The sequence below is a fragment of the Hemiscyllium ocellatum genome, chromosome 22 (assembly GCF_020745735.1).
Source record: "Hemiscyllium ocellatum isolate sHemOce1 chromosome 22, sHemOce1.pat.X.cur, whole genome shotgun sequence".
Taxonomy (NCBI): domain Eukaryota; kingdom Metazoa; phylum Chordata; class Chondrichthyes; order Orectolobiformes; family Hemiscylliidae; genus Hemiscyllium; species Hemiscyllium ocellatum.
The window spans coordinates 14,918,304-15,200,713 of NC_083422.1; the positions used below are offsets into that span (position 1 = coordinate 14,918,304).

A 282,410-nucleotide genomic window follows, 5' to 3' on the forward strand; every position below is an offset into this window, starting at 1 on the left:
ATGTTTCGAGTCCAGATGACTCTTCATCAGAGCTGAAAATGTGTTGCTGGTTAAAGCACAGCAGGTCAGGCAGCAAATTCGACATTTCGGGCATAAGCCCTTCATCTTTATCAGAGCTGTCTAGTTACCATCAATTCTGAGGAAGAGTCACTGAATGGAAACGTTATTTCTGATTTCTCTCCACAGATGCTTGTTCAACTTTTCCAGCAATTTCTGTTTTTGTTTCAACTCAGCTATCACATGCACGTAAACCTTACTATACAGGTGGGGGTTTTCATATGATCAATGACACCTACTCTGCCTTGTACACATCAAATTAACTTTAAAATCGAGGATAATGGCGGGTCTTTACAGCATGTTTTGAATGTACACTGTGATTTTGGGTCAAGACACTGGACGAGGAGAAGGAAAAATTAAAAAACGCTTTTAGATTTCGATTTCAACTAATACTATTTATGATACATTAACACTAAATACTGCAATTCATGGTAATAATAGATATAAAGCTTTGTTGGACAGCTACATTATATAAAGGATCATCTAAATTCTTTCTGTGACAATGTCCATGTGCTCTTAAGATTCTCATTCTCTCTTAACTCTGTCCACACTGCTATTTATAGTCAGTGTTTCACAGCTCCATGACGTAATTGCAAGATTGTTCCAAGGTTCAGAAGCACCTTCTACACACATAGAATGAAAGAATTGGGCATTGTCTGAGTTCAAGATGAGCCTTATTGCCCATTCTCTAATTGACAGCTGCCAACACTGTTCAGTTTCACTTGGGCATGAAAACAAAGGGATACCATTGGACCAACCATACTGGCCCAGATGCCTGTCACTGAAATTTCTTTGTCATCAGTTACCCATAAAGGTCTATAGATCTCTGTGCAATGACAATTTACCTTTGGTTCCAATTTATAAACAGATTTTAAATTGTTTATAAACCTACACCATTATATGTAGAAAAAGAAAAAAAAGCTCACATATTCTTTTCATCATCAGACCATTTGTTAGATGGTGCCCTCCAAAAATTGCCCACTTTCTTGTCATAGATTTTTATGGCTGAGAATTCTATTCTGGCCTATCCTGATGTGTCCCAAAGATAACCAAGAAGATAGCTATATGATTGTAACAAGGTCAGCCAGGTGGACCTCAGAGTACAAGTTCCCTGATTGGACCAGATTAACAGCACCAATCAGAGAGCCCTAACTGACAGATAAGAACAAGAGTGTCGCGGCACAGTGGTTAGCACTGCTGCCTCACAGCGCCAGAGATACAGGTTCAATTCCCGCCTCAGGTGATTGACTGTGTGGAGTTTGCACGTTCTCCCTGTGTCTGCGTGGGTTTCCTCCCACAGTCCAAAGATGTGTGGGTCAGGTGAATTGGCCATGCTAAATCGCCCGTAGTGTTAGGTAAGGGGTATGGGTGGGTTGAGCTTTGGTGGGTTGGTGTGGACTTGTTGGGCTGAAGGGCCTGTTTCCACACTGTAAATAATCTAAAAGTGGGGCCTGACTCTGTGCTGGCTGGTAGTATAGTCAGTATGTTACTGTTAGGTTTCTGCTTCCCTTTCTTTCTGGAAGGGGAAACCTGATTCCTAAACTGGCTGAATTATTTAGCCAGTTTGTTAACTGGTATTCCTTTTAGTGAGGACTGATTGTGTGCATCAGGAGTTTAACAATGCGTTTCAGGTGTAACTCAGTTCTCATTAGGGGATTGTTGTTTCACTGGCTGGTTACAGCCTGTGTGTTACTCTTTTCTCTTTTTACTCTTTTTTGAGAAAAAGACAATGTTACTTTTATGGTAGGGCTTAGCCCTTGGACTGTAGTTTTCTTTGCTTTTTGTATGTATTTTCACTTTTTAATTGGTGGTTGGACTGTGCCTTTGTGGAAGACATACATTCTACTGGAGGGGCTGTTCCTGTGGGGGGGGCCTGGCCCTGGGACTGGGCCTCTGAAGATTGAACACCTGTGTGTGTACTGGGAGGTGAGCAGTTGCTGTATGCTGGAGTTTGGGAGAAGACCTTTCCCTCAAGAGTGGACCGGGCCGCTGTGGGTTAACTGCACCTGTACAATGTACTGTTCCTGTGAGTGGGCCTGGTTGTCCAGGGCTGGGCCAGGACACTGTGGAGACTGAACACCTGTGTGCTGTGCATTTGCTGCCTTCAAGAGTGGACTCTGCCCTTGGTTGTGGACTCTGTTTTTAGTAACTGACTCTGCAATTTGGAGCGGACTCATTTCCGACCATATACGTCGTATACTGGAGTGGACTCTTCCTGGCAATGGATTCTATATCTTGAAGACTCTAATGTATGAATTTGGACTGTGTACCAGAAAGGACTCTTATTTTTATTGTGGTATTTCCTGTATCTATCACCTGCACTGTCTTGTGTGTCTCTGGGTCTGGCAGGCCTTGTTGCGAGTTGGGAGGCTCATGCGTCACCCTGAAAGCTGTCACCCTGAGAGCTGGAAGGTGGGTAGGCCATCCTGCAAACCTGAAGGTTGGTAGGCTGTCCTGAAAGCCAGAGGGTGGGTAGGCCACCCTGATGCCAGTCACCCTGAGAGCCAGATGGTGAGTAGGCTGTTCTGAGCGCTGTCGTCCCGATAAGGGGTAATCGGGACGGGCTGTCCTAGAGGTGGTCGAAAGGTGTCAGGGCAGCCGAGAGCCAGAAGGCGCGTAGGGGTGGCTGAGTTCCGGAAGGCTTGTGGGCTACCCTACACGCTGTCATCCCAGGGAAGGGGACAGGCTGCCCTAGAGGTGGTCAAAAGGTGTGCTGGGATAGCCCACTAGTCGGAGGCGCAACAGGGTGGGTGAGAGCCCAATGGTACGTAGGGTCAGACCGAGAGCCTGAAGGCGGGTAGCCATCCTCAGCGCTTTCACCCCGGGCAGGTACCGGGGCGGGCTGTCCTAGAGGTGGTCGAAAGGTGCTGAGGGTGGTTAGTGAAGCCGGAAGGTGGGTAGGCCGTCCAAACCGCTGTCACCCCGGGCGGGTACCAGGGCGGGCTGTCCTAGAGGTGGTCGAAAGGTGTGTGAGGGCGGACCAAGAACTGGAAGGGGCACAGGGTGGACTGAACTGGAAGGTGGGTAGGGGCGGGCTGCCTTAGTGGTCGAGAGGTGGGAGGGGTGGGGGCTTGCTGGGTCTGTATTGTCTGCACTTCTGTATGTAACAGTTTTGTTTAATGTACAAATGTCATTGTCACTGTCTTGTTAAATGTGGACCTGGGATTTGAGGTTTGTCCTCATTCTCTGTAAAATGGTTGAACGGTAGGGTTTGGGGCCTAGCTTTGCTGCTCCTCTCCCTTGTAAAATTGCTGTCTCTTGTACAGCTGTAAGTGTTTATTGTAAACTGTTTTGTAATTTGTTTAATAAAATAAAAAATAACCAGGGAAAAAAAAAGAACAAGAGTGTCGCGGCACAGTGGTTAGCACTGCTGCCTCACAGCGCCAGAGATACAGGTTCAATTCCCGCCTCAGGTGATTGACTGACTGTGTGGAGTTTGCACGTTCTCCCCGTGTCTGCGTGGGTTTCCTCCGGGTGCTCCGGTTTCCTCCCACAGTCCAAAGATGGGCGGGGCAGGTAAATTGCCCATAGTGTTAAGTAAGGGGTAAATGTAGGGGTATGGGTGGGTTGTGCTTCGGTGGGTTGGTGTGGATTAAAGAGGAAAAAAAAAACAAGAGTGTCGGTCGCTGCGCAGGTTCTGAGTCTCCCTATTGAGGAGGGCGGTCAGTCGCTGGTGTGCGTCCGCACCCAGGTCGCGACCTTCCACCTTCAGACCTTGCAGCGATACCTTTACGTCGAGCCTCCTCCTAGGTGGTGCCCCCTGGCGACGTATTTTTTCGGCCAGGTGCGTAACCTCAACTACGACACGCAGCTCCTGTTCGTTGATCGTGACGGTTTGGGGGTCGCCCTCAAGGTGCTGCCTGTCTTTTACCAGGACCTGATCACTGTCTGGAACATGGGCGAATCGCGTCGCGCCTACCCTCCGGCAGGAGTAGCGGCTGTTGCTCAGGAATCCGCACCTCGGTGCTCGCGGGTTCGAGTGGCTGTCGGAGGGGAGGGCCGTGGCGGCGAGGGTGACCAGGAGCGGGGACGTGCTGGGTGCCGGGGGCCTGGGCTGGACGTTGCCGCAAGACATAGCGAGCAGGGCAGCGGTAGACGTCTGGTACGTGGCCACCGGCATCCGACGCCTTAAAATGGCGGTGCTCGGACCCGATGTAGTGCACCAGTTGGAGGACGCTCAGGTGTGCGGTGGGATCCCGTCCGCGCTCACCCCTGCCCGGACGGAATTTCACATTGGCCCCAAGGTCCCGTACTTCCCGCGGGAGCCTGTGCCCCACAACCTGAGCCGCCTCTGAAATTTTAATTTTGTCCCCTTCAAGGACGTTAAGGGGCGCGCCCTGTACCGACTGCTGCTGCACACCGTCCACCTCTTCTCCCTCATCCACCACCCGGACACGCCCTGGCGTGCCCATTTGCCACCGGGTGGTGGGGATCCCCAGTGGAGTGCCCTCTACGCAGGAGTCCTCCCCCTTTCTCTCGGGGATCTGGGGTGGAGGGTGTTGCACGCAGCAGTCCCCTGCAACCGCAGATTGCGGTGGTTCACGGACTCCCAGCCCAACTGCTTGTTCTGTGGTGCTGTGGAGTCCGTGGACCATGTGTATGTTGGGTGTGGGCGTTTGCACTCCCTTTTTGATTTTCTCAAAAACCTTCTCCTCTGCTTTTGGTTGCACTTCAGTCCCACGCTCCTGATCTTCGGGCACCCGGTACGGAGGAGGGAGGGCAGGTCTGAAGACCTCCTCGTGGGTCTGCTCCTGGGCCTGGCCAAACTGGCCATAAACAGGTCCAGGCAGCGGGCCGTGGAGGGGGTTGTTAGGGCCGACTGCCTGCCCCTCTTCCGCGGTTACGTTAGGGCCCGGGTGTCCTCGGAGAAGGAGCACGCGGTGTCCACCAACACCCTGGAGTTGTTCAGGGAGAGGTGGGCACCGCAGGGAGTGGAGTGCATCATTTCCCCCTCCAACTCTATTTTGATTTAGTCCCTACCCTCCCCTTCACTGTTTGTTCACACAGCATTGCCCTTTGATGTGAAGGGCACTGCTTGTCACAGGCCACTCGGGTGTTTTCCTACTTTTCCTGGTGGTGGAAATTGAATAAAGATTTGTACACCTTGTCTCTCTCTGCATCTCACAGCTGCACACACACACCATGGGTGCTGGGGATAAAAATAATAAGCACTACCGCAGTTAGGAAAAAAAAAGGAACAGGGGTGCTTGATCACACAGTCTTGTCCTTTGAGAAGGGCACTGCTTGTCACTGGCCAAAAAAAAAAGAAAAAAGAAGGACAAGTGTCGGTCACTGCGCAGGTTCTGAGTCTCCCTATTGAGGAGGGCGGTCAGTCGCTGGTGTGCATCCGCACCCAGGTCGCGACCATCCACCTTCAGACCTTGCAGTGATACCTTTACGTTGACCCTCCTCCTAGGTGGTGCGCCCTGGCGACGTATTTTTTCCGCCAGGTGCGTAACCTCAACTACGACACGCAGCTCCTGTTCGTCAATCGTGACGGTTTGGAGGTCGCCCTCAAGGTGCTGCCTGTCTTTACCAGGACCTGACCACTGTCTGGAACATGGGCGAATCGCGTCGCGCCTACCCTCCGGCAGGAGTAGCGGCTGTCGTCAGGGAGCCGTTGCTCAGGAATCCGCACCTCCGTGCTCGCGGGTTCGAGTGGCTGTCGGAGGGGAGGGCCGTGGCGGCGAGGGTGACCAGGGTCGGGGACGTGCTGGGTGCCGGGGGCCTGGGCTGGACGTTGTCGCAGGACATAGTGAGCAGGGCAGCAGTAGACGTCCGGTACGTGGCCACCGGCATCCGACGCCTTAAAACGGCTGTGCTCGGACCCGACGTAGTGCACCAGTTGGAGGACGGTGTGCGGTGGGATCCCGTCCGCGCTCACCCCTGCCCGGACGAATTTCACATTGGCCCCAAGGTCCCGTACTTCCTGCGGGAGCCTGTGCCCCACAACCTGATCCGCCTCTGAAATTTTAATTTTGTCCCCTTCAAAGACGTTAAAAGGCAGGCCCTGTACCAACTGCTGCTGCACACCGTCCACCTCTTCTCCCTCATCCACCGCCCGGACACGCCCTGGCGTGCCCATTTGCCACCGGGCGGTGGGGATCCCCAGTGGAGGGCCCTCTACGCAGGAGTCCTCCCCCTTTCGGGGATCTGGGGTGGAGGGTGCTGCACGCAGCAGTCCCCTGCAACCGCAGATTGCGGTGGTTCACGGACTCCCAGCCCAACTGCTTGTTCTGTGGTGCTGTGGAGTCCGTGGACCATGTGTATGTTGGGTGTGGGCGTTTGCACTCCCTTTTTGATTTTCTAAAAAGCCTTCTCCTCTGCTTTTGGTTGCATTTCAGTCCCACGCTCCTGATCTTCGGGCACCCGGTGCGGAGGAGGGAGGGCAGGTCTGAAGACCTCCTCGTGGGTCTGCTCCTGGGCCTGGCCAAACTGGCCATAAACAGGTCCAAGCAGCGGGCCGTGGAGGGGGTCTTTATGGCCGACTGCCTGCCCCTCTTCCGCGGTTACGTTAGGGCCCGGGTGTCCTTGGAGAAGGAGCACGTGGTGTCCACCAACACCCTGGAGTTGTTCAGGGAGAGGTAGGTGCCACAGGGAGTGGAGTGCATCATTTCCCCCTCCAACGCTATTTTGATTTAGTCCTTGCCCTCCCTTTCACTGTTTTGATCACACAGCATTGCCCTTTGATAGTGAAGGGCACTGCTTATCACTGGCCACTTGGGTGTTTTCCCAGTTAGGAGTTGGACCAGTGGCAGTGTTGTGCCGAAGGAAGAAGGCTTTGTGTTCTGGGCCTAGCTTTGGAGCTGCAGTTGGGCCCACTCCCACTGCTGGTCTCTGGGACCCCGCCTGGGCCTGCCTCCACCACCGCAGCCTGGGACTCGCCTGAGGCCCCTTCCCACAACCTCCTCCACTGGTGTGACCTGAGGCCTACCTCCACTGCTGCTGCCTGGGACTTGCTTGGGAGTCCCTCCACTGCTGGGACCAAGGGCCTGCCTGGGACTCGCCAGAGGCCTGTCTCAACTTCTGCCGGAGCCAGAGGCCTGCCTCCACCAGCGCTGCCTGGGACTCGCCTGAGGCCCCTTCCCACAACCTCCACCACTGCTGCCTGGAACTCGCCTGGGAGTCCCTCCCCAACAGGTCCGCCTCCACTGCTGGGACAAAGGGCCAGCCTGGCATTCGCCAGAGGCCTGCCTCAACTTCTGCCGCTGCCAGAGGCCTGCCTCCACCACCACTGCCTGGGACTTGCCTGGGAGTCCCTCCCCAACTGAGGGCCTGCCTGGGACTCGCCAGAGGCCTGCCTCCACCACTGCAGCTTAGGACTCGCCTGAGGCCACTCCCCACAGTCTCCACCACTGCTGCGACCTGAGGCCCACCTCCACCGCTGCTGCCCAGGACTTAATTTTGGGGCTGCCTGGGACTTGTCTTGGGGACCCCCCCAACAGGCCTGCCCCCAACACTGCAACTGAGGGCCTAACGAGGACTTGCCTGAGGCCTGCCTCCACCACTGCCTAGGACTCGGGCACCTCCCCAAGGACTCCATCGCTACTACTGCCAGAGGCCCACCTCCACCGCTACTGCCGGGGGCCGACGGAGTATGGCGAGCCCGAAGGTCGCAGGGCCCAGCTGGACCTATGCCGGGGTAGCCGCTGCCTTAGGCTCGACTGCCCCAACCCCGGCCGCAACCGCATCCCCCTTCAGGCACCTGACCAAACGCCTGGGGGTAAAGGCCTATCCCCATCCCAACATGACCATCGAGGCCTGCAGTAAGGCCATGGCTGGTGTGGTCGGCCCACTGGCCATCGTCGCTGCGGCCCGCTTGTACGGGAAGGCAGTGTTTTTCCTGAAGACTGAGCAGGCGGTCCACCTGGCCGTGGAGAGGGGGCTCACTGTGGGCGGGACACATTTGCCCGTCGACCCTTTGGAGGTCACGGTCCAGAGGGTTGTAATCTCCAACGTCCTGCCCTTCATTGCCAGTGAGCTCCTTCTTCCCCACCTCAACACCTTGGAGGAGATCCGGTCAGGTGTTCAACCGCTCCTGCTCGGTCTTAAGGACCCCGCCCTCCGTCACGTATACTCCTTCCGACGCCAGGTGTTTATTTGCCTGGCCCGGGAGGAGGTCACGGAGGGCTCATTCACTGTCCTCCACGAGGGCGCGGCCTACCGCGCCTTCTGGACGGCATGCGGTGCCACCTGTGCCACGAGGTGGGGCATATTAGAAAAAACTGCCCCACCCAGAAGGCTGCCCAGCCCACACCAACGGCTGCGGGTGGTGCCGCCGCACCCACTCCCCCTCCCCCAAAGACAACACCACAAGCCCCGGCACCGGGGGCTAAGCCGGAGGCTCCCAATGCCTCAGCCTCTGGCAGGGAGGGGGGCGAGCGTCTGACCGGACGGAAGGCGCTCAGGAAGACGCAACGCGTCAAGCCCGCCCACGGGGAGACCACCCTATCCCCATCCCCTTCCCCTCCACGTAGCCCACGACCTGCCCCGCCCCGGCACGACAATGCCCCTGCGGCCATGCCAGCGTCGCCCCGGCGCGGGAACCCTGACCCCCGAACCCCCAAACCCGTACCTGATCCCAGTCCCACTGACCCCCACCTCGTTACAGGAACACCTGGGGCTTCAACCACTCCTCTGGAAACCCAGCCACCCCCGGCACTAACCTCAGAGGAAACACCGCTGCTCTTCTTCCTGCAGCGACCGTGTCTCTGGGCCCTGGAGAGGGAACTGGGCCCTTGCCCCGCCCACCATCACCTGATAAACCAGGTGCGGGGCAAGAAGTGACACAGCTGACTCTCCACACCCTGGCCCTCCACACCCTGGCCACGCCCCCTGCTTTCCCCCAGCCAATCGTATTCCGGGAAAGGCTGGGGGGGCTGGGGGGGGCGGGACCTCGGGCCCCATGACCACCAAGGCGGGCGGGGAGGGGAAGACCTATAAATTCCCCCCTGTCTTCCTGGGGAAGAGGTGCTGGTCCTTGGAGGGGGGAGAAATCTCATCAGCGTGCTGGCGGTGCTTCCCCTCTCCGGGGGATGAGCCAACGGTGTCTCCCCACTGTCCTGCACCATGGCCTGACCTGCCCAAACCTCCAGGGGCGACAGCCGGGCCTTCCACCGCCATAACTTCTCCAACCCCTGGGGAGGATTTTAATAACAACACGGGCCATGGTGCAGACGACAGACTTTTATTCACTGCTGGGTCGTCGAGCAGTGGAGGCGAGGAAGGTGTTATCCTCGCTCCTCCCTCCCAGACTGTTTTTCTGGGGGCCTTGGCCCTGGGGAGGACCTTTTCCCCGATGAGCTGGGCGTCCCGGTGTCGGGAGAGGAGCGGGGCCCCGAGCCTCTTCCGCCTGGCGACCCGAACTCGGGGCGTTCCAGGAAGGGGTGCGCCGAGGAAGGTACTGAAGGTGACCCTGGGGGGTGGGGTCACTGGAGGTTTGAGGCCAGTTGGCGGTGCCGGACCAGCCCCCATCCTCTCGGTGGGGGAGGGGTCGGTGACCGAAGGCGACCTCCCGGAGGAGGGTTCTGGATCGGTGGCGGACACCGGGGATGACGCAGAGTCCGTCTCCAGTGAGATTTTTCGAGTCCCAGGTGCCCCCCACCGATCTCCCCCTCATCCACCTCGAGGAACTCCGGGAATTTGTCGAGGAAACTCGGAGTCGCCGAGATAGAGCCCAACTAGCGCTTGACCGCTGGAGCTCCTTTGAAAGAGTCTACTGGTCGGCCCACGCTGCGCGCCAGGCACCCGGGCTTGATGTCAATGAGTGAAAGCGAGTCAGGAACTTCCTGGGAGCACTCCTGGTGAGGGCGAGGGACTTCTGTGCCCCTCTCTCGTCCTCCCAGTAAAAATGTACATAGTGTTTTGTTAACTGTTCACCGGTGGTGGTTGCACTATACTTCCGACATGGAGACAACTATAGCCAGCCTCAACATCAACGGCAGCAGGGAGTCACAGCGCAGATTCCAGACCCTCTCGGTCCTTCGGGACGGGAGGTATGCGGTGTGCTTCCTGCAAGAAACCCACACTACCCCGGGAGACGAAGCTACCTGGCTCCTGGAGTGGCGAGGGGGGGGGGTTTACGTGAGTCACCTCACCCGCAGATCTGGCGGGGTGGCTATCCTGTTGGCCCCGCATTTTCAGCCGGAGATCTTGGGGGTCAGGGAGCCAGTGCCAGGCCGTTTGCTTCACCTGACGGTTCGGCTGGGGGGCGCGGTGCTTCACTTGGTGAGCGTCTACGCTCCCCTGGCCGGGCCGAGGCAAGCGAGCTTCTTTGAAGAAGTGTCCGCTCATCTTGCTTCCATCGACGAGAACCAGTGCGTCGTCCTCGGGGGAGATTTTAACTGCGTCCTCGAGGACGGGGACCACGGTTGTGCCCGCACGAGTTCGGCGTCGGGGAGGAGGTTGGGGGACTTGATCAAGTCCTTGGACCTGGTGGACGTCTGGCGGAATCTCCATCCTGACTCCATCGCCTTCACCTTCGTGAGACCTGGGGTCGGAGCGTCCAGAATCGACCGCCTGTACGTTTCGCGGGCATACGCCTCCTGTTTTCCAAAGGCCTCCACGCGGCAGGTGTCGTGCACGGACCATCACCTGGTGTGGGCGGAACTCCTTCCGTTTGGCGCCAGGTTGGGCTCCGCGTACTGGCACTTTAACAACCTGCTGCTGGAGGACGAGCGGTTCCGGGACTCGTTTCGTCGTTTCTGGGCCGGCTGGAGAAGGAAGCGGGGAAGCTTCCCCTCCCTGAGGCTATGGTGGGACGTGGGCAAGGCTCACGTCCGCGTCTTCTGTCAGGAGTACGCGAGGGGGTTGACAAAGAGGTGGAAATCCAGGATCGGGGAGTTGGAGAGGGAGATGCTCGACCTGGAGTCACGCCTCGGTCAGCCCGACGCGGACCCGGCCCTGCGTGGGGTGTACGGAGAGAAGAAGGCCGCGCTCCAGGACCTGCAGCTCGTCGGGGCTCGGGGCGCGTACGTGAGGTCACGTCTCCAGCTTCTCCAGGACCTGGACCGCGGCTCCCCCTTCTTCTACTCGCTGGAAAAAAGGCATGGCACCCATCAGCAGCTCCTTGTGCTGCTGGCCGACGACGGGTCCCTCGTCTCGGATCCGGAGGGTATCAGGGCCCACGTCCGATCTTATTACACGGCCCTGTTCTCTCCGGATCCGTCCAGAGAGGATGCTCGCAGAGTTCTGTGGGAGGACCTGCCGCAGCTCAGCCCGGAGGACGCCGGAAGGCTCGATGCTCCCGTCACCTAAGAGGAGCTGACCGGCGCCCTCGACCGGCTCTCGAGGGGCAAATCCCTGGGGCTGGATGGGCTGACTGTGGAGTTCTTCAGGGCGTTCTGGGACGTCCTGGGGAGCGACTATGCACAGGTCCTGGGGGAGTGTCTAAATGCCGGAGAGCTGCCCCTTTCTTGGCGCAGGGCGGTCATCGTCCTGCTGCCAAAGAAGGGGGACCTTCGTTAGTTGAAGAACTGGCGTCCGGTCTCCCTCCTCAGCACGGACTACAAAATCTTCGCCAGGGTGTTGTCTTCTCGCCTGGCTTCCGTGCTGGCCCACATATTCACCCGGACCAGTCCTACACGGTCCCGGGCCAGAGGATACAAGACAACATCCATCTGGTCTGGGACCTGATCCATGTCTGTCGACGGGCTGGTCTGCCGAGCACCTTCCTGTCTCTGGACCAGGAGAAAGCGTTCGACAGGGTCGATCACGAGTACCTGCTCGGGACTCTGCGGGCATTTGGGTTCGGGACGCAGTTCGTCGCCCGGATCCGACGTTTGTACGCCGCCGCAGTGTGTCTGGTTAAAGTTAACGGGTCCCTGACGGCACCCCTTCACTTCGGGAGAGGAGTGCGTCAAGGCTGCCCCCTGTCCGGCCAGCTGTATTCCCTGTGTGTGGAGCGTTTCCTGCGCCTCTTGCGGAGGAGGTTGTCGGGGCTGGTTCTGCGCGGCGCGGGCATGGGGGTGGTCCTTTCGGCCTACGCCGACGATGTGCTCCTCACTTTCACCGACCCGGCTGACCTGGGGAGGATGGGCGAGTGCCAGGCCGTGTACTCGGCGGCGTCTTCCGCCAGGATCAACTGGGCCAAATGTTCCGGGCTACTGGTGGGTCCGTGGCGGGTGGACTCCCTGCCAGAGGAGTTTCGGGGGTTCAGCTGGAGTACCACCCATCTCCTCTACCTGGGGGTCTACCTCAGCCCGACTGAGGAATCCTGGCCGGCCAACTGGCAGGAGCTGGAGGCCAAGGTCTCGGCTCGCCTAGGCCGCTGGACAGGACTGCTCTGAGTGATATCTTACAGGAGCCGAGTGCTGGTCATAAACCAGCTGGTGGCCGCCATGCTGTGGTACCGGCTGGTCACTTTGGTCCCTCCTCCTGGCTTTGTCGCTGACATCCAGAGAACGTTGGTCGACTTCTTCTGGGACAAAAAGATGCACTGGGTCGCTGCGCAGGTTCTGAGTCTCCCTATTGAGGAGGGCGGTCAGTCACTGGTGTGCGTCCGCACCCAGGTCGCGACCTTCCGCCTTCAGACCTTGCAGCGATACCTTTACGTCGAGCCTCCTCCTAGGTGGTGCGCCCTGGCAACGTATTTTTTCCGCCAGGTGCGTAACCTCAACTTCGACACGCAGCTCCTGTTCATCGACCGTGACGGTTTGGAGGTCGCCCTCAAGGTGCTGCCTGTCTTTTACCAGGACCTGATCACTGTCTGGAACATGGTCGAATCGCGTCGCGCCTACCCTCCGGCAGGAGTAGCGGCTGTCGTCAGGGAGCTGTTGCTCAGGAATCCACACCTCCGTGCTCGCGGGTTCGAGTGGCTGTCGGAGGGGAGGGCCGTGGCGGCGAGGGTGACCAGGGTCGGGGACGTGCTGGGTGCCGGGGGCCTGGGCTGGACGTTGCCGCAAGACATAGCGAGCAGGGCAGCGGTAGACGTCCGGTACGTGGCCACCGGCATCCGACGCCTTAAAACGGCGGTGCTCGGACCCGACGTAGTGCACCAGTTGGAGGACGCTCAGGTGTGTGGTGGGATCCCGTCCGCGCTCACCCCTGCCCAGACGGAATTTCACATCGGCCTCAAGGTCCCGTACTTCCCGCGGGAGCCTGTGCCCCACAACCTGAGCCGCCTCCGAAATTTTAATTTTGTCCTGTTCAAGGATGTTAAAAGGTGTGCCCTATATCGACTGCTGCTGCACACCGTTCACCTCTTCTCCCTCATCCACTGCCCGGACACGCCCTGGCGTGCCCATTTGCCACCGGGCGGTGGGGATCCCCAGTGGAGGGCCCTCTACGCAGGAGTCCTCCCCCTTTCTCTCAGGGATCTGGGGTGGAGGGTGCTGCACGCAGCAGTCCCCTGCAACCGCAGATTGCGGTGGTTCACGGACTCCCAGCCCAACTGCTTGTTCTGTGGTGCTGTGGAGTCCGTGGACCATGTGTATATTGGGTGTGGGCGTTTGCACTCCCCTTTTTGATTTTCTAAAAAACCTTCTCCTCTGCTTTTGGTTGCATTTCAGTCCCACGCTCCTGATCTTCGGGCACCCGGTGCGGAGGAGGGAGGGCAGGTCTGAAGACCTCCTCGTGGGTCTGCTCCTGGGCCTGGCCAAACTGGCCATAAACAGGTCCAGGCAGCGGGCCGTGGAGGAGGTTGTTAGGGCTGACTGCCTGCCCCCCTTCCGCGGTTACGTTAGGGCCCGGGTGTCCTTGCAGAAGGAGCACGCGGTGTCCACCAACACCCTGGAGTTGTTCAGGGAGAGGTAGGTGCCGCAGGGAGTAGAGTGCATCATTTCCCCTTCCAACGCTATTTTAATTTAGTCCTTGCCCTCCCCTTCACTGTTTTGATCACACAGCATTGCCCTTTGATGTGAAGGGCACTGCTTGTTGCTGGCCTCTCGGGTGTTTTCCTATTTTTCCTGGTGGTGGAAATTAAATAAAGATTTGTGCACTTTGTCTCTCACTGTGTCTCACACCTGCACACACGCACCATGGGTGCTGGGGAAAATAAGCACTAGTGCAGTTAGGCGGTAGTGTGGGGGGAAAAAAAAACAAGAGTGTCAGATATCATGTTCACTCTAAGACCTTGCTCTGAGGGAGTTGGATCACTGGCAAGGACTGTCCATGTATAAATAAAAGGTAATTTGATGACAGGACACTGGCCTCTGTGAAGTCGTTTCAAAACCCACACAGCAGTAATGTTGCAGGTGACAGGTGACTAATTTTTTTTACAGCACAGGCTGTTATTTTTCAGGAGGAAAATGTCTCAAAATTTTGGCAGTGACTGGGAAAGCATTAGTAGGTGGGATGCCAAGGTATGTGAAAAAGGTAGCATGCCACATAAAGGGAAGCATGTTCAGCAGATGTCAAGATTTTGGGTTTGGTCAAGGCAGGCAAAGGAGATGGTTCTATCAGGTTCGAGTTCAGCTGGGCTGGAGGTGATTCATGTTGGAGAGGGTGCCTGGACCCGTTGAGTCAGGTATTGGGGGTGGGAAAGGTTTAGTGGTAATTGGTGGGGTGGGGGCAAGGGATGTTGGTTGTGTCAAGTTTCTGGTGATGATGTAGCTAGGGAGTCAATCAGGGAGTCCATTTAATAGTGATGAGGTAAATCTGATAATCTCAAAAGCTATCCAAGGAAGTTTAAGTGAGTTGGAATCCACTGAGTGCTTTAGTGGACTTTTTTGGAGGATTGTAATTGCTCGTTGGAAAATTCAGTTTCCCAGGCAATTCCCATGGAGCCAGTTGTGTTGGAGATTCTGAAATTTCTGACGCACAAACTGCACTGTTCCAGTGACTCTCTTGCCATAGAATATCTGGGTCAAACATTTCCTAATCAATATCATCACATATGCTGTCTAGTTTAACTTCCCCATGTCTCGATATCCTGTATCATTCTTTACATTTGACAATGTTTCTTCAATTTTCAATGATGATAGGTTAAAATAAATAAATTTTTATTAAATGTGTAAAAGCATTGATTTCAGCATGTCAGATATATAAAAAATAGTTTTTAATGACCTGTAGGGATATTTAAGAAACTATAAAATTAGCAAAAATCCAGTTAATGTTATTCAACATGAAATTTTCCATTTGTCAGGTGTCTCACTCGATTGCTCAGAAGGTGACAAGACATTTGAAGCATCCACCCCATTGTCTTTTAATTAAGTGTAAAGACAGTGATAGGCTTCCTCTGAAGATCACATGATCACACCAGCAAATGCTGGCGTCCAATCAGAGGCTGGTACAGCTCTCATCCAGAGAAAGCCATTTCTGAAGGTTGGGTGCCACAGGGTGAGAGATGCAATGAGGTTGGTGAGAAGCGAAGGGGTGTCCTTGGAGCTCTCAGCGACCACTCCTCTGCTGTACCTAGATTCAGTCCCTCCATTGTACAGATGGTCAGACATGTCACCCCACTCCTGCCCAAAACTGGCAGGTTGTCCACTCTGGTTTACCACAAGAGCTTCAACCGGTGGCAGAGAAAGAATATTGGACGTGGGCTTCCCAATCTAGAACTCAATTCAGGTGAAGGTTGAAAGGCTGCAGTTTCCATTACACAACCACACACCTAATTAAGCTATCTTCCAAAATTCAGGCCCATCACTTCTTGGACCAGAAGATTCACCCAGTAAAAATTACATTTTTTTTCCGTTTTATTTTTCAGGATAGCAGTGTTGCAAATGGAAGATTTTGTGTCAAATGAGGTGTAACTAGACTTTTACTACAGCTGTTCTTAAATATCTCTACTAGCCTAAAAAGCTATTTTTATATTTTTTGGGCTCCATATCTCAGGAAGAATGTATTGGTATTGGATGGCGTGCAGAAGCTGTTCACAAGAATGATTCCAGGGATGAAGGGCTTGTTATATGGTCTTGAGGACTCTAGATCGCGCTCAATGGAGTTTAGAAGGATGGGGGGTGGGGGCGTGGGAACCTCATTGAAACTTAGAGAAGACTGAGAGGCCTGGATAGAGTGTTTGTGGAGAAGAGTAGTAGTAGAGACTAGGACTTGAGGGCACAACCTTAGGGTGAAAGGGCAACCCTTTAAAACTGAGATGGAGAGGAATTTCTTCAGCCAGAGGGTGGTGAACCTACGGGATCCATTGCGACTGATAGAGATAAATAGGTTCTTGATTATTAAGGGGATCAATAGTTACTGGAACAAGACAGGTGAATGGGTTTGAGAAACATGTCAGCAACAATTGAATAGCAGACACGATGGATCGAATGGCCTACTTCTGCTCAGATATGTCATGGTCTTATGATCTGGTGGGCAAAGAAGTAGATAAAATTCAATGAAATTGTTGAGTGAGGTAAGGTGAAATAGAAAGGACACTTGCAAAAATTTTAATTCTTCTCTGCCTACAGGAGGGGTGCTGGAGAATTCTAGGATGAGATGTCATAATCTTAGGATAAGGATTAGCAAAGTTAAAATGGAGTTGAGGGGAAACTGCTTCTCCCAAAAGGTTGTGAATCTATGGAATTCAGTATCCTAGAGTCCAGTGGATGTTGGGACAGTGAATAAATTTAAGGAAGACTTAGACAGATTTTTAATTGATAATGGGTCGAAGGGATATAGAGAGAAGGCAGGAAAATGGGGCTGAGGAGCATATCAGCCATGATCAAATGGCAGAGCAAACCTGATGGGCTGAATGGCCTAATTGTGCTCCTATATCTTATGAACTTATGACTGGAGGAGAACCTGAAATAACTCCATGGAGACTAGCATCTCATTTTCAAGACACCTATGATTCATACATGGGCAGTCCTTAACACTGAGCCAACTCCCACTCTCAGAGTGAACAGGATGTCTGACACTCCTTTTTTTTATTGTAAAGACCTTGACACTGATCCAGCTCCCTCAGAACCAGCTCTCAGAGTGAGCAGAAACTCTGACATTCCTGTTCTTTTTTCTGTTTTTTTTCTTTTAATCCCTCCCCCACACCCAGCACCCATGTTAAGTGTGCAGGTGTAAGACACAGTGAATGAATGGGTGTGACACTTCTGCTCTTATCTGTTAACCAGGGCTCCCTGATTGGGGCAATTTAAGAGGGCCAATCAGGGAACTCATATTCTACAAGGTCCACTGGTTGACCTCGTGACATCCCTCCTCCTCTGAGTCAGAGAGCGTAGGCCAATTCTGTTCTAGGCCATTTTAGCACCAGGTCACGTTCCTCCAACTCTGCCTCTGTTAGCGGTGATATGTAACACACAGTAGCTCATACCTTGTGCCTGGATCATCTCGGAAGAAATTCATTCTCTTCTTCAGGCAGTAAAGCACCGAGGTGGTGACATATGCCATGTCCATCTCAGATTTAGAGGTATCGTCAATGTTTGATGGAGAGAAATAATCCACCAGTTCCAAAACAGGCTGAAGAGGAACTTTGCTCCCACACTATTTGAGAGTTTGCAGCTTTCACACGGTCCATATGCTTGTTCAGGACAGTTGAATGTACCCAAACTTTATACATCACTGGATCATCCCTCTCAACTATGCTGGGACATTCCTGTGGTTCCTATAACAAACTTTATCCCCTGAAGTAAATGGTCTCTCTCATTTAGCAGGGTCTTGCGCCCAGCATTGGCATTACCAATACTGTTTCACCCCCTCCCCCAGGACCGAGAAGGCAAGATTTAACCTGGTGTGGAATCTTCTCCCTATTGGCAACCTTGATGGAGTTATCCCTGTAGTTGTAAGAGGAGTGTTCCTATAATCAAACAAGTTGGTGTTTGACAGTTTGGTATCTAGTGAAGCTAGTAATTCTGCCTTCAAAGTTTGACTGCTCTTTCTGCCAGATCATTGGATGATGGATGATATGGCACTGTCCTTATGTGTTGAATACTATTTGACTTTAGGAAATACTCAAATTCCCTGCTGGTAAATGATGGTTAAAAATTGTGGCATTGGAAAAATATAGCGGGTCAGGCAGCATCCGAGGAGCAGGAGAATCGATGATTCAATAGGCCAGTGCTGATTTGGAGAGTTGGACCTGAGATGAGGTGAGGGAGGGGAGATGAAGAAACTGGTGAAATTGATATTGATGCCGTGTGGTTGGAGGATTCTTAGGCAGAAGGTGAGGTATTCTTCCTCCAGGTATTGGTAGCTTGGATTTGGCGGTAGAGAAGGGCAGTGAAGTTCTTTGGTGTGTGGTGCTGGAAAATGATGGCTGGTGATCTGTGACCAACACTTACGGGAGTCCGTGTATTGTGAAAGATGCAAATTTTTCACTCAGTATCCCTGTGGTTGACGAATGAACTGTATGCATGTCCAGCCACTTTGAGTGGGCATCCACAACGACTAAGAACTTTGAGCCCGTGAAAGCATCCGTACAGTCAACATGTAATCAAATCAGGGTTTACCTGGCCATTCCCACGAATGGGGGGCAGTTGCTGACGGTGATTTTTGTCTTTGTTGGCACTCTGGGCACGGCCCCAACTATATCTGCATCTAATCCTGGTTAAGAGACATGATCTCTTGCCAACATCTTCATTTTGGAAACCCCTGGATGACTCTGGTGCAGTACAGCCAGTATTTGGCAGCAACCTTTGCTCGGGACAATCACTCTTGTTCGCCCTAATAAAATATTGTCCTTGATAGCGATATGATCTCGCTGAGTCCAAAATGGTTTGAATTTGAGTTATGATGGTCCTTTCGTTTCCTCCATCACCAACTGTTTCACTTTTGCTAGAACTGGATCCTTCTGCCTCCAAAGTCCAATATTGTTAGCTGTGACTGGAAGGGTGTTGGACAAAGTTAAAACCATTACAGACTCTTCCAATGGTACCACTGAAGGTGGATCTGCCAGTGGGAGGCAGCTCAATGCATTTACATTTGTTACTTGGCCTCCCGAACAGTGTTCTGACTTATAATTATGTGTTGTTAGTATTCAAGCCCACTGCTGAATTTGGCCTGAAGCAATGGGTGGCACTGTCTTGTTCTGGAAGTAGACGTAGCAGGGGTTTGTGGTCTGTTAGTATTACAAATTTATGTCTGTAAAGGTATTGGTGGAACTTTCTGACTCCAAACATGACTGCCAAACCTTCCTGCTCTATCTGGGTGGATTTAGCTCTGCATTAGCCCGAAGTCCTGGATGCATATGCTCTTGGGCACTCCTCTCCATTGGGCTACCCAAGAGCTAATACTATCTCAATGCCATACAGAGAGTCATCGCATGTCAATACTAGATCTCATTTGAGATCATAGTGTGCCAACACCTTAGAGGATGATAGGTGCTTCTTCCTGTTCCTGAAAGCAATGTAATGATTTCCAAGGCTGACCCTTTTTGAAGAGTTGATACAAAGGTGTTAGGATGGAGATACCAGGTATGTATGAACTTTCTGTTATAATTCATCAGCCCAAGGGAAGAGAAAAATACTGGTACTGACATGGGAGCCAGAGCACCTTTAATTGCCTTCACTTTATCTTCCAATGGATGTAAAACAGTCTTGTCGACTCAGTAGCCCAAGTAGGTCACTTGGGATGTTTGGAAAGCAGAATTTTCCTTTCTAAGGCTCATGTTTAGAGAAAGAGAACTTGTACATAGTCATTAGACCTAAGTACTCCTTATTTGTTTTCCCTGTGGTGAGCACATCATCTAGTTAACTGGTGACGTGGGATAGGCCTTGTAAAGTGTTAGGGGATAGTAAGGGCTGCATATGCTGGAGAGTCAGAGGAGATAGACTGTGGCACTGGAAAAAGCACAGCAGGTCAGACAGCAACTGAGGAGCAAGAGAGTCGATGTTTCAGGCAGGATTGGGGAGGGGGACAGGGGCTGAGAAATAAATAGGGGGATGGGGGTTGGGGCAGGTGGGGAAGGTAAGTGGGATGGCGAGAGGTGGATGCAGATTGGAGGAAGGATAGTCAGTGGGAAGGGTGGAGCAGAGAGGTAGGAAGGAAGATGGACAGATAGGTCAGATCAAGAGGGTGGTGCCAAGTTGGAGGGTTGGATCTGGGATGGAGTGGGAGATGGGGAGATTTGGAAATTGAAACTGCTGAATTCAATGTTGAGGCCGTGTGGTTGTAGGCTCCCGAGGCAGAAGGTGAGGTTTTCTTCCTCCAGTTTACAGGTGGTCTTGTTCAGGCAGTGGAGGAGGCCCAGAATTGACACAGTTGAAATGGATGGCCAAGGAAGGTGGGGTTGGTCGGTACATACATAAATGTTCCCTGAACTGTTCCAAGAGATTGCGCTCAGTCTGTCTGATGTAGAGGTGACCATATTGTGAGCAATGGATGCAGTAGAGAAGGTTTGAGGATATGCAAGTAAATCTCTGTGCATTTGGAATGATTCTTTGGAGCCTTGTATGGAGGGGAGGTGGGGTGGTATGTGGGCACAGGTTTTGCACCTCTTGCAACGGCAGGGAAAAGTGCCATTGTATGCAACGGGAATTGGTAGGGAGTGTGGACCAAACAAGGGATGCAGATAGGGGTGGGGAGGGAAATATATTTTTGTGGTAGTGTCTGACTTTAGGTGGCAAAAATGGTGAACAATGATACGCTGGATTTGGAGATTGGGGGGATGGAATGTGAGGACAAGAAGGGGTGTTTCCTTGTTGTGGTTGGAGGGGTGGGGTTTGAGGGCAGAGGTAATGGATTGAGGGCATTATTAATCATGGGGGAGGGGAAATTATGGTCCTTAAAGTAGGACAACATTCGGGAAGTCCTGGAATGGAACCATTCATCCTGGGAGCAGATATGGCAGAGGCAGACGAATTGGGAATAAGGGATTGCATTTTTACAGGAGATGGAGGGAGGAGTGGTGAGAAGATGTGTCATCAAGGTAACTGTGGGAGTCGGTCAGTTTGAAGTAGATGATAGCGCTGAGTTAGTTGCCGGAGTTGAAGCGGCCCAGGAATGGGAGTAAGATGTCCAACAAGGTCCAGCTGAATTTGAGGTCAGGGTGGAAGGTTTGGTATAGTTGATGAACTGTTAAAGCTCCTAGTGGGATATAGTCATCGACATAGTGGAGGTAAAGATACAGAATGGTGCTGATGTAGCTGTGGAAGATGGACTATTTTACTTTTTCTAGAAAGAAGCCGGCATAGCTGGGACCCACGTGGTTACCCATAGCCACCCCTCTTGTTTGTATGAAGTGGGTAAAATGTTCCCCATCATCCGCTGAAAGATTGCACAAGGTGACGATACCCCAAATGGCAGTCTCAAATATTGGTACAAACCCTTATGGGTATTAATTGTAGCATACTCATCTAACTGGAACAGCAAGCACGCATGGCTCACGTCCAGCTTCATGAAGGACAGACTCCCTGCCAGTTTTTCATATAAATCCACTTTGCAAGGAATTGAGTATTTATCCAGCTGTGAAATGGTTTACCGTCTGTTTAAAATCCCTACAATGGGAAACAGACTCATCAGGCTTCACATTCAGCATAACCAGTATTGTCTATTCCACGAACTGGATTCGTTTGATGATTCCTTCGCTTTCCAGCTTATGATTTCTGCCTTTACTTTTGCATGTAAGGCAAATGACATTGGGCGTGCCTTGCAGAGTTGTAGAATTGCTTCCTGGTCAACATGCAAAGTGGCCTCGCCTCCTTTGATAATCCATAAACCTTCCTGAAAATCTTTCAGGTATTATATTAAGACTTCACGCAGGCAGCCATTTTCAAATTGGAAAATATTGATCCAATCTAGGTAAATCTTTCTCAACCAATTTCATCCCAACAAGATTGGGCCTGAGCTATGTACTGCAATCAGTAGTAACTAAACCAGTGACTTCTCGTAAGAGTCTGGAATTGAAGTTGTACCCTTAATCTGTAAAGATTCCCTGGTAAAGGTACTCAAGGTCTTCCACAAACTTAAGGATTGGAGTCCAGAGCAAATTTTGTTAAAGACTAGTTCTGCAATCATTGAAATGGCAGCACTGGTATCGACCTTCATTGGAACCATGTGACTATTCAACCAGATGTTTAAGTTGATTGGTTCTTATTAGGATGCTACTGAGCAATTTAACTGTCTCAATCGAGATGTAGGTGGACTTTCCAAAGTGTGCACTTTCCCAGATAAAGGCCTGTGAGTTCAGTTACTCAACTTATATCTCTTAACTGCCTTGAGTCTGCAATCCAGCAGCAATGATAACCACTTGCTGAATTTTAACCATTTGTCCAAGCTTGACTTTGTTTTGGGGTTTTGCTGTGGGCTGACTGACAGTCCTTCTGTTCAGGATATGTCCTGAGTGAGGCTAAACAATTGTCTTCACTCATGTGGTGTTCCACAAGCTCAGTCGGATTGGCAAGGGTGTCCACTTCCATCAAAATACCCTACAACTCATATGCTCCACTTGCCGCATTTTCCAATGATAAAGCCAATTGTAGTGCCTGTTTGAACTGCAGTTGCGTGTCAGCAAGTAGGCACTTTTGCATGGTTACATCATTAATCCCATATACCAAATGGTGCCTCAGCATCTCATTAAAGGTTAAACCAAAGTCACTCTTCAAGTTATGCATCTCAACTTGTCATAACCTATTCAAAAATCCCAACACAGATTCCCCCGGTTCACGAATTGCTCAGTAAGACCAATGGTGTTTCAGAATTAAGAGGCAGCTTGGAGTCGTAATATTCCTTAACTAAATCCATCAACTCTTGAAAGATTTTAGTATCTGATTCCTCAGGGAAAGTGAAGGCTCCTAATATCCGAAAAAGTTATGGGTCCATAAGCTGGCAAGAGAATTACCTGTTGCTTTTCATCTGCTCCAATATCATTTGCCCAGAAAAAAAAAATGCATTTTTTCCACATACTGGGCCCAGTCTTCAACAGTAGGATTGAATAAATCAAGCTTCCCAAAGATTGGCATGATTCCAGAAATGCTTATTTCAACTCAAAGACAATTGTTGTGTGTGACTTTCTTCAGGAGCATGCTTTTCTCTTGTTGCCACTGAAATAACTCCAGAGTCACCAAGTCACCCTTTATTCATATGTGGAGAGTCCTTGACCCAGTTTCCTCAAAGCCAGTTCTCCGAGCGAGCAGAGCTTCTGACACTTCTGTTTTTTTAAATTTTATTAGACAATACACAGTTTACAAAACTCGTTATCATTAACAGCTGTATACAGAGAAACAACAATTTTATAAGGGAGAGGAACAGGCCCTACCGTTCAACTAGTTTTCAGGAAATTAGGACAACACTCAAATTCCACTGTCCTTCATCACAATACAGTAACAATTACATATAAGACAGTCCAATTACACAAAAAAGTGCATAAAATACACAACCCATTACTGCCCCAGCAACCCACCTGTCCCTCCGACCTACACTCCTGTTTATATCTGTCAGCCTGGGCTCCCTGATTGGACCAGATTAATAACCCCAATCACAGAACTCACATTCTATCAGGTCCACCTGGCTGACCTTGCTACAATCACTACAGTGCCATTATTCAAGAAGGCATTGAGGAATAAGATCTGGAAACCACAATCCCAGTTGTGGAGAAACTATTGGAAGCAATTCTGAGGGATGGAATTTAGCTGCATTTGCAGAAGCAGGGATTAATCAAGAACAGTCAGTATGGTTTTGTTAAGGGGTGATCATGTCTGACCAACTTGATTGAACTTTTCAAAGAGGTGACCAGTTATGTTGATGAGGTCAATGCTTTTGATCTAGTCAACTTGGATTTCAGCAAGGCATTTGATTATTTCTGGCATGGAGACTGATAGCAAAGGTAAGAGACCATGGGATCCAACAAAATTTGGTAAATTGGATCCATAACTGGTTGAGTGATGGGAACCAGAGAATAATGGTCAATGGTGTTTTTCTACCTGGATGTCTATGTCCAGTCGCGCAGGACAGGGATTAATGTTGTGGACCTTGTTTTTTGTGGTTTATATATATCATTGAGACTTTAATCAGTATGTTCGCATATGATACAAAATTTGGTGGTGTGGTAAGTAGTAAGGAGAATAGCTTTAGATTATAGTTGGATATAGACAAATGGAGTTCAATCCAGATAAATCTGAGGTGAAATGTTAGGGCAGGATAAACAAGACAAGGGAATCCATGATGGATGATAGGACCCTGGGAAGCCCTGAGCATCAGAGGGACCTTGGTGTGTATGTAGGCTGATTTTTATGGTATCAGGACAGGTAGATAAAGTGGTTGAGATGGCATATGGTATATTTGCCTTTAATTAGCCAAGGCATAGAATTTAAGAGCAAAGAGGTTATTGTAGAACTATATAAAACATTAATTCAGCTACAACGAAAGTATTATGTGCAGTTCTGGAATCCACATTTTTAGGAGAGATGTGATGGTACTGGGGAGGGTGCAGAGGAGATTTATCAAGATGTTGCCTGGGCTGGAGAGTTTCAGTTATGAAGAGAGATTGGAGACACTGGAGGTTTTTTTTTCCTAAGAAGCAAAGGAGACTGAGAAGGTCATGATTGAGATGTATAAAAATATGAGGGGCATAGATAGGGTAGAAAGAAAGAACCTTTTCCCTTGATCTCTCCATCAATGACTGGGGGTATGAGGTATTGAGTGGAAGATTTAGAAAACATGTGAGGAAAACCTTTTCACTTAAATTATGGTGGGAATCTGGAATGCACTACCTGAAAAAGATGGTAGAGACAGCAACCCTCATAACATTTAAGAAATATTTTGATGTGCACTTGCAGTGCTAAGGGAAACTAAGGCCTATATCTACAATGTGGATTTGTATGATGTTAAGGCAATGCCTGAACTCCTTAAGTTTCTGTCAGTTTCACTAAAATAATAATGGCAACTATTGAATTAAACTATCATGACCACCTGAAAATCTAGGCCAGTAAAAGTCAAACTTTTGGGAGAAAGAAGGAAGAAAATTAAAGTTTCTTACTAAATATGGTCAAAAAATCTGAAGTATTAATTGTCATAATGCAGATTTAAGAAATGAACATAATTTCCAAATTACCGATTATATCTCGTCCAGTTGCCACCAGCTGACAAACTACTTTTTTAAAGACTTTGAAGCAAACATATTTCAGATAATACAGACCTCAATGGGAGGCATCATAATGCAGTGAAAATGACATCATAAAGAATATAATGCTCTGCTGTTTCATGAATCTTCCTTTTCCAGCTGACATTTCTTGCTTAATTGCTCAAAAGGATCATTTAACCCACGAAATTAATATGTAGTTAGTAGCTTCCTTTAACAGAAATATTTTCCTCACCATGTGTTGAGGTTGGCATCTGTACAATATTTTCTCATTACTGACACGTTGGCAAGAGGAAATCTGACATTCCATTCTATCTTTCTACTCACCCCTGAACATTCACCACTGTGTAAAACACCAAGCCACACAGCTAGATTTTGCGGAGACCTTTTGGAGTCAACACAGAGAATTCCACGGGATACTACCCATCAGACTCCCAGCAGCAGGAGGGTTGTAAGTGAATATAACATCATGATGGGAAGGTAACAAAATAGCAAACTCACTTATTATGGCAGGTAGCTCATTGCTATGTTGAACTGGCCACTTGCATACAATTTAAGTGCAATTTGAGGTGATTTAATTGCCTCCCTGATATAATGAGACTCACTTCTGTCTCTTGTCCCTTTATTAACCAGTGAAAGCTGACAGCTTATATGTGGTTGGTTTGGCCCAGAACAAGAGTCCTTTAGACTTCCAGGAATCTGAGTCAAGGGTGCTGGGTTGATCTTGGAGATATTTTCTGCATGTGAACTGGCTGACTTGACACTTTGGAAAGCCAGAACTTCAGGCTGGGGTTTCAGAAACCAGACGTACTGGATCCAAAAGTGCAGGTCGGGAATCCCATCCAGTGGCACAAGAGATCTGAATCCCTGAAGGAAGGGCACTTAGGAAGCTTCATCAAAGGAAAGAAAGATATGGTACCAGCAGGGAATCAACAGTGTGTCTTTTGGTCATTCTTGAGTGTTGGAGGGATATGCTGGGTGGACTGTAACATCGCAGACTAGAGATTTAAATTGCACAGTTTTCTTAAAACGCCTGCAAGTCAATTTCCAACTGAATACAAAGCTGTCTGCCTTTTAAATATGGCTCTAGATCTTGGACGGCCATCAGATGATGTAAGTCTCCTAATATTAAAGTCACCCCCAAAATATGATCTGGTGGCAACCTGTATCATTCACATTTATGAGCTTCCTGTCATATAAGTGGATTCAATTGGTGGCCACTCAATTGCATTAGATTGCCGTTGATGACCAGGTCAGCTGCCAGTGATCGGACTATATCAGCCCATTAAGTTCTTTTAGTAATTCTTAGTAATTCTACTTACTTTTAGAATATGAAATCAGCTAACTCAAATGCTGTTTGTTGACAAATTACATTTACACATAGCTGGCTTTGCATGTGTCTGTGAAGTGTCACAACTAGCAGTATTGTGGTACACAAAGTGTGATAGGAAGTTGTGGTACACAAAGTCTCGAATAGGAGGTTGAAAAATGCAACAGTTAAGTCATGAATACAAAAACTTCATGAGTAAATGGTGAGATTTCAAAGTATGGCTGGACATGGACTGATTTGACATTAGAAATAATATATATCTTTGTGGATGTTTGTCACAAAAGTATTCAAAATTATATCTCGAATTAATTCTAACTCAACAGATTGACCTGAATTATCTATCATTTGAAACAATTGTATAAACTATTTATTTAGATAAACGTTACTGATTTTTTTTCCTCAATGTTCCATTAATGGCATAACTGATAGAATAATGGATTATTAGCAACTAATACTGTACCTGATACCATCATACACAGTCACCAATGTTCACTTGGAAAGCCAAACCCAATCAAAATTATATGGATATGCAAACACAGTTATCTATCCCAATAATTTAATCATGATGTTTACTCAGATCAGTTACAAACTGAAGAATGCAAAGACCAGTCCAAAGATTATATACAATTCAAGACTTATTAAATTTGCTTCAACTTTATCTCAGACTATTCTGATTAGGACGTGTTATTGGCAGTCCACACAGAATGTGCAGAGTGGAAGAAACAAGAGGGCAAGATTCTTTTGTACTGAGCTTCTAATATAATACAATAAAAGAACACAGAAATCGGAGCAGTAGACCATACCTGCTTCACCATTCAATATGATTATAGGTAACTGTTGGTTTCAAATCCACATTCCCAACTATACACCATATGTCTTGATTTCCTGAGAAACTAAGCATCTCTCTACACCATCCTTTATTACATTCAACAATGGAGAATCCATAACTCCCTGGGGCAAAGAATTCCAAACATTCAATACTCTTTAATGAGTGAAGAATTTTCTTGGAATCTTAATCCTAAATGAACAACACTTTATCTTGAGATTGTGTTCCAGTGTTCTAGATTTACCAGACAGGGGAATAACTTTCCATTGTCTACACTCTCAAATCCCTTCAGAATTTTCTATTTTGCCATGGATATGCTTTTTGATTATATTATATCTTATAGCGTTTAATTATATCTTTGTATTTGGGAAACACAAAACCCACAATTTTACAGCGTTCACATTGCCTAAAAAATGGCTGGGTCAAAAATCTAAAAGAATTATATGTATGCAAGTAATAGATGTTGAATGGTATATTCCAGAGTGAGGAAATCAAATTTCACTGATGAGGCTGTCTAAGGTTTTAGAATGAGGACACAAAATGTATGGCATTGATGACTCACTAATGTCCTTCCGAGAAGGAAATCTGCCATCCTCCTGAGGTGTGGCATATATGTGACTTCAGACCCACAGCGATGTGGTTAAATCAACTGACTCTGAAATGGCCTAGCAAGCCACTCAGTTCTAGGGAAGGTAATGAATGAATGCTGGCCAACCAGCAACACTCACATCCTGCAAGTGAATAATAAAAAATGTGCCTTGCCTCCCCCCAAGAACTCACTGCTTACTAAAATGTGGCTAGAAGCCATGATGCACAGCTAAGGAGGACTTGGACCACCACAGTACCAGCAGTTTGCTAACTAACATGCAAACTTAGTTCTCCAACAAGAGAATAACATCAAATGAGTGATAGGTGGGAATGTCATACAGCTGAAACAAAGCACAAGCACTAAGAATAGTAGTGTGCCAACTTGAGCTGCCAACATTCATTGTACATAATAGAGTAAATGAATACACTGCACATACTTTTGAACATTGTGCTGAGTATTTACGTAATTATAGTGTAACAAGAGTCCAACAGTAATAGCAACTACTTTTTGTTGTAAGTTTTGAGTTTGCCATAGATATTCTTTTGGATTCATTGGGTTGGTCACCTGCATAAGTAGACCCTGTGTCTGTTACATTCAAAAGTTCACTCATACTTCTGAATATCTAATTATGCAATCATACAACTAGGTGAGTATCAATAGGTTTTTCTTCTGTTCCCAACAAGATAATGTGTCCTTTGAACTCACATGAACTTCTCCAATCTTCTTTTGGTTGCCTGACAACACCTTATGAGGTGAGGCCAGATAGGTAGAATCAAGCTGCTTTATTTAAAGAGTAACTGAAGGAATTGCTTCCTTGAACTTCAAATGCTCACCATTAGAAACAAAAAAATCCCTCCCATGAGCTAGAAGGCTGATTATGGCTTACATTTAATCAGTCGAAAGATTTCCTGTAAACTGTCTACAATTTCCTTTACTTGGAGGTGCCAGTGTTGGACTGGGTGGACAAAGTGAAAAAAATCATACAACATCAGGTTATAGTCCAACACATTTATTTGGAAGCACCAGCTTTCAGAGTGCTGCACCTTCATCAGGTGATTGTGATGAAGGAGCGGAGCTCTAAAAGCTAGTGCTTCCAAATAAACCTGTTGACTATAACCTGATGTTGTTTGATTTACAACTTCCTTGTTTTTCAACTGATCACCACAACTGCAGCTAACTACACAATCCCATCTATCTGTTTTCCCCTTTGGTTCCTAGGAAATGTTGTCCACACTATGAATAGGTTGTCAATTGACATTCCACTGTTGGATTTCCATGCTTCCTGATATAGCAGATAACAGCTCTGAAGGCATGGTACTTGTTGTGGTCATGTTCATCGGAACCATTTGAGTTGCCCGCTAATTCTCCTTACTGCTAATAGTCTAAGTTATACTGAAATCAAATAGGAAAAAATTATATCCACACAAAATCTTTGGCAAATTTGAAGCTGAGACTTAATAAACAGAAGCAACTTATTTTACATCGTATTTTGTCTTAGTGTGCTGACACTCTGGCACATGGGCAATAACTACAAAGTCTCTATATTAAATTTAAATAAAGCGTAATATAAATCTAACAAACAAAAATATTTATAAAAATGAAAAAGAATACTTTTGATCAGTAAATAAAGTGGATTTTTAAGTCTTTTTTTAAAATGTGAAGTCTGCATGAGCGTGTGAAGTCAGAGTTACGATTGTACCATTGTTGTCAGCAGGCACTTCATAGTACTTAATAAGTGGTTACATTACATCTGAGGTTTATGGGAGTCCTTCATAAGGCCCCAGGCTATCCTTAAGAGTAAACTCACATGACTACTGAATATACTGACCTAATTCGAAATGAACTCGAACATTCATTAGTTCTTCCCACAACAGTCCTTTAAATGCTAATAGGTAGAGCTTAACTTATGATGTCAGGTAACACATTCAGTAGCTGCTTTATACAAAATCACTTCCCAAATTTATCTTTTTTATATACAGTTGTTTCAAATGCATTGGTGTACCACCATCATGCTCCCTCTTCACTACCACCTGGTTGAGTTGAACTTTGTTGCTAGAGGACGAAGTATTGGTGCAATTTATTCCTGTACTGGCACTTATATATTATCTTTTTAAAACATGATTTGCTACAGGATCTACAGAATGAGGAAATGCATTCACTTGTTTTTCCCTGGGCTTCTTCTGTTCTCTGGAAACAATTCTGTATCTCATGAATTATGTTTTCCATACTGTTCTGTTCACTTCACAGTCGAACATATGTGTAATTGTAAATTTGCTTGGAAGTGTAATATCTTTCTTTTTTGTCCATGTATTTAACTGCTGTTACTTCTTTTATTTGAAGGTTTTACTTGAAAACCATTGAAGGATTTTTATAATTGTTTGTAAATGCGGATAGGTTAAAATCTCAAGATTGTTTTTCTAATATTGCAACTGCTTTCTTTAATTTTTGGATACTGAGGATGAAAGCTAATAAAGTGTTTTCATTAAGAATTTTAGATGATTTAATAATGATTTTTCTCCTCTCTTCTCAGATGGCTATGACTTTTGAAGAACTGAACATGTATTCAGAAAATCACGACTGCTAGCATATTCAGAATACTAGCATTTTTATTTTTCATATACATGCCAATTCATGCCTGAATGGTAACTGTGGTGATCATGCTTACTAAAACTACCTGGTAGTTTTACTGCCACCAATTCCTCTTATTAGTATTATTCTACATTACTGATATGAATAGGTGGGCAATAGCCTATTGGTATTATTGCTAGGTTGCCACTCCATGGACCCAAGTAATGTCTTGCAGTCCTGGATTCAAATCCCACCTCAACAGATTGTGGAATTTAAATCCAATTTTAAAAAGTAAAACCAAGAGTCCAACGAAACATTTGTTGAATGTTAGAAAAAGCAAATTCCATTTGATTCACTGATGCCCTTTGGGAAGGAATCTGAGGTCCTTATGGTTTGGCCTACATGTGACTCCAGACCTACAAAAATGTGGTTGACTCTTAATTGCCCTCTGTGTATTTAGGGATGGGCAATAAATGCTAGTCAAGCTAATGACACCTACAACCATGAGTAATGATAAAGGATGCCAACAATATCTTTAGCGGTAGTGCTTATCTTTTCCCCAGCACCCACGTTGTGTGTGCGCAGGTGTGAGACACAGTGAAAGACACAAGGTACATGAATCTTTATTCAAATTTCCACCACAGGAAGAAAGGAAACACCCGAGTGGCCAGTGACAAGCAGTCCTCTTCACATCAAAGGGCAATGCTGTGTGATTTTTAAAAAAATGCAATTCTTAGATTCCCTACAGTGTAGAAACAGGCCCTTCAGCACAACAAGTCCACACCAACCCTCCAAAGAGCAACCCACCAAGACCCGTTCCCTTACATTTACCCCTGCACCAACAATACGGGCAATTTCGCATGGTCAATTCACCTAACCTGCACATCTTGGGAGGAAACCCACGCAGACACAGGGAGAATGTGCAAACTCCACACAGACAGCTGCTCAAGGCGGGCATTGAACCCAGGTCCCTGGGGCTGTGAAGCAGCAGTACAACCCACTGGGCCACCGTCCCGCCCCGACACGCCAGTTCTTTTTTTTGTTCAAAATGGGTGGAGTGGAAGCCAGAACTTAACAGCCACAATCAGGGAACTCATATTCTGAAGTCCACCTGGTTGACCTCACTACAATCACTAATCTCATCTCCTCCTACCTCAACTCGATTTTGTTTTGTCTTTTTCTCCAGTCTATTCCCACATACATCTGCAATTGTTTTCATGCTTTATGTCACTTTCAAAATTTCTGAAATTTCAGAATCCCTTTACATGTTTATCTCCATCAGGGTGGTCTTTGGGCTCTCCATTTCTTTTTGGAAAGATGGCGTGCACCATTTTCATCCACCACATGTCTCCTCCAGATGGCCAAGTTCGATCTCACTTTGAACGACTTCTTTTTTAGAGAGGTCAGTGGATTAGCAAGAGCATGAGTTTCTGGGTGTAATGCAGCAGACGCTCATCTATCAGAAGAAGCAGCATACTAAGGGAAGGATGAGGCAACCATGGTTGACAAGGGAAGTCAGGGACAGCATAAAAGCAAAGGAAAAGCATACAATGTGGTGAAGATTAGTAGGAAGGCAGAGGATTGGGAAGCCTTTAAAAACCAGCAGAGGATAATGAAAAAAAACTCTACGTGGGCCGGGGTGGGGAGGAGATGATGAAAGCTGGTAACATTAAAGAAGATTGCAAGAGTTTTTAAAAATATATCTGAAGGGTTGGAGAGAATCAAGTGTGGACTGCTGGAAAATGAGGCTGTATAAGTAGTAATGGGGAACAACGAAACTGTCACTGAACTGAATAAGTATTTTACGTCTGTTTTTACAGTTGACACTGGCAGCATAACCTCAACAGAGTTGGGGCACGGGTGATTGCAGTGGCTCTTACGAAGGGGAAGGCTCTGGGGAAGCTGAAAGATCTGAAGGTGGATAAATCACCAAAATGAGATGGGTTGCACTCCAGAGTTCTGAAGGAGATAACTGGGAAAATTGTGGAGACATTGGTGGTGATCTTTCAGGAATCACTGGAGTCAAAGGGTGTCCAAGAGGACTGGAAAATGACGATAATAATACCCCGGTTTAAGAAAGGAGTGAGACAGCAGACAGGAAACTAGGCTGGTTAGCCTGACTTCAGTCATTGGTAAGACTTTAGATTCCATTATTAAGGATGAGATTGTGGAGTACTTGGAAGTGCATGGTAAAATAGGGCTGAGTCGGCACGGCCTCATGAGGGGATGGTCATGTCTGACAAAACCATCTAAGGTACTTACATGTTTGGAAGATTGGCTGACTGGCAGGAAGCAGAAGGTAGGGATAAAGGGATCTTTTTTAGGATGTCTAGTGGATTTCCACAGGGGTCTGTGTTGGGACCACAACCCCTATTCACATTATACATTAACAATCTGGACTAAGAAACTGAGGCATTACTGCTAAGTTAGCAGACACAAAGATAGCTGGACGGACAGGTGATATTGGGGAAGCAAGTGTAGAAAGACTTGGACAGTTTAGGAGAATAAGCAAAAAAGTGGCATATGGAATACAACGTGAGAAAACATTGAGGTATGCACTTCGGTAGGAATAGTAGTCTATTTTCTAAATTGGGAGAAGCTTCTGAAATCTGAAGCATAAAGGGACTTGTGAGTCCTAGTTCAGGATTCTTTTCAGATTCAGTCAGCGTTCGAAGGCAAGTACAATGTTAGCATTAATTTCAAGAAGACTAGAAAACAAAAGCAGAGATGTATTGCTGAGGTTGTAACAGGCTCCAGTCATACCACATTTGGAATATTGTGTGTAGTATTGGGCCCTGTATTGAAGAAAGAATGTGCTTGGTGTTCGAGGGGGCCCAGAGGACACTTACAAGAACGATCCCAGGGAACAAGAGCTTGTCATATGAGGAGTGTTTGAGGAGTCTGAGTCTGCTTTCAATGGAGTTTAGAAGGATGAAGGTGATAGCATTAAAACTTGCAGAATATCGAGAGGCCTGGATAGGGTTGCTGTGGTGAAGTTGTAAGCACGGGTTGGACAGTCTAGGACTTGAGGGCACAGCCTCAGAATGAAGGGAACTTTAGAACTGAGATGACGATAAATTTCTTTATCTAGAAGATGGTTAATCTGTGAACACATTGCCGCAGAGGGCTGTGGAAGTCAAGTCATTTAGTGCATTCAAGGCTGTGATAGTTTCTTGATTGGTAAGGAGTTCAATGGTTACAGGGAGAAGGTAGGAGAATGGGGTTAAGAAATGTATCAACCATGATTGAATGTTGCAGAGCAGATTTGGAAGGCCAAATGACTTAATTCTACTCCAACATCATTTGGTCTTATGGTCTCACACTTGCTTTAGATCAAAGCTCTGGCCATGGGTACCTGCTTGTCCTCACTTATATCTGTCTCTTTGTTGGGTTTGGGGAACTTTTCCTGTTCTGATCCTGCTCCTTTCTTTCTTTGGTATATTGATTACATCCTCAGTGCTATACCCCTCTCTCTTCCAGAATTGGAAAAATTATATCAGTTTTGCTCCTAATTTCTACCCTGCTCTCACTTTTACCTGGTCCATCTCTGACTTCTCCCTTCCCTTCCTCAATACCTCTGTTTCAATTTCTGGGGATAGGCTGGACACTGACATTCATTACATACCCACTGACTCCCAGTTACCTGGACGATGCATCCTCACACCCTATTTCCTATAAACACCCATTCCATTTTCTCAGATTCTGTTACTTTCTCCTTCCTCAATATCCAAGGCCCCAGACACAACCTTTCAGATGAATCAGTGATTCACTTTATCTAGTCTACTGTGTTCACTGCTCACAATGTGGTCTGCTTGACACTGGAGGAACAAAACTTAGACTGGACAACCACTTTGTGGAACATCTACATTCTGTCTGCAAAAATGAACCAGAGCTTCCAATTGCCTGTCACTTCAACACACCACTGTGTTCTCTGGCCAACATCTCTGCCTCAGGCTTGCTGCAGTCCTCCAAGGATGTTCAGCACAAGCTGGAAGAACAACATCTCATTTTCCACTTAGGGACCCTGTGGCCTTCAGGACTCAATATCGAGTTCAATAATTTTAGGAATTGATCACTTTCTCCCATACCCTTCCCCCACTTCCATGCACCAGGCCTTCCCAATGTCATAGGTTGTTTTCACCACAGCCAACCCATTATCACCAATGAACTGCCCTATTAGCAGTTTTTTAAAATTCTCCCAGCTCACCATTATCTGCTTTGTCTGCCCAATTGCTGTTCTCTCGCTCTAGACTCCATCTCCACCTATCGTTTACTCCTTTCACCTCCAGCCTGGTCTTCAACATACACTGTACACCAACTTATTCGAGCTACAATCAGTTGTGAAGAAGGATCACTGAACCTGAAACACGTCTGCTTTATCTTCATAGATGCTGCCAGATATGAATTTTTCTAAACTTAACCGTATCATTTTGTGCAACCTACTGTTTACTTGGTTTGTTTTGCATCTTTTCCAAGCCTTGTGAAGACTGTGACAAGTTCTTGGAACATTAAGGTAAAGTTTGGGAGACTTGAATGAGTCTTTTCAGTGAATACTCCAATTTTGCAACATTCTATTTCTGTGATTGAATTGTTTGCCTTTCTTCTTTATGTTGTGGAATACATCACCTATTTTGACAAATGAGTGATAACTCAAGGGACTTCACATGATTCAAACTAGTCTCACTCAAAGTGAATTATGGCAGCTTAGACTTGATCTTTAACAAGATTTGACTTGTAGGGATCACTATACAACCTAGAGATGTCATGTACTGTATACTTTCTGGGAAGATTGTATACTTTCTTATATATTTTCTAGGATGTCTGTACAAACAGCAATGAATATTAATCTAATATCACTGTTAAAGAAAAAAGCTAGCCTTTTCTATGCTTTTAGTATACACAATGGAGGATAATATTTTTGAAAGGAGGAAATAAGTAACTATTGATATTTTGAATTAAAAATTCTCAATTTATATAAACTTCATGAAAAATAATCTTTACACAGGATTTGGTAGTTTTCTGCATTTGCATAGAGCCTTTACAAATGCATCTTGTTGAATATAATAAAAATTATACACCGTTAAACTGTGAAGATGCTCCTTATTCCCCTTCTGATCAAGGCAATTATAATGCACTTAGGAGTACTTGGAAGTTATAGCGCACAATTCATTTCTAGACTTAATTGTGTTGCATAGTTCTGGATGTGTAACAAGCAAGCAAAAAGTACTCTTGATCATAAGATTCCAGAGATAATGCAGCTAAAGTTATTATGTTCCAGCTATGCCAGTGGTTTGCAAATGTTTGAAAATGTTAACAAAGGCTTGGAAACCTAGCACCTTGACTCTTCATGTTTTACCATTAGACAACCATAACAAATTATCACTACAGAATGTTTTATTTACAGAAAAATAATGCATTAATAAATTGACAAAAGGCCATTAGATTTTAGATTGAGACATTGCTTATAATGTGCAATATGTCAGGTATAGGTGCAAAGAAATTTGTTAATATGACAAAGATGCAAGTGATCCCCCTAGGGTCTGTGAAAGTCAATGATTTCTGTATACTTGTGGACTACTCTGCCTTGGAATCAAACTACAATAAATTCAATCCAAACTTGTTACTTCACCATCTGAATAGTGAAATCATTTTGACCACACAAAAATAAAATCTTGTATCAAAAATCAACATCTGATTACTATAGCATTTTTGATGTTATATTTGTTCCAATTTACCCAAGCATGTACAAAGGTAATACTAAATGTTACCCTTGGTAAGATCTAGTTTTCATGACCTATAATAGTGGCTATTTGCTTTGGATGTCAATCTCAGTTTTCAGTTTAAGCAAATGCTGCTTACCATTAACATACACATTTATTGTAGTTTGTTTTGTGTATCAAGTTTCTTCGTTGCTGACTCAGCTTTGTCTATCATATCATCAACCTCGCATACTATACTAAGGCTAAACAATTGAGCCAACTGAAATCCATTACAGTCACCAGGCTTTTATCAGTTTAACATTTCAGCATTTTATGATGAAATTCCCCTCATTGAAGTCCTTGAGCATGTTGTCACCTATTGAATTCCTGGAACACTATGTTTGAATTCCACTGGTTAGGTTCCAACCTCATCATTGCAATAAAGAAGCTTTCATCAATGTCATAACAGAATCTTGGTTCCACGTGACAAAGGTAAATTTCCAGTATACAGTGTTTGACATGATGATCTCCCCCTCCTTCTCCAATGCTTCTCCAGCTGGGTTCGAGTGCTGTCACTGAGTTTCAGTTTTATCCTTGTAAACATAGCCACAAAATCAATTGCAATGGCTTCTGTTATTACACCTGCACTGCTAGCTCTTCTATTCCCCAACTAACTCTCATGGCCCTCTATTTCTCATTTTCAAGCTGCCTCTTGACAACAGCAAAAAGCACAGCATTAGTTTTCACACGTGCCCTGACAACACCCAGTTCTACTTAAGCTTCTGTCCCTAATCCTCCAGTGTTGCTACATTATGTTTGCTTACCCAGAGAAGTAGATAATTCCTCGAATTAAATATTGGGTAGACCGAAAGCATTGATTTTCAATCCCTGCTCCAGAGTCCATTCCCCTTGAAAAACTTAACATTAGCCAAAGCCCAGTTGCCTTTGTCTTAACTCACACCAAGTGCCATCCTCTTATCACTCCTGTGCTCACTGAATTACATTGGTTGACTGAGACCTCATATCCTGATTTTAAAATTGCCATCCTTGTTTTCAAATCCCTTCATGGTCTTAACCCTTCATATCCACGTAATATTTGTCTGCTTCTTAATCTTTCAAAATATCTCAAATTCTGACGTCTAGTGCATTCCCAATTTTAATTGTTTCATGGTTGGTGGCCATACTGTGGTTGAAGCCAAAACTCTGAACAAGCTAGCCACTCGAGAGGCCCTGGAAGACTGGTGAGTAGCCAATGAGATTCCTCTGTTCATCAAGGTAAATACGAACTATCCAGGAATCTCACATCCATGACTGGGAAGCTATTGGAGAGAATGCTTAGAGATGGGATTTACTCACATTTGGAAAAGCATGGCCTATTTGTGGACAGTCAGCATGGTTTCATGCAAGGTAGGGTCATGTCTTACTAACTTGATTGATTTTTTTGAGGTGGTGGCAAAGGTGATTAGTGAGGGTAGAGCGGTGGATGTTATTTACGTGGATTTTACTACGGTTTTCAATGGAGTAACTCATTGTAGGCACATCCAGAAGATTTAGTTGCATGGTGACTTGGCCACATGGACTCAGAATTCGTTTGCATATAGAAGACAGAGGGTAGTGGTGGAAAGGTGTTTTTCAGGCTGGAGGTATGTGAGTAATGGTGCTCCACAGGGATGCATATTGGGAGCTCTGCTGTTTGCGATATAAATAAATGACTTGGATGAAAATATACATGGGTGAGTTAGTAAGTTTGCAGATGATACAAAGATTGGTGGAGCTGTGAATAGTGTAGAAGATTGTCAAAGGATAGAGATTGATATAGATCAGTTGCAGATATGGGTGGAGAAATGGCAGATAGATTTTAATCTGGGTAAGTGTGAGGTGCTGCGCTTTGGGAGATCAAATGTTAAGAAGAGGTATTCAGTTAATGTCAGGACTCTGAACAGCACAGACATACAGAAGGATCTTGGGGTTCAAGTCCATAATTTCCCATGCAAATAGAGAGAGTGGTAACTGTGTATTGCTTATTTGCCTTTATTGGTTGGGGAATACTCAGGATGTCATTTGGCAGCTTTAGAAGATTTTGGTTCGGCGACACTTAAAGTATTGCATTCAATTCTGGTGGGTGTGGAGGGTGTGGAGGCTTCGGAGAGGGTGCAAAAGAGGTTTCCCAAAATGCTGCCTGAATTAGAGTGTATGAACAATAAGGAGAGGCTAGAAGAACTCAGGTTAGTTTCTTTTGAGCAGCAGAGGCTGAGGGGAGACCTCATAGAAATTTATAAAATTATGAGAAGAATAGATAGTGTTGTCAGTCAGACCTTTTTCCCCAGAACTGAAACGTCTAGTACTAGGGAGCATGCAGTTAAGGTGAGAGGGGGCAGGTTCAAAGTAGATGAGAGGGGCAAGTTTTTTATTAACACAGGGTGTTAAGAGTCTGGAACACAATATCAGGTGTGCTGGTGGAGACAGATACGATAAGGGCATTTAAGGGACTTTTAGATAAGCACATGAATATACAAGAATGGAGAGAAATGGACCAAGGGCAGTCAGAAGGTATTAGTTTCATTTGGTATCATGTTTGGCACAATATGGTGGACTGAAAGGCCCCTTCCTGTGTTGTACTTCTACTGTCAGAAACATTCAATTTTTGAAACGTTTGCTTCTCATACCATTAGACATAACAGAGGCAGGTTATTCAACTATCGAATCTGGTCCACCATTCGATGAGATTATCACTCATTTGAAAATTCTTAACATCACATTTCTGTCTATTCCCCGTAACTCGATTCCCTTGCTGATTAAAAATCTATCACAGCCTTGAGTATAGTTAGTGGTTCAGCATCTGCAGTAAAGAATTCCATAGATTCACTACTCTCAGAAGAAATTCATCCTCATCTCTGTCCTGTGAGCGCTTGCTGAGATTATGCCCCCTTACCCTAGACTCTTGTCCTGTACAAGAGGAAACAACCCGTCTGCATATAACCAATCAATTCTCTTAACAATCCTGTATGTTTAAATAAGGTCACCTCTCAACCTAAGCTCAAAGTACAGATCCAACCCTACTCAACTTCTCATCAGACAACCCCTCCATTACTGGGACCAATCTAATGAACCTTCTCTGCAATGCTTCCAATGCCACTATATCTTTCCTTACAGAAGGGGACCAACACTGTTCATGTTATTCTAGGTATGGCCTTATATAGTTTTAGCAAGATATTCCTATTTTCATATACCAACAAATACCAGGAATTGATCATCTCCAAGAAGAGACAATCTAACCACCATTCTTTGTTATTCCCAATGGTGTTAACATCACTGAATCCCCCACGATCAACATCTTTGGGGTTACCATTGACCAGAAACACAACTAGACCCATCACATAAACTTAGTGGCTTCAAGAGCAGGTCAAAGGCTAATAGTGCTGTGGCGGGTAACTCATTTTCTGACTTCTCAAAGTCTGTTCACAAGGCACAAGTCAGGAGAGTGATGGAATACTCACTACTTCCCTGAATGGGTGTAGCTCCAACAACACTTAAGAAGCTAGACACCTTCCAGGACAAATCAGCCTGCTTGACTCACACAACACACACAAGCATCCATTCCCTCCTCACGGACGCCCAGTAGTTGCAATATGTACTATCTGCAAGATGCACTGCAGAAATTCACCAAAGATCCTTAAATAGCACCTTTCAAATCCACAACCACTTCCATCTATAAATTTAAAGGCAGCAGATCTATGGGAACAACATTACCTACTCCACTCATCATACAGACTTGGAAATATTTTGGAGAGTCTTCAATGTTGCTGGGTCAAAATCCTGGAACTCCCTCAGGGCATTGTGGGTCTACCTATGGCATGTGAATTGCAGGATTCAAGAAGGTAGCTCACTGTCACCTTCTCATGGACAACTAGGAATGGAAAGCCAGCAATGCCCACATCCTACAAATGAATTTAAAAATTCTGAATAAAATAACGGCCAACAATCCATTTGGCTTCTTATTACCTGCTGAACCTGTGTGCTAGCTTTGAGATTTATGCACAAAGACTTTCAAATCCCTCTATGCTATAACTTTAAGCAGTCTTTCTCTATCTTAATAATGTCCAGACTCTCACTCCTCCTGCCAAATTGTATAAACTTACGTTTCCTACATTATATTCCAACTGCTAAATCTATGCCCACTCGCTTAAACTTGTTTATATCCCTCTGTCAACAGTGTTATCCTCACCATTTACCTTCACATCTATTTTTGTTGTCTAGCAACTTGGCTAGTGTTTTCACATCTCAATCAAATCAATAACAAATAATGTAGATTGCCTCCCCAGCACAGATCCAGTGAATCCATTACCTCTGTAACTACAATTCTTCCTTTAATATCCGAGGATGTATTCCATCAGGTCTAGAGAAGCAAGCTGTCTTGAGCCCCATTAGTTTCCTTAACACATTTATTTTTATGACAGTTATTGTACACCTTTCCTCTTCCCTTTTAGTTGCTTGATTTAGCATTTTTGGAATGTTATTACGTCTTCTGCTGTGATGACTGATGCAAGGTATTTATTCAACTCCTCAGCTATTTCCTCATTCCACTTTATTTCCCACTTATATGTTCTAAAGAGCCAATGCTCACTTTGTCCACACCCTTGGTTTTTTTTTTATATATTAACAGAAACTCTTCCTGTCTGCCTTGATATTATTTACAACTTTACCCTCAGTTTATTTTCTTTCGTTTTGTTAATCTTTTGTTGGTTTAAAAAGTTTTCTAATCTTCACATTTTATGATTTTTCTTTCATTTTTATCATATTCGTCCCTAGTTAGCCATTGTCTGCCTATTCCCATCCTGGAATCCTTTGTTCTGAACTGGAATATACCTTTGTTATGAGCCATGAACTATTTTGCTAAACATATTTATGCACTTTCGCTCTGTATTTTCTTTCCCTGACAGCTTGATCTTCTTCAACATGCATTAGGTTTCAGATTCTGTTGGACGCAACAGTGTAAAGTTATACAACTTAAAGGAATACTTGCAGCAACTGGAAGATTAGTTAATGCCTTTATTTCCATTTCTGTTCTTCTCTTCTGGCCTGCTGTGGACTATTCTTTTCAATTTAAGTTTAAGAAACCAAAAAAATGCACTCAAAATATCAAGCCATGCATTTTCTTTGGAAATGCTGATAACCTTGCTTTGCATCTGTCATAATTTCTGAGGGGGTGGTATTGCATGAACTTATTACTTCGAACACCTCCCTGAGTTCATCTGATTTCATATGATTACTTTGATGGAATTGTTTGGGAAATGAGTAAACCTCCATCTGCAATACTACTCTCAATAAATGACAGGCTCTGGAGACATGATGTGCAGAGAGATACTAAACATATTAAGAGGAAAGGACAAAGGAAGCACAAATATCATAACATTTATTTTCCACTTTGTCGTACACAGGTTTTCAGATTAGTGTTAATTTACATTACTTTACCATTAATATATATACTTCAAACTTGATGGAATATCAAAGATCCCATGATTATGTTTCTTCAAAATCGTTAGAAATTAGGTGTTTTTGTCTTCTCCCACATTGATGGCACCCAATCTGGACCATCAAGAGAATGGTGTTGCGTTTATGAGCCACAAGAAGACAATTTTGAAAAAGAGGAGATAAATTGCTTTTGCTGGCATATTTGAAGCTGAACTAAAGGGATCTTATGGCACTATCTCTGGACTTGAAAGGTCCAGGTTCAAGTCCCATCTGCAACGGAGCTGTAACATAACATAGTTGTTTTTTTCCCAAAATTAGTCTGTTCAGAAAAGTTGAGCAGCAGCGACTAGAATCCTGGGAGTAAATCTATTCACTGGTAGAATACATAGAATACAATGAAAATTCTCATTGCTTCACTCAAAAACATCGATTTACCAGATGTCGTACCAATGGTGAGTTTTAAACACCTATCAAACTAGAAAATACAAGACATGGAATAAGAAGCAAATAACTTTCATGTCACCCAAGCAATGACTGACTCCAACAAAAGAAACGAATCATAACCCCATGACATTCAATGACATCACTGTCACTGAACTCCTGCTATCAACCAATGGGGTTACCATTAACCAGAATCTGAACTGGACCAGCCATATAAACACACTGGTGACAGCAGAAGGTTAGAGGCGAGGAATTTTACAGGACCAACTCACTTTCTGTCTCCCCAGTGCTTATCTGGGACCTATAAAGCACAAGTCAGGAGTATAATGGAATACTCTTCATTTACTTGGCAAATGTGTGCAGCTCCATCAAAACTTAAGAAGCTGACATCAGCAGGACAAAGCAGCCGACTCGACTGGCATCTTAACCATCATCTTTGATATTCACTCCCTTCACCATTAACACACAGTGGCAGCAGTGTGTACAATCTACAAGAGGAACTGTTGCAGCTTGCCAATGATCCCCTGACAGCACCTTCCAAATTCACACCACTATCATCCACAAATACAAGGGCAGCAGATGCATGGAAACATCACCACCTACAAGTTCCTCTCCAAGCATTCCCTTCCCTAACATCAGTGTAGGTATGCCTCCACCTCAAGGACTATAAAGGTTCAGGAAAGCAGCACATCACCACCCTATGAAGGCAACTCATAATGGGCAATAAATGCTGGCACAACCAATGACTCCCGCATCCCACGAGTCAACATTAAAAAGACATTGGAAGGAAACTGCAGGACCATTTGTTGCAACTGGCTATGGGGAATAATGTATTTCTGGATCATCCAAGGTTTACAGCTTGGAAGCATAACAGATGGGCTTTGGGAGCACAGGGATAAGAGAGAAATAAAATGGACTTGGATCACTATATAAAAAAACAGCATGGAAGGGCATTTGAGGTTCACCAGTCCTTCATGTGTGGGAAAGTACTGGGTGTAGAATACAGTGGTATTAATCTTGGGAACCCACAAGTGTAAGCTTTAGGTGTGGGGTAACTAATGGGATCTGGATTTTTACAGCATTTTGGAAGATGAGGTGAAGTTTTGGTATTTGCCAAGTAAATGGCAAGGGTTTGTTGAGTGTGAAGTACATGGTTTGTGAACCGATGATGATGATGATAAACTGTTAAGGTTATCAGATTTGGGAAAGGGAAGATAGTGTTTGGAAATCCGAAGTGACTGTGACTATTTTACGCGTTTGTGGCTGGTAGGTTTTCAGTGAGGATCGAAAGCTGTACAAAGGGAACATATTCCTTGAAATACATCCAGGGGTTAGTTAGGTGGAACTGAGACATAAGAAAGGGGTGATCATCTTATTGGGATTGTATTATATACCTAATAGAGGGAAATTGAGGAACAAATTTGTAAGGAGATCTCAGTTATCTGTAAAAATAATAGGGTGGCTATGGTAGGGGATTTCAAACTTTCCAAACATAGACTGGGACTGCCAGAGTGTTAAGGGTTTAGGTGGAGAGGAATTTGTTAAGTGTGTACAAGAAAATTTTCTGATTCAGTGTGTGGATGTACCTAATAGAGAAGGTGCAAACCTTGACCTACTCTTGGGAAATAAGGCAGGGCAGATGACAGAGGTGTCAGTGGGGGAGCACTTCAGGACCAGTGACCATAATTCTATTAGCTTTAAAATAGTGATGGAAAAGGATAGACCAGATCTAAAAGTTGAAGTTCTATCTTGGAGGAAGGCCGATTTTGACAGTATTAGGGCAGAACTTTCAAAAACTGATTGAGGGCAGATGTTCACAGGAAAATGGGAAGCCTTCAGAAATTAGGTAACGAGAGTCCAGAGGAAGTATATTCCTGTTAGGGTGAAAGGAAGGGCTGGCAGGTAGGGAATGCTGGAAGACTAAAGAAATTGAGGTTTTGGTTAAGAAGCATATGTCAGCATAGGCAGGATAGATCGAATGAATCCTCAAGAGTATAAAGGCAATAGGAGTATACTTAAGAGAGAAATCAGAAAGGGCAAAAAGAGGACATGAGATAACTTTGGCAAATAGAGTTAAGGGGATTCCAAAGAGCATTTACAAATCCATTAAGGACAAAAGGGTAACCAAGGAGAGAATAGGGCCCCTCAAAGGTCAGCAAGGCGACCTTTGTGTGGAACCACAGGAGATGGGGGGAATACTTAATGAGTATTTTACATCAGTATTTACCGGGGAAAAGGATATGGAAGATATAGAATATATGGAAATAGATAGTGACATGTTGAAAAATGTCCATATTACAGAGGAGGAAGTGCTGGATGTCTTGAAATGCATAAAAGTGGACCTGATCAGGCATACCCTAGAAACCTATGCCTTTCTGTGGGAAGCTAGAGAAGTGATTGCTGGGCCTCTTGCTGAGATATTTGTATCAACGATAGTCAAAGCTGAGGTGCTGGAAATCTGGAGGTTGGCTAATGTGGCGCCACTGTTTAAGAAAGGTGGGAAGGACAAGCCAGAGAACTACAGACTAGCGAGCCTGATGTCGGTGGTGGGCAAGTCATTGGAGGGAATCTTGAGGGACAGAATGTACATGTATTTAGAAAGGGAAGGACTGATTAAGGATAGACAACATGGTTTTGTGTGTGGGAAATCATGGCTCACAAACTTGATTGAGATTTTTGAAGAAGGAACAAAGAGGACTGATGAGGGCAGAGTGGTAGACATGATACAAGTGGACTTCAGTAAGGCATTCGACAAGGTTCCACATGGGAGACTGATTAGCAAGGTTAGGTCTCATGGAATACAGAGAGAATTAGCCATTTGGATACAGAACTGGCTCAAAGGTAGAAAAGAGAGGGTGGTGGTGGAGGGTTGTTTTTCAGACTGGAGGCCTGTGACCAGTGGAGTGCCACAAGGATCGGTACTGGGTCCATTACTTTTCATCACTTATATAAATGATTTGGATGTGAGCATAAGAGGTACAGTTAGTAAGTTTGCAGATGACACCAAAATTGGAGGTGCAGTGGACAGCGAAGAAGGTTACCTCAGATTACAACAGGATCTTGATCAGATGGGTCAATGGGCTGAGAAGTGGAAGATGGAACTTAATTTAGATAAATGTGAGGTGTTGCATTTTGGGAAAGCAAATCTTAGCAGACTTATACACTCGATGGGAGTCCTAGGGAGTGTTCCTGAACAAAGAGACCTTGGAGTGCAGGTTCAGAGCTCCCTGAAAGTGGAGTCACAGGTAGATAGGATAATGAATTAGCGTTTGGTATGCTTTCCTTTATTGGTCAGAGTATTGAGTATAGGAGTTGGGAGGTCATGTTGCAGCTGTACAGGACATTGGTCAGGCCACTGTTGGAATATTGCATGTAATTCCGCTCTCCTTCCTATCGGAAAGACATTGTGAAACTTGAAAGATTTCAGAAAAGGTTTACAATGGTGGACTCTCCCTCTTTATGGGCATTTAAGCGGGCATTGGATAGGCATATGGAGGATAGTGGGCTAGTGTAGGTTAGGTGGGCTTGGATCGGCGCAACATCGAGGGCCAAAGGGCCTGTACTGCGCTGTATTTTTCTATGTTCTATGTAAAGATGTTGCCAGGGTTGGAGGATTTGACCTATAGGGAGGGGCTGAATAGGCTGGGGCTGTTTTCCCTGGAGCATTGGAGGCTGAGGGGTGACCTTAGAGGTTAACAAATCACATGAGTCATGGATAGGGTAAATAGACAAAGTCACTTCCCTGGGGTGGAGAGTCCAGAACTAGAGGGCATAGGTTGAGGGTGAGAAGGGAAAGATATAAAAGAGACATAAGGGACAACTTTTTCACGCAGAGGGTTGGTATGCGTATGGAATGAGCTACCAGAGGAAGTGGTGGAGGCAACATTTAAAAGGCAGCTGAATGGGTATATGAATAGGAAGGATTATGGAAGGATATGGACCAGATGCTGGCAGGTGGGACTAGATTCGGTTGGGATATCTGGCCCGCAAGGACCGAAGGGTCTGTTTCTGTACTGTACATCACTACGACTCTAAAGCCAACAAATGCCTTTCAATGTTTACTGTGTCCAATCCTAAAACTGGAAACAGATCCTCATTATTACTGCTCTCGATCATTCCCATTTAAACAAAATCATGGTTTCAGAAATAAAACAAAAAACTGCAATTGCTGGAAATCTGAAATGAAAACAGAAATTTCTGGAAAAATGCAGACTGGCATTGCTGGTGTACAGAAAGCAAAGTTAATATTTTGAGTTCAGTGACCTTCTTTGGAATTGATAGAAGCTAGGAAAAGGTGCTAAATACACTGAGAGTCGCATGTGAAGGGGAAATTACTCCAGAAAAAACTGGCAAGTTATTTATTAAAACCCCACATAACAGACCTAACCCCACATACTACTAGTCCAAAATTCAAACTCAAACATAAATACAGAAACCATAGATCCTGAATCAGACCCTACTCCAACTAATTGCTTAGTTGAGAATGTTTACAGACATCATTTCAAGTGAAATAATGATCTCTCTTCTTTCTGGAGAGAGATATCTGCTGCATTTGGCCAAAAAAAGCAAAATATTCCATTGGTCGTGAAAAATTAGAATATCCAATATCAAAAGATTAACACTGACTAGATTGTGAAGTTTACATCTGCTCAGACGTATACTCTAATGACCGTGCATGTTACAAAAAAACTACTGATTATTTAAAAACAGTATTGTACATTATCTGCTCACTCCTATGCAAACATGTAACCATTACATAAAATTTAAATAAACTACACAATTGCAACTTAAGAAACCAATGAGAACTCATGTTAATAATTTGTCCAGAAGGACAGTAGACATGTAATTAAATTCATCTGTATAGTTTTGGAAGCTATTTCTAGTTTATGTTCAATGTCAAGTTACACTTATCCATTTTAGTCAGTCACAAAGATGTAGAGCACAGAAACAGGCCCTTCAATCCAACTTGTCCAAACCAAACCAGATACCTTAAATTAATCTAGACCCATTTGCCAGCACTTAGCCCATATCTCTTTTAAACTCTTCCTATTCATGTACCTATCCAGATGCCTTTCAAATGTCATAATTGTACCAGCCTCCAGCAGTTCCTCTAGCAGCTCATTCCATACATGGACCACCCTCTGAGTGAAAAATTTACTCCTTAGGTCACTTTTAAATCTTTCCCCTCTCACCCCTACGTCTCTGCTCTGGACTCCCCCAAACCCGGGGAAAAGACATCGCACGTTTGCCGCGTCCGTGACCCTTATGATTTTATAAACTTCCAGAAGGTCTCTTCAATTGATACTTAGCAACATTTTGATGGTGGACTATAATGTCCAATATTTCAAAGGTAGGCTCACTGTAGCACTATCTCCAATCTTCAAGTAATGGGAGGTACAGGCATTAGCCCTTAACCTGTTGATTCTACGTATCTCTGGCGTGCATACACCTCAATGTCCAAAGAACTGCGAAATTACAATCGACATTATCGATGATGAACATACATACACTAATTTACGAATAAGATCCACAAAATGGTTACGAAAAATAGTGAAGATTTCAGAAGTGTCTGAGGCACCACCTGTAATAACAGCCAGAGCAACCGGCACAGAAATTACTATTGTCGCCTCGTTCAGAAACTGTAGTTTCACTTCCAACGTCAATCCAATGCAATTCCAACCGCTCTGAAGCTCAACATCAGTAAAAACTGTCATCGGAAGTCCGGGGGGTACGGCGATTCCCAAAGAATGAGCAACAACAACAGGGGGTGGGGCAGAAGCAATTCTCAGCAATGTATTCCATTCGATGGTGTCAGTTGATCAATAGCCAATGGATACAATCGGCCTAAAAGACCAAGTAGGAGAGTTTGTTTGCAACACATGCCCAGAAGGTCGCTCCTTTACCAAGATGTCGAAAGACAGCCTTTCCTTGCCCCTCCAGACCGCCCGAAGAACACCGCCAATCCAACCATTCGATGAAAAAGCGGATCAATAGGAATCGGTTTCCAACCAAACGTGACGTTTCCCACACAACAGCGATCAGTGGGTAGCCTCGATGTTTTGATAGTGGCAGCAGCAGGGCTTATCCTCGATGAATCGGAGTGAAGGGTCGGTTTCAGGCCGACCCCGCTTCCTCCGTTCACGCGGCTTTGGGGGGTGGGGTTGGAGAAGGTTTGACGAGTACCCTCGAGACGAAGCCGTTTAACGGCCGCCACCGCTCGCGCTCTGCTCGCCACGCCCCCTCCCCGAGACCCGTCCCGCCTCCTTCGCCTGAACTGTGTAAGAGAGAGGAAAAAAATCATCGCAGGGGACACGTGACTGCCGCAAATAGTGCCAGCACCAGCGCCAATGTTGTAATACTGATTTAATTCACTTCATATTCAAACCCTTCACCTCCCCCAGTGCAACATGCCACTACACACTCTCAACCCTGACTGAGGCAGGAACACAACGGCCGGCCCTGAAATCCGAAGGGTGGCTTGGTAGAGGGTACAAGTCAATCCCTGGACAGCGGCTGCAAGGGGGACGAAGGAGGTGGAACGGTTGAGTGGAGAGAAGGCAGGGACTATATCTTAATAGGCGGAGGGTTACATACACACACTTACTCTGTCTCTGTCTCTCTCTCTCTCACTCATTCCCACTCGGGGCCATTGCGCTTTTTTTTTCCCTGGGAAGCCATAATGGAAGCCTGAGAGTCCGGCGGCGGCCGTAGCAGCAGCTTTGGAGGGGGAGGGGAGGGGGGGAAGAAGCTGGAGTCGGTGCCGTGGCCGGAGCCGGAGCTGGAGCTGGAGCCGTGGCCAGGGCCGGGGCCAGGGCCAGGGCGATCGGCCGAGAAAGAAAAAGGAAGGAAAGAAAGAGGAAAAAAAAAGAAAGAGGAGCAAGTGTGCGTGTGCTGGAGGGGAAGCTCGGCTTCCTGCTGACTTTTTCTGAAAAAATGATGCTTATAATTTTTTAATACGGATTGGATCCGGATCACGGAGTGTGTGGATTATTATTTCTGATCGGAGAGTAGCCACGGATGTATTTTCTACAACGTGTAATTTATTGACAGCGGAGAGGGGAAAAAGGAATCGACTTCTTCGGATTATTTTTTTTTGGAAAAAAAAATCATTTTCTTTTTTTTACAGGAAGGGCAGAGAGATTTTTTTTTCCCCTCCCTCCATTCCCCTGCCTCTCAGCTCCCCCCACCCCCCGACCGACGGTAACGGCGGCGGCGGCGGTGGAGGCGATCGTGGAGGAGGAGGAGGGATAATCGCAGCGAGAGGCGGTGAATGTGGCCGCCGTCTTACCCCCACCAACTCCTCTGGTTAAAGGGTTTTACTTTTTAACCTCCCCCCTTCCCTCCCCTCCCCTCCCCTTGGATTATTGCCACCCGCAAACCCCCTTTTTCATTCCCTTCGATGGTCATCTGAAGAAGCCGGAGCAAACCCCCCCCCCCCCCCCCGGTCCTTTCCTACTCCTGCGGAGGATATTAACGGAGTCGGGGGGGAAGGCAAGAGGTAGTTTGAAAGAGAGAGAGAGAGTGTGTGTGTGTGTTGTGGAACTGGGTGTTAGGCCCCTGTGTGACAGCAAGCCAGAAGGGAGCCAACAAACCCATTTCCACATTCACCACCACCTCCACCTCCCCCCTTCAACCAGGATCGCACAGGCATGGCTTCGAGAATTAAAGAACTTGTCAGCAGGAACAAGAGAAGATACCAGGAAGACGGGTTCGACTTGGACTTGACATGTATCCATTTTTCTTTTTGTAAGGTTGGGGGTGGGGAGGATGGTGGTAGTGGTGGAAGGTGGTTTGAAATATTGCGTCTTTCATATTGCTTTACTGAATCAAGGTTTGAATGGAGACGTGCAAAGACAATCCATGCAGTCTTTTCCGCCCCCCCCCCCCCAACCATCATATTAGATAAGTGAGAGGAGACCCTCTTGCAGAAACGGAGAGATATTACACAATTTTAACAAATTGATCATATTCAGTGTTGGAGTATAATTAAATTGAGTAACTCGCAAATGACTGCATTGAAATGTTGGGTGAGTTCCTTTTTGTTTTTTTAAGAAGTATGAGTAATTAGGTGTGCGGGCCTGGCATTATAAGTTGAATGTGTAATGTCATTGTATACGTTGCTTTGTGGTACTGAAATACCTTTTGTACAGATCTATAGCTGCCATGCGTAGCCTCTGCAGGGGGGCATAAGTACTGTACAGAGTGTGATTAGGTCTTGGCCTACATTAGAATGGGTGAAGTTAATTTTGTGACTTTGACTAAAATGTTTAATATCTCTTAAACAATTTTTAAATGTATGTTTACATGTTCAGTATTTTTGCACGATCTTGCGTATAATTAAAACTAATAACTTTGCAAGCATGAGGATGATTGCTTTTACGTTGCTATTATTGCAAATTACGAGTATTCAGGAGTTGAATTTTTACTTTGCATACAGTGAATCAGGTATCTCTGAATTGGGTAGTAGACTATGGTTACATTTAAGAGCTCGTGACATTGTGGTTTTGATATATATCGTCACTAACAATGATTTAAAGTCATTTGAAGTTGTATTTGCTTGACTTGAATGGATCTAGTGACTGGTAATTTTGCTGATCTTGCTATGATACCGTTGGCCTTCTAGTTTGGCAGTTTAATAGAAGGACGGAATACAGTAACGTGCAATGGGAGTACTGTAACAAGCAGTTTATGGTGGTGATGTCATGGTGCATCAGTTTAAATTACAAGACGCAATGATCTTGTGCACTGCTACAGTTTGAAATAGCGTGTAATGTAGTTTGAATTTTCACTAGATTAGGCTTAGCTGCAATTTGACTTTTTTTTGTAAAATGGTTCGACACTTAGGAGCAAAATGTACTGAAACTCCTGTTTGTGGAATGTGACTGTTGCAGCTCAATACACTTGCATGTCCATTATGCACATTAGGCTAAATTGAATTGTGCCTTTTGATGAAACACAACTTATTCGTTCAGAATCCAATTTGTGTGTTTGTACAACTGAGTTTTCCACTGGTTGGCACGTTTGTGTTGACATTTTGGTTAATCAATTTTGCTTGTTTTCACAGTTTCCTTTGCTCAGGTGTAAAACTTTGTGGTATATGTATGCAAGACATTTGCATAATGTCAGTTGAATATTTGGAGGCAGAGCTGCTGAGGTAACACTATTTTGTAAATAATGGCAACATAGCATTCAGGAATGATTTTCTTTAGTACTTGACTGATACTGTTTTAGGTTAATTATGACAACGTTTGAAAGAAACCCCTGTAACTCCGATCTACTGGACAGGAAAATATATTGAAAATGCTCCTTGAATATAGTATGGCTGTTTTATATGTGATGAACTTTATAAATTGTTTGGGTTTCATACAGTATAGTATAATTCTACTTGAAATATAAATTGAGAAACCTGCTAACATTTGGAAAGCCCTTTGAAACTTGACTCAAAAATGAAGCAAAACAAAGCTGTTAATGAAGTATGCTTCATTCACGTTTGAGCTCAAAGGGTAGCTGTTTTCATTTAACAAAAGTTTTCCCTGGAGTGTCGAAGGCTGAGGGGGTGACCTTTTAGAGGTTTATAAAATCATGAGGAACATGGATAGGATATACAGACTAAGTCTTATCTCTGGGGTGGGGGAGACCTGGACTAGACGGTATAGGTTTAGGGTGAGAGGGGAAAGATATAAAAGGGACCTAAAGGGCAACTTTTTCACGCAGAGGTTTGTGTGCATATGCAATGAGCTGCCAGAGGAAGTTGTGAAGGCTGGTACAATTGCAACATTTCAAAGACACTTGGATGGGCATATGAATAGGAAGGGTTTGGAGGGCTATGGGCCAATTGCTGGCAAATAGGACTAGATTAGGTTGGGATACCTGGTTGGCATGGAAGAGTTGGACTGAAGAGTCTGTTTCTGTGCTGTACGTCTCTGACTCGATGACAATGCCACACGCATGCGGGAAGCATGCACATTTTATACATTTTAATGTTGACCCTTAATCTGAGATTTTGCGAAATTTTAAGACTTATGTTTAAAATATTGCAGGTTTTTTGATTTTTCAATCCAATCTAGTTTTGGTTTTGTGCATTCACAGTTGGGATGAGCAGAGATATAAAATCTGGATAAAAATGAAATTGGTATTCTTCAGTGAGTAGTAGTCACTGTTAAGCTACAACATTTGTAATATTTACTTTGTATTGTATCCATTAATAAGTTTAAATCCATATTATACCCATGTTGGTAGACGTTAATGTGTTTTACATTTCCGCTGCAACAGTTTAGATTACATGGTGCAATGGCTTTCACTTAAGTCATGCGATTCAGTCATTGATGGCTGTCATCTATTGAGGATGTTCTAACACTGGTTAGATGAGGAACATGACTTACTGTGTGCATGGTGTAAGTGATATGGGATATTTTATTTTGTTATAGGGCCTGTGTAAGTGCAACTTGTACAATATCTGATTCAGCTTTGATTCTGTTCTTGTGTGACAGAGTGGCTCTGTAGTTAGCACTGTTGCATCTGAGGCAGATTGTTGTCGTTTGGGGTTCTACTAATAGGATTGGAATACAAAATTCTAAGCTGACATTTTGGTGTATTCCCATGTGCGTCCTGCATTGTTGGACATTTTATCCTTTTGAATGAAACAGTAAATGCTATGTGCGTAATTCTAATGTACAGACTTCTTCCCATTATATTAAAATGTTTCCTGACTAATAATCCTTGAACTGTCTATACTAAATATACTAATTGATCATTTATCCCATCGCTCTTACTGAGATCTTGTTGTATAGGCAAATATCAGTGATTCTCCGCTGCTTTTTGTTACAGTGTAAGAAGTAATTAATTGTATTTGAAACAACTTGAGATACTGTCTTAAGGCATCTATTGTGATCTGACATTTGAATTTCTGTTTCCCACAATGTAATATGTAATTTTCAGATACAGTCCCAAGATTACAAACCACTTCATTGGCATTTACATAAGGCAATGCAAAATTGAGACATTTGCAAAGAAAAATGTCCAAAGAGTTGAGAGAAAGCCAGAAGTAGGAGATTCAGTTAGGAGTCCAGAAACCTAACTCAGTTCAAGAATGTGTTACTATTTCAGAGGAATGAACCTAATATTTGGTGTGCATTGTAGATTGTGTATGTTATAGCAGTCGTCAAAGTATCTGAAGTTCTGCTGTTTGATTACTTAGATTAATCTGTTCTTTTTTAAGAAAATGAGTGTTTTCCTTAAGATTCTGTTGTTATTCAGGCACAGTGTCATAAAGTCAGAGTCACTCAGCATGGAAACAGACCATTTGGTCCAGTTCTTCCATGCTCACCAGACTTCCCAATCTGACCTATTCCCATTTGCCAGCACTTGGCCCATATCACTCCAAACACTTTTTATTCAAATACCTATCCAGATGCCTTTTAATTGTATTTACTGTATACCCATCTCCACCACTTCCTCTGGCAGCTCGTTCCATACACACACCACCCTCTGCGTGAAAACGTTGCTCCTTAGGTTCCTTTTATTACCTTTTCCCCCCTCACTTTAAACATATGTTCTCTAATTCTGAAACACCCTAAGAAAAACAGCTTGTCAATTCACTCAACTGTGCCCCTTATGATTTTACAAACCTCTGGAAGATCACCCTTCAGACTGCAATGCTCCCGGGGAAAAATCCCCGGTCTCTTCAGCCTCTCCCTATAACTCAAACCCTCAAGTCCTGGCAACATGCTTTAAATCTTCTCTGCACTCTCTCAAGTTTAACATCCTTCCTATAGAAGGGCAACCAGAATTAATAGCAGTATTCTAAAAGTGGCCTCACCCAATGTTCTATATGTGTTCTGACCAATGAAGGCAAGTGTGCCAAAAGCTGATTCTGCCAACCTGTCTACCTGTGACTTCACTTTTAAGGACTATGCACCTGAAACCCTAGAGGCCTACTATTAACTGTATAAGTCCTGCCCCAGTTTGTCTTACCAAAATACAACACCTCACACTATTCTAAATTAAATTCCATCTACTACTCTTTGGCTCATTGGCCCACCGAATCAAGTTCCTGTTGATAATCTTCACTGTCCATTGTGCCAATGTTGGTATTATTTGCAAACTTACCAAGCATACCTCCACTACTCATATCCAGATCATTTATACGCTTTGGCACCGATTGCTGTAATAGATTACTGCATGTAGTAGCTCATGAAGAATACCAGTGTTTTGCTCTGTTATGTGACACTTGTATTTAGATGCAATTCTTGTAGTTTGAGGATTTCTTCAATTATTGGATTGTGATCTTCTTTCCTAAGCCAAAGCTATGTGGGGGATATTTTTAATGTCAGTCTGCTGACAGTGTGCAACAATGAGGATCTGGCTTGGAATAATTTTTCTTCCTTCAGCCTCAGTGAATGTAGTATGTTTTTTCCCTTCCCCCAAACTGGTTCATAGAATTACAGCTGACGGTCTGTTTTCATTGGATTGCTGCACCCAATCATATGTGAGAGCTCACATATCTTTACGTTAATGCTCAAGATGCTCCGTCTGTAGTAAGTATTTGCTGCTTTGATCAGCCAACTGAAAGAAAATATAATAATTTTTCCATTGAAATAAATGTATGATCTGGAGCAAAGTTGAACACATCAAGTCAAACAATTGGAAGAAATTCTCAAGAATCTATCATTTTAATGGGACTATTGGAGTCACATCTGGAGTGATTTGTTATGTTATTGTGATGAGTTATTATTAATCCACCTGCAGCTAGCTGGTCATAGTAATATAAATTTAAATTGAGAGGTAAAATTTATAGGAACAGGTCTACATATCCCCATTGCATGGAACGGTATATTTGAAGGTTTGTGTGAGTACCTCTCTGGCTAGACTACACTTAAGTTCAGCTTTTGGCAACGAAATTCGCTGTTGTAAGATATCTTGCTTTTCTTCTTGGCTTCCAGTTAAATATACTGACAAGCCAGGTTCATGAAGCTGAGCTGAGTTAAGAGATTTGACAAATGTTATCACTCATGAAACATGAATTGAAGTTTTAGTGAAATGAACTTGTTTGGTGGAAGACATTTTTTGAATTGTAAAATATTTAGAAAATTCAAATGTATAATGTTCTTCAACAAATTAACTGTTTTGGTTTGGCATCACTTATAAGTAACAAAAGGTAGAGTTGAAAAAAGCTGCAGTTTATGTCATGATTTAAAATTTGCATTGATTTGGATGAATACATTATAATATATTTTTGAAAAATACAGACAATTAAATCAAGCCTATCTTGTCCACACATGGCACACCTTCAATGCCAATCTGGGAAGGGTAAAATAAGAACTATCATGGCCAGTTTTGGCTATTAATACTTTTAATACTTAATGAAATTTTACATTTGCCTGACAAAGGAATTCTTGCACCTTTTTGTAGGGCTGCAATGATTGTTTTTGATTATTTTTGTGAAATGCTTTCTGGTATCTAATCTAACTTTTGTACAGTGTGTTTTTATAGCTCTCCCATTATTAATCTGCATTGATTTAAACCTTCCCTAATTCTTTGGACCATGTCTGAGTGAAAAAGTCTGTTCCTTAAGCCCTGTTGTTGTTCAAATGAATGATATTAAGGAATCATCACAGATGGCCTCCTTTAGGATCATTTGGCCCTCGTGCCAACCTTCTTTAATCAGACTGTGCTGGCATAACATCTTATACCTCATTAGGGCATCCTGAGGATGTAGATGAATTTTTTGTTGTATTGTAAGAATCATAGCAATTGTATTTTTTTAAAAAAGGTTAGCTTCTTGGATGTGGGTATCTGCTGCTCATGTTTATTGCTCATTCGATATGGCCTTTGAGAACATGGAGGTACACTGCCTTCTTGAAACATTATACATACTGTCAATACACTGCAGCACTTCTACATTTTTTTCAGAAGTGGTTTTGAAAGTGATTTCATAACTTGGACCCAGTGATTATGATAGAGCAATAATATATTACCAAGTCGGGTTAAGCTTGGAGGGGAACAGTGGTATTCCTGCTTGTCCTTATCCGTCAAGGCACTAGAGATCACAAGTGTTGCTTAAGAGGCCTTAATGAGTTGTATGTTGAGTTGCACCTTGTGGATGCAAAACACTGCAGCTCTGCATGAGTGGTGGATGAATAGAGTGGACAACTTTGTACTGGTCAGTGTTGAATGTCTTGAGAATCGTTGGAGTTGTATTTGAAGTATGGAGCGTATTCCTTAACACTCCTTGTGCCATGTAGATAATGCAAAGGCTTTGGGATGTCAGGAATTCAGCTATCTGCTTCAGGACTAATCAGCCATTGACCTATACTTGTCACAATGTTAATGCATCTGGTCCAGTTAATGTTTTGGTCAATGGCCTTCGGATTTAAGTAATAATTCTGTTAGGTGTGTAGGGGACGTGAATAGATTCTCTTTTGAGATGGGCATTTCCTGTTAATTTTGGCCTGAATGCCAGTATTGTTCAAGCTTTGCTGCAAAGAGACATGAACTACTTCCATTATCTGAGACGTTGTGAATGTATTGGATAAGTTTTCAATTGAAGGCAAGTTATTGAAGCAGATAAAGGTGTTTGGGCCTTAGACACTGCCATGAGCAATTCCTGCAGCAGTGACGGAGGCTGACATTTTTAGGTTCCAACCACTACCATCATCTTTTGTACCAAGTGTATTGTAATCAAATTGTTTTTCCATATCCCCATTCTCATTGACTTCAGTAGTTTCAGGTTCATAATGCCTGAAACTGCCTGATGTCAAGGACAGCAACTTGGTTGCTGCACATCTGGAATTGAGCTTTCTACTCCATATTCACACTATGGCTGAAATGAGGTGTGGAGTCAAGAGTTCCTGGTAGAACTCAAACTGAGCATCAGTGAAAAAATTGTTGAAGAGTAAATGCTGTTCAATAGCATTGTTATTGACCTTGATAATCACATTGGTAATTGTTCTGTTGAGTTTGTAGACAGTACAGTCCCACAAATAGCAACATGGTTGTAATAGACAATTTATTTTACAAGCTATGATTTTTTTGGCGATAGATAGTTGTTTATAAACCAGTATGATTGCTTTCACTCTGAACAGCACAGTGGAATCTTTTACGTAGACTGAAAAGCTAGCATCTGCATAGACTTTGTGTTTAAGTCTCTGGAGTGGGAGTTGGATCCATTACCTACTGACTCGAGTAAGAGTGTGGCTGCATGCCACTTCTGAAATCTAGGTCCCTTTTCTGATCCAGAACCTCAAATTGAGTAATGAAGTATGATGTGTACACACTGAAATTAGCCAAAACACAATTGTCATGCCAAAATGATTGTTGTCAGACATGTTGAGTTCTATAATCAATATCACATCACATCTGATTGAGTTCAGCAGTAGGTCTCCTGAAAATTGATTTAACTTCTTTTTTGCTAATGAATGCAAGGCTTATCTTTAGTTTGAAGGTAGTATAACAAGTGATTTAGAGAGTAGTTTCAAAATTGTTGGACATTTTTGGAGCTTGTTGGGCTCTGAATCCACAGTGATTGCAGATGGAGATCAGAACCAGTTTGAAGATGAGAAAATTAAAAGGAAACGAAACATATTTCACATGTTTAGTGACAGCACCCAGCTAAGTGGCAAGGCCTACCATGATGCTTTCTGAAACTTGCTGATTAATAATGACTATGTACGATCCATCCTTTTCCGCATGGCACAGATTCCGACACAAAAGCTTTTTAGAGGGGTGAATACACAAATTGATGCTCAAAACATTCTAAGGTCTTTATGAAATGGGAATACAATCTTACTAGTCTCTTGTGGAAGATAAAATTTTGCAAAGTTGTCATTATGTGTATGATACCCTCTCTGAGTATCTGGGCCTGTTTGCACTTATTGTGATATAAATAAAATAACTTATTCTGACAGAATTTGGTAGTTCGTGGCCTATGTATTTTTTTTAAAAGAGTCCAGTTTTCTTTGGAGTCATCTAAAGAGCAGGTGTGGGGGAAAATGCATCAAGTTTCAAAATTGTTTTAGTAGTTACAGCTGTATCTATGAAGAGGGGCTGGATAAGTTTAGATTTGCTTTCTTTGGAACAGAGAAGGTTGAGGGAGGACCTGATAGGTGCATAAAATTTGGGGCACGTATAGGATGGATGAAAAGTAGCTCTTCCCCTTAGTTGAAGGGTCTGTAACAAGGGAACATAATTTTAAGGTGGAAGGAAGGAGGTTTAGATGGGATTTGAGATAAACCTTTTTCACCCAGTGGATGGTGGGATCTGGAATGTCGGGCCTGTGAGGGTAGATGAGGCAGGTAACCTCAAATCTTTTAAAAAGTGGTGTCACAGAATGTACAGAGACAAACCCTTCAGTCTAACTGGTCCATGCTGACCTGATATCCTTGTTGTCCCATTTTTGCCTCCAGTTGATGCAGAATGCTCAGAGACACAGTATAGTTTTATCTCCTTTGTCTTTACTCCTGGCTCTGGAGGGAGAGACAATGATCGCCCATGTGCATGGGGATATGAGTTTTTGGTCTTCTCTGGAATAACAGTTCCTTAATGAATTATACAGTTATTTACAAGGAGGTGCATCCAGACAAGGCAACATACATACTGATTAGGTGACCAGGACAATCAGTGACTGTCAATAGTAAAGATTAAGCCATGTGGTGTTACACAATGAATATTTTTCACCTTATTAACTGACTTTACATATTGAATGCTTCTTCATCTTGTTAAATAGCTCTACATAATGAATGCTTTTCCACATTCTTAACCCAATACCCTTGCCTCCAACACCCCTTTGTTAACTGCAAGCTCTTATCTGATCTGAGCTGAAAATGTGTTGCTGGTTAAAGCACAGCAGGTTAGGCAGCATCCAAGGAACAGGAAATTCGACGTTTTGGGCCAGAGCCCTTCATCAGGAATGAGGAGAATGTGCCAGGCAGGCTAAGATAAAAGGTAGGGAGGAGGGACTTGGGGGAGGGGCGATGGAGATGTGATAGGTGGAAGGAGGTCAAGGTGAGGGTGATAGGTTGGAGTGGGGTGGGGGCGGAGAGGTCAGGAAGAAGATTGCAGGTTAGGAGGGCGGTGCTGAGTTGAGGGAACCGACTGAGACAAGGTGGGGGGAGGGGAAATGAGGAAACTGGAGAAATCTGAGTTCATTCCTTGTGGTTGGAGGGTTCCCAGGCGGAAGATGAGGCGCTCCTCCTCCAGCCGTCGTGTTGTTATGTTCTGCCGATGGAGGAGTCCAAGGACTCCCTCCCACTCCACCGAGGACATGCAGGTCCTTGGACTCCTCCATCGGCAAAACATAACAACACGACGGTTGGAGGAGGAGCGCCTCATCTTCTGCCTGGGAACCCTCCAACCACAAGGAATGAACTCAAATTTCTCCAGTTTCCTCATTTCCCCTCCCCCCACCTTGTCTCAGTCGGTTCCCTCAACTCAGCACCGCCCTCCTAACCTGCAATCTTCTTCCTGACCTCTCCGCCCCCACCCCACTCCAACCTATCACCCTCACCTTGACCTCCTTCCACCTATCACATCTCCATCGCCCCTCCCCCAAGTCCCTCCTCCCTACCTTTTATCTTAGCCTGCCTGGCACATTCTCCTCATTCCTGATGAAGGGCTCTGGCCCGAAATGTCGAATTTCCTATTCCTTGGATGCTGCCTAACCTGCTGTGCTTTAACCAGCAACACATTTTCAGCTCTGATCTCCAGCATCTGCAGACCTCACTTTTTACTCATCTGATCTGAGTTATGCTCAGCTGGAACTCTTGTTTAATAGAACTCAAAACTTAACTGTTTCCCTACGTGTACACATTCTTATCCTAAATTAATCTCGTCCCATTTGCGAGCACCCTTCGTATTCATATACCCATATAGAAATCTTTTATAGACCCTTTCAAGTTTCACAACATCCTTCCTGTAGGAGGGAGACCAGAATTGCACATAGTATTCCAAAAGTGGCCTGACCAATGTCCTGTGCAGCGGCAACATGACCTTCCAACCCATTAATTCAATGCGCTGACCAATAAAGGAAAGCATACCAAATGCCCTTTTTACTATCTTATCTATCGACAGCGATTTTAAGGAACTATGAACTTGCACTCCAAGGTTTCTTTGTTCAGCAACACTCCCCATGACCTTACTGTGAACTGTGTATGTCCTGCCCTGAATTGGATTTCCAAAAGGATGTTATTGGTTAGAGTACTGAGTATAGGAATTAGGCGGTCATGTTGCGGCTGTATAGGATGTTGGTTCGGCCACTTGGAATATTGCATGCAATTCTCGGCTCCTTCCTATCGGAAGGATGTTGTAAAACTTGTAAATCTTTTCTGAACCCTTTCAAGGATGTTGTCAAGGTTAGAGGATTTGAGCTACAGGGAGAGGCTGAATAGGCTGGGGTGTTTTCCCTGGAGCGTCTTGAGGCTGAGGGGTGACCTTATGGATGTTTATAAGATCATGAGGGGCATGGATAAGATAAATAGACAAAGTCTTTTCCCTGGGGTGGGGAAGTCCAGTACTAGAGGGCATAGGTTTAGGAGGGGAAAGATATAAAAGGGACCTAAGGAGCAACTTTTTGATGCAGAGGATGGTGTGTGTATGGAATGAGCTGTCAGAGGAAGTGGTGGAGGCTGGTACAGGTGCAACATTTTAAAAGGCATCTGGATGGGTGTATGACTGGGAAGGGTTGGAGTGATATGGGGTAGGTGCAGGCAAATGGGTCTCGATTAGGTTGGGATATCTGGTCGGCATGGACGAGTTGGATGAAGGGTCTGTTTCCGTGCTGTGCAGCTCTGTGACTCTACTTGGATATTCGTTTAATGTCATGACATTCAAGGCTGTGGGCTGAGGAGTGAAAAGTGGGGCTAGTTTAGATTTAATATAGTTTTGGCAGTACAGACCAAATGGGCCTCTTCTGTACTGCATGATTCATTAATTCTAATTTCACTAAGTGTAATCTTTGTGCTACTTTCAATAAAAGGGATATCTTGGATTGCATTTACCTTTCTAAAACCAAAATGTTCATAGGCTTTCCATGTGATTTGGATTGTGGTTCATGATTGTCCATGGACTTACTAGGTATCCTCCTGAAGTGGAGAGACTTCCTGGCTGTTTACAGTTGGTTCGTGATGAAGAATACAGTTGTGCAAAAAAAATTGTTAACCCTTTATCCGATTGATCTGTTAAATAGGTTTTGATTGCAATAGTATTTTATGTATTGTTTCCTGATAACAAGAGTAGCAAGCAAATCTGTATTTCAAGCATTCTCGGCAAGCTGGAATCATTGGCTACTTATGAGTGTCCTGCTCTTTTACTTCTGTAAAACACGCGCTTTGGATTACATTAAATGCTATTCTTTTTGTAGTTGTGACAAAGCACTTCATGAAGCAGCAGCCTTGTAAGCTGTAGGTTTGTTTCAGAGATTAGGTTATGGGCTATGTAGCAAGTTAGGTACTATATTTTGTAAATACTGTATCCTGGAGTCCTTTGCTGTTACTTTTATAAGCTGTGTTCAAAATTTTTAATACAATTTAATTTTTACTATCATGTTACTGTTATAATTAGCTCTGGCTTCAAACAAGTTAAGACAGGGTTCACACTAACTCCATGGGATTTAACCAGGATTTCATATTCTTGAAGGAATTAGTATTTTTCTTTTGATTAGAATAAAGCATGTGGCTGCATGCACTTTCGCAAGGCTTTTGATAATGTCCCTTGTGGCAGACTGTTCATGAAGGTAAACCCAATGGATCCTACATGCTTTGGATTCCAAAATTGGCTGAGAGGCAAGAAGCAGAGGGATGTTTCTGAGACTGGAAATCTGTTTCCAGGAGATTTTGCAGGGCTTGGTACTGGGGCCCTTTCTGTTTGTGGTGTACATTAATCATTTGGGTTTAAATATAGGTGGTATGATCAAGATGTTTGCAGATGACACAAATTGATAGGGTGTTAATAGTAAGCTGTAAGCTGCAGGAGGATATCAATGAGCTGGTCAGGTGGACAAATCAGTAGCAAATGGAATTCAAATAAAAAGGTATGAGACAAAGCAATTTGGAGGGCTGACAAGACATTTGGCATGGACTGGTTGGACCGAAGGGTCTCTGACTCTATAATAGCATCCTAGAAATCAGAGTGTTTGTAAAGATCCCTGAAAGTAGAAAGATTGGGAGATGAAATGGTCAGGAACAAATACTTTTGCCCAACAAATCATAGAATGTAAGAGCAGGGAGCTTTTGCCAGAACATTACAAAATGCAGTTTAAACTACAATTGGATACTGCATGCAGTTCTCGTCACCACGTCACAGGAAAGATATGGTTCAATTAAGGGGGTGCAGAGGAGATTTACCAGAAGGCTGCCTGAGCTGGGGGAGTCTTGGCTGTGAAGAAAGATTGGATTTGTTGAAGTTGTTTCCCTTGGAGCAGCTAAGGTTGAGGGGGGGAACTGTGGGAGGTGCTTAAGACTGAGGGACATTGATAGGGTGAATAAGAAGAAACTTTCATGTAAAAGGTATTTATTTGCATTGCCATAGCCTCTAGCCTATGGACCAAGAGTTGGAAAATGGGATTAAGTGGTTCACTGGTGTCTAAAACAGATCTCTGATTCTTGACTTTACTACCTCCCTTCATTCCCTTACCACATTGATTTCATTGCCCATCCATGTACCTTGCTGTATTCATGTGGCTGGAGAGACATTCGTGCTGTTAACAGGCTTTGCAAGTCTTTTGCACTCTGTCTCACTTCAGTCATGATGGACTACCATTGCAGGGCAAAATAAGTTTTGTAGTGGTAATATGAAAAAAACAAATATACTAGGAACAAATATAAAGCCAGTACATTACAGTACTAGAAACATGGGAGACTTTACAGCCCATCATGTTCTTGCAAACACTCTGCAAGGGGAGCTCCTGCTCCTCTACCTGTATTCTATGGTTTTTCTCCTTCAGCTGCTTATGTAGTAGATCTGTGTGGGACAAAGAAAAATTATAGGGAATGCTACCATATTCCATCTCCATATTCCAAACAATGCAAACCGTCTAGTCACCCCAGAAACATAGTGACTACAAGTGACATCCCCATGCCTCCATTACTAAATGCAGCCAACAACTTTCTAAATCATCAGAAGTGAAGATAAAAAAGTCTACCTGCTGTGTGAGCAGTGGCAGAGTGATATTATAAACTACAAGGTAAAGCAATAATGATTAGTAATTAATTTGGACCATCTAAAAAGAAGTCAAAGATGTACCATTTCCACATGGATTGAGAAAATTAACTTCTGTTTCTAGCTGTAAAAGATGAGAGCATTTGCCTTATGCCACTAGTATATATTGATAATTAAAAGAATGGCCCCACACGTCACAAAGGAAATCAGAAGATGGCCTTCCCTTGAACAGCATGGTTCGGACAAAGTAGGTTTATGAGCTGTCTGCATTTTGAAAGCTCAGCAGTTTTTCTTTCATACGTTTGCAGAGTAGGTAAAGCCTGCAGCAAAGCATCATTTTATGTTTGCTATCTTCCGGCAAAGCACAAAAGGTCATTCAAAGATGACAAAGTAATTAAAGTAGTAGTGACTGGGACAGCTGATTCTTTATTCAGTAACTTTAAGAGCAAAGAAGAAATAAAAATGGCAATCCAGAGCATGTCACTCGGTGCTTCTGCAGTAGCAAGATTAATGGAATCTTTGCTGGGACCATCTTTCAGCAATTGCAGCAAGACCTGAAGTACTCTAAATACTTCTCACTGCATATTGTTGAATCCATTGCCATGACCAACATGGCCAATTGATTGCATTTGTGTGCGTATTTTTTAAGAATGTAATTGAAGAGGATCTTTTGACACTTTTTCTCCTTAAAGAGAGAAAAAGGGGAGAGGATTTCTATAATGAATTCAAAAGTTATGTGCTTGAGGAAAACATTCCAATCAAGAAACTATTTTCCATCCCAGCCAGGCTTGGTGCAAATGTGGATTTTATTGCATTTTGCAAAAAATGATCCGAATTTTCCCTCTTTTTGTCAATTATCGCTGTTATAATCCACCATCAAATATATACTTGTCAAGTTATGAACATTTCTTGTGTAACGAATGTTAAGTTTGTCAACTTGATTCGAGCAAAAGTCCTTCAGTACTGTTTGTTTAAGTTATTAACAAGCTCTGCTACCCCTAGTGAACTAATCTTCTATGCTGATATGACGTTGTTAAGTCGAGGGAAAACTGTGCAAGGAAATTTAGTCTGATGCCTGAAATCATCATCATCCTTAAGTGAAGGAATCAAGTGCGTCGTGAGCTGTCAGACATTGTGTGGTTGCTCAATTTCAGGTTCCTTAGAAACATAATGTCAAAACTGTACAGACTAAACTGTGAACTGCAAAGGACACAGCGTTGGCATATACGATCACTACTTTAACTGCATTTAAATTGTTTATTCAGGAGGACTACAGGCAGTTCCAATGTTCCTGGGTATAGAGAATATGCCAGAAACAAAATCACAGACAAAGAAAAATTATTCAGCCCAGAAGTTCTCTGCGCATTTCAGGAAGTCAGCTGAGGAAATCAACAGGCAATTTCAGGAATCAAATAGAGTCATAAAGTCATAGACATGTATAGCAGGAAAACAGACCCTTCAATCCAACCCGTCCATGCCGACCAGATATCCCAACCCAATCTAGTCTCACTTGTCAGCGCTTGGCCCATATCCCTCCAAACCCTTCCTATTCACATACCATCCAAATGCCTTTTAAATGTTGCAATTGTACTAGCCTCCACCATTTCCTCTGGCACCTCGTTCCATACACGTACCATGCTCTGTATGAAAAAGGTGCCCCTTCAATCTCTTTTATATCTTTCCCCACTCACCCTAAACCTCTGCCCTCCAGTTGACACTCCAGGGAAACCAGCCCAGCCTGTTCAGCCTCTCCCTCTAACTCAAATCCTCCAATCCTGGCAACATCCTTGTAAATCTTTTCTGAGCCCTTTCAAGTTTCACAACATCTTTCTGATAGGAAAGAGACCAGAATTGCATGCAATATTCCGACAGTGTCCTGTACAGCTGCAAAATGACCTCCCAACTCCTGGAGTACTCAATACTCTGACTAATAAAGGAAAGCATATCAAATGCTTCCTTCAATATGCTATCTACCTGTGACTCTACTTTGAAGGAGCTATTAATCTGCACTCCAAGGTCTCTCTTTTCAGGAACACTCCTGAGGACCTTACCATTAAGTGTATAAGTCCTGCTAAGATTTGCTTTCCAAATGCAGCACCTCACATTTATCTAAATTAAACTCCCATCTGCCACTTCTCAGCCCATTGGCCCATCTGATCAAGATCCCGTTGTAATCTGAGATAACCTCCTTTGCTGTCAGCAACATCTCCTGGCACAAATGATCATAATTGTTTCAAATGCATTCTTTCAAGTAGACCTTCGTGGTGTGGCTACCAAATTCCATCAGATGTTGAGCTTTGACAAAGGGTCAGTTAGACTCGAAAATTCAGCTCTTTTCTCTTCTTACAGATGCTGCCACACCTGCTGAGATTTTCTAGCATTTTCTCTTTTGGTTTCAGATTCCAGCATCTGCAGTAATTTGCCTTTATCCATCAGTTGTTTGATTTGCAGAGGAGTGGAATTGTAGATTGAAAAAGCAAAAATGGCCCTTAATAGAGTGATATGCTCTTTTTGTTGGATATGGGAGTTTAGGGACAATTTATGGATTACTGAGGATTACATCTGTATTAAATGCTGTTGGTTCCGAATCCTATCAGGTCGAATGGATTGGTTGGAGAGGCAGTTAGAGGCAATGAGGAATTTACAAGACCAAGGGGATGTGATGGATGGCAGTTATAGGAAGGGGGAAAGTCTCATACAGTCACATAGATGGGTTAACTCTAAGAAAGGTAGGCAGGTAGTACAAGAGTCTTCTGTGGCTATCACCATTTCAAACAGGTATGCTGTTTTGGAAAATGTAGGGGCTGATGGATTCTCAGGGGAATTTAGCACAAACAGTCAAGTTTCTGGCATTGAGACTGGCTCGAATGTAATGAGAGGTATGTCGGCTTCCAAGTGATTGATTGTGTTAGGGGACACTCTAGTCCACGGTACGGACAGAAGTTATTGTGGCCAGCAACGAAAAATCAGAGTGGTGTTTTGCTTCCCTGGTGCCAGGATCAAGGATGTCTCAGAGGGTGCAGAATGTTCTCAAGGGGGAGAGGGTCCAGCAGGTCATTGAACACGTTGGAATCAATGACATGGTTGGAATGATGGAAAAAGATAGACCAGATCTAAAAGTTGAAGTTCTAAATTGGAGAAAGGCCAATTTTGACAGTACTCAGCAAGAACTTTCGAAAGCTGATCGGGGGCAGATGTTCGCAGGTAAAGGGATGGCTGGAAAATGGGAAGCCTTTAGAAATGAGATAACGAGAATCCAGAGGAAGTATATTCCTGTTAGGGTGAAAGGAAAAGCTGGTACGTATAGGGAATGCTGGATGACCAAAGGAAAAAGAAGGAAACATATGTATGGCAGAGACAGGATAGATCGAGTGAATCATTAGAGTATAAAGGAAGTAGGAGTTTACTTAAGAGGGAAATCAGGAGGGCAAAAAGGGTACATGAAATAGCTTTGGCAAATAGACTTAAGGAGAATCCAAAGGATTTTTACAAATACATTAAGGACAAAAGGGAGAGTATAGCACCCCTCAGAGATGAGCAAAGCAGCCTTTGTGTGGAGCTGCAGAAAATGGGGGAAATACTAAATAAGTACTTTGCATCAGTATTTACTGTGGAAAAGGATATGCAAGATATAGACTGTAGGGAAATAGATGGTGGCATCTTGCAAAATGTCCATATTACAGAGGAGGAAGTGCTGGATGTCTTGAAACGGATAAAGGTGGATAAATCCCCAGGACCTGATCAGGTGTACCCGAGAACTCTGTGGGAAGCTAGAGAAGTGATTGCTGGGCTTCTTCCTGAGATATTTGTATCATCGGTAGTCACAGGTGAGGAGCCTGAAGACTGGAGTGGATTATAGCAGTGGTGCCACTGTTTAAGAAGGGTGTTAAGGACAAGCCAGGGAACGATAGACCAGTAAGCTTGACGTTAGTGGTGGGCAAGTTGTTGGAGGGAATCTTGAGGGACAGGATGTACATGTATTTGGAAAGGCAAGGACTGATTAGGGATAGTCAACATGGCTTTGTGCGTGGGAAGTCATGTCTCATAAACTTGATTTGTGTTTTTTGAAGAGGATTGATGAGGGCAGAATGGTAGATGTGATCTACATAGACTTCAGTAAGGCGTTCGACAAGGTTCCCCATGGGATATTGGTGAGCAAGGTTAGATCTCTTAGAATACAGGGAGAACTAGCCATTTGGATACAGAACTGGCTCAAAGGTAGAAGCCAGAGGGTGGTGGTGGAGGGTTGTTTTTCAGACTGGAGGCCTGTGACCAATGGAGTGCCACAAGGATCGGAGATGAGTCCACTACTTTTCATCATTTATATAAATGATTTGGATGTGAGCATAAGAGGTACAGTTAGTAAGTTTGCAGATGACACCAAAATTGGAGGTGTAGTGGACAGCGAATAGGCTTACCTCAGATTACAACAGGATCTTGATCAGATGGGTCAATGGGCTGAGAAGTGGCAGATAGAACTTAATTTAGGTAAATGTGAGGTGTTGCATTTTGGGAAAGCAAATTTTAGCAGACTTATACACTCAATGGTAAGGTCCTAGAAAGAACTGCAAATGCTGGAAATCTGATACAAAAACAGAAATTGCTATAAAATCTCAGCAGGTCTCACAGCATCTGATTTCTCTCCACAGATGCTGTGGAACCTGCTTAGATTTTTCCAATAATTTTTGTTTTTGTTGTACCTAACAAGGTTGAAGACCGTTTGTGTAATCAGATATTTGTTGATTGGCTTGGACATGAGAGGCTGAATGGCCTCCGTCTGTGCTATAAATAACTACAAATCTGAGTAAATTGTGCAAGTTCTGTAATCTTTTGGGTTTTTAATAAATGAATCAATAGCCTATATATTGTGCTTAAGATGGTCATAAATTTAGGCTCATCAGTTACAATTTGCTATTAAATCATTGAAAGTTAACAAGGCAAAAGTTCACGTGGTGTTTTGGGTGAAGGAAATAACAGATGAATGAGCAAACTATATAATGGTAGTCAAGATAAGTGGGAAAATATGAAATAAATATAGAACATGTTGAATCTGATATGCCTGAAATGTCTTAGACAGTTAATGCTTAGAACTAAGTTGTTTTTTAATTATTTTGATGAAATCAGGTTTCATGTATAGTCTTAGTTGTGGTTAGTGGAACTGTGGACTGATGTATAATAAGAATGTAGGATCAAGTCCGATTCTAGGTCTTGAGCACTTCTTTGCAGTGTTGTAGATGTGCGATGTTGCAGTGTAAAGCTGCCATCGTTCAAATGAGACCAAGGCTCCGTTTGTTTTCGTGGGTAGATCTAACAAATCATATGGCATTAGTTCATGTGATCAATGAATTTATCCCCAGTGACCTTGCTAATATTTGTCCTTCACTGTTGTTGTGGGAGCTTGCTGTGTGCGTTTTGCCTGCATTGTTTCCTACATCACAACAGAAACTACACTTCAAAAGTGTTTAATCGGCTGTGAAATGTTTTGAGACATCCTGTGATAGTGGAAGTGTGACATAAATGCCATTCTTTCTTTTTTGATTGTCTTAGCAGAGCTACGTCAAAAGAAGTTCAAGTAAATGTCAAACTAGAATTAATCAAAAAACCATTAGAATAGATAGTTTGGGAACATTGAAATAGACTAAGTAAGGAATGCATTAGTTAAGATGCTGTTCTAACAAACCCTGTTCCAGAGTAAACCTCAGCGCTCTGGATTTAGGCAATCCAGTTTAATTTCAAGTAAATGCAGTTAGGATATTTAAATTTGTGTATTAAGCCTAGACATAGTGTTGAAGGAAATATAGTCATAGAGATGTACAACATGGAAACAAATCCTTCGGTCCAACCTGTCCATGCTGACCAGATATCCCAACCCTATCTTGACCCACTGCCAGCACTTGGCCCACATCCTTCCAAGGAGAAAGTGAGGTCTGCAGATGCTGGAGATCAGAGCTGAAAATGTGTTGCTGGAAAAGCGCAGCAGGTCAGGCAGCTTCCAAGGAACAGGAGATTCGATGAGCTTGCTGGACGCACTTTCCTCATTCCTGAAGAAGGGCTTATGCCCGAAACGTCGAATCTCCTGTTCCTTGGATGCTGCCTGACTTGCTGCGCTTTTCCAAGAACATGTTTTCAGCCCACATCCTTCCAAACCCTTCCTATTCATATACCCATCCACATACCTTTTAAATATTGCAATTGTACCAGCCTCCACCACTTCCTCTGGCAGCCCAATCCATACACGTACCACCCTCTGAGTGAAAAAGCTGCCCCTTAGGTCTCTTTTATATCTTTCCCCTCTCACCCTAAACCTATGCCCTCTAGTTCTGGGCTCTCCCACCCCAAGGAAAAGACTTTGTCCATTTATCCTATCCATGCCCCTCATAATTTTGTAAACCTCTATAATGTCACCCCTCATCCTCTGATGTTCCAGGAAAAACAGTCCCAGCCTATTCAACCTCTCCCTATAGGTCAAATCCTCCGACCCTGGCAACATCCTTATAAATCTTTTCTGAACCTTTTCAAGGTTCACAACATCTTCCCGATAGGAAGGAGACCGGAACTGCATGCAATATTCCAACAGTGGCCTAACCAAAATCCTGTATAACCGCAACATGATCTTCCAACTCCTGTACTCAATACTCTGACCAATAAAGGAAAACATATCAAACGCTTTTTTTCACCATCCTAGCTACCTGCAACTTAACTTTCAAGGAGCTATGAACCTGCACTCCAAGATCTTTTTGTTCAGCAACACCCCCTAGGACCTTACCATAAATCCTGCTAAGATTTGCTTTCCCAAAATGCAGCACCTTGCATTTATCTGAATTAAACTCCATCTGCCACTTCTCAGCCCATTGGCCCATCTGGTCAAGATCCTGTTGTAATCTGAGGTATACCTCCAATTTTGGTGTCATTTGCAAACTAACTTACTTTACCTCTTATGCTCACATCAAAATCATTTATATAAATGACGAAAAGTAATGGACCCAGCACCAATCCTTGTGGCACTCCACTGGTCACAGGCCTCCAGTCTGAAAAACAACCCTCCACCACCACCCTCTGTATTCTACCTTTGAGCCAGTTCTGTATCCAAATGGTTAGTTCTCCCTGTATTCTGAGAGATCTAACCTTGCTCACCAATATCCCATGGGGAACCTTGTCGAATGCCTTACTTGAGTCTGTGTAGATCACACCCAAAGCTGTGCCTTTATCAATCCTCTTTGTTACTTCTTCAAAAAAACTCAATCAAGTTTGTCAGACATTATTTCCCACCCACAAAGCCGTGTTGACAATCCCTAATCAGCCCTTGCCTTTCTAAATACATGTACATCCTGTCCCTCGGGATTCCCTCCAATAACTTGCCCACCACTGAGGTCAGGCTCACTGGTCTATAGTTCCTTGGCTTGTCCTTACCACCTTTCTTAAACAGTGGCACCACGTTTGCCAACCTACAGTCTTCCGGCACCTCACCTGTGACTATCCATGATACAAATATCTCAGCAAGAGGCCCAGCAATCACTTCTCTAGCTTCCCACAGAGTTTGTGGGTGTACCTTGTGTTTCAAGACATCCAGCACTTCCTCCTCTGCAGTATGCACATTTTTCAAGATGTCACCATCTATTTCCCTACATTTATATCTTCCATGTCCTTTTCCACAGGAAATACTGATGCAAGGTACTTAGTCATAGAGATGTTCACCATGGAAACAGACCCTTCGGGCCAACCCATCCATGCCGACCAGTTATCTCAACCAAATCTAGTCCCACCTGCCAGCACCTGGCCCATACCCCTCCAAACCCTTCCTATTCATATACGCATCCAAATGCCTCTTAAATGTTGCAATTGTACCAGCCTCCACCACATCCTCTGGCAGCTCATTCAATACGCGTACCATCCTCTGTGTGAAAAAGTTGCCCCTTCCATCTCTTTTATATCTTGCCCCACTCATCCTAAATCTCTAGTTCTGGACTCTCTGACCCCAGGGAAAAGACCTTGTTTATTTATCCTATCCATGCCCCTCATGATTTTGTAAACCTCTATAAGGGCACCCCTCAGCCTTCAATGCTCTAGGGAAAACTGCTCCAGCCTATTCAGCATCTCTCTATAGCTCAAATCCTCCAACCCTGGCAACATCCTTGGAAATCTTTTCTGAACGCTTTCAAGTTTCACAACACCTTTCCGATAGGGAGGAGACCAGAATTGCACGCAATATTCCAACAGTGGCCTAACCAACGTCCTGTACAGCCGCAACATGATCTCCCAATTCCTGTGCTCAATATTCTGACCAATGCTTTGATTTGTTTAGTATCTCCCCCATTTTCTGCGACTCCACACAAAGGCTTCCTTGCTGATCTTTGAGGGGCCCTAGTTACTCTTTTGTCCTTGATGTATGTGTAAAAACTCTTTGGATTCTCCTTAGCTCTATTTGCCAAAGCTATCTCCTGTCCCATTTATGTCCTACTGATTTCTTTCTTAACTATACTCCTACTGCCTTTATACTCTTTTGACGATTCACTCGATGAATCCTGTCTATACCTGACATGTGCTTCCTTCTTTTTCTTAACCAAACCTTCAATTTATTTAGTCGTCCGGCATTCCCTATGTCTACCAGCTTTTCCTTTCACCCTAACAGGAATATACTTTCTCTAGATTCTCGTTATCTCATTTCTGAAAACTTCCCATTTTCTAGCCGTCCTTTTACCTGCGAACATCTGCGCCCAATCAGCTCTTGAAAGTTCTTGCCTAATACTGTCAAAATTTGCCTTTCTTCAATTTAGAGCTTCAACTTTTAGATCTGATCTATCCTTTTCCATCACTATTTTAAATCTAATAGAATTATGCTTGCTTGCCCCAAAGTGTTCCCCACTGACACCTCAGTCACCTGCCCTGCTTTGGTACGCCCACATACTGAATCAGAAAGTTTTCTTGTGCATGCTTAACAAATTCCTCTCCATCTAAACCCTTAACACTATGGCAGTTCCAGTCTGGAAAGTTAAAATCCCCCAACATAACCACCCTATTATTCTTACAGATAACTGAGATCTCCTTACAAATTTGTTTCTCAATTTCTCTCTGGCTATTAGGGTGTCTATAATACAATCCCAATAAGGTTATCATCCCTTTCTTATTTCTCAGTTCCAGCCGAATAATTTCCCTGGATGTATTTCCGTGAATATCCTCCCTCAGTATAGCTGTAATGCTATCCCTTATCAAAAACGCCACTCCCCTCCTTTCTTGCTTCCCTTTCTCTCTGTCCTTCCTGTCGCATTTGTATCCTGGAACATCAAACTGCCAGTCCTGTCCATCCCTGACCCATGTTTCTGTAATTGCTATGATATCCCAGTGCCATGTTCCTAACCGTGCCCTGAGTTCATCTCCCTTCCCAGTTAGGCCACTTGCATTGAAATATATGCAGTCCAATTCATTAGTCCTACCTTTTCCCTGCCTGCCCTGACTGTTTGACTCACTTCCGTTCTCAACTCTACCAGTCTAAGATTGATCTCTTTCCTCTCTATCTCCCTGTTTGTTGCTGTTGTTTTTGAGGCTTGGAAGTGCTTTATTACCAGTGATTTCTTTAGTACCAATTTTTGAGGTACTTACCTGAAGTGATATGGTAGTCCAAAATATTTATCAGGCTGTGTGTGACTGTATATCTCATGGTTATACTTCGCTATTCAATATACTTCGTGATTCAATATTGGATGTGTTACCTTCAGTGCTAAGTTCTCCCTTATTTGAAGAACTGAAGAGGAGGGGCAGGAGAGTATTTCTGAGTCAGAAAGCCTGTGTTGAGGCGCAGTGCACCATCATTAACTTAAAATTCCATCTATGCTGTGTGTTTGTTCTGGGACAGTCAGTATTTTGCAATAAGCCCACCTGTGGTGTTATGTCTCACTTTTTTTCTGTCATTTCTGTGCATTGTGAGAGGCTCCAAAGTTTTACTTCCAGGTGTTTGTGTAGTCTATCTGCTCAAGTATTGAGGGTGATTTTTAGCTTGGCGTTAGTTGTGCGTCTTGCTAAGTTTGAGGTATGCTGTTTGGCAATGTAGTCCAGGTGTTGATGAGAGACCCCATGCTTTGGCCATCCCAATGTGCATGATTTGTCATCTTTGTAATTACAAATTGTTGATGTGACATTTAGGGAATTTAACACTTTTTATATTTATAAAAGATAAGCAGCAGTGAGGATATTAATTACCTGCAAGGGACATAGGCTGGTAGAATGGGCAAGTGGCAAGAAAATTTATTGCAGCGAATTGAGAGTATGTATATAGGCAGAACTGATTAGGAGAGACTTAATGGCACACAGTTACTTGCGTGTGGATACATGTCAATCTATGAAATTGGCAGGACATATTATGAGATGTTTCGCAAACATTTGGGCTCCATAAACACAGACATTGGGTTTAAAGGGAAGTGTTGTGTCCAATTCTGATCACTGCACTTTAAGAAATTTCTGCAAGTTCTCAAGAGGATACAGAAGAGATTTAAAAGAATGGTTCCAGACATGGGGTTTTAGTTACAAGGTTAAGTTGGAGAAGGTGGAATTATTCTTGGAACAAAGCAATAAGTGTACAAAATGTATAGGTATTTTTAATTCAGCTGTTCAGTCATGTTATAATACACCTCTGAAGGTCTTGTGGCATAGTGGTAGTGTTCCTACCTTTGAGGCAGAAGTTCAGATCCCATCTGGACTCCTGGTGGGAATGCTAACCACTGTATGAACAAACATTTCCTGTCAACAGAGGTGTATTTAGATTATAACAGGTTTGGCTGAAGCACATAAAGAAAAATCTCTTCCTATTACTATTGATGCCATTGTATAATTTGATGTCTACACAATTTAAAAGTGAACCACCAGCACAGTTGTAGGTGGTCAACATGTTAAAACATCAAAGGCACCTGATGCAGAGAGGGTGTGTCATAACCTCTGCACATCTGTGAAATACAGACTATTTTACCAAATTGATCTGTTGTCTCCAGTTTTAAGGTATAATACATATTTTTGGTGTGAAAATTTGAAACAGACTGCTAGTAAAAGATATTGTGTGGAAGTGGGATTGACTTACAACAAATGCATAAATGTAATTTTTTTTATGTAGAGAAAATGGTTATTTTAGTTTACGGTGGCTGATTAATTGAGGACCAGGGGCAATAGATTTACAGCATCGGACAAAAGATTCAGGGTGAATAAGAAGTAGAATTTTTTCCACGGTGAGTGGCAAAGATTTGCCCATGTGGATGGTAAAATCTTTGTTTATTTGTTCCCTGGTGAGGACGTACCAACTGGCTAGGCTGGTCTTTATTGCCCATTTGTAATTGCACTTGTGCAAACAGTGGTGACCTACCTAGTTGAATTTTTGATGAGAAGGGAGTTCCAGGAATTTTTACCCGGCAAAGCCAAGTGATATAGTTCCACAACAAGATGGTTTGTGGCTTGAGGAACTTGTAGCTGTTGGTCATTTGTTGAATCCGACGCCATGGTTCTTCGAATTGGTAATAGTCATAGGTTTGAAAGGTGCTGTTGATGGAGTCTGGATCAGTTATTATGGTGCGTTATGTAGTTTGTACACACTGCTGCCACTGGTCATTTATGGATAGGGTGCCAATCGAGCAGGATGCTTTGTTTTAGATGCTGTTGATCTTTAGGAGTGTTTCCCCACACACTTGACTTGTTCTTTGGCGATGGTAGACCAGCTTTGAGCAGGCAGAAGATGGCTATGATGTCGCAGAATTCCTTTGATGTGGATGAGCCGGTGTTGGACAAAATTTTAAAAATCACATGACACCAGTTGTCACAACGGCCTGATGAAGGAGCGGCTTTCTGAAAGCTAGTGCTTCCAGATAAACATGTTGGACTATAATCTGGTGTTGTTTGACTTTTAGCAAAATTCCTAGGCTCTGTTCTGCTCTTGTATCCATTGCATGGTGGCTCAATGGTTAGCACTGCTGCCTCATGGCACCGGGGACCCAAGTTTGATCTCAACCTTGGGCAACTGTCTGAGTTTGCATATTTTCCCCATGTCTGCGTGGGTTTCTTCCCACAGTCCAAATATGTGCAGTTTAGGTGAATTGGTCATTCTAAATTGTCCATAGTGTTGAGGACTGTGCAGGCCAGGTGAATCAACCATGGGAAATACAGGGTTACAGAGGGTGGTTAGGATGCTCTTCGGATGGTCAATGTGGACTCAGTGGACTGAATGGCCCGTTGCCACGCTGTAAGGATTCAATAATTTGTATGGCTGATCTGGTTCTGTTACTAGACAACAGTAAATCTCAGGATGATTTATAATTTACTGACTGCCATGCTATTAAATAGTTATATGGGCGATGGTTACATTTTCTCATGTTGGGGATGGTCATTTCCTAGCATTTGCATACCATGAATGCTGCTTGCTAGCCCAAGCTTGCTTGTCACCTTGGTCTTGCTGTGTGTCTACACAGGTGATTTTAGCTTGTGAGGTGACGTGAAAGGTGCTGAATGTTGTGTAGGCACCAAACTGATACCACCATTTTAATAACCTTATGAGCAACGGAAGGTTATTGATGAAGGAGCTGAGGATAATTCTTTTTGAAATTGTTGACCTTTGCAAAAACAAGTTGAATGGTGCTTGAAGGAAATAAATTTGCAGGATACAGGGATTGAAGGGGGAATGAACTGACAAGATTGGTCCATGTGAAGCTGACATGATCTCCATAATGTTAAAGGATACTGCTTTTAAAATTGTATGTTGACCTCTCATGCTGATCAATTGTTTTCTAAACATGAATAAATATTGCAAGGTAGAGGTTGTGCCAGGAGATTTTGGGCTCGTGTATGAGGAAACAGCAAAATTGATTTGATGTAAATGCCAGTGAATCCATGAGCTATTTAAATAGTAGATGCAAGCCTTTCCTGAACTGGAAATGTCACTAATATTGAGGAGCAAGAAAGCAGGGTCAACAGACCATTGAAGCCAAGGTCCAATAAAAGCCTGTGACCTAAAGAATAACAGTAAACATAGAATGCATTAAGTAAAATCTCTTATGGACAGCTATTAATGTAAGTGGTGGATTCTTCTGCACAGACAAGCCTGTCTGCAGCCCAAATAGTCAAGGACCTTGTCTTACTAAGAATCAAGAATGGAGTGACACTCATCAAGCTCTGAGGCAATGAGAGTTTGTTGGAAGGATCTGTTCAATGAAGGCGTGGTCAGTGCCCTTGACCACATCGCATAGCACCTCATCCATCACCCATCTCAACTCTTCCTTGTAAAATGACTATGTAATTCATTAAGAAACTGCTATTTCAGGGAAGATCTTGAACTCATATCTCTGTGCACATGTACAATCGTTCTCTCTCCCTCCAGGGCCCAGAATGAAGATGGAGGTAAAACCGTACTGTGTCTCTGAGCATTTTGCTTCGACTGAGCGGGGAAACTGGACGACATCAGCATGACCCGAATCTGAGGTTGTAAAGGCCATTCAATAGCTGAGAACCAACAAGACTGATGGAATTTATGTCAGCGTACCAAAATATGGTGAGAAGCTTTCTAGGCTTATGTAAATGACGTCTTTTCTTCTCTCTCATCTGGAAAGGAGAGAACATACCATATCATCTTTAAGCAGGGAGATAAGACTGATGTAGGATGCTATAGAAGGGTATCTCTGTTTGTCACAAGAAAGGTCATTGTAAAAATCTGCCTCCCATGGGCTGAAGAACTGTACCAACACCACATCATGGATTCCATACATCAAGAGGCTCAGTGGATGTACTCTTCACAGCAAGATAAACGCAAGAGAAGTGCAGAGAGCAGCAGCAACCTTCATACTTGGCTGCTTTTGACCTCTCAAAGCTTGTCATCTGTCAGCTGGGAGGAACCGTGGAGCTTCCTCAACAAGTTTGGCTGCTTGTAGTAACTTATTATCATCCTTGCACAATAGTAAGCAGACTGTGATCCTTACCGACAAATCCACCACAGATTGCAATATATGTGCACACACTGGGGTCAGGCAAGCTGTGTCATCACACTAGCACACTTCTCCATATTCATTACTACCACATTTCACCCCATATCCATGAAATATTCCACTTGTGTGGAACTAATCCACACAACAAGCACTTGCCTGACCAAAAAAATGTTTTCTAATCTTGAGCTGTCTAATTATTACATATGTTTTGGCAGAGGAAACATTTCAATATCATCTTGAAAACTTACTTGAGAAAATGCAATATCCTTGCTGACTTGAGCTATACCCAACACTCTGCAGAGTGGAGAAATAGTATCCATATGCATTCTGTAATGTAAGGTGTGTGATTTGTATGTGTTTTAATATCTTTAATTTTAGAGTTTGAAGTTTGAACGAATGTCATTTAGATTTTGGTCTGTGTGTATGAAAGAGTTTTAATGATTAACTTGCTAGAATTGTGGGCGGCACGGTGGCACAGTGGTTAGTCATTCCCCGTCTCAGGCAACTGTCTGTGTGGAGTTTGCACATTCTCCCCGTGACTACGTGGGTTTCCTCCGGGTGCTCCGGTTTCCTCCCATAATCCAAAAATGTGCAGGTTAGGTGAATTGGCCATGCTAAATTGCCCATAGTGTTAGGCGAAGGGGTAAATGTTGGGGAATGGGTCTGGGTGGGTTGCTCTTCAGAGGGTCGGTGTGGACATGTTGGGCCGAAGGGCCTGTTTCCACACTGGAAGTAATCCAATCTAGTAATCTAATCTAATTTCTGGAGCTGTTTTGTTCTGAAAACTTATATGAGATAGGGAGTGCCAAGGTGATGATGAGGATTTGTTTGTACTGGGAAGTTTTAAAAGTGGACAGAGTAAATATTGAGGTGAATTAGCTTGCATTATGTTTATAAAGCTTTTTGCCAGTTTGCAGAAATTTTGGTTGAAGTTAGATGTATGCAGTAGTTTCTCTTAAACTGAAGTAACAAATTTCGCTAAGGGTTTTAGTTTGCAAGTTCCAGATGAGAATTATTTGGTTAGAACCCTGAAAGGGTTATTCAAAGCTGAAAATTTAAGTCCAGTTCATGACCAATCGAGGAAGAGGCTACCAAATGGTCAAAACCAGAAATTGAAAGAAATTTGCATACTGTCAGGTGATGGTATTGGGGAGAAGTGGGATTGTACTTTAGTGTGTTTGGAAATCTTTTAAAATTGTTATAAAGAAACAGCTTGATTTATTCTATTTTGATATTTGTTTGTCATAAACTTCTATTTTATTATTTAAATTAAATATGCAGCATTTCACTCTTGTGTTTAAGTCAAAGATCACCTTGTAAATTAACAAAATAAGAATATGATTTATCAAGCCAGCCTTCAGTCTGGAATATTGTCACTCAGCTAGGATAATGACAATTCTTATTGGAATGAGCAAATCAGTTTCTTCCGTGTCCAATTTTGAGGACTTGAACAGTTTAGGCACTTGTTTGAACCCAGTTTTACTTTTTTTTCCCTATGTTCACTGAATTCTCCAACAACGCAACTTTTTTTTCACTTATTCATTCACGGGATGAGGGCACCGCTGGCTAGGCATTAGGGACAGCATTTATTGCCTATTCCTAATTTCCCACAGAGCATTTAAGAATCAATCATATTGCTATATGTCTGGAGTCACGTGTAGGCCGTACCTTAAAGGACATTAGTGAATCAGATGGGTTTTTCCTGAGAATCGACGATGGATTCATGAGTACTCTTAATTTCAGCTATTTACCAAATTCATGATCTACCATCTGCCATGGCAAGATTAAAACCCATGTCTCCAGAATGTTACTCTGGTCTCTGGATTAACAGTCCAGCAATAATACCACAAGCCCTTGCCTTCCCAAGACTATCCTAATAACATATGATCTAAATCTGGTGTTCTCAATATTTTGCTTCCATTACCTTTCTCCCATGTTTAAAAGTCTCACAAACTCCTGTGACATATGTATCATCATCTGTGTTAAAAAATAATTTGGCAAATTAATCAAATATTGACTTTTGTTTTACTTAATGTGAAATTTGCTGATCCAACATTCTGCAAATGTGTTGCTGGTCAAAGCACAGCAGGTTAGGCAGCATCTCAGGAATAGAGAATTCGACGTTTCGAGCATAAGCCCTTCATCCTGATCCAACATTCTGTCAAGATGTGACAGTGTCCAATATTTCATTCATGCTAGGGTCAATATTTTCTCTGGTTCCATACTTCTTAATTGAACTCATGTTGTATATCCAGGTTGATGTTAATAAATTAGGCTAAATGGGAGCACCACTTGTGGCACCGAAGAAGAAGCTGTGCTATAGTACTCATACTGGTACTGCCTCCAGCATCCAGGACCCACATAAGAGTAAAATTAGTCTGTTCAGCTCCTCTGGCATCTAAATCTTTGCTGATCATAATCTTCAGTGCCATTTTCCTACTTTATTCTTAAATCTGTTAGTCATAGAGATGTACAGCACGGAAACGGATCCTTCGGTTCAACTTGTCCATGCCGACCAGATATCCCAACCCAATCTAGTCTCACCTGCCAGCACACAGCCCATATCCCTCCAAACCTTTCCTATTCACATACTTATCCAAATGCCTTTTAAATGTTGCAATTGTATTAGCCTCCACCACTTGCTCTGGCAGCTCATTCCATACATGCAGCATTCTCTGTGTGAAAACGTTGCTCCTTCGGTCCCTTTTATATCTTTCCTCTCTCACCCTAAACTCTTGCCCTTTAGTTCTGGACTCCCCCTCCCCAGACCTTGTCTATTTATCCTATTCATGCCCCTCATGATTTTATAAACCTCTATAAGGTCAACCCTCAGCCTCCAACGCTCCAGGGAAAACAGCCCCAGCCGATTCATCCTCTCTCCATAGCTCACATCCTCGAACCTTGGCAACATCCTTGCAAATCTTTTTTGAACCCTTTCAAGTTTCACAACATCTTTCCGATAGGAAGGAGACCAGAATTGTATGCAATATTTCAACAGTGGCCTAACCAATGTCCTGTACAGCCGCAACATGACCTCCAGACCCCTGCACTCAGTACTCTGACCAATAAAGAAAAGCATACCAAATGCCGGCTTCACTATCCTATCTAACTGCAATTCCACTTTCAAGGAATTATGAACCTGCATTCCAAGGCCTCTTTATTCAGCATTACACCCTAGAACCTTACCCCATTAGGTGTATAAGTCCTGCTAAGGTTTGCTTTCCCAAAGTGCAGCACCTCACATTTATCTAAATTAAATGTCATTTGCCACTCCTCAGTCCATTGGCCTATCTGATCAAGATTCTGTTGTAATCTGAGGTAACCTTCTTTGTGTTGATGCCACTTAGTATTTAGAAAGGTATCCATATCAATCTTGAACACACTCAGTAGCCTAGCTTTCATTGTCCTGTGAGGTAAAGAATTCCAAGGATGCACTATGCTCTGAGTAAAGAAATTAATCCTCATTTCAATCCTAGATGGTTTACTGCTTAATCTAGATCTCTGTCCTTTGGCTTAGGACCCTCCAACCAGGAAGACAACTGTCCTGCATCTGCCCTATCTATCCTTTCATAATTTTCTAAGTTTCAGTGCAATTATCTGATTCTTCTCAATGTGAGAATGCCAGCCCACACTTTCTGATCTCTTCCCAGAAGGCAGTCTTGCCATCCCAGGGGTTAGTCTGGTGAATCTTTGCTGCATTCCCTCTATGCTAAGTATATCCTATCTTGAGGAAGTATGTGGAGAGAAAAAGACATGAAATCTTTCAGATGTGGTCTCACAAAGTAATCTACTCCAGTGCTCTACTCCAATTACTTTTAAAAAAGAGTTTAGGGTCTCTTCCTTCATCATCAACTCAGGCAGTGAATTCCGTGCACCCACAATCTCTCAGCCTTCTTTGTTCCAAGGAAAACAACCCAAATCTCTCTGATCTCACTATGTAGTTACAGTTCTCTATCCCTCGCAACATTGTACTAAATCTTTTCTGCAGTCTCTCCAGAGCAGTTACGTCCTTCCTGTAATGTTCCTACCAGAACTGCACACCAGTGTCTTTTACAGACTCATCATGATATCCCTATTTTTGCATTCTGTGTCTCTGCCAACAAAGGGGAGTATTAAGTTTGCCACCTTTACTGCCTGACCTACCTGTACTGCTACCTTAATGGATCTGTGCACATGCATGCTAAGATTTCTCACTTCATCTATCCCTCTTTCTTTCGTAGCTATGACCCTTGCTGTCTCAGTAGAATAGTACAGCACAAAATGAAACTATTCAACTTTACAGGAAGAGTTGTGCTTCCAGTTTATAGTATTATTTGCATTGTTGGATCTTGAACTGTGATCTGGCTTGATTGATCATATTTTGTGCTTTTTAAAGAGGTGGTATTTCACTGAAAGACAAACATGCACTGCTGCAGAATTTGGTTTTGACACTATGAAATGTAGACAAAATACAATAAACCAGATTATTTTCAGATAATATGCACTTAACATTTTGCAACACATGATAAAACTACCATCCTGTTAATCCCAATAGCTTTGCATTATAATACTCAAACACCAAAGGGAAGTCCCATCCGTGTCCCACATATGCTTGAATTAGCCGTGACTTCAATTCGTGTTTGCGAGAATCTGACAGCATCTTCCTTGATTAATCATGATTTGGAGATGCCGGTGTTGGACTGGGGTGTACAAAGTTAAAAATCACACAACACCAGATTATAGTCCAACAGGTTTAATTGGAAGCACACCTGATGAAGGCCTATCACCTGATGAAGGAGCGTCACTCCGAAAGCTAGTGTGCTTCCAATTAACCCTGTTGGACTATAACCTGGTGTTGTGTGATTTTTAACTTTGATTAATCATCTTAGTGAGTTTAGACTTCCTCAGCAAGAGGGTTTTAACTAAGCACTCCTGGAAACTTAAGCAAAACTCTGAGACTGTGGTAGCCTCTTTTTAACGATCTTTAAACTACTACCCTTTCTCGGGAGCAAAGTGTTCACAAATTTAACTTTGGCCAAGAAGTCCACAAACTTGTATGATGGAATTAAAAGGGCTTTGTTCAAACTGGGTGTTTCCCCTAATCTCTGACCAGAAAGTGATGCACATCTGTTTACCTTGGGAGGTTTTCACACGAGAAACAATGTAAACAAATTCCCATTAGTTTCCCTGGACCAACTCTCTGACATTTTTTTTAAAACACCATAGCTACATAAATAACTACAAGGTAATCATTAAGTCCCTTCAGCCACAAGGAAAACACACCTGCAACTAGTTCAGAATTTAGATTAGATTACTTACAGTGTGGAAACAGGCTCTTCGGCCCAACAAGTCCACACCGACCCGCCGAAGTGCAACCCACCCATACCTCTACATTTACCCCTTACCTAACACTAAGGGCAATTTTGAATAGCCAGTTCACCTGACCGGCACATCTTTGGACTGTGGGAGGAAACCAGAGCACCCGGAGGAAACCCACGCAGACACGAGGAGAACGTGCAAACTCCACACAGTCAGTCGCCTGAGTCGGGAATTGAACCCGGGTCTCAGGCACTGTGAGGCAGCAGTGCTAACCACTGTGCCACCGTGCCGCCCCAAAAGCAAAGGATATTGTAACATAGATCATACTATGGTCTTTGAAGTAGTGTTCCAGTTCTGAAGAAGGGTCACCAGATCTGACACATTAACTCTGCTTTCTCTGGATGCTGCCTGACCTGCTGAGTTTTTCCAGCAATTTGATTTATCCAATTTTTTTTTGAATGCTGTTGTTGTATCTTGTTTTCACCAATCTGTCACCAGTTAGAGCACCAGGCTTGTCCCTACAACAGTGTTATTTGTAATGCCTCTAAGCTCTTGGAACGAGCAACAAGCCTAACCTTCTAGCCCAGCATAGATTTTTCAGAATTTTGCATGAAGATAGCACAACATGTAACCACTTTCACTCATTGCCTGACCCAGTACATGCTGCTGTTGATTCCACTATACACCATAACACCCTCATAGCTTTTAAGCGAAATGGTTTAATCGGTAAGCAGTGTTCTCTATTCCCATCATTGAAACAATGTTTTTAAAGTTCTTCGATATTTATGGTTGGAAATTAAGCATTAATAATGTTTCTACTTCTGTGCACCTCCCACCTATTGTCTATATAATGTCTTGTCTCCAAGAGGTTAGACATTTTATTTTCTTTCAGTTATGGAAGTAAAGTCTGTCCATTACTTAAACAGAGTCATCGAATCACAGCATGGAAACACCCTTCAGTCCAGCTCGTACGTGCCGACCAAATACCTTAAATTAATCTAGTCCCATTTGCCCGCACTTGACCCACGTCCCTTTTAAACTCTTCCTATTCATGTACCCATCCAGATGCCTTTTAAATGTTGTAATTGTACACCTCCACTACTCCCTCTGGCAGCTCATTCCGGGCACGCACCAGTTGCCCCTTAGGTCCCATTTAAGTCTTTCCCTTCTCATCCTAAACCTGTGCTCGCTGGTTCTGGAATTGCCCATCTGAGAGAAAATACCTCATCTATTTACCCTATCCATGCCCCTCATGATTTTATAAACACATTAGCCTCCTATGCTCCAAAGAAAACAGCCCCAGCCGATTCAGCCTCTCTCTATAGCTCAAACCCTCCAACCCTCGTAACATCCTTGTAAATCTTCTCTCAAATACCACTTCCTTACCTGGTTAATACTTTGAACTCCTTGTATGGTTTTACATTAAAGAAAAATGTGTCTTTTCTCCTATTGTCAAATCTCTAATATGCTCTTGTTAACATTCCCCTCATTTCTGCTATGCCAAAAAGTAATCACCTATGTATTCTTGATTATTCCATCATGCTCACGTTGTAAATTATGCTTTCAAAGGACGTTTTTTGAAAAAGAAAACCGAAGAAACTCCTTTACCTAACTTGTTCTTTAATTTTTAAGCTTCTAAAATGGAGCTTGTTGTTTGATCATTGCCTAATGCATCTCTACTTTTATTCCTTCCAGTCTTGGTGGTGCCCAGCAAAATATGCCAAACAATTTGAAGGAAAATAGAATCTTTTTGAATAAAAGAACTGAAATTCTACTTGAGTACAATATGCTTTTTGTTTGATTATGACTTCCTGTATATATGACACTTGACACAACTTCCATTGTCAAAAAGTGTGGTGCTGGAAAAGCATAGCCAGTCAGACAGCATCTGAGGAGCCGGAGAGTCCACGTTTCAAGCATAAGCTCTTCATGAGCAATGCACAACTTCCATTGTGCTTAGTTTAGTACTGGTGATTCCAAGTTTTGATAACACACCAATAAGTTTTAAAATATTATGGAATATAAAATTAAAATCATTTTCTTCGTAACTTGCAACTTAAACATTGCTCAATGAGATATAAAGTTGAAGCTTTTATCTTTTGCATTCTTTTGTGCTAGGATACACAAAACCAGATTTGGGAAAAGGAACACCAGTTTATACAATATAAAGGTGTTGATTGGCTCATCATTGGCACGGGGAATGCAGCAGGATAAGTATTAGAATTAGTAACAATGAACTAATCTGCCATATGTCCACTCATTCTAGTGTTCTCTTCTCAGTAAAAACTATCCTATGGTTCACAATTCATTCAGGTTCTGACATCTACAAATTTTGCATTTTACTTCAACACCAAAGTGACTCATAAATATTAAGACAGTGGTCATTTTCTGGAACTAGTGTGGTACGAATGTTACTTGCAATGTGTAGGCCACAAGACTGGATTTTGTTTGTGTCTTGCTATTTGCAACTCTGGACTACTTCATTGTCTGAAGAGTTAAAAATGGAATTGAACACTGTGCAGTCATTGATAATCCCCACCTCTCACCATTACAGAAGGATGATCATTGATGAAGAAGCTAAGGGTGATTAAACCTAGCACACTTGCCTAAACTATGATGTGGAAGAGCTGGTGTTGGACTGGACTAGACAAAGTTAAAAATAACACAACACTAGGTTATATTCCAACAGGTTTATTTTGAAGCGATAGCTTTTAGGGCGCTGTTACTTCATCTGTTGGCTGCCTACCTGATGAAGGAGCAGCGCTCTGAAAGCTAGTGGTTCCAAATAAACCTAGGAGAAAGTGAGGACTGCAGATGCTGGAGATCAGAGCTGAAAAAGTGTTGCTGGAAAAGCGCAGCAGGTCATGCAGCATGCAAGGAGCAGGAGAATCGATGTTTCGGGCATGAGCCCTTCTTCAGGAATGAGGAGAGTGTGCCAAGCGGGCTAAGATAAAAGATAGGGAGGAGGGACTTGGGGGAGGGGCGTTGAAAATGTGGTAGGTGGAAGGAGGTTAAGGTGAGGGTGATAAGCTGGAGTGGGGGTGGGGGCAGAGAGGTCAAGAAGAAGATTGCAGGTTAGGAAGGTGCTGCTGAGTTCGAGGGTTGGGACTGAGACAAGGTGGGGGGAGGGGAAATGAGGAAACTGGAGAAATCTGAGTTCACCCCTTGTGGTTGGAGGCTTCCTAGGCGGAAGATGAGGCACTCTTCCTCCAGCCGTCGTGTTGCTATGGTCTGGCGATGGAGGAGTCCAAGGACTTGCATGTTTTTTGGTTGAGTTAAATATGGCTCAGACTAATATCGATTTTTCATTTGACTCCTATTGACTGCACTTTTCCTAGGCACCTTTAATGCCATACTCTCTGAAATGTTGCTTTGATTTCAATGGCAGTCAGTTTCACCTCAGTAATAGTGTGCAGTTTCTCAAAAATGGACAGTTTATGTTCGTGTCTCAATCCTTGTTGATCTCCTCACTTCTGAATAGAAATCAATTCAGTTTTTTGGTCTGTTTGGGATTTCCAATTGGTGCCTTTTGGAGTTGCCTCATTCCTTTATTTTTGCAGAATGTTCCTGAAATTAGTCGGGTAGGCAATATAAATAGAACCAAAATGACAGTAAGATTGCTCTTGTGAGGGCATTTCAAATTTTTGGGTGTTTTTGGAAATAAATTCAGATAGTGGCATTAATTTGGGGTTCATATTTTTGGGTTTGGCTACATGTTGCCTGATTTTATTTTTAACCTATTTGACTTTTGCCATTGCTGGTTTAAATCGGTGATTTTCAACCATTTTATGGCCACTGCTCCCCTAGGAGCCCATCTCCGGTTCCAGAGACCCCTTCCAAATAGGGATACAACATGAACAGATAGACTGAAAATCATTTATTATTTAACACCAAGAAAACTTGAGCATTCTGGCATACTTGACAAAACTTGAAAGAAGATTTAATGACATTAAACATCTATCGGGCCGAATGCAGTCCTTGAGCTTGGTGCTTTTGTGCACGTTTCATGATGTTGGGCTTCAAATTAGGTTGGACTTGGTGTTTAGTTGGTTCAGTTACCAGGACTCCATCAACCCTTTGGGTACCTCTTCTCTCAGTTTTCGGACTTTGGCCTCCGTCAGATGTGCCAGGGTCACATAGTCCCCACTGAGAATGGCTGGTTTAAATCATTCAGTGTTTAACTTCAGCATTAAGCTTAAGCTATGTGCTTCGAAAGGTTTGACCATTTTGCTTTATTAGAATTCTTCTTGTGACATGGGAGGCTTTATTTTTCATTTTGAGATGGTGTTTGTGAGTAATTAATTGGTTGTTTTGGATGTTCTGACAATATGATAAGTGTTGTATAGATACAAGTTCCTTCTTTACTTCTCAAGGCATATTAATTTTACGTTGTAGAAATTTAGAAAATCTACTTAATTTAGAATTATCTGAGCCTGTAATTGAAATCTTACTGCAATTTGAAAGGGATGTGTTTGTTTGAAGCGTTTTCAAATAGGTAGGCTGGGTGAATAATTGAGGCCATATTGCTCATGGAGTAGTGTGCCTGAGGGCATTGTTTTTTTTCATTCATGAAATCATATAGTACAAAAGAGCTCCTTTAGTCTATCAAGCCTGCACCACCAAAATTACAATAAACCAACACTAGTCTCACTGTCCAGCACTTGGCTCATAGCCTTGAATGTTATGTTATTTCAAGTGCTTATTCAAGTACTACTAAAAGGTTGTGTCGTTGCCCACCTCAACAACCCTCATAGGTAGTGCATTCCGCATCCCCACCACCCTCTGAGTGGAATTAAAAAAATCGCTCATTCTCTGTCAAGCTCCTGTCTTTCATCTTTAAAATGATGTCCCCTTGTTACTGACTCTTCAACTAAAGTCAATAGGTGCTTTCTATTCACCCTATCCAGGCCTCTCAACCATATACACCTCAGATGCTGATAAACCATTTCTGCTCCACAAAACACCACCCAAGCTTATCCAGTCTCTCGTCATAGCTGAATTGCTTTGTCCCAGGCAACATCCTGGTACACCTTCTCTTCAACCCCTCCAGTGCAATTTCCAGATCCCATTTTCTGCAGTTTTCTCCGTAGCTTCCTTGCCACTGATTTTGAGACACTCCGGTCTGTAATTTCCTGGTTTATCTCTACCACCCTTTTTGAGAGTGGAACCATATAAGCTGTCCTTCAGTCCTCTGGCACTTTTCCTGTGTCAAGAGGAATTAAAGATGTGGATCAGGGGCCTGGTGATTTCCTCCCTTGTCTCCCACAGCAGCGTAGGCTACAATATCCTGAGGATTTGTCCACTTTTGAGCTCAAACTTCCAACACCTCCTTACTCCCTCTTTCTGTCTGATCAAAAATGCTTCAGTCTATTGCCCTGAATTCTGTACTACATCCTCCTTTTTTTCCCCAAGTGTAGGTAGATGTGAAGCACTCATTTAACACTCTATCCGTGTTCTTCGGTTTCACAAACAATTTCCTCCTTGGACCCTAACGGGCCTTACTCTTTTCCTCGTTATTTGCTTTCCCTTGATCTATTTGTAGAATATTTTAGGATTCTCCTTAATCTTACCAACCAGTGCTTTATCAAGTCTTGCAGCACGGAAACAAACTCTTTGGTCCAACTCATCTGCACTGACCAGACATCCCAATCTGACCTATTACCGTTTACTATTTGTTATGGAATGTAGAATTTTATCTAAAAGGAATATCTTGGGCCTGTACTCCCTCCAATTCCTTGTTGAACACCTCCCACTGTTCTGCTGTAGATTTGCCCTTCAGTAGCTGTTTCCAGTCTACTGTAGCTGCTGTTGCCTTATTTTAATTTTTTAGTCTCTCCTGTATTGTATAATTCATGGAAAGTGGGTGCCGTTGGTTAGACTAACATTTTATTGCCCACTCCTAATCATTACTTCAGAGAATGGTTGGTTAAGAATCATCCGCATCGTTGGTGATTTGAAATCACACATAGGCCAGACCAGACAAGGATGATAGATTTCTCCCTAAAGAATATTAGTGCACAAAATGGGTTTTTACTACATTCAACTATGCTTTCATGGTCACCATTAAGAGAGCCTTCAAGTCTCAGATTTTTATTTTGTTTTGAATTCTGATTTTGCTATCTGCCATGGTGTAATTCAAACCAGTGTCCTCTAAGCATTAGCCTGGTTCTTTAGATTGCTAGTCCAATGACATTGTGATTAATTACTGCTTCTCCTTAAACTTGCATCCACTTAACAATGAACATTGAATCTGCGTATTTTACATTTATACATTCAAGCCATTTTGATTGACTGATTCATTTCCTTAGGTAAAGAAACATTGCACAGAACTTTATCTTTTCTGGAGAAGGGGAAATAATTGGTTGAGTATGCCTTGGGCGACCAGTTTTATTGGGGCCTTTACTCTTTTAACCTATTTTTCTAATCAACCTGTTCAGAAATGTAATTCCATACCTCTGGAGCAAGTGAGACTTTAACCTGGATTTCTTAACCCAGGGGAAGGGACACTACCAATGTTCTACAAGAAGACCCCTAGGGACTTTGTTGAGTTCGCAATAATTATGGCATTTAAACAGTTATGTAATGACCAGTTAAGAATGTCAATAACCACTATCCTAATTACATGCCTTCCCAATAGGAGAGAGAGTAGCCTGTCTGTCATGTTGCATTGGTGTTTCCATTTGCCCCAATCTGAGCAATCAGAGGCATGGATGGTGGGGCTTTCTTACAATTCCCCCAATTAGCAGGAGGGAAAGGTTATGCACTTTGTAACAGTTAGATCCTGTGAACACTTTGCCGTGCAACTTTAAGTTTGCCAGTTACTCTTAATCAGCTCTTGTTGCACGATTCAGCAAGTGGTCTAAGTGTTGCGTCTGATGAGTCAGTCACCATTAAACATGTTTGTCCCCAAACTTCGGTTAATGAGGAAGAATTGTGGCCATTGTGTTTACTTAACCACAAATTGTCTAAGATGGAAACAAAGTATGATTTTGGAAATTCTTGTGCAGTTCCTCTTGTCTTATGTGTGCGTGTAAGTTGAATCTTTTGCTGGAAGTTGTCTGAGATTTAGTGTATAGTGAAGTAAAAGGTTTGGTCTACAGACAAAGTCACTTTTATTTAAGGATCATCAAATAGCAATTATTTACAAATACTAATAAATGTTTAAAGATAAATTCCTAAATGGCCTTCAATTCTGCCCATAAATTCACATTTCCTGACTGCATTTTTTAATTTTGCTATATAACTTTGAACAGACTTGAGTTGGTTGCTGCCTTTGGTCTTGGTTCATTAAGAATAAGGACCATAAGACCATTATAAATCAGAACAAGAAGTAGACCATTCAACATGATCGTAGCTCATCTGACACTCCTCACATCACTTTCCTACCCTTTCCCCATTATTTTTGATCCCCCTATTGATCAAGAAGCTATCTAAATCTGTCTTAAGGACCCTGCTGACAGAGCTGTCTGTTGCAAGGAGTCCCAAAGGTACCCAGCCCTATAAGAAATTCTCCTCATCTCAGTCTTTAATTGGTGTCCCTTAATTCTGAGACTATGCCATCTGGTCCTAGACTGTTCCATGAGGGGAAGCATCTTGTCAGCATTTACCCTGTCAAGCAACTTGAGCATCCTATATGTTGTAATGAGGTCAACCTTCAGGCTTCTAAACTTTCCCATTAGTACAGTTCCTAATCTGAGACTCCAAACCCCTCGAAATAAGGGCCAACATTCCATGAGCCTTCCTGAATATCTGCTGCACTGGTGTGCTAGCTCTTTGTTTTCTGTGTCCCCAACTCCCTTTGTGCTGCAGTTTACTGCAGTTTTTCTCTATTCAAATAATACTGTTCTTTTGTTCTCCCTTTCAAAATGAACAGCTTACTGTTTCCCCACATACTCTACATTCACCATCTTTCTTCCCACTTACTTAACCTATCAATGCCTCTCTCTATAAACTATTTCCATAACCCCCTCTCAACGTGCCTTACCACTTATTATTGTGTTACCTCACATATTGGCTATAATACATTTGCTTCTTTCCTCCAAGCCATTTTATGTGCGTATATCTTTCAACAGTTGTGACCCCAGCACTGATCCCTGTGGAACCCACTAGTCATGTATCACCTGAGAGTGTAATTAACCTTTTACTAATCCCTTTTAAGAATGCTGCTGAATATCAGTTTGAACTTCAATTTAAACATCTGAATTGTCTCCACAACGTGATCAATTTCTTGATTTTTAATTGGATGGAACGATGTGTGGAGTGACCATAGAACTCTGTGGTACAGAGAAAATGGGTGTTCTGGTACATGAATCACAAAATGTTTGTATGTCATTTGGGTACAGTGATTCAAATTTTTTTTGGAAAGTGGCATTGGAATATAGGAGGGAAGGTTTTGTGCAGAGATCTATTGATTCAGCATTTGGAGTATCTGTATAGTTTTGGTATCCTTTTTAGGAAAAGAATATAATTGCAATAGGTTTAACATAGATGCACTTGGCATGATTTCGGGGGCGAAGGGCTTAGCTTATGAAAGACTGAACAGGTTGTGCCTGTTCATTTGTGTTTAGAAAAATGATGGGTGATCTTACTGAAACCTATGATTTTAAGGGTATTTTACAAGTTGAATGCTGAAGGGATTTTTGTTCCCCTCCCCCATTGGATGAATGTGTAACTAATGGTCACTGTTTAATGATGACATACCTCCTTTGCAATAGAGCTGGGTTTTTTTTAAACCTGAGAGTTATCAATTTGTGGAACTCTTTCTCAGAAAACAGTGGAGGCTCAGTTATTGAATGTATTCAAGGCCCTGTTAGATTCTTGATAGACAGGAAGTTTAGGCTTATAAAATGCAAACATAAGAGTTGAGGCCACAATCAGACTTGGAGAGATGAATGACTTCTCCGACTCCTAAGTCCTTTGTTCAAAGTAGATGCTGAATTACAAGTCTGTTGCTAACTGGTATATTGCTTCTAAGTTTCAGTTATGTATCATTTGAATTGTAGCAATTGGATTTTATTTTACTACATGTTGCAAGGATATGACCTGCACGCTTACATAGCTTTGGAGCAATGTACAAAACAAAATCATCTTGGCTGGCATAGAACAAAGAATGAGAAAAAACAGGCATACGTTTTTAAGTGCTTTCCTGTGCTAGAGTTAGCTGTTACTTCCCATTTATGTACTGGAACATGTGAGCTGCCGTTTAGTGTTTTCTTTACATAACTTACTGTGGTTAATAGTATTCCCAGTTAAGTTTAATCTCAAATTTTAAATAAGTAGTTTGGTAGCCCTCCTTTAGGTGTAAGAAGAACACAGTTATGAACAATTTTGCAAAAGTAACTGTAGAACCTCTCCATATCATGCTCTTAATACTGTCATGAGCACTGCAGTTGAGATATTTCAATTTGACTAATATTAATGGCTAAAAGTCTTTGCGTTTCCATCAAACATAAAAAGTAATTTATTGAAGACCTTTTTTGATTCTGTTCGCCGAGCTGGGAGTTTTTGTTGCAAACGTTTCGTCCCCTTTCTAGGTGACATCTTCAGTGCTTGGGAGCCTCCTGTGAAGCGCTTCTGTGCTGATTCCTCCGGCGTTTATAGTGGTTTGAATCTGCCGCTTCCAGTTGTCAGTTGCTGTCCGCTGCAGTGGCCGGTATATAGGGTCTAGGTCGATGTGTCTGTTGATAGAATGTGGATGAGTGCCATAATGGGATTGATACAAGGGATTTGTTATCATATATTCCCATCATTTTGCTTGTTCCCCAATGATATTCAAAAAGCAACTTGCATCTGTGATGTTTGGACAGTTGTGTATGCCATCTTTAATTTGTTTCTTTTTGGTGAAGAAATGCTCTATTTTGAGTAATTACAAAGTTTGAAATACCAAGTGTAGAGTTAGTTTTACTTGCTATCTTAAAAAATTATTATATTGTTCTACTCACCTTGAGTAAAAATGAGAGCTCCAGTGTTTTACTACTTTGAATAGAATAGTTCTGGATTTTGCAAACGATTGGACTGCTCCAATTTGATCCTGTCTCTAAATCCATTTGCTTCGTTTTATCTACTTTGTTCAAACTTCAGGTGTATGCATGACCTCTGGTTCTTAGACTATTATTTGCTTCTCATTTCTTGCTCCTCAGCCTCCATAATCAATGCCATGTTTTTGTACTATACCACTTCTCAAAATTCTTACCTATTATCAAGGACCTTATTTTCTTCAGATAGGTTTTGATTCCCCCTCCCCCCAAAAAGATTCCAATGCTTGCTTTCTCCTACTTGATTATTTATTATCTTTGTTTAGCAAGGTGGTGTTTTGAGCTTTGTTTTAAATTACCATTTAATAGGGTATTTGAGCTGTAGGTTTCCATTATGCAGGTCTTGTATAACCACTGGTAGCTTCATTGTGAACCTGCCAGATTCAGTAAGCAAGATATCAAGGTCAGTTTTGTTTTTAAAAATGGTTCTAGATACAGGCCTTAAGCTACTCAAACAGGTTTATATTGGGTTTCTTCTTGCTGCATAGTGCCCATACCTGTAAAATTGTTCTTATAAATTGAGCAGCAGGGAGAGGGGCACAGAAAGTTCAACTTGGAATATGGGACATTAGTCTTTACCCCTTGAATTTCTTACTGAAGTGTGGAGAGTAAGTAATCACTATTGCAATATAGGAGGCACAGCAGCTAATTTGTACTTGGTACACTCCAACAAACAGTAATGTAACAAAAACTAGACAAGGTATTCTGTGAGCTGGTTACTTCGGATAAATATTGTTAAGAATACCAGGGCTAAGTTTTGCACTTTTGAATAATGCTTCCACTCAAACGGGCAGATGTGGCCTTGGTTTAATGTCTCATTCAAATGGTAATGCCTTCAAGAGTGTAATGCTTGATCAGCCTTGATTTTTGCATCTAAGCCCTGGTAGAGTGTAACTTGAACCCGGGACCTTGTAATTCTAAGTGTGCTACCACCTTAGCACAATTAACAGTATGATAAAAGATTGCTGGAATTAAAAAGAAATGGGAATGAAACTGGAGTGAGGTGAAAGGGAGTAAGATCACTGTATCAATCACTTCTGGAAGTTAAATTGATTTTTTTTTGACAGTGCAGCATTGGGTTGCTAATTTTTAGACAATAGCCAGTGACCTCGAAACACAAGAAATAGATGGAGTGGGCCATTTGGCCCTTTGATCCTGCTCCACCATTCACTATAATCATGGCTGATCATCCAACTCAGTACCCTGATCCTGCTTTCAATCTGAATACATGGATCCCTTTAACCCTAAGGACTACATCTGTCTCTTTGAAAACATTAAATGTCTTGGCCTCAACTGTTTTTGTGACAGAAAATTTTACAGGCTTACCATTCTGAGTGAAAAAAATTCTCCACATCACCGCTTGCCCTGTGTGCATGAACTGTGACCCTGGTTCTGGATTCCATTTTAAATGGGAACGTCCTTCCTGTGCTCATTGTAGCTACTCTGCTTAGACCTTTATAGTTTACGTGAGATTTCCTAAACCCCTCTCTTCCGCCCCCCCCTTCTAAACTCCAGTGCATATAGTCCAGCCAATCATTTTCCTTTCTTTTGGGAGTGCTGCTATCTGAGGAGTGATCAGTCAACTTTGTTTGCACTCCCTTCATAGCCAGAACATTCTTCCACATGTAAGGACACCTTGACTGCACGCAGTACTCCTGGGGTGGTCTCACCAAGGAGTAAGATATCACTTCTCCTGTGCTGGAATCGTCTCGCTTTGAAAGCCAACATGCCATTTGGAGCCTTCACCTGCTGCATCTGCATACTTACTTTTAGCACCTAATGTACAAGGACACCCAGGAGTCATTGCACTACCTCCTTTCCCAATCGATCGCCATTCAGGTAATCTCCCTGTCAGTTTTTGCTACCAAAGAGAATAACCTCACATCTATCCTCTTCTATTTGATCTGACATGCATTCGTTCACTCACTCACATTAGCTCAATCACACTGAAGTACCTCTGTGTTGACCTTCACCCAGCTTTGTATTATGGTTGCCTGTTGCTGGTTGATGGGTTTTATCCTGTCCTGTTCAATAATAGAGCTAATAATCAGTCGGTCACCTCAAATCAAAAAATAATAGAATAATTATCTAATCTGGGCTGACAGTTCAGTGCAGTACTATGGGGTGCTTCTCTGTTGATAATATAATTTTGATGAAATATTTAACTGATGCCTCTTCTGCTACCTCCAAGTGGGTGTAAGAAATATTGTGATCTGATCAGGTGAATTTTACCAAGTGTTCGAGCTAGCATTTATCACATTGTTTTTGTGGGACTTTATGTAGGCATATTGGTTGTCTTTTTTAATTCATGTGTTGGAATATGGGCATTGCTGGCTGGCCAACATTTATTGCCTGTCCCTATTTGACCTTGAAAAGGTAATGGTGAGCTGCCACCTTGAACCATTGTAGCCCATGTGCTGTAGCTAGGCCCACAATGCTTTTTAGGGAGAGAATTCCAGGATGTTGACCCAGCAACATCGAAGGAATGGCAATATATTTCCAGGTCAGGATGGTGAGTGACTTGGAAGGGAACTTGAAGGTGGTGATGCTCTCATGTATCTGCTGCCCTCATCCTTCTAGATCGAAGTGGTTGTGGGTTTGGAAATTGCTGTCTAAGGATCTTTGAATTTCAACAGTGTATCTTGTAGATTGTACACACTGCTGCCCAAAGCATTGGTGGTGGAAGGAGTGGATGCTTGTAGATATGGTGCCAATCAAGCTGGCTGCTTTGTCCTGGATGGTTTCAAGCTTCTTGAGTGTTGGTGGAGCTGCACCTATCTAGGCAATTTGGGAGTATTCCAGCTACTACTACTTGCCACAGTATTCCTAGCCCTGGCCTGCTCTTTCCTGATGGAGCAACAGCTAACTACATTTAAAATAATAGTTTATGTATTTTATCGTGAAATGCTTTTAGGCATCATAAGCTCATTTGTTTCTAAAATAGAAAAACAGTTCAAATAATTTAGTCCCCAGTACATATTAACATTTGATTGGTGAGCCTTTGCTTCATGCTGTGACCATGAATGTTTTGAGAGATTTCTGGTACTTGTACCATGTAAAAGCATTTTGTGAATATTCCAAAGTGGCCATGAGCTTCTGTCTGTTTCAGGGTAGCATCCAGGACTACAAATGTATAGCATGCAGATTCATCCATCCACCTGTTGAAAATGTGAAATGCCTCATCAAAATTATCTGCACTATTTAAGTAGTTCTCCCTAGATCACCTGAATATAATCTTTCATCTCACATGGAGTCAATTAATAAGAATGAAGTAGGTAATTAATTACACCTATTCAGAATTGAAAATTATACTGCCTGATTCTCAATCCAAGTTTGAAACAAAACTTGTTTTCTGCCATCTCACTGTTATTGGTTATCGTAACAGGTCAGTGTGAAAATTATCAACATTAGTAATGGATCATGTGAGACAGTCAGAGAGGAAAATTTGCAAACATAAGATTAAGAAACACGGAAGAGGAATTCTCTAAAAGCGTGAAGTATTATAAAATGTTAGAGCAACCACAGTGGAATTCATAGTGCAACATTGCAAGGAAAGATAGAAACTGACTTGAAATATGCTAAAAAGTAGCAGGTACTTTCAGCAAGCAACACTGTTTTGGAATTGTCAGAAATGATAACGTTTAAACTGAACTGGTTGTTATAGTGCAAAAACTAACAGTATTTAAACAGAACTCAAGTCCATGTTCTTGAGATTTGTCCTTCAGTTAGCCATAATTGTCATTGATTTCTTTGTTTTCATGTTGTCTGTTCCTTGACATCCATTACATGTCAAGCATAGTATCTTAGACTTCATTTCAGCTTTAGCTTTATGTTTGCCAGCTTCTCATTAGATACTGGAGTTTTAAGCAGTAGATTTTTGTTACTTTATTGCATTCATGCCAAAATTGCAGCCACTTGTTATACAAGTGTCAGCCTTTGTTCACTGGTAATACATTTAACACTGAGAGAACTTGATTGTTGCAAGAGCTGACATTTGAATGAGACATTGAAATAAGATCCTGATTTCTCTTGAGTGAACATAGAGCATTCCGTGGCATAAAAGAAGAGGTAGAAAATTTCTTCCAGTATCCCGATTGGCATTTAGTCCCTGAGCCAGTGCCCCAAAATGCAAGGTGATTACTTCTATTCGTTGCTATTTCTGCCAATTCATTAGGTCCAAATTACCTGCTACATTTCCCTGCATAAATTTAGTGATGATACTTGCAGCATAACAAAAAACAAAAATTGCTGGGGAAACTCAGCAGATCTGGCAGCATTTGAAGAGAGAAAGCCGTGAATGTTTTGGGGCCAGTAGAAGGGCCACTGGAGCCAAAATGTTAACTGTGTTCTCTCTACAGATGCTGCCAGACCTGAGTTTTCCCAGCAGATTGATTTCCAGCATCTGCACTACTTCTTCAGTTTTTTTTAATACTTAGAGTACTTCATTGGCTTGAAACCCTTTGGAGCATCCTGACATGTAAAATATACTCTCAAATGATTATTCTTTCTTTGTAAAGAGCATTTTTATTACCAGGATTATTGCAAATGAGCTATTCCAAGTTGGCTCATAGAACTGTATCAAGATGCATATTGCTGTTCTTTTTCTTTGTAAATCTATAACAGCAAGCAGAGTGGGTTCTTTTTTGGTTATATGTTTTATTGAGATGTGTATCTAGATTAAGTTTAAAGATATAAAACATGGGTACTAAGTTCGAGTTAGGCAGGGCTTTTCAGAGCAGTAAGACTGCTGTTTTCTGGGTCTGTAGATTGTTCAGGTGCAAAGATGGCCTTGAGTAGAGTGACGTGATCTTCCTGTTGAATGTGGGGAATTAGGAAGAGCTTCCATGTAACTGATGATTATGTTACAGTGTATTTGGTCGCAAAACCTATCAGATTGGACCTATTGGAGGATAGAGCAGATGAATGCATGGCTGAGGGACTGGTGCAGGGGAGAAGGGTTCACATTTTTGGATAATTGGAATCTCTTCTGCGGTAGAAATGACCTGTATAAGAAGGACGAATTGTACTTGAATTGGAAGGGGACTAATTTCCTGGCAGGAAGATTTGCTAGAGCTGCTTGGGAGATAGTGAGGAAAGAGATCAGTCTGACATTGGTACAGTTGAGAAAAGGAGCACGTCGAACAGTCATGGCAGGCAGGAACAAAGCAGAGAATGAAGTAGGACTGATAAATTAAACTGCATTTATTTCAATGCAAGAGGCCTAACAGGGAAGGCAGGTGAACTCCGGGCATGGTTGGGAATGTCAGACTGGGATATCATAGCTATTACAGAGACATGGCTCAGGGATGGACAGGACTGGTAGCTTCATGGTCCAGGATACATTCTCTAAGAAGGATAGTAAGAGGGGCAAGAGAGGAGGGGGCAGGGTGTTCTAATATGGGATAGCTGTACTTAGGGAGGATATTCCTGGGAATACGTCCAGGGAAGTTATTTGGGTAGAACTGACAAATAAGAAAGGGATGATCGCCTTATTGGGATTGTACCATAGACCCCCTTCTCCCAGTTGTCAGCAGGAAATTGAGAAACAAATCTGTAAGGAGATCTGTAATCTCTAAAAATAATAGGGTGGTTATTATTACTACATTTATTATGGTAGGGATTTTAATGTTCCATATTTAGACTGGGGTTGCCATTGTGCTAAAGTTTCAGATGGTGAGGAATTTAAGTGTGTACAAGAAAAATTTCTGATTCAGTATGTGGATATACCTAATGCAGAAGGTGCAAAACTTGACCCACTCTTGACAAATAAGGCAGGGCAAGTGACTGAGCTGTCAGTGGGGGAGCACTTCGGGGCCAGCGACCATAATTCTATTTGTTTTAAAATAGTGATTGAAAAGGATAGACCCGATCTAAAAATTGAAGCTCTAAATTGGAGGAAGGCCAATTTTGATGGTATTATGCAAAATGTTGATTAGGGGCAGATGTTGCCGGTAAAGGGACGACACTGTGTTCCTGATAGGGTGAAAGACAAAGCTAACCGGTGTAGGGAATGCTCGGCCTCTTGCTCAGATATTTGTATCATAGATAGTCACAGGTATGGTGCCGGAAGATTGGAGGTTGGCTAATGTGGTGACTCTTTTTAAGTAAGGTGTTAAGGAAAACCAGGAAACAATAGACTGGTGAGCCTGACATCAGTGGTGGGCAAATTGTTGGAGGGAATCCTGAGGGGCAGGGTTTACATGTATTTGGAAAGGCAAGGACTGATTAGGGATAGTCAACATGGATTTGTGTGCAAGAAATTATGTCGCACAAACTTGATTGAATTTTTTGAAGAAATAACAAAGAGGATTGATGAGGGCAAAGCGATGGACATGATCTATATGGACTTTCGTAAGGTGCTCGAGAAGTTTCTCATGGTAGACTGGTGAGCAAGGTTGGATCGTGTGAAATACAGAGAGAACAGCCATTTGGATACAGAGTGACTCGAAGGTAAAAGACAGAAGGTGGTGGTGGAGGGTTGCCTTTCAGACTGGAGGCTAGTGACCAGTGGTGTGCCAGTGCTGGGTCCACTGCTTTTCATCACTTACATTCAAATCATTTATATGAATATAGAAGATATAGTTAGTAAGTTTGCAGATGACACCAAAATTAGAGGTGTCATGTACGGTGAAGGAGATTATCTCAGAATACAACAGGACATTGATCAGATGGTCAGTGGGCTGAGGAGTGGCAGATGGAGTTTAATTTAGATAAATGTAAGGTGTTGCATTTTGGAAAGGCAGATCGTGGCTGGATTTATACATTTAATGGTAAGGTTCTGGGGAGTGTTGCTGAGCAAAGAGACCTTGGAGTGCGGATTCATAGTTCCTTCAAAGTGGTAAAGCAGTAGAAAGGATAGTGCAGAAGGCATTTGGTGTGCTTTCCTTTATTGATCAGAGCATTGAACATAGGAGTTGGAAGGTCATGTTGTGGCTGTACAGGACATTGGTTAGGCCACTGTTGGAATAACGAAAGATGTGTGAAACTTGAAAGGGTTCAGAAAAGATTCATAAGGATGTTGCCAGGGTTGGAGTGTTACAGCTGTCGGGGGAGGTTGAATAGGCTGGAGCTGTTTTCCCTGGAGCGTGGGAAGCTAATGAGTGACTTTTATAGAGGTTTATTACATTATGAGGGGCATGGATAGGGTAAATCGACAAGTCTTTTCCCTCAGATGGGGAGTCCAGAGCTGGAAGGCATAGATTTATAGTGGGAGGGGAAAGATTTATAAGGAACCCAAGGGGCAAATTTTTTCACGCAAAGGGTGGTGCAAGTATGGAATGAGATGCCAAAAGAAATTGTGGTGGCTGGTACAACATTTAAAAGGCATCTTGATGGGCAAATGAATAGGAAGGGTTTACAGGGATATAGACCACGGGCAGGCACATGGGACCAGACTAATTTAGGATATCTGGTCAGCATGGCCAAGTTGGATTGAAGGGTCTGTGTCTGTGCTATATATCTGATGGATTCAACGGGAAGGCCATTTGGACCTTTGAACCTGCTCGAACACTATAATCATGGCTGATCATCCAATCAGAACGCCATTCCTGCTTTTAGTCCATACCCTTTAACTTTGATCTCTTTAACCCTACAAACTATTTCTATCTCCTTGAAAGCATTGAATGTTTTGGCCTCAACTGCTTTGTGTGATAGAGAATTTGACCTCTTAATCTGAAATGGCTTACCCCCTACCTTTAATTATGACTCCAGATCTGGATTTCACAGGAAATCTTTCCTGTGTTTACGCTGCCTAAGTATGTTAGAAGTTTATATGTTTCTGAGATATTTTTCCTCCTCCTCTTTCCCCACCAGCTCCATTCTTATAAATTCTAGTAACATTAGTCCTAACCAATTCCAGCTCTCTTCATAAATTGTTATACTATCCCAGGGATAAGTGCTAAATCTTCTTTGCACTCCTTTCCTACTCAGACTGTCATTCTGCTCTCCCCTCTCAGTTGAAGCAAAATGCACCGAGACGCAATATGGCTTTACCTCCTTCGTCTGTATTCTGGGCCCCGGAGGGAGAGAGAATGATCGTCCATGTACACAGAGACATGAGTTCACGGTCTTCTCTGGAAGAACAGTTTCTCAATCAACTATATAATTATTTTACAGGGAGGACCATCCAGATAAGGCAACATACATATTAATTGGCTGACTGCTACAATCAACGAGTATCAATAGCAGAGACCAAATCCTTTACTGTTATACAATGAATGTTCTTAACCTTGTTAACGGGATTCATACAATGGATGTTTTCCCCTTGTTAGCTGACCTTGCATGCTGAATGCTTCCAATACTGTTAAATGGCTCTACATAATGACTGCTTTTCCACCTTTGTTAACCCATTACCCTTGCCTCCAGCACCCCACTGTTAACTGTAAGTTCTTAGCTGACTCATGCTCAGCTGAACCTCTTGTTTCGCAAAAGTTAGAACTTAACTTGTTCCCTACCTTCTGGATTAGTGGTGCTGGAAGAGCGCAGCAGTTCAGGCAGCATCCGACTGCTTCTTGGATGCTGCCTGAACTGCTGTGCTCTTCCAGCACCACTAATCTAGAATCTGGTTTCCAGCATCTGCAGTCATTGTTTTTACCTAGTTTCTTTCCCTACCTGCTCATACCTTGTACCCATCCTTCCTCATGTAAGGAGACTAAAACTGCACACTCCAGGAGTGGTTTCATCAAGGCCATATATATTGCAGCAAGCCATCCCTGCTGCTTTATTGGAATGCTCTTGCTCAAAGCCAACATGCTATTTGTCTCCTTCACTATCTACTGCAACTGCATGCTTACTTTTAGCAACGGGTATTTAAGGTCACCCAGGTCTGATTGCACTACATCCTTTCCCAATTGATCGCCATTTAGCTATTAACCTTTCTTCCTCCTGTTCGACCAAAGGGAATAACTTCACATTTATACACATTCTACTACCTCTGTCATGCATTTGACCAGTCACTCAACTTGTTTGATGTATCTCTGCATGCTCCTCACTCACCCACTTGGTTTTGTGTAACTATTGCATTTAGTCCCTATCGAAATTATTAAAGCAGGCATTCCCCAGGTTACAAACAGGTTCCATTCTGAGTCCATTTTGAGGTGATTTTTGCGCAAGGTGCAGCAACATATTAAGTAGCTGTTTATGAGTACAGGAAATGTTTGTATGTCAGATCTTTAAAAATATACCTATGTTTGGGATTGCATTTGTAAGTAAGTGTGTTCATCAGATATTCGTAAATAGGAAATCCCGTTTATTGCAAATAGTTAGGGTCTAAACACTGATCCCCATGGTGTCCACTATTTACTGGCTGCTACTTGGAAACAGACCTGTTTATTCCTACTTATTGTTCCCTGTCTGCCAACAAGTTCTTTATCAATGTAGGTTGCAATGATGCTGTGCTTTTCAAGAGGTCATTTTGTCCTGGTTTTTTAAAATTTTGAAGACCGGCTCTAAGGCAGATGTGGCAAGCTGAGTATTGAAGACTACTTGAGTAAACATCTAGTGAGGCTTTGGGTTTACAAAATAAAATTGGAACAATGGAAGCAGCCTGGGTGCGGCTAGATCTTTCAGGCTACGTTTTCTAGTTTTTTTTGTTTTTAGCTTTTGCTTAAGGCTAAACCTATTGGGGTCTCAAAAGAGGTGGAAGCTTCAGTGAATATCTCCAAACTGCTACTCTGAATTTTCTCAATGTTTTTTCCTCCTGGATTAGAGAACTGTATATGAGAATCTGTCTGAATTTGCCTTTTTTTGCCAAGGGGTGCATTTGCGATTTTACTGTATTGGAATAGTTAGTTACTGGATCTATTCTGTTAAGTTCTCCAATAGTTAAGTAATTCTAAATTCCATTTTGGTTGTATTTTAACTGCAGTGTTTAGATAAATTGTGTTTTGCTTAACATTGAGTAGTTTAACCAGTCTTATTACATTGGGAACAGACTCTTTACATTTGCCCTTAAAGTAAGACAAGGTTAGGGTCTTGGCTACCTTCTTAAAATATTGAAGGGGTCAGGTCTGGTTCATAGCACAGTACATTATCCCCACATGTAGAACCTGCCTGAAAGTCAAAGTTAACAATGTTCACTGGCTCCTACTTAGCAACTCTACTCGTCACATTCTTAAAAAGTTTTGATAGATTTATCAAAATGGTTTGCTTTTCATAAATCCGTGCTGATTGTGTTTAATCCTTTCTCTGTATTCCAAGTGCTCTGCTAGTAAATCTTTTTTAATGGCCACCAGCATTTTTCTTACTACCACTATCAGGTTAACCAGTCTATAATGCTCTGTTTTATCCCTGTCTCCTGTTTAACAAGGCTCTATTAATTACCCTCCAATCCACAGTGACTGCCCCAGAGTCTATAAGATCTTGATGCATTCACTATTTCTAGAGCCACTTCCATAAATTCTCTGGAATTAATGGCCTTTAATTCCATAAAGTTTCATCAACACCATTTTCCTACTAATATTGATTTCCTTCAGTTCGTCCCTTATCTCAAGACCCTGTGTTTTCCAAACATTTTTGGGTGTTACTCATGTCCTCCTTTGTGAAGGCAGGACCATAATATAATAATAATTGATCTGCCATCTCTTTGTTCCCTATTATAACTTAGCCTGTTTCTGATTCTAAGGTACCAATTTTTTTCTTTCTTTTTATTTTCATTTCTCTGTAGAAGCTTTTATAATTGATTTTTATGTTCCCCTCAAACTGCTTTGACATGCAAAGCTTCCTAAAGTAATTGTTAACTTGTGTTATTTATCTGTAAACGTCCGGAGGAGATTTGAATGATATGCTCAAAATTATGAGGTCAAGATAACAAGAAAATGTACAAAAACAGGTTGAAAATCAGATGGCATAAAGGGCTCTTATAGCCTTCCTACCTCTGAACAGGGAGGTCTCTATTCAAGTCCCACCTGCTCCAGAGGTAGATACATGTATGAATAGTTTGATTAGAAAAAATATTTTAAGGTGATTGGTAGAAGAACTTCAGTAGTTTTATCCAGCTAGTAACTAAGAGGTTGGGATGGATTCAATTATTGGAATTAGATAAGCAACTGAAGGCAAAGAACTTTGCAGAGCTATTTATGAAAGGGCTAAATTGCTATTGCAGAGAACCAGAAAAAGGCTTAGAATTTTATCAAAATTAATAATGGGCTTTGAGAATACATTCTGTGCCACTTTGCTTGATATAAACTTGTCAGAGATGCTGCATTTTCAGCTGTGCAGATGACTGGTAGATCAGTTTAAAACAGCTAATACTATAACTTGCTTATTTTTTATTTTGGCGTGTGGTTTGTAAAATTGTTGTTCAGTTGTGATTTTGCACAACCTTCACAGAACATTTTGCAAACTTTATTTACTTATCTTTCTGTTCTTGAAGTTGGTTTACTTTTAAAAACTAACTTCACTTTCTCTCAATTATTTGATTTGGCTTTAGCATCTGCATTTCACGAATGCTGTACGATATTCCTCATTCCTGTACTCGTCATATTGTTGTCATTTTGTCTCAGATCAAGACTATTTAGCATAGTTAATTGTGAACTTAGGTTCAGACAAATAGCCATGAATTTTACGAAAAACAAGCTGCCTGAACCAGTGTTAATCCTAGCTTTAGCACTGATGTGGTGTCCAAGTGGTAATCCTTGTATAAAGATTATATTTTCACTGAGCTTAGTTGAGAGTGATTTTTTTTCTTTTTAAAGAAAGCAGTGTATGCTGATCTTTAAGCCTTTCAAAAAATACATCAAGGGACAGGTGCCACGATGAAAGTCACATTGGACTCTGAGATGATCAAGATTTTGTCCCTTTTTTATTCTGCATCAGGTTTATTGCTATGGTGCTAAATGAACATTTAGTTATGAACAAGCTTGTGTATGTGTCTGTATTTAAAGAACCTTTGGTGGACTTAATTGCTGCAATGGTTTTGGGTTTTTACTTGCTATGGTTCTTGTTTTGAATTTAACTTGGTTCTGTGGATTTGTCTTCGGATTTTCAGTTCCAGATAATAGCCACAGGTGTGACACTGCTGCCTTTTTTGAGGTCTTTTGGTTCGTGCGTACCGATATTATTTGATAGACAGGATGGTTTCTGGAATCTTCCAACGATAGTCTCTGGGGTCGTTGAAATAGTTTATGTCTAATGGATATACGGCTTTATGGAGGTTCTGTGGACATATGTTGTTCAGTCTGGTTGAGGGATGTTCAAAATGAACTTGTGTGAGAACTTGGCATTGAATTATAAAAGTAAGGAGTTGATACTTTAATTTTACAGAAATTTGTTCTGACCTCAACTGGAGTTCACCATTTGTATTTTCAGCATAGATGTATTGACCTTTTAAGTGGAATGATAGGGCTGAAACATTGAATTAAGATGACAAATTCATAAACTTGGCCTGTATTCTCTTAAGGTTGTAGGGGTGAACGAATGGAGTTGTTTTAAATGAAGAACTTCATTATTGTGTGAATGCAGAGCCATTTTCCTCAGGTCAGCAAATCGAAAGCAAGAAGTCATAATCTTCAAATTAAATGGTGTCATTTCAGGGTGAAATCAGGAATGTCTTCCCACATAATAAGGGGCGGCACGGTGGCACAGTGGTTAGCACTGCTGCCTCACAGCGCCTGTAGACCCGGGTTCATTTCCCGACTCAGGCGACTGACTGTGTGGAGTTTGCACGTTCTCCCCGTGTCTGCGTGGGTTTCCTCCGGGTGCTCCGGTTTCCTCCCACAGTCACAAAGATGTGCGGGTCAGGTGAATTGGCTATGCTAAATTGCCCGTAGCGTTAGGTAAGGGATAAATGTAGGGGTATGGGTGGGTTGCGCTTCGGCGGGTCGGTGTGGACTTGTTGGGCCGAAGGGCCTGTTTCCACACTGTAAGTCTAAGTCTAATAATAACAGCAAGATACCATGGATTCTTGGAAATCTGAAACAAACTGAATGCTGGAGAAACTCAGCAAGTCTGGCAGCATCTGTGGAGAACAAAACAGTTAACATTTCAAGTCTGGTAAGAATTTTGTATATTTGGTCACATTGGACTCGAAATGTTAACCGTTTCTCTCCACACATTCTTTGCATTTAAGGTTTTCTCACAGACCAATTGAGTAAGAGCCCTCTGGCTCAGATTCCGCTGTCTGGGCTGTCGTTGTTCCAGTATTCTAGTATTGTTTTATTGATGACTTTCTGGAATCTGCATAGTACACTTAGGAATTGTTTGGGAAATTGAAGATTCCTCGAGGCAATTCTCCCATGCTAGGAAACCCCTGAAAGTCACCATTTAAGTTGGTGAATAGTGAAGGTTCTGATGAAATTAAGTCAATAATACTCCGGCAATGTTAAGACAATTAAATACATAGTGTAACTCCTGTGTAATTGTTAAAGCAACTCTGTACTTTTCACAGTCCTCAATTACAACCCCTGCCCTTCCCCTAATCATGACACAACTACACGTCTCTCTCCGGACCTGAGCCACCCGATTCCCTTACTCCAGACCTAATCTGCCACCCCTTCTCCAAGCTCCAGAAATGGCATTTGGCAAACCTCCCCCCAAACAACACCACCCCAGACATACAATTACTTTCCACACGGCATATCCTACTTAAATGGCACTCTACTCTACACTTGCCTTGTGTTCTTGCTGTTTGCCAGCAGCTGACAAGGTGGCTGTCAGAGATTCTGGCCCTTTAAATTTCAGAATACCGCAACTGATTGCTGTGAAAATGAAGTGTGACTTGACTTTCCCAATAGCTCTGCACTGAAAGAGCTGCTGAAGCAGCCCTAGTCATAATCCCCTGTTAGAAATGTGGAGTTGCCTTGATGTATGAAAATGAAGGGATAGAATGCTGATTTGCATCAAATTGCCACTTTTTGGAAAATTAGGCCCTATATCACCACGAAGTTGAGCCGTTCGCAGCTTTCAGGTTTGGGGAATAAGCCTTCATGTATGAATTTTCCTTTCAGCCATTTATTTTTTCTTTGTCATCTGTTATGTTTTAACCTGTGTTATGTTTATTCTTATGCTTCAGTGTTTTTGCAGTTGCTTGGAGTGTCAATACAGCCTTTGACCAAAAATTAAGGAAGCACCCCAAAAGCAACCAACTAAAAAGTCACAAACTGCTGGCTATGAGGTTCTTTCGGGGACAAAATGACCTTGGCTTTTTTTTTGTTTGCCTCATAGCTTATATTATGTGCTAACTTTAAGGGAGATCTGCTGAGTTTTGGTTTGTAAGCTTCGTTATTTGATTTTACTATTTTTTGGGGAGGTTAAATCATGGGTAATACTTGTGGACCAGTATATTTTAAATGCAGGCTGCCGAGTATTGCAAAATCAAGTTCATTTATTACTGTCATGCACTAATAAATTACATAAAATCTGAAATACATAGACATTAAAATACATTTTCCATCAGTATTGTTACTCGTTCCACTCAGGATAGAACCAGTAGGTGCAATAATTCAATTTTGCAAAAGGTATGAGTTAAGTTGCTTTATATGAGGCTACTTAATAAAATAGACTCGGGGTTTTGGTGCTCGCTGAACTTGAAGGTTCATTTCCAGACGTTTTGTTACCCTACTAGATAACATCTTCAGTGGGCCTCAGGCTGAACATTCCTGCTTTCTATTTATGTTTGGGTTTCTTTGGGTTGGTGATGTTATTTCCTGTGGTGAAGTCACTTCCCGTTCCTTTTCTCAGGGGGTGGTAAATGGGGTCCAACTCGCTGTGTTTTTAATAGAGTTCCAGTTAGAATGCCATGCTTCTAGGATGTCTTTGATGTTGGGGAGAGTGGTAAATGAGGTTACATAATTTAGTAGGAAGAGTTGAGGAATTGAATATTAGTTAAATGGGAAAAAAAACGGGAGAAAGCTGCAGCATGAAGGAATTTGGAAGTCTTTGTGCATGAACCAAAAAATTGCAAGAAAGCACCATCTAAATTCAGCAGGAAATAGAGAAGACAAATGGGCTGTTGTACTTCATTTCAAAGGGAATGGAACATAAAAATAGTGAGGTCTTTTTTGAACGATACACAGTGTTAGTCAATCCACACTTGGAATATTCTGAACAGTTTTGGTCTCTCTTCATTTAAGGAAGGAGACCTGTCATTGGAGGTGATCCAGGGAAGGTTCATAAACTTTATTCTGGGTATGAATGGATTCTCTTTTGAAAAGAATTTGTGTCGGTTTAGCTTGTACTTATTCGAGTTTGGAAGAATGACAGGAAACCTTACTGAATATAAAAGATTTTCGGGGATTTTGACATGGTAGATGCAAAGAGGATATTTATCCTTGTGGGAGAAACTAGGATCAGATGGTGTAATCTCAGAGTAATTGGTTGCCTATTTAAGGTAGATGAAGAGGATTTTGTTTCTCTTGGAATCTGTTGAAGTCTTCACTGTAGAGGGTTTTCATGCCTCTGTTGAGTCACAACTGAGAGATTTTTAAATCAGGAAGGGAATCCAGAGTTTATAGGGTGGAGGTTAGAAATTGGAGTTGAGGATTATTGGTCTCATTGAATGACAGTAGGATTCATGGGCTGAAGGGCTTCCATCTGCTCTTACATGCTCCTATGGCATAACCAAGAAGTCTGGCAGGCATCCAAGAAACAAGTTAACAGGTTTTACATGAACTACATTAAACTGCGTGGGTAACGGTTAATGCACATATGCCTGGATTATTGTGTTTCTTTTTTCAGCTGTAAAGACATATAAGGTTGCCTACTCTGAGACTTGGTTCTTAGCTTTGTGTGTCCTTGTACATCGTTGTTTGTTTGGCATCTCTTCTTGTAAGCACCTTAGTACCTCTGTTCCCAAATAAGATAGATGTGGTTTAAAACAATTCCTGTCCAATCCTCATGGCTGGGGCCTTCAAACCTGATCTTGGCAAGACCAAGGATTTGTCCTTAAATCCACCTGTCCAGCTCTGATGTTGTATGTCTCAGTCAGTAATGGCTACTGGTCTTGCTGATGCCACAAGGATATATGAACTCCCAATCCTCTCTGCTTCTGAAGCCCTGGATTTGCTCACACGATAGGCATGGATGTCCTGCCTGAAGCCATTTGATACTATGACGACTGCTATATGTTTGCAGATTAAGTCAAAAAAGTGAAGGTGGGCTAGTCCCACATTTTAGAGGAGTGGGTGGGGACATCATCCTCAGAAGAAAATTCACTCCGAGATTTAAACAATGTCAGTGTTTTATCTGCCTGTAATATAAATGAAATATAAAATACAGTATGTTTCTCTGTGGCAACCTTTTATTAAAATTGTGGACATGGTTTTTATGAACAAAGTTTGGTTTTGCAAATTTGGAGACCACTTATTGCAATAAATGAAAGGACTGTTTATGCTGTACTAATTTTATGCTGACTATCAAGAATTCAAAAATTTCTGAGGACTTTATTTCACTTTTAATAAACAAGGGCAGCATGGTGGCTCAGTGGTTAGTGCTGCTGCCTTGTCGTGCCAGGGACCCAGCTTCGATTCCCGCCTCGGGCAACTGTCTGTGTGGAGTTTGCACATTCTCCCCAAGTCTGCATGGGTTTCCTGTGTGTTCCAGTTTCCTCCTACAGTCCAAAGATGTGCAGGTTATGTGAATTGGACATGCTGAATTGCCCAGTGTTAAGAGATGTGTAGGCTAGGTGCATCAGTCGGGGGGAAATCTAAAGTAATAGGGTGAGATACTGTTCAGATGGTCAGTGTGGACTTGTTGGGCCAAGTGGCTTATTTCCACACTGTAGGGATCTGTGATTCTACAAATGTGACAAACAGATTTGCCTTAAATTCAAATGTTTAAAATCAGACTTTGTTAACATAAATTATGAAACTTTAGCATCCTTCCAGAAAATGTTGCTCTTTCTGCTGAATTCAAAGTACTAGAAATGTTGGAAATCTGAAACAAACCGAGATTGCGGGAGAAACTCACAGGTCTGGCATTATCTGTGAAGGAAGGAACAACTAAATGCTTCAAATCTGAAGACAAATTACATCAGACTTGAAACATTAACTTTCATTCTCCTCCTCTTGTTGGGAGAAAGTGAGGACTGCAGATACTGGAGATCAGAGTCGACAGAGTGGTGCTGGAAAAGTACACCCAGTCAGTCAGCAGCCCAGGAGCAGGAGAATCGACGTTTCGAGCATAAGCTCTTCATCAGGAGTGAAGACTGGGCTTTTCCTGGTCTTTTTGGTATTAGTTTAAGATGCATACTTTAAAATGTAGCTGTTGTAGCCATTTATTCCAAAATATGTACATTGTCATTTAGAACCCATGGAAAGGTATGGAACCGAGATCAGGCTGAATAAAACTAACTGAAAGAAACCAGCTTAATTTCCTGATCTAGGCTGTAAGAGTGTTTAGGGTTTTGGGTAGAGTTTAAAACGTATTGACTAAATTTCCAAAAGGATTACTTGAGTGTAAATACTAATTTTTGTGATGTATGTCACATTTGACGATTGTTACTGACCATTTTTAAAAACTATTCTTGCTTCTCCTGACTAAACCAGATATATGCCAGTAATATAATATTGCAAATGTTGGCCATCTGTTTTAAATAAAATCAAAATACTGGAAATACTCAGGAGAACAGGCAGCATCTATAGAGAGAGAAATCAAAGTCATGTTGATCATATGGTTAACAGAATGTTTGAATAATTTTCAAAACATTTTGATTTACTTTCTCTTCTGTGCTAATGATTTATATGACTAGTTTTCATATGACTAGCACATCTTGATTGGTAATATTTAGTCGATTGTGCCTGCATTGTTACTTGATGCCAATTTTTAAAAATATATATCCTTGCCATATTATTTCTTTCCAGATAATCATCTAATTCCCCATAGTGCCTCAGTTGAACCTGCCTCCTCCACATATCCAGGCAGTACATTCCAATATGTTGTGTAGAAAACCACTCTTGAGCTGGTATAACTTGTGTATTGATATTTTTCTTGATTCATTATTTCAGTTTGTACTTACCATAGACCCACCGGCAATAACACTAACCATCTGTCCTTCAGTGTACTTGCTTAGGTCAAAATGCCCTCTACAAACACAACCAAGGTTGAAAGCACAAAAACTGTAACTGTCTTGCTAGATTTTGTTTCATAAAATTCTGGTGAATACTGAGATAGCTTTGAACCACACATTTTACAGATATTGTAGTTATGGAACTGCTATTTGTGTTTCCTGTAAACAGAGGCAACATGACTTTTTGATGCACTCTCCGGTTTGCACGTTTTATACTCACATTTTAATGGTTAGCGTTTTTTCAAATCCCATAGAGATTTATTTTTTTCTGTTGAAATTTGTATGCATAGCACATTATCAATTTATATAGACTACACAAATAGCTTTTCTCTGGCTAGTTTATAGAGAGTGCAGTAGAACCTGTGAAGGAGGTATAGACAGAATTGAATAGAGAACAGAAGGAGCGAATGGTGTGAAAGGCTTTTTAAAAAAATTACTGACGCCTGAGGCTTCGGATGGGAGGGAAGTGGCATTGAAGGGAATGAGTTAATAACATTGAGAATTTTATGGGGTAAAGGTGAAATGGAAAGAAATTGGCCTCCATGACAGACCAGATAGGAGAAGTAATGAGCATTGACCTACATCCAGGAATGGAGATTATGGCCAAGAAGAGGCAGCATGGTGGCTCAGTGGTTCAACCCAGGTTCAATTCCTGTCTCTGGCAATTGTCTGTGTGGAGTTTGCGCATTCTCCCAGTGTCTGCATGGGTTTCCTTCGGGCGCTCCGGTTTCCTCCCACAATCCAAAGATGTGCAGGTTAGGTGAATTGGCCATGCTAAATTGCCTGTAGAGTTAGGTGCATTAAATGTAGGGGAATGGGTCTGGGTGGGTTGCTTTTCAGAGTGTCGGTGTGGACTTGTTGGGCCGAATGGCCTGTTTCCACACTGCAGGGAATCTTAAAAAAAAATGTGCCTGGACAAACTTTTTTTCTTGAGTAGGACGGGGCACTTTATTGAGAGATTTGTAAGCTAAGAATCTTCACAGTAACAATGGTAATTTGTTATTTGAAATTTCATACATCAAAATAGATTATATTGCAGCTGATTGCAATTGTAGTTAAACATGTTTTAATTAAAATACTTTGTGTGCTCATCAGTTGCAGATGATAAATTTCAGTAAATTTTGTTAAACGAGGAACAAAACATGTTCATCTTGTCCACATATTTTTGAATTGCTCCCAGGAATGTGACTTCTTCCAATCTTCAAACTTCCCTTAACAGCCATTAACCTCTAACTAATCTCAGGGCTTATACCAATTAGACTTTGGTCACCTTTGTTGCAAAATGACAGGTCAGTTAAACATAACCATGGCAGAATGAAGTATTGTATAATGCTTTTTTTAAATTGTGCAACAAACATGACCAAGGTAATGAAATGTCCACTCAGACTCCAACTTGAATTTATTTACAGAATTTAGAATTCATAGGATCCCTTCAGTATGGAAGCAGGCCCTTCGGCCCAGCAAGTTCACACCAACTCTTGGAGGAGTATCGCACGCAGACCCATTCCCCTATTACTCTACATTTACCCCTGACTAATACACCTAAAGTGCATATCCCTGAACACCATGAACAAATTAGCATGGCCAGTTCACCTTACCTGCACATCTTTGGATTGTGGGACGAAATTGGAGCACCCAGAGGAAACTCAGGCAGACACTGGGAGAATGTACAAACTCCACACAGATAGTCGCCCAAGGCTGGAATTGAACTCCGGTCCCTGGTGCTGTGAGGCAGTAGTGCTAACCACTGAACCACTGTGTTAGCCCCAAAACCTCTTTGCCAGTAATTTCTAACTGTTGGAATTGGAGGTTGTGATGATCTTGTGTTTGGTTATTGGGTTTATTGTTTGATGGTAAGCATTTTTGAATGCCACGGTCTGCATTTCGTACGTAACAAGAATTGTTACTGCTGTCAAGTGTCTCTGGTATTTTAACATGAATTTCAGCTAAGCTATAATGATTGGTAAAAAAACAATGACTCCCACAGCCAAGCTGCTATTTTTGAAGGACATTTCTACACTGCTCATAATGTTAAAAAAAAATACACATTTATGTAGATCTTTCATTCCCAATAGCAGGAAATGCTGATGCAGGAACTGAAGATACCACTCAAGTGGTTTGCATACATGCCCACTTTATCCCCCCATCCCCAAATGAAAGATCTGTAAATGCATACAGTAACTGTCTGTCTGCTCTATACTTATGCTTTTTTTGACTTGAAGCTGCTCCTAGCAGGTGAAAAGCAAAACATCTGATATTATCAAGTAGAGACATGAGGACAGATCACAAAAGTCTTGCTACAGAGATTGATTTTAAGAATGTTATACAAGAGATGATTGTGCTACATCAGTGAAGAGATTTAGAGAGGGAGTATGTTTTTGGGGCCTAGTCTTCTGAAGATATGAGGCTGTCAGTGTCATAGGCAGAAAATCTAGTATGCACAAGAGACCAGAATTGGAGGGTGCAGAGCTCTTGGCATACTGTGTGACTGGTAATTTACTAAATAGCTCAGTAAAGGAGTGATTATAATGTTATTAAATTTTGCATTCAGTTTGAGTGAGAAGCAAATTTGAAACTATTGTAAACCTAAAGACTACCACATATCTATGAAGACAGATTGACTAAAGTGGATGACAAGGTAAGGCAGTGTGTAAGCAGTGGCAGACATTTAAGGGAATGTGTCATATTACTCAACAACATATATTCCATTGAGAAAGAGAGACTATGGAAAGGATTAACTATTTGTGACTTACTAACAAAATTTAAGGTTAGAATCAATTTGAAGGAAAAGCTATAGAATTTTGTAAAGATTGGTGGTGCCAGCAGAAAATGACTTAAACATAAAAGGTAAAATAAATTGAGAGTAAACAAGCAAGAAATGTGAAAGCAAATGGAGGACTTTGTGTGTATGTATATATAAAAGCTCTACCATTTATCTATAAATAATGGTAAGTTAACTTGAGGATACTTGACATACCCCTGACCTATTTCTTGTATATTTGTAGAGGTTACAGGGACAGGTATGAGTGTGAACATAGGGAATTTAAAAGCAAGGGTGAAAACTTTATTGTCTTCCAGCGCAATTGTATAGCTCAGCGAGCTTGAGGGTGATCGATAAATGAGACTGGGGAAAAGTTAGGATATGGGCAATAGAGTATCATACAAACTGAGGTTTATGGAGAGTTGACAATTGGTATATTGGCCGGGTGAATCTTGGAACATGGAACATGGAGCGAAATAGTCACTGGAGCTAACAAAGGCACCTGTGGGATTTTCAGCAACAGATGCATTGCTGCAGGGTCTGAGACATTGGTGTTATCAAGTGGAAGTTGACTGTCCTAATTATGGTACAGTAATGTGGTTCAAGCTGAACTTGTTAAATAGGACACCAAGGTTGCATATCATTTGTTTCATGCTCATAGCTGGAGAGGAATGGAGTCATTTGCTAAGTTTGTTGAAGGGATAGAGGGCAATGACTTCCATGTTCTGATGTTTGTTTGAGATGTTATTTTTCCTCTTTCAGTACTGATGAGCAGAGTGACAAATTAGAGGCAGCAAAAGATCATGCATCAGGCAGAAGGTAGACATTTCCTGCACATCCCTGTGACATTGAATGAAGTGTTTGAATCATGTTAGCTGAAACAGCTGACAGTTATTTATTCCTAGATTCAGCATAACCAATTAAAAGCAACCAAGGCATTGGTAACTTACTATGTTAATGTATACTTATGGCCAGTACTTGTGATAGAAGTGCCATACTGACCCCACTGTAATATGTCCACTGTCACAGCATGTTGAAAAATTATGATGCTTATGACTTAATTATCAGATTTAGTTTCAAGAGCTTGAAATATAGTTTAAGTATATATGCTTTTATGTCTTGACTGATATGTACTATTAATGATCATATGCCTTTGTTATTTACTGTTGATGTTGGGAAACACAGCAGTTTTCTTTTCAACAGAAAAATAATTTATTATACATGGTGAAATTTATGAACAGGAACTTATGTGCATATAGATTCTAAGAATTTTCGTTTGATTTGAAATGTTGACAATGTTGTCAGTGAATTTTGCTGTGGAACATATACTATTTCCTTGTTAGCACCAACAACTAACCAAATAAATACACACTTCATAATTCAGCTATTATTGTCAAAATTGAGGTAGCTGTGTGGTATATCCTGCTTGTGCTTGAAATCCTTTGAGACTCTTCCACAGCAATCTCACAAATGTGACTGCCTGCAAATGCATCCAACATCCACACTTGTGAAAACGATCTCTTACTTTCAAGCACACAAGTGATTGAAGATCCATCTCTGACTCAGTAACTTCCTAGTCCATGATACACATCATCAATGCATGAAATCGCCCTCCTAGGATACTTGACAATTCTCCCTATATCTGTCCCTATATTCCAGCTTGGTTTCTGCTACTATCAAAGCTGTTTTCAGCCTCCCATTTGCAATATCCAAGGGTTTCCAACATCTACTTGTTCTCCAGTTCTAAAGTACATTATAACTTGAAACTGCCTTGAAACTATATCATTCCCCTCTTTGATGGTGCCTTCTTGTGGCTGTACACTTCTGTCGTTTTATCTATCCTCAGTTGCAGGCTGCAGCATTCTCTGCAATGGATAAACAAATTATCAGTGCCCCTGCCCCTCATCATTGACACAATTAACTATCTCTTAATGATATCATCCCAAAGCATGGCATCAATGTGTATCACCTGTAGCGTGTCACTTCACTAGATTCCAAGGCAGGGGCTATTCCCTTCATAATGTCTGGTATTAAGGCCAATAGAAGCTGAAACTCCCTCCATTTGACTTTAGCTAAACAAAAGGCATTCTTTGCATCTTTAGCCAGTCCATGCATTCTTCATGCTAACAACTTCTGATGCTCCCAGCTATTGCCTATAGACAAGTACAGAAGTGTGCAGTATTACCCTTTAATACCTTTCCTTAAGGTTACCTTACACATCTAAGATATGGTCAAGATTTATTTTTGTGACCACTGAAGCATCTTTCACTGCTTATCGTATGTTTTAGAACTTCACACTTGTTGAATTCTACAGTGCTAGTTTTGCACATTTTGATCTTTCGCAACCTACTACAGAGGAACCTCGATTATCCGGCAATATCGCAAGGTCCTGATGCTTGGCTAAACTATGTTATCAGGCATTCGATTATCTGGAATTTGATTAACTGACCAAAATACTGCCCGTCCATGTCATAGAGTCATAGACATGTACAGCATGGAAACAGACCCTTCGGTCCAACCAGTCCATGCCCTTCAGATAGTTGAAGTTTCTCTGTACTCCTGCAGACGACTGTGTAATATGGAGGTCTGCATCCAGTATCATCCCTACTTCTGTTAAATTCTATTGGTTCACCATTCCCAGACTGAATTGTTAACACCATAAAACCTATTTAGAGATCTCAGCATAGTCTCACTCCATGCAAAATCAAGGATCACCAGCCGCACATCTCTTGATCTTGTTCCTCACTTATCTCCTATACCATTTTCTTTCAAACACTGCCCCAATCCTCTGGAGCATCCACTCCTTCAATGTCCTAGCAGCACTGCTTATTCCACACCTTTTCAATATCTTCCTTTCATGTTTCTGAATATGAGTAGACCTATAATATGACCTTATTATAACAAACACCCTGTCCTAGCGAAGGAACAAGCTCAAGATTCCATGGTAACACCCTCACTCCAAGCACTGGCACTGAATAGACTACATCATCATTCAAGTGAGCAAACGCAAAGATGTCTATATTACCCATACTATGGCTAGAGCTGCTAACTACTGGACTACCAACTAATCATCTCTGCCATGTTCATCACCCTGATCCTAAACCAGCAGAGGCAGAAAAATCTCTGCAGCAGGAGACTCAACGTTTCTCGACTGAAAGATCCTGAGAAGAAAGATCTACTCAAGCTGTGCGCCACAGCCATTGTGGCAGAGCTACAGGCTTTTCACGTTTTCCTACATTACATTCGACCCGCCAAGTTATTGCCCATTCATTTGACCTGTCTACAGCCCTCTGTAAAATCTTTGTCATCCTTACCTTGCTTTCCCACCTTATTATTTTATTGCTCACAAACTTAGCTATGGCGTAAGCTCTTCCCTCCTCCAAATCATTAATATGTATTGTAAAACAAAATTGATGAATAAATAATAAAAGCACCGATCCTTGCAGCATTCCATGAAGTTGAAAATTCCCCTTTTATCATAACTTTCACCTTCTGTTAGTTAGCCATGCTTATATACTGCCTGGCACCATGGGCTTATGTCTTAAGTAGCATTTTCTATAATATCTAATATCATTGGATTGTCCAAATATATTGCATCTACTGGTCCCCCTTTATTCTGTTTGTTACCACCTCAAAAAATATTCATGATCATATCAGGTATGATTTCGCCTTCATGTAGCCATACTGACTCCACTTGATTATGTTATGTAACTCTAAATACTCTGCGATGAAAATATTATCATAGAATCCCTACAGCCATTTGACCCAAAGCTCCACACCAATCCTCCAAAGAGAAATCCACCCAAATCCGTTCCTCTACATTGCCCGTGACTATTGCTCCTAACCACACATGTCTGAACACTATGGACACCTTAGCTTGGCCAATTCACCTAACCTGCACATCTCTGAACTATGGGAAGGAACAGGAGCACCCAGAGGAAACCCACGCAGCCATGGGGAAAATGTGCAAACTCCACACAGTCAGCTGAAGCTGGAATCAATGGCGCTGTGAGGTAGCAGTGCTAACCACAAAGTTATATTAGACTTTCATTTTCCCAATGACAACTATTAATTTAATTGGCCTATAGTTACTTTTTGTTCCATTCCCATGGGTGTTACATGTCAGATTTCCAATGATTAGTGACTTTTCCAGAAATCAAGGAAAATTACTTCTCGTCATCCACTAATCGACTTTATGTAAAATCCTAAAATGCAACCTCAGGTGTCGTGGCCTTTTAGTCCGTTAATTTCTGAAGTACTTTTCTCTCATGTCAGTTATTGTTTTTATTCTCTTTTGTTTCTTTCTCTCTTGCTGTACTCCTTCCCAGCCCATTGATTATTTGCAATGTTTGGAATGCTTTTAGTGTCTTCTGCTGAGAGGACTTATGCAAAATATTTGTTCAATCCTCCTGCCCTTTCCTGGGGTTTATAATTTTTTAATTTTGTTTAACCGTCTCCTTATCATTTCTCCAGTTTCCAGGAATTTTGTTTCTCCATCTTAACTTGTTGGTCAAGTGCCGTTGGCTTTTAAAACTTTATCAGACCTCTGACTTGCCACTGATTTTTGCCACATTTTTGTTTTTCTTTCATTTAATATCCTTAACTTCCTTGGTTGACCACAGTCGGTTTATCTCGTTCCTAGAATCCTTCCTCCTCACTGGGAGATGCTCTTACTGTGTTCTTGATAGGTGATTTTGAACTATTCTCTTGTATACCTGCCATTGTTTGACCTCAGTGGTGGGAAAGATGATGGAGTCTATGATAAAGGATGAAATTACGACTCATCTGGATAGTAGTAACAGGATAGGTCAGAGTCAGCATGGATTTATGAAGGGGAAATCATCTTGACTAACCTTCTGGCATTTTTTGAGGATGTAACTCTGAAGGTGGACGAGGGAGATCCATTAGATGTAGTGTACCTGGACTTTCTGAAAGCTTTTGATAAAGTCCCACATAGGAAGTTAGTGAGCAAAATTAGGGCGCATGGTATTGCGGGCAAGATACTAACTTGGATTGAAAGTTGGTTGGCTGACAGGAAACCAAGAGTAGTGATAAACGGCTCCATTTCGGAATGGCAGACAGTGACCAGTGGGGTCCCGTAGGGATCAGTGCTGGGACCGCAGCTTTTTACAATATATATTAATGATATAGAAGATGGTATTAGTAATAACATTAGCAAATTTGCTGATGATACTAAGCTGGGTGGCAGGGTGAAATGTGAGGAGGATGTTAGGAGATTTACAGAGTGACCTGGACAGGTTAGGTGAGTGGTCAGATGCACTTTAGTGTGGATAACTGTATGGTTATCCACTTTGGCAAGAACAGAAAGGCAGATTACCTATCTAAATGGAATCAGTTTAGGTAAAGGGGCAGTACAGCGAGATCTGGGTGTTCTTGTACACCAGTCAATGAAGGTAAGCATGCAGGTACAGCAGGTAGTGAAGAAGGCTAATAGCATGCTGGCCTTCATAACAAGAGGGATTGAGTATAGAAGCAAAGAGGTTCTTCTCCAGCTGTACAGGACTCTGGTGAGACCACACCTGGAGTATTGTGTGCAGTTCTGGTCTCTTGAGGAAAGACATTCTGGCTATTGAGGGAGTGCAACGTAGGTTCACGAGTTCAATTCCTGGAATGGCGGGACTACCTTACGCTGAAAGACTGGAGCGACTGGGCTTGTATACCCTTGAGTTTAGAAGACTGAGAGGGGATCTGATTGAGACATAAGATTATTAAAGAATAATAATCTTATATGGAGGCAAGAAACATATTTCCGCTGATGGGTGAGTGCCGAACCAGAGGACACAGCTTCAAAATACGGAGTAGACCATTTAGGACGGAGTTTAGGAGAAACGTCTTCACCCAGAGAGTGGTGGCTGTGTGGAATGCTCTGCCCCAGAGGGCAGTGGAGGCCCAGTCTCTGGATTCATTTAAGAAAGAGTTGGATAGAGCTCTCAAAGATAGTGGAATCAAGGGTTATGGAGATAAGGCAGGAGCAGAATACTGATTAAGGATGATCAGCCATGATCGTATTGAATGGTGGTGCAGGCTCAAAGGGCAGAATGGCCTATTCCTGCACCTGTTGTCTATTGTTCATCAACCCTCATTTCTGTTAATTCCTTTCTCAGTCCAATCCATCCCTCTGTAACTACAATTATTTAATTTCAGCATTGTTACTTGCTTCCCGAGTTTCTCCTTCTCAAGGTAATGTTAAATTCTATCATGGCTTTTTCATGGGTGATCTTTTACTTTTGAGATTATTTATTAATACCATCCCATTACATGTTACCAGGTCCAACATTGTCTGGGCCATGATTAAATTCGCAATCAGTTGCTTTCAGAAGCTGTCCTGAATGTACTTGAATTCTTCCTTGTAGCTACCTCTGTCAGTCTGACGAGATGAAGATTAAAGGCGGCACGGTGGCTCAGTGGTTAGCACTGCTGCCTCACAGCACCAGGGACCCAGGCTCGATCCCCGACTCGGGTAATTGTGTGCAGTTTGCATGCTCTCCCCGTGTCTGCATGGGTTTTCTCCGGGTGCTCCAGTTTCCTCCCGCAATCCAAAGATTAGGTGCGTTACTCAGGAGTAAATGTAGGGGATGGGTCTGGGTGGGTGGCTCTTCAGAATGTCGGTCTGGACTTGTTGGGCCAAATGGCCTGTTTCCATGCTGTAGGGAATCTAATCTAATGTTACCCATAATTAATGTACTGCCTCTTTTATATAACCTCGTTAGCTGCTTATTTATTCTGTCCAACTATATAGCTACTGTCAGGGGGCCTCTAGACTACTACTATTAATGTTGTCTTTCTCATCTTATTTCTTATCTTCACTCATATGGATCCTTCATTTTCTAATCCAAGATCATTTCTTGTTGTCATACTTCTACAATCTCTTAGTAACAAAGCTAGCCCACCATACTTGCATTCTTGTGTGATCATTTGAAAGTTCGTAGCCCTGAATATTTCATTCCCATCGTTGATCTCCTTGTAATCATATCTCTGTAATGGCTGTAAAGTCAGACACATTAATTTCTAATTATTTCAATTCATTTTTTTTTCAAATATTCTGCATTTAAGTGAAGAGCCTTTTTGCCATTTCTGCTGCCTTTCACTTTATTTGCTGCTTTTGTTGTCCATGTCCCTTATTGGACTTTGGGAATCATGACCAAAATGGTACTGCTAAAATGCACTATAACCTTTTTCAGTCTGTGTAACCTTCAATCCTGAACCATACCCATCCGTCCTTCTTCTTCTCAATTATTCAATATGCTAGGACTTTGCCCACTGATTCAAGTGAAGGTTTTCTTACTGGTGCAGCAGGTTCCTTCTTCCCCATTACTGATACCTGTGCCCCAAGAACTGAAACCCATTCCTCCAGTGCCATTCTTTGAGCTACTTTTCTAACTCCTTGACTTTATTTACCCTTAATCATTTTGCTCTATGATTCAGATAATGATTCTGAAATTATTACCTTGGAAGTTCTGCTTTCTGGTTTAGCTCCTAATTTGTTCAGAATCTTACAGCAGTCCTTTCCAGTTCTATCAGCTTCATTTGTATCGGTGTGAATCCCCCACTCCTGTGACAAACTCCTCTCTAGCTTCAAAGACAAGGCTATTCATTTTTCCTTCCCCTAACAGCTCTGCCTAACAAAGTGATACTTTGCTGATCTTCCCTGCAGCCACCCCTCTCATCCACCCAGCTTGCAAGAATTCCATAACTCAAACATTACAGGGACAGAAGCTTCTCAAGTGCCCACCCCTTCATACGTGCTTCATCCACAGTCACATCCTCTTGTCCTTGTTCACAGGCTAAGTTTGAATTACCTAATATAAGTGTTATGACTACCTCCTGGAGTTAGGGGCCAAGTAATTTTATTCCTCCCTGATGTGCAACGTATGCAGCTCTGACCAGCTCCTCAGCTCCGATCCCAAGTTGCTTGAGCTGCAAAAACTGGCAACCGATCCATCCCGATGCTCATGAACCTTTCTTTGTTCAATAGGCTTCCTTTCTGACAATGATGCTGAGCCTAAAAAATCTTAACCTTCAAATCCTTCCTTGCCGCTGTAGCCACCTTCACTGCTCTGCAATTTCTGCAAACCTCTGGTTTTTCTTGCATGCATCCCCAATTTTAGTTGTTATCTGTTGATGGCCATGCTGTTAGCTGGATGACCTCTGATATCTCTTTGTGGTTCAGAATTAAATCACTCTTGTGAAGCACTTTGGGATGATTTATAACTTTCCAGGCACTATATAGTAGAAATTGTTGTTGTTATGAGAAACACTTGGAAATGTTTAAATATGCCAGTTTTGGAATTAATTAATCATGAGAAATCACAGAAGTATAGAAATACCGATTCTAAACACTTGGACTTCACAGGAAACAAGAGGTCAGAGGTTTAAATTTCTGGTATATAATTTGTGAGCAATTTGGAAAGATTTCATTCTGTATAGAAGAGATATCCATTTTTGGCTAGGATGATGGAAGCAGCACCTTACAATAATTTAGGGAATTGCTGATTGCTGCTGAAGTGGGTAATAGGAGTTACAGAATAAAGAGCAGCAAACGGAATGCAACTTCTAGATCAGTTAGTTACGATTGACATAACCACTACTGTCTAGTGATCCTGTAAGTTCATGTTGCTCCTTCAAGTTACAAGTTTTATAACTTATGTCACTAAGGCATTAAGTGCAGTAAGCTGTAGAATTTGGGGGTTTGATCCTGCTAAAAGTGGGAAAAATGTTGAAGGTTATATGCATGACTATCTGGGTTAAGTTGTATTGCTGATTTGTGAATAAACTCAGAAGATAACTTACAAATATAGAACTTCATCTTTATAAGCATTCTGTTATTTGCTTGAATTTAGTTTTCTTTTATTATATATTGATGAAGGAAGGGCAATGCTGTCCAAGCTACCATTTACTGCCCAGAGGGCAGTTAAGAGTCAACCACATTGCTGTGGGTGTGGAGTCACATGTAGGCTAGACCAGGTAAGGATGGCAGTTGCCTTCACTAAAGGACATTAGTGAACCAGAAGGGTTTTTCTGACAATTGACAGTGGTCATGATCATCTGTTGGATCCTTAATTCCAGATTTGTTTTTAAAGTGAATTCAAATGCTGCTATTTGTCATGGTGGGATTTGAACCCGGGTCCCCAGAACATTACCTGGGTCTCTGGATTAACAGTCCAATAATAAAAACCACTAGGCCATTGCCTCCCCCAGATTTCAGGAGTGAAGCTTGAATATGGTTTTATTTCATGATTTGGCATATTTAACTTGAACCACTTTGTTGGAATGACTGTTCATGCACCAAATCTGTTCTGGTTTGTGTCTTGAGCTATTTCTGCGCTTCCCTTACTGACTTAGAAAAGTCTGTACAGGACTATGAACTGAAGTACTTTGATGTCTGTACAACCAGGTGAGGACAAAAGTTGCCACCACCTCTGCCAATGCAACCACAATGTAATAACATAAAATTGCATAATTAGACTGAGCTCATGCTTTTTACTTAAACACAAACTGATTTACTTAGCAAAGTTGTACAAATAGTGTTCTTCCATGTATATTCCACTTTTTTTCCTATTCATATCCCCTAAAACTCTGATCTTTTCTCCTCTTGCTTCTACTGTTACTCTTGAACATGTCTTCATGTTTCACACTCGCTTTCCTCCTCTTGCCCTCACACTCTACTGAGATTTGGTTAACAGTTTTATCTTAATATCTTTGTTTTTATAACTTCAGTATACTGGAAAAATAAGTCAAATGCTTGGCAACAATTAGCCTTCATTAGGCAGCATGCAAAATTGGGCAGTTTTAAACTATTTTCAGCACGTGGAGAATCGAATGGACAAGCAATTGTATAGGAAATGGTGATTAAAGCATGCACATTTGTTCTCGCTACCTTGCTCATTTTGAGCAGTGTAAACATACTTATATAATTTACATTGAAACCAGGGTTTGCAATGATAACCTAGTTATTCTTTTAGAAGGCAATTGTATTTTAAGGCTTTATTTGAAAGTGTCCAAATACGATGAAGAGTTAAAATTGTACAGAAATCCAATTCAACAGTTTGCATTATGTTTGTTCTTTCTGAAAAGAAGTTTGTTTTAAATGTTACACGTTTATTGTTATTCTTAACCTATCTAATCAGATATTTATCCAAACATCATCGCTATGGGGTTTCCAGCTGAGAGACTTGAAGGCGTCTATCGAAATAACATTGACGATGTTGTAAAGTAAGTATATCATTTCAGAATTTATCTTTCATTTTCTTTAAAAAAAAGGCAAATCTGAAGTTGTTCACTGTTGAAAATGGAGGACTGTGTTTCTGATACTATTTGGCAGTTCGCTCAGTTGGCTTGATGGCTGGATGTCATCAAATGTGATCCCAATAGCGCAGGTTCAATTCCCGTATCACCTGAGGCCATGCCTAGATCATGGTGAACCCCAGACTCAACCACTACCAATTGTGTCTCTCTCTAATGAGAGTGCAATCCTATCACTCTCTGGGACCAAGGCAACTTTACTGTTTCTGTGTTAGCATTTCAAAACATGCAAAGTCTTGTAGAAACTGGTTTGTAATTTTAAATAATGGTTTTTGATGATAAGCTTAAAATGTGTTCCCTCTTGATATCTTGATTTACATTTCCATTTATACTTTACAGGAATTGAAATTATATTTGAATTTGTGGTTTGTTACTTCATAATTTAAGTTGTCTAAGTTTCATACTTTTAAACAGGTATTTGCATTTTTTGGGGGTTGGAGATTGGGAATTTGGTGGGTATATGTAAATTCTTAGGAAATAATCACAAATTTTATTTTACTTCTTTGAAGGTAAAGCTGTATAACTGTAAAGCTAGCACCTTTTTCCTCCAGTTATTGTTTGTCTCAAACGTTTAAGTTCTTGATTTTGCTGCATTATCCATTTGAGGTCTGTTTTTAAACTAAAAATTATTTCTGACTGGCTGAAAAAAAATTTGGAAACTTAGATCTGTCGAATTGACCATGCCATTAATGTCAACAAGTCAATCCCTGTTTTTAGTCATGGTCGCACAAAGCAAAGCATAGGATGAAAACTTGTAAGAGGTCCAGTGCATTCTGTTGGAAGTACGATGTCTTCATGCAATTTGTTTTGCCGAGTAATCTAAAAATTCAGTTGTTAAGATTAAACAAAACATCACCGTAGAAGTCTTACTGTTGGATTTACCATCCATTGAGCTTCAAGTTCATCTTGTAGAATATCATTACAAATGTAATAGTACAACAATAAACTATATCAATAAAAAATTAATACATTTCAAAGCAGTTCTGTGATTTCCTTTGACTTTGCTGTTTATAATTCTGGCATATTTTTTCAGGGGTCCTGTAAAACACTTTGAAAATACTTGTGGAATAGTTGAGGTTGTACTGTTTTTATTAATTTTTTTGATTAGACTTTAATTTGTTTCATCAAATTGTAGGTTGGTTGAACTTGGTTTTGTATCAGATGAAAAGCTGTGAGGATCTTATCTAGTTGCTTGACCTCCACATGAAGCATTTTATATTGGGAATTTATTGGGAAGTGTGGGTGCCAGCATTTCATCCCACAATTAGTTCGTGAAGCATACTGGAACATTGTTGAGTTTAATTCCAAATGAAATTATTGTTTTTGGATGGTGGCTCTTCATAAAAAGGTGAAAGATTCTAATGTGTCAACGTTTGATAATTTGTTCTCTACTGTGCTGCAAAAATTCAATCTGTTTTCTAGAATATAGAGGATGTACATTTTGGGGCAGATTATTACTTAATATTTTGTTTCAAAGCTTCCTGGGTACACATCTTTTAGGAGCAGAAAAATCCATGCCCAATTTTGGCGCGCTTGTTCCTCTGGGAAATGTGGAAGAAAGCTGTCAGTCTGTTATCCGTTTGGACAGATGATATCGTTCTGCAGCAGAGAAAACACAATTCTGTATTTGTGTATATCACTATCAGAGGCACGTTAGATATTCATCATAATCACCTTAAATCTGCTCTCTGTTCCAGACCCTTCTGCCAATACAGAAAACCTGTACTTATCCATTCCTTCTAGATCCCTAATAGGTTTGAATACACTTTTCAACTGTACTATCAACTTGCCCTTTTCCCTAAAGAACAACTACTTCACACTGTCCCTATAAGTGAAGGCCCTGATTCCTCAAAATGTTGTATATATTTTTTCGCACATTCTTGGGGAATCACTTGCAACATAAATCAAGATGCCTAATTTGGACTCTGTGCTCCAGTTCCAGCTGAATCACTCTTTTTAAAGAGTGTGGAACTTCCTTGCACTGCATTCGGTTTGTTGATTTGTAAAGCTCAGGATTGTCTTTGTAAACAAATTTCTTGACTTTTCCATGCAACTTTTAACTTGTGACGTATCCCCAGGTTGTTCTGCTCTGTGCTCCTGCTGGGATTGTTCTCTTCAACCTGTATTATTTCTCCTTCTGTCAAAATATATCATTTTGCATGCTCTGTATTAAATTCCGTCTGCCATGTGTCTGCTCATTTCATCAGCCTATCTACAGAATTCTCCCTGTTAATAACTTTGTCAAGTTTTTATTCTGTAAATGTCAAAGTTTTGCTGTGATTTTCAAGTGCTGATCACTAGAACCTATTTATCACTATTTACCTTGGGTTGGAGAGTTGGCATTGTCATATAGAAGTTTAAAACAGAAGTTAATACAGTGGATATTTGCCAATGGTAGAGAGTGGTGCAGTCCAACAGTAAAAAGATTCTTGCAAGTTGTAACGATGTTGAGTGTAGGCACTGCAGGGATAAGCAAACTGACCATGGCAGAACCATACAGGGATCTATTCAAATGACTGGAGGAAACATGAACATAGAAGTGGTAGGGGACAATATAGTTATGGGACAATATAGTTATAGTTAAGACCCGTCTGTGAGTGGGTCTTGAAGTCTGTATAGCCCACCTGGTGCCAGGTTTAATGTCTTCTCAGGTTGGCGACGTGGTCCAGTTTTCACTCCCATAAACTGCCAAGAACAATTATAGAAGTAGAAAGGAGATTCTGCTGAAAGAATTTGTAGAGTTAAGATCTAAATTAAAATGAACATTCAAGGTAATGTCAGAATTAAAATAAAATATAGAATTGTGGATGCTGGAGATTGAAAACAAAAACAGAAATTGCTGGAAGAACTCTGATCTGGTAGCATTTATGGGAAGAAAGCAGAGTTAATATTTTGTCTGGTAACTCTTCAGAGCAGTTAATGAGTATTTTGCAGCAGTGGTTACTGTGGCAAACGAAATAGCGACATCTTGAAAAATGTCCATACTACAGAGGAGTAGGTGCCGAATGTCTTAAAACGCATAAGATGTCAGGGATTTATACACTTTTATCAGGTGTACCTTTAGAACTCTGGGAAGCTAGGGAAGTGATTGCTGGGCTCCTGGCTGAGATATTGGTATCATCGACAGCCACAAGTGAGGTGCCAAAAGACTGGAGGTTGGCTGACATGGTGCCACTGTTTAGGAAAAGACTGGGGCGGCACAGTGGCTCAGTGGTTAGCACTGCTGCCTCTCAGCACCAGGGTCCCAGATTCAATTCCAGCCTCGGGTGACTGTGTGGAGTTTACACATTCTCCCTGTGTCTTTGTGGGTTTCCTCCGGGTGCTCCGGTTTCCTCCCACAGTCCAAAGATGTGCAGTTTAGGTGAATTGGCCATACTAAATTGCCCCATACTGTTAGGTGCATTAGTCAGAGGGAAATGGGTCTGGATGGGTTACTCTTCGGCGGGTCGGTGTGGACTGGTTGGGCAGAAGGACCTGTTTCCACACTGTAGGGAATCTAACAGAAAAGGTGGTAAGAAAAAACAAGGTAATAAACTGCTTGAGCCTGACATCACTGGTGGGTAAGTTACTTGAGTAAATTCTGAGGGGCAATATATTCATGATTTGGAAAGGCAAGGACTGATTGGGGATAGTCAACATGACTTTGTGCATGGGGAATTGTGTGTGACTAACGAGTTTTTGGAAGAAGAAACAAAGAGGATTGATGAAGGCAGAGCAGTGGATGTGACTTAAATGGTCTTCAGTAAGGCATTTGACAAGATTCTTCCTTGGCTAGCAAGGTTGGATCACGTGGAATAGAGGGGAAGCAAGCTATTTGGATACAGAACTGGCTTGAAGGTGGAAGACAGGGGGTGGTGATGGAGGGTCGCTTTTCAGACTGGAGGTCTGTGACCAGTGGTGTGCCACAAGGATCAGTGCCAGGTCCACTGCTTTTCATCATTTATATAAATGATTTGGGTGTGAACATAGGATGGATATCATAGAATAGAAACCCTATAGTGTGGAAAAGCATCATTTGGCCCAACAAGTCCACAACAACCCTCCAAAGAGTATCTCACCCAGACCTGTTCCTCTACCCTATTACTCTACATTTCCCCTGACTAATGCACCTAACTTAGATACCCCTGAACACTACGGACAGTTTAGCATGGCCAGTTCACGTAACCTGCACAGCTTTGAATGGTGGGAGGAAACTGAAACACCTACAGACTCTGGGAAAATGTACAAACTCCGCACAGACAGTTGCCCAAGGATGGAATCAAACCCGGGTCCCTGGCGCTGTGAAGCAGCAGTGTTAACCACTGAGCCACCAAACTACCTAAGTTGGTAAGTTTGCAGATGACACCAAAATTTGAGGTGTAGTAGACAGGGAAGAAGGTTATCTCCGAGTACAACAGGATCTTGATCAGATGGGTCAGTGGGCTGAGGAGTGGTGTATGGAGTTTAATTTAGATAAATGTGAGGTGCTGCATTTTGGAAAGGCAAATCCAAGCAGGACTTATACACTTAATGTAAATCTTGGAGAATGTTGCTGAACAGAGAGAACTTGGGGTAGAGGATCATAGTTCTTTGAAAGTAGAATTGCAGGTTAATAGGATAGTGAAGAAGGCATTTGATATGCTTGCCCTTATTGGTCTGTGCATTGAGTATATGAGTTGGAAGTCATGTTGCAGCTGTGCAAGACATTGGTTAGGCCACTTTTGGAATGCTGTGTGCAAGTCTGGTCATTTTTCTGTAGGAAGGATGTTGTTAAACTTGGAAGGGTTCAGGAAAGATTCACACAATTGTTGTCAGGATTAGAGGCCTACAGAGCCAACATGGTTTTATCAAAGGGGAATCATGTTTACCTCATTTATTCTCAGCAGTGAGCAAAGTTTTGGTTATTATCAATCCATCCTTTTCCCACGTGGCTATGTGTGCTTCTAGCTCACCAACTTTACTCACCACATGCAAACTAATCATATATTTTTATTTCTCAGTCATTCGTAGCCTGTTCTTATGAAGTACTGAAATACTCCCCTACGATAAGGCCAATAGACGTAGGAGTCGAAGCAGGCCAGTTGTTCTGAATCTATTCTGTCATTCTATAAGATCATAGCCAATCAAATAATACTCAACTCCACTTTCTGCCTTATCCCCTTTTGATCAAGAGACAAAAGTAAGCCACATGGACCTTTTGAACCTGCTTGGCTATAAGATACGATCATCTTGCTCTTTGAAGAAGGACGTTGTGCTTCTGATAAAGGAGTACCAGAGAATGTATTATACTTAGATTGCCTGAAGGTATTTGATAAAGTGCCACATCAAAGTTTATTGCAGAAAATACAAGCTCATGGTGTAAGGGGTAATTAGTATTGTTATGGATAGAAGATTGGATTACAGGAAGCAGCGAGTAGGAATAAGTGGATCTTAAGGCTGGCAGGATGTCCCGAGTGGTGTGCTACATGAGTTAGTGCTAGGGACTCACCCCTTCTACATTGATCCCTTTATCCAAATCAATTCTATAAAAGGTATGCTAAATTTGCTGATGGCACAAAGTTAGAGAACTGAGTCGTAAAGAGGGATTTAGCTAATTGGGGGATACAGTCAGGTTATAGGAATGAAAATCTGACATGTACAATAGAATGTGGAAAAGTGTGAAAGTGTCCATTTTGGCGCACAGAATAAAAAATGGTTAGACATTACAAAGCTCATAAATGCAGCAGGATCTGGGTGTCCAAGAAAAGAATCGCAAAAGATTAAAATGCAGACTTGGATATCACCGGGGAAGGAATGGTTGTTGGATATTCCAGGGTTTAGATGTTTCAAAAGGAATGGGGGGACGTTACAGAGATGGAGGAGTGGCATTGCTCATCAGAGATTGTATCACAGCTGCAGAAAGGGAGATCGTTGAGTGTTTGTCGACAGAGTCAGTATGGGTGGAAGTCAGAAACATGAAAGGAGCTGTCACTTTATTGGGAGTTTTCCACAGCCCCCCCCCCCCCACAACCCTAATAGCAACAGAGATATGGAGGAGCTGATTGGGAGGCAGATTTTGGAAAGGTGCAGAAGTAACAGGGTTGTTGTCATGGGTGATTTTAATTCCCTAATATTGATTGGAACCAACTCAGTTCAAATACTTTGGATGGAGCAGTTCTTGTCAGGTGTGTCCAGGAAGGGTTCCTGACACAAAATGTAGAGAGGAGGCCATGTAGGATTTGGTGCTTGGCAATGAACCATGCCAGGTGTCAGATCTCTTAGAATGAGGGAGCATTTTGGTGATAGTGATCACAACTCTCTGATCTTTCCTATCTCTCTGCATGACTATAGGAGCAAACACTGTGGGAAAGTATTTAATTAGGAGAAGGGGAATTAAAATGCTATTGGACAGGAACTGGGGATCCTAAATTGGGAACAGATATTCTCATGGAAATGCACTACAGAAATATGGAGATTGTTTACGAAGCACTTGCTGATAGTGCTGGACAGGTTTGTCCCATTGAGGCAAGGAAGGGAGGTAGGTTGAAAGTACCTTGGATGACCAGGGATGTGGAACATGTAGTCAAGAGGAAGAATGAAACTTAAGGTTGTGGAGGCCAGGCTCAGACAGGGCTTTGGAAGGTTACAAGGTAGCCAGGAAGGTACTGAAGAATGGACTGAGGAGAGCATGAATGGGTATGAAAAGGCTTTAGCATGTATGATTAAGGAAAATCCTAAGGCATTCTACACTTGTTTAAGGAACAAGAGGATGGCCAGAGTGAGGGTAAGGACACTCACCTGGACGGTCTCAGACTCCTCCCTCCCCTTCCTAGACCTTTCCATTTCTATCTCGGGCGACCGACTCAACACAGACATCTATTATAAACCGACTGACTCCCACAGCTACCTGGACTACACCTCCTCCCACCCTGCCCCCTGTAAAAACGCCATCCCATATTCCCAATTCCTTCGTCTCCGCCGCATCTGCTCCCAGGTGGGCCAATTCCAACACCGCACAGCCCAGATGGCCTCCTCCTTCAAGGACCGCAGATTCCCCCCAGACGTGATCGACGATGCCCTCCACCGCATCTCCTCCACTTCCCGCTCCTCCGCCCTTGAGCCCCGCTCCTCCAACCGCCACCAAGACAGAACCCCACTGGTTCTCACCTACCACCCCACCAACCTCCGCATACAACGTATCATCCGCCGCCATTTCCGCCACCTCCAAACGGACCCCACCACCAAGGATATATTTCCCTCCCCTCCCCTATCAGCGTTTCGCAAGGACCACTCCCTTCGTGACTCCCTCGTCAGATCCACACCCCCCACCAACCCAACCTCCACCCCCGGCACCTTCCCCTGCAACCGCAGGAAATGCAAAACTTGCGCCCACACCTCCACACTCACTTCCCTCCAAGGCCCCAAGGGATCCTTCCATATCCGCCACAAGTTCACCTGTACCTCCACACACATCATCTATTGCATCCGCTGCACCCGATGTGGCCTCCTCTATATTGGTGAGACAGGCTGCTTACTTGCGGAACGCTTCAGAGAACACCTCCGGGCCGCCCGAACCAACCAACCCAATCACCCCGTGGCTCAACACTTTAACTCTCCCTCCCACTCCACCGAGGACATGCAGGTCCTTGGACTCCTCCACCGGCAGAACACAACTACACGACGGCTGGAGGAGGAGCGCCTCATCTTCCGCCTGGGAACCCTCCAACCACAAGGTATGAATTCAGATTTCTCCAGCTTCCTCATTTCCCCTCCCCCCACCTTGTCTCAGTCGGTTCCCTCAACTCAGCACCGCCCTCCTAACCTGCAATCCTCATCCTGACCTCTCCGCCCCCACCCCACTCCGGCCTATCACCCTCACCTTGACCTCCTTCCACCTATCCCACCTCCATCGCCCCTCCCCCTAGTCCCTCCTCCCTACCTTTTATCTTAGCCTGCTTGGCTCTCTCTCTCTCATTCCTGATGAAGGGCTTATGCTCGAAACGTCGAATTCTCTATTCCTGAGATGCTGCCTGACCTGCTGTGCTTTGACCAGCAACACATTTGCAGCTGAGGGTAAGGACAATCAGGGATAGTGGAGGGAACTTGTGCCTGGAGTCAGAAGAAGTAGGGGAGGTCCTTAATGAATATTTTGCTTCAATATTCACTACTGAGAGGTACCTTAACGTTTCTGAGGACAGTGTGAAACAGATTGATATGCTAGAACAGGCTGATGTTAAGAAGGAGGATGTGTTGAAAATTTTGAAAAACTTAAGAATAGGTAAATCCCCTGGACTAGGCAAGATATGCCCTCGGTTACTATAGGAAGCGAGGAAAGAGATTGCTGCATCTTTGGCGATGATTTTTGTGTCCTCACTGTCCGTTGGAGTAGTGCCAGATGATTGGAAGGTAGTAAAATGGTATTCCCTTGTTCAAGAAAGGGAATAGTGATAACCCTGGGAATTACAGGCCAGTCAAGTCGTACGTCCATGGTGGGCATAGTATTGGAGAGGATTCTGAGAGGTAGGATTTTTCAATTACTTGGAAAACCATAGATTGACTAGAGATAGTCAGCAAGACCTTGTGAGAGGGGCTGATCATGCCTCACAAACCTTACTGAATTCTTCGAGGATGTGACAAGACAACCTTCATGAAGGGAGAGCAGTGGATGTGATGTACATGGATTTTAGCAAAGCATTTGATAAGGTTCCTCATGGTAGAAAGTTAGGAGGCATGAGTTATAGGGAAGTTTGGCTGCCTAAATACAGAATTGGTTGACCCATGGAAGACCGAGGATGGTGGTAGATGGAAGATATAATGCATAGATCTCTGACCAGTTCCACAGGGATCGGTTCTGGGACCTCTGCTCTTTGTGATTTTTATGATTGACTTGGATGAGGAAGGGAAGGGTGGGTTAATAAGTTTGTCAATGACACGAAGGTTGGTGGAGTTGTGGATAGTGTGGAGGGCTGTTATAGGTTGCGACGGGACATTGACAGGATGCAAAAGTGGGCTGATAAGTGGCATATGGAGTTCAACCTGGAAAAGTGTAAAGTCAGTCACTGTGGAAGGTCAGATTTGAATGCAGAATACAGGATTAAATGCAGAATTCTTGTGGAAGAACAGGGGGATCTTGCGGTCCATGTTGATAGGTCCCTCAAAGTTGCCACCCAGGTTGATAGGTCATTAAGAAAACATATTGTGTGTTGGTTTTCATTAACTGGGGATTGAGTTTAAGAGCTGCGGGGTTACGCTGCAGCTCTATAGAGCCCTGGTTAGGCCACACTTGTAATATTGTATTCTGTTCTGGTCACCTCGTTATAGGAAAAATGTGGAAGTTGTAGAGAGAGTGCAGAGGAGATTTACCAGGATGCTGTCTGGATTTGAGGGTGGGCCTTATGAAGAAAGGTTGAGGGAGCTAGGGCTTTTCTCATTGGAGCGAAGAAGGTTGAGAGATGACTTGATAGAGGTGTACAGGATGTTGAGAGACATAGGTAGAGTGGGATAGCCAGAGACCTTTTCTCATAATGGAAATGTCTATCACGAGGGGGCATAATTTTAAGGTAATTGGAGAAAAATTAGGGGTGATGTCAGAGGCAGGCTTTTTACACAAACTAGTGTGTGCATAGAATGCACTGCCGACAGTGATAATAGAGTTAGATACATGAGGGACATTTAAGTGACTCTTGGATAGGCACGTGGAAGATACCTAAAATGAAGACTATATAGGTTAGTCTGATCTTAGAGTAGAATAAAAGGTCGGCACAACATCGAGGGCCGAAGTGCCTGGACTGTGCCATACTGTTGTATGTTTTATGCAGTTACAGTAAGTAGTCAGGAAAGCTTATAGAATGTTATGGTTTATTTCAAGGCGAATTGAATGCAAGAATAGGCAATTTATGCTTAAGTAGTACAGTTTTAATGAGACCGCATCTAAACTAGTATGTACAGTGGTAGTCACCTTACTTGGGAAAGGATGTTAACGTGTTGAAAGCAGTTTAGAGAAGGTTTATTCAACTAATACCTGGAATGAGCAGATTGCCTGATGAGGCAAGGTTAGCCAGGCTAGGCATGTATCGTCTGGAGTTTGGAAGAGTCAACTGTGATTTAGTTGAGACCTGTAAAACTCTGAGGGACCTTGACCAGCTGGATGTTGGAAGGATGTTTCGTCTTTTGGAAGAATCTAGAACTAACGGTCATTGTTTAAAAGTAAGGAGGTGCCTATTTAAAACAGTTGAAAAATATTTCCTCTGAAGGTTGAGAGTATTCTGAATTCCTTTCACTAAAAAGCAAGGGCATTTTAAGGGTATAGAGTATTCAGAAAAGGTAGGGAAGTAACAATGGGAGGTGGATTGGCATTCCTGATGAGGAAACACTTTGTTGTATTGGTAAGTGGTGATGTTTTTGAGCAAGCATAGAGTTTGGTTAGAGTTGAGAAGCAATATGAGTATGATTTTTTACTGCATATATTCTATATGTTTGCACAAAGAGAGAGAGAGAGGAGTAAGAGTTGTCAAGTGGTGATATTGACAGACTTTGAATTGCATAGAGGAAATGGGAAGTAAGGGTGGAAATTTCTGAGTTTTGTTCAGGTGAATGTTCTTGATCAGCATGTTCTTGGTCAGTGAGAATGAGGGCATTATTGTATCTTAAGATGTAGAATGAGGTCGTCCAAGTTTACCACTGTCTGTAAGGAATGCTTGGATAAGCGTGAACATTGGATACAACATTTGATATTGTAAAAGCAAGGATCTAAATAAATTAGAGCTTCTGCATCATCTTTTCACTGTAATGAGAAGGAATGTAGCACGAATAAAATTTAGACAATGATTGACAGAGAAAAGTAACAAATAATAGGTGATCTTTTAAGAACAATGTATTTCAAACAGTCTAGGTGCATTCCAACAAAGGTGAATGATAGCAGAACCAAAATCAGTGCTCCCTGAAAAATGTGGATGATGAGGAGTATGAACAGAGAATATATAATGCATCTCTGGTACATCTTCAAGCAAGAATTAGATCAAATGTGACAGGTTAAGAGGGATAGTGAAGAAAAAAAATGGTTGGAAAGTAAAGTTTGAGAATGGAATGGAATGGAATTTGAGATAAAAAGGAACACAATCTTCAAGCAGCATCTAATAGTGAGCAGGTTGAAAGAGGTGGAATGAATTCTATTAGTGACAAAACTGCTAATGTGTGCTTAAAGGTGCAAGGCAAGGTGAGAATACTTAGTTTGTACTGGTGTTCACTGAGGAAAAGGAATTTGAGGAAACATCACTAGGATCGGAGATGGTGGAAATAATGGATGAGGTATAAGTTACATTTGGGAGGTATCGGAAAAGCTTAGTGGATAAATTGCATGATGTGGATGCCTTGCATTCCAGATTCTTAAAAATAATGTAGGGATGATAATAGGGTAAGGACTTGCCATAACCCAATCCCTGAAGTCTAGGTATTATTCTTGTAAACCAAGTTGTGCTTCATCCAAGGCCAATTTATCTTTCCTGAGTTATAGAACAAAGAAAGTTACAGCACAGTCCAGTTCCTTCAGCCCTCGATGTTGTGCTGACCTGTGAAATTAATCTGTTGCCCAGCTAACCTACACCATTCCATTATTATCCATGTGTATGCCCTACACCCATTTAAATGCCCTTAATGTTAGCGAGTCTACTGCAGTTGCAGGCAGGTCGTTCCATGCCCCACTAATCTCTGAGTAAAGAAACTACCCTGATATCAGTCCTAAATCTATCACTCCTCAATTTAAATCTTTGTCCCTTCACCATCTAAGGAAAGACTTTAACTGTCCACCCTCTCCAACCTTCTGATTATCTTATACGTCTTGTATAAGTCACCACTCAACCTTCTTCCCTTCAATGAAAACAGCCTCAGTTCTCTCAGCTTTCCTCGTAAGGCCTTTCTTCCATACCAGGCAACATCCCAGTAAATCTCCTCTGAATGTGGGCGGCACGGTGGCACAGTGGTTAGCACTGCTGCCTCACAGCGCCTGGAGACCTGGGTTCAATTCCCGACTCAGGCGACTGACTGTGTGGAGTTTGCACGTTCTCCCCGTGTCTGCGTGGGTTTCCTCCGGGTGCTCCGGTTTCCTCCCACAGTCACAAAGATGTGCGGGTCAGGTGAATTGGCCAAGCTAAATTGCCCGTAGTGTTAGGTAAGGGGTAAATGTAGGGGTATGGGTGGGTTGCGCTTCGGCGGGTCGGTGTGGACTTGTTGGGCCGAAGGGCCTGTTTCCACACTGTAAGTCTAATCTAAAAAAAAACCCTTTCCAAAGCTTCCTCATTCTTCCAATAATGCAGTGACCAGAACTGCACATAATACTATAATGCATGATCCTACTTATAGTTCCCAGATATGTCCAAATGCTCCAAGTGAGGTCCAATTAGGGTTTTGTGTACCTGCAGCAAACTTCTGTGTCCTTTATGTTCCAGCCCTCAAGACATAGAGTGGCATTCCATTAATTTTCTTGATTATTTTTATAATATTTCTTATCAGAATTCTAAACATTGTTAACTATAATTAGTGTTTCAGGTTACAGATTTAGGGGCTGAGTCAACAGATTCAGGAGATAGGAGGAAAATAATTTTTTGACCTAGAACATGCTGCTGGTGAGGGTGATGGAAGCAGAGATCAAGATTTCAACCGAACGTAGAATGGGCATTTCAAAGAGTAAACATGAAGGGCGACAGAAATGGTGCAGGTGAATGGGACTAACTGCGTTTCTCCAAATAGAGCCAGAATGAACTGCATTACTTTTTGTGCCACAGTGACTCTTATGATTCTACAACTCTGTAACTTTTCATATTCTGAAAATCTTCTGTTCTTTCAGAACATAAGACTCTGAGTTCCAAGGAATAAAAATTGACTTACCTTGCTTTCTGCTTAACTCTGGTCCATGAAATGCTTTCTCACATGTATTTTCACAATTGCTGTTACCAGGGTGTAATTTTGCAATATTGCCATGAAGTTGTAGGTTAATATGACATAGTTTAATTGCACTATCTCTTGCACAACACTTAATCGGTCATTTTACTTCTTTTTCCTTGTATCTTGTTGTATGAGTCTCTTCCCATTCATGTTGTTATGTTCCCTTTTAAACGTTGTCATCTGTAATATAATTGTAGTTCTACAGAAGGGTTTATATTCAAGCATTTTCTTTTGTTTTCCCCACAGATGACTGACTGAAAGTTTCCAAAATTTTCTTTTATTTGCGATTTTGTTTTGTTTTGTTCCATTTGATAACTTGTGAAGCTTTGACACCAGGGCTTTGGAACCAATGTTGGTTGCAGTCCAAAGTGGAGTCACACGCTGAAATTTTATGATTAGATTCCCTACAGTGTGGAATCAGACGCTTCAGGCCAACAAGTCCACATTGGCCCTCCGAAGAGCAACCCACCCAGACCCATATCCCTACATTTACCGCTGACAACTGCACCTAACACTATGGGCAATTTAACTTGGCCAATCCAGTAAACTTGCAAATCTTTGAACTGTGGGAGGAAACCGGTGCACCTGGAGGAAACCCATGCAGACATGGCAACAATGTGCAAACTCCATGCAGTCGCCCGAGACTGGAATCGAACCTGGGTTCCTGGTGCTGTGAGGCAGCAGTGCTAACCGCTGAGCCACTGTGCCGCCCAATGATCACAGATTTGCCCCAACCTCTCCTGCCCCATTTCACAGACTCATTCCCCAACTCTTAATTTTCACAAACTGTTACTAACAATGCTCGAGCCTTGAGGTAGAGTTACAGTGGGGAAGTCGTTGAGAAATGCTGTTTCACAAGGACCACTGTTTTTAGTTCATCTTCTTTCAAGGCTGAAAATGCATTAAAATTTTGAAAAATTCTATCTTATTCACACATTCATAACATCAAGGAGCAGAATTTGGCTGTTCAGCTTATTAAGTCTGCTCCACCATTCGATCATAGCTGATATGCTCCTCACCCCATTTTCCTGCTTCTCTCTATATCCATTCAACCCATCACCAATTAGAAATTTGTCTAATTCCTCCTTAACAATACTCTCTGACCCAGTATCCACCGTACTTTGGGGTAGCGAATTCCACAGATCTATAACCCTTTGGGGGAAGTGTTTCTCCTCAACCCTGTTTTAAATTTGCTACTCCTTATCCTAAGACTATGACCTCTCGTCCTAGAATGCTCCACGTCTATTTTATGCATACCTTTTTATCATCTTGATTACCTCAATTTGATTTCCCCTCATTCATTTAAATTCACTGTGGCTCAGTGGTTAACACTGCTGCCTCACAGCACCAGGGTCCCAGGTTTGATTCCAGCCTCGGGCGACTGTCTTTGTGGAATTTGCACATTCTCTCCAGGTCTGCGTGGGTTTCCTCTGGGTGCTCCGGTTTCCTCCCACAGTCCAAAGATGTGCAGGTTAGGTGAATTGGCCATGTTAAATTGCCCATAGTGCTAAGTGCATGAGGGAGAGAGTCTGGCTGGGTTACTGTTCAGAGGGTAGGTGTGGACTTATTGGGCCGAAGGGCCTGTTTACCGCACTGTAGGGAATCTAATCTAATCTAATCTAATCTAATCTAATCATTCCAGAGAATTTAGGCCTAAACTACTCAACCTCTCTCTGAGTCATAGAGTCAGAGATGTACCGTATGGAAACAGCCCCTTTGGTCCAACCCGTCCATGCTGACCAGATATCCCAACCCAATCTAGTCCCACCTGCCAGGACCTGGCCCATATCCCCGAGTAAAAAGTGAGGTCTGCAGATGCTGGAAATCAGAGCTGAAAATGTGTTGCTGGTTAAAGCACAGCAGTTTAGGCAGCATCCAAGGAACAGGAAATTCGACGTTTCGGGCCAGAGCCCTTCATCAGGAATGAGGAGAATGTGCCAGGCAGGCTAAGATAAAAGGTAGGGAGGAGGGACTTGGGGGAAGGGCTATGGAGCCTAACCTGCTGTGCTTTAACCAGCAACACATTTTCAGCCCTGGCCCATATCCCTCCAAACCCTTCCTCCTCTTGTACCCATCCAGGTGCCATTTAAATGTTGGACTTGTACTCCTCCACTTCCTTTGGTACCTCATTCCATACACATACCATCCTCTGCATGAAAAGTTGCCTCTTAGGTTCTTTTATATCATCCCCCTCTCATCCTAAATCTATGCCCTTGAGTTCTGCACTCCCCCTACCCCAGAAGACCTTGTCTATTTGTCCTATCCATGCCCCTCATGATTTTATAAATCTCTATAAGGTCACCCCTCAGCCTCCGATGCTCCAGGGAAAACAGCTCCAGCATATTCAACCTCTCCCTGTAGCTCATATCCTCCAGCCCTGGCAACATCCTTGTATATCTTTTTTTGAACCCTTTCAAGTTTCACAACACCTTTCCAATAGGAAAGAGGCCAGAATAACACATAATATTCCAACAGTGGCCTAACCAATGTCCTGTATAGTGCCAACATGAACTCCCAAGTCCTGTACTCAGTACTCTGACCAACAAAGGAAAGTTCACCAAAAACCTCCTTCACTATCCTATCTACCTGTGACTCTACTTTCAAGGAGCTATGAACCTGCACTCCAAGGTCTCTTTGTTCAAGGACATTCCCCAGGACCTTATTATTAAGTGCGTAAGTCCTGCTAAGATTTGCTTTCCCAAAATGCAGCACCTCGCATTTATCTGAATTAAACTCCATTTGCCACTTCTCAGCCCATTGGCCCATCTGATCAAGATCGTGTTGTAATCTGAATTAACTTTTGCTGTCCACTACACCTCCAATATTGGTGTCATCTGCAAACTTACTAACTGTACCTCTTATGCTCAGATTTAAATCATTTATATAAATGACGAAAAGTAGTGGAGCCAGCACTGATCATTGTGGCACATCACTGGTCACTGGCTTCCAATCTGAAAAGCATCCCTCCACCACCGCCCTCTGTCTTCTACTTTTGAGCTAGTTCTGTATCCATCTAGTTAGTTCCCCCTGTATTCCATGAGATCTAACCTTACTCACCAGTCTCCCATGGGGAACTTTGTTGAACGCCTTACTGAAGTCCATATAGATCACATCTGCAACTTTGTCCCTGTCAATCCTCTTTGTTACTTCTTCAAAGAACTCAATCAAGTTTGTGAGACATGAATTCTCATGCATCAAGCCATGTTGACTATCCTTAATCAATCCTTGCCTTTCCAAATACGTGTACATCCTGTCCCTCAGGATTCCCTCCAACAGCTTGCCCACCACTGACGTCAGGCTCACCAGTCGATAGATCCCTGGCTTGTCCTTGCTACCTTTCTTAAAACAGTGGCACCATGTTAGCCACCCTCTAGTCTTCCGGCACCTCACTTGTGACTGTCTCAGCAAGGGGCCCAGCAATCACTTCCCTAGCTTCCCTCAGAGTTAGAGCGTATACCTGATCGGATCCTGGGATTTATCACTTTTATGCATTTCAAGACATCCAGCACCTCCACCTTTTGTAATATGGACATTTTTCAAGATGTCACCATCTATTTCCCCACATTTTGCATGTTCCATGTCCTTTGCCATAGTAAACACTGATGCAAAATAGTCGTTTAGTATCTCTCCCATCTCCTGCGGTTCCATACTTAGGCTGCCAAGCTGATCTTTGAGGGGCTGAAAATGTGTTGCTGGAAAAGCGCAGCAGGTCAGGCAGCATCCAAGGAACAGGAAATTCGACGTTTCGGGCATAAGCCCTTCATCAGGACTTATGCCCGAAACGTCGAATTTCCTGTTCCTTGGATGCTGCCTGACCTGCTGCGCTTTTCCAGCAACACATTTTCAGCTCTGATACTCCAGCATCTGCAGATCTCACTTTCTCCTCTGATCTTTGAGGGGCTGTATTCTCTCCCTAGTATTCTTTTGTCCTTAATGTATTTGTAAAAACCCTTTGGATTCTCCTTAACTCTATTTGCCAAAGCTATCTCATGTCCCCTTTTTGTCCTCCTGATTTCCCTCTAAAGTATACTTCTACTGCCTTAATTGTCTTCTAAGGAGTCACTCGATCTATCCTGTCTACACCTGACATATGCTTCCTTCTTTTTCTTAACCAACTTCTTTAATCATCCAGCATTCCTTACACCTACCAGCCTTTACTTTCGCCCTAACAGGAATATACTTTCTCTACACTCTCTAATTTTCTCATTTCTGAAGGTTTCCCATTTTCTAGCAGAGACTTTACCTGTGAACATCTGTCTCCAATCAGCTTTTGAAAGTTCATGCCTGATACTGTCAAAATTAGCCTTCCTTCAATTTAGAATTTCAACTTTTAGATCTGGTCTATCCTTTTCCATCATTATTTTAAAACTAATAGAATTATGGTCACTGACCCCAAAGTGCTCCCCCACTGACACCTCAGTCACCTGCCCTGCCTTATTTCCCAAGAGTAGGAAAGGTTTTGCACCTTCTCTAGTAAGTACATTGACATACTGAATGGGAAAATTTTCTTGTAAGACTTAACAAATTCGTCTCCATCCAAACCTTTAACACTCTGGCATTCCCAATCCATGTTTGGAAAGTTAAAATGCTCTACCATAACCACCCTATTATTCATACAGATAACTCAGCTCTCCTCAACATTTGTTCCTCAATTTTCTGTTGACTATTAGGGGGTCTTTAATACAATCCCAATAAGGTGATCATCCCTCTCTTATTTCTCAGTTCCGTCCAAATAATCTCCCTGGATTATCGTCCCTAAGTACAGCTGTAACGCTATTCTTTATCAAAAATGCCACTCCCCTCCTCTTATACCTCCCTTTCTATCCTTTCTGTAGCATTTGTTTCCTGGAGCATTAAGCTCCCAGTCCTGTCCAGCCCTCAACCATGTTTCTGTAATCGACAAGGCTCCCCATGGGAGACTGGTTAGCAAGTTTAAATCTCATGGAATACAGGGGGAACTAGCCATTTATACACAGAACTGGTTCGAAGATAGAAGACAGGATGGTGATGGAGAGTTGCTTTTTAGATTGGAGGCCAGTCACCAGTGGTGTGCCACAGACATTGGTGCTGGGGTCCACTAATCGTCATTTATTTGGATGTGAGCATAAGAGATAAGTTAGTAAGTTTGCAGATGACACCAAAATTGGAGGTGCAGTGGACAGCAAAGAAGGTTACCTCAGCTTACAGCGGGATCTTGATCAGATGGGCCAGTGGGCTGAGGAGTTACAGATGGAGTTTAATTTAGATAAATGTGAGGTGCTGCATTTTGGGAAAGCAAATCTTAGCTGAACAAACAGACCTTGGGTATCCCTGTCCCACATTACTAACCATGCCCGGAGTTCATCTGCCTTCCCTGTTGGATCCCTTGCATTGAAATAAATGCAGTTTAATTTATCAGTCCTACCTTGTTCTTTGCTTTGTCCCTCCTGCCCTGACTGTTTGGTTCATTTCTTTTCTCAACTGTACCAACTGATTGATCTCTTTCCTTGCTACCTACCTGGGTTCCCCCCACCACCTTACTAGTTTAAAACCTCCCGAGCAGCTCTAGCAAATCCCCCTGCCAGTATATTAGATCTCTTCCAATTTAGGTACAATCTGTCCTACTTGTACAGGTCATTTCTATCCTAGAAGAGATTCCAATGATCCAAAAGCGTGAATCCTTCGCCCACACACCAGCTCCTCACCCATGCATTCATCTGCTCTATCCTATTCCTACCCTCACTAGCCCGTAGCACTGGGAGTAATCCAGATATTACTAGTCTCAAGGACCTCCTTTTTAAATTCCTGCTTAATTCTCTATATTCTCCCTTTCAGACTCTCATCCTTTTCCCCTCATATATCGTTGGTTCCAATGTGTGCAATGACCACCTGCTGGTCCCTCTCCCCTTGAGACAATGCTGCACACTCTCTGAGACATCCTTGATTCTGGCAACAGGGAAGCAACACACCATTCTGATTTTTTGCTGCTGGCCACAGAAACATCTGTCTGTGCCTTGGATTAGAGATTCACCTAACACAGTCGATTTCTTGGAACCCGAAGTACTCCTCATTGCATTTGAGCCAGTCTTGATACCAGAAACTTGCATGTTCATGCTACATGCCCCTGACAATCCATCACTCCCTGAGTTTTCCAAAACAGCATACCTATTTGAAATGGGGATAGCCACAGAAGGGTCCTATACTACCTGCCTACCTCTTATTTTTGCTGGAGTTAACCCATCTATGTGACTGAATGTATGACTTTTCTCCCTTCGTATAACTGCCAACCATCACACCACCTAGCTGTTGTATATTCCTCATTGCCTCGAACTGTCGCTCCAGTCCATCCATTCGATCTGATAGGATTTGTAGCCAACGGCATTTATTGCAGATATAATCCTCAGTAATACATAAAGTCTCCCTAAACTCTCACATCTGACAAGAAGAACATATCACTCTACTATGGGCCTTTTTTTACTTATTAATCTGCAGGCATAGAAAATAGCACCATCTTATTCTTGTGTAAAATACTGCTCCAAGCTAACTTAATACTTATAGCTTATATATTTAATTTTAATCAAGAGGCATATCTCAATAAAACTTTGGTAGAGATTAACATTGTTTGAATTTACAGTATGAATGGGGCCAATGAAATCCTCTGTTTCTATGACTGAATGAATTCTGGACTCAACTCATCATGTTTTCTTTGAGCCCACAGGCTTTAAGTTTTTAAGTTTGCTGAACGGGTCTTTGTCATATCCTTTTCCAAAGTCCATGCAGAGAACATCCACTACCTGCACCTTATCATCCTTACTACTTCCTGAAAAAAAAACGATTAGGTTATTAAGGCATGATCTTCGCAAAACAAAACCACACTGGCTATCTTTAACCAGTTGTACCTTTCTGAATAACAGCTAATCCTGTCTCTCAGTCTTTATTCTCATAATTTGCCCATCACCAGTGTCAGGCTGACTGACCGAAAATTATTTGGCCTTTCCCGTGCATCCATTTTGAATGATGATTTGTAGGCTCCCATCCTTAGCTACCTCATCTGTATCTAGCAAGGATTGTAAAATAGCATCTGCTGTTTCCTTCTTGACTTCCTTTAGCAAAATTCAATTAACCTGGTCCTGGTGATTTATCCACTTTTTCAGGGATTCAGACCCTCCAGTTCTTCCCTACATGTTATACTTATTAAACAGGACGTGAAGTATTATATAAAATGAGAAAGTCAGCACCGTGAGAAGGCAGAGATCAAGTACTCTTTAAGGATCCTGCTCACATCTTTTGCATCCAATAAAACGAAACGGGAAAGGGAAACCCACCATGGCTGACGAGGGAGATTAGGGATAATATTTGATCCATGAATGGGATATACAAATTGGCTCAAACAGCAGCAGATGTGAGGATTGGGAGCAGTTGAGATTTCAGCAAAGAAAACAAAGATCATGATTAAGAGGAGAAAAATACACTGTGAGAATAAGCTTGCAGTAAACATATAACTGTTTGTAAAACGTTCTATAGATATGTGAAAAATAAATAATTTAGTGAAGTCACATCTAGGTCCTTCACATTTAGAAACAGGGTGAGCTTTTAAGAAGGAATGAAGAGTTGGTGGATCAATTCCATATGTACTTTGGTTCTGCTTTCCAAAAGCTCACAAATAATGTCCCAAAAATGTGAGAAAACACAATCAAGTGAAGTGGAGAAATGGAAGGCAATCAGTACTAGTGAGAAAATGGCATTTAGGAAATTGATGGGATTAAGGGCCCAGAGCGATAATCTGCACCTGAGAAGTACTTGGGGAAGTGTCCCCTGAAAATGCTAGATTCCACTGTAAAATATTTAATAGCAGAGCAATTGGAAAACAGTGACTGGATTGCACAGAGTCAGTATTGATAAACCCACTGAAACGTTTTTAGGATATTACTAGTAAAGTTGATGAGGAACCTCTGAGCATAGTTGACTTTGACTTTTAAGTAAGGTCCACATAATATTAGCATGTGAAACAGAAGTGCATGAGATTGAGGGTGATATATTGACGTGGATAGAGAACTGGTTGGCAGGCAGGAAACAAAATAGGAATTAATGCCTTTTTCCATGTGGCAACCAGTAACCAGTGGACATGGTGGGGATCAGTGTTGGACTACAGCTATTCAAATAAATATGAATAATTTAGTTGAGACAACTAAACGTAATATCTCCAAGCTTGTAGATGGTTCAAAGCTGGGTGGAAGAGTGAACTGTAAGTAGAATTCATAGATGCTTCGTTGTTAATTGGACAAGTTGAATGAGTGGACAAATGCATAACCGATGAAGTACAATGTGGTTAGCAAAAGCAGCAAGGCGTATTTTCATCTGAATGACAATAGATTGGGGTCTGTGGAGGTGCAACAAGACCTGCATGCCTCTCAACGATAATTGCTGAAAGTAAGCATGTAGGTACCGCAGGCAGTATAGAAGGCAAATGGTATGTTGACCTTGATAGCGAGAGAATTCAAGGAGCTGGGGTGTCTTGCTACAACTGTACAGGGTCTTGTACTGGACCTCACTTGGAGTAATGCGTGTAGTTTTGGTATCCCCAATTCTCCAGTTGGTTGCCATTTCAGTTCTCATGCTTATACTTGTGAGAAAGGCTTACTGCAATGTTGCAGTAAATCCTAATAAACACTGAAAGAATAGGATCTCATTTTCTACTTTAACACTTCACAGCCTTCTCTATTTGATATTGAGTTCAGCAGCTTCAGACTTTGAACTCTGTTCTCCATTTTGATACAATTATTTTTTCTTTCCACAATGTTTATATTCATGGTTTCATGTTTTGCTTTCAATTAGAGCTGACCTGTATCCTGGCATTAATATCTACTCCTGAGTCTATGCTATATCCAATCTCTACAGCTATTACCACTCCCCTTATCTTTTGTTCTGTGCCTTTGATCTCTAACCTCCCTCACCCTTATCCTTTTCCTGACTTTTCCTTCTGTTCTAATTGCTCCTCCCACTTTTCAACATCTTAAAACCCATCACAAATTCACCCATAATTCTGAAGAAGGTCATATCAGATTCAGTGTTTTCTGTTTGTTTCTCCGCAGGCGCTACCAGATCTGCTGAGCTCCTCCAGCACTTCTTTTCATCTCCAATCTTTCAGTTCTTTTTATTCACTTGTTGGAGATGGGAATCACTGGTTGGCCATTTTATTGCCCATCCCTAGTAGCTCTTGAGAAGGTGGTGATGAGCTGTCGTCTTGAATTGTTGCAGTCCATGTGCTGGAGGTCAACCCACAGTGCACTTATGTTTCCGATATAGTGAGTGTTTTAGAGGGTGATTTGCAGGTAGTGGTTTTCCTGGAAGTTTGAAAGTCCTGTTTAAGTGTCTTTGGTGAATTTCTGCTTTGCATCTGGTAGATAGCTGCAGTCTGCACTACTGAGCATTGGTGGTGAAAGGAGTGGATGCCTGTGATTGTGGTGCCAATCATGCGAGATGCTTTGTCCTGGATGGTGTCAAGCTTCTTGAGTGTTGCTGGAGTTGCAGTCATCCAGGTGAGTGGTGAGTAGTCCATGTAGGTGGTGGGCAGGAAATGAGTTACTCACCACCATATCCCTCGGCTCTGACCTGCTCTTGAAGCCACCGTATTTATGTGGCAAGTTTCTGATCAATGGTAACCCTCAGGATGTTGATGATGGAAAATTCAATGTTGGTAACGCTATTGAATGCCATGGGGCAATGGTCCGACTGTCTCAGTGGAGCTGGCATTTGTGCAGCTCACATGTTACTTGCCATTTGTCAGTTGGATATTGTACAGATCTTGTTCATTTTAACATGGACTGGTTCAATATCTGAGGAGTTGTGAATGATGCTGAAGATTGTTTAGCAATGAATGCACATTCCCACTTCTGACCTTATGGTGGAGAGAAGCTTTCCCAGTTTTCTTTCTAAGATCCTCCCCTGCACTTTTGTACTGCTCAGCATCTGCCAGTATTTGTGGTTTCATGTTTACTTTCATAGTCCTAACTTTTATGTCCTTTGCCTCCAGAGTTATAACTTGGCCTCAGTGGAGAAGTCAAGAGAGGTAATACTGAAATTAGAGTTGGATGTCATGAGAAAGCATGTGAAAATCAGTTTTTTTTAATTGACATACTTAAGGGGTTGCACATAAATTGAAAGTAGGCGTGGATCAGGAAAATATTTCCTTAAATGCTTCAGTAGTTTGTGCATGTTTTCTTTTAAAAAGACATTATTTTTATTCTTTCCCCTTCATATACTCTGGGCAACTCATTCTTGGCTGTTTGACTTGCATCAGTTGTGAATTTTGTTTTAATTAGTACACTTAATGATGGGACTTTTTTAATATTAGAAAATCCCATCATTGAATGTACTAATTAAAACAAAATTCACAATATATAAAAACAATCCCTAAATCTCAGTCTTCAGCCATTTCATTCTGCAAATGTACTAGAATAAACAAATCAGTAACTCTAAAGCCAGTCTCTCCAAGGTACCATACTTAAGTCCTAATGCAGTAACTTGGAACTCCATTGGTCATTGTATGTGATAAATAGTTTGCAATTAACATGCCCATGTGATGTGATGGGGACTAGACTTGCTACGGATGAAAAAGGAAGATAGAGATCTGAGTGAGAAGAACTGCAACATGTGGGAGATTGAAAACTGATCGAGTGCCTTTAACCTATTTTTATCCATCAGAGCTGAAGAGTGATGTCACACAGAAACGGGTGGCTATCTCTTTGTATGTTTCTTTCGGTTAGCCAAGTAGTTTAAATCAGGAAATATTATTACAGTGGAAGAGTACAGTTAAGAACTTCACTTAATTCATTAATTATGTAGTAATTACTTTAAGTAGAAACCAACAAATGCTTAGTAGCAGCTGTGCATACTATCCACAAGATGTACTGCTGAAATTCACCCAACATCCTTAAACACCCCCTGTCTAGCCTACAACCCACTTTCATCTCAAAGGACAAGGGCAGCAGATTTTTGGGAACATTGTCACCTGCAAATTCCCCTCCTCTCGAAGCTTCTTGTTTTTGTTAAACAAGGTGGTAAATGTCAGAACTTAATTAAATGTCACATCCCTAAGAACTAGCTTAGTTGACATTGAGGATAGCCTCTCCTACAGGAGAAATGCATTGCGGGAAAAGACATTCAAAAATGTTTAAATACACAGTTGTGAAATTGAACAGTATCTGGCTGCTAATGCAAGATATTTTCCACGTCGTGGAATGGCACTGGTTGATTTCTTATCCCATAGGTTTGTGCTGATGATTCTTGAGTAGAACTGAGTCAGCCAAATGTGTGCCCTAGGCCCAAAGTTGTTTTTAAAATTTTATTTTGATGTTGTCATATCCCATTGCTTTGTCTTTGCCTAAAATAACTTTCGAGTTTTAAAATTCTCACAATTGTTTTCAAGTTCCTCCATGGTCTCACCGTTCCACATTGTTATCATTTTCTGCATCAGTACAATCTTCCAAGTTACAGGTTGTTCTTCTATATGCGTGTTTCATTAATGTGAATTCACTATAGTGCAATTGACGAACTGAGACACCAAAGTGTGAACTTTTAAAGTATGTACTAGTTATAACATGATTTCGGCCCCATTATTTTATATGGTGCTGCTGTTACACGATTTTCTTATAACACAGGATTGCATGAGAACTGATCTATCAAGTTATAGCAGAACTGACTGTACCTATATTCTAATTTTCGGACTCTTGGCGACTGCTTAATTCTCCACTTTTGGCCAAGGCGCTACACTCTGGGCTTCTGGCTTAACAAGTCATTCAGTTTTATCAACGACTGGGAAGTCTCAAACAAAAAGATACTGCATGGCCCACCTAGCATCAATTTAATGTACAGGGGTAGTTCTCCCATAATGCCATTGTTGTGTTCCTATGCGACATTGTGTGATAGAAAATCATGCAATAGAAATAATGGGGCCTATGGAAAAACAGGGTTAGGGGCAAACCACCAAAAATATCACTAAAAATTGAAACAAAAATAATAGTTAGCTTAACACAAACGATAGCCCAGTCAAAATAAATTTTGACCTGTTGTATGGTATTGTATCGTGCAACTCGTCAGAATTTTCAATTGATTTCACTCGATTGGCATCTATCCGAGCTGGCTGTACGACATTCTAGCCAGTCGCCTGATCCCATCCAATGGTAACACTGCTCAAGTCAGATCTGAGAATGAAACCTGCCTTGATAGATCGGGGCTGAATCTTAATTTCTTTAGCTAAAGTGTCAGGTTTGTCAAGTTTCTTGGAAGGTTTTACACCGTGATTCTAGGGGACATCTTTCATCTTATTTTACAAACCTGCTTGGTTTATTACCTACCCATCTTTTGTGCCCCGTCTCACACATTCTAGCGCCATCTTACCCTGTGCCATTTCCAAAACAACTCACCACTTCCTGGATATCCCAGAATTGTCCAACATCTGTGGTGCAGCACCAGCTTTAAAAAGATATTGTGCACCCAGGCAAGAGCTGTCAGTTTGAAGCTCCCTACATTGTTCCTGAAATTGGTCCTTGATGTGTCAGACAATGGAAAGTCGCTGCTTCTCTTTGTGGACAGGGACATGGAGGTCCTGCTAATGGGAATGGAGTGTTGCAGAGGCAGGACATCCTTTTCTCCCAGGTCAACATGGGATGCCATTCTACTGGAACCACTCCAACCTGGACCAGGGTTACCATCCAGTCCAATGCCGTCTCAACCATCTGAAGGAATGCGTAGAATGTAGGAAGAAGATCATGGCCATCTCTACTCTGCCAGTGAAAGTGCCACCATACACTCACTCTCTAAATGTTGCTATTGTGCCCACCATTTCCTGCATCATCATCCCCATTCACTCTCATCCTTGCTAACATCTGACCCTGACCAACCCAGAATTTCTTCTGCACAACTTACATACCCCCTCAGGACATCTCCACACATGCACAGGAAGTAACGGTGTGCCACCCACCTTGTGCAGAGTTTCCTGACTCTGACCACGCTGACAATGTCCAAGCCCCTGTGCAGGTGGTTTTTTTTTGCAGTGGTTGTCGTAGTGATTAGTCACTGAAACAGATTCACATGAGTCTGAAGATATTCTTTAACGTCTAAATATATTTTTTAAAAGCAAGAGAGAAAGAAGTTCTTCATATAAACAACAAAGCCAAGTTTCAAACTGCTCCTCAACACTGCATTATCGTCATAGAGCCATAGAGATGTACAGCATGGAAACAGACCCTTCCGTCCAATTTGTTCATGCCGATCAGATATCCTAACCATATCTAGTCCCACTTGCCAGCACCCGGCCCATAATCCTTCCTATTCAAATATCCGTCCAGATGCCTTTTAAATGTTGCAATTGTACTAGCCTCCACCACTTCCTCTGGCAGCTCACTCCACACACACATCATGCTCTGCCCCTTAGGTCTCTTTTATATCTTTCCCCTCTCACCCTAAACCCAAGTTCTCTCGTTCTGGATTCCCTCACCCTTGGAAAAAGACATTATCTGTTTATCCTATCCATGTCTTTCCTGAATTATAAACCTCTTCAAGGTCACCCTTCAGTCTCCGAGGCTCCAGGAAAAACAGCTCTCATCTATTCAACCTCGCCCTATAGCTCAAATCCTCCAACTCTGGCAACATCCTTGTAAATCTTTTCTGAACCCTTTCAAGTTTCCCAACATGTTTCCAATAGGAAGGAGACCAGAATTGCACATAATATTCCAACAAGGGCCTAACCAACACTCTGTACAGCCACAACATGACCTCCCAATTCCTATACTCTGACTAATAACGGAAAGCGTACCAAATGCCGCTTTCGCTATCCTATCTACCTGCGACTCTACTTTCAAGGAGCTATGAATCTGCAATCCAAGGTTTCCCCTTCAGAATTTTGTCCAATACTTTCTTTCATGTCAGACTACTTGTTCTCACAATCCCCAAAATGTTCACCCACTGAAAATTCAACCACACAACCAACGTCATTCCCTAGGATTCAGTCTCTCACAGATGCATGCTAATAGGACTATTTACATACTGGCACAAAAAGCTCTCCTGGATGCACTTTAAAAATTCTGCCTTGTCTAATCCTGTCATACTAAGAAGATCCCAGTTAGTATTTGAAAAGTTGAAGTCTGCTGCAACTCTCACCCTGTTTCTCTTGCACATTTCTGTGATTTGCCTACTTATCAGTTCCTGTAGTATTATCCCAGCAAGGTAATCACCTCTTGTTTTTACTGTTAGTCAATTCCAGTGAAATTTCACTCTTATCTCAACTCTTGAAGTTTTTAAATTAACAGATTGCTCCAAGCTTCTTATCCTCAAGTTGTAGAGACATTTTCATGATTCTTTTCCAATCCACCAGCATAACCATTTCTCAATACCTTTCGCAAAGCTTGTCACAAGTAAGTGCACAAGCCAACTGATCACCTGATGCCGATGTGGAGTCCTTTCTGCCGTGCACCGCAACACCTAGTGCCGAGGATGAGAATCGCATGACAGTGAACAGAAGTTCACTTTATTTTTAAAAAAGTTGGCAATTCACAAAATACGTTTAATTTACACGCATTACAGGGAACTACCTGTAATGTAAAAGACCAAAACAAGCACTGCCTTTATTCATCCTGCACAGTCCTTGTTAACATCTGGGAACTGCTGCCAAACTTGGGAGAGCTGTCACACAGACTCAAAAGCCTGACACATTCATACTCCTAAAATCATACCTTATACAAATTCTCCCAGAAAACTATTCCAAGGTACTGACCCAATAGAGATGGCGTCACAGTGATAGTTACGGAGGAGTTGTGCTGGGAGTTCTCAGCACGGACTCCTGACCTGATGATGTCTCATGGCATCAGGTCAAACCTGCCGATGACCACATGCCATTCCCCTTGATAGATAGATCAATGCTTCTCAATGTTTAATATCAATTTGAAAGCACTGTTACAACACTCAGAAGTTGATATCTCAAAAAAAAACCCACAATGCAGTCTTGAGATCAAGACTACTACTTTGAGATGATAAATCTCAATTTTTTTTAAATGACCAGAGATGTCAGGATTTTTGTTGGTGTTTAGGAGATTGCATTCCACAAGTTAAATTATTATTTGTCTGAAAAATGAATGGAATATTGAAACCTTTAATTTGTGAAAGCACAGTAACAGTGAGAAGGCCGCTAGATATGAACTTCCAATTTCAATCACAAGAATCTGATCAATGATTTCATTTTTGCAATGTTGGATTGAAATGTTGTGCAAAATATATTGGCAAGGAAGTCTAGGAGAAATATTGTTGTCTCACTAATTTTTTTGATTAATTTATCGTATATTTTTCTGCATTGTACTATATTGTAGTATTCTTTTTGAAAGAAAAAGCATGGAGTAGTGTGCTCTAAATCTGTTGTATTCCTGTATCAACTGTGGGGAGTACTTTTGAGAAATTGAAAAGGAAAACAGTACAGATGCTGGAAATCAAAGTAAAATGGATGTTGGAAATATTTGGGAATGTGGGTGTTTGTAGGCATTATATTGGGGTGTCTCCCCAATGCTGTCCTGCTACCATTTCATTTACCATCAGCAGCTTCATAGAAAGAAGGATGGAGGTCAAAAAGCAATAGCAGTGAAGGATTTGGTTATTCAGGGAACAAACAGGTGTTATATGACATCAGATGTGACTTCAGAATGAAATTAAGCCTCCATTGGTGGCAAGGATTTCACTAAATCTTTGCATTGCTTCTTAAAAGGGGAGGGTGAAGAGCGGCCCCTATTGGAATAAATTACGTGGAAAGCAAGAGGAATGAGGCAGCTTTTAGTGAGATAGGGGGAAAAATGTCAGTATGTAAAACCGCCAAGGAAGTTGCATTGCTCCTGGTGCCATGCAGATGTCAGCAATGTTGGAAATAGGGCAAGAGAGATTTCAATTCCAGGTGATTTTGGGATGATACAACTCTGCTGGCTTATACAGATTGCATCTCAACAGGGTCAGGACCAGTGTGACTGTTTTGAAGTTGATGGTGCTGTGGGGGAGAACTTAACCTAGCTTGAGGGAGGATTGGGGATATCAGCACAGATTTAGAAGGGTACAAAACAAAGCTGAAAAACGTAAGACAGAAAATTAGAAAGTGAGCATGAAGGGCAAAAGAAATAAAGGTTAGAACATAAACAGCAAAGGAGCTGTTCACTGATATTTGATATATATCATTGCAAGATGTCAGTTGAGTAAGAAAGATAAGCAGTTATACAACATAGCTATTAACAAATTATGTTTTTTAAATAAAAGGAATAACAGCTGAATATTTCTGACTCCTGGGTTTGCAGATGAGAAAGAGATGACAAAAAGAAGTGGAAGGACATCATGATATTATTACTATTAAAAGTGCAACCTATTGGTGAGGGAAGATGATCTGCCAATAGGATCAGCAAATGAAACCATGGGAGTTGAACTGAAAACAAAAAAAGGGAATTAATATTGGTCATATACAATAGACCCTCAAAACAGTTGTAAGAATGTTGAACAAATATGTAGGCAAATTACTGAGGTAGTAATGGCAGATTTCTATATATTAAGTGCATATATTTAGAGCAATGATTCTCAACCATTTTTTGGCCATGGCCCCCCCTAGGCGATCTTCTCAGGTTCCAGGGACCCCTTTCAAACAGGAATACAACACTAACAGCTAGACGTATATGCAACAAAGTCATTTATTAATGAACACAAAGAAAACTTGAACATTCTGACATACTGGACCAAACTTAAAAGAAGACAATATGACATTAAATGTCTATCAGGCCCAATGCAGACCTTGAGCTTGGTGCTTTTCTGCACGCTTCATGATATTGGGCTCTAAATCAGGTTAGGCCCCCATTGAGAATAGCTGGTTTAGAATCAGCTATAAAAGGTAATGTGGGTACAGAGTTTTAAGAATACAATCTAAAACTTTTTTTTGCCAGTACAAAGCAAGTCCAATAAGAGATGTTACAATAATGAAATCAGTTTTAGAAAATAGTGCTCTTGATGGTACAGTCACTAAACGCGTAACCTGTTGTCTTGATCTCGTCATTCCGAATGATGAAAGAAAATGCTGTTGTGTGTGTTCTCATTTCACTGTTAATGTTGCTTGCTTGGTGATATATTGGGGTTTCTTGATCTTTACTTTTTCGTGCAAATCCCTTTTCTCTAATCAGTGCAGTCATTGTTCATTCTTGCATTAAGACATTCAAATGTATTGTTTGAAAATAACTCATCACATCATATTTTGAGTTGTGAACAATAGCTTTATTATGTTTTCTATTGGATGTGTTACATGACCATATTATCTACATTTTTCCTGCTTTCTTGGAAATGCACGAAATAAGCGTACGAGTGAAGTCGAGTTTATCATGTCTTGGGGAATGCCATTTTGGTTTTTTTTTTATATGCACTGTCACACATTGGTTCATGCCCCCATGTTCTGTATATACTTAGCATCTGTGCTGCTGTTTAAGGTACTTGACTCCCTGATGACTTTTTAAAAAAAATTATGCATAGGATGCTTGCATTGCTGGCTGGCTGCCCATGCCAACTTATAGGTGGGCTGCCTTCTTGAACCACTCAGTCCATTTGGTAGACTCTCAATGGTGTTGAGGAGGCAGTTCCAGCATTTTGACCCAGTAACACTGCAGGAACAGCAATATGTTTGCATGGCCTTTGGTTTCAGAGAACTTGCAAGTGGTAACATTCCTATGTATCTGTTGTCCTTCTAGATAATAGGCGGCACGGTGGCACAGTGGTTAGCACTGCTGCCTCACAGCGCCAGGGACCTGGGTTCAATTCCCGCCTCAGGTGACTGACTGTGTGGAGTTTGCACGTTCTCCCCGTGTCTGCATGGGTTTCCTCCGGGTGCTCCGGTTTCCTCCCACAGTTACAAAGATGTGCGGGCCAGGTGAATTGGCCATGCTAAATTGCCCGTAGTGTTAGGTAAGAGGTATATGTAGGGGTATGGGTGGGTTGCGCTTCGGCGGGTCGGTGTGGACTTGTTGGGCCAAAGGGCCTGTTTCCACACTGTAAGTAATCTAATAACTAACCAATGATAGTGGTCATAAGAAAGATGCTGAGCAGGGACCCTTGGTGAATTATAGCAATGCACCTTGTAGATGATATGCAGGGCTGCTGCAATGTATAATGGTGAAGGGAGTGTACGTTTGTGGTTGGGGTGCTAATCAAGGAGGCTGCTTTGTCTTGGATGTTGTTAAAGCTATTTGAATGTTGTTGAGTCTGGTCTTAACAAAGCAAGTGGAGAGTATTTTCATCACATGTCTCTGCTGTGCCTTGTTGTAATAGAATTGTAATAGAGAATAAGGAAATGGCAGTTTAACTAAATGATTGCTTCATCTGTTTGCCATGATAGATATGCAATAAATCCCCCAAATGAAGAGTTGTACCGGATTAGTTAATGGTCATGAAAGTTGAGAAATTTCCAAAATCCTTTTGAGTATCTGCATTTTCTAAGCTGTTATGATCTAAGAACTACTTTGTATACTTGCTTCCCTGGTGGGCGGCACAGTGGCACAGTGGTTAGCACTGCTGCCTCACAGCGCCAGGTTCAATTCCCGCCTCAGGTGACTGACTGTGTGGAGTTTTCACATTCTCCCCGTGTCTGCGTGGGTTTCCTCCAGGTGCTCCGGTTTCCTCCCACAGTCCAAAAATGTGCAGGTTAGGTGAATTGGCCACGCTAAATTGCCCGCAGGGGTAAATGTAGGGGAATGCGTCTGGGTGGGTGCACTTCGGCAGGTCGGTGTGAACTTGTTGGGCCGAAGGGCCTGTTTCTACACTGTAAGTAATTTAATCTAATCTAATTTAATCTAATCTAATCAAAGTGGATCTTTACCCCCAATACATGACAAAGGTGGCTATAGAGAATGAACATTAGTTGATGGATTTTGTAGGATAATGACTAATGCGATAAATTCTGGTATGATTCTTACAGACTGGAAGGTAGAAATCTTAGACTCTACTATTTAAAAAGGGAACAGGATAGAGAATGACGTATTATAAGCATGTTAGCCTTACGACAGTATGAGGGAAAATGCTAGAATTATTATAGTCACGATGTGGAGGTGCTGTTGTTGATTTCAGGTGGACAAGGTCAGAAGTGCTGTAATACCAGGTTCTTGTCCAACAGGTTTATTTGAAATCACAAGCTTTTGGAGTGCTGCTCCTTCGTCAGGTGAAATGATAGTGAAGGGAACTATCATTAAGCATGAGATAAATACCTGATTGATCCATGATCAAATTGGGCATAATTGACTTCAATTTCTGAATAGAAAATAATGATCAATGAACTTGGAGTTTTTTTGTAGATGTTAACACCAAAATTGATAAAGGAGAGCCACTGGAGGTTGTATACTTAGAATTTCAGAGGCATCTGATAAAGTCCCCCCACAGGAGTCTGGTGGGAGAGATTAAAGCACATGAGACAAAGGTTAATGTACTGGAGAGAATTGTTGATTAGCTAACAGACAAGAAATAGAGAGTAGGCATAATTGGGTCATTCTTGCATTGGCAGGTAGCAGACTGTGACTAATGGAATACTGCAAGGACTAGTGCTTGGACCCAGCTGTTTACAAGATATATCTTGTCGAAACTCGCTAACATATCGATCATTTGATGGTGGGGACCAAATGTAATGGTTCCAAATTTGTGGATGATGCAAAGCTAAGTGGGCATATGTGTTGGGAGGAGGGCCTGTAAAGTCGCTTCAGGAATACTAAGACATGCTTAATGAGTGGGCAAGAGCATGGCAGATGGAAAATGTTGTGGAAAAATATTCACTTTGGCAGGGGAAGCGGATGTGCAAGATATCTCTTAAATTGTGAGAGGTTAGAAAATGCAGATATCCAAAAGCCTTGGAAGGTTAACATGCAGCAAAGCTATTTGGAAGGTTAATGGAACACTAGCCTTTATTGCAAGAGGTTTTGGGTCCAGGAGTAACGAAGTCTTCCCTCAATTGTATCGGAACTTCACTAGACCACACCTGAAATACTGTGTGCGCCATCTTGGTCTCCTCATCACAAGAAAATATTTTTGCCATTGATGAAGTGCAAAGAAGGTTCCCAAGGGTTGTTCTCAGGATGCAGAACTGTCTTTTAGAGAGAGATTGGGTAAACTGTACCTGCGATATCTGGAATCTGGATGAAATAAGAGATGATCCTATTGAAAGTTAGAATACACTCGGTTCAGCTATAATGCGGTAGTTCCGTTCTCCTGCAACCCCGTATTATAAGAAAATTGCAAGAAAGCAGCACCATTTAAAGTAATAGGGCTGGAGTAGTGTTATAACAATACGTGCTTTAAAAGTTTATGCTATAGAAACTGTCCCCATTTCCTCAATCATGTTTATAGTGACTTTGCATTAATGAAACTGGCAAAGCAACCTGTATATCTGCAGAAGCAGACAAGTAAGATCTTCCCTTGGATGGAAATCTAGAACTATGAGGCACAGTTTAAAAGTGAGGGACTGCCACGTAGGATTCTCAATCACAGGTGGCTGGGGGGGTTCAGTCTTTTGAGTATATTGAAGTTATATATAAATAGGTTTGTTATTACTAGTAGTAAACAGGATTATGGGGATGTGTTGTGTCAAGGGAGTTGAAGTGTTCAATCAGCCACAGTAGTATTGAATGATGGGGTAGGCTGTACAGGGTAAATGGCCAACTTGTGTTCATGTGGTAGACAGGCGTTGTGATCTTGAGGTGAACTCTGAGGATGTTGATAGTGAGGGATTCAGTGATAGTAATGCCATCAAGAAGCGATGGTTAGATTTTTCTCTTGTTGGCGATTTGTCTGGAACTTGTGCAGTGCGTGTGTCATGTGCTACTTATCAGCCCAAACCTGGCCATTGTCCAGATCTTGTTGCAATTGAACATAGACTGCTTCAGTATCTGAGGAGTCACGAATAATGCTGAACATTGTACAGTAATTATTGCACACCCCCACTTGAGGCCTTACGAACGAAGGAAGGTCATTGATGAAGTAGCTGAAGGTGTTTAGACCTCGGACACCACCCTGAGAAACTCCTGCAGAGATGTCCTGGAGCTGAGATGACTGACCTCCAACAATCATGACCATCTTCCTCTTGGTTCCCTTACCACCTGTTGCAGATCCAGAACAGCAGTTATCTCTTTTAGGAATTAACCAACTTGGTCAGTTATGGTGCTGTGAAGTAGCTCTTAGTAGTGGACATTGAAGCTCCCACCAAAATACCTTCTGTACCCTTACCACACTGTGTTTCCTCCAAGTAATGTTGAACTACGAGTACTGATTCATTTGACAAAAAAAGGTGGTACATGTCAATCAACAGGAGATTTACATGTCAACTCCTGACTGTATACCATTGTGCCACCACCTCTAGTGCATCCTGCTAGTTAGTCAAGGTATACCAAAGGAAGAGGGTGATGCTGTCTAGGACATTGTGTGTAAGGAATAATTCAGTGAGTATGACTATATCAGGCTTTTGTTTGACCAGTGTGTGAAACAGCACTCCCAATTTATCAACTCCATGTTATGGCTACTTTACCATTGTCATTTCCAATCCTTTCGTCAATGCCAAGTGATCTGTCTGGTCTAATTCCTTTCTCAATGTAAATGAATGGCTTGTTAGTCCATTTCAGAGTGCAGTTAAGAAAGTCAACCCACACTGCTGTGGGTCTCGAGTCACTTGTAGGCTATAGCACGTAAGGATGGCAGTTTTTCCCCCTTGAAAGGACATCAGCGAATCAGTTATGCAAGAAGCAGCGATGTTTTCATGGTCATCATTAGACTTTTAATTTCATGTTTTATTTTAAATTCTACCATTGCGGTGGGATTTGAACCCAGGTTCCCGGAACATTACCTGGATCGCTGGATTACTAGACTGGCAGTAATACCACTCTGTATTCCCCTTCCCTTTTAATTAGGATTGTGCTTTATCTTCACACTTAACTGAGGCAATTACAATTATAGAATAATTCTAGTTGTTGACTCTGTGGTTCGTTTCACTGTGAATTGGGAGTCTTGATGAAATCTGACCAACATCTAAAGCACATTTGTGTAACTACCCAGACCCATCGGTCACATTTTATGAATAAGCTCTGGTTGAGTGACCTGCAAACCCTTGTTGCCATTATTGAGGAATTTTTTTTTCATGTAAAATTTATGAACATCTGTAATGACACGCTGGGGCAATCATGCTCAACTGTTCTGGAGACATTACAAGTCTGAAAAGATCTAGTCAAACTATCTAAACCTCCCCAGCTGCCCTGTTTGACAAACTCTGGTTAAAAGCAAACATCTACCAAGTTTCTGTACATGAAAATAATTTTATTACTGATAAATTGTCTTTAGCAGCAATTAGGGTATATGAATTACTATGTTATAATTTTACGATTTAAACTCTATCCCTTAAATTCCTCTGCACAAACAGACTCTCACAATTTGCTGATTTTTGTCTCTTTCAATGTCTTCAAATTCTTTTCTGTTGGCACAAGATTGTTTAAATATCATTGTTCTTTTCATTGGTTGAGAATTTGTCATTGTATTGACTTTGAAAGATGTTTTGTCCCTCCTCCAAGGCAACTGACTGTGAAGTGTAGACGTTTCTAGTATCATCACACAAGGTGAGACAGAATCTTTTGATAGATTATGCTAGTAAAGGGATACTCTGCTGCACTGGCCGTACAGAAGCCATGGTCACACAGAAGTTACAGAGATGTACAGCATGGAAACAGACCCTTCGGTCCAACCCGTCGATGCTGACCAGATATCCTAACCTAATCTAGTTCTGATTTGGAGATGCCGGTGTTGGAGGGGTGTACAAAGTTTAAAAATCACACAACACCAGGTTATAGTCCAATAGGTTTAGTTGGAAACACACTAGCTTTTGGAGCGACGCTCCTTCATCAGGTGATTGTGGAGGGCTTAATCCTAACATAGAATTTATAGCAAAAATTTACAGTGTGATGTAACTGAAATAATCAATTTTTCAATGTATGAAGTCTTTCATCTGTTTGAATACCATGAAAGTTCCACCACTTTCATGTGTAAATCACAAAACCTTTTTTTAAAAGTTGCATTCTCAGGTTAGCTGTTAACAATGGGTGATAGCTAGACAATATGCCTCATGTTCCCTGTCTGTGCCATGGTGTTTAGATTGATTCTAATCTAAAAAGTGAGACAACAGAGTTTTACTTGAAATCATGCAGTTTTTGAGCAAAGTCCAATGTAACGCTGCAAGTACAAATTCACCCTACAAAATATATGTGTGCATGTGTGTCTTTGTCTGTGTGTGTGTGTCTGTCTGGGTTGGGGGTTGTGAGTGTGAGAAAGTGTATGTGTGTGTGTAGTGAGTGTCTTAAGTTTGTGAGGGGGTGCATGTGTGGGAGTGTGTGTGTGTCTGTAAGGGTGTGTGTGGGTGTCTGTGTGTGTGTGTGTGTGTGTGTGTGTGTAGTGCAATGGTGGTCACCTGTAATGTGACATGAACCCAAGGTCCCGGATGACTCCCTACCTATGGGTACCGAACTTAGCTATCATCCTCTGCTCGGCCACTTTTCGCTGCTGCCTGTCCCGAAGTCCGCCTTGGAGGATGGTCACCCCAAGGTTCAAGTGTCCTAGACCACTGAAATGTTCCCCAACTGGGAGGGAACACTCCTGTCTGTTGATTGTCGTGCGGTACCCATTCATCCGTTGTCGTAGCCTTTGCTCAGTTTCCCCAATGTACCATGCCTCCGGGCATCCTTGCCTGCAATGTATAAGGTAGACAACATTGGCTGAGTCACCTGCCATGTACAAGGTGGCAGGTGTCCCCACGCCTAATGGTGGTATCACCGTTGTCTCACTTTTTAGATTAGAATCAATCCTAAACATCATGGCATAGACAGAGAACACAGGGGGCTAACACCTCATAGAGTCGTAGAGATGTACAGAATGGAAACAGACCCTTCGGTCCAACCTGTCCATGCTGACCTGATATCCCAATCCAATCTAGTCCCACCTGCCAGCACTGGGCCCATATCCCTCCAAACTCTTCATATCCATATACCCATCCAAATGCCTCTTAAGTGTTGCAATTGGACCAACCTCGACCACTTCTTCTGGCACCCTCTGTGTGAAAAAGTTGCCCCATAGGTCTCTTTTATATCTTTCCCCACTCGCCCTAAACCTATGCCCTCTAGTTCTGGACTCCCCAACCCCAGGGAAAAGACTTTGCCTATTTACCCTAACCATGCCACTCATAATTTTGTAAACCGCTATAAGGTCACCCCTCAGCCTCTGATGCTCCAGGGAAAACAGCCCCAGCCTGTTCAGCCTCTCCCTATAGCTCAAATCCTCCAACCTTGGCAACATCCTTGTAAATCTTTTCTGAACCCTTTCAAGTTTCACAACATCTTTCTGATAGGAGGGAGACCAGAATTGCACGCAATTTTCCAACAGTGGCTTAACCAATGTCCTGTACAGCCACAACATGACCTCCCAACTCCTGTATTCGATACTCTGACCAATAAAGGAAAACATACCGTGTGGGCGGCACGGTGACACAGTGGTTAGCACTGCTGCCTCACAGCGCCTGAGACCCGGGTTCAGTTCCCGACTCAGGCGACTGACTGTGTGGAGTTTGCACGTTCTCCCCGTGTCTGCGTGGGTTTCCTCCGGGTGCTCCGATTTCCTCCCACAGATGCACGGGTCAGGTGAATTGGCCATGCTAAATTGCCCGTAGTGTTAGGTAAGGGGTAAATGTAGGGATATGGGTGGGTTGCGCTTCGTCGGGTCAGTGTGGACTTGTTGGGCCGAAGAACCTGTTTCCACACTGTAAGTAATCTAAACTAAAAATACCAAATGTCGCCTTCGCTATCCTATCTACCTGCGACTCCATTTTCAAGGAGCTATGAACCTGCACTCCAAGGTCTCTTAATGTCTTCTGAAAATTCAAATTATGATCTAAAAGAACCCTTTCCCAAAACTATCTTATGATGTGGAGGTGCTGGTATTGGACAGTGATGGACAAAGAAGTCACAAGACACCAGGCTACAGTCCGACAGCTCTGCCTGAAATCACAAGCTTTCAGATCACCACTCATCAGCGATGAAGCAGCAATGCTCTGAAAGCTTGCGATCCCAAACAAACCCGCCGGACCACAACCCGGTGTTGTACGACTTCCGACCAAAACTGTTTGCTCTCTTTGATTGTGTTAAGCTTTTATAATGGCCTGTTATTTATTCTTTAATAATGGTCTCTTCATATTTTTCCAATGCCTGATGTTAGGCTAACTAGCGTTTAGTTTCCTGCTTTCTGCATCCCTCCCATCTTGAACAGGGCTGTAATATTAGTGGTTTTCATTCCGCTATTCTCCAGTCCTCCTATTACGTCCTTGGGGACATGTCTACTTTGACGCTTTTTCTGACACCCAAAACCACCTAATTTTTATGTTGACATGCTTAATTAGATTACTTACAGTGTGGAAACAGGCCCTTCGGCCCAACAAGTCCACACCGACCCGCCGAAGCGCAACCCACCCATACCCCTACATTTACCCCTTACCTAACACTACGGGCAATTTAGCATGGCCAATTCACCTGATCCGCACATCTTTGGACTGTGGGAGGAAACCGGAGCACCCGGAGGAAACCCATGCAGACACGGGGAGAACGTGCAAACTCCACACAGTCAGTCGCCTGAGGCGGGAATTGAACCCAGGTCCCTGGCGCTGTGAGGCAGCAGTGCTAACCACTGTGCCACCGTGCCGCCCCGAAGCTCTAGAATCTCAACATACCTTTATCAATCCACCGTGTTCTCCTCTGTGAACCATGTCTGAAACTGGAATTTTTTGAGGAGGTCATCATGCGCGCAGATGAGGCTAGTGCAGTTGATGCAGTCCACATTAGCTTCTGACAAGGTCCGACCTGGCAGACTAGTTCAGACTAACAGCCCATGGTATTCAGAACAATTTGGCAAATTGGATTAAAATTAGCATAGTGGCAGAAAACAGAATGTAATAGTCAAAAGGTGTTCTTGCGACTGGAAGTCTGTGTATATTGGTGTACCAAATGATTGTGCTCAGTCCCTTACTCTTTGTAGAGTTAGAGTTGTTCAGTATAGAGATGGACCACCTTCAACATATTCGAGTAAAAAATGAGGTCTGCAGATGCTGGAGATCACAGCTGCAAATGTGTTGCTGGTCAAAGCACAGCAGGCCAGGCAGCATCTCAGGAATAGAGAATTCGACGTTTCGAGCATAAGCCCTTCATCAGGAATGATAGAGAATTCGACGTTTCGAGCATAAGCCCTTCAGGCTTATGCTCGAAACGTCGAATTCTCTATTCCTGAGATGCTGCCTGGCCTGCTGTGCTTTGACCAGCAACACATTTGCAGCACCTTCAACATATTGTCTAGCTATCGCCCATTGTTAACAGCTTACCTGAGAATGCAACTTTTAAAAAAGGTTTTGTGATTTACACATGAAAGAAGTGGAACTTTCATGGTATTCAAACAGATGAAAGACTTAACAATTAATTTTTCAATGTATAATTTCTGTTACATCACACTGTAAATTTTTGCCATAAACTCTGTGTGTTAGGATTGAGTCTGAAAGCTAGTGTGCTTCCAATTAAACCTGTTGGATTATAACCTGGTGTTGTGTGATTTTTAACTTAATCTAGTTTCATTTGCCAGCATTTGGCCCATATCCTTCTAAACCCTTCCTACTCATATACCAATCCAGATGCCTTTTAAATACTGTGATTGTATCAACTTCCACTTCTTCTGGCAGCTCATTCCATGAATGATCAACCTCTGCGTGAAAAAGTTGCCCCTTAGGTCAGTTTTAAATTTTTCACCTCTCACCCTAAACCCTCTAGTTCTGGACTTCCCACCCCAGGAAAAGACCTTATCTATTTGCCCTATCCATGTCCCTCATGATTTATAAACCTCAGTAAGGTCACCCCTCAGTCTCTGACGCTCCAGCTTATTCAGCCTGTCCCACTAGCTCAAATCCTCCAACCCTGGTAAAGGAGAAAGTGAGGACTGCAGATGCTGGAGATCAGAGCTGAAAATGTGTTGCTGGAAAAATGCAGCAGGTCATGCAGCATGCAAGGAGCAGGAGAATCGATGTTTCGGGCATGAGCCCTTCTTCCGGAAGGAAGAGAGTGTGCCAAGCAGGCTAAGATAAAAGATAGGGAGGAGGGACTTGTGGGAGGGGCGTTGGAAGTGCGATAGGTGGAAGGAGGTTAAGGTGAGGGTGATAGGCCGGAATGGGGGTGGGGGCGGAGAGGTCAGGAAGAAGATTGCAGGTTAGGAGGGTGGTGCTGGGTTCGAGGGTTGGGACTGAGACAAGGTGCGGGGAGGGGAAATGAGGAAACTGGAGAAATCTGAGTACATCCCTTGTGGTTGGAGGGTTCCTAGGCAGAAGATGAGGCGCTCTTCCTCCAACCGTCATGTTGTTATGGTCTGGCGATGCAGGACTCCAAGGATTTGCATGTCCTTGGTGGAGTGGGAGGGGGAGTTGAAGTGTTGAGCCACGGGGTGGTTAGGTTGGTTGGTCCGGGCGTCCCAGAGGTGTTCTCTGAAACGTTCCGCAAGTAGGCAGCCTGTCTCCCCAATATAGAGGAGGTCACATTGGGCACAGCGGATGCAGTAAATGATGGGTGTGGAGGTGCAGGTGAATTTGTGGCGGATATGGAAGGATCCCTTGGGGCCTTGGAGGGAAGTAAGGGGGAGGTGTGGGTGCAAATTTTGCATTTCTTGCGGTTGCAGGGGAAGGTGCTGGGAGTGGAGGTTGGGTTGGTGGAGTGGGGGGGTGTGGACCTGACATGGGAGTCACTGAGGGAGTGGTCTTTTCGGAACGCTGATGGAGGGGGTTGGGGTGGGAGGGAAATATATCCTTGGTGGTGGGGTCTGTTTGGAGGTGGTGGAAATGACGACGGATGATATGGTGTATATAGAGGTTGGTGGGGTGGTAGGTGAGGACCAGTGGGGTTATGTCCTGGTGGTGATTGGAGCGGCGGGCCTCAAGGGGCGGAGGAGCAAGAAGTGGAGGAGATGTGGTTGAGAGCATCGTCGATCAACTGCCACCGCGACATTAACCGCCTCAACCTCTCCACCCTTCTCACCCACTCCAACCTCTCACCCTCGGAACGTGCAGCCCTCCACTCCCTCCGTTCCAACCCACCCTCACTATCAAACCGGCAGACAAGGGTTGACACGGTGGTAGTTTGGCGCACTGACCTTTATACCGCAGAGGCTAAACGCTAGCTCGCGTACACCTCCTCCTACTGCCCCCTTGATCATGACCCCACCTCCCACCACCAAACCATCATCTCTCAGACCATCCATAACCTCATCACCTCCCAGGATCTCCCATCTACCGCCTCCAACCTCATAGTTCCACAACCCTGCACCGCCCGTTTCTACCTCCTGCCCAAAATCCACAAACCTGACTGCCCCGGCTGATCCACTGTCTCAGCCTGCTCCTGCCCCACTGAACTCATCTCTCCATACCTTGACACGGTCCTGTCCCCCTTAGTCCAAGAATTCCCCACCTTCTTCTCCTCCGCATCTGCTCCCAAGTGGGCCAGTTCCAATACCGAACAACCCAGATGGCTTTCTTCTTCAAAGACCGCAATTTCCCCCCAGACTTGATCGACGATGCTCTCCACCGCATCTCCTCCACTTCCCGCTCCTCCGCCCATGAGCCCCACCCCTTCAATTGCCACCAGGACAGAACCCCACTGGTCCTCACCTACCACCCCACCAACCTCTATATACATCATATCATCTGTTGTCGTTTCCGCCACCTCCAAACGGACCCCACCACCAGGGATATATTTCCAAATACAGGCAAATTAAGTCAATCAACATGTTGTTAAGCTATTAACCCCCTCAGTTCAGAACCCATTGACTGCATGGTTTCTGTTTCTCTTTCACTGTTAGTAAGGCAAACGATATTTGTAGGATGACTCCATGTGCTCCAGTAAACATTTTTAAAACCGCAGTCATCTCTTTACATGGTCATTTTAATTTAAATGGTACCATTTCTAATTTATAGTCCAAAACTAAAGAAAGTAAAAAGATGTAGCCTTTTACCCTTTGTATATTTATTTATTATATGTGCTTCATTTAAATCAATATCAAGTGAGTTTCACCCATGATTCAGTTGATAGTGCTTTTGTCTCTGAATGATGGAGTTATGGATTCCAGTCCTATTCTGCCAGCTGAGCCTAAAAAGAAGAGTCTGCTTCCGTGCAGATGCATGGTCTGAGGTACTACCTTGGAAATTGGACATTAAACTGAAACCTCGTCTGCCTGCGCAGATGGTGGAGCCAAAGATCTCAAGGCATTATTTCAAAGTGCAGGAGTGTTCTTTCCACTGAACCTGTCCAGCATTCATCTCTAAATCACCATCACAAAACATCATCTGGTCATTATCTCATTCCTGATTGTGGGTTTTTGCTGCTACTCTCTGGAAAATGTTAATAGCAGTCTTTAATTGTGCATTCCTGACCCCTCTCAAATGTCAATTTCTCTCAATTTAGGTATGATTTCTTGAAAGTTTACACCTCAAGATCAAAATTGATCTCTGATCTCTAAGGCACAACTAGTCAGCAGCCTCAAGCAGATCCATAGCCATTAACCACAATTTTCTGCTTGTAATTCCTAAAGCATGATAGCAGCACTCCCCCGGTACCACAAGATTCTCTTGTCAAGTGGCCTATTGTGGGTGCCAATCTCAAGCCTTTTTGAGATCCTTTATAGTGAGTGAGCGTGTTGCAACAAACAAAAGAGTATTTCACGTTGAACACAATGGAGTATTATGGGGGTATAAACTCTTCATATCGTAATATATTTCTACATTGCCAGTTAATTGCATATTCTAGAATAATATTAAGTTTCTGTCTCACTCCACTCTGTCACCTCTATCCTTGGCTTCCTATGCCAGTCGAAGGAAGCTGAATGGAAGCTTGAGGAACAACCTCTTCACTTTTGAATACTTTACACCTTCAGGACTCTACTCTGAGTTTAATAATAATAGATTGTGATATTGAATGAAAGGATATAACCACTGGTTGGAGTGTCTAAAACCAGGGGGCATAATCTGCTTATGTTCAGCAATTAGGACTGAAATGAGAAAATTTCCTAATGCAGAACATTCTGAATCTTAAAATTCTGATGTAAAGAATTTCAGTGCTCTTACCCATTAATTGTAACCATATCTAGAAATAACAATAGATTTTCTTGGTACAAAGGAAAATGCAAGTTAATGATATGCAGTGGAGAAGTAGCATTGATGAAATAGTTTAGCCGCTATCTCACTGAGTTGCTGACCAGTCCTCTTCCAGTTTCTCATTTTCAAATTACTTGTTAAAACATTGAAATAAACCAAGCAAAGTTGATCCAAATTCAAACTTTTGACTCCACAGTGGTTTTTTTTGTGATTTATAATGTCAGGTGACATTCCTTTGTGTTTATCAGTATATGTGTATGATTCATGTAATTGATTTTGAATTGTACATTATTGAAATTTTAACAAATTTTGCTGTGTCATGAAATAATTATTTTCTATGGTTTCATGTCTTGGTCCAGGTGTGATTCTAATCAGCTGTCTTTTTTCAGTTTAACAATTCCTTAAAGAGAAAATCTGGCTTAAATTTTGTCCAAGATAAATGGTCTAAATTTTACAAATTAATCAAATAATTAATATTTTCCATTGATTTATAAATTGATGTTTAGAAGTGTGTAATTCTGCAGATTACAGCCGGATGTTCAATGGCAAGCCATTCTGTCCTATGTCTAAAAAAGTTTTTTTTGTCTTAAATTAGGTTTCTGGATGCAAAGCATAAAAACCATTACAAAATTTACAACCTGTAAGTATTATTTTACTTTTTGTGATTAAAGATATTGGTTGTAAAAGTCAAATCAATGACAGTACCAAATAAAAATATTCCTTTTTGAAAAAATGCTATATTCACCAGGGAGCCTGTGATTTTTATTTATTCATTCACGGGATGTGGGCATTCTGGCAAGACCAGCGTTCATTGTCCTTGGGAAGTTGGTGGTGAGTCGCATTCTTGATCTGCTGCAGTGCATGCAGAGTTTTAAGTTGTTATGGGCTGGGGCGGGATGGGGAGGATCACTGGTTTAGGAAGGGCAGCCAAAAAACCTTAGTGAGCTGTTGCAGTGCACCCTGTCATGTTGCTTTGGTGGTGGAGGCAATAGAGTTGAAATGTTTTGACCAACTTGATTCCAATTACATGGAAAAACTAAGTACTTCCTTTGTTACCTCTAATACAGTCATGAAAACTACAAAAATTGAAGTCAACTTAACCAATCAAATTTAAATGACATTTCCAGGGTTGGTGATGCATTCCATTCTTTCCTGTATTGGCCTGGAAAGTGGTCAGCTTCTTAAGCATTGTTAGAGTTGTGTTCATTCAAAAAAATGTAGCATATTCTAATGCACTCCTGACTTATGCTTTTTAGATGGTGAAATAACTTTGAGCAGTGGGGACCTGAGTAATTCACTTTCTCCTAGTTGATCTTAACCTACTGCGAATCTTCTTGCAAGGATACCTGCCTTGAAGAAGCTCTTCTCCTCCCCCTACAAGGATCTCAGTGTATTCCTAGCGCCCCTCCTCCAAATCGCCTCCTCCCTACCTTTTATCTCAGCCCGCTTGGCACACAAGCCTCATTCCTGAAGAAGGGCTTATGCCCGAAACGTTGATTCTCCTGCTCCTCGGATGCTGCCTGACCTACTGTGTTTTTCCAGCACCACATTTTTCAACGCTGGTCTCCAGCATCTGCAGTCCTCACTTTCTGCTGAGTAATTTGCTGCAGAACACTGAACTCCATCTGACTGTCTTTAGCCATGTTTATGTGACTGCTTCTAGTTATAGAGTCATACAGAATGGAAACAGACCCATCGATCCAACCAGTCCATGTTGAACATCATCCTAAACTGAACGAGTCCCATTGCTTGACTTGGCCCATATCCCTCCAAACATTTCTAATTCATTGTTTTTCTAAATGTCTTTTAAATGCTATATCTGTACCTGCATTGACCACTTCCTTTGAAATTTCATTCCATGCACGAACCACTCTGTAAAACAAAAAAAATTGTCCTCATTTCTTTTCTAAATCTTTCTCCTGTCATCTTGAAAATATGTCACCCAGACTTGAAATCCCTCACCCTAGGGAAAAGACATCTGACATTCAGCTTATCTGTATACCTCATGATTTTTATAAATCTCTGTAAAGTCACCTCTAAACCTCCAACACTGCAGTGAAAAAAGTCCCAGCCTATCCAGCTTCTCCACATAATTCAAACCTTCCATTCCTGGCAACATCTATTTGGTGCAAATTTCAACGAACTATGTACCTGAACACTAGGTCTGTCTGTTCTACAACACTACCCAAGGCTCTACTTTTAATTGTATAAGTCTTGACTTTGTTTATGTTAATACGATGCAGTACCTCACATTTATTCACTTTAAATTCCACCAGTCTTGGTGTCATTTGCAAACTTACTGACCATGTTTTCCAAATTCTCATCTAAATCATTTATGTACATGATAAAAGAAAAGTGTACCTAATACCGATCTCTGTAGAACACCGCTGGTCACAGGCCTCCAGTCCGAAAAATAGCCGTCCATAGTCACACTGTATCTCCTGCTGTTAAGCCAATTTTGTATCTAATTGGCAAGTTCACCCTGAATCCCATGTGACCTAACTTCATTAATTAGTCTACCATGCGTAACCTTGTCAAAGGCTTTACTAAATTCCAAATAAACAATGTCTACCGCTCTATCAATCTTTTTGGTTACTTCCTCAAGTACATCAGTCAGGTTTGTGAGACGCAATTTCCCTCTCACAAAACCATGCAGACAATCCTTAATCAGTCCTTGCCCCTCCAAATGCATATAAATCCTATCTTTCAAAATCTCTTCCAACAACGCACCTATCACCGAAGTCAGACTCTCGGGTCTGTAGTTACCAGGCTTCTCCTTACATCCCTTCTTAAACATTAGCCACTCTCCAGTCACTCATCACCTCGCCCATATTTATAGTTGATACAAATATTTCTGCAAGGGGGCCTGCAATTTCCTCCCTGACTTCCTACCAATTCCTGGGATTCACGAGATCAGGTCCTGGAGATTTATCGGCCTTTTCTATTTTCTAACACTCCAGCACTTTCTCTGTGAATCACAGGATTTTGAGAATATAAAATGTTTTAGATTTCATCATACTCTTTGCCATAAATGAATTATAGTGAATTATTAGAATCTAGAGTATGATTTCACAGTTACCGCAATGTTATTGTAGCACCTTTTGGGGGGAAAGAAAAACAAGTATTCCACAGCATTTTAGAATCAACAGCCAGATACCTTAAACTAATGGAGGAGAAATTAAGCATGGTTATAGGTGTCATTGGTTGGTTAGCATCTATTGCTGTTCAGAGTTGTCCTTGAGAAGGTGGTGCTGAGCTGCCTTTTTGAACTGTTGCAGTCCACCAGCTATAGTTTGACCTGCAATGCTCTTAGGGTGGTAATTCCAGGATTTTGACCCAGCAACAGTGAAGGTGCTGTGATATATTTCCAATTCAGATTGTGAGTGGCTTGGAGGGGGACTTGAACGTGGGTGGCACGGTGTCTCAGTGGTTAGCGCTGCTGCCTCACAGCACCAGGGTCCCAGGTTCAATTCCAGCCTCGGGTGACTGTCTGTATGGAGTTTGCACGTTCTCCCTGTGTCTGTGTGGGTTTCCTCAGAGTGCTCCAGTTTCCTCCCACAGTCGAAGGATGTGCAGGTCAGGTGAATTGGCCATGCTTAATTGCTCATAGTGATAGGTGCATTAGTCAGAGACGGGCGGGTTACTCTCCGGAGGGTCGGTGTGGACTGGTTCGGCCGAAGGGCCTGTTTCCACGCTGTAGTGAATCTAGTCTAATCTAAATTTAAACATGGTGGTTTTCCCATATATCTACTGCTCTTGTTCTTCTAGGCAACAGTGGTCATGGGTTTGGAAGGTGCTGGTGGAGGGATACGAAGTTAAAAATCACACAACACCAGGTTATAGTCCAACAGGTTTAATTGGAAGCACACTAGCTTTTGGAGTGACGCTCCTTCATCAGGTGATTGTGGAGGGCTTGATCGTAACACAGAATTTATGGCAAAAATTTGCAGTGTGATGTAACTGCATTTATACATTGAAAAATTGATTGTCTGTTAAGCCTTTCATCTGTTAGAATACAGTGATAGTTTCACTTCTTTCATGTGTAAATCACAAAACCCTTTTTTTACAAGTTGCATTCTTGGACTAGCTGTTAACAATGGAGAGCATGAATGCTTGTGGGTATGATGTCACTCGAGCGGTCTACTTTGCTTTGAGTGGTGTCAAGCTTCTTTAGTGTTGCACCCATCTGGAGCTGCACCCATCCAGGCGAGTGGGGAGTATTCCATCACATTCCTGACTTGTGCTTTGTCGATGGTGGACAGGATTTAGGGAGTCAGGAAGTTAACTAACTTGCCATATATTCCCAGCCTCTGACCTGCACTTGTAACCACTGTGCTTATGTGGCGAGTCCAGTGGAGTTTCTGTTCAATAATAAATTCAAGGAAGTTGATCGTGGGGGTTTCAATGATCATAACAATTGAATGTCAAGAAGCAGTGGTTTGTTTTGTTTCTGAGTGAAGATGGCTATTGGCTGGCATTTGTGTGACGTGAATGTTACTTTCCACTTGTCAGCCCAAGCCTGCCTGTTGTCCAGATCTTGTTGCATATGAACGTGGACTGCTGCAATGTCTGCGGAGTAATGAACTGTACAAAACACTGTGCAATCATTGGCGAATATGCCCACTTCTGATCTTATAGTGGAGAGAAGGTCATTAAGGAAGCAGTTTGGGTCTAGGACAGTCACCTGTGGAACTCCTGCGGAGGTGTTCTGGAGGTGATATGATTGAACTCTAATAACCACAACCATCTTCCTATGTGCCAGATATGACTTCAGCCAGCAGAGAGTTTTGCCCTTATTATATCCATTGATTCCAATTTTGCTAGGGCTCCTTGATGACACACTCAGTCGAGTGTGGCTGTGATGCCAAGGGATGTCACTCTCACCTTACGTCTGGAATTCAGCTCTTTTGTTCATGTTGGAATCAAGGTCAGGAGCTTGAGTGGCTCTGGCAGAATCCAAACCGGGCATCACTGAACAGGTTATTTTGGAGCAGGTGATGCTTGATAACTGTTAAATGGCACCTCCATCACTTTTCTAATAGGTTAATGGAGCAGTAATTGGCTGGGCTTTGGAGACATTGAAACAAGACAGAAGGATGAAAAGGTTCAGATCCTGTGCAGCCAAGATTGGAGGAGAGGTTTTCAAAAAAATAAAGTAATCCTGTCTCAAAAGTGGAACTGGAAGAAGTTTGTGATACTGATCTGGCAGGCTGGCTGATGAGAATGAAAATTTTGAATTTAGTTTTTTACAATTTATAGAACTAGTTGGGGTTGACGTTTTGAAAGGATGAGAGTTTTACACATTTCGTTTATAAAATAGGGACTGTTTAAGTTCTGGGAGTAGAAATTTGGCATGTACAGTTTGGAGATGATTTAAGGTGCAACTGATTTGTTTCATTAGCAAAAGAAGTGAGGTAAGATACCTAAACACCTTTTTTTTTTCAATTAGTGCTTCAGATATCCTGTCTTGAGTTGTTCCAAATCAGTCATCCACTTTGAGTATATTCTATTTTAGCCCATTATTCAAATTGGTGACTAGGTCCAAAGCAAAATGTCATCGGTGTAAAATACTTCCAGCAACTTAATAGCAAACAAAGAATGTTTAACTAAGAAGTCACACCTCACAGTGCTCTGTACTAACAAATTTAAACTAGTTATCTTCATAACCTAACAAGTTTTTTTTAGTGTTATTCTAAAAGGATATTTCTCTTTCACCCAGAGCAATGTTATGGACGTTGTATTATTTTCAATCTATCTAAATTCATTTCCAGTGTAGAATATATTCAACATAATACTTGGTGTAAAAGCAGCTGTAATTATACAGTTATCAGAATCTGATAGTCACACTTTATCTATGTAAAAATGCATTAGAAGCAAAATTATGCACGATAGTTTATAATCTTTTTTTCATTTCACACCGGTTACATATATAAAGCTGAATTTGCTCCTTTTTCACTTTGTTTTTTGCCCATTTGTAAACCTTGGGTTTAACTAATGTCTCAGATTGACTGCTATTACTGCAAATTGTGCAGTTGATTAGAGTGAGAATATAGCTTTACAGGGCATATTACAGTTAGTGTTTAACATTTTCTTCAAGAGTTTTTGATTTGTGGCTAAGTAGCCATAGAGATCTGATGATGTAAGAGTAAAGATTGGGAATGAGGGAATGAATATTGTGCCTTGTTGCATACATTCTTTTCCACTGGAGCAGATTAGTTCCAGAAAGACTACCATTGTACAATGTAGCCTTGTTTTTCAGCTGTTAATAACTTATTCTTAAGATACTTTGAGGAATGGTATTTGATTGTCAGTGACAGCTGATTTAAGTACCATCGTTTAGCATACAGGGTTCTGCAGTTTGGATTGATAGAGTTAGTTCTGATAAATTAATAAATTCTGATAAATCAATAAATTCCTGTCTTGAATCGTAATACTCCAGTTATTTAACTGATACCCTTTTCAAAATAGATGACTTTAAATTTACTGGACGAAGGGTCTAAGCCAAGGCCAATAAATCAAATTACATGCCAGATAAATTTATAATATCTTGAGGTTGATTTAGGAACTTTACAGGGAACAATCAGAAGTGAAAACAGAAAATGCTGGAAATGCTCAGTAGGTCAGGCAACATCTGGTGAGAGAAACCAGAATCATGTTTTAAATTGGGAATTTTCACAAGAACTGGGAAAAGTCAGAAATATAATGGATTTTCAGCAGGTACAAGCAGGTAGGGTGGAAAGACATCAGAGTGTCTCTGACAGACTGGAATACAGGAGAGATTAAATGTTCAAAGAATTGTTGGTACGAAGCTTTTAGCTTTGACGGGATAAGGAAAGAAACAAAAGCTGTATCAGGAGAATTTATTGAGAGCAAAATGATGAAATCTCCCTTACAAAAGCAAAATGAAGAAAAAGAATGAGATCAGTGAATTTTCTAAAGAATATGGAAACAGAGAGGCCGAGATTATCGTCTGAAATTGTTGAACTCATTGAGTCCAAAAGACTGAAGTGTCTAATTGAAATTTGAGGTGCTGTTCCTTGAGCTAGTATTGATATTCATTTAAACACTGCAGGGGCCGTGGACAGGGAGATGCCATGAGAAATACCCTAGACTTTTTGTCATTTACTCTCTTTTCATGTTTTTATTCCCATGCAAGTGTAGAGAAAAAACTCCTACCTTGTTAACTGCTCTCTCCTCATCATTCATGGCCCCAAACTCGGCTTCCAGGTGAAACAGTGATATCCATGTCCTTTGTACAATTTAATATGCAACATTTGTTGCTTAAAATGTTGTTAGCCCTACTTTAGATGGTTCCTTTTAGGGACACTTATTCAGTTTTACAAGCAAGAGTTGAGTGTAGTATTGGAAAAGCACAGCAGGTCAGGCAGCATCCAAGTAACAGGAGAATCAACATTTTGGGCATGAGACCTTCATCAGGCATGAGGGCGTATTGGCTGGGGGAGCTGAGAGATAAATTGGAGGAGGGATGGGATTGGGGAGGAAGGTAGCTGAGAATGCAACAGGTAGATGAAAGTGGGGGAGAAGGCAATAGGTCAGGGAGGAGCATGGAGTGAATAGATGGGAAAGATGCTTCTGCTTTACAAGCAGGAGCCAAGCTTCCAGTAATTCTCCCATCTTGTCATGCTGAACCTCTCTGAACTTGGCTATTGCCTCTGCCCCTCCATTACCACCCATTTGTCATTCAAGCTCTTTTGTCTTCCAGCCAATAAGAGACCTTTCCTATGTCCTTTTTTTCACCACTTTTCTAAAATTGACCAGTTCTGATGAGAGGTCAGCATCTGTTGTTGTGGTTATTCAAGGCCATCATCTTGGGTTATTTTTGAAGGATTTCCCCAGGGTAATGTTAGGTGCAAACATCTTTCTGATTCATCAATGATCTTTCCTCCATTTTATGGTCAGAAATGGGCATGTTTGCTGGCGATTATAGTGTTCAGACTTATTTGTGACTGCTCAGGTGATCAAGCAACTTTTGTCTGCATATGGAACGATTTCCTTAACATTCAGACTTTGGCTGATGAGTGGCATGTAACATTGATACCACATAACTGTCACGTTTGACCATCTCCAGCAAGAATCAATCTAATTCATATCCCCTTGTAATTCAAAGGCATGATAACATGAGGTTCCCAAATTCAATGTTTTAAAAATTACTGTTTAATGAAAACTTAGTTGGAGTAGCCAAAGTGTAAATCAGAGGTGGGATTTGTGCAGTGAGCACCAAATGACTCCCCCAAAAATCTGTTCATCGTCTTCAGGACAGAAGTCGGGAGTATGATGAAATTTACCAACTTGTTTGGGTGAGAAGAGCTCCCATCGGCGTACAGGCTCCACATTCATTCAAGACATTGCTTAGCAGCTGAGAAGTTACTGATATAGCATTGTGCACTATTTATAGGATGTACTTCAGAGATTTGTCAAGATTCCTTCAACATCAGCTTCTGAAGCCCTGACTACCACCACCCAGAAGAATTACTCAAGGCATAGCTGCATGAAGGCACCAAAACCTGAAAGTTCCCCTCAATGTAGTATACTACCTGACTGGGGAATATATCACTCCATTGTGCTGAGTCAATATCTTGGAATGTTTTCCTTCACAGCACTGTAGGTGTACTTACAGCATAAGAACTACAACAGTTCAAGAAGATGGTTCATGCCTACCTTCTCCAGGGCAATTAGTGATGGACAGTTAATGCTAGTGTTGCCAACGATGCCTACATCCTATGATTTAAAACAAAAATGATTTAAGGGGAAGTTTTAACACCATGTATTGACTTGTCTGCACAATATTGGTGTGATTTCTAGACTGAAATAGTGTTGTTTAGTTGCGTGTTAGAGCTGTGTTCATTTTTGTCCAAACCCTTGCTTTGTATCTGATGTAAGGAATGTGTAATCTATTGTGTTAATAAGGAAGTCATGGGCTGTACTGTTTATTTTCTATATTACTGCACAAATTAATTTACCAGCAAACTCTTTAGGAAGTTAAGTATAACCATGCTTAACAATATTAAACACGTTTGGATAAAGAAAAGCCCTATGCTATGGTATGTTGGGTGTTCTTTCCTTAGTTTTCCATGCCTCTGAAACATGCAGAATGGAAACCATTAGTTTCACATTGTTTACAGTTGGTTTATGGGATAACTGGAGCAGCATTTTCTTTTGGGTTTCAATACCAGTGACACAGAGTCATCAATTTGAAGTTATCATGAAAGGAAAGCGGCGAGGGAAATTTGTTGACGTACAGAAATATGGGAACCAGGAATACTCTATTATAGCCAGCAGCTGAGACTGTTGCTCATTTACAGGAAACTTGCTATATTTGAACACATAGCAACATGACGCCTGGAGGAAGAGCACCTCATCTTCTGCCTAGGAACCCTCCAACCACAAGGGATGAACTCAGATTTCTCCAGTTTCCTCATTTCTCTCCCCACTTTGTCTCATTTCCAACCCTTGAATTCAGCACCCCCTTCCTAACCTGCAATCTTCCTGGCCTCTCCGCCCCCACCCCCACTCCAGCCTATCACCCTCACTTTAACCTCCTTCCACCTATCGCATTTCCAACGCCCCTCCTCCCTACCTTTTATCTTAGCCTGCTTGGCACACTTTCCTCATTCCTGAATAAGAGCTCATGCCCGAAACGTCGATTCTCCTGCTCCTTGGATGTTGCCTGACCTGCGCTTTTCCAGCAACACATTTTCAGCTCTGATCTCCAGCATCTGCAGTCCTCACTTTCTCTTCATGTATTTGAAGCAGAGGAAGGCAGAGCAAACCTGTGGGGGCTAGTTTTAGATTGTTCTTACAATATGATCCAATCAAACGTTGCTGAATTGCTGCAGATGTGGTTATGGGAATGTGTTTTTGTCGGGGGAAAGAACCTCACATTGGTTCACTAAGGTAAATGGACTGCTGAAATATATTTATTTGACAAGCATCTGTCACCGTAGTAGCTACGGAAGTAAAGCACCCAACAACAGAAAAACATCTAATTCTATTTTCATCTTTCAAATTTAGGAACAAACATACTGAAAGGTTGAGGTGCAAATGCATAAACCTATGAATACGAAATGTTGAGATTGTGCTCAGTATTGGTGTTTTGCTCTTGGTTTTTATAATCAACCTGTTCAGACTGTTTTAACACACACCTGAAGCAGGTGGGATTTAAATCTAGGCCTACTGAGCCAGTGGTAGGGGCATTAACACTGTGTCACAAGACACCACTTTTTTAGTTTGCTGGTTGATTTTCATGTTACTATCTCCTGTCTTAATCCCAAAGATGAAGGCATCTTCTGTAGAAACAACTGAAAAAGAGAAGTTAAACTGTTGGCAGAACAATTAAAAGAATGAAATAGATTGGCCACATAATGAAGGACAGATTACTTGAATTTTTTTTATTGAGATCTTGAGTTTTTGTTATCAAAGATTTGAAGAGCTGAAGGTTAGATACTTTCTTGAATTCTGCAGAACTGTTAATTTTGTTCAGCTAACAAACCTAAAGCTAAGAACAAATTACTGCTGATGCTGAAATCTGTACTGAAAACAACAAATGCTGGAGATCATAGCAGATCAGATAGCATCCATGCATGATTTGATGGAGAATCATTTAAAGTCGAAATGTTAGTTTGCAGTCTCGCAATCGATGTGACCTGATCCGCTGTGATCTCTAGCATTTGTTGTTTTCAAACCTAAAGGAACTTTTTTAACTGTACTAGCAAATGTTCTGTATTCCATCTTGATGCTCTCTACTGCCCTCCTCCTCCTCCTCCTCCTCTATCTTGGGAGTCTTTGTTGTATCAGTTGAATAAATTTATGTACTATGTTTAGCTCTTTCCACATTGTTGTACCATTGGTAGGTGCACATTGTTCATTATTCGTCTATATTTATTTATAAAGATTGTTTACGGCTCTCAGCTTGAATTACCATCCTTGCCACATCAAAGACAGATAAGTCTTTAGTGGAGGAGATGAAGTGACTTTTGTGTGATGCTGAACCAGTTTACTTATGAACTAGATACTAGTTACAATGAAACATCAATTAACTTTTGAGCTGTGGAATTGTATGCGATGCTTGAAGATCTAAATATTGGAGAAGACAAATATAAACCAGTTAATAAATTGGTACTTTAATTCGGAAATGGAACTAAAAAGAAGCATTTGTACAGTTGAGACTGACTTTACACTGGAAAATATTTTCGGTCTTTAAAAAGAAAGAACAGGCCATACGGTCAAACTAATCTGATGTTTATTCTCCACTTTACTCATCTGATCATATTTGGCTATTCTTAAGTGGTAGGAAATTTCCTAGTTTATCCATTCTCTTTGGCAAACATCTTTCTTCTGAATTGTGTATTAAATTGATTAGAGATTGTTTTACATTTATAAAGCCTAGATTATGACTTCTCCACAAGTGGAAATAGATCTTCTCAGTACTCACTTGATCCAAACTTAATAATTTTGAACACAGCTGTTGAGAGCTGAAAAGAAAAATCTGAAAAGAGGAGAATCTTAAAGTCATCTTGCCAGTTATTCAATATGATTTATTGCACTTTAAGTAGCTATATCTTAATGACAGACGACATAAAGTTGCTTCGTTTTTCAAATACCTCCTGCAGTAATTAAAATCGAAAAAAAGTAAGGCACCATTTATAGAAGTTAATTTCTGTGCTAGAGAGATTGCTTTCCATTACTCCACAATGAAAAGTTTACTTCAACTGGATTGGAAAGCCCTCACTTTTTTTGGGGGGGTTGTTTCGTGGCCATCATAAAATTACCCCAACCACATATCATTGCACATATTTAGTACCAGGTCTGTGAAATGAGGTGCCAATGTGATGAAAATTCTGGAGAATCAGGGCATTTTGAAATTCCTGACTTCTGGCTTTTTATTGTGTGTTTAGTCATCAGAAGTTGCAGCCTCATTTACTCCTGAATAACAAATGCATAAGTCTCCAACAGCACTTGAAACTGGAAGCAATGAAACTGGCCACCTGGATCAGTTAATTTTCAATATTAGAATGGTTGAATAGTATTATTTAAACTTTATGATGTTGTTAAGAGGATTTCGACTTGAGTTGACTTAACAGTTTTCTTGGTGTCCTTTATAACTACCTGGCAAGTATAGAAACTAGCCACTGTTAAAGTGTTTGAATGAGAAGCTGCACAGCAAATGTCTTTTTTTGTAAAGCTAACTGGGTAGTTCATTGCGATAGCAAATTTTCAATATTGTGTTTAATTGTGCACCTCGCCTTGTTTGAAAATGTTAAATATGCACATAAATAATGGGGAACGGCGTTGGTCTTCATACCTTGTCCACCAAATTTTGGGCATTCTGCAGTTGCTGAAGGTCATTCACAAACATTTGGTTTATATCTCATCAAGTATAAAATTCAATTTTGCTTCATAAATCTATACTTTATGCATTCTGCAACAAAGCAGACTATTTACCTTATATTGCAGTTATAGGAAACTACAGATTTTGAATGGATGTTGAAGTCCTTAAAAATCTCTAGGAAGATCAATTGTCAGACTACATTAAAATGATGTATTCGGAGTAAATCTCCTAAGTTGTCTATAGGATACATTGTTATCTGTGTGGTTTGCTATATGTTTATTTTGTCTGCATAAGCAGCATGTCTTGTAGTGTGGCAAACTAGTGTTTGATCTATCCTGTTTGTACATGAGAATTAATTTTCTTTTCTACTTTCCCTTGCAGATGTGCGGAGAGACATTATGATGCTAACAAATTTAATTGCAGAGGTGGGTTAACTATTAGAGGTAGGCACGCCAATAATGAGGTTCAGTCATGAAGTATTATGTATCATTTACTAAATTAGTATTGTGTCAGTATTAAAAGACAGAATAAAGCTTGCTGATTTTTGGGATCTAATGAAAGTAGTTGATATACATTTCAGTGTTTTTCCATAGGCCGGGAGAAGAAATATAGCAAGAGTTGTGATGTTCTGTTTACCTTATAACTTAATCAATGATGCAACAATAGTACAATACTCTTAACAGGTCAAATGCAAAGTGTCTGGTGTGCACTGGAAAGTTGGCCTGTGTTTTTTTATTCCAAGAAGTATGTCACTTTCACCTTTGTGTTAAAAACATGTGAAATAAGTTAAATTTGTTGACAGAAGAGCTAAAATAGCACCGATCTATCTTAACTACAGTATATTAACAGCTGAATGGTGTGATATTCTTTTGTTTTGACAGATATTCTTGTAAACCAAAACTTACATTTGATGAAAGTTTAAGTAGTCCCATAAGCCTTTCAATTGAGTTTGTTACAGTTGAATCTTGGACTGATCTTGGTCAACATTGTGATATTTTATTTCATATGGATGAAATGTAGATCAAAATATAAAAATGATAGTTTGCTCAGATTTCTGAATGAATTTATTTTCTTATCCTTTTAGTCGCACAATATCCCTTTGAAGACCATAATCCACCACAGCTAGAACTCATTAAGCCATTTTGTGAAGATCTAGACCTCTGGTTGAGTGAAGATGATAATAATGTTGCAGCAATCCATTGCAAAGCTGGAAAAGGACGGACAGGAGTAATGATCTGTGCTTATTTGCTTCACCGTGGCAAATTTCTAAAAGCACAAGAAGCCCTAGAATTCTATGGCCAAGCAAGGACTATAGATAAGAAGGTCAGTGAAAATGTTTTATTTCTAAACAATACGAAATAAACTTGTCAGTGAAGTTTTTTGTTGGAAAACTGAAAGAATAAGTGATATGCTAATGCTCATGTGTATCTTTAAGAAAAATAAGATCCAGAACATTGGAAAAAGATTTGAAATGCTTTGCATTGAATTAATTTAAAATTGAGGATTAGTTTTTGTAATTTCAAGGGTATTTTAAAGCAGGTTTGAAATAAAACTTACCAAGTTTATTATTTTGAAAATTCTAAATGTTGGTGAAATAAAATGGTTGAAATGTTTGCAGACTATCAAGTATTAAATGTATATTGTTCGTGCCAATCTTATCATCCTTTGCATAGAACATGTTAAATATCTGTATCCGCATGAATGTTTGGCTGTTTCTGGTACTGCACTGCCAAAACAGGATTTGAGTTGTAATTTTGTCATAGAGATCTGGCATGTTTATTCAGCAACTAAACAACAGTGAATTGTAATTTGGAAATGATTTGTTTTTTTTACAACTGAAGAAAAGTCATTTTACATAAATTGAATTAGCCTATTTTAGAATCTTGGATTCCTTGTTTATATTGGAGAATCAACAACTTAGTAATATTACTAAGTTCATATTGTTCCAATACAGGACTATCCACTTTGTGACTACCTACTTTGAAATTGAGATCTTCTGATTAGAATTGAAGTTGTGCTTTAATTTGTACCTTATCTTGAATAGTTAACCATGTTTGTTTGAGAGAAAGTAGTATTGAAAGGCAAGTTCATAGAGGTATCTAATCTTTTGTGTTTTTTTTCTATTTTCTGTCTGCACTTTCCTGTAAACTTAAGTTCACTTTAAAAGTGAATTAAATGGAAATTTAAAAGGGCCACTCCCCTTGTTAATTTTCCCTTTATCTATATTTTCTTTAGTTTTCCTTTGTCTTCACATTCTCTTTTTGTAGACTTGTCCCTTCTCTTATTTTAAACCACTTCCATGTTTTTTGTTTGGTTTTCTTGCTTTTGTCTGTCTTTGATACACCCCTGTGTAAACTATTCAAAGAATTGTTATAGCACAGAATATGCTGTATCCATTGCCACTCTCAGCCAGTTCCATTGCCCTGCACTTCTTTTTTTTTCCCTTTTCAAGTCATTATTTAATTTTCTTTTGATGGCCTCTATCAAATCCGCCTCGGTCATTCTGTCAAACAGTACATTCCAGAGCTTAACCATCTGTGTTTTAAAGAAAGTTTGGCCTCTTGTCACTTTGCTTCTTTTGGTATTTACCTTAAATTAGGTCCCTCATTCTCGATCCTTCCCTTAAAGGAAACATTGTCTCCTTATCTACCTTTGACTGACTTTTTGCTGTATTAAAATCATGTCCAATCTTAAATCTGCTCTTCTCCAAAAAGAACAGCCCAATTTCTTCAATATATTTACATAACTTTAAGTTTCTTATCCCTTGAACTATTCTTGTAAATCTGTTTCTGTGCCCGCTCTACTGTCTTCACATAATTCCTTAGTTGTGGTGTCAGAACAGGATACAATTTACCAGTTTATCATAGTATCTGTACTTTTGTACTCCCTCAATGTGAAACCTAGACTACTTTGTAGAACTGCATTACCACTTTGAATGATCTGTGAGCACGTTCATACAATTCCTATTGCTGCTGTACCCCTTTTAAAATTGTTCCTTTTTTAAAATTGTCTTTCTTTATCCTTTGTACCAAAATACATTGTACTTCTCTGAAATTTTATTAACTGGCACCCTTTTTTAAAATTAAGTTTTCCATTTGTTTATCCCTCAGATAAAAAGTTAGTCACTCAGTGCCAGTTGGGCATTGGCAGTTGAGTATCCCACAATGCAACACTTGATCTTCCACTAGTATTACCAAGGTTTGTGCTTCTCAAGACTGTTGCAAAGTTTCTGTGTCACTTTATTGGTAACGGCTTAATTCTGAACTTATCTCAATTAGCCTGCATAATATGGACATTGTCCTAATCACCAGCAAAAGTCAACTCCTGGTTACTAAACTTAAGGTTATAAATCATTGGTCATTTTCAATTATTATTGCCCAATATAAGTCTCCGCTTTCTTTGTTAGTTAACTTTCAATGTTTGTCCCCTTCATTTTCTGGAAAGCAGTTCTAGTTGTGAGGATTCTCAGGTGCAGGACCTCATAATGCAGTTAGCATGTGCATTTGAGCAAGCCCTGTTTAGATGAAGAATTAGTTGTTAAGAAATATCATCCAAAGTCTGTGTTAAAATGCACTGATTGATCTATTTTGCTTGTTCGTTTGGTAATAAAGAGCGTATTGGGTACTTGGGGTCAGTCAGGAACCAGCCAACTACTTGTTTGATTTTCAATGACATAGCTATGGAAAATTCACCAGTATATTCTATTTTTAAACTGGTGTCGAATGCTTTTGTTCTCTCCATTGCTGTCATCAAAAGTATTCAAGATGGCAGTTTACACACCAGATCACTACCCCATGTGTGGTTTAGTACCACAAGGAAACCCCACAATGTTAACATGGTTCTATTATTTGCATAAGCCTTTGAGTCAGGTAGTGGGGCTTCAAGCCCTACTCCAGGGATTTGAGCATAAAATCGCGTCTGACAAGTCAGGAGTGGGAGATTGCTGCACAGCTGGAAATGACATTCTTTAAGACTGTACACTCGGAACAGATTCTGGTGTGGGGCACTTCTCAATTATCAGTGCCACCTCAGAATGACTATATCATGTTACCTGTCTTCGCTTGTGATGCAAGAGTTGCCATCGCAATATTTCAAAGGAGATTATCTGGTCATTTATTTTTTTCTTTGCAACTGAGTTGCCCAAAGCATATGGTGGTTTTATAGAACTGTGTGCACGCTTTCAGTCCTGGAAAATGACAAGGAGGGAAAGGAAGAGTTTCTGTGCAAATGACCATCTTGGCCATCAACGTCTGGACTTGCTTGTGGCCCAGCATATGTAGATATGCTACAAGAAGTACAGAGGAACCTTGATTATCTGGTATTCTGTTATCCAGCAAGATTGCAAGGCAAGATGCTTGGCTAAACTGTGTTATGCGGTATTCCATTATCTGAATGTTTGATTCTCTGACAAAATACTCCCGGTCCATGTTGTTTGGATAACGGGATTCCTCTGTACATCTAAATTGTGAATCTATGAGCAAATACATAAGGATAAGAAACAATTTTGTTTACTTTTTTTTGCTAGTTCTATTTTGACATGCATTGTTACCAACTCTTTTATGAATTGCTACTTAATTTTATAATATTCATTTCATTAGTCGTCATCTTTTTAGCAAACCCGCTCAGATCATGGGACTATTTTTCATTACTACTCAGACTTGCCATGTTGAGTCCACATTTCATAAAGAGAGATTCAAGATGAATCCAAAACCGCTATAATTAGTACCAGTAGCTGGCATATAAGAAATGAGAAGCCATTGTGAAGTTATATGGTTTAGTGTCAGTAGCTGCACTACAAATCATTGTGGTATTTACTTGAATGATCGGCATCCATGTTCGTGCATCCCAGACATTGTTTGTAACAGTTTGCTTCCAAAGAAAATATTCTTCTGCTTTTACCAATCAATCTGCAATGTAATTTGAGTGTTATCTATGGTACAGGTGGAACCAATGTTTACCCTTGGCTTTCTTCTTCACACTTTTGTGCTAAAATATTTGGAGCTGAAGCTAGCACAGAGGTCCACTGAGGCCCATCCACTCCTTAGCAGCTTTTATATGTTGATCCTTTATTGTATGTGAGGTCTCAAAGCATCAAGATTTTGAACCAACCAAAAGCTGCCACTATCATTCGAATTTTATACAAGGTTCCTACAAATTGGAAAACTGAACCATTGCAATCTCTCACCACAAGCTTACTACATGACTGTCAAGTGGGCCCTCTTCAATGAAAAGTATTTCCAGCATTAAACATTTATATCATTATTGTCTAATATAAAATCCCTTCCTTTGAAAGTGTGCACTGTGAAATTGAAAACCTTTGTCCACAGAGAGTACCATTACAGTTTCAGTTTTTTAAGATGGTGAATTGACGTCAAAATTTTGTTTCATAATGTTTAAAAAGGGTACCCTTAAAAGAATGCACACTTTGCTATTTAAATTACTTTCACCAGAAACAGTTACTGTCTTTTTTTGACATACAGAAGATTAGTGAAGTGCATGCATTAACAATTAATTACTCTAAATATTTACATGTGAATGCAGAAATCTTCGAGCTATTGTTCTTTTCAAGAAAATTTAAGTTTCATTTTACCTCAGTTAATTGTATCCACTGGTAATAATATCATCTTTTGTTATTCTTGGAATAAAATCCATAGTTTAATTCGTGAATTTTTTTGTAGACTCATTACACAAAACTTGATGGATAGTTGCATTTAATGCCATACGTCACCTTAAGACAGCAGGGAGATTTTGATTCCAGGCTTTTTGTAAGTTAATAACCTTGAGTAGAGTGTATTCTTATAGTAAGCATTGCTGTCTTTACTGAGTCTTTCAGGTCAGTGAACTTTTGGAAGTTCAACAATGACTTGATGTTTCCTTAGATTGCCACAGCCAGTTGTTGTTTTTATGTGTTCAAATTTGATGTGGTAGTTGGGGATGAGGAAAACTAAATTTTCAACTAAAGGCATGATGTTTCTCATTTAACTTTTGCTCAGGAAGCTTTCTTCCAATGAATCCTGCATTGCTCTTTCTTTTCTGATGTGGCTTGGAGTTGATCGATTGTTCACTTTTGGATGATTTAGTGCTTTTGCTCTTGTTTGGAATTTCAGTGCAGCTTCCTCTGGCCAAAGAACTAATGGCAAGGTCCAGAGCAAAGAAGGCTACTTTGACTACGCAGGGCATGAAATTCTGAAAGCAACAGGTATCAAGGTACCCACCATGTATTAAAATGAGATCTCAGATGTTCTGCAAACAAATGTTTCCTCAGGCCATCGCACTATGAAGATATTTGTGATATAACTTGAAATGTTAATGCATGAAAACTGTTCTCAATTCTGGCCATCAGTAAGACTAGCGCAGCTTTAATTGTAAAATTTGATCTGTCAATCTGATCTTAATAGAATCAGCTTGAAGCAACACAGAAGGAGGTAATTCATCCTACTTAACTTGCATGGCTCTTTCAAGAGCAGATCACTTAGCTGCATTCCTATACTTTCTCCATAGCTGAATAAATTTGCATCTTTCAACAGTTTATGAAATACCCTTGTTATCTGTTCAAAATGAACATGCTTCAACCATCGTTTTGAGTCATGATTTTCAAAATCATGCACATTGCTTTATTTTTTCCAAATGTTGCTTCTACTTCTTTTGCTAATTATCTTCAATCTATGTCTCCTGGTTAATGATTCTTCTGCCACTGAAAACAATTTCTCATGATTTACTCTCAAACCCCTTGATAATTTTGAACTCCTGACAAATCTTAATTTAATCTTCTCTGCTTTTTGGAGAAGCATCCCTTTTTTTTCTCTGATCTCTCCACATGCTAGTCTTTCTTTCATGTAACCATTCAAGTAAGTATCCTCTACTTCCTCTCATAAGTCCTGAGCCTCCGTCTGTGCTGTTTCATTCTTAGGTCCTATAAAAACTAATAGACCACATTTTAAAGTCAAAGTTACGTTGCTTATAACGTCCTACATGGATAAATTACGGTTGCCCAAGCTGAGAATTGGGACATGAAGTAGGGTCACACAAGCTCTAAGATCTCAGTAGCTGATGTTGAGATTCCCTCACCCCGTGTTACCACACCAGTCCATCATGACCTGTCATCCCCTTTTCCTCATTTCTAATCTGTGTTATTTTCCCTGCATCCTCTGGTGACATTGAAGAAAGTGAGGACTGCAGATGCTGGAGATCAGAGTCAAAAATTGTGGCACTGGAAAACCTCACAGGTCAGGCAGCATCCAAGGAGATGAAGGGCTTCTGCCCAAAATGTCGATTCTCCTGCTCCTTGGATGCTGCCTGACCTGCTGTGCTTTTCCAACACCACACTTTGACAACTCTGGTAATATTGTCAATTTGCAGTCACAATAGGCAAAAGTCAGGAAACACTGCGTTAACAGTTCAAGGAACAACTCTGACATCTTCATATTATTGTAGTCCGTGGGGAGATTTGTTTGCAGAACAATTATAAAATCTCAGCCCTACCCTTTCATTTGAGTTTTAAAATGTGGCATCTGATATTGGTTTTAATACTAGAGCTAGTGTTTTATGGACATTTAGCATATAACTTCCTGCCATTTATATCCCTTTTAATAACATTTTCAATTTGTCCTTCAACAACTCCTCTTGTATCCCCTTTAAAATTCTGTCTCAAATTTCAAATTACCTCTCTTAATTCTTGCCAACAATCTGAATCATTTCACATTTCCTTGCGTTAAATTTCATCTGGTATGAGAGTCTAATTCAGCAGTCAATTTGTTATTCTGCAATCCATTATAATTCTCATCCCTGTTTACTACATTACCAGGTTTCAATTCTTCTGCAAACTTTAAAATTGTACCCTGTATGCCAAAGTCAGTGTCATCTACATATACATGGGAAAGAGAATCAAACTTAGCACCAACCCTCTGGAGACCTCAACCCTCCACAGTCTGAAGAACTACTGTTCATCAATCCTCTCTGCTTTCTATCCCTTAATAAATTTCTTACCTTATGTACCTTTGGCTCTTTAAACTCTGGATTTTAATCTGCTGAGAAACCTCTTGCATCCTAGTTTATCAAACACCCTTTGAAAGTCCAAGTATGCAACTTTAACTGTCTTCTTTTGCCCTCATTTAATTCAACAAACTCAGCTGAATTGGCCAAATGCAATATGTCTTTAAACATCCCTTTTTCCCCCAGCTTGAGGAACCTGTGCCTAGTTTGTATTTGGGCTCTTCTATCTTTGAAGATCTCTCATTGCTCACTTACTATTAGACCTGTCATTCTCGGACTGATACTGGGTGCCAATAATTTGGATCTTTTAAAGTTCAAATAATTTGGACCTAGATTAGCTTATCAAAAAGTTTCCCACCAGCAATTAGACTAACTGAACTGTATAGGTCAAGGTTATCCCTGCCCCACTGTTTAACATCTTTTAGTCCTCTTGTGCTACTCCTTCATCTTAGATGAATTGGAATATTTTAGCAGGAGATTCTGCAGTGCTTCCATTATCAGTCTAGTTTACATCTCATCAATACCGGTTGTGTTTTCTATATTTTGTCCCATCTATAATATATAAATTCAGTCTTTTTCATTGTCATTGGCAAAACTGTTTTTATTAGTGAAGGCAAATACAAAGTACTCGGCATATCATTTCCCTTCACAGGATCTTTTTGTCACCATACCTGCTGAAATCTAGCTTTCAGTGTCTTTTTACTATTTATGAATTGTTTTTTAAACCACCTATTCAAACTGACGTACCTCAATGGGAGATAGGACTTGAACCCAGACGGTCGGGCCGAGATGTAGGGAAACTATCACTGTTCTACCAGCATCCTTCAGATGGGATTTGTACAGGATCACAAGTAAACATAATATCTCTACACCACTATGACCCTCTACGTTTATAAAACAAAATTCTTAATCTAGTCTCATCTGATCTTTGCTTCTATTTTCATTTTTTCTCTGTATTTGGATATATTCTTGGTCCTCTACAGAATTACAAACCTGACGATAGTCATAGAATCCCTACAGTGTGGAAACGGGCCATTCAGCCCAATAAGTCCACATCAACTCTCCAAAGACATTCACCCTTACCCTATCCCTGTAACCCTGCATTTCCCATGGCTCGTCTACCTAACCCACACAAACACAGGGAGAATGTGCAAACTCCACACAGACAGTTGCCTGAGGCTGGAATTGAACCTGGATCCCTGCTACTGTGAGGCAGCAGTGCTGACCACTGAGCCACCATGCTGCCCCTAGTCTCATTATCTATCTTTGCCATCTCTTTTCCCCATCTTGTGAGACTTGTATCTAGTATGTGTCTGGACTCTTCTATCTTTTGAAGATCTCCCATTACTCATTTGCTATTAAACCTGCCATTTTTAGATTGCAGTCCACCTAGGCCAGAACTTTTTACTTCCATGAAATTAGTTCTTCCCCAGTTGAGTGTATTTCATATTTGGTTTTTCCTCGTTCTTTTCCACAATAACACTCCGATCACTTTTTAAATGCTCAACCACCATTACATGTTTTACTTGCCTTATTTCATTCCCTGGAAATAAAAATGGAGTAGCTTCTTTCCTCATTGGACTGGATCAAAAATATTCGGTTGTGTCGATCTTAGCAATTCCTCCCCTTTGTCTAACATTGGTTAGTTGAGGTTTCCTCTTTATCATTACCATCAAATTCTTGCATCTTTTTGAAATTTTCCTGAAAATTTGCTGCCCTAGTTCATTCCCACCGTTTAATTACATGACTGTCATACTTAAACTATATAGTGCCTTCAGAGCCAGACCACACCTTGGGTAAGTACTGTGCCTATTTCTGTAATCACATCATAAGGGCGGCATTTAAGTTTTGGGAAGGTTTCACAAAAAAGCCGCAATGCTGTCAAAAATATGAGGAAGAAATACTGGAGGAAGCCGAAAAGGAAATGTGTTCACAAAAGTACATAAACAGTAAATGTAAATCTTGAAAAGAGACCAAGGGCCAACCAAAGAAGGAAATATTAGGAGGGATGAGAAAAAGCTGTCAGAAGTGGGTTTGATGAGATTTTTAAACAAGAGGAGTTTTGGGACATAATTCCAGTTTGTGGAACACAGGTCATTTGTCACTAATAGAGGTGTGAAGGGAGGCAAGATGATGTATTAGGCTAGTCAGGAATAGTGTATTAGGTGTTGTATAGGTGAAGCGGTTTAGAGGTGGGGAGTGAAGATAGTAAGAGGTTTAAATACAAGTATGATGAGTTTTAAATTTGAGACATTGGGAACCAAGTGCAATTTAGGAAGAGCACCAGTGTTCAATGAGAGGAATTCGCTGCATGGAATGTGTATAGAATATGCAGAAATTATATACTAATTTAAAAAACCATTTCATGTCTATTTGGAATGTTTTTGAATGATCGAACTAAGATGTGTTGAGTGACCTCCTCACTGATATCTGTCTTGTCATATTATAAATATTTCTTCTTCCTGCCAATATTTCCAGCACATAGCTAGCAACTCTAGAGCATAATCACATGTAATATTTAATGTGCTAGTGTACTTGATCTACATTTTATTCATTAAACATACTTATTAATTTCAGAAAACTTATCAACAGTTTGAATGGGATTGAAAATAATTAGTCATATCTGTGCTTCCTCATTAGTCAGCCTTTTAAGCCTGCAACTAATTACATTGCTTTATTAAGGCTTGATCTGGTGTGCTTTTATAGTCAATTTATCCCGTAAACTTCACGCGATAGCTAACAGTGGGCAGCAAAATTGATCGAAAAGAGAAACTGGGCATAGGAAAGCTGCAACAGAGTGTAGTTAACAGGACTGGATCATTATGTAAAGTTGTTGAAGACACTAGGGTAAGTTGATTTGATTCTGTTTTCTGGCAATAATTTATACCTTTGACAGAAACAAGGAGAAAATATAATTTGAACATAGATATTGAGTGACAGTAGAAGGACAACTTCAATGTCACAGGTGAGGTGAGAGATGATTGTGTATACCATAAAATAGGTTGTCAAATGATTAGCATGTTGTGCAGATATTCTTAATGTTAAATGATGTAATACAGGGATCAGGGAAAAGTGGATCCACATATTGAAAATTACGTGCTTAAGCATCTTGAAAGCAAATGTGTCCATTTTGGAAAATAAATAAAGTAAGCTGTTAAAAAAAATTAATATACAACTCACATCACTAGTTTATTGTTGTCATTCTTGCTACCAAACATCATGTAGAATATTTGAGCATTTTATTATATTTGCATTTCGCACAACTTATAACCCAGTTTTCTTTAGTATTGTTAAGTATGTAATGCAAGATTCTTCTGGAAAGTTTGAAGCTTGAAATGGTTCTAAATCTTCAAATATTATGATTTCACCTAATGGCCTAATGAGGAAAACGCCAATTGATTTGATTTCAGCTATTTAGACTGGATGAGTCCATATTCCTTGACTGATGTGTACTAAGCTGGCTGATTATAGTTAAAGCAATAGATGGTGTGCTGCAGTAGCCCTCAAGGGCAATTTTTGGTGGTTTGAAGGAGTAGTAGTTTTTATTCCAGCTGGAATTTTGTTGTGGCATCGGTTGAATACTAAATTATGCTCTGTTGTTTGGTTTCCGTGCAGAATAACCAGTTGTTTCAAGTTCAGTGGTCACCTGATTTTAGTGAAATGTTGAACGGTTTATACTTTCTGGGCGAGGGGTTAATAAATATTTATATAGTGTATCAGTATTCCCTATTCTCTTTCATGAGAGTAATGATTTATGATACTGTATAACAACTGAAACTATTACTTTCCTACTTCGGTGAATTGCTGCATTTTTGTGTGTTGGGGCAGTGATGCCACACCTCTTGGCCAAACTGCAATGGCATTACATTACTTTCATACAGTTTTAAATTGTGCAGTAATACAAGTTCAATAAGTGTCATATTGTAGATGAAATGCTTCTGTGTATTTCTCGTCTCATAGGTTCTCTGTAACCCAGGAACAAACTAAATTGGGTCCTGACTTAAATTTTCAAAATAATAACCACTGACATGTGAATAGAGAGAATGCATGTGGGTTACAGCAGTAAACAGGTTGTGGTCATTACACCCTTTGATCTTAACAAAGCATGCAAGTTCATTTTAAAATAAATCTCAGTGTGAACCAATTGATTTGGGAGAATAAAATACTGTAGCTATTTCTCCTGTTCACCATCTATGTTTATGCATGCCGATCACAGGTAAGATATTGTTCCATGATCATTTCATCTTACAACTAAAACTGCTGCTCTCCAGCTTTGATGAACTCTCATTCCCGATGTATTAAAATCCACATGAGGCTTTTGTTAATGAAATACATTTAGAAGAATATCTTAATTTGACATTCTCCTGGCAATGAAAGCACCTTTTCAGAAAAAAATTATTGATGGGCACCAGCACAGGTTGTGGTTCTAAGTTACTACCAGTGACCATGTATCCAGTCAAAGTAAGGCAAGGACTTAGCTTAACTGTGGTTACAGTGTGATTAACTGTTGCTGTGTAGTTCTAAGGTGAATACAGTTGATTGTTTTGAAAAAAAATCAAAGAAATGTTCAGTATTTTTGAGACAGAATCCAGCTTTCATTACATGACTGATGTAGAGATGTTCTTCTGTGGAGTGCAAGAAGGGATAATGATTTCCAGTGTTCCATTGAAAGCACTATGGTATCAGCTAAGGCCTTTTTTTGGAAATTGAGCAGCGGTAGATTCATTAGTAGAAGAATGGTGAGAGGACATAATGAAATAAGTTACAATACTGGCGCCTATACTACAATGTGAAAATTCACCCAGGTATATCCCATACACAAAAGCAAGACAAATTCATCCTGGTCAACTACTGTCCCATCAGTCAACTATCAGTCATCAGTAAAGTGATGGAAGGTGCTGTCAACAATGCCATCATGCAGCATCTGTTCACCAGTAATCGATTCAGTTTCTCAGTTTAGGTTCCATCAGGGCCAGTCAACTCCTGACCTCATTGCAGCCTGGTTCAAACATTGAAAGAAGACTTGAATTCCAGAGTTGAAGTGAGAGTGACATCAGGCCACGTTTTACTGAGTGTGACATCAAGAAGCCCAAGTAAAACTGGAATCTATGGGAATTAGGGCAAAACTCTGCGAAGATTGGAGAGGCATATAGATGCACCAGACATGTCAGAAGATGATGTGGTTAATTTAGATCAGCCATTTCAATTCAAGGATATCTCTGATGGAGTTCCTCAGGGTTGCTTCCTGGGCTATCTTCAGCTTTAATAATGACCTTGCCTTCATCATGTCAGAAGTGGAGATACTGACCAATGTCTGCATCCATATTCAGCACCATTCATGACACGTCAGATACTGAAGCAGAACACATCCAAATACAAGAAGATCTGGACGATATCCAGGCTTAGACTGAAAACTAGCAAATAAAAATTGTAACACACATGTGCCAGCCATTGACCATCTCCAATAAGAGATGTTCTCAACTACTGACCCTTGACATTCAGTGGCATTACTGCAACTAAATCCCCCATTATCAACATTCTGGGGAGTTACCTTGACCAGAAACTCCTGGGGATTCTATGAAAGTCATGTGGACTTGCCATGTCAATACAGTTGCAATACAAAATTTGTCACTGCTAGTGCTGTTCTGAATGTATAATTTTATCCAGGCATCTCCTTAATGTCTACATAGCCAGGAATTGGAGTAAATAACATATTAGAAACTGAACTATTCAAAATTTCTGTACTGCAGTATTGGACAATATACATGCGTGTATTTTGCTTCTTTTTTAGGGTGTAACAATTCCTAGCCAGAGGCGCTATGTATACTATTACAGCTACCTTTTGAAGCACAGATTGGATTACAAGCCAGTGGCATTACTGTTTCACAAGATGCAATTTGAAACTGTTCCAATGTTCAGTGGTGGGACATGCAGTAAGTTGTTATTTACTACTTTTTAGTTGTATATATTTATAGGGAAAGGGCAGAAAATTGTAATTACATTCCTGTTTCAGTCTAACAATGTTGTTATGTTGTTTCATGTTGTTTTTACAATTTCTTCTTTCAAACAGCACTCCAATTTGATATGTTTGATGCCACATAGCTCTTTTAATACTAAGCAAACGCTCCCCATCCCCTTGTACCCTCACCCATACACCCCAAAAGACTCAGGTTTGTTGGGGGAGAGGAGGTTCACCATCAATGCTTCTCTGCTTACTTAACCAAGTATCCATTACTTATAAATTAGCCTAGAGAGTTAACTGGACATTTTATAGTGACATGTTTCTGCTGAGCTTATTTGTGCAATCAGAGCTACTGTATCACTTTTTATCATCATCGTTACATTCTTACATCCAGGGGAGGTCAGTTTTAGAGCCCCTTTTTGCCATCATTATTCTAATGCTCTGCATGTTCCATTAATGAGCACTAGAGGAAGCAAAACCTTGACCTTTGGGAAGGCAATGGGTAGATGAATCCTTTAAGTTTCAAGATTGTGTGTCACTGACAGCAGTATCACTTTGCTTTATTATTTAGAGTATAACCATTTTCAAGAAACCCAATATTTGATTAGAAGAATATCTTGCGTTCTAGTTTGTAGCACATTTATTAAAGAGAGATTGGTTAGGGAATGTATATCTTGGAATATTTAAATTGCTAGCTGAAGCTACCAGAATTATTTATATTCGGCTTCATTAGGCATTTTGCAGATTGGTTACAAAAGAACATTGTAGTGAATATTTCCCTTTTTTTTGAAAGGTGAATAGCTAAAATTCTTTTGTTCTTTCTTAGACCCGATGTTTGTGGTTTCGCAGCTGAAGGTGAAGATCTTCACTTCCTCTTTGGGACCGACCAGGCGTGAAGACAAGTACATGTATTTTGATTTTCCTCAACCTCTACCAGTGTGTGGAGATATTAAAGTGGAATTCTTCCACAAACAGAACAAGATGATGAAAAAGGTTTGTTCCTACCAAATCTGGAGTCATTTTTATGTACCTTGGAATATAGATATGTGTACATATCAAAGATCCAGACACCTTTAGTCTGTGTAGTGCAAAGCAAAACATCTTGCCTTCAGTAGCCTTTACCAAACATGCAAGAGTGGAAAAGAATACTGTAGTAATTCCAGTTGTTTAATTTCCACACTCTTAATTCCATCAGCAAGAGATTCAGCAGCCAAATACAATACTGAGATTGCATTGGTTTTGCAAATCATGCATGCAGATTATAAAAGCAAAATATCACAGACGCAAGAAATCTGAAATGAGAACAGAAATTGCTGGAACTACTCAACCGGATTGGCAGCATATGTGGAGACAGACATAAAGTTCACATTTCAAGTCAATGATCTTTCATCAGAGCATCTCAAATTATAACCTATTAACCATTGCTGCGCACTGTTTTCATACCCTACAGTGCAGAAAGAGGCCATTTGGCCCATCAAGTCTGCACCCACTCTCCAAAGAGTATCTCACCAATACACAGCATCCCACCCATACCCCATAATCCTATAATCCACCTAGCCTGCACATCTTTGGTCTGTGAGAGGAAACTGGAGCACCCAGCAGAAACCCACACAGTCACAGGGAGAAATTGCAGACTCCACACAGACAATCACCCAAGACCGGAATTGAATCTGGGCCTGTGGTGCTGTGAGGCAGCAATGCTAACCACTACCACCATGCTGCCTCTGCCATCACCTGTTCAAGTCCTAGTGAACTGTAAAAGTGAATTGTTAATTAAAAAGTCTGCCTGTATTTTCTTTTCTTGCAATTCAGTCCCTTTCAATTTTACACCTAACTGCTGCATTATTTAACTGTTCTGCCTTCATTATAAATGTTTTTCAAAGGGAAAAAAAACTGTATTATTTCACCTTCTTCAATATTTGAACTATTTTGCAAGTATGAATCCCATTGACAAAATAGTTTTTGACTAAAACCTGGTTCAGCATTTGATCTTCAGGTTGGTTGAAACCTAGAGCAGTGAGCATTCTTATATTCATAGAAACTAGTGCATCAACCTGAGATTTAATATTTACATGACAAGTGGACAAAGATCCTTTCCCAGTTAGTTGGCTCAGCCTACAGTGGCAATCACCACATAAAACAGGACCTGAACAGAGAGTAAGAAATAATGCACAAATTAGTTTTGGGTAGCAGAGGTGAAATCTCGATGCAGCAGTCGAAATCCTCAACATGACTAAAAAATAGAGAGCAATAGATTATTCAAATGTTGGATAAGTTATGAAACCTTTTTTGAATGTAATTGTCAACAAATTTCTTGAATTGATTGTGTTACCACTATGTCTAACATGTACTGCCATCTGACATTATTTTGAATAATTGAATGGGGCTTTATAATAAAGACATTCAAAACTCAATGCTTTAGATTTACAATTCTTTTTCTGTAAGAAATAGGAAAGCTGGGAACTGAATTGAGTCAGGACTTGGATTCAAAAGGGTGGGATAATAGTCTCTTTTAGCTTGCTACAAACTTTAAAAATGTAAACATTTATGAACACAGAAATAGGCCATTAAATTCATCATGTCTACACAGCCCGATTGCTCAAAAAATGTATTTACTGTGTACCTTCCTCTGCTTTAAACTTCTGAAATTTTCTCTTGGCTTTTTCTGCTTCATTGAAAATACTCCAATTGTCTCAAGTCTCGCCTCATAACTCGTGATGCAAATCTAATATTTAGTGATATGCCATATCTATACTATAAACTGCTGCTTTTAATTTTTTTCTGTAAAGTTAGTACATGCCTGATGTTGCTAAACTGATTGTAGGTCATTTTGCAAACAGTAGAATGCAACTATGTGATCAGTACATTTTCATATACTTTTAATGCCTCAATCTAAATGATCAGTTATATCAAAATGAAACATGGGCCCACTTGCCAACCTTCCAGCCTCTTCAAACCAACAACACCCATTTGTGTTGTGTCCTGTAAATGCATTTAAACAGGCTTTATCCAGTTTCTTGTGGATGTTGAACACAACCCCTCCAAATTTATTACTAACTTGCAATCATTGATGACAGAAAAGTTGATACAAGAATGAAAGTTGATGGGCGGCACGGTGGCACAGTGGTTAGCACTGCTGCTTCACAGCGCCTGAGACCCGGGTTCAATTCCCGACTCAGGCGACTGACTGTGTGGAGTTTGCACGTTCTCCCCGTGTCTGCGTGGGTTTCCTCCGGGTGCTCCGGTTTCCTCCCACAGTCCAAAGATGTGCGGGTCAGGTGAATTGGCCATGCTAAATTGCCCGTAGTGTTAGGTAAGGGGTAAATGTAGGGGTATGGGTGGGTTGCGCTTCGGCGGGTCGGTGTGGACTTGTTGGGCCGAAGGGCCTGTTTCCACACTGTAAGTAATCTAATCTAATCTAATCTAATCTAATTTAAAATTTGAAAAGATTGTGTGCACTTCTGAGGTGAGGCCAAAGCTTATAGTTTGGTTAGAAGTTTGCATTGACCTCTATAGTGGAGCTGGAAATGCTTAATATTGAGCTTGGGTATCTGACATCTGATTCTAAGCATTTTGTGTATCTCATCAGATTACACAGATTTACAGAAATAAGCATGCAGAGATGCAGTCAACTCCTCACACCCAAACACACAGAGAGATTCTCTCTCACACTCTCTCTCTCTCTCTCACACACTCTCTCTCTCTCACACTCTCTCTCTCTCTCTCTCACACTCTCTCTCTCTCTCACTCTCTCTTTCTCACTCTCTCACACTTTCACTCTCACTCTGTGATGGCCATAGTCTTAACGGTATGCAACATCGTAATCAAAAGTGCCATGTTTTGGTTAACAGCATCATTATAATCTTCTCATTCTTGCAAATTAAGTCAAAGACAACTGGCATTAACTTTACCTACCACAGATTGTTCAAAGGACCATAGGTAGTCATTACCTTGTATAGAAAATAATTTATTTGTTATATGGAAAAGTGTCACATATGTAGGTTTATTTTATGAATGATTCCTTTAATAAAGCTCACAGAGGAGAACTTTCCCTTATCTCAGTGATATTTGGAAATGGTTCAGTGACTTCTGTAATTGACCTACACAGCAACCTAATTTTGTAAAGTTGATTTGATTTTTGGAATTGGTATGAGGAGTGGGTGTGTGAAAAATTGGGCACCCTTTATATATTCACCAAGGAAATTGTTCCCTAGGAGGGCCGAGGACAAGGGTTTTCATTTTTTTCATCGGTTCTCTTCCTGCCAATCTGAAGGCATTCTTGGAATGCCATTCACAAGCACAGACCCCTGAGATGACCCAAATGGCTAATATTCATATGCAGTTCTATCCCTTGTGTATCATTTAGCATGCCATTTGCACGGAAGAGGTACAGAATTCTGCCTGGTCTTTATTTTGCTCCCAATGTCTAGACCTATGCTTTTTCAGTAGGTTTGCTGAATTGTATTTGAAAGTGGAGTGTTGAATGTTCATTGCTTCCTTCTCTAGCTCCACTGAGAGATACTGTAGCATCAGCGCCACTTTTTTGCTGAGATTAGCTAAGTTAACACAGTGGAAATTTAAATTTTGCTGAGAAATTTGATAAATAAACCTGAGCAATTGGAATTTTTTTTCGACAAGTTACTTATTACTTTGTATCTCCCTATTTCATCAGTTCCTCATTGCTGAAAACAATCAAAAGTACTGTTTTGGTTTTTTGTTTTGCTCCTCTTTTCCTTGCCTTTTCTCTTCTCTAGGAATGCAACATCTGCAGTCAATCTTCTACCAGGTCTGTATAAGTGCATACTTTTCAATTTATTCGAGTATTTTAAAATTTCAATTAGCAACTCTTGCAGTCATTTTTGTTTGGTTTTGATTGTTCTGTTCCTAATAGCCACATGCATTTTTCTTTGGTGCCTTTCCCTAGTACAGTAAGAAAATATGTTTAGACATCTCAAAGATGGTAAGATTGCTGCAGTGATAGTAATTCAATTACAGTAATATCTACTTCCATATTTCTGAAAGCAGTTTTCTTTGGAAATGATAATCAATGCTTTTCTGAAATCTGTTTGAAAAATTGAGCTTTAGAGCTTATCTAGAACATGTTACTTAAAAACTGAAGACTCCTTATACATTGCCAGTATCTTGAACAGGATTCAAACATAGGGTTTCCTTCATACCATTGCTCCATTTAACAGACCAGTGATCACTACAGTATGTCTATAGCAGTATTGGTCATTTCCAAGGCTAAAAATGGTCTTAATGTTGTGACTACATTCAACCAGTGCATGGATTGAATGGACCAAATTGTTTCTTCTAATGAACTCCAGACTGTTAACATTACGTGAGATTTACAGATTATTTTCTTTTCTTCAGGATAAAATGTTCCATTTTTGGATAAATACATTCTTCATCCCACAACCAAATGAGAACTTAGATAAAGTAGAAAATGGCAGCATTGTTACAGACAAGGATGATGATGGTTGGCGTACAGATAATGACAAAGAATATCTGGCTCTTACATTGACTAAAAATGAACTTGACAAGGCAAACAAAGACAAGGCCAACAGATACTTCTCACCAAATTTCAAGGTTAGTATGTTTTCTTATGCCTTCATAGAATGTGGCTGGACAGCATTTATTGCCTATCTCTAATTGCTTTGAAGTACATGGCAAAGAGCTGCTTCCTTGTGCTGCTGCAGTCCTTGGGGTGTAGGGAGAACTACAATCCTGTTACAAAGACGATTCCAGGATTTTGACCCGATAACAATAAAGAATCAGCAGTATAGTTGCAAATCAGGATGGTGTGTGACTTCGAAAGGAGCTTTCAAAGCTCCTGGTATTCACATCATCTTGCTGCCCTGGTCAAATGTCATTAGAGGTTGTGTTTGGAAGGTGCTGGTAGTCTGGGTGAGTTCTTTTGCAGTGCATTTTATAGACAGTACTTGCTGCTATTATTATGTCAGTGGTGAAGGGAGTGAAGTTCAAGGTGGATGCTGTACCAATCAAATGGACTGGGGAGTGTCAAACTTTTTGAGTGTTTGTGGAACTGCAGGCAAATTCAAAGTATTGTATCACAATCCTGATTTGTACTTTGTAGATGGTGGACAGGCCTTATGGAGACACGAGATAGGTTACTTGCTGTAGAATTCCTAGCCTCTGACTCGATTTTGTCACCACAGGATTTTTACACCCAGTCCAGTTTAGTCTCTTGGTCAGTGGCAACCCCTGGAATGTTGATAAAAGGGATATTCAATGCTAGGAATAACATGGATTAGTAAGGGGTGATTGTTAGATTTCCCTCTTGTTGGTGATGGTCAATGCCTGGACTTTGTGTGGCATCACTATTTCTTGCCAGTGATGACCCTAAGCTTGGATGTTATACAGGTCTTCTTGCATAAGGCCATAGATTGAGTCAATATCTGAGGAATTGTGACAACTTCCTGTGCTGCAAGACGATATGATTCTGTCATGCCTTGTGTCATTTCTTTGAAAATGTTAATCAGTTAGTCTAATTTCCTCATCTGTTTCCCCTGCCCCTTTCAACAAAGTCAGTTCTGCTGTAAAGTGTGTTTCTTCAATGCAAATTGGCTACAAGACGATTGAAGAGTTTAGTCTGTTATTTGAAGAATGCAAATTCCTTAACTGTATTGGCTATAATGCAATTCAGGCCCCATTGATTTTAAAACGTGCTATTATCACGTGATTTTTTTTGTAGATATGTGGGGATCACACGGTAACGGAACTTTTGCATTGTATCAGAACAGACTGTAAGTCCTTACTGAGTCTGTTTCTGTTGTTTTTTCAGTTAGGGCATTTTAGGTCATTGTAACACCATGTGTAAAGAAGAGTACCTTCATCTCTTTTCCTTTCCCCGATCTTTTACAAGTTACTGAAAATAAATGCAGGTCATGATATTCTAATAATGACTTATCACCATTGCAATAACAGCCCTAAAATTAGTTTTAGTTTACAAAATTCACACAGAACAAAGCAATGAGGAACAAATATGTGCACAAATTAAACCAGGCAGCATGGTTGCATGATTCAGCTTTCTAGAACTAGCATGTGATCACACAGGGGTAAATCCAATGTGGCTGGATAAATTAATATTTAAAACATGAAAGTGTAAAAGGAAATCGATCAAATAAAAGCGCTAAATTGTCTACAGAATACTGCCAACGAGCTTTTTTTTAATCACTGACCAATTTGCGAAGCATTCCAAAATTTTATTGCTCAGTTGAATTGCGTCTAACTGAAAAGACCAAACTCCGCAATTGTTATCTAGAATTATATCTCAACGTGGCTACCTATTGTATGTCATGTCATATAACATGGCGGGGAGGTGCATAAAGATTCCAAATGTGATTATTGTCGGTCATGGGTGTAAGAGCCTCTCCTTTCCTGATTGAGCATGAGTGGATGTTTGAGCTGCTCAGCCCTTTCTTATTTTGAGATTATATGGTTTCTAAAGCACCTTCCTTAAAGTATTTTTAGACTATGGGATGACAGAGCTGGAAATATACACACTAGTTAAAAAAAAATACATAGAATATAGTAGGAAACTATAAACCAGTTAGTCTAAAGTCACTTGTAGATAGCTTCCTTTTAATTTGAGATAAAATTAGTCAACGTGTAGAAATATCTGTATTAATCAATTTAGATAGTATTGTTTGTTAAAGGAATGCTATGTTTGACAAAATAGGTGTTTGGTAAGATCAGTTGGATCAAGACAGGGACTGCAGTGGATGTAAGTCTTTGAATTTTTGGAAGGCATATGACAAAGTCTCTGAAAAAAATCTATTAAAACATCTAATGCATAGGACATAAGCAAATGTAGGTACCTTGGATGCAGAATTGGTCAGCAAACTAAAAACAAAGACTGAATTTGCAGGTGTTGGAGATGATATTTTCAATGAGAGCCCGTGCTGGTTTTATGTTGTTCACAGTTAAATATGAACTAACTTGTAGGCAACGCCATCAAAAAGTTTGACAAAAGAACACGTTAAAGACTGTAAAGGGCTTGAAGGTGTAGGTTTAGCAGATTGGGCAGAACATTGGATAAATGTGAATCATCTAACAGTACATTTTGAGATGAAATACATCTAAATGAGAGTTTCAAGCCACGTATTCACTCAATCAATAAGAATGTTTGTTTCTACCTCCGTGACATTGCCCGTGACTGTGCCTACCCCCCCTTCAGAGTCGTTTGCGTGACCAATCATCCATGCTTCTGTTATTTGTAGATTGGACAATTCCAGCCCTTTCCTGACCAGCCTTACAGCCTCCATCATCTCCAGAATTGGTAAATCCAAATTTATGCCCATTAATATTCTTTTTTTGTAATGACATAGCCTGATGGCTAGGGCCAAAGTAGAGCGAAATTCTTTTGATCAGACTTCTCTTGACTATTCAAATCAGGCCTGACTTTGGGAAAAAGTTCTTTGTCATAGCATTCTATTTACAAGACCAACAAGTAGCTAGGATTGAATGATAGCTAACGAAATGACTGAGATAAGCCTCGATAGTTACGCTGTCACCAGTTAAAGTTGTGGTACGTGCCAATATTCATCCAGAATTCAGACTCAGTGAGGGTAATGCAGCAAACACTGCGATGAGGTGTTTCTAAAGTGAGATCAGAAACCATCCATTAATGCCTAACAGTTGTGAAACATTGTTCTTCTGGGCTTTCTTGACAGAACCTATAACCCAAAGCCATTCTGCACCATTCTTCTTTTTGTATTTGCTGATGTAAGGACGCTCTCAGCACAAAAAGATGGCGTTGCTAAATTCTTTGAGATTGCTAGATTATTGTTAGACTTAGTTTAACTACACTAATGAAAAACGTGGTTATTAATTACCATATATTGCTTGTGTATAGGTCGCTCTCATATATAAGTAAACTCATTATTTTTGCCCAAAAATCTGGTATTTTTCATATACCTCGTGACTAAGTCAACCCTAATTATTCAGGGGTCTCTTCCTGACCATACACACAACCTTAAAGGGCATGATTTCCACATTCTTTATTCAAATACAGTACCTGTGTCATCACAAATACCTTGTGGCAGCCCTCGACCTTGTCTTCTGGCTGTTGCTTCAGTTCCTTGGAAGTAGGTGTCATGTACAGTATGCTTCAAACTTGTTGTAAAACTCTCCCAAATTTTCCCAACAAAATGACATCACAAAGAATGACATAATTTTGAAGTGACCTCAATTCGGATATGTTTACTTTAGTGATAAGAAGGGATAGGTATATGCCACAGGGCAAGAGTTATAGCTGGGGGAAAGGCAATTATGATGCGATTAGGCAAGATTTAGGATGCATTGGATGTGGAAGGAAACTGCAGGGATGGGCATAATTGAAATGCTGAGCTTATTCAAGGACCAGCCACTGCGAAGTACTTCTACATGAGAAGTCATTGGCGGATAGGATCAAGAATATATCAGGAGTAAAAATATGACTCGAGAAAGATGAGGGCAATCAAGATAGTAGTGTGATTTTGTGTGTGGAGTCAGAGGAGATCGGGGAAGTGCTAAATGAATACGTTTTGTCAGTATTCATACTAGAAAAAGACAATGTGGTCAAGGAGAATACTGAGATACAGGTTGCTAGACTAGATGGGATTGAGGTGCATAGGGAGGAGGTGTTAGCAATTCTGGAAAGTGTGAAAATAGATAAATCTCCCGGGCCAGATGGGATTTATCCTAGGATTCTCTGGGAAAACAGGGAGGAGATTGCCGAGCCTTTGGCTTTGATCTTTATTTAATCATCGTTTACAGGAATAGTGGCAGAAGGCTGGTGGATAGCAAATGTTCCCTTGCTCAAGAAGTGGAGTAGAGACAGCCCTGGAAATTATAGACCTGTGAGCCGTACTTCGTTTATGGGTAAAGTGTTGTAAAGAGTTATAAGAGATAGGATTTATAATAATCTAGAGAGGAATAAGTTGGTTATGGATAGTCAACACAGTTTTGTAAAATGTAGGTTGTGCCTCACAAACCTTATTGAGTTCTTTGAGATGGTGACCAAACAGGTGGATGTGGGTAAAGCAGTTAATATGGTGTATATGGATTTTGGTAAGGCAATTGGGTTCCTCACGGTAGGCTATTGCACAAAATACGGAGACAAGAGATTGAGGGTGATTTAGCGGTTTAGATCAGAAATTGGCTAGCTGAAAGGAAACAGAGGGTGATGGTTGATGGGCAATATTAATCCTGGGTTCAGTTACGAGTGGGGTACCGCAAGGATCTGTTTTGGGTTCACAATTGTTTGTCATTTTATAAATGACCTGGATGAGGGCATAGATGGATGAGTTAGCAAATTTGCAAATGACACTAAGGTCAATAGAGTTGTGGATAGCGACGAAGGATGTTGTAGGTTACAGAGAGGTTTAGGATACAGAGTGGATTGTTGAGTCCCGGAAGGAGATGAAAACTGAAATTATTGTGAAAGCCTTCAAAAAATGAGGAATTTCTAATGCTTTAGATGGGACTGAGGATGATTATTTATGGTCAGATGGGAGTGATGACAAACCAATTGATGACCCCCTTGAGAGATCAGATGAAGATGATCCATACAACAATATTCTTGACTCAGACAACTGAAATGCATTATTCAGTCATGCAACTGATGTGGACTGTGAATTTGAAGGATTCTAATGGACTTTTGCATGTATTGGTAACTTTTGTTTGAAGAAGCTGTCCCATAATGTTTGTGATATATGGGTGTAAAGAGTTTTTTGCTGTAAATATCTGTTTTTAATGTAAAATGTTTGTTTTATATTATTAACAGTTTCATGTAGTCTTCTTAAATGAAATACTATCACTTTTTTTTATTTTACTGCTCTTTAATTTTTATTTCATGAATTGTATGTTACTGGTATGCCTATTAACTTTTGTACATTCCAGTATGTGTAGACCTACATGTACTTTACGGTACTACAATAGCAGACAGAATGGAGATAATTATTTTGTAGATAAATATTTAACAATGGCCATAATTCTTTTGTTTTATTGTTTTTGATTTTATATAGAGATCTGGCTCTTGTTTGTCCATTTTTTTGACTCGTGCCAAGCATGAATTTCAACCCCTTAAACCGTATCTTGTGTATAAGTCAACCCCTTAATTTCAGCTCAAAAAAAGTCTTCAAAATTCAACCTATACACGAGTATATATGGTATACTTTTAATTCTGAATGTGAACCTTGTATCTGAAAGGGGAAGAAACATCCCTGTAGATTCCTGATAACACAATGGTCCACTACTAAAACAGAATTGTCACTTCAGTCATTCACATTTTCCATTCCCGATGTTTCCCTTTTCATGTCACAATTGGACTTCTGCTGGATTGCTCAAATAGAAGGCACATCCATTCATCTTCATCTTCATCTGCATTTGTTATTACTTAAATTCAGTCTCCCAAATTTTATAGGGAACTCTGAGTATGTAAGAATGTTTTAGAAACCCCCTAATTACTTGTACAGTTTGTTGGGTTAAGTTATGAATTCTTTCTCCAACCTGACAACTATTGGACAAACTTATTTTAAGTAAGTAAAGTGGATTTTTTTTGTTGAAAAAATGCATTTGAACTGAATTTTTCTTCCGCCCCAGCAAGATTTGATGCTTTTTTTGGAATAAGTAGATTGACAGAAGCATTGTGATCATTTTCACTTTGCACTCTGTATCCAGTCCTGGCCTCACCACTATCCAACAGCAGGTCTTTCATCCCCTCAAGCTTGCTCCCCAATTCAGTCGGATCATGGCTAATCTGACTTTCCTCAGAACCACTTTAAGTCCATTTCCCTCGTGTTCAAGAACCTACCTCAGCCTAAATGTGCACCCCTTCCTCATTCCCTAAATTCAATTAATTAGTGTCCCAACTTATTCAGTATTTGCTTTTCAAACAATCCTTCCATACTGGGGATCATCCCAGTGAATGTTCTCTGAACTGTCTCCAATGAAGTGTTAGCTTTCCTTAAATAAGGGGACCAAAATTGCACTCAACACTTCAGATGTGATCTCACCAGCATCTTGTACAGCTGCAGTAAGATTTCCCTACTCTTACATTCCAATCCTCTTGAAATAAGGACAAACCTTGCTCGCCTTCCTGATTACCTGCTGCACCTGTAATTACAATTAACCTGATTTGTTGAAACCTTCCTCGTGAAACAGTCTGTTTGTTTGAGGAATAAGCATAGTGAATCTTTGCTGAACTGCCTCCAGTGCAAGTTTTCTTAAGAAAGGTGGTGAAAATCACGGTCCTTTAGGTGTGACTTCACTGATGCTCTCTATGATTATACCAAGACTTATTTAACGTTGTACACCATGCTCTTTATATTAAGCATTAAAATTGCATTTGTCATGTTAATTACTTGCTGACTCTGTGTGATTGTGTTAAAGGCACATAGGTCCCTCTGTACCAAAACATTCTGCAGTGTCTTTCTATTTAAATAATACTAATCTGTTTGTTTTTCTGTTAAAGTGCACTCCATCTGCCAAATTTTTTCCCTTACACGTGACCATCCATGTGCAGACACTCATTTGCATCCCTATGTATCATCTTGTCGTCAGCAGCCTTGGCGACAGTACTGCTGGTTGGTCCCTTCATCAAAATCATTAATATATATCATAACTACTGGAGGTTTCAGATTTCATTTATGTAGCACTCCACAAATTGCAGTTGTCAGTGAGAAAGCTACCATTTATCATGACTCTTGTTGTTAGTTGACTTGTCTTTTATCCAAGCAATATTAATCTCAACATGCACTCTTATCATATGTTGTAACCTTTTATGTTGCAGTTTTTTGAATGCCTTTTTGGAACTCCCTCCACAATTTCCCTTTATCTACCTTTTTTTAATATTCTTAAAGAGCTTGAATAAATTTGTCAAACGCAACTCCTTTTTCACAAAATTGTGTTGATTCTGTCTGATTGCAAATATTCTGCCATATTTTAAAACTTGTATTCTTGTATTTTCTTGTGTTTTCCCAATGAAAGATATTAAGCTGACTGGCTGATAGTTTTCTGCTTACTGTCTCTCTCCTTTCTTGAATAAGGCTGGTGTATTTGCATTTGCCAATTTCCTGAGACCTATTTATTAAATTTTCCTTTCTGTATATTCCTTTACATTCAAAGATTGAGAAAGAGCAAAGGTGATTCTTAATTTCAGTATTCGAGAAAGATAAATATTTCCCAAAGCACCATGCTTCCCTGTTTAGTTCCCATTAACAGTGTAAGCAATAGTACAATATATATTTCACACAACTGATAACACATAATATCAACTCAGAAGTATTCATCAGTTTGCTAGCTTAGTTGTTTGTGGACCTTACCTGGCTTAATAGCTGGAATTTAAACAATTTAGATCACAGTTCTTGGGGATGTGACCGTGTGATTTCAATTAAATGTTTTCAGGAAATTATTGTAAAGTATAAATTTAATTTTATGCTTGTGATGTCAGATTGAAAATGGATATGAATTCAGGCTTCAAGGATGTATTCTGCCACTTGAACACCATTTTTGATCCACGTGTCTGAAATATCTAGCAAATTACAGTAGCGCAATGTTTACTATAGACGTTACTAAAGAGCACAGTGGTCGTAATGTTACTCCAAAAGTTCAAACAGTGATGAAAGTTAATGTGATGTACCTCATGTAATTATTTCTACCTTTTCTCACTGTACAGGTGAAGCTGTTATTCACAAAAACGGTAGAGGAACGACAACAACAACAACATCCCATGGGCAATAGTTCAACCACAGTAACGCCAGATGTTAGTGATAATGAACCAGAGGACTATAGATACTCGGACACCACTGACTCTGACCCAGAGAATGAACCTTTTGATGAAGATCAGCATACACAGATAACAAAAGTCTGAAATATTTTTATGGGAAATTATAACTGCAAGAAAAAGGAAACAAACTTGAATAAACTGAAAGCAAGTACCTTTTTTAATGGCAATAGGACAATGTGTCAAGTAAAATGCTACACCAATTATAGGAACAATGATCTTTTCCTTACCAATGTTGTTTAGCCCCATACATACATCCGCAAGGTTTTGACACAAGGTTGTCCAATGAAAAGTGATTGCGTAGATATGTTATATGTATACATTTTTGTGTGTCAAATGGCACATAAAAGCGCAATCAGGAAAAAGAGGCACTTTCCCATGTAATTCCAGTTTTATAAAAAGTGGAGACAGATCTGGTGTGTACGTAGGAAATTTTTTCCTTTTGTGTTATGTTGCCAACAGTAGGTGCTAACTTACCTGTACAAAGAGTTTGTGTCCTGCCCCTTTAAATCCATCTAACAACAGATCAATCTGTTATCAGCTAGGAGAATTTGTGAAAAGGTTTGCATAAAATGCATGTCTTGGAAAAGGGATTAGAAAGGATGCACAGAAAGGAAAAAAAATCCATAATCTGGTTCCAGTACCACCTACAGCTTATTGCACCATTTTATAAGGCATTAAGCCTGAGGAATTGTGCAGTCTGCTGCTACTGCTGCTTGCTTTTTGTGCTTTCAAAGCACACTGGTGCTAGAAAAGGCAGCTGGATTGAGGAATTCTTTCTGGGAGGAGGCTTGAACCTTGGACAGAAGAAAAACAACTTACTGGCCCACAGATATACAAAATGTGGAGTCCAAGTAAGGAACATTTTCAAGTTTTTTTCCTTCCTTTCTTTGGGGATGTCACAAGCTGGAGTCCCTTAGTAATAATGGCTTAAATCTTATAAATGTGGCAGCATGCCCATTCAAAGTTATGACAGTTAATGTAAAAAGGAGAATTTTACAATGATTTAATAAGTTAGCTAGAATTATTTTAATTGGTGCTGCTCCACTATGTCCTGTGTCACCAAGGCCAGTGCTTGAAGTTGATCACTTTTTTGTTCGTACTGTTTTGGACTTTAAGTCAGTATCTTTATAAATTACCTTCATTACATTTCTATAGTACAAGCTGTTCTATTTCTATTGGCAAGATGCCTTCTTTCTCCAGATCTGGTATTGGCATATGATAGTAAGGGAAAATTTGGATTGGGAGTATGCAAATGTTTAGATGAAGTGTGTCACTCATGTGTTGTGTGCAAGTAATTGGGAAACTGTTGCAACTGATGTTTCAACAGAATAAACAGGTTTCAACAAAAGATCGTAGTATGCACAGGATTTAAAATTTAAAATGAGGTTTTATATTCATATCGAGGAAGCTGTGTATACGTTACTCATCTGTAACGGCATGAAAAGAAGTCTGTTGTGCTCTGTTGGTTAATGTGTTAAACTGGTAGTTGTTGTCATTTCCTGTAATTGTAGAAAAATAGAACTGCATACTCCCACAAGGCCAGCTAAACGGAGTCTCACAGATATGGTAAAAGTCTATTATGCGAATCCCTTTGTGCCCTCTTTCAAGAGGGAAATGTACACTGTTATGGATGGGGAAAACTGTGTTTTGCTGGAGCATTATTGCATTAAAATGTATCTCTTATTTTCTTTACTTCAGCACAAAATATAATATGCTTGGCCATTTGGTGATGGACAACTACAATTACAAACATTGCATCCAGCTTGAGCTGGAAGTAACTTCCCAAAACATTTAGTGTTGGTTAGTGTCTAGATGTTTCAGTTCTGGTGTCTGTTCTTGCTATAAACCATGAATCTTTTGAACCTTTCTTTGTAGTGGTGCTTTAAAACTGTCCAAAAGCTAATGTGAAGAGCATGAGTTGTGCAGTGAAAGAGAAATGGACAAATGTAGCTCAAGAGAGAAGGAGTATAGGTTTATAGATCAAATTACAAGCTTCTGTTGACAGTTTTCTTTTACTGATGGCACGTTTCTTTTAATTTTTTAAAAATTGATTTCCCCTTCCCTTTCAAAATCCCTTTACTTCTGTTGCTCACAACTGAACATTTGAGACAAGCCACTTTTGAAGAGTTTTATCATCTTTCATAAAGACGTTTACCACTATATCTTTTTATATTGATAATAAAAGGAAATTTTGACGACCAGGAGCAGGCAATAAAAGCCAGTTTGTAAAAGGTGCACAAAAACAAGTGAAGGAAAACTTTCCTGCCTTACATGCCTTGGAAATACTTAGCTTGGCTTCAGGCAAAGTATTTATACAGCTTTATTTTCCCTTTAACATTAGGGGGCAAAGAGATGGCCCTTTCATCTTCAGAACACTGAAAATAAAATTCTCAGTGTCACTTGGAACGCTAAGGAGCCGGGGTAAGAGCAGCTGCATATTGTACCAGGCTTTTGCACTGTAAGAGTTTTTTTCATTTTCTGTTGAAAATCGAGGGTGTATTGGGGTCCATAAACAACTTTTCCAAACCTTCTAAAGGCCTTGCATGCTGAAGGTGGGAAAGGTGGTAATAGTATGTTTTCATATTCTTGTATCAATACCATCCCTGTAGAGCCAGACATGCATTACTTTGACTGACAAAGTTGTCCAGTCTCTCTTTTTTTTATTTATGACAGTATTCATAATTAGTCTGGTAAATACATTCTGTAGGTTATCTCTCTTGAGTTTCCAGACTATACGCTTAATAAAAAATTCTTTGGATGTGCAGCAGCTTAGTGTCTGAAATTGTTTGTTGACGGCATCACTGTAAAGGAATTTACTTGGCCATCCTTAGTCATCTGTAGCCCCACTGAATTATATTTGCCACAGTAAATCACAAAGGGCAGTTGCATGGGTGGCCTCAGGGGTCCTGCACTGTGGCACAAGATATGGGCTGAGTGGATTTCACAGGCAGCATCAAATATCCAAGTTTCAGCTTTAAAATATTCATAAGGGCCAGTGTGAGAGTCCATGTCATTAGTAATACCAGATTTGTGCAATATGTTTAAGAAAGCCTGTGGTTGCCACAAAGTGCCTCTTGTTTACTTAAAATACTGTTCAAAATTCTGTCATCATGCATGCAGATGGAAAAGGTGGAACTGTGCACTATAAAGGGGCTTCACTGCAGTGTAGGACAAAGCTGCCTGCTGCTCTGCCTGTTCAGATTTGGATTTTGTTTCATATAGAATATGTATACAAAGATATATTTTCAGCCTGTAAAACAGCCTTTTCCATTTCAGCCTGTTAAAGATACTATTGTGCTGTGCAGCTATTTGCTCTGTGTGTAATGCTATGCACTGAGAATACACAAGAAGTAAACCAACAAATGTAAATTGTACAGATTATTGATGCTCATAAAATCCAATGTCCATTTGTTATTGTATGTGTTGTTTGTTAACTACCCTTTATCTTACTGTTATAAACTCCACTTTAAACTGATTAAAGATTAAAGTCTCATTCTTGTGATTGTGCAGTGGGTATTTAACCTCAAGTGTTGAATCTTGAATGGTTATATTTGCCTTCATAATCCTGTATATTTATTAAAATTATGTAAATTCATGGAAGAAAGAAATGCAAAAGACCGAACACACTCAATTTGTTTCCAGTATGTTTTACATATGAGGAATCTGAGTGTCCCCATGTTTTAACTGAGAAAATTTTATCTTCAGAGCAATAACTTATTTGTTAATATGGTAGTTGTAAGTACAACTAAATACCTGGGAGTGCTGTGACGTGTTACCACTAAAAATGATCAGTATTTTTCACCTTTGCATCCACCCCATTTCCATCACTCCATCTTAATTCCTCTCAAACGAAGCAAATATTGTTGTTTTTGTGGTCTTTCTTAGTTCACCCATTTAGAAAAATCTCTCTTCCTGCATCCAATCATTTTTACCTAGCTTTGACAGTCTATGCTTCCATTTTTCTATGTGGATGTCCATTCAGTGTACCAGTTGTTCTTTGTGTGAACCTTTCTGTTCTCTTTAATTTATCTTTTTATTCACAACTACGAATTATATTTGTAGCAAACATTTTATTAGCAATTGGTACCTATGGGACCAGGAGTGTGCCGGTTGATCACATATTCCAGTTAATGAAGAGGTCCTCATAATCAATTTAAAAACACATACACACTAAGTAATGGAAATGTAATGCAGGAGGTATACACATCACTGTTACATTTTTTTACAGCTTAAGTGGCGTCAATAATAATACAACCTTGCCTTAAATAAAACTTAGTGGCAGAGAGCATCCTCACCTAAACAGACTGCTCCGAGATCACAATAATACAGTAAACTTGTGGATTTTCTGGTATATAATTTTTGTTGGTTTGTAAAGTACCAGTTTAAACAAAGTTTGCCGTGTATTGTGTCTTTACCAGAGTAAAACATTCCACCAGCTGTTAAGGTTTATCTAGAAGGATTAGTTCAGACTTCAGGTGTATACTAAACAATAGAATTAAGATATGCTTCATGTTTCTCATTAATGCTATTAAGTAAGATCATTTGCTGATTTTCCACTTCACTATACCTCCCTGCTTGATCTCCATATCTCTCGATTCTTTCAAATTTCAGAAATCTCTCAATCCATCTGGAATTTACTCTGCAATTTGACATCAGAACATTCTGCAGTAGAGAACTCCAGAGGTTTATAAGCTTCAGTGACGTAATTTCTTGTCTCAGATCTTAAGTTCTAAGACTTGAACTAAGAAAGACCAGAAAGGCTTTACAATATTTTTTCCTTATTCTAAGACTATGCATCCCAAGTTCTAGGCTCCCCGACCAAGGGATATACTGCCTCTTGTTAAATTGTCTCAGAATTTTGAATGTTTAATAGGACATCTCTGTTTCTTCTAAATTCCAGCAAAGAGCCCATGGTCTTCATAGGACAGTTCGTTAGATGGAGCTGCTGCTAATTTATCTGCAGAAATTGCATCATTGAAATTCTCAAACGATGATTTATGTACCTGTGCCATATTGACTTATGTTGTCAGATTGTCAAAACATGACTTCATCAGGATCTTTCCATTTCAAGTGCCTTGTTTGGCATAGTTGGCGAGCTTGTACAGATATTCCCCACAGTCTGTTTCATTAAAACTGTTTTTTGAATTTGGTGTTAAAGTTTGGATTATTTTTCAATGCAACAGGATTCCTGAGCATTCTTCAAAATGATAAACAGCATTTAATAACTTTTAGCCCCTTTAAAGGCCATTCATGTCTGGGATCTCCAACTGAATTATGTCAAGATTATTAAGCACCTTAGATTATATCTGCTAATGTATTGCATGCTACTTTGGCATGAAAAGTTAGAGCATGTTGCATGATGTCTGCTCCAATGTCATATAGTCTTGTGAAGTCTTGCGGTAGGGATGGACACTCCATAGTATTCTTTTACAGGTTTCTATCTCAGCCACCTTTATTTCACTATAGCCTCCACCCTCCCCATAAATCCTCTGTTTAATGATAGAGGAAATTCCTTATATTTGCCAGAGGGGCCGGAGGGAAATTGAGCAGTGTGAGCAGTGTAATCAGTGCAGAATAGCCTTCAAGCTTCTTCCAATAGTTATCGATCAGCTCATCACTTTTAAAGGTATGACTTGATCCCCCTTTACTGAAAGCTAATAAATACATGTTCTATTCTGCATTAACTTTGCATTTTTGCCATGTTAAAGGTTTTCACTTCTTCTCATTACTATATTGTACTTAAATACATTTCATATCACATTTATATCTGTTACTATTCCTATCCTGATTCTTCTTCACCCCTTTGACCACTCAAAACCTATTTCTGAAGGTTCATGTATTGAAGTCAGCATCTTCACTTTCTCCCTGCCATTTCTCAGGATTTAAAAAAAATTGTTATGTTAATATATTTAGGATCAGGTCTAGTCTCTTGTTGTTATTTTGATGTACCTAAGGGTTTGTTAAATGAAGAATATTTTATTTCTTTTTACTTCTCCCTCCTATCAATTCAAATAATTTCTTCATCCATCCGTTCCTTGACTGTATCTTTTTTGTCCAGTCATGAACTTGGCTTCACCTCAGCCATTAAGGATATGACTATTGCCCAGGACTGCAATTATTTCCATTTCTTGGATGCTATCCGTAACGTCTTCTATTTCCAAATTGGAGTCAGTCAGCACAGTTGGCTGAGCGGCTCGTTTGCAATGCTGAGTGATGCCAACACCATGGGATCAGTTCCTGCATTGGGTTTAGGTTACCATGAAGAAATCTTCTCCCCCTTTCCCCTCATTTTAGGTATGGTGACCCTCAGTTTAAACCACACCCATCATCTCTGTCTCTCTCTCTCTGGCGCTCTCTCTCTCTCTCTCTCTCTCTCTCCCCCTCTCTCTCTCTCTCTCTCTCTCTCTCTGTCTCTCTCTCTCTCTCTCTTTTTATATATAGTCTTCTGGGATTTCTATCAAATTGAGATGTTGATTTCCAGCTGGACTAGACCATGTCTCTTTTTCAGTACATTCACTAGTCTTCACACTAAGCTTAATGGCACTTACAATTTATTTTGGTTGGTTGAAAAACCTCATTATTGTTAATCTGGAATGTTATTTAAAATCCTATTTAAAGTGTATGTATTAATCTAGCCACTTGACAATTGATTATTTAGTGAAATCAGTGGTAGTTCATTTGGTAGTGTTTGTCCAATTTAATGTGGCAGAATTTCCTATCAGGCAGATATTTTTTCTGATCATCAGGTAATTGACTCATAATGAAAAATATTTAGTGGCATTTTTAGGATTGTGAAGGCAAATGGTTAAGGGTTCTCTTTTCATTTTGCCTTTTTCCACTACTGTATTATGTTATCGTTGTAGAGGCGGGGATATCAGTACTACTGCACAATTGTATCAGTTATAAAATCTAAAACCATTTTCCTTACTAATCTTTCAACGTACAATAGAATTAGGCCAATGTCCAAAATATGGTTGTGCACATACGCATAGAAAATTGTTCTTGTTAATTGTTTTATTTGGAGCAATTGCATGATCTTCTTTGCTATACATTAGGTTTGGCAGACTCCGCATCTCAGGTCATGTTTTTCTGTCAGCGTCAGACGAGCTGTTGTTAAAAATTCTTTGAAGAAATTTTCAGAAGCCTTTTTTCCTCATTTCCAAAATTTATTGTTGTTTAGTTTCTCTATTTTGCACAAGATTTGCTTTATTCCAAAAGTGTTTGTTCAATATATTTAAAAAAGAATATTTTTCAAGTGAGAGCGAATGTTGATCAGCATGTGAGAATTTGTCATGCATTGATTTGAAGTTTCCTCCCCTCAGTGTTCTGCATCTCTTTCTTAAGTATTGCATCAACTGCAACAGAAATTCTTGCATTGCATGACTTTGAGGAGTCTTGAGACGTTTACAACTGGTGAAGAGCATTATCAAGAACTATCTCTCCCACACAGGACCATAATTGGTTGAAGTAAGTGAATATTTCAAGAAGGCAATATTGAAAATATTCTTGAATGTTTCATGGGGTGCATAGGTGGTGGGAGATAACGTTAAGCAATACCATATTGGCAGACATTTGTTTATATTACCCTAATTTCTTAACAAATTAGAACTTTTGGATTGCATATCATGTCCATTGAGTATGAATGGTTATTAAATCTAGCCTCAAATTCATGTTTCTGTGAATTTTATCTAGGTCCTAATTGTTCCTGATCTAAAATTGTCTTACCTCAAATAAAAAATTCTACAAACGCTTGGAGAATTGAGACTTTTTTTTTCAGCTCAACTAAGATTGATTAAAATTGGAAGGCTGAGAGGCAAAGGAAAACATTTCTGGATTTATCCTTTATTACTTAGAAGCTATGAAATTTGGCTAACTACGTTGACTTTGTTTCGATATGAAGCAAAATGGAGAAATAAGAAAGGAACCTCCAAGCCAGAGCAGGTGGGGTAAATTGAAGAGTTAAATAAGATTTTGAAAAGAGTTGTACATGTAAACATTATGTATACAACCACTGACAAACAGAAATTGTGTTCAGGGTGGTAGGGATTATAAAAACGTGATTTTTAAGTATAAAGTGTGACCAAAGGAATGGGTAGTTTGTTACCCATTCATTTGGCACTCGGACAAGAGGTTGAACCTAATGAATTTAAATTAATAAACAAAGAATGGTGGGAAAAGCTGGATAATGGAATTGAAGGAATGGATTTTGGAGGGAGTTAGTGTTTTTAAAAAAAAGCCAACATTTTTGTCACCTGAGGATTCTCTGCCATTATTATTGGCATGGCCCTCAATTGTGTCCAGCCCATTTCCTACACTTCTGCCCTCACACCTTTCTTTCCTTCCCACAGCAACAATAAGAGCTTCCTTGTCCTCACCAACCCACCAGCTTCCACGTACACAAGATCATAAGCCACCATTCTATCCTCTCCATCGGATGCCACTACCAGCAAGTTTCCCACTCCCCTCCCTTGCCAGCATTCCACAGAGCTGTTCCCTGTGGAATACTCTGGTCTGCTCCTCCACTCCAAACATTTCTCGCATCCAAGACGTTGTCCCAAATAATTGCGCATGATGCAACAATCATCCATTGACCGCCTCCCTCATCATTGTCCAAGACCCCAGACATGCCTTTCTGGTGAAGCAGCAGTTTACCTGCAGCTCATTCAATTTGGGCTAATGTATTCGCTGCCCACAATGTGGTCTGTTCGACATTGAGACAATGAAACGCGCACTGGCTTTCCAGGCTACCTATGATCTAATGATAAAAATGACCCAAAGTTTCCAGTTGTCTATTACTTCAACATACCGCTGTGTTCCCATGCCGACATTTCTGTCTCAGCTCTGCCAGTGCTCCAGTGAAACATTAATTTTGCCATTTCCCAGCTTTTTCTATTTTGACAAAAAGTCATTGGACTCTAATCATTAACTCTGTTTTTCTCTCTACAGATGCTCCAGACTTGAGCTTTTCCAGCATTTTCAGTTTTTGCTTGAAGGAGTGGATTATTTGGGATGTTGTGACAAATGCATGCACTTACACTTGTCTAACTTTCTTGTTTCTGTTTCAGTATTCTTTGTCAAATTATAATCATTTAGCTTCTAGAAAGAAACTGTTTGGTAAGTAAAATGAAAGCATGTGGTAGATCTTAATTTTATTGTGGAACATTGCATTGCAGAATAAAACAGATTGCATTTATATAGCATTTTTAACAAAGAAGAGACATTCTTTGACATTTCACATGAGTGTAATTGGACAAGAATGATGGTAAGCTGAAGAAAGAGGTACTAGGAAGTTTGAACATCTAGTCAAAGAGGTTGATTTTCTTGTGGCGCAGTGATAGAGCCATGAAATCCTGGTTCAAGTCCCACCTGCTCTAGAGGTTTGGAATAACATCACTGAACAGGTAGATTAAAAGTATCCAGAAGTACTAAAGTTTAAAACTGGAGGTTCCAAATAATTAATGCTGCAACCATCCCACCACAATCCCCAGTAAGATGGACATGAGGAATTTCTTCTCTTAGACCATCTTTACTGTTTGGAATTCTGTTCCTGCATGAGCTGTGGAGGCTCATGTCTAACTCAGTCTTGAATATATATTCAAGATTTTTGATACACAAGGGAGTCAGGGTGATGGAGAGGGGGAAAGAGGCAGGCTAGAGAAGTAGAGTAAATGTCATAATAAAATCAGTTGTGATCTTTTTGAGTGATGGAACAGAAACCTAATCCTGTTCCTTATGAATATAAAGCTATGAGATGCTGAATGGGGTTACTTGTTATAGACACTCAAAGGAGGAAGAAAATTTTTAGTTGAACTTTGAAGACCAAATTCCAACATTAGTCAGCACAAATTCTGGTGAGGAATGGAATTTCAGCAGCCGTTTAGGGTATGAACTGATGCTTTTGGATAGTGAACAGCAGAGGATTGGCCAGGGAAGCTTGAAAATAGTTTAGTCTGGTTGAGGGGATTTAGCAACTGATGCATGGAGACAAATTATGCTGTAGTAACTAAATAGGTGATGTTTGTAAAGGTGAAGATAAGTTGAAAGCTTACGTCAAATGTCAATTATTCCACTCTGGCCAACAAAGATGAAACACAAACATTACATAATTAGGTCCAGTAGAATTATGGTTTTCATTAAATCTTAGCTTATGGGTTTTGCTGACTAGGCCAAACGTTATTGCCTGAAAGAGGGTTGAGTCAACTAACTGCATTGCTGTGGGTCTGGTGTCAATTTTAGGGCAGAACAGGTGAAGATTGCAGGCTTCCTTTATTAAAATATGTGAACCAGATTTTATTTTACAACAATCAATTGTGGTTACGTGTACATGATTATCATTAATGTAGTTTTTTATTACAGACTTATTGAATTCAAATTTCATTATTTGCCGTTGTGGAATTTGAACTCGTGAACGTCAACCTGGGTTCTGGATTGCTAGTCCATTGACATTAGAATAACATGACCACCTTGCCAATATATCCCATAGAATCTGGAGTTCAGGCATCCGAGTTTAGGTATCACCCCATTTAAGACACAGATGAGGGATTTTTTTTCCTGTGAAGGTTGAGAGTCTTTTGAATTCCCTTCCTCAAAATGCAGTGGATACTGAACCGTTAAATATTTTAAGTCAGAGATAGTTTGGTTAGTGATTACCAAGGGGATAAAAGATTATATAAGCATATGTGAGAATGTAGATTTGTTACGATAAATCAGATTAGCCATGATCTTATTGAATGGAGAAGCAGACATAAAGGGCTGGGTGGCCTATACTTATTCCTTGTTTGTATGTGTCATTATATTAATGTTTGTGTCATCAGAAAAATTAGTAACCATACTGTCTACCCCTTCATCCAAATCATTCATATGAATTGTAAAAAGATGAGGTCCAGCACTGAACCATGTGGTACACAATATTGTTAGATCTTACTAATCCGATGTCTCCTCTGTTTCCTATTAGCTCACACGTTTTCTATTAATGCCCATGTTCTCATCAACCTCAACACCATAAGCTTTCATTTTCTGCAATAATCTTTGATGTGGCGGCACTTCGAACATCTTCTGGAAATCCAAATGCAGTACATCCACCAGTTCCCCTTTATTCAGAGCACGTGTAACTTCCTCGAAGAACTCCAATAGATTTGTTATACATGAGCTCCCTTCCAACAAAACATTTTAATTCTTCTGATTAACTTGAACTTAAGTGCCCTGCTGTAACATCTTTATTGATACCTCCTAACATCTGCCATCTTTTTACTTTCCACTTCTAATTCTCCAAATATGTTTTCTGTAGCGTCAATGTACACTTTGTTAACTCTTATTTTTTTAAATATTCAATCACTATCTTTTTAGCTTTGTTTCTCTTACTGCTTTGTATCTGAACTTTTTTGTACCTGGGCACCTTGGGACCTAAGATGACGCATGTGTGGTGACATTATGCAGTTCTCACTGTATTCCTGTACTTCTGTACTTGAGGCAGATGACAATAAAATCTAAAATCTAATATTTTTATCTGTCTGGTTAGCTTTGCCACTGAAATTGGCAGTGCATCCACTTTACCACCGTTGCTGCATTTTCACTATGTCTTGCGATTAATATTGAGATCAATATATATAATCTCAAAACTCTCCAAATTATCAGTGTCTTTTACATGTTGGATAGACAGTTGTCTTATGGTTGGTGAAACTGAAATAAATTTTAAAAATGCAGGTTTTATTGACATTAAAATCCCCCATTTTTTTGGAATGTTTCCTCATTTATATATGTGTTTGGTATTCAGCATATACGGATCATCAATTTTGAAGATCGATTAAAAGTTAGCCGGAAACATCAAATTCTGTTTAATTTGTGATTTTGAATAACAATGAGTTTTCTAGAATAGCAACAATCAAACTTTTAAAGAAGGACATTTTAGTAACATATAGATAGTAAGTGACATAGTGAAGTATCTCAAATGCAACATAAATAATGTAGATCAACAGCCCTAAAGAGCTGACATATACAATAATCCTGTCAGAATTTAATATAAAAAGTAAATCAGTATGTTTTATAAATTAAGTAGGGTTATTGGGAATAGTAGGTGTCCACAATTTTAAATGAAAATAATAAAATGACAGGTGTCTTGGAAGTAATATCAAATTAAGCATGGAAACCTGCTGATTGTCAAATACTGCCCCCCCCCCCCCCCCCCCCCCCCGATGATTTGTTGCTCCTTCATAGTGAAAAGCACTGAGGGTGGCAAAGGCTCAAAATGTACTCTGGGTGGGAGACTTCAGTGTTCATTTCTAAGAATAGCTCAACAGAGTATGGATGCAACTGGTCAAATTCTCAACGGTGTAGCTGCTAGACTGGGCCTATAGTAGATGGTGAGGAAACCAACAAGAGGGAAGAATGCCCTTGACCTCATCTTCACTGTTCTGCCTCCTGCTCATGCATCTGTACATGATAGCATTTGTAAGAGCGTGCACCACACTTATCACATCTTCACATTGTGAATATCCTCCATTATCTTGTGTGGCACTATCACTGTGCTAAATAGAATAGATCTAGCAGATCTCACAACTCAAAACTGGTCAGCTATGAGGTGCCATGGGCCAAAATCAGCAGAATTGTAGTTCAGCATGATCGGCAACCTTGTGAACCAACATATCACCAAAGATCCTTACGAAGCACCCTCCAAATCCACTTCTACTTTCCATCTGGAAGAGAAAGGACAGCAGATGGGAACACCACCATCCGCAAATTCCAGCCCATGCCACTCACCATCCTGACTTAGAAACGTAACTGTTCCTTCACTGTTGCTGGGTCAAAATCCTGGAATTCCTTCCCTTATGGCATTGTGGGTCTGCCTACTTACATGAATTGCAAAGTTTCAAGAAGGCAGTTCACCGTCACTATCTCAAGGGAACCGAGGGACGGGCAATAAATGCTGACCAGCCAATAACACCCACATCCCAAAGTGAATTTTTAAAAACAAATATGTCAAATTTATTTAGTGACCAGTCCGTAAATACAGAAAATCTGCATGCAAAACTTTAAACGGTGTGAAAGGTGAGCCGGAGCCAGAGCAGTAGGTGAACATGTGGAGTGAGGAGACAGGTGCATCTAGAAGAGTTTCTTGAAACCATATGTTGATAGTCCAACTAAAGAAAGTTGTATTAGAATTTGTATTGAGGAATGAACCTGGCCAAGTGATTGAAGTTTCAGTAGAGGAGCATGTAATCATAATTCCATAAGTTTTAAAATGTTTATGGATAAGGATAAGCCTGGTCTCTGCATGACTGCTAAATTTGGAGAAAGCTAATTGTAACAGTATTAGGCAGGAAACTGAAGAAATTAGATTGAAGGCAGCGATTTGAGGGTAAATCCACATTGATCATGTGGCAGTCTTTTAAAGGCTAAGTGATGAGAGCTCAGGGCCAGTATTTCCTGTGAGGATGAAAGATAAAGATGGTAAGATTTGGTAATTCTGGATGACGAGAGATTGAAACTTTAGTAAAAATTTAAAAATGGAGCAAATATAAGATTTCGTAGACTGAAATCCGACAATGCGCTTGAGGGATATAAAGGAAGCAGGAATAGAACTGAAAGAAATTAGAAGGGCTAGACTGACTTTGAAATTATCTTGGCAAGTAGGATTAAGGAGAATCTTAAGAAATATTAGAAGCAAGAGGATAGCTAGGGGTAGGGTTGATTCACTCAAGAACAAAGACAATTTATGTGTCAAGCCAGAGAAGGTGGATGAGGTCCTTGAAGAGTGCTTTGCATCAGTATTCACCTAAGAGAAGGATTTGGATAATGAGATTAAGGAGACGTGTTGATATTTTAGGGCATGTCAGTATTGAGGAGGTGGTGTTGTGCTTCTTGAAAAAACATTAAGGGTCATAAATCCCTGAGGTTGGGTGGAGATGCGGGGAAGGGGGGGTAGTGTGGTGCGTTAGGCAAAGGAGGAGATTATTGGGGTGTTGACAAATCTTTTTATCCTCTTTAGCCAATAGTGAGTTCCCAGAAGACTGGAGAATAGCCAGGTTTCCTTGATTAAGAAGGGCAATAGAGATAATCCTGGAAATTATAAACTGGTGATCCTTATACCCCTGATTGGAAAATTATTGGAAAAGATTCTTAGAGACAGAATTTACTTATATTTAGAAAAGAAAGAGCTTATTAGGGTTAGTACTGCTTTATATGGGTGTTGGGAGAGGGGGAAGGTTTTGTCTCACTTGATATGTTAGCAATGTTTAGAAGACATTTAGCCAGACTCATATACAGGAAGAGAATAGAGGGATATAGAGAATGTGCAGACAAATGAGTTTAGCTTCGAATGGCATCATGGTTGGCACGGATGTAGGGGGGCAAAGGGCCTGTTCAAGTGTTGTGCTAGGAAGTGAAGAATTTTTGCTATTGTTAGAAAATGGTAATGTTGAATCAAGATAAATGTTAATTAATCCACCATTTATTTTCCGTGTTTTATCCCTGAACATTTTGATTTCATATGCACTTGTAGCTCCAATGCAATGCCCACAGAATGCTTGTTCCTTGTTTCAGTCTAGATGGCAATTTTCAGCAGATTAATCCTAGCAGAAGGCATCAAGTGAGAGTTCCAAAGAAGCGTTATATTGGACTGGATACATTGACTCTGACTCTGCTTCTCTCTCTACAAATGCTGCCAAACCTGCTGAGTTTCTTTTGCTCTTCGATTTTATTCCAGATCTCCAGTGTCTACAGTACTTTGCTTTTATTTATGTGTATCATATAGCCTGTTCCTTCTTAGGTCATGCACACTTCTCAGTCCAAGTGGCTGAATAGCAATCAGTTCTGCTCTCTGGACCTCCTGCATAGTTTTTCCCTCTCTAGCCTGGGTCAAATGAAACTAATTGTGGAGTCCCCCTCTACTACTATTTGGCTAACAGCTAACACATCACCAAGAGGAGTAATTGAGCTTGGGAACATGTAAATCTGGTGCAATTACTCATTGCTCCAAAACATTTTAATGACTTTGTAAAGTACTGAATTTGTTCAAATAAAACACATGTATCGTGAGATTTGTTTTGTCAATGTGTCATTAATACAGAATACCTATGATTTTCTGCTCAGATGTCTTTTGCTTTCAGAATGACAAATTCTTAAGACATGGGTTGATTGTCAGTCAACAACAACCAAGTTGCCTGTTTTCATAAATATTAGAGATAATTGTCAAATTGAATTTTGTCTTGCAGAAACATAGTTTCATGATTTTGAATGTAAATCTTCAAAATTATATATTGTATTTTTATGAATGTAATAAATGCAAACCCCTAATTTAAAACAGGTAGAGAAAAATATTCAATCCTTGCATTAAATAAATAAATTTCAGGGTTTTTGATGAACGTTCATTCATATACAGTATGAATATTTCATAATTTAAGTCAGATGCATTAGTTTGCCAAGAATTTCCTTCTTACCTCATAATACTGAAAGTTTTATTCATCGACTTTCATGTGAATGATCAAAGTATGGAAATAGTTTTAATTTATTTGGGGTAAGGAAAGAAGAAATAAATTTAAGGCAGCAGTGTATAAAATAGAGCATAGAAGTTGTGTGAAAATGGGCACCCAATAATATTTTTACAAAGTTACCCTTGTTTGAAGATTTTGAAAAAGATCTAAAATGTCTTTCCAGTTAAAAGCTCCTTAGCATCTTCCAAATTATCAACCACTGCCATTTAGAAAAGCTGGGGCAGCACATACAAAGGAGTGCCACTTACTGCAAATTGCCCTCAAAGCCACTTACCATCCTGATGTGGAAATACATTCTCCTTCCTTCAGTGTTGCTGGGTCAAAATCCTAAAATTCCCTCTTTAGCAGCAATGTAAGTGTACCTGAATATAATGGCAACACATAAAGTTTCCCATTGCAATGAAAACTAACAGTGAAATAGCAGTTATGTTGCTGTGTAGAATCTTGCTGGATTGTTCCCTGGCTTCTACCCTTCAAATATATCTATTTTAAAGTGTAGATGGGGTCTCTTTTCATGTGTCAATATAGTTTGGATCTTCAGTACACTGATTGGCACTTTTAGTATTGCACTAATCTAGACTGTGTTCCACAGTAACACTTGAACCCACAACTTTCTAACTCATTGGGGTTGTTGCAAAATAAGCTAAACCACGGAGCTGTGGAAGTCAAATATAAAACCAATAAATGCTGTCAGTATTACTGTCAAAAACCTCAATCTCTTGAGGTAAACATCATTGATAGTGAATATAAGAAGGGAAACTAAACTTAATTATTTTGATGTGTATTGCAGAGTCCAGGCCCAATTTAAAAATCAGTATAACTTCAGGGTTGGGCATCACATTATCTTTAGATTTTATTCTTCTTTAGCACTTTATGAAATGCTAACATGGGAAGAAATTTATTTAATGCAATAAAGCATCTCTTGCATTGGGGGCGGCACAGTGGCTTAGTGGTTAGCATTGCTGCCTCACAGCGCCAGGGTCCCGGGTTCGATTCCAACCTTGGGGGACTGTGTGGAATTTGCACATTTTCCCTGTGTCTGCGTGAGTTTCCTCCGGGTGCTCCAGTTTCCTCCTGTAGTCCAAAGATGTACAGGTGAGGTGAATTGACTATGCTAAATTACCCATTGTGTTCAGGGATGTGTAGGCTTGGTGCATTAGTTAGGGGAAGTGTAGACTGGTTGGTGTGGACTTTTTGGGCCAAATGGCCTGTTTTCACACTGTAGGGATTCTAATTAAACCAGCTACTTGATACTTATATGCAAGGCAGGAACACACCTGACTAATTAAATAATCATTTGTCTTTTGTGAATGTTATCTTTTATTTTGCTAATTAATATTGAGAAATTACCACTGTTGAAAGTGCATGTGTGAGTAAATAGTTACAAAATTTATGTTGCTTGGAATGTTGTATGATTTGAATCAGGAAATATTTGGAGGTCGTGGTTTTTGACTGACATGGATGCAATGGACTGAAGGCCTTTTTTCTGTACTTTAGATTTCCATGACTCTCTTTTAAAGCATTGGAGCGATAGGAACATACTAATTTTTTAAAATAACATTGAGTTTGATACTTGTCACTGGCAAAATGCTACAGACCATCCTGAAACAATTCTGATGCTTGTTGCTCTTTTAAATTTAATTTTACAATCTTAACATAAAGGATTTATAATTTTTTTTAAATGCAGGCAAGAAGAGAAAGGGGGAAGGAGGGTTCCTGAACTTGTGCACCACAATAAGGTTTGAAATCACAGAGGGAATGTACTAGAATAGTACCTGAATAAGACCTTTAAGTTACTGAAAACCAGAAACACTCACAATCAACATAAGGAAAGGTTAAAAAGAGAAATGTTTGGTAATCAGAGGCAAGTTTGAAAGTAATTGGCAAAAGAACCATAAATGACATGAAGAAAACAAGAATTAGTAATCAGTTGTTCTGATTTTAGAATGCACTGCCTGAAAGGATGATAGAACAGTTTTCAATCATTACTTCCAAAAGGAAATTGTATAAATACTTGAAAGGGAATAATTATGGGAAAGAGTGGAAGAGTAAAACTAATGTGAAAAGCTACATAATTATATAAATGGCCAATATAGGCATGCTGGGACAAATGGTTCCATTCAGTCTACTCTTCAAAATGGAGGTTGATTTGTCTCAGTTGACTGGCTGATTTGTGATTCAGTGCTGACAATACACGTTCAGTTCCTTCACCGGCTGAGGTTATCATCAAGGATTGTCTTTCTCAGCATCTCCCTTTGCCTGAGGTGTGGTGACCCTATCATTAAACTACCACCAATCATGTATTTCTAATGAAACAGCAGTCCTATTGTCCAGTAGGAATGGCGACTTTATCTTCATTTGTTGACTCATGCACTCAAATTCTTCTGAGTATTATGTCTCAACTCACCCTATAAGGTTTCAATGCCTTTTGAAAATACATGTTCACCATGCCCCTCCTTTTGTTGGAGAAGCAGATGGTGTGTGAAGGAAGGAATGTTATTTGAATGGAGCAATTCTGGATGTAGTGAGATGTTTGGAAATAGGTTTCACAATCTTGGTTAACTCTGAGTTGTTCCAGTGGAGCTTACTAGTGATGGCAATGAGTAATTTGGGTGAGCAAATGTTCGGGCTGAAGAAAGGAATTTCATTTAATATACTCAGTCTTGTTTATCAATCTTTCCTAGATCAGACACACTACATGTACGTTGAGTCCTTTCAAATCTGTCCCAAGGACGTACTTCTGTTTTGAGCTCTGTATCATACTGTGCGTCAGTCTGATACTTTTTGTTTTGCTATTATCCCACCCACCCTTCCTGTGGCCTCTAAATGAGATTTCTAACTAATGCTCAATTAGAGTTTTTTTTATGGCATAGTCTGACAAATGTGTCTGGTCTTTCAAGCTGAAGCAATATGAATAATTTCAAATATAGCAAAACATGGTCTATTTCCTAGGGTCAACAGCAGCTTCCACATAACGTAAGAACTGAAATAGCCATGACCATTGGCAAAAGTAAGAATCTTGACGCAACCTAAACCTGAACAGTGCTATCACAGCAGTCATGTAAGAGGATATTAATGGTGCTGAAACCAGACAATAAATATATAATAGGATCTCAACCCTCAGTCGATTAGTTGCTATCAAATATATAGCAATGTTTAAGAACAGAACATTAATTACCACAAAAGCTCAGTTAAAACAATAAAGTTCTGTGTATCAAACCTTCAGCTGCAATAGAAAGGTTTGGAATGCTTATCAGCTCACAGTATAGAAACTTCCATTAAGATGTCAAATCCAGTGTGTCTCTGTTTTCACCAGTTCATCAGCTTTCAATTTGCATGAAATGCTTTTAAATCCTAGCCATTTTATGACCTTCAGGATGTTGCATGCACAATTAAATTTGCTTTCATTTTTTACTTCCTCAAAAAAAGCTGAATCAATTAATTACATGCATAAATTTTTTAAAAATCTCAAGTCTTTAACATGAAGCCATGATAATTATCTGAGATTCAGATATAGATGATCAAGATCATGGAGATGATGATAATTGTAAAAAATTAACTAGTCTAATTAAATAACTTACATTTCAATAGTGATTGCACTTTGAACGTGTTTCATTGGTTACAAAGCACTTGGGATTTCCTGAGGTTGAACAAGACCCTTTATAAATCCAAGGGTTTTATTCCTATCTCTATAATTGACATTTGTTCAAAGTTTGTGAGAAGATTTGTAGCTTGGGTGCTCATTGTTGTGGTTCTGTTCGCCGTGCTGGGAATTTGTGTTGCAGACGTTTCGTCCCCTGTCTAGATGACATCCTCAGTGCTTGGGAGCCTCCTGTGAAGCGCTTCTGTGATGTTTCCTCCGGCATTTATAGTGATTTGTATCTGCTGCTTCTGGTTGTCAGTTCCAGCTGTCTGCTGCAGTGGCCAGTATATTGGGTCCAGGTCGATGTGCTTATTGATTGAATCTGTGGATGAATGCCATGCCTCTAGGAATTCTCTGGCTGTTCTCTGTTTGGCTTGTCCTATAATAGCAGTGTTGTCCCAGTCGAACTCATGTTGCTTGTCATCTGAGTGTGTGGCTACTAAGGATAGCTGGTCGTGTCATTTCGTGGCTAGTTGGTGTTCATGGATGCGAATCATTAGCTGTCTTCTTGTTTGTCCTATGTAGTGTTTTGTGCAGTCCTTGCATGGGATTTTGTACACTACATTGGTTTTGCTCATGCTGGGTATCGGGTCCTTTGTCCTGGTGAGTTGTTGTCTGAGAGTGGCTGTTGGTTTGTGTGATATTATGAGTCCTAGTGGTCGCAGTAATCTGGCTGTCAATTTGGAACTGCTCTTGATGTATGGTAGTGTGGCTAGTCCTTTGGGTTGCGGCATGTCCTCGTTCCGTTGTCTTTTCCTTAGGCATCTGTTGATGAAATTGCGCAGGTATGTGTTTTTGGCGAATACATTGTATAGGTGTTCTTCTTTCTCTTTTTGCAGTTCTGGTGTACTGCAGTGTGTTGTGGCCTTTTGAATAGTGTCTTGATGCAACTTCTTTTGTGTGTGTTGGGGTGGTTGCTTTCGTAGTTCAGGACTTGGTCTGTGTGTGTGGCTTTCCTGTATATCTTTGTGGTGAATTCTCCGTTCGGTGTTCTCTGTACCATCACATCTCGGAATGGGTGTTGGTTGTCCTTTTCTTCCTCTCTAGTGAATCGGATTCCTGTGAGTGTGGCGTCGATGATCTGGTGTGTGTTCTCTATTTCTGTGTTTTTAATGATTATAAAGGTATCATCCACATATCTGACCCAGAGTTTGGTTGAATTTGCGGTAAGACTGTTTGTTCTAATCTTTGCATTACTGCTTCTGCTATGAGTCCAGAGATGGGTGAGCCCATGGGTGTGCTGTTGATTTGTTCATATATTTGGTTGGTGAATGTGAAGTGTGTTGTGAGGCTCAGGTCCAGTAGTTTGAGTATGTCGTCTTTGTTGGTAAGTTCAACGTCGTGTTGTCTGTTCTGTATGTCCAGCAAGTTGGCTATTGTTTCTCTGGCTAGGGTTTTGTTGATAGAGGTGTACAGTGCTGTTACATCGAATGAGTCCATGGTTTCTTCCTTGTCTGTGTGTATTTCTGATGATGTCCGAGAATTCCTGTGTTGATTGTATAGAGTGTCTAGATCTGCTGATCAGGTGTTTCAGTTTCTGCTGTAGTTCTTTAGCCAGTTTGTGTGATGGTGTCCCTGGTAGTGATACTATGGGTCTGAATGGGATGTCTGATTTGTGCACTTTAGGTAGTCCATAGAATCTGGGACTAGGTAGTCCAGACAACACCGAACGGAGAATTCACCACAAAGGTATACAGGAAAGCCACACATACAGACCAAGTCCTGAACTATGAAAGCAACCACGCCAACACACACAAAAGAAGTTGCATCAAGGCACTATTCAAAAGGGCCACAACACACTGCAGTACACCAGAACTGCAAAAAGAGGAAGACGAACACCTATACAATGTATTCGCCAAAAACGGATACCTGCGCAATTTCATCAACATGTGCCTAAAGGAAAGACAACGGAACGAGGACATGCTGCAATCCAAAGGATTAGCCACACTGCCATTCATCAAGAGCATTTCTGAACTGACAGCCAGACTACTGCAACCACTAGGACTCATAACAGCACACAAACCAACAGTCACTCTCGGACAACAACTCACCAGGACAAAGGACCCGATACCCAACATGAGCAAAACCAATGTAGTGTACAAAATCCCTTGCAAGGACTGCACAAAACACTACATAGGACAAACAGGAAGACAGCTAATGATCGCATCCATGAACACCAACTAGCCACGAAGCGACACAACCAGCTATCCTTAGTAGCCACACACACAGATGACAAGCAACATGAGTTCGACTGGGAAAACACTGCTATTATAGGACAAGCCAAACAGAGAACAGTTCGGGAATTCCTAGAGGCATGGTATTCATTCACAGATTCAATTGATAAGCACACTGACCTGGACCAACATAACGGCCACTGCAGCGGACAGCTGTAACTGATAACCGGAAGCGGCAGGTATAAATCACTATAAATGCCGGAGGAAACATCACAGAAGCGCTTCACAGGAGGCTCCCAAGCACTGAGGATGTCACCTAGACAGGGGATGAAACATCTGCAACACAAATTCCCAGCTCGGCGAACAGAAACACAACAATTGCCATTTGTGTCTTTTTATGTACTACATCATGTACACATTGATTCAATTTTGTCGTGATAATCTATGATGTATTACACTCAATCCTGATCATCACTTGTCTGATCCAACTTATATATTGACTGTAGGGATCACTGCAAGTAATCTACAACAACAATCTAGCTCAATGTTTGTTTTCTTTTTAATTCATTCACAGGATAAGGGTGTTGCTGGCTAGGATCAGCACTTATTTCCCATCCATAACAGGGCGGGGTTAAAAATCAACCACATTACTCCTGCGTCTGGAGTCAAGGATGGCAGTTCTCCTTCCTAAAGGGCATTAGAGAACCAGTTGGATTTTCCTGACAATCGATAATGGATTCATGATCATCATGAAACTTTTAAATTTCAATATTTCTTCTCCAACATCCCCATCCCCAACCCCCACCTGTTTCATTGAATTTCCATCATCTGCCATGGCAAGATTCAAATCCGGATCTCTACATTCAGAGTCCAGTGGTAATACCACTAGGGCATTGAGAAGGTCTTCACTTTTCTGTACTGTCCTGATAAAGCCCTTTCCAATAATATCCAAAGTGAACATCTGGACAGATTTCAGAATTTGAAATTTCTGATTCTTCCGCATTGTTTCTTTTTTTTTAACCATGTTATCCTATAAGTTGGGAAATAGTTTTGAGATTTTAAAAATTTTAAGTACCACAGACAGTGACTCACAGCTGACCCTTCTCCAGAATTTTCTTTCTGATTCTAAATGAATATGCATCATTCAGTAAAATTGTCTCAAAAGGATCTCCTGTAAACACCTTGTAATTTCTGTCTGACTTTCAGTTTGAAACTGCTGCTTGTATTTTTCCCAACTCTAATATGACTATGCATATTAAGTGTTCAATAAATGGAACCTAATACATGCTACAGGTTGTGGCTTGTATACTTTGACAAAGTAATTAGCACAAAAACGTATACTGCAATGTTAACTCAGCTTTCTCAAGACCCATTATCCTTCTCGCCCTGGCTGACACCCAGATCCAAATTCACCAAAGATGCAAAAATGATTTATGAGGACAGTACCAGAACAGAGAGGTTATACACATCATTGAAAAGTCGCAGACTGTTGCTCTTTCCACCGAAAGACCTGATGGAGGTGTTTATTGTACAAGCAGTACAAGGAATCCAGGTTTTAAGATAGTTGCAGTTAGCTCTGATAGAGTTGGTTAAATGTTGACTTTTGCTAACATGGGTAAGGGAGAAAATAATCGAAGGTTTTGATGGTAACATTAGATGGAGAATGTGGATTGTAAACACCAGCATTGACCTGTTGAGCTAAATGGTTCATGTCCGCAACCTGTTGTGCTTGTACAAACTGTTTTTGAAGTGAGCACCTTTCTTTCCTCCTTTTCTGTATTTGTTAGGTTAAGAGTCTCTGTACTACGAGGTAGTCATGTTTCTTGCTTACATTGAGTAATTGTTCAGACTGGTTGGGTTCTAATTAACCTGTTCAGTAATGTTATACACCTGCTCCACAGGTGTAACCTGAACTTGGGCTTCCTGCCAAGATGTACAGACTCTACCACAAGAACCATAATTATTCAATGTAGTTTCCTGGGCCGCCACATATTCAGCTGTTACATTTAAATTTCCCTCCTATACAAGATGCTCTCTGGTGTTTCCATTGTGTCTTTGACCATTTGCAAGTCATTAAATGTTGAAGCAGTCCAAGCCCATGTGCAGCAAAATTGGGATTTGAACTAATAAGTGGCAAGAATCTTTTTTTGGCTTTTAAGTGCCAGGCAATGCTTGCATGTTCCTCTCTAAGCCACTCACCATCCTGAGGTGGAAATCTACCATCATTCCTTCACTGTTGCTCGGTCAAAAATCCTGGGATTACCTCTGTAAAGGCATTGTGGATCTGCCGCGATATTTGGACTGTAGAGATTCAAGGAGGCAGTTCAACACCACCACCTCAAGGGCAGCTAAAAATGGTAAATCAATGTCAGCAAGCGATGCCCATGTCCTGTGAGCGAATTTTAAAAATGCAAGTTTTTGAAAGTTTTTAAGCTTCATTTTCTTTTAGAAGCACTTTCAAATTGTACTGTGACAAACACTAAACTTTTTTTTAGTACATGAGTTGAATAATAGCTGCCTGCTTGTAATTTACCTTTTGTTTGACTCGAATCCTTGATGTGTTTGTATTCATGCCCCTTGTTGTGATATTGCACTATCTAGAGCTTTAGAGTATGGAATGGCCTTTTGAACTCGATCTCTTGCACGTCCCTGGTTGCACATGTTTTGTAGGTATCAAGAAGAACGTAGCTTTTGGGTGGGTGCAGCAAGCCAAATGCATTACAAGTTTTGGTGATTGGATGCTCATTGCTGCCTGTAGTAATTGTTTTGGCTGTACCTAAAGCATGGAATTGTTGTTGATCTCCCATTATGGCTTCAACTTTGCATCCTGAAGTGATACATCAATAGTGCAGTCCTTATCCAGAAATAATCTTTCCTAAAGGTTTAAAAGTCTGAGGCAATGACTAATGCAATGAATCCCTCTGACAGTTCCTCTTCAGAAAAACAACATTTATTTCTTTTATTGGGAACACCTTCCATCAAGTAATTCCACAGACTGTAGGGGTTACAATCTGTTAATTATGAAATTATTTCTTAAGCTGACCTTCAGGTACTTCCCAGATCTTTTTTGGTCATCTCTGGAAAGATCTGATGTTAATTCTGTGAAGCTCCTCCATGCCAATGGCGTGAGAGATTTTTACACCTTTTTCTTTCCAGGATCATCCATTACATAATCTTAAAGATACAACTGTATATGTTGTCTCAACAGTTGTAATACAGTAAAGGTATCACTGGATGTTGCAATAAAGGAATTGTCTTCCATTTCTCTTTTCAGGTCTTTTCATAGAAAGGGAGTGTAGTGCACTCTATTTATTTTATTTGTTTTGCTTCTCCTTTTATTTTTCCCTTTTAAATTCTATTTCCCTTTTATTTTCACTGCATGTTTATTGGTCTTGATCATCTTTAAAACTGCTGCTTTAAGAATTGCAACCTTGTAGTTTAAGAATACTATGCCTGTAGTTTTTAAGCTGCATTTCTTTTAGAAGCGCTTTGGAATTGTGGTTTGACAAATGCTAATTTTTCTTTTAAATAAAAAGGCTGCTGCAAGATATTTTTAAGAGAGAGGTAGAGTGCCCACTATGATTCAATACAGGACTGTAATCTTTAGTTTTGACTGTATTTGAAACTTCAACCTTTTTTTATGTATGGCACTTCTCTTTGTTATCTTGCTGATCAATTCTCTATGTGCAATCTGAACAGCTGTCTGAAACTGAGGCTGTTGATTGTTCAACTTCTCTGATCAAAGCTGTGGTCTGGTGGCCTTCAGTTATAAATATCTGCCACAATGATATTAGGAATCTTTTTTATAGATAACCACTTCTGCTAACCGTATCAAGCCCTTTTCCTCCAGAAGTGTGTTTTTATCTCTTAGCAATTATTATGTAAATTCCTGTAACAGAAGGAACTGGATGTGGATCTCATGGGAGTGAAGACTCGAACAGACTGTTCCTGAAGGTGCCTAAGTATCTGTATATCATTCAGCTATAGGTTTAGAGCAGAGAGCAGCATTCTTCCAAATGCATGTCATGCTTCAAGTGATCCTGCAGTCTTTGTACCCTCGGGGTCGTGCTATGATGATATCAGTATATGATAGACAGTAATATAGAGAGATGTACACTCTGCTTCAGTTCTCATTTTCATATCTGGTAACTTAAAGATATCAGATATTGGAATTCATCTGAACTCCAAGAAACAAATTATCAAATCTCTTGTTGCGGCTAGTCAGTGTATTTTTGTTCATTCTCAAGGAAGGTTAACATTTACTATCCACCACTCGTTGCCTGCCTCCTTGAACATTTGTCAGCAGTGTAATGTAACTGCTAAGCCACCTTGGAATAGGGTTATCACTCAGACAGATTGCCCTGGAGTCTGTAGGAATTGAAGATTAATCTCCAGGTTGTTTAACCCAAGGATAAAAACTATTTGGGGCATGAAAAAAAAGTCTTTTGAGTACTTTTATTTATTACTTAAAGTAGCAGTTGAATACAAAAAGCTAGTAGACTAGAGTACAAGTTTGGGGGTGAAAGCCACGCATTAGCTGTATAAACCCTAGTTTAACAGCAATAAGTGAACTAAAAAAGGCCAGACATCCACTAGCATTTTTGACTGTGTTCTTCAAGTTATTTTAACAATCCTGACTACCTGGGCCTGCAAGTCTCTTTGGATGTCCACCATATGTAACTTTTCACCATTTGGCAAGTACCTTGTTCTATCCTCTTTAGTTTCTTAGTGATTGATTGTGCTTTTGTTAACATTGAAATCCATTGGCCATGATTTTGCCCAATTTCGTATGCTTTTTTCCATTCTGCAGACCCAATGCACTTAAGCGTACAAACCCTTAGGTTATGATTGACCTGCACATAAACATCTAGTTTGTTCAATTGTGTGACTTAAAGGGAATGTTAATTAATCCCTTTAAGTATCTCTATCAATAGCTTGTAATTTTGCCCTTTCATCAAAACACAATGCTCACGGCATCATCTAACTTTCTGTTATTGGCAAACTTAGATACAATGCACAGATTTTTAATGCATTATCTAAGAGATTAATGATCATCAAAGTGCTCTGACTTGGCTGTTCAATTTGGACACAGATTAGTAAAGCTATAAAATGCAAAGAATGTTTGGAAGTTCATTTTAAAAATATCCATTGACACTCTGCTATCAAATTACTTTAGTTGTTGCCTCAAAAATATTTAATGAAGTTCAGTTATCTGATAATAGTAGAGTTAGGAAACTATACATTGTTAGGCTGTGCATGTTCATCTTTTAATAATGCAAAGAAAACTCCAGCCTGGTGATGCACAGTCTCAGTACATGTAATGCTGCATTAACAAAATTATTGCTTTCACATCATTGAGAAACATTACCCAAGATTGACAAAGTGCAACAGTTCTACATGCAGAGGATATTTTACCACCTGAGGCTTTTAAAAGGTCAATTGTTATATGGAAGGTTAGTCTAGAACTTAACGTTCATGTTAATTTGTTTGTTTTCACCACTGTATGGGACTGACAAGATCCCTTTTATAGCTCACTGTAGTGTCCCACAGTTTGTACATCCGACTAGTTTGCTTGGCCATGTTAGTGAGCACTAAAATACAACCCTATGGTCTCAACCAGAGCTATTTGATAGAAAAGCTGCGTATGGTGGAAGTTTCTTTCCTTGAAGGATATTAATGAGCCATTTTCCCTGATGTTCTAGGGGCTGCTCAATATCAGCACACAAATATCCATTATCTAGTTAAACGCTATTATTGTGAAGTGTCTCTGCTTTAATGGGAACCAGATATGCTCTAATACTGAGTGAACGAAACATGAGGTTATACAGGACACTGAGGTCTATTCTGGAGTGTTGTTTGCAGTTTTGGTCGCCCTATTTTAGGAAGGATATTATCATACTGTAGAAAATTCCGAAACAATTTACCAGGATGTTGCTGGGAAGGGGGGGGTTTGAGATATAAAAATAGACTGGAAAGACTGGGACTTTTTAAACCGGTGCATAGGAGGTTGAAGAGTGACCTTATTAAGATTTATAAAATCATGAGAGGCATAGATAAGATTTTCCGGAGGCTGGGGGGAGTTCGAAACTCGGGGGCGTATTTTGAAGGTGAGAGAGGAAGATTGAAAAAAGATATGTGGACAATGTTTTGACACAGTGGCTCATGTGTGGAATGAATTGCTAGAGAAAGTGGTGGATGCAGGTACAGTTACAACATTTAAAAGACATTTGGATAATTTCATGAATAAGAAAGGTTTGGAGGAATATGGGCTAAGTGCAGGCAGGTGGAACTAGTTTAATTTGGGAACATGGTTGGTGTGGACTGGTTGGATCAATGGTTTTTTTCCATTCTATATGACTCAGTTAAATTGATGCTATGGGGGCCTGAGATTTGACAGAATGGTGGACTCTTTAATCTGGAATCAATGTGAAAGGAAAGTTTGGGATTTGGCAGAACTGCAAAACACAAACTGAGGTTTCGCACAACTTGGAATTGAATGTGAGGTTTGGCTCAAAGAGTGTCGCTAGTGTTCTTCAGCAGAAGGAGGCAAGGATCCATATTTTATTTCATTGATTTGTGACTTTTGCAGGGACTTCTATAGCCACTCAATTAATGATTGTTCTGGATTTGAATCTCTGTTTGTCTTGCTCAGTTTCATTACCTATTGGCATCTCTGCTTTGTAGCTGTAAGAGAATTGTAACATTCTCAAGCTAACTTTGAAAGGAATTGCAAATGATGGAGGTTCTGACTGAGCTTTTCAAATTTAAGCCAGCTTAAATCAACATGCACCATGGGATGAATCTTCCCAGCCCCTAAATGATATGGTCAAAGGTGAAAAGAAAGAAACAAATGTTGAGATAGCTCATGAGAAACTTCCCATTTTGAGCCAAATGTTCACCAGCAAGACATGGTTTTGGTCATGAGTGGTGAGAGGTCTAATTGCATGTGTTAATCATCATTCCTTATTGAAATACAGTTTCCCATTCTTCCACCTGCCAGAGAGAAACTATAGCAACAGTTTGTGCCGTGAAAGTCAGAGTGGGAACCTGGTGTTTCCAGCTTACTGTTTGCTCCTCTGGTTCTCCATCAACCACTAAGTGGGCGGCACGGTGGCACAGTGGTTAGCACTGCTGTCTCACAGCGCCTGAGACCCGGGTTCAATTCCCGACTCAGGCGACTGTGTGGAGTTTGCACGTTCTCCCTGTGTCTGCGTGGATTTCCTCCGGGTGCTCTGGTTTCCTCCCACAGTCCAAAGATGTGCGGGTCAGGTGAATTGGCCATGCTAAATTGCCCATAGTGTGAGGTAAGGGGTAAATGTAGGGGTATCGGTGGGTTGCGCTTCGGCGGGTCGGTGTGGACTTGTTGGGCCGAAGGGCCTGTTTCCACACTGTAAGTAATCTAAAAGTAATCTAGTGTCTCGGGGAATGTTTCATGGACAACAACCACGTGCAACCACAAACCATATCCCACCCACCAAGACGTCCAGGTAACCTTCAGCAAAGCAGATAGCCAAATTTCCTATGCACAACATGTCTGGGATAATTGATAGGAATCATGCAGTGCAGGTGCGGACTGCCAGTGCTTGACCGGATATATGACTGAGCTTTGAAGTGCTGATGCCAGGAATTCCAGGAGTGGCAAATACTTCTGCCTGTGGTCAGTGGGATACAATAAGAGTTTGGTGCATAGGTAAGGAGTCAGGATTGGGAAGGTAGCAAGAGAAAATTAACTGGGGCACACAAAGACATCCTCCATGAAGCTAACCAAAACTGGCACTTAGCCAATTGCTGGTAAAATGCATCTCAGTATCTTCTTTGTCTTGCCATTGACAGTTACTTGCAGCTGAATAGAGACTGAGACAATGTGTAAAGCAAGTTAAATCCAATTTGTTTTTAAAAGAAACTAGCTAAACATGGCTCAAAGAAACCTGAGCAGTTTCTTTGAGAGTCCAATTGTAGTGGACAAACAATCCAGAGCCCGATCAATTCCCTTGGAACGTGGGTTTGAATGCCACTATGATAGATAGTGAAACTTGATTTCATTAAAAATCTGGAACAGACAGCTGACCTATTGGCAACCATGTAGTCGATGACAATTGTAGAAACCCACCCTGTAAGGAAGGAGATCTGCCATCCTTTCTCTGGCCTATACGTGAGTCCAGATCAGCAGCAATGTGGTTAACCTTCAACTATCCTGAAGGGTAATAAGAGAAGGACAATAAATTGCGGACCCCCACATTCTATGGACGAACTTTTTTTAAAAAAGACACCTTTGGCTGGTGTTATTCTGCATGATACCTTGGAGATGTGCAGAGTTGATACAGGTTTTGTACCTACCTGGAGTTTTATTCAATGTTTTAAAATGCTTGCAGCATTTGCTTTTTGTTTCCTTTCCTCAGTAACCACTTACATCTTCGACTAACAGTGCACAGAACAGCGAAGAGTCAACAGACCATCAAACTAAGCAGTTGCATATCACCTTTTTCTCCCTGTTTAACCAAAGCATCCTATTTCAAATTAAATTACCATAAACAAATGTATGTACAATTCCTAGTGTTCAGATTATCCATTTTCTTTAAGTATGGAAACAGTTTCTGAGATATGAACTTTGTAGGAAATGTTTCCACATAATCACTCTCACCAAAATATCCTTGTCAATGCTCTATCAAAGGGCTTTCCTTTGTGTGAGTGTCTAAGAGATAAGCATTGTTATCAAGCAACCACTTTATTGCCTTGATCTGGATAGAGATGAAGAGCATCTGTGGTTGCGATGTGGCCACTTGATGCAAACCCCAATCGTCAACTTCATATTATGGTTCCCTTATGCATATTCATTTGTTAAAGTATATTTTTGCTTTGTGATTTATTCCACCTTTGCTCTTACTTTGTCATTGATTTACTCGTCAGCACCATATGAAAGTTATGGTCACTCTTAAGTTTATCCAGTTTCATTCTGGTGTGTGAAGTAGGATATGATTGGATTGTTCAAATGTTTTTCAATTCATTATGCTGCACTGACCTCATTCACCTGGTTGAATTGTTTGATACTACCATTTTGCTTTTAGTTGCATCACGAAAGGTGGTGGTGAATTCAGTGGAAACTCTTAAGAGCTGATGGGCAATAGACTGTAGACCACTATCTGTAATGATTGTTCACAAAAGTTGAGCTATTAGAGAGTATTTGTCTAAAATGTTAATGACCACTGGTGTTTATATAATTCATTTTAGTGACTTCTAGCCATTTGCAATCGGCAAGTCTTTGATCATTGGTGGTGTTTTTCACATCTTAAAACTATCTGCTTGGAGTTGTTGTCATGGTTTTGTTGGCCATGGATTCTGTTTTTGGGATGTGGGACACTGATTAACAGAACTTCCATTGAATTTGTATGCTATACAATTTCTCATGAATTCTTCGATGCATCGATCTATTACTAGCAACCAGGCAACTTCATAGGATCATTTTTTCATCTTGAGGGTGTCCTTCATGGGCAATCTGCGATACATGTCACTTTTGTAGATTGAAAAGCCACTCTAATTCCATTTTCAATCCAGTTGTTATTGAACAGTACGAGTTCATTACCACAAGTTCTTTCTCTATTTCACTCAATTTTTTTGTATTGGTTTGGCTTCTACATTGAGCTGCCTGTGCTAGCAATTTGGCTAAGCGTATTAGCTTTTAGTTTCATGAATATATGAGAAATAGACTTCAAAGTTATATTCATGAAGATGATTTGACCGTCAGTGACTGTATTCTGGCATGGTTAGTAGTGTTGTCAGTGCTTTGTAGTCGGCGCAGTGAGTGAATTTTCTGCAATACAGTTAGATGCAGATGTTAATTCCTGCTCTCCAAGTAGAGTATTTGCATTCAGCCAGAGGGTGGTGAATCTGCAGAACTCATTGCCCCAAAAGGATGTGGAGGCTGAGTCATTTAGCAAATTAAGACAGGGATCCTTGATTATTAAGGGGATTAGTACTGGGTGAAGGTAAGCGAATGTGATCAAATGTCAAAGCAGGCTTGATGGGCTGAATGGCCTAATTCTGCTCCTATTTCCTGTGGTCCTACAAGGTATATTGACGGAAATGGTGTCTAAGTGATTAGCTGTTCACTTTCCTCAAAGTTGTGAGGGTATAGATCCTATTTCATTTCTTAAGGCATCTATTGTGACGTATGTTTCTCTCTGGTTCTAAACCAATCATATTTCAAATTGGATAGAAGTTTGAAAAGGAAGATAGCAACATTCAAGAAGCACCTGGACGAATACATGAATAGGAAGGGAATAGAGGGATAGGGTAATAGATACTGCAAGTGAAGACAGTTTTAGTATGGAATGGCAAAATGTGTCAGCGCAGGCTTGGAGGACCAAAGAGCCTGTTCCTGTGCTGTTTTGTTCTTTGTAGGGCTTTGGGAAAAGAGCAGATGAATAGCCCTTTTAGGGAGGGCTGGCTGAATGGCCTCCTGTGTGAGTTTGATAAGAATTTGATCATACTGAATCCCATTCAATGTTCTGTTGTAAGCAAGATTACTCTGTAAGTGACCCATAAAATAGTTAACTGAAAAGTTTGCAATTCCAGTGTAATTTTAATTTTACTTTCTTATCCATTTGCTTTTACTTGGGAAGAGTAAATGTATGCAGTGCTGAGAAAGTTTTTTTCCATTGCGTGGCCTTTGAATGCTCCTTCTTTGAGGTGCCTTCAGTAAACTGCATTCATTTGTTATCAACAAATAAATTTAGCATAGGTTGTACAAACATACTTTTACTGTAAATAAGTCATTAAAACTGCTTGAAGGAACAGAAAAGTGGTCAACTATGTATGAACCTACATGTGGAAGCAATTATTTAAAAACTATTAAATTGACATCCAAGGTTCCTTTTTTAGAAAGACAAGCAATTGTCCTACAGCGTGCAGCAAAGGTTAAGTATGGCATGTAATTTGGATTGGAATCCAATTTGAACTATTGCACTTGCATCCCTAAATATTAGTAAATTCTAGCAGATGTTTCTTTCCAGTCTGTATTATCTACATTGGTTTCCATGCTGTGCTTCCAGTTACAAAATGAATCTGGTGAAACAGATTTTACTGTTTGTTGTTTAGAGTCTCATTCAAATGGAAGATACTTTGAGCTCAGGTGCCAAAATAAAATCAATTGTAATTTTCAAATTCATGCCTTGCTCCTCCATAATGACAATTGTCAAACAGACTCGTGCTAGTAAACCAATCAGTATTGTCTGAAAGTGAACGTTATTTTCTACGCAATGAAAATAATTTTCTTGAAGTCATGTTTTCTTTGATTGCTTAACTCCAAGGTCACTGTCAGGAAGAGATAAATAGCTTTGAGAACATCTGGAGGGCTGGGCTGCCAATGCATTATCTTATTAAAAGGCTTTAACATCTATTACACTGTGGACATCAAATAATTGGTTTGATCACTTTAAAGGCTGGTCTGATTGCATCATTAATGTTCTGATCTCTAAAATCTGTTTTATGCAAACACCAGTTTTCATGCTCAGTGATTCTTCTGAATGGATATTAAAGATATCAACAAGTCAACTTTTATTATTGTCATTTTTATTTTTAAAAACCATTTAGTCAGTTTAACAAAGAAATTTAGGAAGAATTTGAACAAAAGAAATTAGAGCACTGTTACTTTTTTTTTAATGAATGTAGATTTTAATTGATTTGTTTAATAGAAGTTCATATTAGAGTTGCATAATTATTCCTGAATGAATTCTTTACATCATGGAGCAAATGGTATATCCCTGTTCTGCTTGATTCTAGATCCTACAATCTACTTTTAAAACCATAATCAGCATTGCTTAGTCATTAGTTCCTGGTTAAGTTTATTTATTCTGTCCTATATTTTATGTGCTAATTTTGCACCACCACCTATCCAGAAACTTTGATTTGTTTTTACAGTCAGTTCAGTGGATTTTTTTTTGTGCCTTTCAATTCCTTTGTGAAGAAACATTCAATTTGAACAATTCGAGACATGAATCCAACAACTGTTCAAAGTAGTATCATAGTTCAGTCTAATTGAGTCGTCACTAATGCACATTTGTATACACCTATCAAGTTGGTCAACAGAATGATGTGTTTTAACTCTTTGTAACCCAGGGATACTCAGGTCAGTTATTATTCTGGTACTGACATAGCACAGACAGAAAATCAAACCAAATCTAGAATTCAAGATAAAGTGAACGAAGCCAAAAACAGTCAGCACAAAATGGAGTTGATGCTGGTCAGATTGAATAGTTTATCAAGTGATCAATGGGCAGATTAAATAAATGCAAAAGATGTGTATTTGGATTGCACAACTGAAGGTTTGTTAGTCATAATGAATAATATTAGCACACTAGGTAATGTTGTATAGATACACAATTAGGTAACAGATCAAAATTGGAGCATTAGGATGTGAGTTTGGATTGAATTGCAAAAGAGTTGGAAAATGAATGCCCCAGGAGTCAGTACTGGGTCACTTTTACACCACATTTCAAAAGGATTTCATTGGCTGTAAAATACATTCAGACATCTCAAGTTTGGGAAAGGTTTAACTCTCTTTGGGTTTGAGCTAAAAACTTCAAGAAGGCATTGGCTGGTTAAGAGACTGAGAGAAGTGTCAGATATAGATTTATGTCGATAAGTAATTCAAAGAATGGGAGGATAGACTTGATGAAAAGTCAATGAATGGTGTTGCTTGCATGAAGCTTACGTTCAAAGACATAATTCCATGGAAGTGTGTTTACAGGTGGATGAAGATAGAATTGAACTGCATTGAGGCATATAAATGGAGGTGTAGAACACAAATGTAAATATGAAATAATACATTTCTATATAATATTGCTTGGGCTATAGTTAGTGGTGTGGGTGCCCCATTATCCACATGGATGCCCCATTACAAAATGGAATTAAAACCACCAGGAACAAAATTATTTATAACACATATTAACCAACCGGATGAGGAAAGTAATGTACTATAGCTAAGTTTATGGATGCCATAAAAACAGGCGGGGAAGGCAACTGCTGAGGATGACACAGTCAACAGAGGAATATATGCTGGTTAAATAAGTGAACAAAAAATCTTGGCAGACTGAATATAACGTGAGGTTATGCACTTTATCAGGATATTATTTAAATAGAGAAAGACATTTAAATGGAGAAACAGCTAGCATACAAGTTCAGCTGTGTGGCAAGTGAATGCTCTTTTTTTTTCAAAAATAGAAAAGTCTTGTTAAAATTATACAAAGCTCTTGTCAAAGTACACCTATAATACGATGAACTGTTTTGGGCTCCTTATCTAAGGAAAGATATATTAGCCTCAGTCTAGAAGGGCTGAGCTTGAGTATGAATGGACCATCTTATAAGGAGAAGTAAGCAGTTTAGATTTGTACTCATTGGCATTTAGAACAATCTGAGTTGGCCTTATTGAAATATACGAGATTCTCCGCCTGTTTGACAGATTTGATGCAGAAAGATTGTTTACCTTTGTGGGAGAGTCTTGAACCAGAGGGCATAATTTTAAACTAAGGGGTCCCATATTTAAGACAGAGTTAAGGAGAATTTCTTCGATTGGTAGTGAATCTGTGGAATTCGTTGCCACAGAGGATTGTAGAGGTTGGATCTTTAAGTATATTCAAAGCTGAGATAGACTGATTTGTAATCAGTAAGGAAATTGAGTGTTATGGTGGAAAGGCAAGAAAATGGAGTTGAGGATTATCAGATCAGCGATAACCCAGAGCAGACTCTGGGCTGAATGGCCTACTTCTGCTCCTTCATCTTATGTTCTTTATGCCTTAATTTGTAGTGTGGAAGCAAAGCAAATATGTTTGAGAAAATACTTTTTTACACACTACAATATTTAATGTCAAGCGTGCACTGTAGATGTGTAGCAAGTTCAACTGAGGCATTTAAGAGGGCGTTGGATAATTACCTGAATTGATAAAATGTGAAGAGTATAATGTGCTTTCAGGGAGGCATTTGAAAACCATTGTAGACTTCATGGACTGAATTGCTCCTTGCTCAATAACCATTCTATGATTCTAAATACACACAGCATAGATTGCTTTTGATAAAACCAAGGATGAAAAACTAGAGTTATAAGCAAAGATGGCCAACTAGACAACATCTTTGCAGACTTCCTCTGACTGAAACTCAATAGAGAAAAATGAAGTACCAACAGATGGTTAGCAGAACTCTATGTAAAATTCAGGACTAAGAGGAGATTGAATATGAGAAGTTGGAAATGTCAGGTCAGAAGGAAAGTATATTTCCTCCATAATTGAAAGTAACCTGTTGGGGTAATGCTGGCCAAGATTGAACTCATCCTGATTTTTACCAACAGCATATACCTGGACATTTTTCTGCATTGTTGGATAGATACCAGGGTTGTAACTGTATTGAATCACCTTGGCTAGAGATGGGGCTAGTTCTGACATACAAACCTTCAGTGCCACAGACAATTTGGCTGTATCTAGCACATATCTGAAGAGCTGCTTCTGCAGTGTTGGGCATCTCAGGAAGAGGCTGACCATTGATTATGGCTGCAAATGTTTGTGATCTCTTAACTCATGTTCCCAAACTGTGGGTCATGACCCCCATTGGAATTCGTGGAAAAGCAACTGGGCCCATGATTCACTACGAATCAAAGAAATTCTCCTTAACTCTGTCTTAGATATGGGACCCCTTACTTTGAAATTATGCCCCCTGATTCTAGACTGTTCCACAAAGGTAAACAACCTTTCTGCATCTAATCTGTCAAACTGCCTAAGAATCTCTTCTATTTCAATAAGGCCACCTCAGATTGTTCTAAATGCCAATGAGTACAATGAAGCAACAGTGACTGTGAAGTGTTGACTCAGGTGGGACTTGTCAGGATCTGCTCCAAGGCCCTTTGACATTCATGTGTCTGTTTTCTTTTACCTTGGTCTGGTGGTCATGACCTAATGAGATCAGCTCTGAGGCTGGACTGCTCTCTCTCACAAACAGCCTTCAACAAAGTTGATGATGAAACACCTTTATAGCTCTAACTCCCACCTTTGTGCTACCTACCCCCTCTTTTCCCTCCACCTCCTTCCTGTTCTCACATTTCCCACCCCCACACACTCTTCATTCTTCCCACCGTGTGCACCCCACCCTGGCTCCCTCAGTCTTTTCTTTGGCCACTCACCTTTACTGGGCTCAAGCCTTCCCCCTCCAACATTCTTCTCCCCCATAGTTCTCTCAACTCTTCCCTAACTTTTCCCAATTTTCTTCTTCACCTGTTCTTTGACTGGGTGGAGCATGCTGGAAATCAAACCTTGCAATTCTTGGACTCATCACAAAATTTAAGAATTTTGTAAAGTACACAGATCTATCAAATCTTCCTGATTTTCAGATCCAGATTGATTGAAAGCATCGTCCAGTTTCTATAATGAACAAGATTGTTTGTTTGTTTGTTTATTTCAAGTCATTGTCTGTAGCTATGGTTATAATTCATTGACATTGAATGCTACTGAATAAAAACTCTGACTATGTTATAAACTTCTCCTTACCTGCATATAAGTAGAGGGGAAAAACTGGGAAGACAGTTCAGTAATTTTTGTTCCCAGGTTCTGTTCCGATAATCCTTCTGACTCTTCTGCTGGTCAGCACTTTGCTTCAGTTATCTTTTTCTGAATGCTTCCACTGGTTGGTAGAAGACGTAAGGAGGCTAATTGACTCTTAAAACATGTCTAACATACCACTTAAACATCGCAGCTTGCAGTAACTGTTGCAGGAAAGATGGTGATTTTCTTCAGGTGTGCAGTGGGTTTTGACAGCAGAGATCAGAACCCATTCATGAGCTGGGGAAGAGCTGTACACTTCTCTCAGTAACTTGTTCCCAGCTCTGAGCTCTTCAGTTACCTGAGAACTAATCACACAGTTGTTGGCAGGCTAAAAAGAGCCCCTGCCATTGATAACTGGTCATTAGTCCATAGCTGCAAATGTGTTGCTGGTCAAAGCACAGCAGGCCAGGCAGCATCTCAGGAATAGAGAATTCGACGTTTCGAGCATAAGCCCTTCTGTTGCAGCAAAATAGATTCAGTTCTGTGGCCAGTAAAAGTTGCATCTGTACACACCCCTCAGCCCCAAATTGTCTGCTACTCAAACTTCAGTTATTGCCTGTTCAATCAGTTTTTACACTATGTCTGCCATTGATGTTGGGTAATTTGCTTTCAAAACATACACCTGCTCTTTTAAACACTGTCCACACTTTTAAAAATACAAAATGGGATAGAGTAAAATAATTTATGTTCACGTATTTTTGCGAGAAAAAGTAGCGGAAGTTTTATAAGTGGCCATACCCCAGTGCCTGTATTAATAACAGAATTTATACTTAAGAGAAAAATGTAAAAATTAAGACAGAGTTCATCTCAGAGCAGTTTCAGTTCAAAGAAAATTGATTAAGATGAACACTCGAATACAAAGAAGCTGCTGCTGAAGAAGATCTCCAAGCTCGGGCAAGACCATCGAGCAGAGACTGCCCTTCCAGGGACAAGGCTGCCACAATGGGAAACAATCACTCCAGGCTGGAATACAAGACCTCCGTGCTGGGATGAAACCTCCATGCCAGATGTGATCGCCATAGTGGGCCACTGCAATATCTAGACGTTGCTGACAAAGAAGATCTCCGCAACCATGACCTTCACGCCAGGAGAAGACCACCAAACCTGGAGACTGCCAAGCCAAGCTGAGACCACCACACCAGGCTGGAAGCCACCTTACACTGGGCTGACTTCGGGAGAAGATGCCTTCCACCAAAGAAGTTAAACAAGGTATGATAATTAATGGAAAAAAAAACAAAAAAAGCAGAGAAAGAAAAATGTAAGAAGTGGACAGTGTAACTGGACTCCTGGGCAGAGGAGCCTCTAAGCCATGCTGCTATACTGTCATCATCTTGTTTGCATTGAAATAGAAACTGAAATAGAAAGACATAGTCCTTGCAAGGGTGAAAGGTGAGACGAGGTTTCTTTGGGCCATGGAGCAGTTGGACAGAACGACCTCTTTGTGTGCTGTAAAATCTAAGACAGCAGTAACCTCATCTATATGGTTCATTAGGAATTGCTACTGAAATTACAGTGTAGTTGGTCAAGAGAATTCCTCTAGCTGGAAGCCAGTTGCTCCAGGATTATGATTGCAGAGAAAAACTAGGAAAGCACTTTTAAAAGGTCAGATCAAAACAAATCTGGCAGCAGTCTCTAGGCATTCCAGTGACCTGGCATGGAGGCTTCATCCCAGCATGGAGGTCTTGTATTCCAGCCTGGAGTGATCATTTCCCATTGTGGTGGCCTTGTCCCTGGAAGGGCAGTCTTGGCTTGATGGTCTTGTCCGAGCTTAGAGGTCTTCTTCAGCAGCGGCTTCTTTGTATTCCAGTGTTCATCGTCTTAATCAACTTTCTTTGAACTGAAACTGCTCAGAGATGAACTCCTTTAATTTTTACTACTTTTTAAAATCTATGAATTCTGTTATTAATACAGGCACTGGAGTATGACCACTTATAAAACTTTTCACTGCTTTTTCTCATAAAAATACACATAACCATAAATTGCTGTTCTACTCTATTCCATTTTGTATTTTTAAATGTTTTTTTAGATTAGATTACTTACAGTGTGGAAACAGGCCCTTCGGCCCAACAAGTCCACACCGACCCGCCGAAGCGAAACCCACCCCTACCCCTACATATACCCCTTACCTAACACTGGGCAATTTAGCATGGCCAATTCACCTGACCCACACATCTTTGGACTGTGGGAGGAAACCGGAGCACCCGGAGGAAACCCACGCAGACACGGGGAGAACGTGCAAACTCCACACAGTCAGTCGCCTGAGGTGGGAATTGAACCCAGGTCCCTGGCGCTGTGAGGCAGCAGTGCTAACCACTGTGCCACCGTGCCGCCCAACAAATGTGTGGACCAGTGTTGAAAAGAGCAGTTGTATGTTTTGAAACCTCTTTAAAAATAACATTAAGAAGAACATTTGAGATGTGTTCCTGCTGTTGTGGTTTACCCCTTTATTGTTTGATGACTCCTACACAGATATTGTCCCTGTATGGATATTAGCACACTCCTGAGGATTTTAGAACTTTTGACATATTCCCAGGAAAGGTAAAGGTGAGGTGCCCAATGTAAAATGAAGTGCTTCATTTTCAAAATTAATGTTTTACGAATTATTGTGCCACAAAAAGAGCAGGTGAGAACGGCCTCATCCCATAGACTCGAGCATCAATGTTTGCTGACTGTCAGGTGCCCAACCTTACAGGTTAGTGAAAGTAGGTTTGTGTCTGCTGGCCTGTGCATAGCTTCAGCAGCTGCTGAGGAAAGTACATCAGGGAGATAAAGAATAGAACCATAACTATTTCTGTACATTTGACTGTATTTCCCTTGTTCCAAGTGCAGAGCAATCTTCTCAATCTAGATGGGCAGTTTTCATAATAAGCACCGAGGCAGTGTTGCAGAACCACTTCTTGAAGTAATTCTGCAGTATGAAAGTGCTCCAATTCATAGCCAGGAGGTCGTGGTCACTCCCAGTTGGAAAACTATAAATTGAGGTGTTTTATTCAATTTGATTGGCTTCCTTATTGTTGGCAGTAAATTGTGTAAAATTGCATGTTGGGGAGCAGAAACACCTCAATACTACAGGCTCTAATGAGTACGTGATTCTGGCACTGTATTTGGCTACTTCCAAAATCATGTTCTAGTACCTGTACAAGTTAACCTACTTGTCTCTCTCAATCTAGATCATCAAGGTCTTTTCTCCAAGATAGAGGAATCCAAAACTAGAGAGCACTGGTTTAACATGAGCGGGGAAAGATTTAAAAGGACCTGGAGGGCAACTTTTTCATAGACAGTGGTGCGTGTATAGAACAAGATGCCAGAGGAAGTAGATGTAATTATAACATGTCAAAGATATTTGGAGAGATAAATGAACAGGAGGGGTGTAGAGGGATATGGGCTGAAGTATAGAATCCCTGCAGTGTGGGAACAGGCCATTTGGCCCAATATATCCACAGCGACCCTCCTGAAGAGTAACCCAGCCAGACCCATTCTCTGACGCTATTACTCTACGTTTACTCCTGACTAAGAAACCTAACTTACACCTTCCTGAACACTATAGGCAATTTAGCATGGTCAATTCACCAAACTGCACATCTATGGATTGTGGGAGAAAACTGGAGCACATGGAAGAAACCCACGCAGACACACAGAATGTGCAAACTCCACATAGACAGTTGCCTGTGGCTGGGGGATTCGAACCCAGGTCATTGGTGCTGTAAGGCAGCAGTGCTAACCACTGAGCCACTGTGGGCTTATGCCTGAAACTTCGAGACTCCTGCTCCTCAGATGTGCGTTACCTGCTGTGCTTTTCCAGCGCCACACTTTTCAATTCTGATCTCTAGCATCTGCAGTCCTCATTTTGTCTGAAAGAAGGATGTAGGCAGGAAAAATGATAAGACAAAAATATATCCATTAATGGTAATGATTAAGCTCAATTAAAATCGCTAAGATTTCAGTTATCTACTGGCTGCTCTCAACATGAGCAATCGATTTATTTATTTTCTTGCAATAACTTCTGATTTTATTGGAGTAATCTTCTCTTGATTGAGGTGCTATTTTGGAATAAGGAGTCCAAATAAATTTGACATTACATCAAAAACAGTATTTTCAGACCTAGGATTCTCATAGGTTTCAAATTTTTATACTGCATTATTAAGTAAAATAATTCTGGGAACTTTTGTCTGATTTTATTGAAGACCTTTCAAAACAGTTTTATAGTAACCTTGTTTCTGATTATTTATGCACCTTAAGGTTCTTTTTAAATGAAAATATTTTTGTGGATATTATATCTGTCACATTAAGCAACTTTGTTGAATGGACAGAATGTAAGTAATATTATATCTTTTAGCTTGGGGAGAAATCACTGTAGTTACAAACACTGGCTTCTCAAAAGTTGCATCAGACCTGAATGAATTTCTTCTTAAAACTGTCATCACCTGTCTATTCTTGCTGTCCTTGGATCAGGAGCAAGAGGGTTAATCATTGTTGCATCATTGGCCCTATGAAGCCATTTCACTCAAAATATGATTTCTTTCATCTTGTGTTTTGTGTATCTTGTTTCAATGTCTTAGTCTAATTTTCTTTCTTGACCTTTTCTTCCTCTGTCACATTGATTGAATTTATGAACTGTGCGTTTTGACATCAGATTGTATACTACTGCACATATGCAATAGTGATTGGAATTTGTTTTGGAAAAGAAAGTAATCTGTAATCCAGACACTGAAGCCAGTACACAGTGCTCTTTTAAATTAATTATAATTAGGGTCAAGTATATTTTTGTGACCATTGAGTGTTGTTTTAAGAGTTTCAGATGTAGTCAGCTCTCTCTCACATTTCTGACATCCAGTGTTTGCCAGGATTGACAAAGAAGGAGAGGTGCTTCACATACATAGCAGGACTCAATTTACAGCTGAGTTCAAACAGATCCCATTTTGACTAATCCAAGCATTTATGGGAGACAGAAATGGATGATGTAGATGTAAATGTGCTTGAAGATTTGTTTAAGTTTTCTCTATTTAAATGCTTTGCTCTTTAAACATGTAAGACCAACTTAAACTCTCAGTGACAGGCCAACTGGTATAGGTTAGCAAACAACCCATCAGTTTGTGCTGTTTCAGTTGAGGTCTTTGACATTTCAAAGGGTTATTAATGCTATATAATTATGAATGATTGGCAGAGTTTCAAAAGTTACAATTATTTCAATAGAGGCTCTGAGCTAAGTTTAATAGTTTAAATCAGGTATTAACTGATTTCCTGTGGGTTCTCAATTGAAGTTTGTTTTCTAAGAGATAAAGCAGTTTGAGTGGTTTTGGAGGTGGGTAGTGATACATGATATGGTATTCTGAGTCGATAAGAGATAAATGAGTGGATGTAGAGGTAATTAGTGGACATGAGTGAGGACTAGAGCGTCTGAAAATGTCTAAAACACTGGCTTAAGTGCCAAATATCCAAGGAAGGTCTTCTAATCACCTAGTCATGGCACACACCAATCCATGTGCCCACCCACACCTGCCTCTGGAGTCAGTCCCCAATTCCATCCTATACCCAGCCACCAGAGCAAAGGTTTAGTCTAACAGAATCTTTTAAACCAAAGCAGAAATTTCCCAGCTCAAGCTACCCATCTCATCAGTGAAAATTCAGCTCCAGGAAGCCTTCATGCCATTCAAGATTGGCTGCATCTGTGAAATAGTTTCCAGAAGCACTTTTCACTTGAAATGCAATGAAATTGAGCTGGATGCTGTTCCTTTCTTTATAAAGCTTTCTGTTCTAAACTGACCTCCAACATTGGGCATTGTTGAAAGCCTTCTCGATAGCATTGTGCCTATTTAAAGAAATCGTATTAAAGCCGACAACGGCTTTATGAATGAGAAAATCTAGGGAACAACAGCTTTTCACATTGAGTTTTGAGCTCAGAACTTACTCAGTGTTACTTAATTAAAAATCCTGTTGTTTCAACTGAATAAAATATATATTTCACTAAATGCTGAGCTAGCTCAATCCTGTGAGCTTTTATTTTTCTCTTCCATTCTTTATTATGTCTGACTGTTTTTATATAGGTACAGAAAGAGATTGAGCTGAGGCTTCAACCCAAAGCAAACACAAGTCTTATGCACATTTATGCTGGATGTGCATGATCAGAATCCACTGCTCCATGTGAACAGCAGAAAATAAAGTATAGCTTTTGTTTTTCCCTGTAGAATTCCTAACATAAAAATGAATTAACTTGGCTCACCAAATGCTTGCTGCTTTGTAAAGCATTATCCACGTTTTGTTTTGATATCCATTTCAGGGGAGTTTCAGGATCTACAGACTGATGCACTTAAATTGCAGAAGAGTTCCTTGTAAACAGTTCAACTAACCACCCAAATAATGTAAAATAATTTGTCCTAAAAGAAAGCATTCATATTCTCAGAAGAGAAATCACCAAAGATTAAACTTTCATTAAAGAAGCAATCCGCAAAGAACTATCATTGATTTTCTCCAGTCAGATGTTGCTCTTCGGTGAACAGTTGTGATTATAGCCCAGGAATTAAATTCTAGATCTTCGAAGTGTGCAGGTGAAGGTTCAAAGAGCTTTCAATAATATAGACTAATTTAGCTTTATAAAAATCAAAGGTAATATCTGCCTATGAGTAGTTTTAGTTTACCTTCAATTCAAGGCCAATTATTTAATAAATAAATCATATAATTACTATTGAAAAGTTTGAATTTGTTGCTAAAATAAATGATCAGGTCATTTGAATTAAGTGACTGAACTAAGCAGATACTGTTCTATATGTGATGGTTTCTCAAGCAGCATCGCTTCAACTTGTTACATTAAACATTCAACAGAAAGCTCCAAAATTATAAATTAGAATCTGAGCTTCTCTTTGTTTGTACCTGACAAAAAATTTCTGAATAAAAAGCATATGAATGTGCAATGCTATCAAAGGTTCTAACATACCAAGGAAGTTTCTTATCAGGAGTTTCTTTGAAAAAGACAGGTTGAGATTTTTTAAATTTGTCAGTTTGTCTTTAAGTTTCTTTTTCTAACTATTAAACCCTACAATCATATTTACTAATGCACAGTGAATAGATTTCTTGATACTGTGCTTGAACCAATCTTTAGGTGGGACTGACCTGTATTCATATAGATTTAGAGATTTCCAAAGCATAAATGTAAGGTGCTGATGGTTCAAGATAAAAAAAATAAGAAGGGGTAACAGGGGTTAGGTTAGTCTCTTTTCCTGTTCCTAAAACACTCCTTTTAATACACAATTATCTCTGTATTTATACATCAGGATTAGAAATAATTGGGGATATTGATACTTAAGCCAAGGCTTAATAGAAACAAGAAATGTTTCAGTCAATGTCTCAAATATTACTGGCACCATCTCACGTACCCACAAAATGATTTGAACCACAAATATGATGAGAAGTGCTTCTCGGGAGTTGCCAAAAATTAGACAAATGGAAACAGAAGATAATGGCCCAGGAAGTTCTTGGGCAGCTAACAATGTAAGGCTTTGCCATTTTGGAAAGTTCATGAGATCTAGAACAGGAGGAATGTTTGAGATAAAACCACCATCTCTATGTCCTGTAATGGTGGGTATGGTCAATTAAAAATAGATATGCATGATAAAGAAAACTAAGCCCGAACCAAAAAATTGCCAAAACTTTATGCACAGCTGGGTTAATTTGCAAGAAGCCATCTTGTGTTTGTGGAGGTAAAGAGACTTTATTACCACTAGAAATGATGTGTTTTGCATCTAACATTGTGTCCTACCTTTGGTGCACCATCATGAAGATCAGGAGACTTGCACTATACCAATCTTGCAACATTGATTTGGCTCGATGTGGACTTCAATGCCTTGAAGTTACAAACTCTCTGTATTGAAGGATATTTGCTGAGTGTTGCAGGTCGCTAGTGGAGCCTGAGGGATGACCCTGATAGAAGTATATAAAACTATGAGAGGGATAGATAGGGTAAAAATGTCAAATATTAGGGGACAGAAGTTTAAGGTGAAAGAGGGAAATGTTCAAATGAGATTGCGAGGCAGGTTTCTTTGCACAGAGGGTGGTACGTCTGCTGGAATGCGCTGCAGGAAAAGCAGATATGACAGCAATGTTAAAGAAGCATTTAGACAGACACCAGAACAAGCAGGGAATAGAGGCCCATGTAGGTGGATGAGGTTAGAATAGCAACATGTTTGGTGCAGATGTGATGGGCTGAAATGCCTATTCTTGTGCTGTGTAATTCTATGTTCAGTATTTTAAAAAAGTATCTTACCTGGAAATAATGGATCTACATCCAAAAACTCCATTGTTCCTGTGCCCAGAGGATCAGTTTGGAAGTGAGTCTGACTCTTTATCTACTCCAGAGCTGCTCAAAGTTGGGATTGGGACACCAAGAGGAGTCACTGGGAGAACTAGAAAGTTGTAGGGCCACAATACTCCGGATTATCTGAGACTAAATTCCACCTTTGATTCCCTGAGACTTCTTGGGTGCATTTACTTAATTTGGACTTTTTTTTCCAAGCAGCATCTCAGGGGTGGTTCTATTCTGAGTAAAGTTGGAGAAACATAGCAGTAATTGGGATGAGAACTGAAGACTCTTTTGGATTTGGAGTCTAAGCTGAGAGGCAACACCTTTTGCCATGTTATAACATGTATGACCAAGTTATAACATTTTTGCTCCCACTTCTAACCCCATCCTTCAACCCCACCCCCACCACCCCAAACTCCACTCTGACAGATCTCACTGAGGGGTCACATCAATTTTCAAACCTCCATATGGGGTCACAATTTGGGAAGACATTTGGGAAATAATAATGTACTCCATTTAGATACATGGCCCCATGATTTTGAGCATCTTTACCAATGCACCACTTAAACAGCTCTTTCCTGGGAAAGAAAATCCAGCTTCCCTAGACTATTTATGGAACTCAAACCCTTGATCCCTCACTGAAACTATTCTCATAAATCTTTCCTATCATGTCTCTAACATCCTCCCTTCCATCCTAAATTATGGTGCCCAGCTTTGGGTACCTGACTAACTACTCGACGAAGGAGCAGTGCTCCAAATGCTTACACTTCCAAATAAACCTGTTGCATTATAACCTGGTGTTGAGTGATTTTTAACTTTTTTCACCCCTCTCCAACAACGGCACCTTCAAATTAGGATTGATAAATCTGTGTACAAATTCTTCATAACTTTGTGTTGTTGTCCCCTATGCCTCAGCTTTTGAAGTCCAGGATCCTGTATTCCTTTTTTAACTAATTTCAGGACCTGCCCAGTCACCTTCAATGACTTTGTCATGCATTTCCCTAGGTCTGTCTACTCCTGCACTCCCTCTGAGTTACACCCTTTAATTTGTATGAACCCTCCTCATTCTAACAACCAAAACCTATCACTTTGTACTATTTCTGTTAAATTTCTAAACCTGCAGTCCCAGGTTTCTGTCAGCTGCAAATCTCAGAATCGTGCCAAATTGTCTATTTTCTCTTGGCCAGAAAATAATTTCTGGAAACATTCTCATCCTCAAGTTTAAAATGCCTGACCTATGTGTTTCATTTTCAATTCTCAGGTCCTCAAAAACCACCCCAAATGCTCGGCAGAATTAGAAATTTGCAGGGCCGCAGTTTTAAGGATTATCCACCTTTGATTCCCTGAGAATTCTTGGGTGCATCCAATTTATTTGGACTTTTTGTTCAGGCAGTATCTCATGGGTGGTTTTATTCTGGGGCTGTAACGGTGTGAAAAGCACAAAATGTTTATGCTTTTGGATGTTTCCAAATCGACACAAGTGATATTACTCACACCAGAGCTGAAAATGTGTTGCTGGATAAGCGCAGCAGGTCAGGCAGCATCCAAGGAGCAGGAGAGTCAACGTTTCGGGCATGAACCCTTCTTCAGGAACTCTAGCATCTGCAGTCCTCACTTTCTCCTCCATACTACTCACACCAACCAAGCAGCAGGGCATTGTTACATGTCACAGGCGCTGAATATGTTGTCCAGGCTTTGGGTTTGTCAATTTCCATAAGGAGCCAGCAAAGTATAAAATGAGAGTGAAATTACCTGATTTTTGAGTAGCTGAATTTCAGCAAATGCATTGTTAGTGGCACCTTTAAAGACTCCATCAGAAAGACCCCTAGCTCTTTCAACAGGAAAGGAATTCAGTCCCTGACTGTGACGATTGAGAGTGATGCAGACCACCACATTCTGGATCTAATTGCCCTTCCTGAGACAGCAGCCATGCAGGACTTAGTGTAGGGTTGAAACCAGGCATGTCTGGTTCAACCACAGCTGATGATTACTTCCCACCATCCGAGCACATGCTGTGAAAGCAGTTAAAATATAACTGATAGGAAAACAGAAAATTCTACACCAGCATCTATGGCAGCATCTAGATTGTGAAGGGCAAAACTGGCCTTTAATAGAGTGATATGTACTGCTTGTCAGATGTGGAAGTTTAAAGAGAGTTTAAAGGTTATTGTGGATTATATCTGCCATAAATGCTGTTGGCTGCAAATCTTATCAAATTGAATGGATCAGTTGGAGAGACTGTTAGAAGCAATGAGGAATTTACAACAGCAACAGTATGTGATGGATGGCAGTTATAGGAAGGGGGAAAAGTCTCAGATACAGTCATATAGATGGGTTAACTCCAGGAAAGGTAAGAGAGGTAGGCAGCTATTGCAGGAGTCTTTTGTGGATATACCCATTTCAAACAGGTATGCTGTTTTGGAAAATGTAGAGGATGATGGATTCTCAGGGGAATGTAGCACGAACAGCCAAGTCTCTGGTGTTGAGATTGGCACTAATGCAACACGGGGTATGTCGGGTTCCAAGAGATCAATTATGTTAGGGGATTCTCTAGTTAGAGGTACAGACAGACTTTTCTGTGGCTAGCAGCAAAAAATCAGAATGGTATGTTGTTCCCTGTTGCCAGGATCAAGGATGTCTCCGAGAGGGTGTAGAATATTCTCACGGGGGAGAGGGGCCAGCAAGAGGTCATTGTCCACATTGGAATCAACAAATAGGAAGGGAAAAGGTTGAGATTCTGAATGGAGATTACAGAGAGTTAGGCAGAAATTTAAAAAGGAGGTCCTCAAGGGTAGTAATATCTGGATTCGTCCCGGTGCTACGAGCTAGTGAGGGCAGGAATAAGAGGATAGAGCAGATGAACGCATGGCTGAGGAGCTGGTGTATGGGAAAAGGATTCACATTTTTGGATCATTGGAGTCTCTTTTGGGGTAGAAGTGACATGTACAAGAAGGACAGGCACCTAAATTGTAAGGGGACTAATATACTGGCAGGGAAATTTGCTAGAGTTGCTCAGGAGGATTTAAACTAGCAAGGTGGGGGTGGGACCCAGGGAGATAGTGAGGAAAGAGATCAATCCGAGACTGCTCAGTTGAGAACATAAGCGAGTCAAACAGAGCAGGCAGGGGCAAGGTAGGACTAATAAATTATACTGCATTTATTTCAATGCAAGGGACCTAACAGGGAAGGCAGATGAACTCAGGGCATGGTTAGGAACATGGGACTGGAATATCATAACAATTACAGAAACATGACTCAGGATGGGCAGGACTGGCAGCTTAATGTTCTAGGATACAAATGCTACAGGAAGGATAGAAAGGAAGGCAAGAGAGGAGGGGGAGTGGCATTTTTGATAAGGTATAGCATTACAGCTGTGCTGAGAGAGGATATTCTCGGAAATACATCCAGGGGAGTTATTTGGGTGGAACTGAGAAATAAGAAAGAGATGATAACCTTATTGGGATTATATTATAGACTTCCTAATAGCCAGAGGGAAATTGAGAAACAAACTTGTAAGGAGATCTCAGCTATCTGTGAGAATAATAGGGTGGTTATGGTAGAGGATTTTAACTTTACAAACATAAACTGGGACTGCCATAGTGTTAAGGGTTTAGATGGAGAGGAATTTGTTAAGTGTGTACAAGACAATTTTCTGATTCAGTATGTGGATGTACCTACAAGAGAAGGTGCAAAACTTGACCTACTCTTGGGAAATAAGACAGGGCAGGTGACTGAGGTGTCAGTGGGGGAGCACTTTGGGGGCCAGTGACCATAATTCTATTAGATTTAAAATAATGATGGAAAAGGATAGACCAGATCTAAAAATTGAAGTTCTAAATTGGAGAAAGGTCAATTTTGATGGTATTAGGCAAGAAATTTCGAAAGCTGATTGGGGGCAAATGTTCACAGGTAAAGGGACGGCTGGAAAATAGGAAGCCTTCAGAAATCCAGAGAAAGTATATTCCTGTCAGGGTGAAAGGAACGGCTGGTAGGTATAGGGAATGCTGAATGACAAAAGAAATTGAAGTTTTGGTTGAGAAAAAGAGGGAAGCATATGTAAGGTATAGACAGGATAGATCAAGTCAATCCTTAGAAGAGTTTAAAGGAAGTAGGAGTATACTTAAGAGGAAAATCAGGAGGGCAAAAAGGGGACAAGCTTTGGCAAATAGAATTAGGGAGCATCCAAAGGGTTTTTACAAATACATTGAAGACCAAAGGGTAACGAGGGAGAGAATGGGGCCCCTCAAAGATCAGCAAGGCGGCCGTTGTGTGGAGCCGCTGAAAATGGGGGCGATACTAAATGAGTATTTTGCATCAGTATTTACTGTGGAAAAGAACATGGAAGATATAGATTGCAGGGAAATAGATGGTGACATCTTGCAAAATGTCTATATTACAGAGGAGGAAGTGCTAAATGTCTTGAAACGGGTAAAGGTGGATAAATCCCCAGGACCTGATTAGGTGTACCCAAGAACTCTGTGGGAAGCTAGAGAAGTGATTGCTGGGCTCTTGCTGAGATATTTGTATCATCGATAATCACAGGTGAGGTGCCGGAAGACTGGAGGTTGGCTAATGTGGTGCCACTGTTTAAGAGGGGTGGTAAGGACAAGCCAGGGAATTATAGACCAGTGAACCTGACGTTGGTGGTGGGCAAGTTGTTGGAGGGAATCCTGGCGGACAGGATGTACATGTATTTGGAAAGGCAAGGGATAGTCAACATGGCTTTGTGCGTGGGAATCGTGTCTCACAAAATTGATTGAGTTTTTTGAATAAGTAACAAAGAGGATTGATGAGGGCAGAGCGGTAAATGTGATCTATATGGACTTCAGTAAGACATTCGACAAGGTTCCCCATGAAAAACTGATTAGCAAGGTTAGATCTCATGGAATACAGGGAGAACTAGCCATTTGGATACAGAACTGGCTCAAAGGTAGAAGACAGAGGGTGGTGGTGGAGGGTTGTTTTTCAGATTGAAGGCCTGTGACCAGTGGAGTGCCACAAGGATCGGTGCTGGGTCCTCTACTTTTTGGCCTTTACATAAATGATTTGGATGTGAGCATAAGAGGTACAGTTAGTAAATTTGCAGATGACACCAAAATTAGAGCTGTAGTGGACAGCGAAGAGGGTTACCTCAGATTACAACAGGATCTTGACCAGATGGGCCAATGGGCTGAGAAGTGGCAGATGGTGTTTAGTTCAGATAAATGTGACTTGCTGCATTTTGGGAAAATAAATCTTAGCAGGACTTATACACTTAATGGTAAAGTCCTAGGGAGTGTTGCTGAACAAAGAGACCTTGGAGTGAAGGTTCATAGCTCCTTGAAAGTGGAGTCTCAGATAGATAGGATAGTGAAGAAGGTGTTTGATATGTTTTCCTTTATTGGTCAGAGCATTGAGTACAGGAATTGGGAGTTCATGTTGCGGCTGTACAAGACATTGGTTAGGCCACAGTTGGAATATTGCATGCAATTCTGGTCTCCTTCCTATCAGAAAGATGTTGTGAAACTTGAAAGAGTTCAGACAAGATTTACAAGGATGTTGCCAGGGTTGGAGGATTTGAGCTATAGGGAGAGGCTGAACAGGCTGGGGCTGTTTTCCCTGGAGTATCAGAGGCTGAGGGGTGACCTTATAGAGATTTACAAAATTATGAGGGGCATGGATAGGGTAAATAGGCAAAGTCTTTTTCCTGGGGTGGCAGACCCAGAATAGAGGGCATAGGTTTAGGGTGAGAGGGGAAAGATATAAAAGAGACCTAAGGAGCAACTTTTTCAGACAGAGGGTGGTACATGTATGGAATGAGCTGCCAGATGAAGTGGTGTAGGCTGGTCCAATTGCAACATTTAAGAGGCATTTGGAAGGGTATATGAATAGGAAGGGTTTGGCGGGATATGGTCCGGGTGCTGGCAGGTGGGACTAGATTGGGTTGGGATATCTGGTCAGCATGGACGGGTTGGACCAAAGGGTCTGTTTCCATGCTGTACATCTCTATGACTCTATCTATGAAGAAAGAATCTGAGTTGATGTTTAGGATGAAGAGCTGAATTGCAGCATCTAAAGTAGTACGTTACTTTTGTATTGATGAAATTGATGTTGAGTGCTACATGAATGAGAGCAAAGTAGGTCAATTTTCTACTTCTGTGACGTGGGTAGATTATTTCAGCTATACAATACAATTCAAAAAGGGCTTGCTTCTCTCTCTAATTATATAGAGACTCAACATAGCTGAAGAGAAACAAAATAAAGAAAGCCTCTTACCAGGAAGAGGATACCCAACAGAAGAGATAGCATGTGAGATAAGGCAAGAAATGAAAAACACCGTCTCCTATTGGACCAGTTGCACAGTAGTTTTTTAACACAATAAGCCATTGTGTATTTGTTGTCTGAAAGTAAACATTATGCACCTCTGCAAGTTGTGAATTGCAATATAAGAAAGGTTATAGGACTGTTGTGGGCAGTGGTAGTGTCCCTACCATATTGCCCAAGATTTTAATTGTCATGTATGTATAGGGGTAACCATTATCATAGAAAGAAAAATTATCAAGTTAACAATGTACAAGTTCCTAAGACCCAAGTTTGATGTCACGCCATTTATGTTCTTTTCAATTTTCCTTCTTTCATGCACTCTGGGGCTTTGCAATTAACTGAAATAATGTTTTCTAAAAATTATTATTTTTGTTTTTAATATCACTGTCTCAGTTTTTATAGTATTTTTATCTTACTTTTTTTTGCATACTTAATAATAAATATTGTTGGTTTACATCTTACATCTTACAAGGCTATCTTCGCTTCTTGTTCCTTCCTCACACCACAAAGTATAACAGAATGTTTTCAACGTATCTGTCAATGAGATAGTAAAGGAATAATGTAAAGAACCAATTGTTATGATCCTAGTTGGAATCTATAACCTGTAGCAACAGCAAAGAACTTTACCAAAAAAAGAATTTAAGCTTTGTTACTTCTCTTTAATGTTAATCAGGAAAAAAAAACCTGTAACTTAAAAGATGAATTAACAGAAGAATGGTACTTCAAGCAAAAAGGTAAATTTCACTGTTTTGCGTTCTTGAGCTATTTGCACCATTTTTTAGGATTTTGTCCTTCTCAGCTCATTTGCTCATCACTTCCCCAAGAGTTCCTGCCAAAATGAAAGCTGATGTTTTTGTAGAAATCTTTGCTGGCTGCTTCTTGAACACATTGTGTTTCTCTTTCTGTTACTGTTGGCTTTCTCCTCGTGTCTGCATCCGTGTGCTGATTTCCTGCTGCCTCCAGTTCTCCTATCTTCCAGTTCTCCTTTGCATCTGGCCAGAGAGCTTCCTGACCGTAACCTTCTTCCTGTTGGTCCAACTTGCTGGTTGACCGTTGTTAGTCACTTGAGCCAGCATTTCTTAATATCCAAGAGAACTACAGTTGATCTCTTTGTAATTCATGCAAACTCTAAATGTCCTTTTCAAACATCCTTAAAACATTTAGATTCTCCAAACATTTTAAATTAATAACAAATTTTCTTTACTGTTATGGTTTCAGGTTCAAAGGCTATCACACAGTAAGGGCTCGCAAAATCCAATGTAGGTTCATAAGTATGAGTGAACACTTGTATCAAATGGTCAATTGGAATAAAAATGGAACTAGAGTAACTAGGAAATAAATGAGACCAAAACAAATGAGCAAAATAAGAATCAGAATTATTAACATAGGATGGCTACATTTGACAGTGCACAATGACAAACCATTGATCTGTCAATGTACTTTCAAAGATGAGGAATTTAAACACCCAGCTGTTTTTTCAGGAAGAACTGCAAACCAGAGACAACACATTTATCTGGATGGGAGGATGAAATGGCATTCAAAGCTGAAATAGAAGTGACAAGAATGGCACAAGGGATGATTGGCTTCAGACATAGGGAATGATTAGAAGAACTGAGGTTGTTTTCTTTAGTAGAGGGGTTAAATGGATGTCTAATGGTAAAGGGCAAAATCGTGAATGCTTTTCATAAAGTAAGGAAGGAAAAATAATTTCAGTCAGTAAACATATTAAGGAGACTAATGGTTGGGTACTTCAATTAACCAAATGGGATACAAACAGTGTGAAAGACACAGAGGTCACAAAATTCTTGAACTGCATTAAGAGAGCATTTTAGCCAGCTCATAACAGGCCCAAGGCGAGAACTCTAGATGTAGTCTTAAGAAATGAAGCTTGGTATGTGGATGAAGTATTGGTGGATAGCCATTTTGGAGACTGTGCACTTAACACTGTTCTATTTTGCAGTTATGGATAGAGACAAAAGAAAAGAATTAAAAGTTCTAAACTGGGGAAGAGAAACTTTACAAAGCTAAGAGATGATCCAGAAAAGATGGACTAGATTTAGAAAGAAAGTCAGTGATTGATCAATTGGAAACATCCAAAATTGAGATTCTATGGATGCAGTGTAGACACATGTTCCCACAAAGATAAAAAGTGGTACTGCCATGTCTAGACTTTATTATTTATTCAGAGGCATACAGGGTAAAGCAAAGCAAAAAAATAGAACTTATGCCAATCTCAAAAAATACAATGCTTTTAGAAGCTTAGGATGTGGAGGAGCCTACCTGATGAAGGAGAGTGCTCTGAAAGTTAGTGCTTCCAAATAAATCTGTTCGACCATAACCTGATGTTGTGATTTTTAATGTCCACCCCAGTCCAATACCGGCTTAAGAAGTATATGAATAGAAAGAATGATAAAAAGTACAAGGATGATGTGAAAAAAGAAATTAGGAAAGCAAACAGAGGATATGCTAAATATCGAGTTATAAGATTGAGGAATATTCAAAGATATTATCTGTATATTAAGAACACAAGGTTGAGTAAGGGAACTTTACAGCTTATCAAACATATGCAAACTATAACATGTACATGGATGCAGGAGATGTGTGCAAGGTTGTTAATGCAGACATCCTCTGTTTTCACAAAGGAATGAGATGATGCAGACATTTTCATTAAAGAGGAGGAGTGTGAATTTTCATTTCGAGTAAGCAGAATGAGAAGGGAGGAACTGGAGGGATTGACATTTTTAAAGGTGGAAAAGTCATCAGCAGCAGATGAATTGAACCCAACGCTATCAAAGGAAGCTAAGGAGGAGGAATTAGGAAGATAATTTTCTAATTCTTACTAGATCCAGGTGAGTATTTGAGAATTGCAAATATTGTACCATTATTAAAAAGGGTGAGGTTCAGGCCAAATATTTATTGGCTAATCGATCTTACGTTGGTGGGCAAATTATTAGAATCAATACTGAGAGAAAGGGTTGACTATTATTTAGAAAGAGAATCTCATCATGAATTTGTTAAGACAAGAGTTTTTAACATGTGACTGTTTGGAACGTGAAAGTCAAAGGTTGTGTTTACAAAAGGTCAAGTGGCCTTTGGAAAAACAGCTGTTTAGAGAGAGACAAGATTGATTTGTTGCTTTTATTAGACAAACTTCTGGAGCAGCATTGGACTGCAGGTTGCCTCGCAACAACCTTTACACTGTTAGTTTCTGTTTTGCCTTGGACTGGGGAGTGGGTCAACTGAAAAAGGACCTCCAAGAGGCCTACAGCGAAGATGGATCCCTGTCTGTCTCCTGAGAAAGAAAAGGAAACTTTAGAGTTATGGAGTAATGAAGCAATGCTCTCTCTCTCTTGCTCTTGCTCTCGTTCTCTCTCTCTCTGGATTAGTGATGCTGGAAGAGCACAGCAGTTCAGGCAGCATCCAAAGTGCAGCGAAATCGACCTTTCGGGCATCAGGAATAAAGCGTCTTTACTGTTTGTCCTGTTCGGGTCCAAACTCTCCTGGTTTAAAGTTGGTCCGGAGTCCGTGTGGGATGAGTTGGTTACGGAGGCAGGCACTGAGGAGGCAAATGTGGCTGTGGTACCGAGTTTGTTTCACAACATGGTTGAAGAGCTTCAGGACAGAGGAACTGACCTGGGAGTTGCAATGGGAGAGGGACTCCCTGAGATTCTTGTAGAGAGAGGAGGAAAACTTCTTCAAGGCAGGCATCCTTGCAAGAGGATTCGCAGTAGGGTTAAAATCAATGAGGTAAAAACAATGACTACAGATGCTGGAAACCAGATTCTGGATTAGTGGTGTTGGAAGAGCACAGCAGTTCAGGTAGCATCCAAAGTGCAGCGAAACGACGTTTCAGGCAAAAGCCCTAACTCAATAAAAGGCCTGGGTCTAACTGACCAGGTACCCAAATTGATGATCTTTCTGTGACTGGCAACAACAAGAGAAAGCAACCACATTACATCCTTATGGTTCAGATTCTTGATACATGAGAATGTCCTAGATTATTGCCCACCCATAATAGTTTTGCAGAATTGTTTTCCTTCTCATCGTATTACATGTGAATGTTTGTGCCCTTGGGTCTAAAGTGGATATGGTTTAATTTGTATGGAAATATTTACTAACCTATTTTTCCACCTGTTAAAGACTGAGTTTGATCATAATAAATAGAATTTTGTGTTTACTAATAAAATCTGTCAAGACTTTTTTATTGTCCTGGATAACATTAAAAGTAAAGGAATTTAACCATTTCAATGATTGAGTTGGACATATACATTTTTAGGACAGCTTATGGAGTTGTGAGGCTTGATTACTCATGTACTCCCCTTGCCAGTCCTAACAACATATGGATTTTAGAAAGGTAATTGATAAGGTCATACATGGCAGATTAGTTAGAAACATTAATGCCCATGGGATAAAGGTGAAATGTTGTGAATTTGATTTTGATTTATTATTGTGACATATACCTAAGTACAGTGAAAGTTTTGTTTTGCCTGTAGCACAGGTAGACCAGACCATACAAAGTGCACTAGGGTAATAAAACAGAGTGAGGAATATAATGTTACAGCTGCAGAAAAGGTGCACAAATGGCGAGATCAACATTAAATTTAAAATTTGAGGTGTTCCTTCAGAAGTCTAATAACAGTGGGGACAAAGCTGTTCTTGAATCTTTTGGTACGTATGTTTAAGATTTTGTATCTTTTGCCCATTGGGAGAGATTATAACTGGGGTGGCAGGGGTTTTTGATTATGTTGGTTGCCTTCCCAAGGCAGCAAGAAGTACAAATGGAGTCAGTGGATGGAAGGTTGGCTTGCATGATGGATTGGATTGTGTTCACAACTCTCTAAAATTAGCTCAGTGACAGGAAGGAAAGGGTAATGTTATTGTGATTGCCAAGTGCTTTCCATTGGTATCGCAGAGGACTGACTGTTGGGTCCCTTGACTTTTGGTGGAATATGTTAATGATTTAGTTGTAAATGTGGTTGACATGATTGACATATTTATAGACAATGAAATTAACCATGAAGACTTTTGACCACAGAATGATATCAATGGTTGGCTGAGTGAGCGAAGAATTGGTACATGGAATTCAATCCAGAGGAGTGTATTTGGGGGCAAGAGAAAAACAAGGGAATGCACAATAAAGGGGAAGATACGGACTTATTTAAAACAAATGATAGATCTTGGAATGCATATCCACAGAACCCTGAAGATAGAGGGACAATTAGTTGAGGTGGTAAATAGGCATTTGGATGTTTATCTTCATCAGGTGAGTTATTGAATTCAAATGCAGGGAAGAGATGCAATATTGGAACTACATAAGACAATGATTAGGCCATAGTTGTAGATTTTTTTGTACTAGGTCAGGTGAATTGGCCATGCTAAATTGCCTGTAGTGTTAGGTAAGGGGTAAATGTAGGGGTATGGGTGGGTTGCGCTTCGGCGAGTCGGTGTGGACTTGTTGGGCCGAAGGGCCTGTTTCCACACTGTAAGTAATCTAATCTAATCTATTCTGGTCACCATGGTCCAGGAAGAACATAATTGCAGTCAAGAGAGAGTGTGTGCAAAGATTTACAAGACCGTTCCCAGGGCTTGAAAGTTGCTCCTATAAGGAAGGAATGGATTGGCAAGGGTTGTTTTCCTTGAGCAGAGGTAGCTGAGGAATTGAGGTGAACAAAATAACAATGGGTTTAGATAGAATGCACAAGAAAGACCTGGTTGAGAGGTTCAGGTTAAGGTTAACAGAGGGCACAGATTTAAGTTGATTGGTGGAGGGATTTAGAACATACATGAAGGGGAAAAACACCTGGTGGATGCTGGTTATTCAGAATTCACTGCAGAAATTGTTGAGGCAGAAACCTTTGACTCAATTAATAGGATCCTGCATAAGCTTACCAGGGGCATGCATTGGGCTGCAGGTCTCTGGCACAGAATCTGTCCCTATTGCACAGAAGGGAAGTTGGGGGTGGGGGTGGGGAGGAGGACAGTGTTAGTCATTGGGGACTCAATAGTTAGAGGGTCAGATAGAAGGTTTGTTGTGAACGAAAGAGACTCACGGTTGGTGTGTTGCTTCCCAGATGCCAGGGTCCATGATGTCTCGGATAATGCCTTCGGGATTCTGAAGGGAGAGGGTGACTAGCCCCAATTTATGGTCCACATAGGTACCAATGACATAGGTAGAAAGAGGGATAGGGATTAAGGCAAGATTTCGTGGAGCTAGGTTGGAAGCTGAGAGCTAGAACAAACAGAGTTATTACCTCTGGTTTGTTACCCAAGCCACATAATAGCAAGATAAGGAATAGGGAGAGATATCAGCTGAACTCGTAGCTGCAGGGATGGTGCAGGAGGGAGTGTTTCATGGATATGGATAATTGGGGTTCATTCTGGGGAAGGTGTGACCTCTACAAACAGAATAGTCTACACTTGAACCAGAAGGGTATTAATATCCTGGGTGGGAAATCTGCTGGTGCTATTCAGATGGGTTTAAACGAGCTCAGCAGGGGAATGGGAACCTGTGGTGTGGTTGCAGTGCACAGGAGAATGAGTGTAGGGAGGATATGGACAGGATTTCACAGTCAGAGGAGTGAACTGGCAGACAACAAGCTGGTTTGAAGTATGTCTACTTCAACGCCAGGAGTGTCCAGAATAAGATAGATGAGCTTGCAGCATGGATAGGTGGGACTTCGATGTTGTGGCCATTTTGGAGATGTGATAGAGCTGAGTCAAGCATGGATGTTGCAGGTTCTAGGGATTAGATATTTCATTAAGATCAGGGAAGGTGGTAAAAGAGTGGGAAGGTGTGGCTTTGTTAGTCAAGGACAGTGTAACAGTGGCTGAAAGAACTTTTGATAAGGACTTATCCACTGAGGTGGTATAGGCTGAGGTGAGAAGAGGTCACACTGCTGGGAGTTTTTAATAGACCTCCATAAAGTTCCAGTGATGTGGAGAGGAGGATCAGCAAAATGTTTCTGGGTAGGAGTGAAAAGAACAGGATAGTCATTATGGGGGACTTTAACTTCCCCAACATTGCTATAACTCTAGTACGTTGGATGGATCAGTTTTTGTCCAATGTGTGCAGAAGGGTTTCCTGACACAGTATGTGAAAGTGCCAACAAGAGGGGAGGCCACACTGGACCTGCTGTTTGGTAATGAACCAGGCCAGGTGTTTGATTTAGTGGTAGGTGTGAGTTACGGTTAGTTTAACGGTGGAAAGGGATGATACATGCCACAGGGCAAGAGTTATCGATGGGGGAAAGGCAATTATAATGCAATAAGACAAGACTTAGGAGGCATAGAATGGGATAGCAAAATGCAGGGGATGGGGACAGTTGAAATGTGGAGCTGATTTAAGGAACAGATATTGCGTGTCCTTGATCGGTATGTCCCTGTCAGGCAGAGAGGAAGTGATAAGGTAAGGGAACCGAGGTTTACGAAAGAAATTGTGTCTCTCATTAAGTGGAAGAGGGAGGTTTATGTGATGTTGAGACGAGATGGTTCAGATGAATCGATGGAGATTTACAGATTAGCTAGAAATGATTTGAAGAGAGAGTTAAGAAGAGCAAGGAGGGGACATGAGCACTCTTTAGCAGGTAGAATAAAGCAGAACCCTAAAGCTTTCTATAGGTATGTGAGGAATAAAAGGATGACTAGGGTAGGAATAGGGCCAGCCAAAGACAGAAGTGGGAAGTTGTGTGTGACCAGATAGGATTTATCTGACGATTCTCTTGGAAGCTAGGGAGGAGAAGGCAGAGCCTTTGGCCTTGATCTTTGAGTCATCATTGTTTACAGGTTTACAACCAGAGGACTGGAGGATTGAAAATATTGTACCCTTTGTTCAAGAAGGGCAGTAGAGATGACCCAGATAATTATAGACCAGTGAGCCTTATGTCTGTTGGAGGAATCATTTTGGAAGAGATAGGATTTATAATAATCTAGCAAGCAACAATTTGATTGGAGCTAGTCAACATGGTTTCATCAAGGGCAGGTCGTGTCTCACAAACCTCATTGAGCTTTTTGAGAAAGTGACCAAGCAGGTAGATGAGGGTAGGGCAGTTGTTGTGGTATACATGGACTTCAGTAAAGCCTTTGATAAGGTTCCACATGGTAGGCTTTTGGAGAAAATGCAAAGGCATGGGATTGAGGGTGATTTAGCAGTTTGGATTAGAAACTGGTTTTCTGTAAGAAGGCAGCGGGTGGTGGTTGATGGAAAATATTCAGCCTGGAGTCCGGTTACAAATGCTGTGCCATAAGGATATGTTTTGGGACCACTGCTGTTTGTCATTTTTATAAAATGGACACTGGTATAAGTGGATTGGTTAGTAAATTTGCAGATGACAGTAAAATCAGTGGAGTGGAGGATAGTGTGGAAGACTATTGCAGGTTGTAGGGGGACTTGGATAAACTGCAGAATTAGGCTGGCATGTGGCAAATGGAGTTCAATGCAGCTAAAAGTGGGGAGATTCACTGAGGGAAGAATAACAGGAAGACAATACTGGGTCATTGAAAAGATGTTTGGTAGTGTAGATGTGCAGAGGGATCTTGGTGTCCATGCAAAGTTGCCACCCAGGTTGATAGCACTGTTAAGAAGGTATATGGTGTGTTAAGTTTTATTGGTAGAGGGATTGAGTTCTGGAGCCGCAACTGTACAAAACGCTAGTGTGACCTCATTTGGAATATTGTGTAGCGTTCTGGTTGCCCCATTACAGGAAGGATGTGGAAGCATTGGGAAAGGTGCAGAGGAGATTTGCCAGAATGTTGTCTGGTCTGGATGGAAGCTTTTATGAGGAAAGGCTGATGGACTTGGGTCTGTTCTCATTGGAGAGAAGGTGGCTCAGAGGGGGTTTAATAAAGATACACAAGATGATCAGAGGGTTAGATAGGATGGACAGTGAGAGTCTTTTTCCTAGGATGATGACGTTGGCTTGTAAGAGGGGGCATAGCTGCAAATTAAGGGGTGATAGATTTAAGACCGATGTCAGAGTCAGGTTCTTTACTCAGAGACTGATGCGGATGTGGAATGCCTTGCCTGCCAATGTAGTTAACTCAGACACATTAGGAGCATTTAAACAGTCCTGGCATAAGCATATGGCTGATGATGACGGGATAGTGTAGGGAGATGGGCTTACATTAGTTCACAGTTCGGCACAACATCGAGGGCTGAAGAGCCTGTTCTGCTCTGCATTGTTCTATCTTCTGTGCTGTTGCAGGATTGTACTTTGGGAGGCTACAGACAGGTGCTGAAAAGTGGGGCTCGAATGGACAGCTAGCACTGATGCAATGAGCTGAATGGGCTCTTCCTGTGTCGTAACTTTTTAAGGCTCTCGGTAACTGCTAAAAGAACTGGAGGCCAAACAAGGAAACGTTCAGTTAGACAGCAAGTAGCTATGAGTGAAATACACTGAAAAGAGCAAAGGAAGTTGATTCAATAGTAACATTCAATTGAGAACTGGATTTCATACTCATGGGGGAATAAAATTACAGTGCAAAAAGCCGCTTTGTGAAACAAATTAGCTAGGCCAACCAAATATCATGAGCCAAATGGCCTCTTCCTGAGCTGTTACATATAGGGAAGGTCATAAGGTACGACCCATTGACAAAGGTTTTGATGTTCAGCTCAAAGGAATGAAAATTTGCATCTCACCTTCTGAATAAGTTGCTGATCATGTCTGAGTAGTTAGAGGAAGCACTAAGCAAAATAACTAGAATGAGCCACTCTTGCATGTTCCCCAGTGAGCAGCTGAAGAAACGTCCTAGCATTGGTTTGGGATCTTGTTCAGTTCAAGAATGCAGGGCAATCTGAGAGAAAAGAGAGGAAGATCACACTGCCTTTGGAAACAAAATCTGCCCATTTAAGTTCCTTGCTGTATAAAATATTTACATTAGTTGCTCATCAATCATGGATGTGACATGGCTGGTTAGATCACAGGATATAGATTTAAGGCCATAAGACATGGGAGTGGAGCAAGGCCACTCGGCCCATCAAGTCCACTCCACCATTTAATCGTGGCTGATGGGCATTTCAACTCCACTTATCCGCACTCTTCCCGTAGCCCTTAATTCCTTGCAAGATTAAGAGTTTATGCCTTGAAGACATTAAATTCCCGGCCTCCACTGTGCTCCGTGACAATGAATTCCACAGGCCCATCACTCTCTGGCAGAAGAAATGTCTCCTCTTTTCCATTCTAAATTGACCCCCTCTAATTCTAAGGCTATGCCCACAGGTCCTAGTCTCCCCACCTAATGAAAACAACTTCCCAGCATCCACTCTTTCTAAGCTACACATTATCTTGTAAGCTTCTAGTAGATCTCCCCTCAACCTTCTAAACTCTAATGAATACAATCCCAGGATCCTCAGCCGTTCATCGTATGCTCGGCCTACCGTTCCAGGGATCATCTGTGTGAATCTCCACTGGATACACTCTGGTGCCAGTATACCCTTCCTGAGGTATGGGGCCCAAAATTCTAAATGGGGCCTTTATAAAGCATCTGAGAAGCAGGAAGATCGACATTTCGGGCAGAAGCCCTTCATCAGGAATCCTGATGAAGGGCTCCTGCCCGAAATGTCAATTTTCCTATTCCTCAGATGCTGCCTTACCTGTTGTGCTTTTCCAGTACCACTCTAACCTTGACTCTGATCGCCAGCATCTTCAGTCCTCACTTTCGCCTAGAGCTTTACAAAGTCTCAGAAGCACATTGCTGCTTTCATATTCCAACCCTCTTGAGGTAAATGACAACATTACATTCGCTTTCTTAACCACAGACTCAACCTGCAAGTTAACCTTTAGAGAATCCTGGACTAGCACTCCCAGGTTCCTTTGTACTCCGGCTTTATGAATTTTCTCACTGTTTAGAAAATAGTCCATGCCTGTATTCTTTTTTCCAAAGTGCAAGACCTCCCATTTGCTCATGTTGAATTTCATCAGCCATTTCCTGGACCACTCTTCTAAATCATCTAAATCTTTCTGCAGCCTCCCCACCTCCTCAGTAATACCTGCCTGTCACCTAACTTTGTATCATCGGCAAACTTCACCAGAACTGTCCCAGTCCCTTCCTTCAGATCATGAATATATAAAATGAACAACTGTAGCCCCAATACTGAACCCTGCGGGACACCACTTATCACCACCTGCCATTCTGAAAAAGAACCTTTAATCCCAATTCTCTGCCTTCTGTCAGACAGCCAATCCACAATCCATGTCAGTAGCTCACCTCATACACCAGGGGCCCTCCCCTTACTTGGCAGCCTTTCATAAGGCACCTTATTAAAGGCCTTTAGCAGATCTAGATAGATAACATCCACTGGGTTTCCCTGGTCTAAACTACTTGTTACCTCTTCAAAGAATTCTAACAGGTTTGTCAGGCACAACCTCCCCTTACTAAACCCATACTGACTTGTTCTAATCCAACCCTGCACTTCCAAGAATTTTAAATTCATCTTAAAAGTTGGATTCCAGAATTTTACTAACAACCGAGATTAGGCTAATTGGCCTATAATTTTCCATCTTTTGTCTTGATCCTATCTTTAACAAGGGGGTTACAACAGCAATTTTCCAATCATTTGGGACTTTCACTGACGCCAGGGACTTTTGAAAGATCACAACCAATGCTTCTGCTTTTTCCACAGCCACTTCCCTCAGAACTCTAGGATGTAGTTCATCTGGACCAGGATATTTATCAATTTTTAGACCTTTTAGCTTTTCTAGCACTTTCTCTTTTGTAATGGCTATTGTACTCATCTCTGCCCCTGACTCTCCTTAATTGTTGGGATATCACTCATGTCTTCGCTGTGAAGACTGACACCAAGTACTTATTAAGTTCTTCAGCCATTTCCTTCTCTCTCATCAGTAGCCTTCCGGCATCAATTTGGAGTGGCCCAATTTCTACTTTTGTCTCTCGTTTGTTTCTTATGTATTGAAAGAAACCTTTACTAACATTTCTAATATTACTAGCAAGCTTACCTTCATATTTGATCCTCTACTTCCTTATTTCTCTCTTTGTTATCCTCATTTTGTTTTTGTACTTTTCCCAATTTTTTGATTTCCCACTGCTCTTGGCCACTTTATAAGCTCTCTCTTTTTCTTTGATACATTTCCTGACTTCCCTTGTCAGCCATGGCTGTCTAATTTCTGCCCTCAACCCCAGATAATCTTTGTTTTCTTTGGGATGAACCTCTGTACCATGTCCTCAATTACCCCCAGAAATTCCTGCCATTGTTGCTCTACTGTCTTCCCCACTCAGCTCTGCTTCCAGTCGATAAAATGGAGTATGCAGAGGATTGCCTGCTAATGATAGTTGACCACAATGCGCTGACATCATCACCTTGTGGTACTTGCACTCTCCACATGTGTGATTACAAGGTAATGCTTTATTCAGAGGTAAACATTTACAGTTATGCATATTGCAAATTGTATTTGTTCCTGGCAGAAAACCTAACAGATGGCTTCTTTAATAGTGACAGCTGCTTCCCTTGATATCTCAGCACAATCTGCCAGAGAACAGCTAGGCCATGAGTGGTTCCTAGTTTAATCTTTAGCCAATGCCAGGTTTGCTTATCTCAGCACAGGATAAGCCACAGTAGGAGCACTGTAGTTGTTCCTAGGGTTGGTGACAATAAGTTAACGTCCATAGTTTATGACCCCTTTCTACCGAATGTTAATACTGGGGTCATGACAGGATGTGCTTTGGTTGTGATCTCCTGTCTTCTCTCTCGTTCCATCTCCATGTCAAGGCTCACAAAGCTAATTACCAACCACAAGGTTTCTACATCCATGGAAATGCGGTCCGGAGAGGGGTCGGGATTTTCTGGAGCAAAAGAGAATATAAGAGGGTAAAAGTAAACCTGTGTTTGATGGTCAAACAATGGCTCTGAATTTAAGGTAGAAATAATGGAGAGGCTATCCATTCCCATTGCTGTGAAGGGAAAAATTTACATGAAATTTCCAGAACCTTTGTGTGCACAACTCCATGCAGAAGTTCAGAATTCACTGTTCAGGTTGTCCTGCTCTCCCTGAAGCCTCACTGCTCTAGTACCTTGCTAGGTCACTTGTCATTGAAATACATACAGTGACCTGAAGTTGCATTCAAATCACCAGAAAAATGTTAATAGCCTAATAAGTCCTAAATACTCCCAAGTTACGTTCTCTGAGACAGAAAATCAACTTTTACAAACACGTTTTTAATTATTGTGGAAATTTTGATGAACTTCTTTAACCTTCATTTTAGGTCTCCTTCATCACTTTCTCTCAATCCTCTCTTTGTTTTCCTCTCATTATTTTGTTTACTATATGTGATTAAGCATTGATTTAACGACTCCAACTTTCTAGCATAGATTTTTTTTTAATGATTTAGATGAAACAGCAGGCCCGTCAGTTTTATCTCCATGTTGCCCATGGAAGTTCTCATCTGAGTCTTCTCAGCAAAAAGGAAGCATGTCAGTAAATTCTAGTTAGGTGATAATGCTGCTCTTGGTCAAATAGCTGGCAAGTTGTGAATTGTGAGTGCGAGGCTAACATAAACATATGAACTTTAAGTAGATTGAACATTAAAGGAGATTGTTGAGGGATCTAAGATGCCGGCGATCTGAGAAGATCACACAGCAGAGCTTCGCATCGCAGCAGGAGCAGGACGGTCCTTTAACCTGTTGCAAATGTGTTGCTGGTCAAAGCACAGCAGGCCAGGCAGCATCCCAGGAATAGAGAATTCGACGTTTCGAGCATAAGCCCTTCATCAGGAATATTCCTGATGAAGGGCTTATGCTCGAAACGTCGAATTCTCTATTCCTGGGATGCTGCCTGGCCTGCTGTGCTTTGACCAGCAACACATTTGCAGCTGTGATCTCCAGCATCTGCAGATCTCATTTTTTACTCGGTCCTTTAACCTGCCCAACCCAGGTCATCAGGATTTCTTGGGGCGTTGGAAGGATTGTGGAGCCCCAAGAAATATTTAAAAATTGACTTACCTGTATTTTCAGCTATCCAGAAATACCTAAAAAGGGAGGAGGAGCATCTGAGGCCAGGTCTGCAGCTCAGCCTGCAGCAGCCTCGGAGCCGATTACTCTCCAGGACCTGGTGAACCAGCCCTCGAAATCTCACGAGATGTTGGGGAAGCAGATTGAAGAGAAGCTGGGTCCAGTCTCTCTCATGCTGCAGAAGCAGGAGCAGCAGCTGGGAGACCTGGAGAAGAGGACGGATGAGGTGGAGCACAGAGTCACAGTGGTGGAAGCTGATGCCAGTTCATTTAAGGATGAGATCCAAGCCCTGAAGACGCAGGTTCGTAATTTGCGTGACCAAGTGGATGACCTTTAAAACGGGCTGAAGAAGAAACATTTGGATCATCGGTCTGCCTGAGGCTAAGGAAGGTGAGCAGCCTGCGGAATTTGTTGAAGATTGGCTTCTGAAATTCCTTGACTTGGAGACTGGCATGAGAGGATTGAAAATAGAGGGCTCACCAGGTCGCAGCATGGAGGTTGGGTCTGGGTCAGTGCTCTCGCCCTTTCCTGATGTGGTTCCATCATTACCGGCATAAGGAGAGAGTCATGGAGGCTTCCAGACTCCAGGGGATGGATCCAAAGGCCCTAATTTATGAGGGATCTAAGATAAATTTTTTTCAGCAGCGGTGATCCAGGAACGAAAATCATATAATGGTGTCAAGAGAAGGTTGAAGGAGCTTGGGATTCAGTATTCCCTGAGATATCTGGCAGTGCTTCGGATCACCTTGGATGGATCCATGCATCTCTTTGACACATCGGAGAAGGGACAGACTTTGTGGACAAACTAACCTAATTTAAACAATTGTAGTATGTATAAATATTGTTGCTTGGGTATACGTTTATCATTCTGTAAAAGAAATTGAGGAAATCCGGTTGGATCTTTGTTTTTCCCTTTTTTTTCTCTCTATTGATAATAATTTGGTTCAAACTATGTCTGGAGGTGGTTAAGATGTACATTTTAAATTTCTAAGGGCATACCAAAGGATGGGTGGGCTATTTAATTCACTGTTTTTTAAAAATAAAAGAATGTTTTTTATTCATATTGATATTCTATGGGGTGTTTATTCTTTTTAACTTGTGCTTGTAATGCGGCTCTAGCTGGGAGAAGCGAAGGTGGTTGAGATGGTTAGATGCCTATTTATGGACAGTTCGGGATGAGTAGTTGCCCCCTCCAGGCAGGGGGTGAGTTCCCATAATCAGCGCTATTCTGGTTTTTGTTTTTTGGTTTTCTGGTTTTGTTGTTTTTTATTTTTAATAATCTTGTATGTTTGTTAAATGTAGTGGTTTTAGTTTATGTACTTTTTATATTTGGTGGACTATGCGACACTAAGGCTCAGCAATTTGTGGTTCAGGTTCCTCCTCTTTGGAATTTAAATGTAATTGCAGAAGATTATGGCTAATGATTTGATTAAATGGTGTACCTGGAATATCAAGGGAAGTCACTCACCAATTAAGAGGAAGAAGGTACTCTTGAGTCTTAGAAAGGAGAAGGTGGATATTGTTTTGTTAGGAGACACATTTGGATGACGAGGAGCATCTGAAATTATAGCAGAATGGCTTTGACCGAGTTTATTTTTCATCATTTAATACCAGAGGTAGGGGAGTGGCTATATTGGTTAGGAAAAATCTCTCATTTAAAGTGTTGGAATGTGTTAAAGATACATACGGGAGGTTTGTAATTCTTAAACCTTGATAAATTGGGAAGAATATGGTATTTTAAATGTTATTGTCCCCCAGCACATCCTCTTAAATTCTTGGTAGATGCTTTTTCTAAACTGATAAGTCTCAAGTCTCGGCACATCATTATAGGGGGAGATTTTAACTGCCTCATGGACCCCACAGTTGCCTAAAGGTCCCTCGATACCCTCTGCACAAACTAAACAGTTATTCGGTTTGTGTGCGGAATTAGGATTGGTGGACGTCTGAAGGTGTCTCCACCCTACAGGTAGGGATTTCACATTTTTCTCCAATCCACATAGATATCACACGAGGATTGATTTTTTTCTGACCCCTGCGGTAACCCTGGATCTGGTGGCATCCTGTACGATTGGTAATATTGCCATCTCTGATCATGCTCCAGTGTAACTCATGGTTAAGATTAAAGATGTTACAGTGGATTCAAGGTACTGGCGAATGGACACCTTTATTCTCACGCTCAGTAAGTTTGTGGAGAATTTCTCTAGGGAATTTCAGGCATTCTTAGACATCAACATAGGCTCGGTTGATAGCTCATCTGTTCTCTGGGAAACTGCCAAAGCTTATGCCAGGGGGTTAGTTGTTTCATATTCCGCCAGTAGGAAGCGGCAGGAGGGTGAGCAGCAACATGTCCTTGAAGCATGGTTGAAGGCAGCCGAGACGGCCTATTTTGACAGACCCTCATTGATCAAACTACAGAGGATTACAGCACTGCGGTCTGCACTAAATTCCGTGCTCTCACAGACGGCAAAGAAGGAGCTGGCTTTTGCAAAGCACGTGTTATATGAGCATGGTGACAAGCCAGGCAAATACTTAGCATACCTTGCCAGAAAGAGAAGTGCCCCACAAATCATTACAGTGCTTAGGGAAGGATCTGGGAACCTAACATGTGATTCCAAGAAGATTACTGTGGCGTTCCAGAGATTCTACTCTAAGTTATATCAGTCTGAGAATTGTGAGGAGGGGCAGGCCAAAATGGAATCCTTTTTTAGAGATCTGAAGCTCCCGGGTGTGACTCCCGAACAACAGTCCTTTCTCAATGCCCCATTATCAGAGCAAGAAGTGCAGGAAGCTGTGGAGCAGCTTCAGAGTGGAAAGGCACCCGGTCCTGATGGACTTCCCAGTGAATTCTATAAGGAATTTATAAGTATACTGTCAGGCCCAATGCTGAATATGTTTAATGATTCATACAGTCATGATTGTCTCCCACCATCTCTGAGAGAGGCCAATATTTCACTTATCCTTAAAAAAGGGAAGGATCCGGAAGACTGTGCTTCATACAGGCCCATCTCGCTCTTAAATGTGGACTTTAAGATCCTCTGTAAGGCTCTCGTATTAAGGCTGGAGACTGTGTTACCCTCTATTATTGAAGAGGATCAGACAGGCTTCATAAAGGGTCGCAGATCCTCCAATAATGTTAGGAGCCTGCTTAACATAATTCAAACATGCCAACAGCAGTCAATACAGAGATTGGTGATTTCTTTAGATGCAGAGAAGGCATTTGACCGAGTTGAGTGGCTGTACCTTTTCTATACTCTAGACCGGTTTGGTCTGAGTGAAGTTTTCATAAGATGGGTAAAGATTCTCTACAGTGTACCTCTCACGGCGGTCATTACCAACTGGGTACGGTCAAGCAATTTTAATATTTCTAGGGGCAGCCGGCAGGGCTGTCCCCTTTCACCATTACTTTTTGCGTTGGTGATTGAACCGTTGGCAGAGGCCATTTGTGGGATCTCAATATATCAGCTGCAGAAGTGGGGTCAAAATTATATAAGACCTTGCTGTATGTAGGCGATGTTCTAATTTTCTTGCCAAATCCAGCAGTTTCAGTGCCTTGCCTGATACAATGCATTTACGCGTTTGGCGCTTTTTCAGGGTATAAGATTAATTTTGCTAAATCAGAGGCTATGCCTATGGGTGGTCTTATAAAAGAGTTGGCTCTTGAGAGTGACTATAGATTCCCATTTAGGTGGTCACAGGGGGGTTTTGTTTATTTGGGCATATTCATTACTCCAGTTCTGGATTGGCTGATCAAAGACAATGTTACTCAATTATTTGAAAAAAATTAAACAAGATCTCCAAAGATGGGAGGCACTTACAGTCTCATGGTTGGGTCGGATGGCGCTTATTAAGATGAATATTCTCCAGCGTTTGGTATACCCTATACGGATGCTCCCCCTGATTTTCAATAAACAAACACCCAGGAGACCGAACAGTTGGTTCAACTCCTTTATCTGGCACCGTAAACGGCCCCTCATTAAATTAGCCAAACTGCAGTTGCCTCACAGATTTGGGGGAGTAGACCTTCCGGACATTAAAAATTACCAATAAGCTTGCTTTTGACCTATGTAAGTGATTGGGTTTGTGGGGACCCTCTTTCAATATGGCTAGATATCGAAGTCTCCCAGGCAAGGTGCCCCCTTACCAGTTTGCTGTTTTTGGACAAGGTGAGGACAGTTAAGGAATATTGCCATAACCCAATAGTCATCAATACTGTTAAAGCATGGAGGGCAATTCGGCAGAGAGAAGGCACTATTGGCAAAACATCTTTGTTTACACCTTTAGTGGGTATGCCGGGCTTTCAACTGGGTATGATAGATTCCAGATTTAAATGTTGGGCAGCTAGGGGTGATTTAATTGAGGGAAATGTAATGCTGTCCTTCGATTAGTTAGTATGGAAGTACGAGTTACCTAATAGAGACCTCTTTCGTTTTTGTCAAGTTAGGGATTTTATTCAAACAAAGACCACACTTTTGATTGATCCCTACAAATCTGACATAGAAAGAGGGGTACTAAGGGCTAAGAGTACACTCTCTGTCAGTATTCTATATCACCAATTGGGGGTTGCCACCTCAGATGAGTCTGATCAACTCTGCAAGATGTGGGAAAGAGAACTGAGTGTTGAAGTTTCTTCAGAGGCATGGGAGGATATTTGGGAGAATGCAAGGAAGATATCAATTTGCAATAGGACCCATGCTTTAGATTCTCCAAAGGATCCACTTAGCCCCAGACCGTTTGTCAAAATTTAAACCAGGGGTATCTTCAGCATGTCCCAAGTGCAAGGTCTGCACGGGCACTCCTACCCATTGTCTTTGGTCTTGTGACAGGCTTCAAACATATTGGAGCGCTGTGGTGGGTGCAATGGGGAGGATTTTAGGTGTAGGGGTGGAGAAGGACCCTATTTCGCTCCTTTTGGGCCTACCCATTGTATTTCCTGCAGACTCGCATTAGGCAAAACTTTTCAATATTCTTACATTCTGTGCAAGGAGGAATATCTTGCTAGGTTGGGTATCAGAAAACCCCCCAGGCCTGTCGGGTTGGCAGAAGATTGTTATGGAGCATATTCCCCTGGATTTTCTCACAAATATAGTACACCACAAAACTGAGAATTTTTGCAAGATATGCAACCCGTTTTGAAATACCTGGACACAGATTTATCTGTCACACTAACAAGGGCTTTTATATAGCCACAACGATTGTGTTTCATGAGTCCAATATCCAGGGAGGAGGAACTGTGAACGTATGAGTGTTTTGTTTAGCTGGGCTGAGTTATACTATTTATTTGTTTGTTGTTAGGTATTTATTCATTTAGTTAAATAGCTAGTTTAGGTATTTTTTTAATTTTATACTTCTCTATATATGTTTATACATTCGTATAGGAGGGTGGGTTAGGGAATTTTTTTTATTATTTGGGTTTAGTTTTATACTATTTTTGTACTGTTTTGAATTGCATTGTTTTGTATTTGTTATAATATTTAAAAATCTATTTTTTCTTAATAAAAATATATTTATAAAAAAGGAGATTGTTGCTAGGGTGATGATGGTACATTAAAAAGTGTTTGAGCTAGAAGTGCAATTAGTGGGCTGTGGATTTGATGATACATTTATTGGCCTTGATTAAACACATAAGGTCATTAATCTGTTTGCAGCACTTCATCTAAATACCACTGGCATTGGATGTAAGAGTTCTGTGGTCCTACTGTGTCTGTCTGATGGAATTCTGGGTCCCCTGAAGGAAGTGGACCTTTCCCCTCCTGTCTGTCTCCAATGCTAAGACTTCCAGCTCTGCCTCAGTGAATCTGGGATTGGAAGCAGTGGGTATGCTTTAATCGCAAATTGCACCATTTTTCAGACCTTGTCCAGTGTTTAAAGCTGGATGGCTGCATGACGACTCATCACTCTGGTTGAAAAGCACACTATTGCTTTCCTTGTTCACGCACGCATCAAATCTCCAGAAGAGAGTGCCGTGTTGGTTTTGTTCTTGAATAATTGTACATTTACTGCAAAAGCTCATTATAAGTGCACAGCTAAGTGTCAGTTCAGTGAACGGTAAGCATAGTTCATTTTCACCTGGTTGCAAAGTCTAGGCCATTTCAAGATGAACATGAATTTCTGCCTGAAATTGTGAGTTGTTCTTGATGCTTAGATATCCAATATATGTATATGAGGTGGTGTTTGGTTAAGTGAGTTAGCTAGATGACTGGACTGTGGTGGAACAGAATAGTTTTAATTTCTGTAGTTGCTGTGGTAGTTGATGAAGGCACTGCCTCCTCCCCTTACCCTGGACCAATGCAGTAGTTACCTTTAAGCTCTGCATAACCAATTTTCTTTCTGTAGTGGACAGAGATGCCTGTTGTCCCTTGTGAACTATGGTTCCTTACCTACCTACTCATGTGTTGATTGTATTTTCTTTTCTGTTTTGGTCACACACCGGTCATTAGATTTCTAAGTGAACAAAGTTGCCTGTTCTAAAGCCCCTTTTAGTTTTGTTTAAGAGCTGGTTGTTAATTCATATATGTGTCAATCATCAAGCATTGCTCATTTTTTTTAATGATGGCCAGATAAAAATCTGTATCCCACAGTCTGGACACAAACCATCTGAGGCATGGTGCAATTAAGCTTGGTAACTGATACATTCTGGTTCATTGGCAAGTGAATTCTGTAAAAGTCTTGTGGAATAACAGATCATTAAAGAAAGATATGTGGAACAAATAAAAATGTTGCAACTTACCATAGACTACATCGTATTAATAAAGGGGAGCAAGCTTACCACATCTTCTTATCTATCTATTTACTGATGTTGGGCTCTTACTTTCTTATTAGATGGTTAATATTGGACTACTGAACTGTGTGGAGCATGTACCAAGTTGGATCAATGGCACATTGGTTCAAAACTTGGCTGAAAATACAATCAGTTGACCTCAGTTCATACTGGGTTTCTTAAATTTCCTCAGGACGATGTTTTTGTTTTTCAAAGGGCATGAATCCCATCTTCATGTTTGTGTTGGTCAACTATTTGACTAAGAAAACCCTCGCAGTTTCAGAAGCCTCATTTAGGACTGAGTTGAGGAGGAACCCAGAGGGCTGTAAAATGTCAGTAATTAAGTAAGTTCACGAGAGAAATTGCTAGATTTCATTAAGGGATTTTGGGACTGAGGCATTGAGGTAGATGTTCAGCCATGATATAGAATGGCAGGGCAGGTGGAAGGGGCTGAATGATCTACTGCTGCACTTACTCCCTATTTTCCTAAAGCCACAGAACTCACACAGGTCTGATATTCACACAACGGTCCTTTCCAGTTGGCAAATTCTCTCTTCCCTAGACTAAGGATACAATATGAAAAGCTTCAATTGCTATGTGAAGTTAATGGTTAAATGTACAGCTCATGCAGTTTTCAACAACAAAGACAATTCTGATCACTTATCAACTGTGAGTTAGCAATGGCTGATGCAGGGATCTATGGTTCTGTATACAAGGGTTATACATATAACACCAAATGTATAAGGGAAGTTTGTATTTATTTCTTTTAAATTCCAGTTAGCTCATTGTGGTGTGGGTAGCCTCTGTCCTTTAAATATTGGTTTTGACTGTACTGTTTGAATTGCTCAGCTGGTGGCTAACTTGCCTTGGGATCAGTTGTTTGTAGTTGCAAATTTGATTTGGACTCTTCCACCACTGGTGAATGATAAAGCTTCACAGCACAGACCACAGACGGTGTCAAAACTTTCCAGTCTCTCTGCCCACCCTCAATGCAAATGAAACATCATTCATTGAACTGTCAAGTATCTTCCAATAACAACATTGGAAAGGCTACAGTAATACAGCGGTTATGTTATTTGACTAGTGACCCAGAAGCCAGACCTGAATTCACATGGCACCCTTTACTTCTATTTAAAAAGCTGGTAAATAAAATTTGTTGGCATCAAGAAATGTTACTGAGAGATTATCATCAATCTCAGTTGCTTCATCACAGAATAAAACCTGCCCTCCTTATGAAGTCTGGCCTGTATGTGAGTCCAGTACAACAGCAACCAGTTGACTTTGAAGTGGATGAGCAAGCTTTACAGTGGCAACATCCCAACGTCCTTGGAGCAGCAATGGATGGGCAATATCAGCTGATCTTGCTCATCTGAAAGTGAATAAAACTAATCTTTCTCTTTTGTTCATTCAAGGGATATAGGTTGATATGGATTGACCATGCACTGCATTGTGTGTCTTTAATTTAACACAATATGAACACATAGCTGAATGCTTACCATATTAATTTTATATTTATCTGTACATGAGGAGTGTCTCAGTATCAGGATACCTCATAAGGCAGTCTGAAGAAAATGAGTGTATTTTGACAGAACATCCTTTAAAGTGATTAATATAAATTCAAAACATGGGGCAGCACGGTGGCTCAGTGGTTAGCACTACTGCCTCAGTGCCAGACACCCAGACTCGGGTGACTGCCTGTGCGGAGTTTGCACATTCTCCCCATCTCTGCATGGGCTTCCTCTGGGTACTCTGGTTTCCTCCCACAGTCCAAAGATGTGCAGGTTAGGTGGATTGGCCGCAGTAAATTGCCAATAGTGTCCAGGTACATGTAGGTCGGTGGACTAACCATAATAAATGCAAGATTATAGGGACAGGGCAAGGGGGTGGATCTGGGTGGGATGCTCTTCGGAGGGTCAGTGTGAACTCAATTGGCTGAATGGCCTGCTTCCACATTGTAGGGATTGCAGTGAGTATGAAGAAAGATCAAAGATTCAAGGTGCCTAAATGGTTTGTTTAAGCACCAGCCATTTCCTGAGATACTAACTTCTATCAGCTTCGACTTGAATTGAAAATATTTCTCAGAAGAGACTGCACCTTAGTAAACCCTAAAAATGTCTGAAAACGCTACACATCCACTGAATTCTTTTTGAAGTGTACTTACTTTTATAAGGTCAACCAATTTGTGCACAGAAAGATACCACAAACCCCAGTTCGAAGAGCCAAATTGTTTCTGGCAAAGGGAGAAATGCTGGCTTGGGCAATGGGAACACTCTGTGCTCCTCCTCAAATAGCCCCAGAGACATTTTTTTTAAACAACGACCTGAACAGATGGTTGTCTGACAGCTCATACAGGGTGGGACAAGTTGGAGAACATTTACAATCATAGGAAATTTGAAGCTTAAATCTGGTGACATGAAGTAAAATTATATCAATAACAAGTTGAAAATGACCCAGATGTTTAAAAACATGGTGTGTGTACAGAAATAAAAACAAAAGAGTGACAGAATAAAAGTTCATTACAAAGGAAGAACAAACAAACATGGAAGACTATTGGAAAAAAGTTTAACAAGCAGGGATAATCAGAAGATGAACATTTTTCTTTAGTTGTTCAAACCTGTCTTCAGCTATATTGGACATCAGAGTTTGTCACACAGAAAACAATCATAAGACTTGTTTCTAATAGTTTTTTTTTAAAAAAGGCAAGTTTATTTGGCAATCGTTCGTCAGTTATAGAAGTGAAGTTTTATCCTACTGTGAATGACGACTGCGTATCTGTAACTATTTATATTACTGGCAAGTGTTACGCAGAGGAATTCAAATACTATTTCTCAGCAGGGTTTGCAAAATCACAAAATCTGCCCAAGGAAACTTGCTGTCTTTTGGGATATGGCTTGGGTAGCCGAATTCAATGTTCCCTTCAGATCCTTATCGGGATCACTAAACACTGATGTGCAATAGTTTCAGTTTTACTCATGTAAAATCCAACCATGGACTCTTAAAAATAAGTTTGCGTTGTACTTCATTCATAGATTGTATGCTAAGTAATTTTTGTCAATAGTCACTTGGTAGTCCAGAATTTGAGTATTGCTGAAAAAAAGGCACACAGTCAAAACTTATCATCTTTCAATCATCGGGACAGATGCAGGAATACAAAAGAGGTATAACAATTTAAATTGCATGAGGAAAGGATTTTGATTAGTAAACAAGTGGACTGTGATTGATCAAGGGTGTACCGTGGTGAATGCACCAGGAAACTACTACCCTTCCACTTTAGTTTAATTAAAAATAGCATAATTTTTGGACAAACCTATTTTTCATCCAGGGGACTGGATATATATGATTATGTGTAGCTTCTAACAAGCATCTATGAGTTACAAGCCTGACTAATAGTTTTAAATTTGGTGTTAGTCTAATTCTTAGCACTAAGCACTTAGGGTTGTTAGTAAGTGCTGTCCAATCACAGGATCGCATCTAATATCATATGTTATGTTCTTGGGATTATTGAATACGGTAAGTAATTTGCTTCTTATGAACAGCTCAAGGACCATGCTGTTTGTTATGATCTGCCAGTCATTGTGAGGTACTGCCAATGTACCTGGCATC

At 41.0% G+C, this 282,410-nt stretch overlaps 1 protein-coding gene across 1 annotated transcript; it reads left to right on the forward strand.

Annotated features, from left to right (window-relative positions):
* Window positions 1-48,545: 48,545 nt before the first annotated feature.
* Window positions 48,546-210,110, forward strand: ptenb (phosphatase and tensin homolog B). Its single transcript, XM_060841878.1, has 9 exons — window positions 48,546-49,617; window positions 123,228-123,312; window positions 167,109-167,153; window positions 179,244-179,287; window positions 179,947-180,185; window positions 192,646-192,787; window positions 193,643-193,809; window positions 198,190-198,405; window positions 206,498-210,110. Exons 1-9 carry the CDS (start codon window positions 49,539-49,541, stop codon window positions 206,690-206,692), a joined length of 1,212 nt encoding a protein of 403 aa, XP_060697861.1. The 5' UTR covers window positions 48,546-49,538; the 3' UTR covers window positions 206,693-210,110.
* The last annotated feature ends 72,300 nt before the right edge of the window (window positions 210,111-282,410 follow it).

Coding starts and splice junctions, on each gene's coding strand:
- ptenb (XM_060841878.1), top strand. CDS start 49,539: ATGGCTTCGAGAATTAAAGAACTTGTCAGCAGGAACAAGAGAAGATAC. Junction 123,313..167,108: donor AACATTGACGATGTTGTAAA/GTAAGTATATCA, acceptor GTCTTAAATTAG/GTTTCTGGATGCAAAGCATA. Junction 180,186..192,645: donor CAAGGACTATAGATAAGAAG/GTCAGTGAAAAT, acceptor CTTCTTTTTTAG/GGTGTAACAATTCCTAGCCA.